We start from the raw sequence: 288,358 nt of genomic DNA on the forward strand, positions 1-288,358 counted from the left end.
TCCTGGCTTGTCTTCTCATGCTCTTGATAGATATTCTTTTTTTTAAGGCAAAAGTTTTCATTTCTTGCTTAGGTTTTTATTCTTTCATAAAATTCAGCTTTACTGATTAGCACTAATTCTGTATTAAGGAGGAAGGATGTGAATTTTAAAAATATATATTTAAACTACCATTTTATTATTTCAGAAGGAGAATGTATTCTGAATATACTGAGTATTTTTTGTGGATGTGTTAAAACTATTTTAGTGAATAGTTATTAAATAGCCACCTCTAGCTTTTATAGGTATCCATTCATTCAGGAGTATTTATTACAAGTGCTCACCCTGTGCCTGAAACTTGGAACATGAGAGTCATAAGACCCAGTCTCTGCCATCAAGTCTAGTCAGGAAGGCAAGTGTAAAATGAAGTGCAGAGTGCGCTGTAGTAGGTGTTAACAAAGCAATATATTCAGGAATGGAAAAAATCCTAGAGGGAAAGAATATTTAGGGATGACTTTCCAGAGGGGGGTGACTTCTAAGCTAGATGTAAAAAGCTGGGTACACTCGGGAGTTTGACAGATTTTGAGGTGGGGAAGGAAGGAGAGACAGACTTTCCAGGCCGAGAGGTCCTAGAACTTGAGACTGGAAGAGGAAAGGCCTGAGGACAAAGCATTGAGGAAGGTTCACATTTAGGAAGATGATGGAGAAGGAGAAAGCAAAATAGAGGGAGGGCATCTTCAGAGCTAATTTCTAAAATTAAATATAATTGATTGTCCTGTGCTCAAGCAGATAGGAACCATGAGCACCTAGTTTCTTATCAGTTTCGAAGTCTATAGAAAACTCAACCCACTGTAGCTCAATAGGATGAATTGTTAAGGCACACACATTAGCTAAAACTTCAGGGATTTGTGTAAATTTAAAAGTCATAGTTTTAAAAACCTATCTCTCTTAAGCAATTAAAATATAAACCAATATCTCTTATATAATTGTCTATTTTAAATAAGATACTTTTAAGCAATCCACTAAAACGGAATCGATTGTTTAGACTGTGAGCTGTAGGAGGGCAGGGACTGTGAGTTAAATTCATCTCTTAAAGTTTAACTGGCATTTTTACTTTGTTCTTGCCCTTTATTTCTTTTAAAACTTATACGTGTTTTTTAAAGAAAGGTCTTCTTTTCTTTCTACATTTATTCTCAACTTAGCTGAGTTGCAAAGCCCTGCTCTTTTGGCAGCTCAGTGCCTTCAGGGAGCCGTCTCTCTCTGACTCAGACGTTTCTGCCTTTCCCTCTTTCTCGTGTAAGACCTCTACCTAAATTTTCCAGCTATATTTAAGCTAAAATATCCCTTCTTTCCTGTGTGAGTAATTCATTTCTCTCCAGTTTATTTTTTGCTCTTTGTTTCCCTGTCCTTCCTTGAGAGAAAGACCTTTTATAGAACTTTCTCAGCATAACTATGCACAGTGATTTAGAGTTATATCGCAACTTTTCTTCAAAGATGGCTTTTTAGATTAGGAAAGAATACTTATAAATACTCAGACTCTCTTCAAATGAAAACTTAAGTAGGACTCAAAACTATTACCTGCGAATTAACTGATTTTCCTGTTTTCTGTCTAAATTTTTAAAATTTTTATTTTTATTTATTTTTAAGATTTTATTTATTTATCTTTAGTGGGGAAGGAAAGGAGAGAGGGAGAGAAATATCAATGTATGGTTGCTTCTCGTGTGTCCCCTGCTGGGAACTGGGCTGCAACCCAGGCATGTGTCCTGACTGGGAATCGAACTGTGATCCTCTTGTTTGCAGGCCTGCGCTCAATCCACTGTGCTACACCAGGCAGGGTTCTGTCTAACCTTTTATCACCATGAACAGATAAATACTAAACATTGTTACCAAATTGAGAATTATTGAGTATTTAACATAGTTCATTCATATTTATGGCCTGGCTATCAAGTCAATTTAGAAATTGTTACCTTTTAAAATAAAAAACAAATATAGAAAACTAAACTCCTGACACCATTAATCAGAAGGAAGAAAATAATAAAGATAAGAACACTAATCAATAAAATTGAAAACAGGTAAAATAATAGAGAAAAATCAATAAAACAAAAAAATTGATTCTTTGAAAAAATCAATAGAATTCATAAATGTCTAGCAATACTGATAGTAGTAATAAAAAGAAAAGACACAAATATCCAATATCAGGAATAAAACAAGGGCTATCAATACAGACCCTGCAGATATCAATGATAAAGTACTACTGCAAGCAACTTAATGCTCATAAATTTGACAACTTAGAAGAAATAGACTTAAAAATCACATGCTACTAAAACTCAGCCAAGATGAAATAGACAACCTGAATATTCCCACAAACACTAAACTGAGTTAGTCATTCAAAAGCTCCTGAAAAATAAATCACTAAGTGCAGGTAGTTTCACTGGAGAAATCTACCAGACATTTAAGTAATTAACACCGATTTAACTTAACCTCTTCCAGAAAAATAGAAGAGGAGGAAATATTTCCCAGATCTTTTTATAAAGATTTCATTACCCTTATACCAAAATCAAATAAATACAATTCAAAAAAAGAAAACTACAGGTATTTCTCAGAAACTTAGATTAAAAATTCCTCAACAAAATATGAGCAAATCAAATCTACAAATATGTAAAAGTAATTACATACCATGAGCAAGTGGGATTTATTCCAGGTATGCAAGGGTGGTTAACATTTGAAAATCAATCATTCTACCACATCAATAGGCTAAAGAAGATCATGTGATCATATCAATGCAGAAAAAGCATTTGACAAATTCCTACACCTAATCATAATAAAAACCCTCAGCAAACTAAAAACAGAGGAAAAACTTCTTCATCTTGATAAATGCATCTACAAAACACCTATTGTTAATATCATACTTAAATAGTGAAAGACTCAAGACAAAGACGTCCACTCTCACCATTTTTATTCAACATAGTACTGAAAGTTCTAGCCACTGCAATGAGAAAAAATGGAAGGAAGGAAGGAAGGAAGGGAGGGAGGGAGGGAGGGAGGGAGGGCCGCATTCATAGCCATCCTGGGCTTCATGGGGGCCGCAGGTTGGACACCCCTGCAGGGTTCAGGAGACATGTTAGGATTTTTTCACTGGCATATTAGTTCATTTGAGACAGCTTTTAGATGCTCAGTTATGCACTTCCATATTAGATACTTAGTAAAGTCTTAATGTCAGGTGAAGTGTCTAGTCACAAATTTGAACTTTTTTCCCCTTTCCCCCCCAATCTGGACACGTGGGTATGTGTGTGTGTCAGGGTGGGGGTTGGACTCAGGAGGTGTAAATGAAGGAACATGATCATATCACACATATGAACTATTAAAAAACCGATATTAACTTTTCTTGGAACTCTAAAAATCACTTCCAATAACTAGGAAGTGATTTTACTAGGACACAGCTGAACCACATTTGATGGGCCCTGTAGTTGTAAAGCGGTGTTCAGTGTGACTGCAAGTGTTGAGCAAGTCCAGAACCTGAGTCGTCAATATCTCCATATAATATTTAAGAGCTCAGGTTTTGAATTTGAAAAAAAACTTTGAACATTAAAATAGTTGGCTATCGTTATGCCCTACCTCTGCTTTAACTAATGAATGACTTAATAAAAACAACATAAACATAAGTTCTTTCCCACCACTTCCCACTCCTCCTCCTTTCTAAGTCCGTAGAGGTATTGTAGATTCATAAAACAGACCTGTTTTCATCAGCACGTTTCAAAAAAAGAAACATATTTAGATTAACATAGAATGTTTTTAATTTAACCTGATGAGCTGTATTGTAAACAGTCATGTAGATAGGAGGCTTGAGAGTCATTTTCTTACACATACACATACACCCCTACTCATTTGATAATCACAAAGCAAACTCTTGTAATCACAAGATTGCAGGACTGAGCTCCTTGGGAGACATGCCATCTAAGAACCCACAACTTCAGAGAAATTTAATTCCCACATTGCCCCATGGAGCTTACCCTGAGCTCTGATGAATAGATTTCACATTAACCTTGTAAACAAAATGTCTAACCTCTTATTGCTCGGAACACAAAAAATGACTGTACATTTTCTCAAGTAATCAGCTCCAAGATGAAGACTCCCTGAAGAAAACAATGGTTTATAAGCTGATGTGGTAATGTCGAATACCAGATACCATGAACATGTTCCTCTTCAGGTAAGGTCCAGTTCACTCACCTGAATAGACTGGCTTCTGGTATACATCATGGGTATGAGATCAGAAATTTCTTCCTTAGATAGTACTTAATGTAGACACATGTGAAAACTGTGTTCCTTGGAGTAGCTGTAGTTACACACTGATTCTAAAGCATGCATAGCTATTTAAGTATTATTTAAAACAAAGTTTTAAAGCATTGGTTCCAAACTATAAATTGGTCCACATTGGACAAATCACACCACACCAACGTGCCTGACAATTGCTCTCAGGGACCAGATTGGAACTCTTTATCCTGACACTCTTAAAGTCTATGATTACTTTGGTGTCCAAGAACAAACTGAAAGGTAGTTAAAAACAATAGTAAAGGTAACACAGGAGACCAAAGAATCCAAGGAAACCAATTGTGCTGAATCTCTATCTTTTACAAGTGTTAACAGATTGGAATTGTGGGTTTGTAATTTTTGGCAAGCATGTTTATTTTGTACTGACGGAAATATTTGGCTTTGCAAAATGTGTTTTAGTCAGGTAGACTCATAACCCAGGCTATCCATCATTGGAGTAATGTCAGGGCTGGAATAGTTTGGCAGGTCGAGGAGAACATGAATTTCCTAGGATGCGTAGCAAACAGCAGTCCCTGAATGAGCAGGTATCTGGGGTGGTACCACATGGCCCAAGTGCTGATAGCAGCTGCAGGCTATTATCTCCTTCCTCACCCTGAGGCCCATATCTGCAAACTGCAGAGTGACTCAGACCTTCCTGACTGTGTATCAGACCACGATCACCTTGAAAACTGGGAAGAAGTCCACTGAGGGTCTGTGTTGGCCTGGGTCAGTCTGAACAGGTGGACAACTTGAACCTTCGCTGTGCTGGGTAGTCCCAGAGGTTTCACAAGATTGATGGGGCATAGCCCAAGCCTGGAGTGTGTTCCATGGTGGTCAGATCAGCCCTCTTGCTCCCCAGCAGAAGTGGCCCTTTGTTTCTGATACATAGGACAGTGCAGTGCAATAGGTCTGGCCATGAGATGGCTGTGAGTAGGAGGGGCCTACGGGTAGATGAAGAGAGAGCACGAAATTTCCCCTGTGGGTTGAACTCAGTGTAAATGGCCAAGTCCCTGAGCTGTTCCCTGCATCTGCCCACCGTCACTCATATAGATTAAGACTTCGTCTACATGCATATGCAAAAATCCTCCCTTGCAGGGGGTAGCCAGGCCAGATGCAGCATTTTAGAAAGCCTGAGACAATTTGCTGTCACATGGTGCTGCAATGTTGCTGTTACTGAGCAACAGGAAACAGAATAAAAATGCACTCTGTGTGAACTGTACCTTGAGCACCTAACACCAAGTTCTCTGTTCCTGCACTCACTTCCATTCAAACTACAGGGCATGGAAGTCTGGCAACCAGCTGATACATCTGTTCTGTGATGGACAATACTGATGGTAAGTTAGGATCAAATGTGACAATATCCAAAATATCTTCCATCTCTTGAATCTATGAGTTTTCCTTTTTTTAAAGAGTTTTTAAAGATTATTTATTTATTTATTTATTTATTTTTAGGGGGGGGAGGGAGGGAGAAAGAGGTATAGAGAAACATCAATATGTGGTTGGCTCTCATGTGCCCCATACTGGGGACCTGGCCACAACTCAGACATGTGTCCCTGCTGGGAATTGAAATGGTGACCCTTTGGTTCACAGGCTGGCGCTCAATCCACTGAGCCACACCAGCCCGGGCAACCTTCATTATGCTCAAAGCATCCTGGGCCTTTCATTTATATCCTGGTAGTATAGATGAGCTCCTAATATACAATTTCAAATATTTAGGTTTGTGGTAAAATCCTTGCACCAGGTGCTTTACCTGTTTCCAGGCTATTTGTTTTGTTTTTGTTTGCTTTTTTAAAACAAAATTTATTGTTATTCTATTACAGTCATTACAATTTTTCCCGCTTTGCCCTCCTCTGCCCGGCCTACCCCCCACTCCCACAGTCAATCCCCACACCATTGTCCATGTCCATAGGTCAGTCATACATGCTCTTTGACTAGTCACTTCCCTTTCTTTCCACCATTAACTGCCTCCCCCTTCCCCTCTGGACACTGTCAGTCTGTTCCATGTTTGCATGTCTCTGGTTCTATTTTTCTCATTAATTCATTTCATTCATTGGATTCTTCTTATAAGTGAGACCATATGGTATTTGTCTTTTACTGTCTGGCTTATTTCACTTAGCATAATATTCCCCAGTTCCATCCATGCTGTCACAAAAGGTAGGAATTCCTTCTTTCTTTCTTTCTGCTGCATAGTATTGCATTATGTAAATGTACCACAGTTTTTGATCCACGCATCTACTGATGGGCATGTAAGTTGTTTCCAGCACTTGGCTATTATAAATAGGGCTGCTATGAACATAAGGATGGATAAATTCTTTTGAATTGTTGTGGAATTTTAGGGTATATTCCCTGCAGTGAAATCACTGGGTCAAAAGGCAGTCCCATTTTTAGTTTTCTGAGGAAATTCCATACTGTTTTCCACAGCGGCTGCACGAATCTGCATTCCCACCAGCAGTGCACTAGGGCTCCCTTTTCTCCCAGTCCTCGCCAGCACATGTTGTTTGTTGATTTATTAATGATGGCCATTCTGACAGGTCTCTGACGTGATATCTCATTGTGGTTTTAAGTTGCATCTTTCTGATGGATAGTGATGTAGAGCATCTTTCCATCTGTCTGTGGGCCCTTTGTATGTTTCAGGACCTGATATTTCAGGTCCTCTGTCCATATTTTAATTGGATTGTTTTCCTTCCTGGTGTTGAGTCAGATGGGTTCTTTATATATTTTGGAGATTAAACCCTTGTCTGATGTATCATTGGCAAATATGTCCTCCCATATTTCAGTTCCGTTTTCATTTTGATGATGGTTTCTTTAGCTGTGCAGAAGCTTTTTAATTTGATGTAGTCAATATTAAGAAGACATATCAGCAAATATATTGCTGCATGGGATATCTGAAATTTTACTGCCTTTGGTTTTTGCTAGAACTTTTATGATATCACAACTTATATTTAAGTCTTTTTTTCATTTTGTGTTTATTCTGGTGTGTGGTATAAGTTGGTGGTTTAGTTTCATTTTTTGGCATGTACCAGTCTAGTTCTCCCAACACCATTTAGTGATAGTCTATTTTGACTCCATTGTATGCTTAGGCCCCCTTTATCAATATTAATTGACCATAGAGACTTGGGTTTATTTCTGGGCTCTCTATTCTGTTCCACTGATCTACATGTCTGTTCTTGTGTCAATACCAGACTGTTCTTATTACAGTGGACTTGTGGTATAGTTTGATATCAGGTATTGTGATTTCTCCCATTTTGTTCTTCTTTCCCAACATTAATGAGGCTATTCAGGGTCCTTTTTGGTTCCATATAAATTTTGGGAGTATTTGTTCTAGATCAGTGAAATATGTCATTGATATTGTAATAAGGGTTGCATTAAATCTATAGATTGCTTTGGGTTGTATGGACATTTTAATGATGTTAACTCTTCCGATCCATGAACATAGTATATGCTTCCATTTATTTGTATCTTCCTCAATTTATTTCTTCAGTGTTCTATAGTTTTCCAATTATTGGTCTTTTACCTCCTTGGTTAAATTTATTCCTAGGTACTTTATTTTTCTTGTTGCTATAGTAAATGGAATTTTTGCCCCTAGTTTCTTTTTCTGATAGTTTATTGTAGTTGTACAAAAATGCCATTGATTTCTGAATATTGACTTTGTATTCCATTATTTCGCCAAGTTCATTTAAGGTTAAGTGATTTTTTGGTGGATACTATAGGGTTTTTTACATGCACTATCATGTCACTTGCAAACAGTGAGACCTTTACTTCCTCCTTTCCAGTATGGATGCCTTTTATTTATATTTCTTATCTAGTTACTATGGCTAGAACTTCCAGTACTATGTTAAATAAGAGTGGTGAAAGCAGGCACCCTAGTCTGGTTCCTGATCTTAAGAGAAAAGCTTTTAGTTTCTGTCCATTGAGTATGATGTTGGCAGTACGTTAGTCAGATATGGCCTTTATTATGTGGTGGCATGCTCCTTTCATACCCACTCTGCTGAGTGACTTATAAATGGTGCTGGATTTTATCAAATGCTTTTTCAGCATCTACTGATATGATCACGAAAGCCATGTGTTTTTGAACTGCCTAGTCTCTTTTCCAATATGGCAGGTTTGTGTTTTCAGTTTATGGACTGATAGTTCTTCACGGAGATCTATGTCCATCCAGTCACCTAGTTATTGAAGCACAAGAGAATAGGATTCTCTACTATTCCTTTAAGACTGAGACCCCTACTGTATGTTTTAGGGCTAGGAGTGGAGGGGGATGTTCCTGTGAATAGATGAAAGATGAATTTAATGGAGAGACTATTTAAAAGTAAGCTCTTACAGCAAACACATAAAGCTGGCACTTCTGCTCCCAGTTCTGGAGTGTCTGGGGCGAGGAGGAATGCCAGAGCCCCAGCTGCTTCTTATTTGGCTCACCATGATAAACTTCACCTCTGAAATGCTTGCTTTTTAGGTGTCACGTGGTTCTAGTGGCTGACTGACTCTTTCTCTAACTTGGCTGTTTTATATGCAAAATATTTTAAGTCAAATACACATTACCTTGGAGTACCTTAATTTCAATCTTATAAACTAAAGTTTTTTTTAAAAAAAAAGACTTGTTGCTCTGAGCAGGTAGTTCAGTTGTGCAGAGCATCATCCTGGTACACCAAAGTTGCAGGTTTGAACTCTAGTCGGGGCACATACAAGAAGCAACCAATAAGTGCATAAATAAGAGGAAAAACAAATTGATGTTTCTGCTCTCTCTCCCTTTCTCTCTCTCCCCTCTCCCTTCCTCCCTCTAAAATCAATAAATAAATTTTTAAGAAAGAGACCTCTTTTGCTGAAATAGGGAGGGGGTTGCTGTAAGGCAAAGAGGATCAAAATGTTTCAGCTTGATGCCAAGTCCATTGCCGTTATTGTTCAATTATTTTTCTTTCTGATTTTATTTTTTAAATATATTTTATTGATTTTGTCCCATTTCCCCCCTTCATTCCTCTCCATCCCGCATACGCCCTCCTACTCACATTCCCCTCCTTTACTTCATGTCCATGTGTCATGAGTTCTTTAGCTTTTACATTTCCCATACTATTCTTGCCCTCCCCCTATTTTCTACCTACTATCTATGCTATTCTCTGTACCTTCCCCCCTCTCTCCTCCTCCCACTCCCCTGTTGCTAACCCTCCATGTGATCTCCATTTCTGTGGTTCTGCTCTTGATCTAGCTGTCCTCTTAGTTTGCTTTTGTTTTAGGTGTAGTTGTTAATAACTGTGAGTTTGCTGTCCTTTCACTGTTCATCTTTTTTATCTTCTTTTTCTTAGGTAAGTCCCTTTAACATTTCATTTAATAAGGGCTTGACGATGATGAACTCCTTGAATTTGATCTTACCTGAGAAGCACTTTACCTGCCCTTCCATTCTGAATGAAAGCTTTGCTGGATTAAGCAATCCAGCAATCTTGGATATAGGTCCTTGCCTTTCGTGACTTGGAATACTTCTTTCCAGCCCCTTCTTGCCCATAAGGTCTCTGTTGAGAAATCAGCTCACAGTCTGATGGAAGACTGATCTATTTTGACCCCACCCCTTTTGCCCGTCTGGATGGATGATTGTTGGACTTCCGTACAGTTCAATTTTCTATCAGTTCTGATTGTTATTTTTTGTTTCTAAATTTTTGTTGTACTTAATTTTGGTTGTGCGTGGAGGCACACAGTGTGTCTACCTATGTCTCCATCTTGGCCAAAAGTCTCTTTCTGATTTTCTTATGTTTTAGGGGTCTAGGCAGTTTTATATGTGAGAAACAAAAAACTATAATTTTTTGAAAAATTATACTTGAAAGACAGAAAAAGAATCATGTGACTTTATAAACCAAAACCCAAATATCTTAAACTGATTTTCTCATCTGATTTCTCAACCGCATTTCTATGAGTATGCATACCAATAATTTATTACATACATATTAGAATTAACTGTACACAGTGTCTAATTCTCAGGCTTGTGTTCTTGGGTAGGACACCCCACTGCCCAGCTTTTGTTACATGCTGAAATTAATGAGAGAAGGACTTAGGGAAAGCAGGTTCATTCCTATAACTCTTCTCACAGAGCCTCCTAACTTCCCTCGCTACACTCACAGAGGCTGAGTCCTTCGTTCTGGATAAGCTCTTCTAGGAGGGTCGCGGAGCTGGGATCCATTCTGATAGGAAATTCAAGAGGACATGTATTTGTGGAGACACACAAATCCAGCAGAAGTAATGCCTGCCTGAGTATCGTTGGTAGGGTAATAATATGGGTATAGTAATTTACAGTTTTAATTTGAAATTTCACCTAAAATGTCATATGGGGTGCTTGAGCATGATATTGTTTTGTTAGAGAATTGCATGCTTATAATTTTGTAATATAAGATTTTGTAATAAAACAGGGGCATTGTTTATGCCAGGCCCTGGATGTAAAATGCCTGCCCTAGAGTTAGCCCCAAGTTTCCAGCCTTCTGGATCCACCCTTTAGTTTAATATCCAAATAAACTGAATCAATACCCTAATCCTAATGCCCCTCCCCCTATTTTCATGAACCTCCCAGAGGGATTTGTTTCCCTGGTTTATCTGTTTCTCCGAAGTCCTGTGCCTATATGGTAGACTACCTGCTATCACGTTCCGTTTCCGCTCTACACAGCACTGAGGGCTACCTCCGTGTATGAAGCTAGGGGCTGCCGCTCACTTTGGAGTCTGTGTGCATGGAGTCCTCTGGAGCACAGCTGAAAGTCAAATTCTGTCCCTGGCACTGCACAACCTGGCAGCTGCAAAAAAAAAAAAAAGAAATCCTTTTTTTAAAAAGTTTCCTTGTGAGAGTACTATTAATTCAAGATAGAAGTCTCTTCACCATCTCGTAACTAATAGAGAGTAATTACATCACAAGGTGGGGAACCCTTTAAGGCTAAGTGGGGGGATGGGGAAAAGCTCAACTTTCATAGCCAAACAGACCGAAGCCATTTTTTTAAAAAAAATTATTGAAAAGAATTCTGCCTTCTTTCTAAGCTTTTGCCTCAAAATGCTCAAACGACAGGTATTTTTTATTGCCTCTATAGACAGTTTGAGGAGAAAAAAGGGCAGATTAGTTGAGAGCATAGGGATGATTTAGGGCTCTGACGAAGTCCCAAACTGAAAGCTCGAAATCCCTGGGTTTATCCCCTACTTGCCACTTCACATCATGTGTTCAGCTTTTCCCAGACCCAGAGCCAGTGGGAAATACAGCTTTCAGACGCTTGTATAGAAACAAGTGCCTCTTATCTATCCAATGGCAGTCAGTCCTTTACTCTATTGATTTGAAAACCTCCCTCCTGCCCTAGGTCTTTCTTACATTGCCAATTAGCTTGTTCCTAATGTTCTGTCATCAACATTAAGATTCCCCTAATTAAGGATTTATAACTGCAAGCTCATTTTCACTATATTTTTTGAGATGTGAAGTTTTCCCCTGCTATGTAATTCTTCTCTCTTGAATGTGAACATATTAAATTGAGAGAAAACTAGATTTTTCTTTTATAATGATTTATAAGAGCTTATTTTCATCTGAATGAAAGTTTACAATTATTCTTTATCCTTCAAATAGCTACTTCACTGAATATAAAGTGCACTAACATTGTGTAAATTTTCTTTACATCATGCTGAAGCTAAGTAAATTAAGCAAAATTCTTCACCTATAGAAAAATTAGAAAGTACTATGTTTTTATATAACTGTGTCCAAAATAGTTAAGTAATCAGGAAAATCTATTCCTGATAATAGAATGTTAGTTGGGAGTCCCGAACTCCCTTATAGAAGAACACAATAGAAATAGAAAGATTAATGAGAGAATAATCTATTGAATTTAGGAGAATATTTAGAGAAAACATGCAGTCCTTGAAATTTTTGTTTTGTCCTCACTAGAAGACATTTTCCCCCCATTGCTTTCAGGGACAGAGGGAGTGAGAGAAACATCAATTGTTCACCTCCTTTAACCCCCAGACTAGGGATAGAAGCCACAACCCAGACATGTGCTCTGACTGGGAATTGAACCCTCAAAGTTTTGGTTATGGGACAACGCTCCAACCAACTGAGCCACACCAGCCAGGGCTAAATTTTTTATTTTTATTTCTATGTAAGAACTACAGAAAAATAGATCACCCTCCTAAGAACTTTAGATTAACTCTCTTCACTGTGATCTTAGTCAAAAATTACTTAGGTCATGTACCATATTTTCAGTTGGTACTTGGCAAATAAGATCAAAATACTACAGAAAATCAGCATTATTTTAAAAATCATGATACAAAACAGTGAATTTGAAGGCATCAAAAAAAAGGGACTGAGTTGAAAGGACTGGAGAACAAAGGACTAATTGAACGTGTTATTCAGTCAGAAGAATGCTTACTTCTTCATCGTGATTTGACCTGACATGTGTTTCTTTGTTGGATGTAACATGGTAGGCATTTAAGTGAGATTATGAAGAAGCAGTTAGCATACCTGGTCACTTGCATGCCTTCTAAAAGACAGGTTAGCCATGGAGGAGTTGAAACATAAGTGTGAGAAAAGTATTCAGTGAAATCCATACATTTCAAACAAGATCTTTCACTACTTGTCTTGTGGAATGTCCAGAGCCTGTCCTATGTAGGAGAATGTTCTTTGGCAGAGTCCCCTTCCCTTGCAGGGAGAGGAGACCTGAGGACTGTGGAGTTACAGTGTGGCTCTGTTAGGATATTCCCTGAATTTCCCTGTCAAAATGGCAGAAGGCCAGGCTAAGTTGTTGTGGTAGGGAGCTGCCTTGTAATGTGCTTGGAGGAGTTTTTAAAAGCAGCTCTGTCCCTGAATACCTCCCATAAGAAAGTGCCTGAAAGCTCCACAGTAAAATTCATTCCATTTGCACAAAAAGTATCCTAACCAGATTCAGGAGGAATCTCTTAACTGCATGTGTGACCCAAGAGATGTACCCACTTGTATAATTTCATCAGCTTCACTCCAGATCCCGTTAGGATCTGGAAGGAGTGGGGAGCAAGACAAATATGGTGGCAAGTGCTGGGTGGAGGCAGAACAGTCTGAGAGGTGGGACAGCCAGGATCTACGAACAAAGCATGGTCCTAGGCAGCCCTGGCCAGGGTGAGGGTAGTCACTTTCTAGAAACAAGGGAAGTTAGGGCTTATTTCAAGAGATAGAGAGAGAGCAACTGAAAAGGGAAATGAGTTGTTTGGTACAGAACATGAACTTGGCCTACCCCATAATTTTGCAGTCAAGGACTAGTCCATGAGTAAGGAAGGAGCCCTGCTTTGATGGCATCATTTATGACCCATCGGCGATTGCCAAACAAAGTGAAACAAAAGAAGTCCCAGAAGTCTTGTTGCCCTGGACTTCAGACGCTTTCCTGCATTTCAATGTTGAACTAGAATCTGCCATCAGGGGTTCATCTTCCTTGATAGCAAAAAAGCAGGGCTTGCTGTTTCAATTGGCCAGTGTTTTTTGGCCAAATATCTGCTATAGTTGGAGATTTTTATTACAAAATCATCTCATGTTATTTTGTTACTTTTTAAATGGAACTGAAGAAAACAATAAAACAGCAGTGAAAGTCGACCCTGCTGCCTCTCTGAGGTTGCAGGCAAGGCACCTGCACATCCTGTGCAGCTCAGGTTATCTGAGAACAGGGCTGCGCATCGGTCAGCATGTTTTTATCTCCCTGCTTTCAGACATAAATATGCCAGTGGGAGGAAAATTAAGCCAGGTGATAAACTATCACAAGAAGGGATTGGTTTTTTTTCAAGTTTTCTTGCCGGGAAAAGGTCGAGGGAAATATTACAAGTCATTGGGTCGGGTTCAGAAACCTGAAGCATCATAAACCACCCCCACACCCCAAAATGGGCTGATACCATCTGCAGCTTTAATAATGATACCAAAGCAAAAAGAAAGAACTAAATTATTTTTAAAACTCTACAAATTTTCTCGGAAAGGAAGTCAAAGTGGAAGGTAAAATAAATGAATCCTGTCCACTGGGCTGATTAAAGAGGAACAATTGTATTGTCTATCCTTCTAGGACTCCCATGCCCCCACTGAGTTAGAATTAGAGGTGCTTGTAAACCTCTTGATCTAGACAAATGGATAGCAGACATCTGCCTGAAGGTGAAGAACTGTTTTGCTAACCATCTTGTGCAGTAATTGACAGAAGCTGACAATAAAAATGGCAAGAGGTGTAGGTTAAGAGGTCAGTCATCTGCCAAGACCTGTAAGCCTGGAGCATGATTCGAATGTTAGGCACCAACACAAGAGAAGGCAATTGCACACATGTGATTGTGGGTATAGGCCTCACCCCCCCCAGGGGAGGTCAGTTTATGTTGCTGTTCCTTCTTATGTCGCACTCCAAGTCACGGCTGGCTCTGGCTTGTATCATCACACTCAGTGTGTGTATGCATAAGGATGTATGCAAGATGAAGATTTTAATTGGCCATTGTCCTGTTCACTAGTTCATAGTTTGTGATTAGGAAACTGCTGCAACAATAATAAAAGTCATCATTATTTTAAGAAGGCTAAAAATATATGGAAGGTTGTTTGTTATATCATGGGATCAAATAGCAAAAGCAAAAGAAAACAAAAAACCCGAGACAGATTAAGTATCCTTTACTACCTGGAAATATTAGTCTGCCATGAAATGAAGAGGTTGACCTAGATGTTTTTGCATGAAAAAAATGGTTATATTATGTGTTCATAAATGATTTGTCATAAATGATTTTAATTGTTAAAAAAGAACTATATTGGTCCCATATTTTATTAAAAGAAAAGAAAAAATGTTGATATATGCAAAGGAAAGGATCAGAAAGAGTACGCCAGAAGATACACTTGAGAAAGAGGCAAGAGATGTAGGTTAAAAATTAAGAGATGTAGGACTTCAAAAAACATGACTTGAATTTTTATTTTTAATGAATTGACTTCTTTGCTACTTATATCTTTAAAAGTGAGTATATATTAGTTTATTAATTTTATAAAATAGTCAATAAATGTTTTCATTTAAAAAAGAGGAAAAGAGAAAATACAATGTAGAAAAACATGAGCGGTGTGGTTCAAAATGTGTACTTTTGCATGCAGACTACCTTCTACGCTAGGAAAAGGTCATTGTATCCCAATTTTTTAGTTGGTGTCCAATTCTAGTGGGTAAGATTGATATTCTCATCAGAATTTTCATATGAAAGGACACATAGACAAAAACTAACAGGAGTGGAAATGGGAGGGAGGTGGGGAGCACTGGGGCGTGGGCCGGGATGGGAGTAAAAGACAGAAAACTGTACTTGAACAATAATTAAATAAATTAAAAAAAAGAATTTTCATATGAGCATTTATATGCAGGGCAATTTCTGCTAACACATTTGAGAAAAAGAAAAGAATTATCTAATCATTTCCAGTTTTCTCCTTTTCTTCCCCTGTTTTGGGAGTCTCTTGGTTTTTTTTTTTTTTCTTTCCTTGCTCTTTTTTTTTTACAGTGTTCATTTGCACTTAAACATTATTCATTGTGAATCTTTTGATGATAATAGACAGAAACCCAGCTCAAACTAGCTTATGCTGAAAAGGGAAGCTGAGTGGAAATTTTATGATCAAGTACCTAAGAAATCCAGGGGCTTAAAGTGTTTCATCAAGATTTTCTTTGCGTCATTGTTCTCAGTATTGCTTTTCTGTACACTGGCTTCCTTCTTGATCAGGCTGTCCCCTCAGGCTAGAAAAGATGGCAGCCACAGCTGTCCCAGCCTTATATTACTCACAGAAAGAACAATAACCCAATAGCCCTGAGAGAACAAGAAAGAATACCTCTATTTCAATAGCTCCAACCAATCACCCCATCCCTGTGCAATCACTATGGCAAGAGGATGAGAGACTGATTAGCTAATCTTGGTCATGTGTCTAACCTATTGGCAAGGAAGGCAGGTCACACGAGAAAACAATGTATCAACTGAGGAAGAGGGAGTTTCCACAAGATAAAAATAATCGCTGTTCAAGAAGAGAAGAGGTCTGCTAAGTTGGCGAAGACAGATATCCACTGAACATAGAATTTAAAATGTGTTACTATTTATATAAAGAAGTAACAGAGCCTCCCTCATCTTCTTGGTCTTCCTAAATTCTTAAAAGTTGTCCCTCCTTAGGTTTCTGTAAAACTGTTTTAACAATCTCTCACTGGATTGGAAGACATGGCTGCCGGTGTTTTCCTCCCCTTGTGTATCCTGTTATGAGCAGAATGCTCTTTCTCTGGTTTGCCCAACTATCCTGCCACTTGCTCTCTGATGATTTATCTCAAAAGGAAATTGGTAAAATAAAAAAATTCTGATTTTTAAAATACCTTATTTGATTAAGGGGAAAGAAAATGCACCATTTCAGACAGGGTTTTTAAAAGTCTTGAGCTGGCGAGTTATTGCATAAAAATAAGTTATGTTCTTTTCCCTGAGCCAGCAGTTCTTTTAAAAAAGCAGGTGCTCCGGATACTAGAGATGACAAACAGCTTTAGAACTAACACAAGGAAGAACAGAGGACAGGGAACTCTTCTGCCAAGTGTTAAAGCCAAGGGCAAACTACTCCAAAATGGACTTTTCTGTAACCATTTAAACCCTGTTCCAAAACAGGGGAAGCCAGAGGATTAGTAAAACAGTAAGTGTGCAGTAGAGTCACTTTGAAGCCTGACATACTATTAGTTTGCTAAGGGCATATACATTTACACAGAACTTTTCAAGGGAGAAGAGTTTTGCTCCAGCCAAGTATGAAGATACAATAGGGTTTTGTCTATCCTCAGCTCATGCTCAGCATCATCAACATCTGTTGCATAGTCTATGTGAAGTGGGACTATTATCATACAGTTTGCAGAATACACCCTGGATGCCTTAACCCCGGATTGTAAAGGCTTTATTTTCTGCTTGTCTTGTTGTTGTTTTGGAGGAAGGGAGAAGGAGGTTGGGTATAGGTCTGCAGAATCATGAGCACTCTCCAGTTTACAGAAAGCACAATTTGAAGGACAAAATATTTTGCAGCCCCTCAGTCACTGGGCCCTGGATAAAGTAGTCATTCCTTCCTTCTTCCTTCCTTCATTCATCCATCCTATTTCCCTTCATCTGCAGAATACATCAGTAATTCCTTCTGACACGTGTCAATGAGTCTTCTACCAATCATCAGTTTTCCCAGTACTATGTAACTGTCACATCCATGCGTTATCTCCCTCCTAACCCTGGCTGGTTAGCCACCTGTTTTCCCTGACACCACTGCCATTCATTTTGACAGAATGGTTTAGAATACACGTTTAGGGGGCATGTATGATGGAGGTGATTTTTCACATGTCCTAGAACAGAGCTGTCCAATAGAAATCCAATGCCAGTCAGATGTGAGATTTTAAGTTTTGAGGTAGCTGGGTGAAAAACTATTACAGGCGAAATCGATTTTCAATATTTTATTTAATCTAGCCTATCCAAAAGTTATAGTTATTAATTATATTTTTAGACTCATTTTTCTGCACTCGGACTTTGAAATCAGGTGTGTCTATTGTGCTTAAAGCACATCTCAGTTTGTACCAGCCACCATTCAGCTGCTCAAGGACTGCCTCTGCTAGTGGCTGCTGTACCGAACCAGTGAAGCCCTAGAGGGACCCTGTAGGCTGCACTTACATTATTGGTTGTGGCCTTGTTCTGCTTTTATATCGTGCGTGTAGTTCCGAGTAGTTCAGGATGCTATGAACAATAGAATTTTTTTTCAAAAATTCCTGTTTCCTCACATCTGTATGAAGATTCCACATTCTTTTCCCCTAGTCAATCTAGCTGCTAAAAGCCACTGCCAAGGTCATGACAGATTTTAGAAGAACGTGGAAAGTTAGAGCTGAAGAGAAGTTCTCCAAATTTGTAGGTCACAATTCTTAAGTTACATTTCACGTTAAATAGCGAAATTTTTAGAATGTGTCTGCCTGATTGTTTATGACTCCCATAGACTTTTTCATCACCTTCATGATTTTCTGCTACCTTACTTTCTCTTAAATGTATTTTGTGTTCTGATCTCAATTCCCCAAGGTTTCGGAACAATTAATCTCCTTTCCACCTTGGCTACATATTTCTAATAGCATTGCTTGATCCTCACACCAGGGAGGATCTGTAGATGCTTTAAGTTTCTCTGAAGACTTGCTTCTTAGGGGTAAGCAATATGCGTGACATTGTTCTTACAGATGCTTTGCAAGAACTTAACGTGTCGACATTTCCCCCCCATGTTTCCCTAATGTATGGTTAATGGTGTTGTTGATGACTGTTTTTGTATGTATGTGGTACCAGTCCAAGAGATAGATTGCACGTGACTCTTCTTAAGTCATTAAGTTATTTGAGAACTACTCTGAACACTTTTGGTTTCTGAGTGGTAGGTGAATGGATTCTCAGCAGTCCAAGCTGGGTCTTCTGCCTGTAATTCTTCTTCTCTGTTCATAAAGGTGGCTTCTCATTCTGCAAATCTTAAAGGTCTTACCTGATGACCCAATGTTACATTAGATCCCCTGTAATTTTTTCACAGCAATCTGTTTATCAACTTTGAAGCTCTTTGCAACACTAAAATATACTTGACTATCTATAAGGACAGTTTTATTGACTATCTATAAGGACAGTCTGGTGTGTCTATTCTGTCTACCCCAAATATCCTAAACTACCAGCACAGCACTCAGTGTGCAGCAGGTGCTCAAAATATTGCTGAATAAATGCATGACAAAGTACTTTGTATTTTCCAAGAACTGTGGTTTTTTAATGTATATCAGATTAATGGTGTACACACATTGAAATCATATTGACAAACCTAGAGTTAAAATGCTCATGATACTCCTCTCACTAAAGATGTTTCATTTTCAAAAATATTTGTATCTATTCCTCAGTTCTTAATCAAATCACCCCTGGAGGTCTCGGAAGAAAGTAAAATGCTGTTTACAAACCAGAGTTAAATATCAAATTAATGGATCGAAATCTTTAGAAATCTTAAACTGCCGGAGAACCAATCACAATATTTAAACATAAACTGAAAGGTTTTCCAAATAACACTGTACACAATCTAAGTGATTATAATAAAAGTAGGGTCATGGACAACTATACACATACCATGTAGGAATCCAAGGTGTACTATTATAGTGGTTTAAGGAGCAAAGTATTTTAGGGCTGTTTAATGCCAGGATACAAGTAGAGAAATAGAGATATTTGCAGCCAGCATGGCAGCACTCAAAACTCAGCTCCAGAGTCCACTTTGACAATAAACTCTCCAGGTGCCATCAGCTTTCTGGACTTCATTTATATAGCAAATACTTGTTAATACTCTTAATACATTCTATTTTAAATTCTCTTAGAACGTTAGTTTGTTTAATTGCCAGAACAGTTCTTTAAAGTAAGTGCTACTAGTATATGATTTTGTAATTATGGAAACTAAGGCCAGGGCACATTATGTAACTTTGGAGATGGTAAGATGTGAACCCGGGGTGTGAGCCCAGGGAGTCTGAGTCCCAGTTTAGTGACCTGGACCTCTATCCTGCAGGGCTGCCTTCGACTTTGACTTTAAAAGCATTTAGTCTGTCAACAATTAATATTTTTCTATTCTTCCCACAATCCACCTTTAAAACATTGCCCATGACAAAAAGTAATGTTTTTTCATCAGCCATCAGCTTCTCTCATCCAGTTCAGTATATATTTAGATTTTCTTCCCTTTTTGTTTTCTAAAAAGGACCATATGACCTCAGGTTGAAGAACTGAAAACTGGGAGCTACAGACTTGGGAAAGTAAGTAAAATTCACAAGATAGTCATATCTAAGAAGACTGAAAACCTTACTTAATTTTCAGATATTGTCTTTCTTCCCCAAAGCTGTTTTGAAATAGGGTTTATTCTGGTTTGGAATAGTAGTAATTACAATTACTTATGCATTCCACTCACTGACAGCTTTCTTCTGCTACCTAGAGGTAACCAATTCTAATGTCTTTGCATGGCTTATCCAAGGGGAAAGAGTTAACCCACTAGAAATTGCTTAAAGACAAAGCCAGATACTAGTCCATTTTAGCTTTAATTCCCACAGGTTCTCAATACCTTTATTGCATTTCATAGCCATGGGCATTGGATCATCTCAAAATGCATGCATTTGGTCTCAAGGTAGAATAAGTGAATTAAAGGTGAATTACTTGTAAAGACAACAGACCTTTGAATCCACGTGTATATATATCACAGTAATATTCAAAACACAGACATATGCTACAATAAAATCATTATCCTGATGGAGGGAGATTTTATAGCTGCCTATGGATGCAATTAAGTATATATATAGTACAATAGTCAATGATAAGTAATGAATGGAATGTGTTTTTCATAGGCCTCAGGTTCTACAACTATGGCAGAACCATGTGAACGTACTATGGTGTTCTGAAGTTGACCTGCATTCCTCTTCAAATCATTTAACCACACTCAGCTGATATGCATTCCTGTTTTAAACAGTCTAATCAAATTCATTTCGGATACCAAAACCTCCAGTTCGAGATTTAATCTATGTTTATGTACCCGTGCAAAATGTGTAGTGTCTAAATATGTCCTTGCCCCTACAAACATTCCATGCTTACAGATTATGAATTTCACAAGACCTTCCAACCACAGTTTTCCAGTCTGAAATGAATTTTCCCTCCCTCCCTCTCTCTCTCTCTCTCTCTCTCCCTTGCAAATGGAAAGCAACAAGACAATTTCCATTCACGGTCAGACCGCCCCAGACAATGTTTAATATTACGCACACTGGCCTGTATCAGGAAATCATTCTGGGAGGGAAAGTGAAGGGCTCTTTCCTAGGAGGGTCTCACACTCTCTCCCTCTTTCCCTCTCGTAAGAGTCTTTAAGCTGTAGGATATACCAATTGTTGAAAGCACCCATCTGGCCCCCCCCCCTTAGAAATTATTTATCTATCCTATTGGCCCAAGTTGGAACATAGTGTAAACCAGCAAATTACTAACTGGAAAGCTTTGGAAAATATATTAATCCCATGGTATAGGATAGAGAATTTGGTAGAGTAATAATTAAACTACTGTGTACCATCACATGATGAAAGCATGTATGCTGACCATTTGGCAACTCTATAGCATTTTCATTTATCCCTGAGTTGAATAGGGGGGCTATTCATTTCACTAATAGAACAACAACAAAAAACCAACTAATAAAAAGTTGAATAAAGCTGCACAATTTGAAGCATTTTAAATGCTACTCAGTTATTGTTGTATGGTGTTAGGTATGTCTCTTACAGCAAAAATGTTAGATGTAAAATTTTGCTTAGAAATAACCATTTTGTGGTTGAATAACAGATAGATCCATGACATCGATTCACATGGGTGACTAGGGTAGCCATTAATTAAGATTTAAAGAAAAAAGAGAGAGAGAGAGAGAGAGAGACGGGAATCCAAAGGGGAAAAGGACGTAACAAAGACAAAAACCAGACAAGTAAGATTGATTTGATTCAGCCTCTTTCAATAAGAAGAGCACCCTCAACACAGTGTTTCCACAGGGTGATTTTGCACTAGACTTTTATGGGGAGGAATAGACAAGTTACAGGTGGGGTGACTTACAGCTGAAATTGTTTTGCAATCAGCGGAAGTCTAGGTCAGTTAGCTGAACAGGAAATGTTTTTCTCTGTGTCTCAAAAGTTTCAGAGGGACAAACAGTACTAATCTCAGCTATTCATTCATGAGACAAAGAATGGAAAGTTGGAGGTTCTGTGGCTGCTCTTGTCAGCACATGCAGGCAAAAACGGAAAAAAAAACTGGCCTTGGCAGAGATAAACAGGGGAGCCATGTGTGAATCTTACGAAGTCATGAGAAAGAGTGGACCATGAGTTTTAGCAAAGTACTATGGGGAGATGGGTCTTTGCAGTAAGCCATTTCCTGTGGCATTTCTCAACTATCACTGATTTCTGGGAGCACAGGGCTCAGGCAGCTTTCATCATGGCCAATGGCAACTTGATTCAGATTGGAGGCATCAGTGGACAGATAGGGAGATGTGATATGATCCAAGGGGAGTCAATTCAAATATCCATAGATTGGAAGTCAACAAGCTACCCTGGGAGGGAAAAGGCTTCCCATTAAAAATATCCAGGAAAAAAATGATATATTTAAAGAAAAATGTGGGAGGAATCGTAGGAAAAACAGACCAACCCACTGGGCTCAGTTTGCTGGAGAAATATCACTTTAAAATCAAAACCTAAGGTTCGTGGATGACGCTTAAGACAGTCTCTCAGGGACAAGGTGAAGAGTGAGCCCCAGTCAACCTTAGGCAGAAGTAAGTGCTAATCTGAAAAACACCAGCTACTGGGTTTAAGTGTAGTTAAATCAGTTAAGAAACTTATATATTGCTGACTCGAATAGAGTTTGATCCAGAGTTTATCCACAATTCCAGTAGCTTCCCAGATGCACTGTGCTGTCTGCTGGAAACTCACTGTGGAAGAGCACAGGGGAAAAAAATCACAGCCCCAAATCTGTGATTTTCCAAAACAAACAAACAAAAAACCCTCAGTCCCTTGTGGATAGTTTCTTTGTATTTTTCCTCCAGGATGCTTCAGAACACAAGGCAAGACATCTAGCCATCTGACTGTGTGTTTGCACATGTCCTAATTGTTTTCATTTAAAACAACAACAACAAAACTTCCAATGATCTGTAAGAACAGGTAAAGCACAGGATAGGATTAATTGGAATCCAAGGATAATCTCAGTGAATCTGATTAATAATCCATAAAATTTCTTCTATACCAAATCTGTTATTAAAGCTGCTATATTACAAGCAGCTAAATAGCTGGACTTGAATTCCATCTTCCTCTCCAATTTGAATTTTACCAGAAGTGCTAAGAGGAAGCAAAAGGCTAAGACATGCCCCAACAGCAGAGAAAAGAACAAATATTAAAGGGGGGGGATCACTGGAAAGTGAAAAGATGATCACAGAAAATAGTGCAGAGGAGGAGGAATGCTAAACTCCTAGTCACACGCAGCTCAGGCACAAAGACACACAAACGCACCAATACGCAGAGCTGGAAAAAGAAATCAAAGGAAAGCATGTACGTGGAAAAGGAGGGGGAAAGAACATGTATGACCTCTAATCAGGTGGAAAGCTGGATGAAACCACATATTTCTACATCATTCTTTTTTTTGTGAAACTCGAACATGTTCAAAAACTGGGTTCCTAATCAAACATCGTCAGTTACATTTTTTAACTCTTGTTTTTGTGCTTATTTCAGAATGCAAAGCTGCAAGAGAATTTATACTTCTATTCAGCATATATTTCCACACTTAACCTCATGGCTTTTATGTAATATACTCAAATTTTTCTCCATTTTATAAGATCTACAATAACATTGAATATGTTACTACTTCCACAGCCTATTATTTATAAAATATTCTGGCTATATTGTAGCACACACTTCCTTGTCTTCTTGTGATTGGTGGAGCCACATGACTAGTTCTGCTAATGAGTTGAGAGCAGAAGTGACCTGCATAAGTACTGAGCTGGAGCATTTAACTCCTGGTATAAGACCCTCCAAAGTTCTCTATCCCTCACTAGAGTGACTAGAGTGACCAACAATATTGCTGTTAATGGCTGCCCCATTAGACTGGGATGTTAAAGTGAGAAACACATGAAGCAGAGTTGCAGGTGACCTGGAATTGTTATATAGTGAGAGCAAGATACTTTTATTAATCTGTGGAAGTTTTGTGTTGTTGTTCTTTGTTACCACAACATAACCTAACCTATCATGACTGCTATAGTCACATTTACAGAAGTGTAATCTGATTCTTGATTTAAAAAATCTTGTAATTACTTACATACATTTGCACAAGCACGCAAATGACTGCAGAAGAAAAGAATGGTCTGGCCCAACTGGACTATGTAGTTCTTAACTGGAAATCAAAAGAACCTCAATGAGAATAAACAACCCGAGCCTTTAATATTGAGTGGGATATTTCATTAAGCAAAATCTACACTTAAAGAATAGGAAAAAAAGATCTGTTTGATCACTGGCAGTGTTACAGCAGGTTTATCCAATTTTACAGCACAATAAAGACATATTATGGAAACTGGGAGAAGGATAGAGGCAGATGTTTAATAGTGACAATGGAATGGACAATTACATGGCAGCTCTGGCAGGTGAGGCAGAGTGGAATGCCCTGCTGTCCTAATTATTTTCAGTAGCTAACTCTTGAGGTTGAAAATGAGCTCAGTGTTGAAAATCTAAACATAAATACTATGAACTCAAACTGTTGGCATCTTGATGGGAACTGACACTTGGCATCTAGATGGGAACTGACTCTTGAATAGCAGGAGATAAGGAAGAGACATGAAGCAGAAATATGCTAAGTGTTCTAACAGGTGCACACTTCCTGTTGTGGCAGGCACGGGTGAGGGGTTTTCTAAAAGGGGGTGAATGGTCTGGCAGCTGTGGCTGCTAAACCATTCCATTGTTACTAACTAGGCTATAAAGGCAGTGGCTTGATTAGAAAACACTACCAGAGACTGACTGGTAGTAAGAAGTCCCAGGACAAGGCAGAGCAGTCCCCACCTCACACTAGGAAGCTGGCTTTCTTGCCATCCAATTTAAAATCTAGAAGCTCTGCTTCAACACAAGTACTTCACTACTTTTACACTTTGGCATATCCATTGTGCGTATGATTTGGCAAGAGTTTGCACAGTTGAAGCAAACCAACAGACAGTCCAAGCAAAGGCAAACTCCCAGCCTCTGGAGGAGAGTGGATGTAAGCATTTAAATCAGCATAAAACTAATTACAGAAACAATGATAAATATGTAATCAAAAGCATGTTAGAGACAGAAAAAAACATAACAAAAAGAACTATAAAAATGGGAACATATCTGAAACATCTCAGAGGTTGCTCTTTAACTGTATGGCATGCTACTCCTTTGGCTATGCACAGACAGAGAACCTTTCTTTCCAGAAACTACCCATGTTCTGTATGTGCAACATAATCAGGTCCCTTCTTGTTGAACCATTTAAATTAATACCTGGTTCATTGTTAGAGCTCACAGAGGTCTAACAATGGGCATTTGGGAGGAGATATCCATTTATAATTTTTCAGTAAGTTATTTCTTCAATAAATTATTATTTTTACAAAGCAGGATGTCACAATATTTAAGAGGGTGACAAGGCAAGTAATGTTGCTTATACAACATACCAAGGGAACACCAATTCTATCCATATCTATTGGATGGAAGCAAGATGTGCTTTTCTCAGAGTTTATACTAGGCAAAAAAAAAAGCATTTTTATTTTAACCAGATGTGAACAAATTAAACCCAATATTTTCATGTATTTTTAGTGCCATATGATGTCATCTGATTTTATATTTTCTATTGAGGAAAATGTGTATTTTTAAAATTGTGAAGCCACTTTCCATGTATGTACTTAAAATCTTATATATAATAAATTACAATAAACAAATTACAACACCGCAGAACATGCTTGTGGCTGTTTAGGTTAAAAAGCAGAGAGAGAAAATCAGTTTCTCAATAGGAAGTGGAATTAAAAGCATGTGCATTCTTCTGCTGGCCTTCAAGGTAGTCCTAATTTCAGTGACTATGGGTGACATTGGCTCATGATTATCTAGTCCAAATAGGTACAGGGCAAGGATGCCCCCCACTCCTGGCGCCCTCCTTGGTACAACTGGCCTCTTTCCTGAAATACCGACAGAGCAGCCTGTGGACTCGACAGGAACTGCGTGCAATATGACTCTACTCATCCGGGGAACTTCAGACTTCACACAGTCCGGTCCTTCCTTTTTCGTTGGTAACATATTTTCAATGCCATGCTCATACATGATAGACATCTCTTTTTTACCAACCCAGATAGTGTTGAGTTTCCCAGAGTCGCTGAGCCACTTTTGTCCTCTGGAGCTGGCAAGGGAAGGAGGATGCCGCTGAGCAGAAGGACCAGAACTTGCTTCCTGACACTTGATGCCGCTGAGCAGAAGGACCAGAACTCGCTTCCTGACACTTTTCTCTGGGGCAGCATGAGGCAAGCATCCACATCCTGGAGCAACGATGTCGCCCTCAATGGCTCTCCTGAGTGGACTTCCCCAAGTCATCTCTCCTGGGAAAGAGATTTCTTAAAAACCATTTAAAGCTTTCCAAAGGGCAAAAGCGAGATGGTCGTGAGCCAGTATTACCATAAATGCTTCCACTCTCCCTAAACTCATTTCGGAAATAAGTAAGGAAAGAGACAGTCATGACTGCTGGCTTGGCATCGCCTCGTCCAGCGCCCCGCCCCGCCTCTCCCCGTCCTAATTAAGAAAGACGCCAAAAGTAAAGTTAATAACGTGGTGTTTTAAGCGTTATTGAATTAAAAATCCATTATTTCGGACCAAAGTCTTCTCCGTCCACCACCCACACTTGAGCACGGAGCCGTGCGAGCAGAAGCCCCTCTTGCCCTTCACTCCGTAGCGAAGTCCTCGAGGGCGGGAGAGCGGCCGGTGGCGGGGGCGGGAGGGGGCGGGAGTGGGGACCGAAGACTCGGTGCCAGCGCGGAACACTCTGCCCGGAGCTCTGAAGTACAGCCGCTTCCCAGGACCGTGCCCACGCTGTTTCCCCTCGTTCCCAGTCTCTTTGCCCGGTTTCGGCTGGAACCTGGAATGGCCTGGGGACGAACGAGGTGGCAGCTTTGGGCGCGGGCACGGCGGTGAGGGGCGCTTTCATCTCCGGGGGGAGAGGCTGCGACGCGGGGAGGGTGGGGGCGGGAGAGCGCGGGCAGCGGGGAAGCCGGAGGGGAGGGAAGCCCCGGACAAGAAGCGGAGGCGGCCGCGACAAACGCGCGGGAGTGAAGAAGAAAGAGCAGGTTCGCGGACAGCCGCGGGCGGGCCGGCTGGGGGTCGCGGCGAGGCGAGGGAGGGGCGTGGGCCGGGCCGGGGCGCCCCGCGGAGGGCGGGAGGGGCGCTGTCAGTCGGGCGGAGCAGGGCTCGCCGGCCGGGGGCGGGCGCCGGGCGCGCGGCAGCGGAGGGCGCGGCGGTTCGAGCAGCCCGTGCAGCGCGGCCGCGCCCCCGTCCCGGGCGGTGCGCTCCGCGCCCTCCACGCGGGCCCGGGCCCGGCCGCCCCGGGGCCGTCCCCTCCCGCACTCGCCTTTCGGGGGCCGGGGGAGCGGCGCCGGCGGCCGGCCGCATTGTGACGTAGCGGGGCCGCGGCAGCGCCCCCAACGCCCGCCCGCTCCTGCTGCGGCTGTTCCTGCTCCCGCCGCCGTCCGTCAGTCTGTCCGCGCTCGGGGATCCGCCGGCGCGCCGGGCGCCCGCGGTGAGTCCGTGTCCGGGGCGGGCGCCGCGGGGAGGCTGGGCGGCGGCGGGGCGGCCGAGCCTTTCCAAGTTTGCAGCGGGCGGCTCCGGCGGGTGTCGCCCTGGCTCCCCAAGCCGAGGCCCCCTTTGTGCGGCGGTTCCCGGCTGCGGGGTCGCGGCGGCCACTCCGCGGAGAGGGTGTAGGGGAAGGTCTCTCTAGTGACGGCACGGCGGCTGCTTTACTGGGGGAAGAGGGAAATAACCCCACCTCGGTTTCCAAAGGATTGTTCTTTTCATTTGCCTGTTTCCTGTGCTCATTATTTTTGCTGCCACCTTGGACCGTGTAGGAGGCAGGGATGGGCAGTGCCGTGGCTCCCGGGAGCTGAGATAACGCAGGGCGAAGTAACAGTAATAACAACGGGACGTACAATAGTAGTAGACGCCGACGAGGAGCACCTGGGGTTGCTGCCGCCCCCCGGCAGCCCCTCGCTCCTCGGCACCGCGCTCGCGTCTGCTCCGCCGCCGTCCTGCGTCCGGGGCAGGTCCGTGTCGATTTCAGCGTTTCGCGCCCCGCGTTTCTTTCTTGCCCGTTCCTGGTGGTGACTTTCATCTGCAGGTGGTAAGTGAGGTGAACCGCTACTTTGGCTATTGTCAAATGACATGTTTTGTTTATTTCATTTTTATGAAGAGAAAACAGGGAAAATTATGAGCCATTACTGGCAGCCATACAGTTTCCACAGGAAATACTAGCATTCTTTGAGGAACACGCTACTGCTTGCAGAGAAGAAAGTCTTTAGGAAACAAAAAGGCAATAGCATTGTTGCTCATTTTCAATGGACCGCTAGGCGAAGGGGAAACGTGTTTTCCTGTGGGACAGTGATTTCCTTGGGAAAGTTAATTGAAGGAGCTTACTATCGTGTCCGTTTTTCAGTTGCTGGTTAGCTGGGCCGAACTCCTCTTGGCTGTTACTGACAAGTGTCCATCAAAGAGCCCGGAGGAAGGGAGAACCACTGCAGGACAGTCTCACCACACACCACGTGCTGTGGAGCCGGGCCAGGGTGCAGTTTGCAAAATGAAATAAGGGCTGTCTGGGGAGGTTTATGAGGATTACATGTGTGCAGAGTCTGTCAATTCTCCAAGGTGTCACTCTAAACAGTAATTTCCAAGCACCACTTTCCTTGCTGAATATGCAGGAAGGCAGAAACCTATTTCTCTCATCATGGAGCAGACATCCCAGTTGGGAATGGGTTGAAATCTGTATTTCATTTGTAAATACTGAAATTTTAAAAAGCAAAGAGAACAAGGTGTAGGAAAGCAGTATGCTAATGTGTTCACATCTGGGAGAAAAAGTCTATTGGGTATTCCTGATGCATCTCAGTGTTAAATTACATGCAGCATGGCTAGAGTTCAGGGAAACACCTTAAAGGTGTCCTTCAAAGTATTTGGAAAAGATGTAACATTTTGGTACCATTCACAGAAGTCTCTCCGGAATGCCATATTCACTGAAGATTACTCTAAACCAAACATGTTGGAGTTCTCATGTCTAGAATCAGAAAGAAAAAATGGTGCTTCTTTTGAGAATATTTGTATATCTCAGAAATAAAATATAACAAAGGGAAACAATTTTGAATATAAACTTTATTTTCTCTGTAGCAAGCATTTTATGACAAGAGGTTATAAGACAGTAGGTTTGAAATGATGATGCATTTGTTTTGACAGTTACCATTTGTTGACACCCAAAAGGTGGTGAGTAATGCAAATGAGTTCTCTGTCTACCATGTCACCACTTATGTAATTGCAGGCGGTTGTTCTGGTGCAGGTGTACAGTGGAGATGCAGGACAGAGGCCAAGGAACTTTGTGCATGCTGTTGTTTTGGAAGGAATCATAGTAATACTTTACTGCTCTTAAGAGGAGGGAAACCCACACAAACATCTAATACAAATTATCTTTGATGGTATCAAAGAAAGCCTGGAGTTGGTTTTTTTTTTCTTGCTAGATTTAAGGCATTTCTTGTCAAAGGAGGAAATCTCCCAAGGAGCAGGTGCACCATTATAAAAAACACAAGGGAATTTCTCTGTTAAATGCAAAATCTAATTGAACAGCAAGGGGACAGTCAGTGACATTCTAGGAATAGAAGCCCTGTTTTTGGCAGTCTGTCAGATTAGGGTTGCAAACCACATAGGAGAAATATGTGTCTTGGGAGAAAAATAATATCCTGCTGAAAATCAAACAGTTGCTTCTGTGAAACTTTTACCCTTATATACTTGTTTCTTTGAGCCCCCTTTTTATTGGTATGCAGATTCCCTTGCAAAAAGTAATTGTCTGAAAATGAATCAACAAAATGATTCCTAATATGGTATATGCTATGTGTGACTTTGCAGTTTATAGGTTAGATAACTAGATTTATGTTTTATGGTTTGCATCTTTTCAGATATCTTTAAAGCTTTTTAAAATTAATGATCAAAATATGCATTGAAATGATGAATATTAACTGATGTGATTGATGACTGGGCCCTGGAAAAATACAAATTGATTCTTATGTAGTCATTGTGAATGCACATTGTGCGTAGGTGAGATGGAAAACCAAAAAGTACAGTCTCCTCCCAAGAAACTTACGAGGGGGAAATAGCACACATTAAAAATTAAATAATGGTACAAAACATGAAAGAAGACATGTTGCGATTATGTGCCCAAGACACTAAATAGTAATCGAAAGTATTTCCTAGGAAACAGTGACCGAATCAGCTTAAATGTTTCATCAGTTACCCTTTGCTGCATAACTAATCACCCCAAAATTGTTGCTTAAAATAACTACTACAGGCCATATTTCTGTGGTCAGCAATGCGGGCTGGCTTCAGCTGGGTGGTTCTTCTGCTGGTCTTGGTTGGATTTCCTTAGGCATCTTCAGTCAGTCAGCTGGTGGGGTCACTGGCATCAGGATGATCTAGGATGGTCTCACTTATGCCTGGTGGTTTCTGGGTGTTGGTCAGGTTAATAGGTGAGTGGGACGTGTGCCTCCCATTCTCTAGCCTCCTAGCCTTGGCTTCTTTACATGGCCAAGAGCAGCAACAGAACAAACCCCAATTCAAAAGTGATTTTTAAACCTCTGTTTGTACTGCATTTGCTACTCTCCCATTAACCAAATCAAGTTATAAGCTTATCTCAGATTCAAGGGGCTTTCAGAGACCCCACTTATGATGAGAGGGAGCTGCAAAGATTTCATAGCCTTTTTTTTTTCAAGCTAGTACATGTTTGAGAGCGCATGTTCTAGCGAATGTTTTTCTGCTGAGGAACAGTGTGCTGTGAGATAGGGGAGATAGGTGGAGCCTGCTTGTGGATAGACCAGAATTGAGGTTAGGGAATTGCCCTATATATCTTGTCCTGTAATCTTTGTTCTGTGAACAATGGGTCAAAGAGGAGTGACACACTGATAATAAAGTTTTTTTCCACATCCTTCTGCTAGTGGTACCCTTGTACCACTGGTCCAGAGACAGTGGACTGGTGGCAGAGTCGTGGGCAAAGTTGGAGGCAGAGAGAGTGGGAAGGATGGGATCGATCTGGGAGGTCCCATATTTAGGATTAGGTGACGGATTATAGGGGGTTAGTGAAAGCCTAGAGTCAAAATTATTTTGAGATTTAAAAAAGCTTACAGGACTGAAAGAATGATTGTGCTGTTGTAAGAAATGGAGAAATCAGTAAGTGATTTATTTGCAGGGAGGAGAAAAAATCAGTTCCAGAAAGGTTGATTAAAAGAGACAAATTGAATGTGAAAGTACTTTATAAGCTGCAGAGTATACTATGAATGTTAGCTTTTGCTTAGTGTTTAAATCACAATGGATTGTATAGTTAAATTTCTGTAGTCATAAAGCAACAGAAGCAAAATGGTACGTGGAGGATATCCTAAGAGTCTAAGTCAGGAGAGCCATTCTCAGGATGGAAATGGAACTACTCTGGGCGTCTGGGGATTTGGAACTGATGTTCTTTTTCCTGAGGCACAGCTGGAGGTCTGCCCTTAGAGTGCTCTGCCCTTGGCTTTAGAATACCAGGAAATAGAACACTTTTGGCTAGCTTGAACACTTCTGGCGTAATTTGAGTGTCATGCACACTGCTGAGCCAGAAGCATTGATTGACAGCACCACCAAGACAGCGCACCACGTATCACTTGCTGCTTCTAGGATTCTCTCTTTCATTTTAATCTTGGCTAATATAATTGTGATGTGCCTTGGTGTGTTCCTCCTTGGGTCCAATTTCTTTGGGACTCTCTGAGCTTCCTGGATTTCCTGGAAGTCTATTGCCTTTTCCAGATTTGGGAAGTTCTCCTTTACTATTCGTTCAAATAAGTTTTCCACTTGCTCTTTCTCTTCTGCTTCTGGTACCCCTATAAAGAACTTGAGACACGTGGACATAAACTAAAGGGGGGGGGCAATGGTGGGGGAGGAGGTTTGCAGGGTGGAGGGGAATGAAGGGGAGGGAATAGAACAACTGTAATGGCGTAATCAATAAAATATATATTTTTTAAAAAGACAGCACACCACGGAGAGTAGGTAGGTGCTTCCTCAAAGGAAATGGGAGCACTGTGTTTGGACACACAGTGGCAAAGCCAACAAATGCCCACCAGAGATGGACACCTGAAGATTTATTTGGGCCTAATTGCCGGGAAGCAGACGGGGCAGGAGGCAACAATTTAAGCAAATTTACATAGAGGTATAGTTGCATTAATAAAGGTTAAACTTGTGCTAGTGTCGGGTTTTTCTCATTGAGGGAGAGTAAAGAAAGAAAAGACGGCCCGTGCAATGTACCTTCCAGGCTCCTCGAGAAAGGTCCATAGATATTTTACCAAAAGGGAGAGAAATTCAAAACATGGTCTGCATTTTCACCTAAGGACTCAGTTGGGTGCTGCTCCACCAGCCGTGTTTTATAGGTGGCCAGTCTGAATCAAGTGGTCCCTAACATCAAGTACAGCTGTTGGGCCAGACAGAAACACCTGGCCTTGCTAAGATGTTCAATTAGTCTGAACAGCATCCACAGCTGCTCTGTGTAGAAGGGCCTTGGATGGACCAGCTCAAACCCAAGCACAGAGTTTTATCATTTCTGTTGTACAAGTCTAAGAACCCTGAAGATACTCAATGAATGTTAACTTAATGAGTGAATGTGCCATTCTTGGTGCAGTGACATTTTGTAAGGCAGTCTGTCTTGGCTTGTCACTATTCATGGTAGAATTTGCTACAAAGTCCCTAAATGCCTTGGGTCGATTTAAATGTTTTAAGGAACTATTATCACAGTAATATAGGTTTTTATAATCCACCACTCACAAAAGTAGACTTTTTTTCTTTTTCAAACATAATTTTCTTTACTTGTTGTATACGTCAGAACTCTTGGCAGAAGTCACAGAAACCCAAGCTGTACTTGTTCAGGTAGGAAGGGCCACACCCTGGCTCCTGTATCGGAAAAGCTCAGGAAGGATCCACTTCTGGTTTTCTTCCTGTCTTCACTGTGGTAAAATGGTCATCAGCAGCTTCAGACTTAAACCCTGCAGAAAAAGGGAAGAATTCAGGATTAACTTTAATCATACCACTTTGATCCTGTGCCCATGCCTGAGCCAGTTCTCATGGCCAGAAGTTCGGGGCCTGTGGGAATGGGAGGGCGGCCTGTGTGAGGAGAGGGTGGGGGGTGCACGGAAGTGTGGTCAACAAGCCTCTTAAACCAAATGACCTGCGTGCAGGGAAGCGACAGGTTTTAAAAAGGGAATATTGAAAAGAGAGAGTGGATGCTGTGCAAGCAGAAATAGCAGATATCCACTATTCCATCTGTTTTCCCTGAAGGCTATAGCATCCTCTCACTAAGCCACTGGGCCATAAACCTGGAAATGATCCTTATCTCCCCTCCTCCCTTCCCTCCTCCACTAGTCAATCTGCAGATTGGTTAGGGCCTTCTGCTGTGCCTCTCAGTCTCACTCTTTTTCTCCTTTAGTTCAGACCGACCCTGTCTCCCTCTTTACAAGTCATCCATAAATGCTGCCTCCAGTCGTTCTACTTCCAAGCCATCCTCCTTACCACTGCCCGAGTGCTCTTTCTAAGGAACAGGTAGGTGAACTTGAATCTGCATCTGTGGTCAAAAGGCACACACTTCCAGTTAGGAATAAATAAGTCATAGGGATGTGATGTACAGCATGGCGCCTGTAGCTAATAATACTGTGCTGCATAGTTGAAAGTTGGTAAGAAAGTAGATCTTATAAGTTCTCATCACAAGAAGAAAATTGTGACTATGTGGTAATAGATGTTCCGTTCAAAACCTCATAGGTAGAACCAGAGGGAACCTCATAAATAGGAAGGATGTTCAGCAAGGACTTCTAGCTGCCCATGTCGTCTCCGTGCTGTGCCGACCTGTCTCATCACATCAGGATGCCCAAGTGCTCTGCTCACTCTTTCAGTTTCATGCTTTTGCATATGTTATTGTGGTTGTGGAATAGTTCTCATTTTTTAATTTATTCATTTATTTACACATTTATTTATTTATAAATCCTCACCCAAGGATATGTTTATAGATTTCAGAGAGAGAGGAAGAGGGATGGGGGATTTATATATATATAATCAGTGTGGGAGAAACAGCAAGTAGTTGCCTCCCAGATGTGCCCTGACCCACCACGGACTGAATGTGCTACCTAGGAAAGTGCCCTGACCAGAAATCGAACCTGCAGCCTTTTGGCGCATGGGATGTCATTCTGACCCCCCGAGCTACCCAGTCAGGACTGTTTCTCATTTTTTTGCCTAGTGAACATCTATTCCTCCTTCCAAACTCAGCCCATGTTATTTTTCAAGAAGCCTGTGCAGAACACCCCGTCCTACCCAGCCCCTGCATTGGTCTGTATCTCCGGGTGCAGTGGTGGCTGTACTTGTCTGGCTCTCCCACTGCTCTGGTTCTCTCTTTTTTTTATATATGCCTTTGCCTCTCACACTGTATATGCTTGATAATTATTAAATGAATGAATGAAAACGTGTACTGAACACTGATCTTTATGTTTTTAAGGTGATTTTTTTAGGTTTATTCTGTTTCTTTTAACTTGATTTTCATACTTGCATCTCACATGATGATTGGTTGTCCTTGAAGTTCTTCCCAGGCAGTCTCGACACCGTTCGCAACTGCTGTGCGCTCTTTTCCTTCTTGATCTCGAAGAGATTCCTTAGGGAAGAAACTGAAAAGTGCTATTGGCCCAAACTCAATATCGAGGCTAGAATCCATGGCTCAGAAATCAGATGAGGAATAATTTTTCTTGCTGACATAAAGAATATATTAAATAATTAATATTTATGAGGTGCTTACTCTGTGTTTGGTGCTCACCAGATGCCTTACAATTATTTTCTTACTTAATTCTCACAAGAAAGAGGAATTATCACTATCGTTGTTTTTCTTCATATGAGGAGACTATGGATTTAAAGAGTTGAAGTAGCTCCCTTGCCACCAAGCTGCCCTTTGCTAGAGATTGTCAAGCCCCAGGACACTCATCTGGGTTGTTGAGGAGTAGAATCAGTCATTGATTGGGCTCTTCCAGGTCATTCGCTATGATTTCTTTTTTGTTGTTCTAAAATGAAGTGAGCACCTCCTAGGAATAAAACATTCCAGCTACCTCCACTGGCCATCGATTATGTGAAAAGACTATGAAAAGGATGCATTTTAAGAGGTAAGAACTGCAGTACTATCACTGCAGTTAAGATGAATTTCTACTTTAGAAATTCCTGTCATATTCCTTTGTTCCTTTGATTTTGCTGTTGCCAGATAATACAGGCCTTTTACAGAGATTGTGCTGCAGTGTATAAAATGTGGGCCTCTTGAATAGGCACAGAAAAGGTTTGGTTCTGAGGATGACTCAGAAAGTTACTCCATAGATACATAAAGTGAGCGAAATACTTTGGAAGGCTCAGGAGCTCAGTGCTGTTTAACTGGTTTCAGTCAGTGCCTTTTGGGGTTCTGATGAAGGCTCTGGATACTTTCCTTAGAGAAAAAAAAGGGTATATACACACATGCACATGCAGCTGCACATGCGCCTGCGCACACTCCTGCACACACTCATGTACGTGCACATACACATGCACATATACCCCATGTTGTATGAGTTGAGGGCATTTCCAGGATCTTTAGAAGCCCATCTGTGGATTTCCTGGGGCTCCATAGACTCTAGGTTACAAACTTTGTTTAAAAACTATTAATCCAGTACAGCAGCCCTGGCCAGTGTGGTTCAGTAGTTTGGAGCATTGTCCCTTAGACCAAAAGGTGGCAGCTTAGATTCCCCATCAGGGCACACACCTGGTCGTAGGTTTGATTCCCCAGTCAGAGTGCATACTGAGAAGGCAGCCAATGTTTCTCTTTCTCTCTGTCTCTGTCTACCTCTATCTGTACATCTATCTCTATCTCTCCCTCCCTCCACCACTCTCTAAAAGCAATGAAAAAAAATGTCCTCCAGTGAGGATTCGAAAAAAACCAGAACTACACTCCAGAATAAATATAGGCATTTTGAGTGTTCACCATACATCACATGTAACCATTTATAAGTGTTTACCATGTGCCAGTCCTTTGTGAAAAGTGCCCTGCAGCTAACCAGCCCTCTAAGACATGCATTTTGAGCCCTGTTTTAAGCTGTGGAGAAAGCGGTTCAGAGAAGGAACGCAGTCTCCCAGCTGCCCAGCGGTGAGAGTGGAATTAAACCCAGAACCCAGATCTGCATCACTGCTCTTTCACGCCGCCTCCATGCTCCTTCGTCTCGCCGTGGGTTTGAGACCTGTGCCAGTGAAACTCCGAGCCTGCGTTAGTCCAGACTTCGCTCAGCCGTCAGCGTCCCTGTGTAGTCAGCCCGGGCTGCTTCTGCCAAAAGGGCCTCCTGGAAGGTTTCCAGCTCACTGTCCTCCCTCACCTGTCACAGCTCTTCACATGCAGATAACGTCATCAGAGCCGTCCAGCACTAGAGCTTGACCGTTCCTCGGCGAGTCCCTAGCTCATTCCCGAATGCAGTCTACACATCTGGAAACTTAACTCAACAAATAGATTCTCGGGAACAAAACTGACTGCAAAATCTCCAATTGGAACCTGTCCAGAGACATCTATTTGGGACCTGCTGTGTCTGGGCTCCATACTCGCATCTGTGGTCACAGCGGTTAGCACACAGCTGTGGTTCCTGAGCTCATGGCATTTCCGTCTAGCTTATATCTAGCACAGGAGCTAAAACATAATTCAGACAAAGTGTGATAAGTTTTATGAAAGAGGAAATATAAAGGGTTTTTTCTGTGCAGGCTTCTGTTCTTGTGCAGCTTCAATGTTCTAGTGACAAACTGTCTGCTTCTCTATCCCTTTCCTCCCTTCGTCAGGGTGTTCAGGGCACTTCAGGGTTCCAGAAACTTAGCTGACAAAGTAAGGGAGACGCACCAACAGAGCAGTTCATCTTAGTCCCCCTCTTTGCAGATGAGAAGGCAGAGTGACCGAATGACTGGCCACAGGTGGGGTGAAGACGGCAAACTCCGTAGGTAGGCTGACCTCAGGCAGAGCGTGGCTCGCTGTAACCCTCAGGCTACTTCCAAGTTATTCATGATGTGATTATGGTCAGTGTTTTTGGGGGCCTTTACACTGGGGCGTTTCTGCTGCAAATGCATCCAGCCGGCAAGCCCTCTCCAGGGCGCAAACACGTAGCCATCCTCTGCTCCCTCTTTGCAGCTCATGTGAGGCTCCCTTGGGCGTTGTCTCTTTTTCCATTCTGGTCACCCCCCCCCACCCACCCGTCCCAAGGCAGCCTCCCAGGTGTCCTCCCAAAGTGTTATCTTGTAACCGCTTCGATTACAACTGGCTGATAGAAATAATAGTGTCCATGAAAGCGAGCCCCTTTCATGGCCATTATGAGTTATTTCAAAATTTTTAGTAGGTGTATAAAGAAAAGTAAAAGAAAATGGGTGAAATTTTAATACTGTATTTTACCTAACCCAATAAAACCAAAAAATAGCATTTTTCCATGTAATCTATATAAAAAATCATTAACCATATTCTTTGCATTCTTTTCTCCAAACTCTTTGAAATTTGGACTGGACTCTATTCTCCACTCAGACTAACCACACCTGTGATGTTCATTAACTGCTTTAGGCTGGTGGCTCCCATAGTGGTGGATGGCAGGCTTGGGCGCTGAGGAGGACCTGGGAGTCCGGGGGGTGAACTCAGGGACCTTGGTATTTGTCTCCTAAGTTCTTAGCTTGCACCTCCACTCTTGCCTGTGCAGGAGGTGTTGCATGTGGCTGTCCGTGCTCTTGAACCTGGCTCTTGAGGATAGGGAATGCAAATGTCATCTTTCTGTCGTCACTGTGGAGTTCAGTGTTCACTTAGGCCCTCTTTTGGAATTTAGAACATTGGAGAAATGTGTTGATAAATGATGGAGGATTCACTACTGGCCACAGCTTCTAAAGAGGTTGGTCTGTGGAGGCTCACCTCGCCATCCCCGGCACCCACCTTCCAATCCCCGATGCTGTCCCTGTGCCGCAGAACTGCATTTGAGTCAGACCGAATGGACAGGGGGGCCTCTGCCGTCAAAAGAAATATCCTGGCCTAGACTTGTTCTGAGCCTCTGTGGGTCTTATTTAGCTTTAGGTTTCACCTCTTCTAATACTGAATACTAGAGGCATTTATCTGCAATCTAGTAGGTTAAATCATAATGGTCTTATTTAACAGGGTGACAATAAAAGAAGAGAGACCAAACGTCCAAACAAAATCCATCTCCTGAACAAGCCTTCCGCTGAGATTACTTAAAAGGCCAGCTGACACCTAGAACGTTAAATACAGAAGGAAGGAGTAGCCTGCACCAGGGAGCTGTGGAAGTCGTCGTGATGGATTTTCTCTCCGTTTCTGGTGGTTTTAGATCATCACTGCCCACACCCTCCCTGGGAAGGGGAGATACATCCTGAGTCAATTTGCCTTTTCACATACAGTGTTTAAATTTTGCAAGTGCTTCCAACCAATGAATGTGCATATGCTTGCTGGTCCGTTTTACCCCCAGTGATAAGTGTCACTTAAAATACTTCATACAATCAAGTCTCAGAGACTAGTACTCCCCATACTAACCACATATTCAAATAGATTCAAAGTTTGAAAATGGAAGAAGATATGAGCGTCTGATCTGTTCAGTCATATAAACACTATTAGAAGGATTCTTGTCTCAGGCCCACTTACAGAGCACATTGAAATAGAGACTGGAATTGGGCCTAACCTCCCTTTTACCATCGATGGCCAGATTCAACCTGAAAAGCTCATCGACCTGCTTGGGTTTGCGTTTCTCAGACTGCATGAAGGGAGAGGAAAATCCTGTAGTCACACACTATGCAGGAGGATGATGAATGAAGTCTAGGTCATGTTTTGAACAATTCCTCCAAAAACTGTTTGGAATAGGTTCAGGGAAAGGTAGCTTGCCAATATCTTTGCAAAGTCTAAAAAGCTAGAAAAATCATAGCATACATCACAGAGGAGGTAACTTAACATTGGCCATGTAGAAGTAGTTTGTAGGTCTTTTCTTTAGTAGGTGAAGGATGGTAGGAGAGAGAAAGCTTTGCATCTCTTGGCTCCGTTTTTGCAAATGCTGCTTTTATTTTTGAGTCTCTTAAAAAAGAACTTGTGCCTTTCTGTAACTGTAATATACTTCTTCCAACATGACGGCTCTGGTGTGCTGTGTTGGTGTAATTGAAAACCTATAAAAAGGCTGAGAGCTACTTTTGAATTGGCTCAGTGAACTTGGACTGGATTTGTCAAAGTGGTGAAAGGTTTAAAGGAATTTTCATAAATGAGGTCTCCAAGCTGTGTTTTAACCATAGAATTCCAATGAACTCCAAGGCCTGTGAACTCGGAGAATAGTGCCTCAGAGAAGAGCAATCATATCAAGATGGAAATAAATGATTCATTTTCATCCCCCGAGTTCTGCAGACATAGGCACACTTAGCCACTGATCATCATAATTTAGCAGTACTGTTGTGCACTAAAAATACAATTTAAAAGTCTAATCTTTAATTAAGTTGAGTACTTGCACATTAACATGGTTACAAATCTTGGGCACTGGATGTAGCACAATGTTTACTCGTTGCTAGGAAATAGCAGAGCTCTTAGCAAGTTACAGATTGATTTGGTGAGAAGAGGGATGTGAGTTTCTCCCAGTAATGTCCTTGATCGTTTCTTTTCGGTTTTGTTACATGATGTATGTAAATGCACTTCACGCAGCAAGACTTGCACATGCAGAGCTTTTGTTGGCAACAGAAAGCACAGGTGTGGGTACCTAAGTAAACATTTGGGAGATAATTAAAATAGTGATTTTTACCTGGAGCTCTTGGATGAAATAAGCCTTATGAAATATCTGAGTTTTCAACAGAATGAATTTTTCCATGTGTTAGAATTATTAAGAGAAGAGATTATTCTTTAGAATATAATTATAATGAGGCTAACTGATGGTTTTATTGTACATTCTTGCCATTAGTGGGAAACTGTCAAATTAGTATAGAAATTTGATCCAGGTTGACGGTTTTCCAAAATCATTTAAACTCGCATGTAGGAAATCTGCTCTGCTATTCTTTTTTCCTTTCCCTCCCTTTGGCAAACCTCACCGCATGACACATTGTACAATAGTTTTTAAAAATGCAAAGCTAATGCCTGCACAGCGTGAAAGGGAGTAGCTGTGCCAGCTCGCTTGCCTTGTCCCTGAAAAAGATGAAAGATTTCTATGTGCTATTTCAGTCAGGATCAGGCATGAAAGAGTGGCCTCTCCAAGCTCAAAAACAGAACTGAGAAAAAACCTGCAGGGACAAATTCCTATTTGATCTATTTGAGGCTGGCCCTTGTACATGGGGCTGGCATTTCAAAGCAGAGGCCCTTCCTGGGGGATGGAAAATAGCAACACACTTGATCATCTTGAGGAACAACATCGTGGTTGGGATAGCTTGTGCTTATTACAGGATTTTACCCTGTGGTCAAGCTCAGAACAACCTGGGGAGAAGTAGGGGACGGTGCCGCTGAGGGGCAGGATCGTGACCGCTCTCCAGGATGCACACCCGTGACCTCTCTTGGTAATTGGCACACTTTTAACTTTCCTCTAGATAAGTATCGACTCCTTCCTGTAGGAAGCCAGGTGTTGATTTTGGTAAGAATTGTTTTCTCAACCTTACCTAGCGCAACTCCAGGTGTATGTATGATCCATATTAGTTGGTTGAATAAATGAATCCTCCAACAGGTCTTGCAAAGAAATCTATTAATAATGTAAGACCCAAGGCTTCTTCCATTGAATTAAATAGAGGTTAAGGGCTTGTCTTGTCTTCTCAAAAGATATCGTCATATTACCTGTGTTATTTATATTCAGAACATCCCTCTGAGGCAAGATACTGCCAACAGGTGGGCAAAATGCCATGTGATGGAAGGTTTCACTGCTCGGCTGCTGGATGGAATTGTAAGAGGCCCAAGGCTTGCTTTTACAGAACTTTGATGCTAGAGGGAATTGGAGATTTGACAGTAATGAGACGGAAATATAAGATAACAAAACTGGCACAAAGATTATAAGCTGCTTGGGGAAGGTTAATTATTTCCTGTCATTCTCACTGTCTCCCAGGACACCCAACAGCATGTTTATAAATGAGGTAGTGTAAAGACAATGAGGAGTGGGCAGAATACCATACTAGTTATGAGTATGAACTTGAACCTCAGAGCAAGGCCTGGCTCAGCCTCTTTCTATATTTGTGACCCAGTGAAGCTTACCCAAACCTTTTGATATTTTGATATGCCTCTTTGTTCACTAACAAATATTTAGTACTTACCTCATTTATATAAGTTTTGGATGTTTGGGATAAAATAGGAACAGTGGATGTCAGATCCATTCTCTTCCTTTCTCCATCTGCTCTGTGTGTTGAGTGAGATGTTTGCACTGAACCGATAGGATCCTTTGTTCTTGGGCCTCTGGTTGGGTTTGGCCAATGGAAGGCATTAGCAGGAAGTGCAGAAAGAGGCTCTGAGCTGTTTCTGCCCTGGGTTCCCCACTTCCCAGGCCACCTCCTGCTACTGTGGGCCACAGCTCCTGGCATGCAGCCAGCACCCTAAGACTCCTTTACGAATTCTGTTAACTGTGCCTCCCTCCACACACTTCACACTGATTAACTCTTCCCTTTAGTCTCAAGAGCTCAACTATATCATCTCTTATTGTTTCTTCAAACCTTGCCCATATCTTTGCAAATGTATCTTTATTAAACTACCCACAGATTGCATTTGGATGCCTCTCCTGTAGGGAACCGGGCATAAGTGGTTACCTGTTGGAGTTCATGGTAAGAATGTCATGATTTAGGTAGAATTTATTATAATGATTGGCTTGTAATAAGTATTCACCAAAGTTAAGTGTTATTATTATCAGTTTTTTAACAAAGTGTTGAGTTTGCCATATTAATTGTTGCATTTAAAAAATGTAAAAAGATGAAAAGAAACCTATTATCTTGTAAATGTTAAAATGGAAAAAGTAAAATAGAATGTCAAGGGCTAAAGTCACAGTGCTTCTGTGGCAAAACAAAAAAGTGAATCAAAGATTCTCGACCTTGTGTCTTTGCACAGCATATGTGTGAAAGAAAATTATGACATCAAAGTATTCAGTGAATTAAAACATAACCTACTGGTATAACTGCATGTGCCTAATGCTACCAACCCTGCTTATGACCTGAGTAATAATTAGGTTGAATCATGAACAATGCAGCATCTTCAGATAGTTACTGGAAGGGTGAGGGCTAAACATTTGCACATTTATATGTTCTTGGAAGTTTCAAAGCGGATGATTTTTAAGACTGAATTTCTTGTAGGCTCTTGAGGGTAGACCTGTTTATTTATCATTAAAGCAGAATAGGATATTAGCACTGTGATGCTTCCATGGTCAGTTTTCTGCATTTTTCTAATTCCTGTCTTAAAGTTCTCATTCTTTAGTCACACAAAATAAATCACTCCGTGACACTTAGAGTCATCTCATCTATCACTTACAGCACACGCATGAAACCATCAAGAATAAAGACTAACAGATTCCTAAAGAAGTAGTGGTCAATTTGAAAAAAAATCCAACAACTTCCTTTAATTTTGTAATAAATGTTTCATACTTACTGAAATTTCATACCATATCAATGTATTTTTCAATGTCTTGGAAAAATTGTATAAGTATTTTTAACTTCAGGTGTTTCTTCTTTTTACAATTGTAGAATCGAGAGAGGAATAGCAATTTTAAAGGCTTTCTGATGTCAGTCCAAAATAAGGATTTGTAGATTGTCTCTTCCATTTAAGGAACTAAGTAGGCAAAAACAAATATCCTATTGCCAGAAAAACTGATGGTTCTAAAAGGAATGATTGTCATTTGAATATTTGGATCTCTTTTTATTCTTTAGCATTTTCTTTTTTAAGTATTTTTAAATTTACTTTTAGAGAAAGAAAGGAAGAAAGACAGGGAGAGAAACATCAATGTGTGGTTGCCTCTCACACGCCCCCTACTGGGAACCTTGCCCGCAACCCAGACATATGCCCTGACTGGGAATCAAACTGGTGACCCTGTGGTTTGTAGGCAGTTGCTCAATCCACTGAGCCACATCAGCCAGAGCTTTAGTATTTTCTTCAAAGTCAACCCAGGTATGGCTCCTGACATTTTTTATTGTGAAGACTATGCCTTTCATATGTTCATATGTTGGGCACTTAAATATAAACTTGCTCAATTATCTATCTATCGATCTATCTTTGAATTATCCTTTCTGGAGGAGATATTATACTAAAGTGCCGTAATGATCTCCCCATTGATCCTGGTGAAGCCCCCTATTGCTTTGTTCAGCCGTCTACTTCTGTTTAGATTTCATTTCTTCCTGTTTTTTGCCTTGAGTTGTTTTCACTGAGAGGAATGAGTGTATTCATAGTAATTATTATTCTAAATGACTACACTGTTTTTACCACATCAGCTGTTGTCATCACTGAGTTCCAATGACATGGAAATAGAAAAAAATTCTTAGTAGATCATACTGAATACTGATCTAAATTCTTTAGATCATACCGAAAATACCGTATTATATACCTAAGAACCTTCTGTGGCTGCTTGCCAAACAGAAGTCATCATAGGTTCTTTAGAGTAATTGATGGTGATTTCAGATAAGAATACATTACTCTATGTGGTCATTTTATAAACATACCTTTCCCTGTATAGATGCAGTCTTTCTTTCTAGGAGGGTAAACATTTTTATCTAGCAGAGGGGAAAAATCTTATGTGAAGAGTATAGGCATGAATCAAGTGAGATAGCAAGGAGGAGGAGGAAGCCATGAATTTCACCTGGAATTGGGAGGAAGGTGGTCAGACTATCAGGGACTTTCCAGAGAAAGTGATATCTGGTTTAGAGTTAAAGGCCAAGTGGGCTTTTACCGGGCAGAAAATTTAGGGGAGGGCACTGGGTTCTGACAGACTTGGAAAATTGTATTCTGATGAGACTTAGCAGTAAGATGTATGGTGTGGTGTCGCGGGAGATAATGTTAAAAGGATGCCTGGAGTCAAATCTCGATCCATTACCCACTACAGAAAAAGGGAGCTTATAAATCTTTTTCGATGAATGATATTAATACATAACACTGTATAGATTCTTGTATCATCATTTCCCAAGGCTTAGGCCATCACCCAACTTGGTGACTTCCAAATTTTTAATTTCTAGCCCTGGGCTAGAGAGTCCCTTTGTCCCCATTTTGATGTTTTATCAGCTCTCACAAAATCTACACCACAGAAAAGAAATTTATCATCTCTGCCTCAAAATCTTGGTTCTGTCCCAATTTCTTAATTTAGTGAATGGCCCTGATTTTCGAGGATGTTATCTCAAGCACTCCCTTCTCCTAAATCCCTCCTCCCTGTCATCTCCCAACATTCAAACACGCAACAAGTTACCTTATTTACTGAGTTCCTCTGAACAATATTTCCTGCCCAGTCCCATATTTAGTATCTTTATTCAGGTTGTCATACTTTTTCCCCTTGATTGGTACAGCAACCTCTTAACCTAACTTCACCTATTTTTAATCAATCCCCCCCACTGTTACAAAGTTTATCTTTTTAAAATGGATTGCATCAATGACTGTGCTAGTAAATTTTCAGTGGACTTTCATTGCCTGTGTATAACATCCAAAATGCTTAGTGTGACATACAACCCCTTATGATTTTGGTTCTGTCCACCTGTTCACCCTCCTGGGTCCCATGACCCTCCTGGGTCCCTGTCCCCTAGCCTTCTCCAGATTTAGTACATGACTGGAAGCTCCCCGTGATTTCTGCTGGGTCAGTGTCCTGGGAATTATCCTGTTCCCAGACTTCTTGCCCTGACACCTCATTCCTCTTGATCTCTGTCTCCCCTCAAGTCAGAGTGAGGTGTTCACACAACTGTGTGCTGATAGATCGTTTACTTTTCTCTGTCTCCAATAGACTTCAGGCTCCTCAGTGCCAGGGGCCATGTCTTATCCATGACTGCGTTATCTCCAGCGCTTAGCTTCATGTCTGGCACATAGCTACAGGAAAAATAATAGTTTTTACAAAGCATTTATTATAGACCAGACAAGGTGCTAATTTATTTACATGTATTATCCCCTTCAAAGGTGAAAAAATCAAGCTGTATTTTGGAAAGGGAATGAAGTAGCAGGAAAACGAAGATAGGGCAAGAGAATTGTTACGTGGAGTTCAGTCAGGATAGCAGTTTAACAAAACAAGTGAGAATTTAAGAGCTCTATACTAAGGTAGAGACAGTAGAAATCAAGTGAGAATTTATTATAGTGATTTCTAGAGGTATTGGATGGATGGATGGATGGATGGATGGATGGATGGATGGATGGATGGATGGAAGGGAAGAATAGAAAGCCCAGGATGTGTTTTTTAGAATTTTCTGTAGGACTCGCTTTATTCAACTTACAAAGTTTAATAACTTAAGTGCAACAAGTTTATTAGAACTAGAGGAGCACCTATCTAGGTGAGATGAGGCTTTGACTGGAAGCTTAGTCACTAGGGAGTAATGGTGAAACGTGTGGGCTCGGAATCACAGTGCTGGCTTGAATTCAGCCATTTACCAGCTACAGAACCTGGGACAGATTGCTTAACCTTTCAAATGGAAGTACCTTCAGTGTGGAGTGTGTTAATGATTAGATTAAAAAAGAAGAGCACGTGCATCTCGTGTAGTGGGACGTAGCTATACTCAGGGAGATACGGGCTTGCGTCCATGCACAGCTTTGTCCCTCAGCAGTAGTGGGAAGGGGAGCAGTTACTGTGTCTGCTGCAGCTCATGCTTTTGACTGGCTTTCATTCTAGTTTGTAGATGCGTTACAACAGAAGAACTATTGCTATGTTTTATATTAAAAATGACAGTTGTGCATATAAAATTTACTTTACGGAACTTTGTTAGGATGCAGCCTAAGGAGATTTGGTTTTCCCACACAATTCCTGAAAAAGGGAAGAGAATAAACATTACTGGTGAACATTCACTTTATACACACAGTGTATTAAAATATGGTATTTAGCTAATTCTCGTTTGATTCCTCAAGCGGGAATTTCTCGAGTTCATTGGTTTGGAATGTTCACTAAGCAGCCCCTTTTACTATTCATTTTTTTAGCTGTTTTAGTCAAACATCTTAACAGAAAGAACCCTTAAAGTATACTATTTTCCAAATGCTCAGAGGATATAATTAGTCCCTATATATTTCAAGGTGAAAGTATTGTGTTCTTAAGGAGAATTGCCCAGAAATTAAAGTATATGTGTGAGTACCTATATCTGTTGTTCTCATGACTGCCCAATCAATGATGAACAATGAGTGAATAAGCACCTGTAGTATTGACCTAGTCAGGCTCTTCTGCTTCGTAACTTCTGTGACTCCCATGCTTTTTCTAATGGATGCAGACTCAAAACCTTTGGTGTCTCCTCTCAGTCCCCCACCCTTCTCTGTACCTCCACCTCGTGTTATTTTTTCTCTCATAGCTCTTACCACCACTTAGCATATCCTATGTTTATTAGCTTATTTTTTGTATGTCTCCCCTTCCTGCATGTAAGCTGATGTGTGGATGACTTTTCATTTTCACTGCTGTATTCTCCGCACTGAGTTTAATGCCTGGCACATAGCGGAATTGAGTAAATATTTATTGAATGAATGAGTGTGCAGATATAAGTGTGTGCATGGCAGAGAGTCCTAAACAGGCTGTGCTGCCAGATGAGTGTGGTCTTGTAAACATTGCTTGCTGCGTGTAATGTAACACTTGTTCCCCCAAAACAAAACAACACCTGGAAACTACAAAGAAGTAGCAACAGAAAAATTTGAAATCACTCAACTCTGAGACAGTGATTTAACATTTTGGTATATTATCTCCTTCAGGTATTTGATATCATAATTACATGTCACCTCAGATACATTGTTTTATAACCTGCATTATTTTCATTTAGTATTGTATCATCAGCCTCTTTCTGCATTTTTATGGAAGTTTTTATATAGACTTATATTTTGAAATGTTGGAGTAAAAATACATCTCTTCCAAACAACTACAGAATAATGAAAAGCAGGGAAGAAAATCCATCTATAATGAAAACAAGTCACTAGCAATAACCCTAAAGCAAAAACCTTGAAGCACACCTGCCAATTCTGTAATATTCAAATATAGGAAGGGACTATACTTGTCTCATCATCTTGGACCTTCAGCGAGACACAGATTTCCGTCTGTCAACCGATGGTCGTTAGCACCAACAGGAATCCCCTATTTGGGGTGCGAAGAAGGAAACTTTATTCAGTGCAAAGCTGCTCAGTTGTGAAACAGCACAGCTATGGAATAGCTCAGCTGTGATACAGCAGGGTTGTGAAAACACTCCAGCTGTCAGGTGGCCCTGGAGCCAGGCAACCGTGAGGCCAGGCCTCTCTCTGCTCCTTTCCAGTCTGCTTTGTGCTGCGCTGGTCTGCTCCACTGTGCTTTTGTCTTCTCTACTCTGTGCCAGTCTGCTTTGCTCCCGCAAGATGTCTTTCATGTTTCCACTCCAGCCAGGGAAACACAGTCTTCAGTGGAAAGGGAAAGTGTGTTCTCACAGCCGGAACTGGCTTAAATGGACAGAAGTTCCCATCCTTGGTCCCTGATTGGTTTGTCTTCATCCAAGTGAGGACTCCAAATCCTCACATTTTGATTGGTCCAAAAGCCACAGCCCTGATTGGTCAGAACAGAGCTGTTCCAATGAGGTGCAACTGTGTAGGATTCCAGGAATTCCTTTATAAGGGCTGGTTCAAATGGCAGAAACACAGTGCAGGTAGGCAGTTTATGGCAGAGGCAGGCATTTCAGTGCAGGCTTCTCTCTAGTGCAGCTTGCGTGAGAGGCCTGAGTGCAGAAATGGCTTCTAGGCTCTGTTTTTTGTTTGTTTGTTTGTTTGTTTGTTTGTTTTGTGTTTTTAAAGTTGAACCCAGTTGGCCACCAGAAACCCTTCTTAGTCGTTTTCTTCTTTCTCAGGGTTCACACTTAACATTAAGCACATTGCCATAAAAGACATTTTCACCATTCCCTGAAGTATGTGACAAGACCTGAAGCTATAGACTGTGGGAGAAGTGGAGAGTGACTCTGTAAACATCCAGGTGTTACCCTTGAAAGGTAGACAAAATGAAACTGGAGGAGAAACCATTCCGCTGTGCCATTTTAAGTTTCTTTTTCCTAGCCTACTGGCTGAGGGAGCCTGCTGAAAGAGAAGTGTAGAAAGTTGGAAGAGCAGGAAGCCATTGCCTGTGAAGGCTTTTTTCTCTGAGGCCCACCAGAGCAAGCAATGGGAAGAGCCGTGGACAGAGAGAAAGGCTTTCTGGAAGAGCTAGCCAGGCTTTTAGGGAAGTGCATGAGTGATGTCAGACTTGAGAACACACTAAGATACTGACTGCCATTTGGTGAACTGAAAGAGTGAATAATTTCTCCCTAACCTATTTGGTAGAGACATGGCCAATAGGGTTAAAATAACCCATTAAGATTAGAAATACGAATGAAATAGCTGAGCTTGTATAAACTTAGCGTAGTATACAGAAAGAGGTTAGCACAAAGATAGCAGCCATAAATCAAAGATTAAGCAACATGGCACAAAAGGGCATGTGTGTCTGTAATTGTAAAATGAGCTTTGCAGCAAAAGGTGAAGCTGAGCTTTTTAAATTGCTGGAATGTCACTGTTTATTTATGATCCGGGACAAAACTCATTTTTAGATAAATGACTAAATTGAAATACTATAATGTGTACCATTCAAGTGCTGTTATGGTTTTAAAATGTGGCTATAAAAATGTCACATTCTTATGGAACCTATTTGTGGGTTGGGTATTTTCTGAGTCTTATCTCCTCGGTTTATTGACTCCCACTAGGTTTTACTACAGCCTGCCTCGCATGGCCAGTCCGCAGGAGTTAGTGTAAAGCCAGACCTAGTCCTTTCTACCTTGCAGAGCCTGAAAGCATCTCTGGAGCTCTTCAAACCCGAGCTGTTATTGTCAATGACAATATTAGATGAAGTAGAAATAAAGGCACTTCACTGACAGAGACCACACCTGATTGCCAGAAAAATAGTGGGCTCTTTAAAATTCAGGTGTATATTTAATTTGCAGCTTTACATCCTACCTTCTAGTTGCCCCACCATTTCCTTTGAGCACACAAGCTGTGGGACCTCTTTGCCAAATTTAACCAAGGCGGTGCTTTTATGTATATAGGGTGGGGCAAAAATAGGTCTACAGTTGTTTGTATGGAAAATAGTATGATAATTAACAATGCAAGAATAAGCTGTGTTTTGCATCCTCACAACTATAAACTTACTTTTGTCCCACCCTATATAACTCTTCAAACAAAACAGTGCAACCTGGGCAGGGTAGATCGGTTGGTTTGAGCGTCATCCTGATATGCCAAGGTTGTGAATTCAGTCCCCAGTCAGGGCACATATGAGAAGCAACCAGTGAATGCATAAATAAGTGGAACAACAAACTGAAGTCTCTCTCACTCTCTCTGTCTCAAATCAGTTTTTTTAAAAAGCCAGTACAAGACTGCACAACAGCAGCAGTCCTGCATTTTGTGTGCCTTTCACAGTATGAATGGAAATCTACTACTAATGTGAGTAAATCACATTTTACATTTTATCATAGGCTACAGCGGGCGGCTATGTTTGGGGACAGATGACGACTCAGAAATAATGGGGCAAGGGAGTATATGCTGTGGTGGATACGGAGGAGGTGGCAGCCACGAGAGAAAGTAGATTAAAATGAGAAACTGAGGTTTTTAAAAGAAGAGAGAAGCTAATCAAAAGGATGAGTCAGGGAGCAATGTGAGAGGATAGCACAACAGGCTGGCATTCTCCAAAGATTTTATAAGAAGAGGAACTCGAGGAAAACGAAAATAGAGTGGCAAACACAAACATACCATGTACAGCCCTGGCTCATGTGGCTCAGTGGACTGAGTGCCAGCCGGCCTACAAACCAAAGGGTCACTGGTTCGGTTCCCAGTCAGGGCACATGCCTGGGGTATGGGCCAGGTTGTCCAGCAGGGGGTGCATGAGAGGCAACCACACTGGATGTTTCTCTCACCCTCTTTCTCCCTCCCTTCCCCTATCTAAAAATAAATAAATATAATCTTTTAAAAAAGCATACCATGTGCAGGCACTGTCCTAATGCTTTACGTATGTCAACTAACTGAATCTTCACAATAACCCGTGAGATAGGGATGATTAACATCTCTGCTATACAGGTGAAAAAATAAAATGCAGCATAAATGGTCTTAAAGGGACTTGCTTAAGTCACACAGCTAACAAGAGGCCCAGCTGGGATTTGAACCCAGGAAACTCAGATCCAAGCCCACACTCTTGCTCATGACACTATATTGTTTCTTTCAGACATGATGACAAAGAAGTTTATTGTATGAAAGAACAAGTTGGCAGCCAGGTCTTTGTTCAAGGTCAACACTGGACTAATTCATACTCAAGAGACTGGCAGCAGAGAGGTGATGAGTAAAAGAGGGCACACAAGTTCATGTCTGCAGATATCAGGTAATAAAACTGAGTGAGGGAAAACAGAGTGGATTAGAGAAAATAATAGCAAAGCCTCATCTGGGAACTTTGGATTGATATGAGAAAAATGGTTTCTTTTAAAAGTTTTATTCTACAATTGAAAAATATAATAGATATCATGCCACTTTGCAGAGGTCCTAAATTAAATAGCATATTAAATATTTTATTGTCACCACTATATGAAAGAATAAACCACTGATCTTGGTTAAGTGTTCAGTAAGTTGTGAATGATTCCTTCAACTTATGCCCTTTGGGCAAAGTGATATTGGCCCTGTAGGTGTGGATATAATTACTGCAGTTTTCAGGAAATGTTATTGAATTGCCAGAGATATTATTAAATCAGTGTAGATTTGGCCAGAAGATAGTTTTAAATGTATTTGACAAAGCACCTTCACTTTTAACAACTAGCACAGTTGAAAAGGTGAGAGGAAGACTTTTGGGTAATAGAAATACACATTTTCAAGCATTTTCTCATTTCCTTTTTATCGACAATGAAGGTATTGTATAATTTTATTTTAAATAGAAACAAAACCAATGTTTTAGCATTCACACTTAGTGGAATATAGTTATTAGGAGGGAAAACAATTTTATAGAGAAGTGTGAGTTGAACAATTGCCAAGGACCCAAAAGACAGGCTACTTCATATGCCACATCTGAGGTGTTGTCTCTGCAATGTCAAAATAACTGCTTAATTCGATTAACCACTCAATTCCCTGATCAAGTAGGCAGAACTAATCATTTGGTTGAATTAACCTGTTTTTATTTTTCCTCTCATCTTCCTTGATCAAAAGTATCCATTTTTAGTTGTAGAGAAAACAGACACATGGCTCTTATGAACAATAACTGCTATTTCTGTTATGATGGTACAGGAAGCCTGACCTTAGTGACCTTTAAAGCACACAGAGTTCGGGCAGATGGTTTTTTTTGACTGTTGTACATCAGGTTCCTGATCGGTTTTGTTGTACACCAGATTCCCTAGGAAACAGACTCTGGAAGAAGTTGATTAGAAAGTTTTCTGAGTCGACACCTATGGAAGGAGAGGAAGGGAGCAGATGTGGGCAGGAGGAGAAGTTGCGCTCTGATAACAGTCTCACCAAAGGCCTCAGCCCACCTCTAAGAGAGCCCTGAAGTTAGGGGTGTTTTCAGCAGGGTTCTGAGTTGGGGTGAGGGGGCCTGGCCTGTGTAAGTCCATGGCAGCCAACTGTTGGATACAGTCGGCCTCTGGAGGCTTTCTCCAGCCAAGGGTGATCCCCAGAGAAGGCTGACGGCTGAAAGCTTTCCTTGCCGGCAGCTGGGGGTCCTTCAGGCTTGAAAGGGAATCTGGGAAACACACAACAATACCTTCTATACTAACTGACTAAAATATTTTGAAATTTAAGAAAAAAATGGAAATAATAAAAAATAATATCTACACTTTTGTGGACACCTAAGTTATATAGAGGTATCACAGAAGTTTCATTAGTACCAAGAAAATGAAGCTAAAAGGAATTTCGTTACTTGAATAAACCTTTTTTTTTTTTGTATAGAAAAGGGGAAGAGGTCATGTATTTAGTTAGGTACTGGTTATCAAGAGAATATATGTGTAATAAAGTGAATAAACTAATAATAAATAAAATGAGCCACTTTTAGTCTTATGCACTATGTTGGCCGTAATGTAAGGAACGTAAGATATTATTTAGTCCCTGTAACTCCCCTGTGAGGCAGGTGCTATCATCCCGATTCTGCTGATCAATGAACAGGCTCAGAGAGGTCAGCTGACTTGTCCGAGATCCCACAGCTGCATAGTAGTGCAGTCATGACTCAAAGCCAACTCCGCCCACATCAAAGTTTTTTTCTTGGTCCTGCACTGTGTTGTTGGTTCTAGTCCCTGAACCTTGCCAGAGATTTTGTTTCAGTAGAAAACATTTCACTTCTGGCTAAGATGGAGGTATAGGTAGACACACTGTGCCTCCTTGAACAACCAAAATAAGGACAACAATGGTTTAAAAACAAAAAGTAACACGTACTGACAGAAAATTGAACTGTATGGAAATCCGACAACCAAGGAATTAAAGAAGAAACTTTCATCCAGACCAGTAGGAGGAGCAATTTCAGGTGACCAGGTGGAGAGGACTTGCGGCAAAGTGGCAGCAAGTCCTCTTGGGGTCCCAGGGTGGACCCTGGGCACGCAAGACAGCAATGGGTGGACCCAGCAAGGTGGCATATTGTTGAGGGGCACAGCGCTCAAGGTGTCTGGTGGACTGGGCAGTCCCACATTCACAAGCAGATAAACCAGGTGAAACTGGGGAGTGAGACAGACTGAGAAACCCAGGGTCCCAGCGCAGGGAAATAAAGCCACAAAATACCAATTGAAAACACCTGTGGTGGTTGAGGTTCTGGGAGAGACTCTCAGCCTCACAGGAGAGTTCATTGGTGAGACCCACAGGGTCCTAGAATGTATACAAACCCACACACCCGGGAACCAGCACCACAGGGGCCCAGTTTGCTTGGAGGAAGCGGCAGAAGTGACTGAAGTCTGGCAGGGAGCGGGGCGAGTGCCTTTGTTCCCTCTCTGACCCCTCCTCCATGTACTGTCACAACCCAATATTGAGGGTTGCCCCACCCTGGTGAACATCTAAGGCTCTGCCCCTCACTACGTAATAGGTGTGTCAAGACGAAAAAAAATGGCCCCCCAAAAAGAACAGATGAAAGCTCTAGAAATAGTACAAGTAAGTGACTAAGAGATAGCCAACCTATCAGATGCACAGTTCAAAACACTGGTGATCAGGATGCTCACAGAATTGGTTGATTTTGGTCACAAATTAGATGAACAAATGAAGGCTACATTAAGTGAAATAAAGGAAAATCTACAGGGAACCAATAGTTATGGGAAGGAAACTGGGATTCAAATCAATGGTGTGGACCAAAAGGAAGAAAGAAACATCCAATCAAAAAAGAATGAAGAAACAAAAATTCAAAAAATGAGGAGAGGCTTAGGAACCTTCAGGACATCTTTAAACATTCCAACAGCTGAATTACAGGGGTACCAGAAAGAGAAGAGGAAGGACAAGTGGAAAAGATATTTGAACAAATAATAAAGGAGAACTTCCCCAATCTGGCAAAGGAAATAGACTTTCAGGAAGTCCAGGAAGCTCAGAGTCCCAAAGAAGTTGGATCCAAGGAAGAACATACCAAGGCACATCATAATTACATTAGCCAAGATTAAAATGAAGGAGAGAATCCTAGAAGCAGCAAGAGATAAGGAGACCATTACCTGCAAAGGAGTTGCCACCAGACTGTGAGCTGATTTCTCAAAAGAGACCTTATGGGCAAGAAGGGGCTGGAAAGAAGTATTCCAAGTCATGAAAGGCAAGGACCTATATCCAACGTTGCTTAATCCAGCAAAGCTTTCATTCAGAATGGAAGGGCAGATAAAGTGCTTGTCACATAAGGTCAAGTTCAAGGAGTTCATCATCACTAAGCCTTTATTATATGAAATGTTAAAGGGACTTATCTAAGAAAAAGAAGATAAAAAACATCAATAGTAAAAAGACAACAAACTCACAATAATTAACAACCACACCTGAAGCAAAAAGAAAAACAAACTAAGCAAACAACTAGAACATGAACAGAACCACAGAAAAGGAGATCACATGGAGGGTTAGCAACAGGGGAGTGGGAGGAGGAGAGGCAGGAAAATGTACAGAGAATAAGTAGCATAGATGGTAGGTAGAAAATAGACAGGGGGAGGGTAAGAGTAGTATGGGACATGTAGAAGCCAAGAACTTATAAATATGATATATGGACATGAACTAAAGGGGGGGAATGTGGGTGGGAGATGGGGTGTGGGTAGAGGGGAATGATGGGGAAATGGTACAACTGTAATAGCATAATCAATAAACTATGTTTAAAAAAAAACAAAAAAATGTCATTCTAGTTTTAACAATGTTTCCTCATCCAGCTTTTTGTCCCAAAAAAACCTCAGAAATTTGACTTTAAATGGTTTATTGCACTTGACCCTTGCAACTTCCTAGGTGAAAGGCAAGTATCTGTATCCCCGCTTCAGCAGGACTGTAGTGCCGGTGACAGTAACCCAACATCTTATGAAAATGGGTCTGATCCGGGACGACTTCTGCCACGTACTTCCACCCCCACTGAATAGATGACTTAGTAGGTGAGGGAAATAGGATGCTCAAATGTGTGGGAATCAAAGGTGCAGTTGATTCGAAATCCCATGCTTGATTCCCCCTTTGGTGGGATTAACATAGGGAAAGAAGAGCATGTGTGTATGTGTGTGTATTAAGTACAAAAACAAACTACTAGACTTTTAAATGACCCTCCACTGTAATCATTTTATTTATTATGGAGAGATTCTGGAACCGGTAGAAAGAATTCATTTGAGTGGCTACTCTAAAAAAATAGAAGTATATACACATGAAGTATGTGACATTTGAAATGAATATATATCTCATTTGGATTAGAATGACTTCCTGTGGGCTTCTCCCTTGATTAGAATGTGTTCTATGTTCTGAGAGAATACGGTTGGCTGATCCCCACACTTTGAATCATGTTACATGTGATACAACACTTCATTTGCTCTATGTGAGTGTACGCTCCCTCTGGTTCATTTCTGAGCACAGTTGAAGTAGACAAGCTTCTCTTGTTCCTTTGCTTATTTTGATAGGATACTGCTTGGGTCAGGTAATTCAGGAGAATTGTATGATATGTTGGATTATCATATAGTAGTTTATCTTCTACAGTAAAAGAAGGAATAAGGAGAGTTATTGTAATAGTTTTGGTCACATATGTTCTTTCATATAATGAAGTAAATGACAAATGATCTCAATCTGAAGCATTTTATGCCTTTTCTCAAGCAATGATTACTTTATATTTGGTTTTAGCTCAGTATTAATGGAGGATTTTGAGAACAGTTGGGTGGAACGTATTTCTGCATGATAGATTCAGTGTCCCACATATATTGTATAACTTCATTATAAACTATTTGGGACTTCAGTATTAAAAACAGATGACAATATGTTTGCTTTCTGAAATGTAGAAATAAGGATATCATTACATAAATATATAAAGACTTTAATACAGCATGAACACATACGCATGCATGCATGTTCATTAACAAGTCAGCTTAAAAATACATTCACGATTTATCAGTATTAATCTAAGTGTCTATAAACTGGATTACACTACTCATGCTATAGTCAAGACCAACTAAGAATTTACTATTTTTATTGTTCTGGGTATTAAAATGGTCACAGAACTACAGTAATACCATTTCATGTCTGCACCTATAGGTATTAAGTTTTGCTGACACTGACAATAATAATGGTTCCTGAATGAGAACCAACTGAAAGATGCCTTTGTGTTCTCTTTTTTCCTTACAATGAAGTCACAAATCAAGTACTAATATCATATCTTGAGAATTCATAAATGTGCAACGATTTAATAAAGACTTTCAGGTTTCCACGTTATTTTAGATCCCCATAGTATTTGAATGAGGTTTGGTGTGTTATTCGAGTCTGTTGGCCCCTGTTTTCAAGAGAACGTTCATTTCCTAAAACCTCTTTATGGGCTAAACATACGGGTTTATAGCAGAATTCACACGCACCTCGGCTTCTAGGGCAGGGATCCTAAAGTCATATACGTACAGGGGCAGGAAGTACTTGGACACCAGGAGGGCACTTGGGTATTATTATACAGCGTGGAGTGCTGGAAACCGACAGATTGAATGGGTAGGCCTGGGCTAAAGGAAGCAGCTGGGTTTGCGATTATTTGGGAAGGTAGTGGCACTTTCTCTACATGTGATTTTCAAAAGAAGACGAAACTATGGATGTTTTTGTAAAAACTTCTTATTTTTAGAACACTGAGTGAGCCAAATCAATCCCGTATGTGGGCTGCACGTGGCTTAGAAACCTCCAGTGTTCACATTCCCACCCAAGCCATGAGAAACGGGGGTCCTGAGCTGCCTGGCACTTTCCATGCCTGGGTGGTCAGTAGAGTGTAAGCAGGAAACTAAAGATCTTAATAGAATCTTCACAGCAGAATCAACACCAACTGTGGATAAGTTTACAGTTTCTTCTTCAAGTGTGAGAAACCTAGCAACGCTCCAGTTCTCTAGTTTAAACCATGGATATGTACTTTTAACCAAAGTGGGCCAGGGAATTGGAATCCTGTTTCTTTTGGAATATTGTGTTTTATTATTGATTGGTCCAAAATCGGATACCAAATTTCCTCTTTCCCACTTACACCTCACTATGAGATTTCCTGTCTTGATTCAAGCCTTTGTGGCCAGTTTTTATCTGATCATTTGTCTGTCTGATGTCCTTGATATGTTTTCATAACATTTTTAACAGAAAGTGTAAGTGCTATTTATGGAAAGCAAGCCGGTCAGTGTGAGGGGTCTCTTGTGATTTCTCAAGTTGTTTTCACATTTGACTGATACTGGCTTCTAGAACAGAAGTCTGGGAACTAACAGTGAATGTTAGACCACTGAACATAGTTTTCTTTCCTTTCCAAGTATGTCTTTAGGGGTAGAGAAGAAAGATAAATGAGAATGGAAAATAGATGCTTGTAGCTGAGCAGGAGGTTAATTATATTAATTTTAGAGTCAGCCCTGTTTGAAGACAATATAATAATCTATAAAAAATGGAATGCCAACAAGGAGCCAAACTACTATTACTTTTTTTCTGTTTAAGAGCACAATATGTTATAGCAATCAGGAGCTAATAAATTGCCCTTACAAGCAGTTTAGAAAAAGACACGGTATAAAAGCCTGCTTAGAATTGGAAACTGTGAGGAGATTCTTTTCCCTTTTGCACCTGCAGTATTTTTTCCATGTGTTGAGTTCTCAGTGGAGAACATGGGAATTCTTCTGTGCTTCTCAATCACGTGATAGATGAAGAAGGGTCAGGATGCAATGGAGTTGTTTTAAATACTGGGGAGCCAAGTGTAAATAGCTCTCTGTGGTCCTGTCCCCTTATTGCGTATGTGAATGCAGAGAACCATCAAGTTTCCCCTCATTTGGACTAAGATACCTGGTGAAAATTAACTGGGGGATGAGGATGGAAGTAAGTGGAAAGGAGTGGTGAAACATTCCAGTTTTCTCCAGCACAAACTCCTTCCTTCCCTTACCAAGGAATCTTTGGTTCCTCTCCTTCATCAAAAACACTGAGAATTACCAGGCAGAAGACTGGTGAGAACTGTTGACACCTCGAAACAAAGGAATATTTTTCAAAACATTTACAGTAGGCATGAAAATAATTTAGAAAGTTGATCTGCCCTAAGTATTCAACTTAGTTGAGTGTGTAAAATATCCTTAACATTTAGTATTTTTGTCCTGCAAACATAGTCCGGTCAATGGCTCCTTTTATGAAATTATGTGAATAATTATATTTCATTATAGCAAAGAAGCACATGATCCTACAAACCCATGGAAATTTTAAAGTAAATTTTACTACCTCTTCACCTGTGTCTAGACAAATTTATTAGGTACTTGCTGATGGTGTGTAATACCTGTTTATTAAGCTGATTTTCAGGCTGCCTACATGAGAGCATTCATAAATTAGCTTTAGTACCTTAGGATTTAGGTCTGAGCAGAGATTAGGCATTCATAAATTGAATCAAGTGATCATGGGCTAGGAGGAAAGAAAAAGGTTTTTTAATGCATTTTTGGCCCACCACCCCTCCTTTTCTTTTAACCCCAGGGGCCCTCTTTACCATAAGGAAGGACATATTTAAGTTAGACTGTCTAGTGCCAGAGATTTCTACTTCTTGTCTTGGCTAACCAGTGAGCATAATCAGCACCTTGTCTTTCTTAAAACTGGCAGGGCACATTTTTAAGGTGCTGAAAGAAAAGTATACAGAGCTTACAGGTGGAGCCGTCTCAATTCCCTGGCCTCCCAAAGATTCCGAAACTGAAGTTTTCAGTTGTCAAGGTAACGCACTGGGGTCAGTTAAATGAATTGGCCCCTTTAGTCATCGATATTTTCTAGCTAATAGGTAAAAATCGCAAGTGCATACTCTGAAACATAAAAACCAACATTATTCATAGCAATGTTCATTTTATATAGTTTTATGATACCTTCAGTAAAAGAAACCATCTCTTTCCAAGTTTGGTAAGCCTTTGACAGTTTAGTATATTAAAAAGGCAAGCCATTTAAATGCTCAGATTTAATCTTTTTGGAAATTAACCCAATCCCAGGTTTTAAATAAACTGCCTAAATTCAGACAAGTGTCATGAACCTCTAGTTTATTTTGCAATTTTATTTGGGAAATAATGGGATGGTGTATGTCCCTTGTCACTGTTTAGAACTATGGTCCCTCCAGTACCTCCTCAGAAGATCAGGAAGAGCCTTCGTCTCTTGGGGTTCTGTACAAAACTCTGTTGCCTTTGGACATGCTCCACAATTTGAAATCCACACCTAGTATCAGGAAAATGCTCAATAGGAGGAGATACTCTGGGTATGATGGAAATAGCCAGCACTTAATAAACAGTACCCCATCCTGAATTTAGCTGCTTCCTAAATCCCTTGGCTGTTATAAATTCATTTCTTGATTATGTCTTAGAATCAGAAGTTAAAGGAATATAAAATAAACTCTAAGATAATTTCTCTACAGAATTTAAATACACTTTTTGTCTTCAAGCCACCTCTGTCTAGGAGAGTGGCACTAATAGTTCTGCAGATGGTGCATGTGGGATGCTTTGCATTTGAACTGCTTGCCCATCAACTGCATGTTCTCACACTGATCAGGCTGTAGATCACCACCCACCGATATTTTAAATTTATTTATTTGTTGACAGAGGGGAATGGGAGGGAGAAAGAGCGGGAGAGAAACACAATGTGTGGTTGCCTCTTGCACGCCCCCCAGTGGAGACCTGGCCCACAACCCAGGCATGTGCCCTGACTGGGAATTGAACCAGTGACCCTTTGGTTTGCTGGCCAGTGCTCAGTCCACTGATCTACACCAGCCAGAGCCAGCCACCGATATTAACATACCCAATGTTATAATTGTTGGGGTTCCCTTTCTTCTACCTCTCTCTTCATCTCAATGGCTGATCTATTATTGTCTTGTTACCCAAGTACTCAGGTCAAAGGATAGAAAAGGCTGAGCAGGATGGCTTGGAGAATGAAAGAACAGAACCAGCACCGATCTGTTCCCTCCCAGTGGGAGTCACTGCTCCTAGCCCACAGGTCCTCAAGTAATGTTCCTAGGGACAACAACTATAGGTTTTCAGGGGCCTTTGGCAAGCAAAGGTCTGGGACCTCTTTACAATGATTGGATATGAATTTTGATGCTAAAGAAAAGGCAGAATCATTTCGATCTACATGGAGTTAATTATACCACTAATAGCTGTCAGTCATTATTGAATCCTTATGCAATGCCCAGGGAAGTGCAAGTACTCTCAGATGTTGCCCTGTTTAATCCTTATGACAGTCCTTGGGGGAACTTCGATGACCATTATCCCCAGTTGACAGATGAAGAACCTGGGGCTTATAGAGAGCTTAAGGAACATGCCCATGGTTATTCTTCAGGTAATTGGTAGCAAAAGGACCCCATCTTAAAGTTCCTTGGAGTTCCAAAGCTCATGCCCTTAACCATGAATCCTTGTAACTGTCTGATTCATTCACCAGTGTGTGCAATGCATTCCGCAACGTTAGCTTCCTCATTCTGTCACTTATTTTCATGGTGACAGAGTGATAAGAAGACATTGCTCTTTTTTTCCCAATGGCAGCATGTTTAACATATATTGCTCTTAGATGATATATAAGAGATTTTTGTAATTGATATGTGAAACTCTGTGTTCATATTTGCCTTAAGAAACAAAATAGAATGTCTTCTTTCATTCCTCGTAAATTTGTGATTACACTTGTTTTGGAAGAGATGTCGTGACAGATGGTATCTTAAAATAGCTTTTGCAAATCTGTTCATGAGTTAAAATTATATATAAGTCCTTAATGCCAACCAGATTTTTCAACGACACAATAAAAACTGAAGATTTTAGTGTTGAAACTACTTAGATGCTTAGCTCTCAAACAAAATTAACCACTTGTTATTTTCTGCTTGCTTCCTAGTTGTGTATAGCTAAATATTTGCAAAAAGAACTAAACTCTTGCTGGCCAAGTAGTTTTCTCATATTCTCCCTTCATCTCACTATCCTTCCACCAGTTATTACTGTCTCAAATACTTTCATTCAAGTACAAATTCCTCATTACAGTGGGAACACATTTTTAAAAAATTAATCATTTGAACTGGGGACTATTGAAATTAGTGCATATATTAATGGTAGGCTATTTGAAAGAACAACAATATGGCTTTTATATGTAAGTAGTTATTTAAACTGAAGTAATAAAATATTAGTGACTACTTTTTGTTTCAATGAATCACTAAGACTTTTTTAAAACCAGCTCTGCATAAATATTGTCAAAGAACGATGTGCTGTTTTTTTGTTTTCTCTTAGGCAGGTTTTGAGTGTTTTGGAGAGGCCAGGCATGCCTCACCCTCTGTGGCAGGGTTTCTTTCCAAACCTCAGTCCTACCGACATTTTGGGTCAGATAATTTGTTGTTGTGGGGGCTATCCCTGTGCATTGTAGGATATTCAGCAGCATTTGTGGCTTCTACCCACTAGATGAGAGTAGAAGCTTCCTCCCAGTTGTGACAGAAATGCCCAGACATTGCCTAGTATCTCCTAGGGGCAAAACTGCCCTAGGCTGAGAACCATTGCTGTCGGGTTCTCCAGAGGGGAAATGTGGTTAGAGAGGGATCAGAATATTAGTTTGGTTGGTGGTGAAACTAAGGTGGGGAATGTGGCTAAGGTCTAAGGCCAGGATGGGTGTGTTTTTTCTTTTCAGACACTTTTGCTTAGGTGTCATCTGACCAGCTCTTCCCTAACCACTCTGTTCAAAAACAGCCTAACTCTGTGATTGTCACTCTGCTTATCTTCCTAGCCCGATTCCCAACCTGGACGCATGTGTTTAACTGTGTATTACCTTCTTCCTCCATCAAAATCTAAGCTAAATGAGGCCAGGAAGTTTGTGTTTTATTCAGTACTATAAACTCATACCAGCCATCAATGCCTGGCACATAATTTGTAATTCATGACGAATTGTTGACTAAATGAGTCGATTAGTTAAAGACACTTGCTATAAAAAGGTAAAGAGTGAAGGTATTAAAAAGATCACAAATAGAACTTAAAATAAATTGTTGGATGAAGAAGCACAGCTTCGAGTATGATAATTCTACCTAATGGTTTTAGAATTAATGATTCCATAATTGAGATTTAGGTTTTTCTCTCATCTGATGTAATTAGCTTTACTAGAGTCTATTTTTCATGTCAGGCAAACAATGGCTTCAGATAAAAGAAAGGTTTGAGCTGTAAAGAAATGAGGGAAAGCCCAGATAATGCATGAATTGAGCAAACAATAGAAAAATACCATCCCTTCTTATAAAATGTGTCGGTAAACAAAAGGTTACCATTAGGTAGGTTCCCGGGAAGGTGTAGAAGGACAAGCACAGTAATCACTTAACTGCGTGTTTTGGAGTTTCAGAGCTAACAACTGAAGTTTGGGATTTTAAGCAAATAATTTATTCATTGAAAGTTTAAAATTTTTATTTTATATTTTCAAAAATGTACTTGTTTTCTACCTATTTTTTCAGCCACCTAAATTTAATCAATTGCAAATATTTTAAGTAGTATTACACTTTAGAATCAAAGTAGTTGTCTTTTATAGGAAATGTGCATTTCATTATAAAGATGGAACACAAAACCCGTGGCTTACGTATAAGACCCAGAAAAGAATGGGCTAATATGCTGTAAGATTAGCAAATAGTAAAGATACACATTCTACCAAATGTGTTTTGGTCTTGAAAAATTATGGACATATGAAGTGTGCAGCCCCTTTAGAGTGGGTGCTGAACACCGCTGAAATTTCAGATGACAAGAATTATCAACCTGGCCGTGGGCATATGCCAGAATTCACTGGTATCATCAACAAAAGGGCTGTGACTATTTATCTTTCAAAAATGTTAATATCAAATTCATTGCTGTTGGTTGATTAGAGTGCCCTCATGTGTTACTTAATTATAATGCCTACTCAGCTATTTCAAAGAACACGGTGTTTCTTACTTTTAAATATAGAGTCAATATAATTAATAAGAATACTGGATTTAGGTTTTTTTTTTCCACTGGCCCCATACCTGATTTTCTAAGGTATACATAAAATATATCTGAAGAGTGCAAGGCAGCCCCAGGGTGCATTGGCACCTGTTTATTATAGATTAGTTACAAAACTGGAAGAACCAAAGTAAGTATTCTGTCCTCTTTGCTGTGGCTTGGAAAACAGTTGACTCAGCCTCACACAGTGCGTTGGTGATCGATCCTTGCTCCCGTGATCTCTGTTCATTGTTATTCTCACCCTCTGTTTATGGTATAATATAACCACATACTATCCTTCATGCATTCTGGTATTGGTCAACATCTGGAGTCAGAGTTTTTTGTATAGTTTTATAATGATAAAGGGATGAGTGGAGGTGACAGGGAACAAAGAGAGAAAAGCCTGGAGAGCTGCCATTCCCTGAAATTCCATCTAATAGCAAAATGTGTCAGACCTGTGAAGTTTCTGTTAGGTGCAGAACCTCATGAAAGGTGGCATGGGAGATACCAAGATGTGTATGATTTGGCCCTGCCCCCCAGGAAAAGTTGGCCCTTAATGATTTTCTCCCTTTAGATGGTCCATTGCAGCCCATAGCCACAGACAGATCTCCCTGGAGTGTGAGAGGTTGAAGAAAATCGTGCTCCTGTGGCTTTGGACAGTCCACAGAATGGCTTACACTGTACAGTTTGGATCATAAGAGTTTCGGTCATTCTTCGGAATTCATCCTGTCAGAGGTTTTTTAAAAACTCAAAAGTGTATTTCATTTATTTCATGATTTGTTCTACGTGGCTTTATATTTTCTAAGTACATTAATATCATTAAATAAGGTTACAAGTGGAATTCCAGTGTTAGAGATGAGGGAATAGAGCTTGTCTCAAGTAGCTGATGATTTTTCCAAAGTTGAAAACCTTCCTCTTTTCTTTTCATTCAAGTGGAAGGCCATTTGACCAAAAAATTAAATTATAGTCTATCTCCTGCAAAGCACAGATTCATGGACTAATAGCATTTTAGAGCTCCTGGACAGCTGAATCAGTAGACACTTAAGTACACATCTTCCTTCTAGTCGTTGAATAATAGGACTTTCACAATCTTTTCTAATAACTTATTGGAATTTGAGTAAATGAAAGTAGGGTTGAAATTATCTATTTTGACATGTCCACTGCATAGTAGTATAAAACTGAGAAATCAATTTTAAGGCCTTTTAGTAGCCATATAGAAAGGAATAATTTTATTGACTACTAAGATATTGGAACTGTGGACTTTTAATAGAAACCAATAATACAGGCATAATTATGGATATAATGAGAGCAGCTGTCAATGAATTGTGTAGGATTTTTAAAATCATATTAACTATATTACTGCATAATTAGAACAGAGTTAGAGGCAAGTTTTCCAGGAATGATTCCCAGATGTGAGTGAGCTCATTTTTATCATTTGATTGGAGATAACTCAGTGCTTTAATGCTGCTGGAGCAAAAAACATGTACTTCAGTAGAACCTTCAAGAAGCCAGTGTTATTTAACTTTCTTTATTTTATCCACAAGTTATTCGAAGAGGTAGACTCTGAATTTTTTTGATAGCTATAATATATTACAGCTTTCTGGAAGGCCTTTGTGAGAAATGCTTTTCAAAGCTTGCTGGGATAGAGTGGCGATCATAGCATCTTTACCACAAAGAACATCTGCTCACCAGCTCCGCTTTCCTTGACCACTTGTAGGAGCGCTTTAGGGAATGGTTTGTTTTTTGTCTCTTGACAGGCTTCTGTGCTTGAGGCCAGACTGCAAAGATAACAATAAGGTGTGTGTTTGTATGTGCACGTGTGTACACCACGCTCATTTCATAAGCATAGCCACATAAGGATATGTTCCATTTCTGCAGATAAAGTTCTTGGTACTTTTGCATATGTGTAGATACTCTCAATTAAAAAAATTAAATATTGTTTTTGCTTTGTCTTTTTTCTAATTTCTTAATTTCCAGAAGTGCTTTACATTTTTAACTAAAATAATACTTGGATGTGGAACCTTGGAATAATGAGCACCGCCATGCATATTTAAACAATTCTGTTTGTATCTTATTTGTAGAATATTGTTAAAAGAAGTATCTTATGCTTTTTCACCTCAAATAGTTCTTTGAGGGACTATTTTAGGTGTAAAAGTTGAATTTGGGAAATATCCTGATTTTTGCTCTGATGCCATTATTTTTATCTTTTGCTTTGAAAAAAAGCCTTTTAATTTTGACAGAATTCCATACTTAGAGAAAAGTTGCAGGAATAGTACAAAAATTTCTGTGTATTGTCATTTCTATATACCAACATTCTCTAATTATGAACATTTTGTCACACTTGAAATATTGGTATTGATAGGTAGATGATAGATAATATGTGTATCTCCTACCCTTTGCGACAGCATGGATGAAACTGGAGAGCATTATGCTAAGTGAAATAAGCCAGGTGGTAAAAGACAAATACCATATGATCTGATGCCATTTTTGATTTAAAAAATAAATAAAACTGTTTGCCTTCCTATTTTCCCCATTTTCTCAGTCTTTGAATATTCCAATTACCAAGCATGTTCTGGACAAACAAAAATTATAGCTACTTTGTTTTTACCTTTTAAATTAAAAGGTATTTTAATATATAAAATGCTACAATTATTGATTATATTTACATTTTTCTCAAATATCTGGAATTCTCCTCCATTATTTCATATTCCAAGGGACATACAGTTTTCATTCAAAGTATTTTAACAATTGAAATACAACTTTATATGTAGCTTAAAGAATTGTGAAACATAGAGGCAACTATTTATAAAGTTTATTCCTTCATATTTGTTAAGATGTCTTTGTTCATTAAAGCCAAAAAAGATATGGATACTGAGTTTTCACTTTTGGGACATTATGGTCTAGGGAATTCATATTGTTCATGACCTGATGTTCTTGAATGAGCAGTGTGGTAACAAGTGCCCTCATCATCCGAGTCCTCACAATTCAGTTACAAGGTGCACTATCCTAAGAGGAAAATGGTCACTGATAAAGTGACTAGTTAGAAAAGCAGACTTCTAAAACCACATCAAGTTAATGTTTCTATTAATTAGTTTTGGGGATGATTATAAGATGCTCACAACAATAATGCCAAAAATACAATGCTAAAATATAATGCACATACAATGCATGAAACAAAGCAAATTGACTGCAGGAAGTCTGTAATTCAAAGAAATTGATGATGGAAGCTATCTGAATCAAATATAAATCCATTCATAAATGAGGACACAGCAACATTAGACCAATGAGCAGTTTAAAATGAGAACAAAATGGATAAAGATGTAAGTAGGTGTTTCATATGAGCCATTTCTGAATCAGGATGGGAGAAACTCTTGGGGAAAATGACAATTTTCAGTATTTTTACAATAATTACTCTAGTTTAGGCTGAAATGTTGTATAATTTTGTTAGAAAAGAAAAATTACCCCCCCCAAAATCCACCCTTGACTCAGCCTTTAGTTCATCGCCACAATTATGTAGCTTAAGTGTTGTTCCTTATAATAATTTTAATGAATTCATTTAAGATAATAACCCAGCATGATGTTTTAGACTATTTCTATAAAAATGTGGATTGGTCTTTTCTCTTACCAAGTTTTCTTTGATCATGAAAACCTCCCAAATAAAGCTGCCATTCTGACATCCATTACCAGTAATTATGAATAGAATGTGCCTCACTTGTTTTTCCATTTAAAACCCAAGTTATTTGTCTCTTCTCAGAATATTAATTTAGCACAATAATTCTCAATTTGGGGAACACTTCAAAAATACCTGAGGAGTCTTTAAAAATAATGATGCCCACAAATAAATAAATCAGAATCTCTAAGGGGCAGAGGTTCTCTAAGGTTTCTATATTTGAAACTTTCTATGAAATTCTAGTGAGTATGACTGATATCTTTTTGATAAAAAGGTAAAGCTTCTAACAATTAGCCTAACAGCCAAAGAAATCCATACAAGTATGATTTTTCTTCTATTCACATGTATTACAAATATCTAAGGTTTTACATTATATAAATCAAATTTGAAAAAATAATGATAGCATATTTGTTCTTTTGTGACAAGAAAGAGAATATTCTTTTTTAATTGTTATTCTATTACAGTTGTCCCAATTTTTCCCCTTTGCCCTCCTCTGCCCAGGCCACTCCCCACTCCCATAGTCAATCCCCACACCACTGTCCATGTCCGTGGGTCATTCAGGTATGTTCTTTGACTAGTCCCTTCCCTTTCTTTCCACCATTATGCCCCTGCCATTTCCCTTCTGACCACTGTCAGTCTGTTCCATGTTTCCATGCCTCGGGTTCTATTTTGCTTGTTAGTTTATTTTGTTGATAGATTCCACTTATAAGTGAGACCATATGGTATTTGTCTTTTACCGATGCTTATTTCACTTAGCATAATACTCTCCAGTTCCATCCATGCTGTCACAATGTAGTGTGACACCATGGATGTCACACTACATCCATGTAGTGTTCTTTCTGCTATGTAGTGTTCCATTATGTAAATGTACCACAGTTTTTTGATCCACTCACCTACTGATGGACACTTAGGCTGCTGTTTCTAACACTTGATTATTATAAATAGGGCTGCTATGAACATAAGGGTGGATAAATTCTTTTGAATTGGTGTTGTGGAATTCTTAGGGTATATTCCCTGCAGTGAAATCACTGAGTCAAAAGGCAGTCCCATTTTTAGTTTTCTGAGGAAATTCCATACTGTTTTCCACAGTGGCTGCCCGAATCTGCATTCCCACCAGCAGTGCACTAGGGCTCCCTTTTCTCCCAGTCCTCACCAGCACATGTTCTTTGTTGATTTATTAACGATGGCCATTCTGACAGGTCTCTGACGTGATATCTCATTGTGGTTTTAAGTTGCATCTCTCTGATGGATAGCGATGTAGAGTATCTTTCCATCTGTCTGTGGGCCCTCTGTATGTCCTCCATGGAGAAGTGTCTATTCAGGTCCTTTGTCCATTTTTTAATTGGGTTGTTTGCCTTCCTGGTGTTGAGTCATATGAGTTCTTTATATATTTTGGAGATTAAACCCTTGTCTGATGTATCATTGGCAAATATGTCCTCCCATATTTCAGTTCCCTTTTCATTTTGATGATGGTTTCTTTAGCTGTGCAGAAGCTTTTTAATTTGATGTAGTCCCATTCATTTATTTTTTCCTTTATTTCCCTTGCCCTAGGAGATATATCAGCAAAGATATGGCTATGTGGGATATCTGAAATTTTACTGCCTATGGTTTCTGCTAGGACTTTTATGGTATCATGACTTATATTTAAATCTTTTATCCATTTTGACTTTATTTTGATGTGTAATGTAAGAACATGGTTTAGTTTCATTTTTTGGCATGTACCAGTCCAGTTCTCCCAACACCATCCATTTAAAAGACTTTTACTTCATTGTATGTTTATGCCCCCTTTGTCAAATATTAGTTGACCATTGAGACAGGGGTGTACTTCTGAGCTCTCTATTATGTTCCATTGATCTATACGTCTGTTCTTGTGCCAGTACCAGACTGTTTTTGATTATAGTGGCCTTGTAGTATACTTTGATATCAGGTATTGTGAGCCCTCCCATTTTGTCCTTCTTTCTCAACATTAATGAGGCTATTCAGGATCTTTTTTGGTTCCATATAAATTTTGGGAGCATTTGTTCTAGATCAGTGAGTTATGCCATTGATATTGTAATAGGGGTTGCACTGAATCAGTAGACTGCTTTGGGTAGTATGGACATTTTAATGATGTTAATTCTTCCTATCCATGAACATGGTATATGCTTCCATTTATTTGTATCTTCCTCAATTTTTTCCTTCCATGTTCTATAGTTTTCTGAGTACAGGTCTTTTAAATCCTTGGTTAAATTTATTCCTAGGTACTTTATTTTTCCTGTTGCTGTAGGAAATGGAATTTGTTCCTAATTTATCTTCCTGATAGTTCATTGTTGGTATGCAAAAATGCCATCAATTTCTGACTATTGACTGTTTCCTGCTACTTTGCCAAATTCACTTATTGGGTTGAGTAGTTTTTGGTGGAGCCGATAGGGTTTTTTAGGTACACTATCATGTTATCTACAAATAATGACAGTTTTACTTCCTTCTTCCCAATTTGGAGGCCTTTAATTATTTTTTAAAGATTTTATTTATTTATTTAGAGAAAGAGGAAGGGAGGGTTAGCCAAAGAGGGAGAGAAAAATCATCAATGTATGAGAGATACATTGATCAGTTGCCTCTTGCATGCCCCCAAGTGGGGGCCTGGCCCATAACCCAAGCATGATCTTGACCAGGAATCAAACCAGGAACCTTTTGGTTTATTGGCCAGTGCTCATTCCCCTGAGACACACCAGCCAGGGCTGGAGGCATTTCTTTTTCTTGTCTGATTTCTGTGGCTAGAACTTCTAGTACTATGTTGATTAAGGGTGGTGAAAGCAGATACCCTTGTCTTGCCTGATCTTTAGGGAAACACTTTTAGTTTTTGCTTGTTGAGTATAATATTGGCAGTAGGTTTCTCATGTATGGCCTTCATTATGTTGAGGAATGCTCCCTCTACTCCCACGTTGCTGAGTGTTTTTATCATAAATGGGTGATGTACCTTATCAAATGCTTTTTTAGCACCCATTGATATAATCATGTGTTTTTTTGTCCTTCATTTTGCTTATGTGGGGTGTTATGTTTATTGATTGGTGAATATTGTACCATACTTGCATTCCTGGGATGAAACCCACTTGATCATGGTGTATGATCTTTATAATGTATTACTGGATCTGGATTGCCAATATTTTCTTGTGGATTTTGGCATCTATGTTCATCAGAGATATTGGCCTGTAATTTTCTTTCTTTGTTGTATCTTTACCTGGTTTTAAAATTAGAATAATACTAGTCTGTAAAACAAGTTTGGGAGTTTTCCTTGTTCTTGAATTTTTTGGAATAGTTTGAGAAGGATAGGAGTTAGTTCTTTGAAGATATGATAAATTTCACATGCGAAGGCATCCAGTCCAGGGCTTTTGTGTGCTGGGAGGTTTTTTAATTACCGCTTCAATGTTAGTAGTTGTTAATTGTTCTATTCAGGCTTTCTGCTTCTTCTTGATTCAGTTTTGAAAGATAGTATGTTTCTAAAAATTTATCCATTTTGCTCAGGTTGTTCAATTTCTTGGCATATAGTTGTTCACAGTAATTTCTTACAATCCTTTGTATTTCTGTGGTATCAGTTATTAACTCTCATCTCTACGTTTCTGATTTTGTTTATTTGGGTCCTTTCCTATTTTTTTCTTTATGAGTCTACTTAAAAATTTTTCAATTTTGTTTATCTTTTCAAAGAACCAGCTCCTGGATTCATTGATCTTTTGAATTGTTTTTTTAGTCTCTATGTCATTTAATTTTGTTCTAATAAATGACAGTTTATTATCTTATAAATAAACAATAAAAAATATTTTAAGTAAGACAACTAATTCCTGTATTTCTTCAGTTTATTTCCCTACTGTTATTTCTTCTTTGTGGAGAAAGCATCATTGTTCTATTTATGTTTCTGAGCAGTCAAGGACCTGGTGGGCAGGACCTCATCTCACTTCACTCTTCTCATCTCCTCTGCTGTCCCATCCCATTATGTGCCCTACTCTAGCCACGTAAGTTTACCCTCCTTTTCCCACTTATGGTGCTTCACTGGATCCTAATGCTTTTGATGGAGCATTTCTCTGCCTGTGGCTGAACTGCTCTATTATTTATTCCAACCCCTTCCAGGCAAGGACTTTCACAGCCCTTTGCTCCCCTATCAGCTGAGTTTTCTTTCTAAAGAACTGCATTGCATTCCTCCCTACCTGGATATTATAATTGGCTCATGCTAGATAGATACTCAGTATGTTCTTGTAAGTTAGAAAATGGTGGGAAAGGAAATAATGATGGGGAGAATCTCCAAGTTTCATTTGACTCTAATAGAAGTTTACTCTGTACAGATTTATTTCAATAATTGCATTTTCTTGGTCATGTCATTTTGACATTTGGAATAAGTTATGCATGGAAATATCTGCATTCAGGGGTCCATCCAGTTGCAAAGACTTATAAATACATAGGTGAGTCTGCTGATCTTTATGTTTTAGAGGAAAGAGATTATCGGAGATAGTTAAGTTCCTTTAAAATATAGAAAAGAATTTCTTCTTTTTTCTTAATTCAGCTTCCCATAGTTAATTTCAACTAATAGAATTCTTTTACATTTGCAATGATAGTCACTTAATATTATTATTTTATTTTAGTATACAGTAAGTAGCTATTATGAGTGTAGTTTAGATTTTTGTGTTCCTTTCATGAACAAAGAATATGCCCCACAGAGTGTTCATAAGGATTAGAGTTTTACCTGAGGAATTGTTGATTACTAGGAAAAGCTTATAAATTGTTTTTCTGTATTTTAGCTCAGACTACAACTCATACAGCTGGTCACTGATCAAACTTAATCGCAAGGGTTTTAGGCAACCATGTTATTTTAGTTTTTTTTAGGGGGTGCTTATGTATGCAGTGAAGCCTGGAGGTCACGTATGGACATGATGGGTCATTAGATAGGTTTCCAAACCACTCTCAGGATGCTTCCTGGAAAAGCCTTCCTTTCAGATAGGAAGATGGAATGAAAAGAAAGTTCAGGATGAGATCAGGTATTCAGAAATAATAGGGTAGGGTGGTACTATGGGGTTTTTTTTTTGAGGCTTAATAAAAGCCAGACACCAAATATCATGTAGTAGCTAAGATTTAGTATTCATTCTTGCCTACAGAGTTGGGTGCTGTTTAGTTTCTCTAATCCTAAAGATCTTTGTTAGAAACATTAACTGTGCCTAGCATATCAGTTACTGTAACCCAGATCTTATGTTATTCTATTTCAGCTATAGCTCCAACATTTTTCTGTTGATTCAGCACATTTACTTTGTTCCCTTGGATAGAAAAGTGTTGCTTTTTTTTCCATGCATTTGTTACCTTGTCTAAATTCTGTCTTGTAGTATCTTCTCTCTTCATTTTACATCTTCTTTTTCCCCATCAATAAAGATACTTTTTGATTCCAAAGGAAAATTAAGAATATAAACTAATTAAAGATATATGTTTTTCATTTAATGTCATTAGGACTCAGACAGGCCTGAACAAAAGTCACTAATCAGCAGAATGCAGCATCTTCTCTCTGTTTGGACCCAGCTGCAACTAGGATGTTTGTAGTGACTTCATCGGGAAAAGCTGGCTATTTAGCAAATGTGGCTAATCCTAACCTGAACCAAATGAGTTTGTACAAAACATGTCAGCCGTATACCAGAAAATCAGATGATTGCCTTGCTCAGAAGGATTGTTAGCAGTGGTGACTTCTTGTTTTCTTAGAAGCAAGATACTGTGACCTCACCCACTGAGACATAGGAGGCAGGCCATATTCAATTCATCTAATGACTGTGTTGGAAGCAACAGAGCTTATGGATGATTGGCAGAATGCAAGTTTCAAAATCTTGGGTGTTCATTGTTTGATGATGGTCTTTTTACAAATATATTGAATTGGTAACATAGTCTCAGTTAAAGTCACTTATTTTTGTCTCTGTTCCTCTCATTAAATTTCACCCAAATGTTCCCGTAAAAAATAAGTCCTTTGAATTATCAGTTATGCATTGTCATCAAGGAAGATTACCCCATGACTTGCATAAAAATCTGAGAGGTCTTTACAAAGTTTCCACTGATTGTTAACTACGCGTTTTTAATAAACCTCCTTTTTAAAACATATCCACAGGTTTAATTGGTGGGCAGTGTATGCAGCATGGATGCAGTTGGACAAAGAGATGATTCACGTCCGGGGCAAGATGGAGTATGGGACAGCATGAGATTTCATTGTGACACTCAGAACTGCACTCAGTATAAAACATATGAATTGTCAATTTGGGGAATTTTCCTTATAATATTTTCAGAACATGAATAACTAGAAGATGAAAACTATGGATAAGGGGGAGGACTACTATATTGTAAAAGTTCTTGGGAAAAGTTATCTAATAAGAGTCTCTCAACCTTCTCAATACTATTTAAATTGTTTTTAATATAAATATATCCAAAATTATACATTCTGTGGGAAGTCCCCGGATACTTGTCAATTCCTAACTTTCTATAATATTTTAATAGGCTTCATTTTTTAGACCAAATTCAGATTCACAACAAAATTGAGAGGAAGGGACTGAGATTTCCCAAATACCTCTTGCCCCCACACCTGATCAGCCTCCCCTGTTATCAACACCACTCCATTAGAGGGCACATTTGTTACATTTGGTGAGCCCACACTGACACATCCTTATCATCAAAGTCCATAGTTGACATTGGGATTCATTCTTAGTGTGCAGTTTATGGGTTTTGACAAATGTGTAATGACATGTACCTGTCAGTACTGTATCATGCACAGTGATTTCACTGCTCTGTACAAACTCCACGCTCTGCCGACTCCTTCCTCCCTCTGCATAGCTTTCTCTCGCAAACTGTGAACCTTGTGAAAAGAAACAGGCTTTTTAATACTCACAGTTACAAGCCAAGAAAAGATCATCGTGGGCAAATAACAGTATAAGAAGACAACCGTGGATTCCTTGAAAAGTGGGTATTAGTCCATTCAACAAATAGTTTCTTTTATCTTCATGCAAACAAGTTATAGGCTACCCAAAATCACTTTGCTTTACAGATTTAAAAAAAGGTTCAAAATAGTTGATATCCCATGGCTGTAACTGGACAATTAATTAGAACTGTAGGCTCTTGGCAACTTTATTTAGAACAGTTCTGGAATTATCACCAGCTTCCAGTTACTCATCACTAGTGGATATGGAATCCCATCTACATGGGAAATCCTTTGACACACATGTAGACAAGGATATCATTTAGGCTTTATCTACTTATGGTTCTCTTTATTACTGCGATCAATCATATTTCCATGGATGTTTTAAAAATATTTTTTCGTGTATATTGGGTTAGTAATTAGCATTATTAGAGCTGGAAGGAGTCAACAATTATATACAACAATGTCTGCCAACATTCTGTTGAGCAAAAGAAGCTAGGCACGAGTGTACTTACTGTGTTATTCCATGTCTACAAAATTAACAAGACCAACCAATTTATTGTGTTGGGACTCAGAATAGTGGTTCCCTAGGGTTAGAGAGGGGGCAGTCACTGAAATGGGGCAAGAGCAAGATGGCTTCAGTTTGTGAAAATTCATTAAGCTGTACAATTATGATTTATGTACTTTTCAACCAAAAGATTAAAATATTTGTAACAGTTATGAGCTAGCTGAGGGGAAGGGCAACTGCTGTAATTAAAGCAGGGATAGTATTGAGCACCCAAGATGGGGTGGAGTGAGGGTGTGCCAGTGTGAAAACCACTACTGTAATCTAACCACCACATTTATAGCTGAGAAAAGAAGGGCTTCCCAGAGACTGTGGGTTGACCAAATTACACAGCTACTTGATGACAACATTTATTAACATGTATATATGTGTGTACACACACATACACACACATACATGGCCCAGAAAAAGTCTAGCCATTGTTAATATAATGAGCATGGGTTGCAACACAGCAATGTAACCTGGCAGCCAAGAACAGTGGCCTGGAATGCACATGTGTGAACAATGATGGCTTCACTGTACTAGTCAGCTTGAACATTCCTCCATGGAAACTATTTGGATGATTAAGAAGGCTGTGACTGTGGGTAACTGCTGACTACAGCTTCATCACGCAACACGCCAACTCATGCAGCTTTTCTGGTACAGAGTTTTTTGATGAACCATCAAATCTTCCAGGTGACTCAGCCCCCCTACAACCCAGATTGGTGTCCTGTGACTTCTGGTTTTTCCCAAAACTAGAATCACCTTCGAAAGGGAAGAGATTTCAGGCTATTGATGAGATTCAGGAAAATATGGTGGGGCAGCTCATGGCTATTGGGAAAACTATGTGAGGTCCCAAGGTGCCTAGTTTGAAGGGGACTGAGGTGTTGTTGTCCCATGTAGTGTTTTTGAAGTAAATGTCTCTAATTTTCATAGTACGTGGCTGGGTACCTTCTGGACATGTATGTGGAGAGAGAGACAGAGAGGTATTGAGATGGAGTGAAAACCATGTCACAGATTTATAGACATGGAATAGAACATTGATGTTGTTGGACGTGGACTGTGACCAAGGCAGTGCTGGATCAATCTGGAAATGGGTTCTTGTGAAGTTCTGAGAAAAGAATTTTGGGAGTCATGCTTAGGAGGATTTGAGATACAGTGGCAAGATTTACTGAAGGGGTATGTGGGGCATAGGTACCCCTAAAGAGGCTGCTGTACTACCTCATCAACAACCGGGTGGCCCAGCTCCATCCATCTCTGGGTGGAAGTCCAGCCTCTGGGGCTGCAGGCCCGCACCTGTCCCCACCAAGACCAGGAGGAGGGCCAGGGCCCAGGTCACTGCCATTACCCCAGCATTAGCATTTGCAGCTTCATGGTCTTAGTGTTTGTTTTCCTTCAGCACTCTTTCCTTGCTGTGCTTCCGAGCCCAGCTGTTACAGAGAGAGCACACTGTGAGGGCAACTTTGCCCTCAAAGTCCCGTGTCATGCCCCCCCTCTCCGTGAAACTACCAAGACATAATCTGCTTGGGGAGGAGAGGTGGCAGATCCCTCAAAGGAGAAGGGCCAAGAGCCCCTTCCTCAAAGGGCTTTTATTGGGTTCATTTGCACAAGAATACAGGTAAGGATCAAACAATAGATAATATTCAAAGAACTGTGAGGGCTTATTCTCAGTCAGGGTCAGATAGCTAAAGAGTCATAAAACTTTGAGGAACAAACTTCTTGCTGGGACCCTTATCATTTAAATGAGAGCATTCTAAACAAAGCAGGTTTCACAGGATTTTACATATTCTTTCTTAGGCCTGATCACCCCAGGGAACCTGCCCTTTCCAGCACAGGGCTGCACCACCTTCCCTATCATAGGTCAGGAAGCACTTCTCCCAGATGAAATGGGGACTTGGGCTATGTCACAATAGCGGAGGGGAGGGGCAAGGGTCCATCACTCTCTCTTTGTTGCAGCCTCCTGCCCCCCCCCCAGTCCTTCCATGGTGGCCTCCCAAGGGATCATGTCTGGCTGAGGTTGCCCCTCCTCTGAGGGGTCGTACCTGTCTCTGAGTAACCGACCAAGCATTGGGGCCAGGGGAGGAAGCAGAGACAAGCTTTGTTTCCTTGACTGGCATTCTGGAGGTCGCTTACACATCCTTAGCCATGGGGGGCAGTTACAACTCCTGAAACCAGGCAGAGTGCTTCCCAATAGCACACCAAGGGACTTTTTTGTTCTCTGTACAAAGCATATACGATATAAACTTTGATTATATCTCCTTAGGTTTAGGAAATGGTAAGCCCTCTTTCAAACCAACCAATCTTGCAATTCTTTGAGGGTTTATACTAGGTTCTCCCCCTATCCAGTCCCTTCCCTGGATCTTCTGGGGTTTTGTGCCCATATCCTATCTAATCCTGTTTACAGCTTTCCGAGGCTGGACCCCTCCCCTTTATGGTGGCCATTTTGGCTCCTATGTGCATGATTCAGGAGAATAATTTTCCCTCTCACTGTTTATTCCATACCCCTAACTTCCCCCCTCCCCTATTAATCTGGGGGGAAATCTGGGGGCTGGGGGATATTGGAAAACCCATCTTTCCTGCCTGCTCAGGGATTAATGTCCCTGCAGGAGGTTCGGCTGTCCCCTGGCACGCTGGCTTGTCTGTGAAGCTGTAGCATCCAGACTTAATCAGGTTTAGCTAGTTTAGCTCCCTTCTCTTTTGTGTATACCTAACTAGCTGCCTATGCTAACACCAGGATATACTTAGCAACCAGGCTGCTGCAGCCAGATGCTGCCCTCACAGAGTTTAGAATTCAGGTTTCCCAGCTGACTCACTGGCATGACCTGCCCACCCCAGTAGATGTTTGCACTTCTTTGATTCACATTATTCTTCCTGTTTAAGAAAACTGGATATTTTACTTTGTTAAGGCACGGAATAGCCTTTCCTTTTCCTTTCCCTTTCTCATTACATGTTTCATTGCGTTCGAGGAAGGATGTTTTGAGAGTTGAGTGCAGTTTAATATTCCTTTACAAGAGGCTCTCTTCCAGATTGGCCATGGTGAGAGCTGGGAGAACTCTTGCCCTGTCCTCCTGGGCTTGCAGGCTGGAGCCCAGTCATCTCTGTGCGGGTGAACTTACTCCCATCACTTGGCTCCCAGGCTTGTCATTTGATCAGGCTCTCATCTGCATGTCAATGAGGCTTAAAGCCCCTGGAAAGAATTAACTGGTCTGGGATGTTTATGCAACTTTTCAGCAAAGGCAATTGAAAGGAAAGTTGCTCTGACTGAGCTGATTGTCTTGGAGCAGATATATAGTGAAGTAATCATGTTAATATTATATGACTCGGGTTATATGATATGTTCAATAATCAGCCTAGTAGGAGTTTAAACATAAGCAAAAAACATAAACTAATCAAAAACAGTAAATGAAACATCCCTTTTAAAGCAGATCAGCTAGGCTTTTATTTATTTTTATACTTTTATTCAGATTAAAGCATAGGATAAATTCTGATTTGTTTCAGTTTATGAACAGTGTTTTCTATTGCATTATTAAACCAACAATATTAATTTTCAGCTGTATTTCTTTTCCTTTAGGACTAATTAAAGAAAGCATATTTGTTTTTCTAGGCATCACTCCCAAATCTGCAAGTGCCAGGATATAAATTCTGGGTTTATGTTCCAAAAGGATGTTTAAGTTTTGAGATCATATAATTTTTAGTAGAAAAGAAGTTTGTGCGGGTGTGTATGTGTGTGTGGGGGGCATATGTTCTTGTTCAAGAGTTTAGCCTCATACCATGCACATTTCTAGAGAGGTGGGTAAATTCCACGCAAAGACATTTCTGTACTTCTCCACAGGTTATATAAATAAACATGCGCCAAATTCAACTTAGATTTCAAACTGTGTTTCAGGGGCCATAAATTTAATAGCTATAATTACTCAAAGTTTGTATATTTTCTTTTGCTTGTGTGAATGTCCTTGTATAAGGATGGCATACCCTAAAAAACAAACACTAAGAAAGAACAAAACAAACTCCTGAGGCCTTGCTTTTCAAGTTCTTTTCAACTGAAAGATAGTTATATTGGATCCTTCATGATTTTCCTTCTGAGAAAAGTCGAAGCCTCTGTACCAATAAAATGGTACATAGTGAACCCCCATCCTATAAGGCGATTAGGTTATAAACTCAGTGCATGAAGCAAAAATTACGTCTAGTCAAAATGACCCTTGAATGCCTGTTAAATGGCCCATAAAATCCACTTTTCCACAAGCCCAGTGCTGCCAGTTTTTCCTCCAGCTTTGGAAACGGCGCTTTGTCTTTGCTTGAGCATCAGATGAGGCAGGGCCCTGTTATAGGAAATGGTAACACTAGAAGGGCACCAGGCGTGGTAAGATCTCACACCGTGAAATAAATGGGAGCCAAATCCATGGGCAGAACAGCTCATTTCCTGTTGAGTCCTATACTCACTATCAGGCCTATATATTCATTGAGGGAAATGGCATGTGCAATTTCCCATATACTCTGTTAGCTGCTTTCCTTTCTTTCTCCCTGACTCTGTGGCATTGGACTTAAGTTCGATGCACATATGTAGTGATGCCACCTTGTTTATGAAATCCCTATACAGCTTTTCTGTGCATAATACACCAATGGACACAGGGAACTACGTTGTCAACTCCAAGGTTAAATACTTGAAAACCATACCTGTAATGAGAGATTTGAGTGGTCTCTACGTACCCTGACTCCCCTACGAGGTAGCATTTGATTATGCTTTAGAACAACTGGTTTTGACGGTGGGTGGCATTTATGCAAGCTTAAATATATGTAGATTGTGTTTAATACTACGCCAAAGCATGTTTTGGCAACAATAAAATACTGCAAGAGTTGGATTCCTTTTTAAAGCATCATTACACAGTTTATATGCCTAAGGTTAAATAAGTTCTTTTTGATCAGACTGAAATAATTGGGCACATTTTACTTAAAATTGTATACACACACACACACATGGGCTTCCTAACATATGGATAAGGGCTTTTCTGGTTTGACTACTTCTGGGAATTTGAGCACCTTTTTTTTTTCTTATACTGTTCAAGAGTTCAAAGGTCACCCCCTCCCCAGAGTCTAATGATGTTGGGATAAACTCTACAGCTAACTTGGGAGTCATCCTCCTAGAGCTCTCCTTTTTCCTCCTCACATGCAGACATACTCTCACCACATGTCATCCATCACCCCGGCCTGTTGGCTCTGCCCTCACAATACATTCTGAGTCTGGCACTGGCGTGGCCCTAGACAGGCCTCTGGAGCATCAGGCCTGACTACGCAGTTCCCTCCTGACCGCTGTTTCCACTCTTGCTGTCTGGTCTCCAGCTAGCTGTTTGTCTGAACGGATTACACATAAATCAGCTCATGATACTCTCCCCCTTGAAGCCACTCACTGGCTTTCCTCCACATCAGAGTAAATTCCAAATTCCTTCCCGTGGGCCATAAGGCATTGCGTGCTCACGTCTCTGCCTCACTGCTCTCTGACTTGATCTCCCCATGTCGGTGCCCAGTTCTCTCTGCCACATTGGCCTTCTGGTCCCGCCTCCCTTCTAAGCTCACTCTCACCTCAGGCCTTTTGCACTTGGCAGGTCCCTCTTCCCCCACATTTAGTATAGCTTGATGCCTTTTGTTGTGCAGAAAGAGGCCTTTCTTGACTCCCCACAATTAAAAGAGCCCAGACTCCTTTTCCCCTAGTCATACTCAGCCTGTTGTTTTTCCATTATTGCGCTTGTCCAAACCTGAAAAGATTTTATATACTATTTATTTGTTTCTTGTTTTATTAATCCATTGGTACTGTGCTGTCCAATACAGTAGCCAGTAGCCACATGTGGCAATTTAAATGTAATAAATTAAAATGGAGTAACACTTAAAATCTAGTTCCTTGATTGCACAACACCTTACAAGTTCTCGTATCAGACAGTGCACCTACAGAACTTTTCTATCATCAAAGAAAATTTTTGGATGGCACTGTATTAAAATAGGAGTTCCCTGAAGTCAGCAAGCCTGTTTTGCTTGTTCACTGCTTGATAGCCAATAGTCATGGTGCTCGGTAACCGGGAGCAGAAGGAAGGGAGGGAGGAGAGAGAGAAGGAAGAACCCTATATTTCAGCGAGAGATACCTTCATCGCTTTAAAATTTGTCTCCAACCGTTTCTTACTCCTAAATAGTCTTATATTTCAGGACAAAAAAAAACCCCAAAATGTTTCTTAATATGTAAAGAAGACATGGGAGAAATATTTAATTATAATGGAATCCTTTCCAATTCCCCTATATATCTTCAAATAGAGGCATTATTACATGACTTCCAGGAGAATACATTTTTCCTGGCCTCTGTTTAGCACGATAAACCATTTTCCCCTTTATCTCCAGGATGTATGCACAATGTTTTCTTCTCTCGCGAAGACCACAGTTCCCAAAGGTTCGAATATGGAATGTGTGTACCTGCAGGTAGTTTGCGTAGTTTTTCTGAATTTACCTTGTCGGAAATCAGGCTTTTTCAAACGTGTCCTGACAGTGGGTGAACTTGCAGCACTCTCTATCACTCCGGGCTGGATTGGCAAGACCCGCTGCAGGCCAGGGGCTGTGGCTGCGTGTTGATTTAAAGCAGCACTTTCCCTCTGGCTTGCTTCAGAGCTAAGACCCTTATAAATTGTTGCTCTGAACTTTTGAACCCAGAGAAACTTCTGGATATATGTAATAAGAAGGAAGGTAATCCAGAGCTTAGAATCTGTGTCTTCCTTATAACAAATCACATCTATTAAAAATTCTTGGCTTTTTAAGGTTTCCTTAAATGTTTTGTTTAAAAAGTTAATTAACTTTTTAATTAATTAATTAACTTAAAAGTTAATTTAATTTCCTTAAATGTAATGTTTAAAAAGTTATCTGAAATCCTTATCTATACTTTATACAAAAAGTATAGGTCTTTTCAAAAAGACCTATTTTATTTATTTACGTTTAGAGCAAGGGGTAGGGAGGGAGGGAGGGAGAGAAACATACATCAGTTGCCTCCCATAAGCACCCCATCCAGGGACCAAACCTGCAACCCAAGCATGTGCCCTGACCAGGAATTGAAGTGGCGATCTCCTGCTTTGTGGTATGACGCCCAACCAACTGAGCCACACCAGTCAGAGCTCATATAAGGTCTTTAAAAATAATTTTTAATATACAGTTGTCTAGATAGAAAACTATTTCATATTAGTAGATATGAAAATTATTTTCAAGTAAAAATGGCTTCAAAAACAATAATTGATTTTTGTTTTAAGATATAGAAATAAATAATTTAAGCTCAGAATAATTTAGCGAATTGTGTTTTAAAGGCCAGCTTTAATAAAACGAATATAAATCCAATATGACTTTCTCCAGAAAGCTTAATGAATTAGTGAACATTTTTATTTACTAAGATGAGAAAGATACAATAGCTATTAGTGGAAAGTTGTATTAATTTAATTTTTATTGGAAAAGGTAAAGCATAATATGTCTTTCCAGGCTGAGTGCTAAGCATCCCATGAATCTGTAGGCTCAGAGATAAAGGCCTGTAACACGTGTTGCTGGCCAGGAATCATAGTGCCTTCAGCATCTCCAGAGTTAGACCTCATGCTGCAAGGACTCCTGCAGAACACGCTAAGGCCTGGAGAACCTACCTGACTGTGAGAACCTCCTTGGGCAGTCAGGGCTGATTGCTTGCATTTGTGGTCAAGTTCTTACACACAGGCATGGGCAAACATTGTTCCAGGAGCACCTGTAACCACTTTGGGGATTTTAACATCTTGATATCAGAATTGCTTTTGATGTATTGAGACCTAAATATTTAGTCACACAGCCTGCCATTCTACTGAAAAGAATATCCCACAACAAGCAAATACATAAGAATGCTTGCAAGTGCTTCAGATGTCTGCTTCTGCACCCATTGGACAGAATGCCTGGAGCCCCCTGGAGGTGTGGATCTTACATTTTCCTGACAGGTGCACAGCGAGCCCCAGAACTACATTTCAGTTTCTTCCTTGTGGAGGCTGGTACTGAATAGGGTTGTATTAGCAGCTGAACTGAAAGCTACTGGCTTCCACCAATTCTGACATCCAGCATCAGGTATATTGACTGCTCGGCATCAGGTGGAATGATGTTAGGCTCTTATGTGATATGGATTGTAATCCTTTCTCCACCAATTACTTGCTCTGTGAAGTAATGGTTACTACTTAACCCATGTCTCGGTTTCCCTGTCTCTAAAATGGGGATAGTTATAAGAACTTTGCATAGTTTTTGTTTTAGAACTTAGACATTTAAAGTGCCTGGCATGTGGTAGTTGCTCAGAAGGCAATACCGTCCCTTTAGTTTCATGAAGTTCATTAGGTGGAGCTCTACTTGGAGAAGAGCTCTTTTTTTTTCTCTTGGACTACAGTCATTTCTCACTTAGGGTTTATTTTGTGATGTCTCCAAGTATACTCCATAAAAATAAGTATGATTATATGGACCAGAGGTCCTCATTAACTGAGAATAATCAGGTGAGGAGGAAAAGACCACTTAAAAAGAAAACAATTCATAGACACATACAACAATATGGTGATTACCAGAGGGAAAGACGAGTCAGGGGAGACAGTAAAGGATGAAGGGTGTCAAATATATGGTGACAGAAATAGATTAGACTTTGGGTAGTAAACAGGAATGCAGAGTATAGAGGATGTGTTATAGAACTGTACACTTGAAACCTACGTAACTTCATTAACCTGTGTCATCCCAATAAACAATTAAAAAGTGAAGTCACTACAAACTGAAAACTTTTATATAAACAAACTTCACCAATTTAAAATTTCTCGAAATTTTAAACTGAAATTATAAGTCCATTTATGCCTATATATAAAGAGATTTACATTAGAACTTTAGGATGAATTGACAGTCATTTCTCTCAACAAAATTATACCTTCATATTACATGACATCATTTTGTGTTTGGTGCTGTGGTACATAATTATGGTCATTTTGGCCCACTCCCACAAGGTCCTTGGGCTTAATCAGCTTACCCAAAGCCTCTCTTTACCTTTTGACACTCACATCATTCTCTTGTGAAACATCTATGAAACCACCATCCTTGTTGATGTGTTTCTGAAATTACAAGCCACTCCACCCTTTCTAGTGGTTTGATATGTATTTCAAGCTGTTACTCAACATCACTGTCTCTGACATCATGAATCCTGCATCTTTTGAGAGCTTTGCAATTTCCCGTCCAATCCCCTGGCATTGTGTTTGTGTCGCATTAAAGGAGCATTTGAAATCTCCCACAATGAGTGTGGGACTGACTTCCAAAAAATGTTGATGTAATAAATACAGAGAGATGCTACTTGTAAGCAGAGAGGTAGGTTTTTGTTTGGGGGCAGTGTTTAAAACAGCCAATTCATGAATATTTTCATGTTATGATGACTTATATCCCTATGTGACCTTGAAACTGTGGGAAGTTGGGTAACCAGGCCTCCCTGTGTAGAATTATTGTCATCCTCTGATGAAGGGCTGGAATTGCTGACCTAAACATCCTCAGCATGATCTCTTCCAGTGTGATTGCTCATGCTGTCTCCTGGGTTTTCCAGAACAGCTTTTTGTCAGTGTCATTTCATCTTCTGCTTCCACATAATCACTTCCTAATGCCAGGCCAGACACAAAAAAGAGGGAAAGATCTTTCATGCTTCCTCAGCCCTGCATCAGTGCAACCATCTTTTAACAGCAATGATTTTAAAAGTACGACCCTAGTGATTTTCCACCGCTGGAGGATGGTTGCAGTTTGAGACAACTGAAAATGGAAGATAATATGTGTAAATGATCTGAATTCCAGATGCAGTCCTGATTTTCTGATCATCGCTGACTGTGTACAATGAGTAATTTTGCTTATCACTGGAGACATTGTAGTTGATCTCATATAAGGATAATAGTAAACACAGGAACAACTAATGTCTATTGAACACTACTCTAAGGACTGCCCAGGTGATCTCATGTGATCTTCACAATACCCTCAAAGTGCCCATTTTACAGATGAGAACACTGGGTCTCCATGACTTAAGTGCCGTGAACATTGGGTGATGGAGTAGATATCTTGTTAGAGTTAGATGAATCTGGATGTTACTGCCTACTGAGGCATCAAGATTACCCTATGGTTCACTACAATGGGCATGTGGGAAATTCAGAAATCTGGGTATTTTCTGACCCTAGAAAGAGCAAATGGAAAGAATAATAGTGGAAAGCCAGGTTTTCCCTCTGTTAAGATCAGAGATATATAGAAGAACTACAGAATTGATTTGAAGTAAATTGTGGTGGATTAAAACAGGGATAATTTAATGGAATGGAATGTTTGAAGTCAGAGAACTCCTAGGAATGTGTGCTGGTTACCAAGTGCAGAATCAGATTAAATGGGGGAGGAGGAAACTGGAGAAATGTCTACATTTCTACATTTCACTAGATAACAAGAATGGAGTAAGCCAAGAACTCACGTGGAGTTTGACAAAATGAAGCAGTGGCCTTGGCAGTGCCCCCTCACCTTGATATCCATATAATGATAACAAACACATTCAAATAAATTAAATAGTGCAGCAACACCTGGTCGAGGTAGCTTTACCTTGGGGTATGGAGTTCGAAAAGTTGGATAAGGGTTTGAGTCCCAGACAAAACATGTGGTCAAGAGGGAAAGAATCTATGTTTAAAACATCGACTTTCCAGGTACATTGGCTTCTGTTTTCTCACTGACTTGGATGCATTTAATACCAATAGTTCATTAGTTACATGTTGCTTTGCCTATTCCACCAGTTAACATTTGTTCCCAGAAGGCACTCGCTCTGGAAGTAACAGACCTCCTTCTCCTAAGAACCTGTGTAAGCTGGCTGATATTGACTAGGGTTCTGCTGATTGCGATTGCTCCTGCATTCAAACGAATATGTTATTTGTAGTACCACCATGTCCTTTGCTTGCCAGTCATGAAAATGGGACACCTGTGTTTTGACTGTCTCACCAATGAAGTCATTTGGACTAGGTGCTTTGGTATGAATACATGCATACCAGCCAACTTGAGGTCAGGTGGCTCTAATGTCAAAAAATCTTGTTTTAAACTAATTTCACTTCATTTATTTTTATCACTATTATTTATTTATTTTCCAATAAACTTGAAAAGTGTAGCAGGCAGAACAACTCAGGAGACCTGTGGCCTCTTGGTAGGAGCTGAACAGCAGGCAGGCATCCGGCGTGGTTGGCTTTATGTAGCTGGTGGAGGAACTGGCTGCCCACCCTGTAGGCAGGGGAAGACACTGAAGCATTTTTCAGTAGTAAAGTGACAAGGCCACTTTTGTATTTTAAGTCACTCGGAGAGTTGTGTAGACTCAGCATTTTTGAAGAAGCAAAACTGTACTAAGTTTCTTGCCTTTAGTCATTTTTTTCTCAAATTCACTTCAGGAGAAAAAAAAATGAGAAGCTATCATAAGAAAATGGTAGGAAGGATGCAAGGATAAAATTTAACTGATAGAGTGGTTGAATGTGCGGGTGAGTGAGAGGGAGGGGCAGGGATAATAGCCAAGTCTCTGACCTTAGCTGAGTGGAGAACGATTCTGTGGCCAAGTAAAGTTGTCATGGATGTGAACAATATTGTGATGATTGCTGGGGGGGAGGGGATTATAAGGGGACTAAAGAGTAATGGGAAAAAAACACAATAAAGATTAAAAAGAAGTTAAAAAATGCCTTGAGTTGGGTGTCCTATGGGACTTCCAGGCAGTAAAATCCAGAAGCAAATGGATATCTGTACAAATAGGGGTCCATTGTTGGGTGAGAAGAGAAGTAGACCAAGACTTTTGATCTATAAGGAGCAAACATATCAGAGCCTTAAAGGAAAAAGAGAAAGAATGAGAGACAGGGCCAGGTGTTATTGGATTTAATGGTAGGAGCTAATCTTGTTCTAAATCATTTTCAGAGGAAAAAGAAGAAGAAACAAAATTGTGGTGGGTTAAGAAGTAAGAGAGGATAAGGTGTCAGCATTGAATGTAGATGCTGCTTTTGAGAAGTTTGGATGAGAGGGGAGAAAAGATGGGGTGGATTTCATTTGTAGGGTTGGTATGGGTTGTTGGTTGTTTGTGGTCAGGTGCAACAAGCTGGAGGTGGGTTTAATCTTCAGAGGAGAGAACAGAGATACAGACGAAGGGGCTCAGGATGGACTCAGCCTGGAGGAGGTTGGGGGAACATTCCATAACTGCTTGCCAAGTAACTGAGTTTATGCTCAGACAGTGTGTCTAGAATTTCCACCTCTGCAAAGAGCCCATGGAACACCTTCCAGTGAAAAGTATAAAGCTGCTCTGTGACTGTGTGATTTTAGGAAGAAAATACAAAAACTGGCAACTGTATAACAGCTTGCATACAAACATATGTGTGTACATGGGTATATATAGACACTTTGCACATATGCACGTATGAATCTATATATTTCATTGTGTGTGGGGAACCTGAGGTCAGAGTAAATATGACTCGATAAACCTTTCACTGTGCTATGATTGAGCCCAGGCCTTTTCCTCGGGACAGACTTCGTCATGCCTAGAGAGGAGCCTAGAGGGTGCCAGTACAGGCAGTCTGCACTCTGCTCCCTGGTTCACAAGGCCTTGCAGCCTCAGCATCGGGGGCCTCTCCTCCGGCACCTGTAGTGTGGGAAGTGCTCAGTGGTTTCCTTGAGCACCATAAAGCCCCTCCTCTTCTTAGGGTGGTGGCACTTCCCATCCTGGCCCCCTTGCCCAGACTCTACCCTCAAAGCTTCCCTGTGTGGGCTGTCCCCTGGGCTCTTCATACTTGCAGACTTTTTCTTTAAGGCCTGATTTCAAATTCTCTCATCTTTCTCTACTGCCCAGATTCTGCCAGTTTCTGAATGTAGTATTTCTCCTGTTCCTGCTCAAGGCCCTGCCAACTCAGTGCTCTCTGGAGCCACACAGACCTGGTGAGACTCCTGATCCAGTCACGTACCAAGTGGAAACAGCTGGGAGAGTTACTCAGCCTTACTGAAACTGGTGACACCTCGTGGGTTATTGTGAGCATTTCAGAAGAGAACATCTGTGAAGGGTCCCGCTCAGTGCCAGGCTTCGTCAGTCTTCGCCCCTTTCCCCCACCCGAGTGGCCTGGAGCTCTTATCCACACTTCCCAGCACCGAGCACACTAATATAATTAGCAACAGCAGTCTATCTAAAAGGCAGTTACCATTTAATTGCTCGGGCCCCAGCTAGGCTAAAGTTCCTCTTCATGTACTTCTAATTTGGAGCTAGGGGTTTTCAGTCCTGCCCTGGCTGGTCACAAAATCACTGCTTTAGAGAGAATTGAAAATAACTTCAGGCAGCCATTGGTTACAAGATAAAAAATTTGGCGGTTCCTTTCATTTTGGCCATGTTGCTCCTGGCCATGGAACAAATCGGGCAATTTTAAGCTACATCTTTCTGTGAATTATTCTTAGTAAATTATCCAGCTTGGTTAGACCAGCTTGCTCTCATGAAGGCATGCCCTTCCCCATATGCACTACACTGATCTGCATTAAAATAAATTAATGTGCCTTTTGTATACATTCAGCCTCAGAACCAAGTTTTGAGCATCTCTTCTTAAAAGACATTTATTTGTATTACATACTCAATTTAAAGGAATAAATCCCCTTCCTCAGCCTGCAAGGTTTGTTTGTTTTTGTGCTACTGTGAGAACCTAATGCCCAAATGAAGACAGTGTGTTTTATTTCTCCTCCAACCCAATGTCGCGTGAAGCAACAGCAGTCTCTAATCAGGAGGAACCCAAAGTCCTTTGAGATTTTTGACTCCGTAGCTTTCATATTAGAACAGCACATGTGCATTTGAGGAAACCTAGATTGCCTTAAGCCACGCGGAAAGCATTTACATCTGAACCACTTTACGTGTGATTGTGAGTTAAATCCTAAATAACTTCAGCAGTTTGCGATTTGGAAAACAGCCTTGGCCATATACATTCTCCCTTAGTTCTTTTTCTGTTAAATCTGATGCCAAAGTAAATGGAAGCTGTAGAGAACCTTTGAACTCCTCAGTTCTCAAATGACCTCACTGAAGTTGGATTGGCAGAGCCTATGTTTAGTTTCCAGAGGAAGATTTTTTTTCTTTCCTTCTTGAAGTGTACACATGACAGTTACCTCCCTTGGTGGAAGGTGCAGCATCGCTTCCTGGGCCCTTCTGGCCTTGAGAAATGGGCTGTCTGCCATCAGGAGCTAATCATAATCAGTGCAGCTCTTGGGGAGCCTTGGAGTTGCACCCACTGCTTAGCCCCTCTGCTTCACAATGCACTCATCTTTGCTCTTCCCTGTCTCTTTCTGTTTCAGAAAAGCTGTTGAAAGCTAGAGGGCTATACACTTCAATGCCACCTTTTCCTGTGAGGGCAAGTGCTTTAACTTCTCGAAGCTTCAGTTGCCTTTTCTGTAAATTAAAAATTAAAAATAGTCCTACCCCTGGAAATCCCTGTCTTCTCTGAACATTTTATTTTTGTACTCATGATCAGATAATTCATTACACTGTATTGTTCATTACTTATTAATTTATAATAAATAACCATTTAAATCTAATAAATGGCACGATATGTGTATATGCATCCATGTACACATAATATAGTGTTTTATACATACACATACACACATATAACATATGCATTATACAACAGTGTGTTCTTATGAATAGACCAGGTGCCTCTTGAAAGAAGGGACAATGGCTTCCACTCCAGTGCACCATCCTTAGAGCCCAGTGTGATGCTGTGCACACAGTAGGTTCTCAGTAGACAATCAAGTGCAGCTTTACACAGGTATCTTGTTAGCCCTACTTTGCCATAGTTAACAAAGGAAAGTATTATCCATCAATCAAGCCAGTATTCAAAAAATTAATTTTACTTCCCTTCCCTTTTAGTGTGCTATTTCTCTCATACAGAAATAACCCTGTAGGGGAAAACAACACATGTTTTATACCCTAATGCAAAGGAACATATTACATGTTTGCTGACCCTTTGAAAAATAAATGTTTATGTAAGCCTTTGATAGGGGCGCAATTTACAAAACATTTTTCTCCCTTTTAGCCCCGAGAAGCCAGTACTACTTACCATAAATTATTACCATTTGGGTATATTTGAGAAATAGCCTCATGTAGACAATTTCTTAGTTCATTATCCTAAAATTAGATCTCAAATTAGGGTGGGCTGTACGTTGCATGGTCTTAAAGTTGTTCCTCACTGCTCCCCAAGTTCAGTCCAAGCGGTCAGTCATCATGCCTCTGCATAAACACAGTCAGGAACAGGGTGGGAGGCGGAGCTCACAGCTGCTGCCAATAGCCTTCTTCTGTTTTGAGGAAGGCATCTCTCACTGGAGCGCAGAGTGTTTAAGCATCTTTATGAGACGCAGAAGTGTAAACACCCGTCATGTGTGTTACCGTCATTGCAGGAGAAGGGAGACGACTAATTGCTACTCAAAAACATGCATGACTTGTATATTACAAACCTGAGGACACTCTTCTCAAAAGGAGTTTATTATGGGCTCTGTATGTTGAGTGCCCCGATTGTGAGCATTAGGGGAAGATCAAAAATAGTCAACAGAAAAATACCCTGAGGGCGTGTGTGGAAAGGCCGCGATAAAGAACCGATGGTGCTGGAATCAGTCATACCTGGCTTTGATTCCTGTCTCCATTACTCAGTAGCTTTGAGCAATTTACTTTTCCCATCTGGTCTTCTGTTTCCTCATCAGTGAAATGAGAAATGATATTAAGGATTAAATGAGGCTAACTTTATAAAGCCAAACATCAACATAGTGTCTGGCTCAAAATGGTGTTAAATAAATGGTAGCCAGTATGAGCATTATTATTGTCTTGTTACTAGTACTATTTTGTTAGTATTTGTATTAGTATTATCATCATCATTGGAAACTTAGCCTTTTGACCGACTGCAGTTGACACCAAGGTAATGGCTATATCTTCTGAAATGAAAATGTGGTGTGGGGCCCTGGCTGGTGTAGCTCAGTGGATTGAGCACAGGCCTGCGAACCACACGATCGAGGTTCGATTCCCAGTCAGGGCACATGCCTGGGTTGCAGGCCGGTTCCTGGCAGACCAGTTCTCAGCAGGGGACGCACAAAAGGCAACCATACATTGATGTTTCTCTCCCTCTCTCCTTCCCCCCTTCCCCTCTAAAGATAAATAAATAAAATCTTTTAAAAAAGAAGTTTGCTTAAAAAAAATGTGGTGTGGGGACTCTGAAATGGGCACCTGTCTTAGTAGCCAATGAGAGATAAGGGGTTTAATAGGAAGTGTCAGCCCCCCGACCTCCACCTCCTCCAGTGGATCTGTGGGGCTCAGCTTTTTCACCTGCTGACACTGCCATAAACCTTTTACACATACCGTTCCTTACTTAAGGAGCTGGGGGTGCCAAATACTGGTCTTATCCTGATGCAGAAAAAATGTCAGCTGATTTTTTATGACTATTTTTTAGGCCAGTGTTGTCCTAGTGAAACAACTCTTCTTTCCCCCAAAAGCCCCAGTGTGTAGCATTTGCTCATTTCCATGGTGTAAATACTGCAGACATATGCAACTTCAAGCTCCTAACATGAAGGCACTGACCACAGAGTTGGAAAGAGATGTGCACAGTTGCTCATCTCAGTGCAAGCTGGCTAGAGTGTACCACTGGGTCAGCCTGAAGCATATATTGTGACAGTGTAGAGTGGATGATTGACAGCAAAAGTTACAAGCAAATACGGTAGGGGGAAAGTAGTCTGTCCTCAGAATGGATCATTATGACATTCTTGGCCAACTGAATTCATACAAAAACTGAGTTAATGCCAGATTACTTGAGCAACATGTTTCAATGCCTTTTTTCTGTCCTTGCTGTGAACTCCCCAGTCATACTTCAGACAGAAATTATTTCCTAGTCTCCTGTGCTCTTGAGGGAGGGGAGGGGGCTTTCCCTAATCACTTCCTTCCTCCTCTCTTGATTTCATCCACTACTGCCTTTGCAAGTGTTTCCTATCATATTTTTGTAATATTCACATGGACTTGACATCACCACAATAGGTAAGGGCATTCCTGCTTTTCAAAATACTATAGAAACCAGAAAACTACTGCCCTTCATAAATCTCTATCATGTTACTTCCATTTTTGGTAACTTGTCATTTTTTTGTTATTTGGAAATTTTCACTGTTATTCAGACATGCCTACCTCTTTGTTTTCCATGAATGAAGAGGGTAACTTCAACCTCTGGCCACCTTTCTTTAGCTGGTGCAGATTTAATTTTATTCTCCCCCTCATGATGGTTGAAAACCACATGACAATGTATCTAGGAAATTACAGTGCTATAAATACATTTCTGAGAATTTTTAATTAAGTGATGACACCTAGAACATTCTCATTATAGTTAGGTCCTCAGAGATGATAAAACAGAATCGTCTTGGGATATGGTCCTGTTTTCAGCAACTCATCCCTGGAGCAAGCAGAATTTTGTCATAGAGCATCTTTGAACCATTGACACCAGTCGATGATTTTGTCAGCATAGAGTGGATTAAAAAAACACAGGTCTTCTCACTGAAGACCTCTTAAAAGTTATCTGAAAGCCTAGTAGCTGAAGCGGAAGAGAAGCCATTTGAGATCACTGATTTGCCTTAAACCATGATGCCGTCTGCAGACGTGCTTGAGATCATCACTTGTGCCGTTCTCATCCTTGTGAGCTCGGTTGGAAACACGTGTTTATTTTATTCTACCAGGAAATGCATCACTGGGCATTTGCAGACATCCTTTCTTCTGATTTTCAGTCTTATATTTGTCCACCTCATTAAAAACTTGGTGGTGAATGCCATGAAAATTGTTTATTCTTCTGGTTTCATGTTGGATTCAGCTGGCTGCAAAGTTCTGCACTTCACCACAGCCCTGACGACCTCACTGGCCATCTGGTTCATGTTATACTTTGCATTGCTCTACCACTGGAAGCTTTACCAAACTGTCCACCCCTTAAACGAGTCTCAAAACCTGGACCATCAGAAGCCTTCCTTGAAGATGGTTGCTGCACTTTGGATGGCTGGTGTGGTTGTGCACATCCCAGTTTTCATCTATACCAAAAAATCAGAATATGTGAATGCAGGAAATAGCACACACCCCTTGGCCACCAGCAGAATTCATATGGATTGCCTAAGTGACTTCAGAAACAAGCAGGTAGAGTTTTACTATGGGAAAATGTTTTTAGTTTTGATTGATATTCTCCCTTTAGCCAGCTTAGTCTTTGTCTGTTTCTGGATGTCTTTTCTCCTTTCAGAAAGAAAGAAGATGACATATGGTGACATCTGGATTGGAGATGATGATTCAGAAATTGAAATTCTTAGAGGAGCCAAGTTCAGTATATTATTAATGTGGCTGATTGCTCCACTTTGGATTTCTCACTTTATCTTAGTCAATTTCTTAAAAGACTTGGCAGCCTGTGTCTTTTTCCCAGCTGTTCTCACAGCCCTCTCTTCAGGCTTCTCTGCTTTCAGTCCTTTCCTGCTCATGCTGGTGAATTACAAAATGAAGTTGGTGTCCTTCTGGGGTGCTAAAAAGGAAAAGCCAACACTACAGCTTGCAAATGTTACTCTTTCTCCATACGCTTAATGTAAAAAGAAAGGAAACAAACCTTGGTTTTAATCAATGGAGGATGAGCCCCATCATTGGAAGGCGCAGCTAACGTCTCCATGGCCTGCATCAATATATCATTTCTGAGAGGGAAGTTAGGAGATTGACTCCTCTCAAAATAGACATTTGAGGGAAGCTGTTCAAGAAGGAGACGTGTGAACACTAAGTTGTTGTAAGTTGAACACAGATAATCATCACAGCATTTGTTGTTTAGGACAATACCGAGACTGTTAACATAGAAGTTATAAAGTGACTCAACTGTAATCACAGTCTGGATATGAACTCCACATAAACAATATTTTAAGTATTTACATATTTACTCTGTACAAGGTATTGTGTTTAAAGCAGCATATTGTTCAAACTGTGGGTAACACTCCTTGCTGAATTCCTAAAGATACTGAGCAGTAACCTCGTGTTTTCATCTTACGTTTTTATTGAAATGCTTTGACACATTGGAAATGCATCACTTAAATTCACTGGGATCCGTTTTTACACTTTTAATCATAGCACCTCATCCAAGATAGAAGCATATTTTGTTAATTTTCCTTCCTTTAAGTGTCTTTAGTAAATTGGGGCTAGATGAAAACACTGGATGAAAGCATAGTGTTTCTAAATGACACTCTGTATGTACGCACAGATGTACAGGTACTTGGTTACTGTAAACATTTAGCCCACTATGCTTGCTTAACTACCTACGTATCAAACTATACTCCAGTTCAGGAAAAAAAGGGACCTCTATTTTACAGAGAGTTTATTTCAATTTTTGGTTATTAAACTAGAACATTTTAATTGGAAGAACTGGTAAAACCTTCATAATCTGATTTCTGGATTTGGATTCAATAAAAATAAGCACAGCATAATTATAATTTTCAATACATAAGCAGGATTTTGTTTGTCACCTTTAGCCAGTGTAGACATTTGAATTTGATGAATAATTATTTTAGGTGTTGTGTAATGCATACATGTGGTGTAAGCATTGAATTTTAAGCTAATTATTACTGGATTCTTGCATTTTTCCATTTTTCTTCTTCACTAGTAGCCATGAGATTTATTGTACTGTAGTTCTGGGGAATGGATATCCCTACATTGAGATTCCTACTCTAAGAGGATCTCATCTAAAATTATAAACCTAGATCTCATTAACAGGAGAAACTTAGAACATCTTTGCTGCCATGAAGAACTATGGAGAAAGGAAATTTTAAAGCAACCCAGGCCCAAATCTTGTAGAGTTTTATAGGCCAACGACTGTCCCTTGTATAGCACTGGGAATTAAACACGCATATACAATCACACACACATACACATGTGTACACAGACTTAAGACCTTGTGAGTTTTCTGGGTGGTCTTCATGGGAAATGTTTAGTCGAGTCCACTGAGGCAGTTTAATCAGAAGGACACTAGGCATGGATCCTGCATAATGAAGTTAACATCTGTTGAGATGGGGAATGTGGGGAAGGGGTCACCATCTTTTAATTAAGTGCAGATGTAGTCAGGACTGGGACAAGTCACTGATCTTAGGAAGTCGTTCTCCAATGTGGTTACGGGACCAGAAGAATCAGCATCACCTGGGAACTTGTTAGAAATATAACTTCTCAGGCCCCAACCCAGACCTATTGAATCAGAAACTCTTGGAGTTGGACCCAGCAATCTGTTTTAATAAACCTTCTGGATGATTCTCACGCCTGTTGGCCTTTGAGAACCACTGGTCTAGTGTTGCTCCGAAGTTTAGTCCTGACAAACGTTGAGAGGTTTGAGGACAAAGCCAAGATAACTGACTCCCGATGTAGTTAGTCTTTAATGCTCCCCACGTACATGGCTATTATGTCTACTTTGGTCTAAAATGGGAATCAGGATTGTCATCTGTGTCCCATACATTTGCAGTACTTAATTGCCAAACAAATCCACTGTAGAAATCAAGCAATCTTTGCAAAATCAGGAGTAAAGCATGACCACTTCAGGTGTGCCAAAAATGTGGAACTCGGATTTGGATAGTTTCCGGTACATAACTGAGTTAGAGATCCAGTTCCCAAATCATTTCATAGTTCTTTCCAGAAGCCAGTGCAAGACACAGTTGGCGTAAGCCCAGGCTCAACTTCCTAGCACTAGAAATGTTTCCTTTTTCTTCCAGGATATTTTCTTTTTGTTTGGATCACATTAGGTCATAGTTTTGTGGAATCCGTAAGTCTTCATCTACAACACAGAGTAAAGCATGTTCTAATGGTATGAGTCATGTCTCAGCTTTCTTTAAAGTTTCTCTTTCCCTCTCCCCTCTCTTCTCTTGCCCTCCCTTCTCCTCCCTTACCCTCCGTTACCCTCCATATTTCATTCACCTTTCTGGTGGGATCGGGATGGAAAACAAAATAGGGTAAGGAAAGATCGACAGAGATTGTCATGTGGCACCCTGGAGAGGGGTTGAAGTCAGTTGGGACTGTCCTGAGGGTCTGGTTCGGCTTCGTGGGTATTTCCACTGCCATCTCAGACTGCACAGAGTCTTAGAATTAGAAGGTCCTGTATTTCTCCTTTGCAGTACATGATTCACACTGTCTCCCTCAGAGGGTCCCTCTAGACCTCTTAATGAACAAGTTTTACCGGGGTGGTTATGATCTTGTAGAGTGCTGCCCACTCCACATCAGCCCATTTCACATGTTATTAGTGGGAAGTCTTTGCTGAGATCAGCACCCCTGAGATTTCCTCTAGTGTCTACCCTTGAAGTCACATTCTCCTTTTACCTGATGGCTCTTTAGATTCCTAGGGCAAGGGAAGAATGCTTTCGTCTCCTCCAAGTTAGACATTCCCTTAGTTGTGCCGCATGAGACAGAGTTTTCCTTACTGTGTCTTGGTACATTCCAATTTACCCAAGGCCTTCTTAAGAAGTGGCATGCAGAACTGAACACAATATATTTTTTCTTGTGTTTTATATATATATATATATTCTATTGTACCTTCTTTTTAATTCTCTATGCAGCTTCTATGAGCATGAGTTTTTTCCCTCTTTCCAAAATAATTTTAAATATTAAAGTCACTATGAATCACACATGCACAAATTTAAAAGTACTTCTGCCTATATGCTTAAAAAATTAAGATCTTTTCAAGCTCTGAACAAATAGTGTAAGTTGGTTCATGCTCAGTATTTAGATTTTAGAAATAATGAAATGACTCCCAAATCATTTGCAAGAATTTTAAACTATAAGTTAGGGCCGCAAAACTACCAAAAGGCCGACAGCCTTTATCGGCATTTGTCAAAGCAGTTCTCACCTCTAGAACAAGTTTTTTTTTAGTACGGTGCTCTTTAATAAGATACAAGGAAAGATAGCTATAATCAGATTTTCTTTAAAGATGAAATTGAAGGATTAAACCAACTGGCTATGAAATATAATGTTTCACGAACTAGTTCAGGAATATCTGTGGGCAAGGGATTTTAGGGACACTTTTCTTTCATGATGATCATGTCTACCATTTCTATTTAGACTCCGCCAGAGAGAGGAAAGAGCAATTTATTTGGTGTTGCAGCTGTTGAACACTGAAAGCAGTATAATTCAGGGCAGAGAATGTCCACAGAGTTCTGACCTCTATGGTTCAAAGACATGCCCATGCTTCAGAGAAATCCAGGGTTGGGGGTGAATCAGAAGGGCTCTGGACTTGTTATTGAGGAGTGGGTTGTATGAGCTGGTGTTGCCCCTACGTGGTAGTACATAACCTTGGCTAAAACATTTCTAAGCTTTGCCATCTATAAAACAGTTAGAATATGACTGCAAATCATAATGCACTTCCTCTGCCTCCCTTACAGAGGGAATTATAAAAGTCAGATTAAAAAATACTGAAGGTGATTTGAAAAATAATAAAATGTTCGATACAGGTAAGCTGTTACTATTCCATTGAAGTTGTGGCAAGCCGAAATAAGGGAGAAAAGCATATTTACCTTCAGAAGTCCTGGCTGTGTGTCTGTGAGGCCATTATACAACCTCTCTGAGTCTTGGTTTGCTTGTCCCCACAAAAGATATTATAAAGATATTTATCTCCCAAGGTCTTTGTGAAACATGAATAAGAGAGTATATGTAAAAGCACTCAGACCCAGACCCTGGTGCAAAGTTTGGCTTCATGAATGTTTCTGCTCACACCAGAACGGTGACCCCTCTTCCTCAGGAGCTGCTGCAGGCTCAGTATCTTTCATTGAAGTCTCCTGTCTGATACTAAACCTTCACTTTATTTCTCCAACCATGACAGAGAATTTGGTGATCCAAGAAGATGTGCTCTGTTTACACTCTGATTTGGAAAATACTCCCCCCAGCACCCCTGCTTACTGCCCCAGCTTGGCCCTCTTACTTCCACACCTCCTTTTCTTTGTAGGAAAAAAAAAGAGCAATAGGTGCTGAATCAGTGTTATTCATTTTTCTGGAAATTCTGTTTCAGAATTTCAGCCTTTGCCCACGCTATAACCATTACCAAACTCAAGAGGTTCACTTCTCGGGGGTGTTGTATTAAAAGAGGTCAAGACCTTGCTTGACCTTAGGTACTTTTATTTACTTGCAGCAAATAAAAGAGAGGGGATCGCATGGAAAGCTCTGTCTCCCAGAAGGCAGATGTAGCCATCATTTAGATACACTATCTGGTTAATTACATGTCGATGTCTTCTTGGCAGTGGGCCAAACTTATCAGGTTGGGTTCTCTTCAGGCTCATGGGGTTACAGCTGCACCTGCAAAATACTGTGCTGCATTTTAACACAGCAAGAATGTCATTTAGTAAGAACCATGTGGGCCTTGAGATCCTTGAGACTGGCCTCTGTAACATAACTACTGCCGGGAACACTTCCTCTGGCCCTGCCACTCCCTCAGCATTCATACCCTCATCTTCCAGCTTCCAGCTTAGACCTCACCTCTTAGGCAGACTTCCCTGGTCACCAAGGTCTGGGTCAGGTGTCTCAGGCTCCTGTGCATTTATTTGTCTTAGCAAGGGCTGCATTGTATTGCAATGGCTTGTTCTCTCGTCTGTCTCCCTTGCGCTGTATGCCCCGTGCAGGAGTGGAGAGCAGCATATGTCTCGCCCAGTGTGCACACACAGGAATACTCCATAAATGAAGAAGTGCAGGAAATCTAGACAGCGTGTGCTTTCCCTCTTTCTCCTCGTGTGTGCTTCTTGGCTCTCCTTTAGTTGCCTCTTTCCAGTAGAAGTTTCTTGCCTCTATTATTTTTCTGCTTCAGGATTAGACATTTAGTGACGGCCATGCTTCTGGCCACTGTTGAATCAAAGAGTGAACGAAACTGAATCCAACATTTGGAACGAGTTGCTTCCTTGCCAGCCAAGCTACTGAGCCAACTGGGGACAACATTTCATATATTCCACTTTTTTCCACCCAAGCAGTTCGGTATTTAGTTTGTGATTTTTTTTTTAAAGCTCTTGCTAAAGAAAGTCAGTCCAGTACCTACGTGCAGGCTTTGGAACTGAAAATTTATCGTGGTACAAATTTGGCTCTGGGTCTGTGTGTCTGTGTAGTCGGGCTATAGGGAGCTGCCGTGTTTCCCCAAGCATTGGTGAATTAAAGAGTCAAGAGGAGTTGTAATGCAAGTCGATTGAGGTTACCTCATCACCAAATGTACTCTGTTCATTTATTTTGACAAGCCTTAACTTACTTTTAATTACTGGCCCTCATAGTTTACTGGTGAATGTAGCAATAGTGACTTTGGCAGAAAATGAGAAATCTGTGTAACGTGAGCCTTCAGAATGAGTCCATGCTGACTCCTTGTAAAATAGAGTGAGGCAATTCATTTTAAGAAGAATTTCAGTAGAGCAATTTATGTGATATGTGACTGTAGTCACAAATCAGTAAGCCTTTTTTTTTTTTTGTATTAAGCCAAGCACACCAGAATGTGTATGTAATATGAGGGTAGTTTCTCAAAGAAATTTTTTGGCCTCTCCAAACTTTTTCCACTGATGCTGCCATCACCCAACAGATTTTTGGAAGACTCCATTTAGAATTATTTTCAGGGTCAGTTTTCAAGTCACAGAAAAAAATTAAAATATCACCTGAACATCAGACTACTAAGGGGGGAGGCTGTTTTTGAAATTGCTTGTCTGATTTTGATTATCCTGTTGGACCCGTAATGGCTTTGAGCTCTTTCCCAAATTGAATCTTCCCTGAAGGAAGCTTTTGGCCCCTCACTGAGGCCCCTCATGAGAAGGTGACATGGTGTCGATAGACCCATTAGGGCTCCGAGCCCCTCCCACATCCTTTAACAGGCACGGGAGGGGCTTCTGTTCTTGGCAGTTTATCAGCACTCAGTGAGAGTAGGAAAAATCCTGCCGACATTGGGTAGAGTGGAGGCTGATCATTTTGTTCTTTGTTTTCTGTAGCCGAGCATTAGCTTGGAGTTTGGGTAAAGGCTCTCCCAGTGCTTTGGGAACATGAAAAGATGGGGCCAAAACACCGCCCACATATTCTGCGCAGCATACAGGTCCCACCCCCAGCCCTCTGTCCGCACATCCAAGTATTTTTATTCTTTCCCTCCCTACAAATCTCTCTACCCAAACTGGTAGCGCTAACCTATTGGGAAACATTCCCTTTACCTTTTGCTATTCTCAGCCTCTGTCCAATCTCCATCTTCACCTCTACCCCCTATAAAAAATGTAAACACACAGCATTCCTGCCTAAGTAAATAACATGTTAAAAATCTCCAGCATCAGTGAAAAGAAGTTGAAAGACCCACTGAGAGGAAATGGAATGATGATAATAGGTTGGCAGCGCTGAACGTAGGCAGACCTTGTGGGTGGTGTGCTGGGTGGTGGAGGGTGGCAAATCAGAAGAAAGCCTTTGGGACCTTGGTGAACCTGGGACAAGGAGGGCCAGGGCTGATAGGGTGGGGTGCAGTACGAAGGATCAGCGACAGGGTCCTGAGATCCCAAGGGCCCAGGGCCAGCTATGATGCAGAGCAATAAACCTCATGGTAAAGGATTTTAAGCCAGACTGCCTTTTCTGGGGAGGCTGAAAATATTTTTCACTTAGGTGTAAACCCACTCTTGTTGGTCTTGAGTAAGGTCAGTCCTCTTGTGTCCAAGCTGCTGGTCCGGTCTGATGAAGGGTGGCTTTGGTCTTGTTCTGGGCTTGCACTTGGCACACAGCTCCTGCTTTTCCCCTCTGTCCCCAACAGTGGAGTAGCACCATGCAAACCCACAGTGCCAATCACAACAAGACAAGAGCCCTTCCTTCCTCTAGTTGAACAGGGTGGGAAACATAGTCTCCACCTCGTAATATTTTATTACATCCCCAAAGGCTTTCTTTTCCTCATACTTGGAGAATGAAGGTCCTGTAAAAGCACAAATTGTAACATGCTGGTAGTTAATTTGTAAGAAATTTTATTTTGTTGCTATTGCAGTGTGAGAATTTGAAACAATCTTAGAATACAAATTCAATCTTAGAATACAAATGAAGAAAACATTTGGCAGGAGGCACCAATAAAAGAGGAAAAAAGTGGTATCATTTAATACTGAATTCCTTTGGAGAGGCCCACACTCAAATGTCCCCAAGGCGGGGCAGCGCCTGGCAATGAGGAAAGCAGATGGGAGCGGAGCTGGGAGACTGGGCATAGGCCCCCTAGACAGGTAGGGCCACTCAGCCAGCGGAAGCCACCTCTTGTCCTGTGGGGTGTGGGCCTGTGCTGCCACAGCTTCAGATATTTTTTAAATGAAGCCAAAACTCCAGATTTAATGTGAAATCACCCAAGGTCCACATGTTGGCAACTGACCTGATTGTTTTTGAAACACTGCTAGGGCCGAACACATCATATGTGTGGGCCAGACTCAGCTCACAGCCTCTGGGGCAGGCCCCCACAGCCGTATGTCCCACCATAGCCCATGCATCCAGGATCAGAAAGGGGACTCGCTGGTTCCCACGGTGGGCTGGTGTGTGGGGCGGAGCACTGGCAAAAGAGCGGGGTGAGAAAAGGGCCCACGGCCCAGTTCATTGTCCTTAACAGGTTGGATTATGTGCAGCGGCTGCTCCAACCTGACCTCATCCCTGACCTCACCCCTTCCCTTTGTATGCTGAATTTCTCAGATGGGGGTACCCCAGAGGGCCAGGTGCTCAGCGCATGGGCAGATGAGGAGGGGAGAGGTAATGCCATGGGACAATTCACCCTCCACAGAAAAGAAGCAATTAGTGTTGGGAATGTGGCAGAGATTAGTGAGCCAATAGGGGGTTTTGCACATCATAAATGAGGGTGTAATACTTTCAAAGTGGCACCTTGCAAAAAAGAAGCATTGAAGCCAAACCAAAGGGACTGGGCCATAGAATAAGGCATCTTAAGGGAGGTGGCTGCCCATGGAGGTCCATTAGGAAATAAAGCAGCATCCCAGGTCCCTAGGACCCCTTAGTCTGAGGCTGTGCCATCCCACCCACCGAGATAAATAGGATCAGTAGCTCAGGTCTTCCAGGAATGGGCTGGAACTGTTGTAACTCTTGTGCTCTGGACTATAGAATAAAGAAACTCATTGTCATCCTCCAAGTCCAAACGTAAAGATTTTCTGCTTTCGTATCATGATTTACATTATCCACTGGCTGTGTTCCATGAAAATGGTTACACTTGAGTATATTTTGCCCTTTATATTGTCAGAGCACCTCAGACTGGGGCTGGCCGCCTATTTGTTAATTTGCTTGGTGAAGACGTGTTCACTTGCATTTGGCATTTAGTTTCGTATTTCCATATGTGTAAAGATCCACTCAGCCCCCACTGTGATACATGTTTCTCTGCGGCATCTCCCCATGTTTCCATGTTTCTGGTGCTATTTTGTTTGCACCCCATCCTACACCCAGCACCACCGCTGCGCTCACCAAAGCCATGGAAATAGCCTATAATCCAACAAGTCACTGTGGAGAAAAGACTTAGTGAAAAGAAATTAGATTGGGGAAAAAGTCTGTTAGCTTGCAAGCTGGAATTCAAAGGTCCTGGGTTGTCTCAGAATCCACCAATGAAGGAGACTATTTTGAATAATTTGCAAATATGAGTGTGAGTGGTTTCAGTGAAAAGCTTCATGAGCATTAGAGAAAAAGTGATATATTTTTTGTAACCAGCAATTTTCTTAAGAACTTATTTTTAGATTTCTGTAAGTAATAAAATTATTGGCTATACGTATCTCTTATAATGTTTTTATTTTAAACCTTACTGTGATTATCAGAAGAACTTTTAATATTTATTCTACATGGATAATCTCACTTCAGCCTGGTAGTAGGATTCCTAATCATTTCATGGACTAATTCTATATCTGCTGTAATTTAAAATATATTTTAAAAAGTGCATGCATCTGGGAAGAGAAAGAGAGGAAACACTGACAATTAAACCAAGTGATGTGTTTGATATATGGGATGGCAAGTGATTATTTCTCCCTTTATTGTAATTCTACTATTTTTAGAGTTTTTTTAAAACCTTACAATGAGAAAGCAATGCCTTCAGAATAAGTTTTCTTTTAAAAATAAAAGGCATTCTTGCATTCTTGATCTTATATTGATAAGCTATTTTCATTGGCCTGGATTTATGTTTACTTTCCAATAATGTATTCCTCGTTCTTCTGCAAAGTATCCCTTAATAAAAAACCAAGTTACTCCACAAGTCTGAGTACATGAGGCAGTTTTATAATCAGAAAGACAAGTTAGGGGAAACAGAATCTTTCTCACTCTCCGAGAGTCGGCTCCAGGGAAGACAGCCGCACACGGAGGCTCTGCCAGGAAGTCTGCGTTTCTGTTCCCGACATCTGTGGGTGCCACTGCCACCGCCAATGGGGATGCTGATAAGTGACGAGAAAATGAACTGGGAGGTGATGTATCTTCTTGACAGATTCAAAGAATTGCCACAGGCAGCCCCGAGGCGAGTGCTGGCTGCGGACACTCTGGCGCCTGCATCAGGTCACTCTGGCACCGCTGGGCAGAGCCGTGAGACGTAGGGGCAATGCAGTAATAACTCTGTGGTTCCAATCTGTACTTAGAGCCTCTTTAAAAATTTTTTTTAGGAATGAACTGGAGGTTGTGCTTCAAATTCTGGAATATCAATAACTGGTTGTTAGTTGGTGTCTGTCCTTACTTGTGTTATTGCCATGGTGATCCAGTGTGCGTTGCTCTGTGCACGCATCCGGGGATGTGCCCACACTCACATGTGCATGCAGGGCACCCCATTCCCGCCCGCAGCCCGCTTTCCCCCAAGGTGTCCTCTGTGCTAGGTATGGGCTGGCTCCATCCTAGTGCAGATCGCAGAGGATGAGTTTGACCTGAGTCAGTGCTCGGGAAAGACAAGAAGGCACGAATGAAGTGAAGCCAAGGACCCAGGTGCTCACTGGGGAGCTGCCCCGGGAGCGGCAGGAGCTGTGCCTGACGTGTCTGGGCAGCCAGGCCGGGGACGTTCAAGGAAAGGAAACAACTCTCAAAGGCCGCACCAGCAGCAATGAGCTGATTCAGTTTGTTCATTCAAATATAGATAGAGTTTTTGTTTATAAAACAACCTACCCTTTCTCCTTTCTTTTCTGTCTTGTCCAGGAATTTATAAACACTTGACCTTACTCAAAATGTGCAAAGAAGAATAATGGAAGCCCCTGAATACCTTGATTTGGATGAAATTGACTTCAGTGATGACATATCTGTAAGTATTACTACTCGAAAGTAATACTTTCAGGAGAGTCTGCCTTTGCCTACATGGGTTGCTTTCTCAGCCTGTATATCCCGAACTCTTCCAACCACATTAGAACTTGACACCAGACATCCTGTGGGGCAAAGCATGGTTGGGGGTCTCCTAGACCAAGAAGTGAATCTACTTAACTGTGTGTGAGCTTGGGTGGGGAAAGCATTTAACCTTTCCTAATCTCTTTCATTGTTGCCAAAATTATTCACTGAGTATAAAGTGCCTGCAGATAGTGAGCGCTTTCATGGAGTTACTTATGCACATAATGAACCCCACTGGTGTTAATTCCCTTTGTATGACTGGCTGTGGCATGGCCAGCACCCTCCAGCGCTAACAAGTACATGGACTGAAGGATGGCCATGTTAGTAACTGGTGAACAATAAGAGGAATCCTTCCCGTCACTGCAGGTTTTGAAGCACAGGTTGGGTGCTTGTTGGAAGTGTTGAGGAAGAGTCCTGCGTCAATAAGGACTGGGCCAGCTGACCTCTGAGGCCCTGCTTCATCCCGTAAGCTATCGGACTTCTCAGAAGTCATGGCTGCTCCGAGTGGGTCCTGCGTGCACCCTGCTTAGAGCTGACTGTCTCTGATCCTGGGCCACACAGTCAGTTCTGCCTCATGCCCTCCCAGCCAGATTGGGTTCCCAGGGTATGACGAGAAGGTTGCTGTTTCTGAACTAGTCATCTGACTTTTCTCCTCAGAACCTCCAAAGTCACAGTTCCTTCCTTCCTCCTTCCTTCCTTTCTTTCTAAAGAGAAGTAAGCCTTTCTTTTCTTGTTTCACAAGTAAAGCTAGCCGAGCTGGCTGCTTTCAGTGATTTCTCTTTGACCAGTCACCAGATCCTCACCCTCATCCTTATCCAACTCCCCAACTCCCTCGACTCCTCTTTGCTTCAGTCATGGCTGGGGCTGCAGCAGTGGCCACAGGGGCAGATGGGACACAGTTTCTGCCCTTACATTCCATTGATGTCTCATAGCATAGCGCTTTGGGTCACAGCTAGAAACTGTCTCAAAAACATAAGCTTACTTGAACATGCCTCTGGCAAGCAGCATTAGTCCCTCCTGTTACTCGTCATTTTGAAATAAAATCTGCCTACGGTATGCGAGAATTGAAATATTGGGATGAGTTTGATGAATGGTCTGTTTTAACCTTGGGTGAGTCTTTGTACCAGGGAAAGGTGAAACCAGCCTTTCCACACGTCTGCTTCCAGACTATTTTTATTAATTCTTGTTAAGACCAATGTGAAGTGAATGTCTTCCTTTTTGCAGTATCTTTCTGTCTGTCTTCTCTCTCACTTTAAAGTACTATGCTTGACTTAAAAGCGTCCAGAGCATGGTTTTTCTTTTTTTTAAGATTTTATTTATCTTTAGAGGGGAAAGAGAGAGGGAGAGAAACATCAATGTATGGTTGCCTCTAGTGTGTCCCCTGCTGGGAGCTGGCCTGCAGAGAGCTGGCCTGCAACCCAGGCATGTGCCCTGACTGGGTATTGAACTGCAATCCTCTGGTTTGCAGACCTGCGCTCGATCCACTGAGCTACACCAGCCAGGGCCCAGAGTGTGTTTTTTTCTAGGACCACACCCTTCAAGGTGTTTTGAGCTGAGTGGGAAAGAGCGAAGAAAGTGAACGCTAACCTGGGCAGGAGAGGGTGGGGTAGAAGGTGTTTCAGAAAGGGAACTTGTGTTGTGATTAGGAGTTTAGGACAAAGTTTCTAAGCTTTGATAGTTAAGTTACAATTTAAAAGCAAAGCTTTGAAGGCACCACAAGGCTGGGCTCTAGACTTGTTCTGAATGTTGCTGGTTGGAGCACCTTAACCTCACTTCTCTGAGATACCTACTTAATGTTTAAAGTTTTTTGTTATTTGTTGTTTTTCTGTTTTTTGGTTTTTTTAGGATTGAGTGAAATAATATATGTGAAGCAGTCAGCTTGGCACTCAGTAAATTGCTCTTAAAGTGGTAGCTTTTGTTATTATTTCAATGAATAATACAATAATATTTATATGACCAATGGTGAAGAAAGAACTCGAGGGAAAAGGCCGGGCATCATGTCAAGCCTTTTTTTTTTTAACACTACAGTAGAGCAGTTGTGTTTACAGAAGAATCATCTGGCAGCAGCCCATCATTTTGCTGAATTAGGAATCTCCACTTAAAGGATAATAAAATATGTTAAGCAACAACTGAAGATGTTTAGCAAGCCGGGATACAGGATTATGCAACAGTTGAGTTTCTATAACTTGACCACTCTGAAACCTAAGTAAAGATATCCATCTGTAATTGTGTAACTCCCCTCAAACCTCCCCCCTTTAACTGCAATCTATTGTTTGGGTCTTTGACCTACATTTAAACTTATATCGGAAGGAAAAAATTAAAAGTACGTAGGACTGTTGAAACAATACTAATGGCTGCCATTCAATGAGCACTTACTACGGGAAAGGCATTATCTGTTTCAGTTTTCACAACTGGCCTCTGAAGAAGGTACTTCTTACCATCTCCACATACCATGTGAGGAACCCAAAGCATGGGTGTTACCCAGCGTGTCCACAGTCACCCACTTAGTTAGGAATACTTCGTCTCCAGAATTTATACTTTTAGCCGCAGTACTGACTGCTTCTCCAAGATGAAAACAGTCTATTGCAGTGGTCCTCATGAGGACGATTTTACTCACCTTCCAGGGGAACATTTGGCGATATCTAGAGATGCTTTTGATTGTCATAATTGGGGATATGCTACTGACATCTAGTGAGTAGAGACCAAGGATGCTTCTAAACAACCTGAAATGTGCAGGAAAATCTCCTACAACAAGGAATTATCTGGCCTAAGATGTTGATAATACTGGGGACGAGCAATCTGGCCTCTGTAAACCCACACGAAACTAAAGAAGCTTGAGTTTCACTGGCAACCTCTGTAACATCGTAGATCATTTTGTTATAGTTCAGCCCAATGCAGGTTCGGTGCCTTAGGTTTGCTAGAGCCGTATTGTTCCTACGCAGTGGTTTCATGTGGGAGCAGTAGAGATAACCTCTTAAATATGGAAATGACTTTTTCCCAGCCTTTTTAGGTGAACTAGAAGCAATAAATGTTACAGCTGTTTTGGGGCACCATGGAGACTGTTCCAATGTGACATTGAAACAATGAAGAAATGTTCAATTTGCTAATTTACTGGCATAAAGAGAACTGTAGTGTCCCGTAAACGTGCCTTTATTTTTAGGATTCTGTAAACCTCCACCTCAGATAGCCCTTAAGCCTCTTTCCTGGTTAAGTGGCATGAGCGGGGAGGGTAATGAGCAATGCGTTTGGAAAAGATGTTTACCAGAAAGATGCCCAAGTTTCAAACTGCTTTTCTTCTTCTCCAGTCGTAGCCCTAGGCTTTCTGTTCCATGATTTTTCCTCTAGTCATAAGCCTGGATCTTGTTTTAATTAAAACACAAGCTATATAATGATACAAAAAAACAACAACTAGAACTTTTTTTTTGCTGTTACCCTAATGAGACAAAACACAGAAAGGCACTTAAATATTTTGAAGTTTCCCAGACTTAAAAATAATGCTCATCCTCTGCAAAACTCAGGGTTTAAACTATACATTCTTGTCATCCTGCCATCGAACAGGGCAGAATGTTGTGCAATAACTGCAGATGTGTGAGGGAGGGATGACTACACGTAAACACAAGGGGTCAGAGCGGGGTCTTTCTGTCCCCGCAAATGGGCTTAGAGATCTCCTTACTCCAATGGAAGCCAGAGCCCTCTGTCTGAGAAGTGAAAAATGCTCTGGAAGACTATTTTACCTTCTGGTCCTTAGTAGCCATGGCATATTTATTAAGAGTGGCAAATTCGCTGGTCTCAAAAACAGTCTGCCCAGGACTGAATAAAGCAGAGTTCAAACCGTGGATGCACTGAAGAGCCCAACTCCTGGCCATCAGAGGTTGCCTATGTCACCGCCGCATGGACTCTTTGACTCAGTTATTTTAGTTAAACCTCACATCAACTCTGCAAGGCAGACCCTGTTTTAATCCCCTGTTTGCCAATGAAGAACATGAGGCTTAGAGTTGTCGTATGACTTTCATGAGATTACAGGCACGTAAGGGGCAGGGGCAGGATGTAAACACAGGACTCTGACCACACTGTTCCTCCCCTTCTGAGTGACTTAGTGGTGTAGAGTGGAGTGGTCATCTCACCCACAATCACCCTCAAACACGCGCTGACAAACTGCAAATAGCCTTTTGGAACTAATGTAGTTGTTATAAATGACAGATAAAATAAAACAGGCTAAAGAGAACTTAGGCAAAGTTTGTAATTTCACTGGCCCTCAACTTTCCTACCTTTAAAATAATAATAATCATATCTACCTGATGCTCTGGTTTTGCAGAGAAATTTGGAGTTTTGTATGTATGTATATATAAAAGCACCTTCCTATTTATACATACACCCGTACACATGCCTACATGTACACACACATGTAAGCGCACACATGCCTATGGGTACACAGACAAATGCAGCTGAGAAAAATGCTCTGTTACCGACACAGGCACCTCGTCACTTTCTGTGTCAGTGTGACTACAACTTTGATGGAAGTTGACATTTTTTGGTAATTGCATAACCTCTTTTGTGCAAGTCAAATGAGATCAAGATAAATGTGTCCTTCCCCTGTCCTTCCCCTTTGACCCAAGCCCTTGAAACCTGGAGTAATAGTACAGGGTTATATGGATTAATTTTCCTGAGGTTCCTGAACCACTGTCTTACAGAAAAGTAAGTTCTATGGCAAACACAGGATGCAATGAGTTTCCACATTTTTCCATCCTACAGATCAGGCTTCGGTTGCACTAGAACACCTGCCCGCCCCTGTTTTGGGTGCACCGAGTTTTACTCTACTCAATCCATCAGTACCCCCCAAATTTCATTGCATTTTGACAAAGAGCCATTTCACAGCCATGGGAGACATTGAGAAAGGGCACGTATTGCTTATCAAGTAGACTCAGGCGAAGAGTTGGGTAGGTAAAGAATACAACTTTTACCCTGATTTTAGGTGTGATAGACAGTACAGAGATATTAAAGGTACAATGAATTGGGCTTGCTCCACCTTTCTAGCAAGGAACCTGCCTGAGTAAGACCCTCTTATGCTTCCTTCTCTGCTTTCTTTCACAGGGCACCTGGCTGCCTCCGTCCCTTTTTGCCTTGTCTATCAGCCCTGCTCTTTGTGGCAGCCATTCTGCTCTTACCTGTATTAAAACTTTTCTTAATACTTCTCAGTATGATCTTGTTTCATTAACTGCTCGCATGTTCTTTTTCTGTGATGTCCTGTATTCAAGTGTGAATTACCTCTCATTACTCCTTTCTCCAGCCCCCATTATTAAAAGCTTCACACCTTGTTCTGATTTTGTATCTCCTATGTCTTACCTGGCTTTCTTAACTTCTGCTCAGAAAGGAATTAGGAGTAATTTAATCCAGATGAGATGAATTTTAAGTTCATGTCCCACACCTAGTGTTAGAGCCCAGGGCTAGAACCCAGGTCCCCAACTCTAAATCTTGGACCAGAGAGCCCTTCCTAAGAAAGTAGAGGGCAACTTTATGGATAGAATGTTTTCCAGAACGGGCAACTGTCAGATTTTTATATTTGTTCTTTTCTTACCTTATAGCCCTGAAAGTTCTTATCTTGCCTAATAGTCACAGCACTTATTAGATCGGCAATGCGGGGTTTTTACACAAATGCTTACCTCACATGCATAACTAGATTTTGTGCCAATCTCCTCAACAAATATTTACTAAATGTTTCCAGTGTGCTCAGTATGGTTCTAGGCTTGGGGTAAATGACACAGACTTGGCCTGTGTTCTCACACAGGCTACAGTACCCTGTGATTACACAGAAGCAGATTATGAAATGTCAGGTTAACTTCACGGTAGGTCACATTTAATTACAATATTGAACTCCATCCTTGACAGGCAGTCTTTATATTTTGATGGCGATTGATTATTGGTTTACAATTAAAACAAGGCCATCACTGAGGTTGAACAATTATTACATCCAGCCATCTGCCCTACTGCAAGATACATTTCTTTTGTAATTCTTTTGTAATTTGTATTTTGGGCATCAGTAGTTACCAGTACTTTGGCTTCATCTTTAAATGCTCATTTTTGATACTTTCAATTTAACTAATAATAATAATACTGAAATTTTCAGTATTAATACTTACTAACATCAGATACTATTCACCATGTTGTACATTATTAGCTCATAATCTTCACAGCCACATTCTGTTATAGATATCATTGTTCCCTGTTTTACAGGTAAAAACTGGTATTCAGAGCTGAAGTAACTACAATTAATTAGTCAGGAAATGATGAAGCCAGGATATGACATGTGCAGTCTAGCTGTAGAATACATACCTGAAACCCCTGCATGGAAATGACTTCTGGGCCCTTTGGTCACCTCTGGCCATCCCTGTTGACCCAGGTCTTTCCCCATTCCAGAACACTCCTCACAGTAGAGGGGGATCATCCAGGGCTGTGATCTCACCACCTTAACCAGCGTGGAACTGCCTCTTCTACCTGACTACACATATTAGCATGGTATTTCCCAAATACCAATCCCATGCAATGTTGTAACATAAAAGAATCTATTTTATTAATTTTAAAAGAAAGCCTGTTGGACAGTAGGATAAAAACAAGGAATAAGAGCAAAAATCAAATGTATTTAACAATAGGATTATTTGTAATAATTTTATTTAATGGACCCACAATTAAGTGGTAGAGAGAAATGTGTTTGAGACAGACCGGGATGAATGTATGAAAATGTAGATCACTGGTGTATGCCCTGTGGGAAGGTGGTTGTTGAAATTGTGGGAGTGGGTGCAGTCACCCAGGAAGACAAGGAATGTGGAGAGAGAAGAACGTTCCCAGGAAGTAACTATGCAGAAGCGAGTCTCACATGGCGGGGGAGAAAGAGTCTTCTACAAAAGAGATTAGAAAGGAGTTTTCAGAAATACAGGAGGGACATTAAGGGAACAAAAAAGGGGTGAGAGACTTAAAGAATTTAAAGAAGGAAGTGGTCAGTAGTGGGAAATAGGCCCTTATAAAGAAAAAGGTTGAAGGGTATCCACAGGATTGTGTAGTTGAGCCGCACTGGTGGCCATAGTAAGAGCAGTGTCTGTGAGGGACAGGAGACATGCAGTGGTAGAGTGAATACAGAGATGTGGAAGTGGAGACAAAAACCAGGACAGTTCTTTTGAAAAAGATGGCAGTGAACGCAAGAGCAGGAAAGTTCATGGTCAGTTGGAGAGGCAGCACGTCTTGAGGCCATGAAGGGTGCCTGTTTAGGCTCACGGGGTCAGAGCAGAGAGCCGACGTTGAGAGTGGCAGCAGGGAAGGAGACCTGAGCACGGCAGAGCTGGAGGTGAAGAGGTGGACTGTCCGTCCCGTGTCCTCAGAGCAGAGGCAGTGGAGCACCATCTGCCATGGAGGGTGTGAAGTTAGGACTTTCTTCCCGAATTGGAAAGACAGGTCATTGGAGAGGGAGATCAGCGTTTTAGAAAAGTATTGTTTTTGAAAATCTCATTTCAGCAGCGTATCTGTGCTTTCACTACCAGCTTTGCTTGTACACATTTTTGTCATTTTACTGGGTGCCTGTTGAGATGTCTGCTTGAAGTTTGGAAAGCTTTGTGAAAAATCATGAACTTCAGGAGAGTTGTTTGGACGACTGGCTTAATTGTTTCTTTAGGAAACTAACTGGGACCTTTATTGTTTAAAAGTCTCTAGCTTGAAAAGGTGCTTGTGATTTTAGTTCTTTCATTCTCTATGGCTCATTATCGTTTGAGTAATGTCTGTTTGTTCACCCAACTGGCTCCAGCTTTCAGGAGTAAGGGCCAAAGCTTTCTGGGGTGGGCAGAGATCCCCATACTCCAGTGTGAAATTCACACATTGTTATTGTGAATCCCATGTATGTTCGAATTATTTTGTGTGGCAGAATGACAAAATTGACTGGTGTAGTCTGGGATGGGTAGTGTTTGTCTTGCATCATCTCCACTTCATGTAGTTTGCACAGCTAAGCTTCAGTGTCTGCCCTTGGCCGCGGATTCTTTTGGATGAAGAAAGACCAAGGAGAAACCCAATAACATGGTTGGACAGACTGAGCTCTTCTTCTTTCCTTTCCAGTCCCAGCTCAGGGCCCCTCTTCCTGCCTCATTAATTCTCACGTCTTCCTCTACTGAGCTTAGAAACATGAGTGGAATGAAGATGCGAAGGAAGGGCTGTGGGACATGCATAGGAAACCGGTCAGAAGAGACAAAAACATCTAACGTTACTTTCCAGCTTGCAGATTGACTTTACGTACATTGTGCTACATGATTATCTGTTTTATAGGTAAGGAAATTGAGCCCCAGAGATATGAAATGACTTATTTTTCAAGAACCACAGAGTTAATAAATGTCAGAACTGGGACTTCCATCCAGATCTTCTCTCTCCAAATCTGTTGTTCTTTATTCAAAAGGCTAAGGCATCAACTAGCATTCATATTATTAATATATTACAACTGTTTTTTTCTTTTAAATATAACATGATTACATTGCTGGACTTGTGGGTTTTACTAAGAAGATTAGTGCTATGTAAATATTATGTACCATTATTACTATTTTTATTGCCATTAAAATCATGGGTTACATAGGGAAATCCATTTTATTCAGTTCAATAATCTAATATCTTAGGTAAATAAAATATTACCCACACCCTCAGGAAGCAGAGAAAGCAATTACATAAACATATAGATGAAACATTGTGTGATGGGTTCTCTAACGGACATATGCCTAAGGGAAAGAAATAATATATAGCCGTGGTTCTTGAAATTCAGCATACATTTCAATCACCTAGATGGCTTGTAGAAACACAGATGGCCCTCTGAGTTTCTGAGAGGGGGCCAAAGAATGAATTTCTAAAATGTTTCTAGATGGTCTTGATGCCACTGGCCAGGAGACCACAGTTTGAAAGCTGGTTTACTTCTACCTGGAAGACTAAGAGAAGATATTATAGAGTGATACCCAGGTAAAGCTTAATGAATTAAAAAGAGTTTGCCTAAGGAAATGGGTGGAATGACATTCCACGTAGAAGGAGTAGGATGTGTAAAGTTATAGACAGAATAGTAGGTGGGGGAACCACAAAAAGTCTGGCATTACCACAACCCGAAGAGACATGGACAGTGATGAGAGATGAGTCTGACTGAAGTCAGGGAGGGCTGCGTGTGCCGTGCTCAAGCACGCAGTTTTTGCCCTGTAGGCAGTGCAGAGCCAGTGGAGGATTTGCAAGAGAGAAACGCCTTAGTCAAATTTGCATTTCAGAAAGCTAATTCATTCTAGTGCAAGTATGGAAGCACAGAGGAAATTCCTACTTGCTACCTAAATATGAAAGAACTCTTTTGAACATTTCTCATAATGCCCAGAGATTAATCGGATGTGTGTATATCTTGGTATTTCAGTCAGTTAATATGTTACTGTGTGCCATGCATGTACATAAATCAAAGATATTATTCTTTCCCCTGGACCCTTGTGGGAACCAATGCAAACACACAGGAAACAACAGAGCATAAGGCAAAACAGTATTTCACCAAGGGCAGAAAAGAGTAAGATCGGGAAGGGGCTGAAGCTGTAGCCGGGGGTTCACGGAGACAGCAGACACACGCTGGCCTTGCAGAACAGTTCCGTTTGTTCTGGGTTACTCCAAGGAGGACCCTGGAGTATAGGAACAGAAGGGGAACTAAACTTTGAACACACAGGGACATCGGAGAAGTGGAGGCACCCGGGTGACCTTGACAGGAGCTTTTCTTAAGGCACAATGGAAGAATGGAAAGTAAGTTTGTATCAAAAGGGCTATTTCTACAGGGTACCCTCTGGAAGACTTTTTAAAAAATAATAAAACTACATAGAGGTAGGATCATAATGCTTCTCAACTATCTGCAGGCCTCTTCTCCTCTCTTACCCCCAAGGATAATAGGAATTAAGGGTACAGAGTATAAAGGCGTGGGCTGGTGGCAAGAGACAGGGAAGGTGCACTGGGCTTTGGTTCCAATAGGGCCAGAATGACAATAGTTGCTGCCCTGGAAGCTGGCCATTGTCTTGAGAGTGAGGTGGGTTTGCATGCTGACAGCTTCATGTAAAAGGCCATCTGTCCTGTGCACTGGGATGAAGGCCTTGGATGCCACGCCCTTCAGCCCCCAGAGGGTAGTCCAGTGTGTTCATGCCAGGGTGACCTCTTGGGTCCTTTGCTTATTCCCAAATTTGCAGATAGTAAAATGGTTCTGCGTGATGGTTTTGTGAATTGTTTGCTCTTTATCTCTTCATGTTACAACTTAAACATCTTTGCAGCATCTCTTAAGTCCTTAACTGAAACAAACCTAAAATTGATGTTTCTTGTTTATAAAGAATGGTGGATTTGTTCACAGTGTAAATTGCAAGTCATTGCTGAATTTGACATTCCATGTACCCTTACAATTACCCAAAGCTTGGATTTTTCTGGTCAACACATCATCCTTTTCTTAGATTGCTGTACTTTTTATTTCCATTACCAAAAGCAACAGATGACTCTTTCTTCCAGATCCTTTTCCCCAAAGGGTTAAGATGCATATGTTCACAAACGTGACCTCCTGTATGACCCTGGGTAGAGAGACAAGGCCGCCAGGTGTAACGTAGGTTGGGGCAGTGGAGGGGCATCAGCCAGGCTCGTCTCTGCCTATGGCTCAGTCCCCACACCAGCCAGGCAGCCGTGCTGTTCAAATTTAAACCTCATCAAATTAAAAGTTTCTGCCCATTGTGGGCCTTTGAGGTCACATAGGAAGTGTTGGAGGTAGAGCTAATAAATCAGAGACTCTGACATGCTTGACTTTAAGTGGAAATGGCAGCTAGGATGCATGTGGCTGGAAATACAGATAGCAGCACACCAGCTTAATCAGATATAGCTCTTTAAGCCCAATGAACAACCCGACTGAATTTATCATTAACTATATTTAAACATAATCAGTCTTAAATTTCTGCTTTCTAAAATTGTGTTTTGGAAGAAGAAAAAAACAGGAGAGAGTAAGGCTGACTTTGCCAAAGGGTGCTTTCATGGTGCACATGGAAGCCAACACAAAAGGCCCAGTTTTAATTGAATTATAGACTGTGTAATTATTTAACCTGTACCAGCTGGTCTCAAGAAGCTACCAGATTCCTGAGAGACCTTGTACTTGGCTAGAAACATAAGGTACCTTATTAGTTCCAACAAAAAAATGCCTTCTGTACCTATGTTACCTCCAACCCCCCAAAGAACATAATGTAGAAGGAAAAAAATCCCTCAAGTTCATTTCTGATTTAAGAAGCAGTCCTCCCTTCCTGAGTATATGAGTGAATTTGCTAAAGCACCTGTGGTCTCTCGGGAACGACTAACACAAACAAGGTGTTATGATTCACACAGGTAAGAGTCGTTTCTCTAATTAGTCACTTGAGATTTTATTTTTCACTTGGAAGTGCTGGATATTTAATTTGTTTGTGATATGAAATTGGCAAGCTGACGATAGCTACAACTGCCCCTCCCTCTGCCCTGCTGTCCCGACACACCGTGGAACTCACTGGGGTAGGGGGTCTCTATGTAGACACTGTGCTTCATCTATCAACATCTAGCTAACAGAGTACCGTTTATTGACAAATGTGTTCTAATTACCCATTCCTTACTTGTAATGCCAGAACAATCCTAACGAGTTTCCCATGATCATTTTTCTTTTAGATTAAATGTTTTTTCTCAATCCCTCAAATTCTGCAACATTGAAGTAATTCATATGTTCTCATTTACATAAGAACTTGTTTCCTAAAGGTACAGAGCAAAATATATTTAGGAAACTATAGTTTATGAATTAAAATATAATTGAAGACAGCCCTTGAGTAAAGAAAGAGTTCACCCTTTTATTTTATTTTTTTTAAACATCCTTCTCTAAAGAAAGATTGATGGGCACCAAGCATAGTTGTCATAAATCATCGCTATTGATTTTACATTTGTTTTAGCTCTTCTGATTTTATGCCCCCTTATGTCATCATTTGTTACCCTGATAGCCAGCCCCTGAGTTGGTGCTGGGACTGAAGCTGCAAGGTGGTTTCTCTCAGTGCAGTCTAATCTATATGTGACACAGATGAGCTTCCAAGTGCAGGCCGGTGCTCCCTCCCCTTTTACAGCATTACCCTGGTATGACCTGTGAAGAGTGGCAACATTAGGGTTGCTCGGCATCGGCACAGACATGGCTCCTGGTTGCTCTGGGTGCTGCAGGAAGCTTTGCCCCTGGCTTTTCACACAGAGATTCACTCCCAGGCTTCAGAGTGCAAATATAATTGGCCATCTTCCGGAAATCAGCAAGGTCGGCATTCTTCCGTCTTCCACTGGCCTCGGAAGTGGTGGGAGATAGAATGCCTCCTGGATACACTATGCCTCGTTTTCTAAAGAAGGGCCTTCCATCCCTCTTTTTAGTCTGCATCTGCTTAGATGCTCGTAGGTTGAGGCTGGGATGTTCCCAGATCACCAAGCAGCCCATTTAGGGCAAAAGTAGCTAGACTTTCTGGATATACATGTTGTACTCAAGTATCACTTCTTATGTTTTGATTTTTCTGGCCAATTTGAGTGAATGTTATGGTCTCATTCTAAGTTGTTATTTTATACTCTTTCTTCTCTGGCTTCCCATTCAGTACTCAGTCACATCACTCAAGACCATCCCAGAACTGTGCCGAAGATGTGACTCTCAAAACGAAGACAGATCAGGTAGGTTCCACCTCTTACATCCCCTCCTCCTCTGGGCTCCCAGAGTGTGGAGGCTGTTTCCCCTCACATTGTTCGCCCCTGCTTTCTGCTTTCTTTTTCCTTTATGGTTCCTCTGCTCACCCCCTCCCTCAACAAACAGATGTTAGGTCATCCTCCAAAGGCTAACAGGACAGGGAGGCCTTAATGAGGACACAGCTGTATACAAATAAATGTAGGCGATCAGCTCCACAGCCCAAACCACAGTATACGCAGCAATTTACCGAAAACCCGAGAAACCATTGGTGACAAAACATAATGATGCAGACGCCAATAGAAAAGTGTTGGATGCATTTGCTACCCATATGGCAAGGCCAGCCTGGGGGATGGTGCTTGGCCAAAGTCTGAAACTCTATCAGGGATGTGACATGATAGACTCTGCAATAAGGCATTCTGTAACAGTTAAGATTAAAGCAAAGCTTTGGAGTTTAATAGTGTAAACTAAACAGAGAATTATGGCATATAGATGGAAACCAGCTGGTTGACCTTTTCTCCTCGCATACCCCACCACCCCTGACCAACACAAAAAGTGTATTCAGGCTTGTTTTGCCCTCTGTTAATCAAATGAAACCTCCCCCCCTTTTGTCTCTGTGATGGGCAAAAATAAAAAAAAAAAAAGGATATTGATGGAATGATACCATGGCATCAAACTATGAAATGATGTTGATTATATTTTCAGGTAATTAAGGCATCACCATTAACCTTGCCTCCTCGAACTAGAATCCTGAGAACCATGGTAATGGAAGGCTTAAGATATAAGGGGTGATCCTCCCAAACCAGAATTATCTTGTAGAGGGTGGGCCCCTAGTAGTACATACAGGCTTTCCCCACAGGTGAGCCCACCTGTGTCAGTGCACCAGCTGGCGTTGTTGTACAGGCATTGTTCAGCTTCCGTGAATTTTTTTTGAAGATTCGACACATTTGCCCATTTCACGATGGGTGATTTTTGAGCGACATGCCTACTCCATGCCGAGTGTTCAACAGTTTATGACCAAAAACGGCATGAACCCCATGCCCCACCCTCCCTATTCACACAGGCTCACCCTGAGAGATGTTTTTCATTTCCCTGGATGAAAAAAATCCTCAAATGGAAATGGTCTTTGTGGAAGAGGTGAAACAAAATACGGCACTAAACGACATCAAAATCAGTGAGTTTAAAAACTGTTTTGGGCAGTAGAAAAAAGTCTCAACAGTTGTATTACATCAAGTGGAGAGTACTTTGAAAGTGATGGAAGTTTGAACATGTAAGAATAAATCCACATTTTTAAAAAAATCTAGTTTTTTATTTTGGTTTACCCCTCATAATACTAGAATTATGTGTATCATGCTTTAAAATAAACAGATGGTTCTTACCTATGAAGCTACTAGAATTCTAGGCCTTTCTCACTGAAAGGACTTGTACAAAGCTAGTTTGCTTTTCTCCTGGACTGTTTGCTTTTGCTTTTTTTTTTTTTGACATTTTGCTTAGATGGGACAGGGAAGATTATTAGTCTCTCTGGGTTTGTTTATCTCTGTTTTTTTCTTGGAGGGGAGGAGGTGTGTATGAGTGAAAGTAATGCTTCAATCTTTGAATCAGAAACATCATAGAAGATGGTTTGAAGTTCAAATAACAGTTTTCATTTACTTTCAAATTGCAAAAAATATTTTTTATTTCAAACATACTCGAGCTTCCGTCGGGTTTAACAGAGGCTTTGGCCATATGGCCTGTCAGGATGTGTCTCCTTAAAAGGCATCGCTGGCTTCCAAGTTGAGCCTCTCCAACTGCAGCGGACAAGCCGCCAGCCTCAGAGTCAAAAGGACCTGGGTTCAGGTTAGCATTCAACCGGTTACCAGCTGTATGATGCTGAAACTTTGACTAATTTATCTATAAAATAAAAAATCAACTTGTTCTGCCAGTGTTACCAGGCTATATTGTTAGGCTAAAAATTAGTATATCTGAAGGTACTTTGTCAATGCAATATTTTCTTTTTTCATTCATCAGAGTGAAGAGTAAGGGAGACAAAATAATAGCTAACACTTCTGTGTAGCTTAATGTTCAAGCAAGGTTTGGTTGTAAGCACTTTACTAACATTAGCTCAGTTGACCATAAAATCCCTGTGAGCTGAGCACTAAAATGTTTGTGTTATATAGATGGGCAAACTGAGACAGAGAACAGAGAAGTTAAATACCTTGCCCAGAGTCACACAGCAATTAAGTTACAGAGCTGGCATTCAAACCCCAGGAAGTCTGCCGCTATCGTCTGTCTGTTCTCTCATCCACTGCATACACTGCCTCTCAAATAGCTGGACTCAGCGGGACTTAGTTGCATTAATTTAATTTTACCATATTATCTTTTTATGACTTTAAAAATTAGGATTTTCCCTCCTCAGCTAGGTGGTGATTTTCTCCATTAAATACCTATTCTTGCTTAGCAAGTTAAGTGACTTAACTGAAGCTTTTAAAAATAATTTTCTGGCCCTAGCTGGTGTAGCTCAGTGGATTGAGTGCAGGCTGCGAACCGAAGTGTTCGATTCCCAGTGAGGATACATGCCTGGGTTGGGGGCCAGGTCCCTGGTAGGGGCCACATGAGAGGCAACCACACATTGATACTTCTCCCTCCCTTCCCCTTTCTCTAAAAATAAATAAAATCTTTAAAAAATACTTTTCCCTGGGATTTGTTAATTCCATTCTGGGCTAGTTCACTCTGGGTGTGACTTCTAGCCACTTCTCCAATAGGTGGTGCTAGACATTTCTTTTCTGGTTAAGAAGGAACCCAGTTTCCAATTCAGAAGCGTTAAACCTTCAATGAGAGCAAAGACCCCCGTGATCAAGATAGTCAGCAAAAGTTAGGCCTGGTAGGAAATGGATAAATGGGGAAAAAACTCTCAATGTAATCTCATGTACAGTCCAACTTGATAGACCATTCGAGGCTGGTAAACCACTTTCTGATAGAGTGAGAGTGTTCCCAGAAAAAGAAGCACGCGGAAATATCGATCTCTGCATAGTACTGTGCAGAATTATCTGTGGGATTCTTTGAGAGAAATCTCAACATAGTAAATTTGCACAGCCAGTTTCAGAACTAAGGCATCCCTGGTCAGTTCTGTGGGCATCCAAATGTACAAACAACTGCCTCCACAGCCGTCCAGACGTGCTCATGGCAAACACCTAGGAGGCGCCTGCTCCCGAGTGCTTGAAAACTCCCAGATGGCAGCAGACAGTGTACTTGCTTCAGAGGCGAGTCTGCACCTTTCTTTTGGACGGGGCACCCTCTAGGGATACTTTCCCCCAGATCTTCCGTCACTTGGAATGTATTCCACCAGATCAAGGCTTTTCTCTTTCCTTTCTGAAGTTGGTTAAGCACTTTCTTCTTTGTGTAGGTTGTCAAATGTTAATGTCCATCTCTGTATTAACAAGTTTTGACCAGACATTCTTGGGTCCATTCGTTATTTTTTCATTCAACAAATAATTGGTGAGTGTTCTCTGTCCTAGGCACTGGGAACACTGTAACAGCAAGACACAGACAAGGTCCCCATCCTCACGGTGCTTACATTCTAGGGGATAACAGGCAAGAGGCAACCAAATACGTGACTGAACCAGATCATTCCAGAGGGTTATAAGAGGTGACTGAAGCCATGTGATAGAGTAACTTGTAGGAGTTGGGGAGGGGCCGGGGTTTGAAGGGTCAGACGGTGTTAGAAGGACCCAGCCGCATGAACACTAGTGAAGAGTGTTGCAGGAAGTGGAACTAGAAGTGCAAAGTCCTTGGGCCAGGAATGAGCTGAGTATGTGTGAGGAAGAAAAGAAAAAAAGCAATGTAGCTGCAGCATGGTGATCAAGTGAGGGCGAGGTCAGGGTCAAGGTCAGGCTGTGTAGGGCCCTGTCCATCACGTATACAGGATTCAGATTCATGGCCAGTCCCATGAAGAGCACCGCCAGCAGGAATGCAATCTTTCTAAAATCCTATTACCCGCAAAGAAGCCTCAGCCTATAGGATCATAACTCTCAACAGAAGAGGGGGCCCTGAAAATCATCTAGTCTGAGAGAGAGCAAGTGAGATTGCAAACGATAGAGCATGTGGGTGAAATGTTGACACTTGATGAATGTAAATGAAAGGCATGCGGTGTTCTCTGTACTGTTTTTAGTTTTTCAACTCTTCTATAAATTTATTGACAAATAAAAAGTTTTTTAAAAGGCAAAAAAAAATTCATGTAGTGTGCAGGTCATCAGATCTTTGAAGGTGATGGTGACCATTTTCCCTGCAGTCATCCAGCCTGTGCTCACCGCTTCACTGGCACAGAGCTCATAGCCTCATGCGACTGCCTATCCATGAAAGTTCTTTTTTCTTACTACAGCTAATAATTTATTGGAGTGACATTGGTCAATAAAATTATATACAGGTTTCCCGTGTACATCTCTATAATACATCATCTGTATATTTCTTTGTGTGTTCACCACCCAAAGGTAAAGGGAGTCAAATATATGGTGATAGAAGGTTAACATTTTGTTCAAAAATCAGTGCATCTCAAAGTTTCACCCCTTAAACCGGCTCTTCCTGTGGAATGATAGACTAGGATGGTCCCTCCTGAGCTCCGTGTGTAGGGGTGGCAGTCATCCTCAGTCTTGTCTTCTCTTGGATAAAATTTCCCTCTGCAGCTTTAAGCGCATCCTGCTCCTTGCACTCTTGTGGATGATTGCAGTTTTTCAGCATCCCTCTTAAAAGTGGGGCACTCAGAACTGAACCTGTGGTTTCTCCATATATGGTCTAATCAGAGCCTGTCAGCCCTGCAGAGCAGCCATCCCAGGACACCCCGTCCACCTCTCCTGCCTTCCCAGGTGGGCCACAAAGACAGCACTCCTGCCCGTCCTCTCTGTCTGTTCGTCAAGGGCTCTGAGAGGAACAGGAGAGTCACCTGAGTCTAGTTTGGGGCCCTTGGAAGCCCCTCTGTGAGACATGCACCCCAGGACTCACTCCACTGCATCCCTGGACCGTGGGCCAGGTCCATGGTGGGATTTGACGAAGGCAGATGGCAGAGCACTGTCAGAGGCCTGGGCAGCATCTGCACCCTTCACTAGGTCGCTGATGCCCGTGCGTCTGCCCTGGAAGTGCCCTTCCTCTAGCCAAAGGCTTTGATGCCTATAGTAATCTGTCCTTGGACAGGAATATTTTAAATGGTTCTCCACTGACTACACAACACTAGGACTGGGTTACACATTTTGTGAGAAATGAAGCTTTGAAAAGAACTGTGAAGGCAGCGCAGATACCACAAGACAGCAGGAGGGAGGGGAAGAACTAGGAGTGAGAAGATTGAGAACAAATTTTGCCTGTCCTTGGAGCTAGCTGCTCAGGTGTTGTTGAGGGTTCTCAGTCATTTCTTAGGGGCAGAGCATACCAGACATGTCCAGGTCCTCTGTAAGTAGCTTATCTGTCCTCAAAATCATTCTGTGTGGGAGGACCATTTTGATGCCCATTTTATTGATGTGGAAACTGAGGCTTGCAGAGGGTAACTAGTTTGGCTGTAGCTCTGGAGCTAACAAGTGCGTTTGAAACCTGAAGTGCCGACTCCAGAGCCACTGTGAAGTTGAGCCACTTAAGTAATTTTAGTATAAGGAGCCTTGTGTGGTTAGTAGTGTGGGGCAAGAATAGTGTAGTTAGTAGCATGGAAGTAGCATGGGGAGAAAAGTTTACACCTCTAAAAGAAAGTGATTTGTGAAATGTTTGCACGTATTCTCTGTTTAATTTCCACCACTCACATAGGAAAAGAGGACAACACGGACTGCGTGTTAACTGTGCTGTACGTTTTCCCAAATGAGCACTAAAACATATTATGTTGACATATGGTATTCGAATCAAACATATTCAATTACAATGACTTTGAGTTTTTTAAAAATTAAGTAGACATTCAAATGCACATTTGTTTCAAGTCACGGTGCTTTAAATGTCTTGTGATTTTTCAAAATATGTATCTACTGAGCTCATTGTATCATTTTCTTATGAAAGAAAGAAGATAAATATTAATGCAGCTTTGCAACCGAGAGCTTAGATGCAGAGGTTACAAAATCCAGTTATGTAACAGTAATAAATGGCCTTGGGAATGTATTGGAGAAAAGATTCTGAAAGAATAGACCTACATTATACACCAGCACCAGATGACAATGAGTAAAGAAATACTTTTTTAACTTGATATCTGGTAAAAGTCACTTTGGATGCATATTTTAAAGCATCGCAAATTTCGCTGTATTTTTACTCCCTGTGTGTATAAATTTTGTGACAAACCCTGAACTTTTGAACATACAGGGTTTTCTAAGACTTCCAAGGATTTGACCAGCATCTAAACAAAAAAAGTCAGCATGACATTTGTTCTTTGAAAGCCGCTGTGACATAGCCGATGATGCTGCGTGTATAAAACCCTGCTTTCCACTTTATTAAGGTCGAATAGCTCAAAGTCTGAAAAGAAGGTTGGCAGGCCAGTTTAAATTGAAAATCCTGCTGATTGATTCATTTGACATGAAAAAAAAAAAGATATAATATAAAACAGACTCCAAAGAATAGGAAAATACATTTTCTAAGATCCAATCAAGAAAATGAGCACTCCAACCTAATACAGTAAACAATCTAACATTTATGACAAAACTCTCTGTTGTTTAACTGTAGCAAAAACTTACATTAAGTCATCTAGATGAGAATGTTAGTCAAATAAAACAATTATTTTTATTTGTCTTGAAAAATATATAATTATATAAGAAATATGATTTGTTATAAGAAATTATAATTATACAAGGGATATGATTCATTATAAGATTCATTTTATGATTCATTATGAGAAAAGTAAAAACTGCAATTAACCCTACCACAAAAACAAAATTACTGTACTTCTTTCTGGTACTTTTTTCCTGGAGGCATATTTTTTGGATGATTGCAATCATAAGTAAGGACAGTTTTGTCTATTGCTTTTTCCTTTATTAGAGAATGTGCATGGCCATCATTTTGAATGAACCACAGGATTTATAAGTCTCTGGCTAAAGGGAGAGACCATCTCTGCCTTTTAATCGTTAACACTCTATTTATGTTTCTAAGAAAGAGAGTAGACAGCATTATGGGGAACAATGGGAGCAGGGGTTGATTGAAAAGTTGAAATTAAACTCTGGTAATGTCAAAAATAATGAAAGGGACTGGATGCAGCAGATCTTAAATACGTTGCGTCCTTGGCCCTCTACTTGACCCTTTCTGTCTTTACTTGAAAATTTCTTCTCTTTATCTGACCACAACTATAAGCACCCCTGCTCTCTGACTTTTTAAAAGGCTAACAACACTGTGAAGCTAAGGAAGTCAGGAATGAGACAGTATTAGAGAGAGAGAAAATTTAGGGGAAAGGACTCATGAGCTCCTCTTCCATGTTTTTGTTTAATTTTATTGGACTCTTAGAAACATGCCCCACCCTTAAACCAGAGAAATCTCCTGGTAGAAATGAGTTCAAGGGAATCTGCGGTAGGAAGGGTGAGAAACTGGAAGTACAGAGACAAGCATTTAGGGTGGGAGGGAAAGAACTGAAGCACAGGGACAAGGAACCTGGCTGAGGCCTTACACCGGCTTCCTTCTCAGAAGTCTCAGTCCTGTCCTGAGGGAGAAGTGGATTCCTGGCCCATCCACCCAGTTCAAGGCTAAAGTGTGAGTACCTGGCAGTGGGGTGGGGGAAGGAGGCTGTTACTAGGTTGGGAGCCTTGTGGCATCTCTGACAGCGCCTCACTTGTTGGTGAAAGCATATCTTCTTTCTGTTGTTTCCCAATATTAAATGGGCTCTGCCTTCCCATTTTAAATGACCCTCGTTTGGTCCACATATTTCTTTTGCCCTAACTCGTCCCATTAAAAAAAAAGTCCTCAAAGAAACTAAAAGTCATAGAAACAGAACCTTAGAATCTCCTAGTTGAAGGATCATCAGAGAAACTCAAGGGCCTTGACTTTCACTAAAGCGCAGACCCTGCCGTGGCAGTTGGTCACTCACTTGAGCGTTGCATCTCACAGTGTGGTCCGGGACTGGCTCCAGCACCAGCAGCATCACCTGGAAGCCTGTTAGCAATGCGGGCTGCCAAGCCTTGCCCCAGCCTCCAGAACCAGAATCTGCATTTTACCAGGCTCTCCAGGTGACTCATTTATGCATATCCAACTTTGAGAAGCACTCGCTTAGGCCATCTTGCTGCTCATTAATTGTCCATGGTAAGGCATGGTGATCTCTTCTAAAATGCAAATCTGATCATGTCACTCGATGCTCAAAAGCAGGCAATGGTTTCCCAAGATGGTTCTCAAGATGTACATTGGGAAACACTCTTATGTGTCCTTCAAGGCCCTGACCCATCTTCTCCTGGGTCTGCAAGTTTCCTCATGTGCCACCCTCCCTTTGCTTTCTGCCTGCCAGTCACATACAGGAATCTCCTTCAGTCCTCCAGATGTGCTGTGTTCTTTCACTTGAGGATGTCCTTCTGTCTTTCTTTTCACCTCCAAGTTCAACTCATTAGGGCCTCTTTCCTATACTCCCCACACCACCACCATCTAATGGAAATGTAATATAAGCCATGTACATAATTTAAGATTTTTCTATTAGCCATATTAGAAAATATTAAAGTGAGGTTAATTTAATAATGTCTTTTATTTAACTCAATAAGTCAAAACTATTATCATTTTGACATGTACCAATAGCCACAGATGTCTAATGACTTCTATTTTGAACAGTGCAAGGCCTAGATTACATCAATACCCACCCCAACCTTGGATCATTTCTTAGCTCTCTGTACTTTCCCTGTTTAAATATCTGTGTTTCAAAAACTATTAATAATGTGATACTGGTTTAATATCAGTTTTCTCTAATAGACAAATAAAATCTCTTTGGGGTAATTTTGTTCATTATATGTACAGTGCCTGGCACTGGTGCCAAATACAGGGATGGGGAAAAGTAGGTTTACAGCTATGAAACACAGACTTTTTCTTGTATTATGATTTATTTAGTAACTATTGCATTATGTCTTTTTCCATATGAACCACTGTAAGCCACTTTTGTCCACCCCTGTGTATACTGAGGTGTGGATGGAGGAATGGAAGTGAGAAGAGGTGAAAGGCAGCCTTACTTCTTTGGGTTTTGTGTTACAATGGAAATGCAGGACGCAGCTCTTCATTTGGCTTGATGCCTCGATCCTTCAGTTATCTCCCCTTGTAGCTACACAGCCAGTGTCCTTCTCTCTATGGAGTCATTATCCTCATCAGATGAGCCCCCTCTAATTATCTCCTATCTTACAAAACAAGCAAACTAGTGGTTTCCGCCCTGATTCTCTGCTGCTGCCTCTCCCCCACCCCATGATTTACAGCCAACCTGCTTTGAAAACCTAAGGGAACCTCCATCTCTAGTCTGCTACCTCCCATGCATCGTGAGTACCTGCAGTGTGACCTACACCTCTCCAGGAATGGTCACAACTTCCACGTTTCTGAGTCCATTGATACTGATACCTTCATTTTTCTTGGCCTCTTTATTTTGGACTTGGCTCTGCCTTCCTGGAAACATTCTCCTCTCTTATTTTTGTGATTCTACCTGCCCCCTCTTTTTCCTCCTAATACTCTGACATCTTCTTGGTCCCCTTTACAGTTCCTTCTCTACTTGACCTGTAAATATCTAAGTGGCACTTAAGTATTCAACAGGACTCTGTCTCCTCTCTTTCTTTGGGTTGGTAGCTCAATTACTCTCACAGCTTCAAATACCATGCCTCATCACTCTAGGCTTTCTACATTATGGCTCACTCAGTATCTCCATAATGTGCCCTATGGAATTCCAAAGAGGAAGTCTTGAATCTCCCTCCTCATCTTGTTCCGTCTTGTACTCCCCCTTGGTAAAGGCACTGAATTTCCTAAAATAGCCACTCACTGGCTGAAGCCCGAATTCTTCCTCCCTTTCCTTCCAACTCAGCATCAATCTGTATACCAGGTCCTGAGTTGTCTGTGTTCAGAGTAATTCCCCAGCTGTTTACTTCCTGCATCCCACCAGCTAGTCAAGGCCAGCTTAATGTGTCATCTGCGTTAATGGCATCAACTAATCTCACTTCTTTGTTCACCATCAGCCCTTACCCACCCTCTGTTTCCCACAGAGTAAGCAGAAGGATATATTTTATAAGGAAAAGCAGATCAAGTCACTGCTGTCAAATTCCCCCAGGGGTACCACATTTCAGTTAAAATATAAACCAAACTCTGTTGTGGCCAATAAAACCCTGAAATGAACTGGCCCCTGACCACCTCCCCAACTTGACTTTCGATCACATTCAGCCTGGCTCACTCTGCTCCAGATAGAAGGACTTTGGAACCGGCCAGGTTCTCTCCTGCTTTAGCCATTTGAAAATGTGCTTCCTTGCACCCAGATCTCCACAGAATCATCTTTCTTCTTGTGTTTTTTTTTTTTTTCCCAGATCTGCTTGGTTCTGCCATTAGGACAGGGAATGTGTCTATTTCACTTGGCTTTGCACTTCTAGAAACACATGCACAGAAGATATTCGACAAATGCTTGCTGAATAAATAAACCCTATAAAATATTTTACTATTCCGACAATTCCTTGAACATATCTGAACAAGCTTTATCACATTCTTGTGTCTCTAGCTTACCTCAGACACTGACACCTTGAACCAGTTGAAAGAATTAGCAGCTTAAAATACGAATTCTCAGTGTTAAGATGACTAAATTTAGGCTGATGCACTAAAGATAAACAAAGCTGGGAAATCCTTCCACTCCATCATTTCTAAGAACAATTGTTATGAAAAACCACTTTCCTAACTTTGCTCCCACACGGAAGCTCCATAATGAGTGGCGGCCAAAATCTAGGCAGAGAACACAGTTGGGGATTTAGGTAAAAATGAGTCCAAAATGAGTACAGCCAGGTTTTGCCACTGGTTTCTGAATCTAATTACCTACATGTGACCCAAATAGAGAAAATGTGAATTGCATGTTTAGGAAATAATTTTCACTTTCACGAAAGCGGCACTGCGGTGTTATGGAAACAAGCTGGAGTCAGAGGACCTCAGTCCTGGTTGAGAAGTCAGTGTGCTGTGTAATTTTCCACATAACACTTAAAATTCCCTGAGTTCTCATTTATTTGCAAGTAAGAATACGTGATAACTGCTCATCCATTCTTCATTTTTTTGTGAAAACTTCTAAGAAAATCATACACTTGAATGCAGAAACGTAGATAGCTTTACAAAAATATATTCTACTAACAATTCTGAAGTGTTCGATGGAGGAAATTTTAGAGTTCCAGTAAAGAAAGACCATTTTGAGGAAGTCCTGAGGTGCATGTAAGTCTTTTTTTTTCCTTGGTTATTCCAGTGTCTGGGCGGTGCACACTGAACTGCACCAGGAGGCAGAGGCAGAGCGGCTCCACCCTGCGTGTGTCCTGGAATGAGCCTCTATCTGCACTTGGCTGTGCTCGGCTGCACCTGCCCTGTCCTCTCTGCAGCCTCGGAACTGAGACGCCTGGCCCAGGGCAGAGCTCACATGGGCCTGCCAAGAGGAAGAAGAGCAGGCTGCAGGCCACCGCTGGCTTTTCCTCCCATTTTTTCTCCCCTGGGATTGTTAAGGTGCAGCCCACTGAAAACGGGACCAGGTTTCACCGCCTTACCATCTTGTTTCTTATAGAAAATAGAATTCATTTCGCTTTCAGGAAAAAAAAGTAGAACACTCTTGTATCCTGAAGAAGCCCCTTTTCTTTCTCTCCTTGATGTCTAACGCTGTGTTTCTAATGCGGATACATGATTTCTATATGTAGAAGTAAAAGAAACAGGCCTTTGGGGAGCCATCGCTGGAGACGGGGAGCAGAGGGTGGAGGGCAGGGATTCCCCAGTTCTCTCCCTGTCCCACCTGCCCCAACACACACACTCCCCTCCATCTGCCTCTGGCTCTGTCTTACAAAGGAGCGGTGCCTTGAGTTGCCTGCGTTCCACAGTAGAGCAACTCTGTAAAACACCGCCACCTTCAGTTAAAACTGGTAAGTGTGTTTCTGCGCGTTCCAGAAAACACACCGAGCAAGTTCTCTGATTTCTGTGCTTCTCTGCTTGATGTCTCTTGATGTGTATCTCTCTCTTCACTTTAGCACAAGAGGGAAAAGGGGAAGGAAGGAAAGGAGAGAGGCAGGGAAGGAGCCTGGAGTGAATATAAGACTTAATCCACAGCAGAGGTTTTGCTAATGTCAAAGTGAAGGTCAGCATACTTTTTAGATGACAGAATAACTCTGAAACCATGTACTTTCTCAGACCCACCAACTGTTATTCTGTGTAAACTATACTTTTGAAGTCCAGCAGTTTAAAGTTGTCAAAATATTGCATCTGATTTTATGATAGAACATGCCTTATTGGTGGAGAAGTATCATTTCTATCCAGGGCAGTAGCGGTTTGAGTATGCATACACATATTCACAGACCCAAGGAGCTGGTGCAGGTTGGGTACTAAGTTAGTCAGCAGTCTTGACAGTTCTGGACAGAACTGGGAATAATGAGGCATGGATCTGACATTCGCAGCAGCTGCTTGGTATCAGCAGCCACTTAACATCGGGAAATTTAGAACCAAATCATGAATCTTTTCCAACAGTATTTTAACCTCTTACTGTGAATAAATCATTGACTGATATTTTTTGTAAGTACAGCACTAAAGTTCTCAGTACTTCCCTACAGCTTCACAGCACTCTCAGTAAAGGGTCTGTGGCATCAATGAAAGGAATGAGCAAGCAATCCAGTTGGAACATTCCAGAAACATGCATCCCTCACACACATTCGTTATTCCCAGCACTGTGGCCTGAGCAAAATTCTCCGAATCTAGAGTGAACCCAACCCTTTCTTGGGTCAGGTTATAGCCTAGGACCACACAGAACAGTGACCAGCAGGCAGTCCTCACCCAGACACCATGCCCTCTTGCAGGAGATGGTATCAGTCACCACGTCTTCCCGAGCCTGAGGTGTTCGCAATAAGTGGGCCCACTGGAGATTTCAGTTTACGTTGGGTTAAGGAAACTTGTAACTCTAGCATTGGCTCCCCGCCATCTTTCATCATACCCCTTCCTTGGGTATGAAAATGGAAAAAATGAAATGCTGAAGAACTTAAAAGGCATAGTCTCGAAGGTACCTAGGTTTCCAATAGCTAGAGATATGGAGTGTATTGTTATATACATTTAAGGCAATTACAGTTAAAGCTGACCATTTTGTTTCATGGGATATAGAATCCATTTAATTTATTAAAGATTTTTCTTTCTTTCTTTTTTTATTTATTTGTTTTTAGAGAGGGGAAAGGAGGGAGAAAGAGAGGGAGAGAAACACCAATGTGTGGTTGCCTCCAGTGTGCCCGCTACCAGGGACCTGGCCTGCAACCTGGGCATGTGCCCTGACTGGGAATGGAATCGGCAACCTTTTGGTTCACAGGCCAGCACTCAGTCCACTGAGCCACACCAACCAGGGCGAATCCATTTAATTTTCAACAATAAACAGTAGGGATACATGATTTTGTCCTAAAGTCATATCCCTTTTCTTTACCTTCTTGATGTCTAAAGTTTGTATTTTCTAATATGGAATGGATAATTCCATATTTAGAAGTAAAGTAAATAGGCCTTTTGGGAGCCAGCATTGACGTTAAGTCAAGAAAATTAGATCCACTGTTGCAACAGCAAACTGTACATTATCTTCCTAAGAAAATACTAATTTATCAGTCCCAAGAGCCAAAGAATTGTTCTGTGTCAGCAATCGGCTTAGCCTCATAATTATAAATTTGTAAGGATCTGTTGAGAGACATGGATCCAGAAGAATTATAGTGTTTCATAGTGAATCACTCAGAATAAAGAACCCTGTTATTTGTAGACATTCCATACCGTCACAAAAATTTAGAGGTGGGTCGGGTCTTGGCAATCATGTAGTCTAACCCCTTTAGTTTACAGATGAAGAAATCAAGACTTAAAACTTGTAGGAAATATATGAAAATGTTGAAATGTGCAGCGCGTCTTCTGAATGTCTGAACATCTTCACTAGCTTACTAGCACTATCTCTGAAATGGTCAACATAGTTAGCTTGTCCAAAATTCAGCAAGAGTGCCTCACTGTGACCAGACTCCCATGTATTTCCTATACTTAGCATCCTTGGCCTAGCATAGGTCTTTCTCCTTCCTCCTTTCTTTCTTCTTCCCTTCCCCCCTCCTCCATTTATCCATTAAAAGATTTTGTTACTGAGTCCCCGTATCTGTGAGATGCTATTCTGCACAGAGGTCTGGTTATGAAGACAAGGGGGTTTATAAGCAAACTTTGCCCTTGAGGAACTATCAACAGAGAAGGTGAGACAAATGCATGAGTGAACAGTTGCAACAGAACTTCGGAAATGCCCAACTCTGTATGGCCGGGTATGACCTGGGCCCTGAGAAACGCGGAGCAACAGTGCCCTGGGAGAGTCAGGGGAAGCACACCAAGGAGGTAACGCCAGAGGGGAATCTCGTGGGGGGGGGGGGGCTGCCTCTCAGGCAGAGAAGGCCACCAGGGATTCCAGCAGAGGGGGTGTTGCCCCAAAGGCGGGAGCAGTGAAGGAAGGACATATTTTGCCAGAAGGGGTGAGTCTGGTGATGGACGAGCAGGGAAAAATTAGTGATGTGGGGATGATGGATGCTGAGATGGGAAGATAAGTTAGAAAATAAATAAAGGAACTGCTGCATACCACGCTAAAGAATTTAGCTGTTATCCTGAAAGTCTGGGCTTTCCAAAGCTCGGTAATTCAAGTATTTCTTCACAATGCATGTTATACCCAGTGGCTACCTTTGTTATTTTTGCCTTCCTTGTGTATCACTCATAATATTATTTATTTAACACATTTGTCTAAAGTAACTTACTTTTAAATGTTTGTTCTTAAAACAAACCTTATGTCAGTGTTGTAAATAGAAAACCTACATGACTTACAATAATTTTAAGGTCTTCATTAAAATGAATGATGAAAATAAAATATTTCTGTTAACACTTTACCTATAAAATTTCTGAACCTGTGACCCGTGGTCTCATTGTTCCAAAGGGAGATTTTAAATTGTGAAGAGGAGTTAAATTCATTGTAACATCCAATCGAGACTCCTCAAATTACTTAGGAGAAAGAGAGTTGAAAGGGGTAAAACTTCCTCACTCTCTCAGTCAGGGACATGGAGCTGCGTGCCTGCCACCTTAGCTACTGCAGGGAGGAAATACTGTTTGGGGCAGTACAGGTGTCCACCTGAGGTTTTCGAGCTAAGAAGTAACAGTCAGACTTGTCTGAAGAGGGATAACTCAGAACTGGAAAGGAAGACCAAAAAAATAGGTAGAACCTTGCCCAGGCTAATTCTACCAGAGTTTCAGTGCAGTCCCACTGTAGAAGGATGAAGAAAAGGGGAAGGATTTTGGAGCAGAACACGGCAGCACTTGGTTCCTGGGGGGTGAGGGGCAGGGGTCAAGGGAAGAGAAGGGCAAGCCATGCCCTGGAGATGGATAGCTTGTGAGACGGTGTGGCAGCCACGTGATGCAGGCCAGGTTTACCAGGAATGAGGAATATGGTTAGAAAGACAGAGTAGAGTGTGTCTGTGGGATGAGGAGGGGAAGGAGACAAAGCAGAAGAAGGTGGAGAGGAACAAGACCCCTAAATCAGAACATACAGCCTGCCACAAATACTTGCAGTTCTTAAGCTCACAGTAAACACTTGTGGAATAAAAGGACAAGCGTGGATGGTCATCGGGCAGTTGGAAGTGTCTTGCTGGCGATAGGGAGAGATGACTGTGTCCTATAAGTCAGCCTCAAATACGCTTCCAATACACCTACTGACCACTTTAGAAGATGTGTGATGTCATCAGCAGTCAGATTTAAGGAGTATTAGACATGTTTACTTTAGTAAGATGTTAAAAGCGAATCCATTCAACCAACCTCATTCAGAACTTACTTGTGGAGGGTAGTTTTCTGGGAGCTTTGAGAAATGGAGAGATAAATTGGACACAGACCCTGTTCTCACAGAGCTTTTAGAGATCTAATAAGATTGCAGATAAGTTTTCGGGGGGTGTAAAATTTGTTAACGTGGAGTATGTCTTCATGATCTTCAGAAAACAAATTTAACCTCAAAGTCTTCCTAGTAACCACAGTTCGTGTGAACTCTATTCCCATGCAGTAAATGGAGTCTATTATGGTGTTGGGGGAGAAAACAGTGTAAGTGAAATTTCTCATAGCATTGGAAGTGACCATCTTGCCAGTCATTAACAGCCCCTTTTCTTGTGTTGTGCTTAGTCTACGGCCATACCACCCTGAACGCGCCCGATCTCGTCTTGTGTTGTGCTTAAAATACCCATTCGCCCAGCTTAGGAGAAACATAACTAATTGAGTTTTATCTTTTGCACATATATAAAACTGTCCTTCTCAGATAAGTGTATCATATAGTAATGCACTAGAGACTTCTCATGAAAACCTGTTAAATAATCCACTTCCCACAACTAGGATGTTTTCCCCTCAGCAATCAAGACGCAGACTAGAAAGCACAGATTTCACTTTCACTCTGTAAAAGAGTCACGCATTTGAATCGAGGGAAGGACAACAAGCCTAATGTTGATACCCGTTCCTCAGTTTCTAGACCCCTCTGTGGAAAGAAGTGTTTTTATAAGACTCAGACAGAATTCATTTCCACACAGCATTCCCGATGGCTCCCGTCGGAGCAGAACAGCTGGGAAACATATGGTATCCATTTCCCTGTATCACTTGGAAAAAATTTCACATGTAAATAAAGCCAACATAAAAGAGTAGCCCTTTGAACCCACGACCTTGTACATACAACACATAGATAGTGGCACAATGCACTCGTTGTATTGGCCCACTAAGTTCTGTGCCTTTAAGAATTCTTTATTCTATTTTGAGATGCATGATTTCAAGGCGTTCCAAAGAAATAAAGGTAATTTTCAAAAATATTAGCAAACAACATATCTGACAACAAGTATGTATCTCAGAAATGTAAAGGACTATATATATATCTCACTATATTTAAAGCTTTTCTGACAATTGATGGATATAATTAAAGGCATATTTATACATTATAAACTCTCTGTCCATTATCTCTCTGTTTTTAAATAAGTGAGTAAGTTAACCATGTGTTCTTGAAAGGAAGAGAGAAAAGCTTGGCAGAAATTTCTGGCAGACATTAGTTTTTTCATAGGTTTACATTTTTAGGGAGAGAAGGACATATAAATGATAGAAAACCTTTTAAATTTATAATGGACCAACTGGAATTAGTCTTTGCTTTTTGCATATTTACATTTCATACATAACTCTAGAAAATGTAGTTCTTATTGGTAATTATCACTCTCCTCTGAGCTTATTAACAGAACTTTTTTCCCCCCGTGAAGTTAAGCTGTAAATCCCTCAGAAGGATGCACTTTGGGCATTTAAAAAGAGGTTTAATGTGTTGTACAAAGTGAGATTCAAATTTAAATACTAGCGTTTGTTAATTGTCTGCTCTGTGCCAAGTACTGTGTACAACTAAGAACCAGAGCCAACAAAAGGGAAGGGAAGCAGCAGCTTCAGAGCACGTAGATACCTCCCTTCCCTTCTAGAACATTCCCTGTCATGACCTATTCCTTACCAAACAGAATCTAAAGCTCCCCTCAAACCTTTTCTTAGATTCTAAAATGCCTCGGGGAGAAAGGCCTCAGAGCAGGACCCCTTAGTGCAGGTCCTCTGAAACCCCTTTCAAAATTGAGGTCCATTTTGGAGAAAGAACCCACAGTTCTATGGCATTCAGGCTCAGAACGTTCCCTGTCACTTCCTTAGCTTGGCTCCAGAAGTTCTCTGAATCCTTTTAGAACACATCCTGGCAGGAGGAAGAATGAGCGTGCTCTAAATTTGGGGAACTTTAATAGCTCATATTCCAATTTCACCCCCTAAGTCAGTGGTAGCCAGGGACTCTTGTAGAAGTGATAGGCCTAGGAACACCCACATCGCTTGCTGTGCCCAACAGCAAAGACCAGAGACAAAAACATGTTTTTGGATTACAATCTTCCCACCTGCTGTTGTTCTGGAAAAGGGTAGATAGACGAGAGGTCCCTGGTTAGAGGGTAGTCCTAAAACCCCACCCCTTTAATGGGGGATGGTGTAAACTAAGTGGAAGGGGAGTAGGAATCCCTAAATCACTGGGCAGCACATTTCCAGGGGCGCTGGGGCATCCGCCATGTAGTCAGGGGAGTGTCCCAGAGAGGAGGTAGTGTCATTGTGGCCAAGGAGACTGGCGTTGCCCCCCATCCTGCACCGAGAGGAGGTGGGTAGCCTGTCTCATGAGGCGAATTGGGAGAGGTGGTGGTTCTTACCTTCCACCTCCAGACGTGTTGCTGTTTTGCTTTATACTCCATCTCAACCAGACACTCAAATGCAAACCATGCAGTGTTTATCTAAGCTTTGAACAGAAATGAGAGGAAAAAAAAAAAAAACTAGGCTGTCTACCTCACCCTCCCTTTGCAATGTCCTTCCCCTCTGGTTTGTTTCCAGTTTTCCAAACAATGAACAGCAGCCCTGAATCTTATAGAGTGCATTCCGCTGTGGGGTGTCAGCACATCACACAGCTGTGCCACATGCCAGAAAGCGCCCGTCGTGTCCCTGATAACGATGGACTGCGGTGCTCCGTCTAAGATGGAGTACATGCAGCCACAGCTCCTCTCCCACGGTCCCATCAACTCCTGACCAGTTCCTTCCTTTCTATTCTTTCCCTACTCTATCTAACAAATCACCCAGGGAATCGCCCAATCTGTCATAATTTGTTTGCCCAATATTAAACAGTTTATTCTTCTTTATATGGGGCTCCTTAAGCTTCAGGGATATACATATACGTGTGTGTGTACATGTGGGAATGTGTGCTCATACATCCCTTCTTTCCCTAAATTAGTTTGGAAGTTCATTTAACACAGGACCCTGTCCTCCAATTTTGCTTTTCAGGGTGGTGACAAGTACCCAAATACTTGCCAGGCTGGTGAAACTATCCAGGGAATAAGCCTAAATACCAGTCTGGGCTTGTTTTCTTTGGCTGTCCGCTTTCACCATTACTGCTTTACTTTAATTAATTTGGAGCCAATCTATCATAACTTTCTTTTATCTTTAACTGTTTTCCAGTGTTAAGTGTGAAGTATTTATTTTATGATATACATTCTAAGTGGTCCCCTTACACAGGGGCTTACTTTGAGCATAACTTGAGTGGACCATGTCTGCCTGGATAGCCAAGATATTTTCAGTGTTTCAATTAACAGCCTCCTCTTTTAATTTATTTTAAAACAGTTTCTAGCTCAAGCTGGAATTGCAGTGTCTCAACTCTTATTACAAACACACAAAAGCCCACAGGAATCGCTGATGTATACAGTAAGTTCCGCCCAGTGAAGCGAGTTTCCCCCCTGAAACATCAGCCAGAGACTCTGGACAACAATGAAAACGATGAGCAAAAGGACCAGAAGGCAGAGTACCAGAAAGGAGGCGATGCTGACCCAGGCCCTCAGGGTGAAGAGCTCAGCCCCGGAGATAGAGAGGGTGGCCCCCTGAGTAAAATCGCAGGGCCTAGTGCACTGCTGGGGGAGCTGGAGCATTATGACCTCGACATGGATGAGATTCTGGATGTGCCTTACATTAAATCCAGCCAACAGCTTGCCTCTTTTACCAAGGTGACTTCTGAAAAAAGGATTTTGGGTTTATGCACCACCATCAATGGCCTTTCCAGCAAAGGCTGCTCTACAGGAAGTGCCGACGGCTCGCCATCCAACATGACGCCATTGTGCGTTCTTTCTCCTGTGAAAAACCCTCACTTGAGAAAAACATCATCTGTCCTTCGAGACCAGCAAAAGCTCTCCACTGAAGACTCTGAGGGCTCACCGCCTCTGGTTAAATGTGGCTCTGAGAACCAGAGTAAGGACCTCCTGACCAAGACCTTCACTGATGCGCACAGTCGGAAAGTCGAGAAGCCAGTGCCAGACTGCCAGCTCAGAGCCTTCCACCCGCAGTCCGCAGCGGCAGAGCCCAAACTGGAAGAGCAGATCGGTGGCATGAACTGGACCAGCTCCCAAGGCCCAGAAGAAAGGAGTGAGTATCTGAAGAAAGTGAAAAGCATCTTGAACATCGTTAAAGAAGGACAAATCTCTCTCCTGGTAAGCACGATCTAATTCAGCATACACATGAGTAATTTAGAGACTTTCCTTATCAACTCCATTCGTTAGGACCAAAATTGATGATACACTTGTTCCCATTCTTGTTTAGCCTTTACTTATGGCTTTGATTAGTAAGTGATTTGACTTTTGAGTTGTAAAATAAAAAGTCAGGTGGTTAAAGCAGGGAAAAACAAATGACTGTAGGAAGAGTGTTGTTTCACTTTAACTTTGCATGAATTCAACTGAAATAAGGACACTCAATCTAAAAAACAAAACAGAAAAGCCCAGCACTTTCTTTAACTTGAATCTTAATGCCTTTCTCTTTGCCTTTCTAGTGGTTTCCAGCACTCTCAGTTATTTGTGGAGATGTCAGTTTCTTTTTTTTTTATGTTTTAAATTGTTTTTTTGTTGTTTTTTTTATTTAGTTATTTTTTCAAGTACAGTTTTCTGTTTATTTCTCCCATTCCAGCCCACCCCTCCCCCATGCACCCCACCTCCCTCCCATTTCCACCCCCCTTAGTTATTGTCCCTGTGTCCTTTATACTTGTTCTTCTAAATCCCTCCCATTTTTCCCCTTAAATTCCCTCCCCTCTCCCTCTGGTCGCTGTCCCCTTGTTCTCTATTTCAGTGTCTTTGTTTTTATTTTGCTTGCTTGTTTGTTTTGTGGAGGTGTCAGTTTCTTGCTGAAGGTGGACCTGCCAGATACATGAACAGAGGGTTTTCTGTTTTGTTCTGATTATTATTACGAAGACTTGGACCAGGAGGGCCAAAAGATTTGCAGATAGAAGCTTACCCTGGAGCTTGATTGCCCTCTGACCCAGATGGAGTTTTTACCAGTTCCAGCTCTGCGTGTGTAGGGAGTATGAGAAGCTTTTCTGAAGATTCTAAACAGAGCAACATGATATAAGAAAAGTCTGTTCTGCTTAGGCATAGGGAGCTGAACTGAAATCACACTCCATCTGCCTGCATTGTTCTTTTCTGGCTTCCAGGCTTGCATTAAACAGTAGTAAGCTTGGGCTAATACTGTGATGTTAATTAAAGTCTCATTCAGGAAAATTGTCACATCTCGACAGTGTTGGCTCTACTCCGGGTAAAGCCATGTGTGGTTAAGTACAGTGTGTTTGCTCTATTATCACAGATCTTAGTTGTAGTGGGATGATAGGGTTGACTCATTTTACTAAATAAAGTAGTGATTTTTTTCTCCTAAAAATGTCTTTTCCATTCCTCTTGGCCCTTCTCTTTTTCTCTTTGGTTATTTCTTTCTTTTTTCCTTCCCATGTTTCCCAAATAATAACACCTCTCAGTTTACCAAGCTGTCCTTATCAACTAGTTTATGCTCAGGGGATACACTCCACCACAGGCTAGAAAACCAAAGGCAGGTGGCCTGCCAATGCCCCCAGGAACTGGTTTGGGGATGAAAGTGTCTAGAGGTTCCCATGGAGCAGCAGTTGGCAGCAGACACCATGTAGCTTGCAGTCAAAGCCAGCTCTCCGTGGTTCAAGGGAAAGCAGATGATTGAGACGAGTAGTTCATTATTTCAACAAACCTGCAGCAGGGCACATAACACAACCTGGCCCTCAGGACTTAGCAGTGAAGGGGTGGAGACAGACCAGAAGCCTGCCAGATACTGTGAATGCCATCACAGTTGTTTACAAGCCAGCTCAGAACCTCCCCCAGCATGCTGACCTCTCCTTGTCACTGTGTCTCTCATGTGAAAATTAGTTTCTTGAGCTTTTATGTCCCAAAACATAATATAACAAAAAAAATTGCAGTGGAAAATAGCATGGAATTCTGACTATTTAGATCCTGATGGCTCCCACCAGAGCTTCTAGAAGCTCACCTTCTTTTCCCAGCACCCCAAGAAAAACTCCAGAGTGTCTCATTCTGATTTAGCGACTTGAGTTTTTCTAATCTTGCTATTTCCACAGCCACACCTAGCTGCTGACAATCTAGACAAGATTCATGACGAAAGTGGAAACAATCTCTTACACATTGCCGCGTCCCAGGGCCACGCAGAATGTCTGCAGCACCTCACTTCTTTGATGGGAGAAGATTGCCTCAATGAGCGAAACACCGAGAAGTTGACTCCAGCGGGCCTCGCCATCAAGGTGAGTGGTTGGGGCTGGGGCCCCCATAGCTGAAAGTTAGGTTTCTATTTTTTAAGATTTCTACAGAGCTAAAGTGTTGGGATGGAGAGAGAGAGAAGAGTAATATACTGAGCAAACAGCAAATGAACATACTGTATTTAAGAGATTAATCATTTCAGTCATTAACTGCTTTAAGATTTTGAGTGTGCATTCCAGTGTATTGTGCAATGAGGGTTAGCTTCAAATCAGCTAATGAAGAGAAAGGGAAATGATCGATTGCAGTGCTAAGAACTTTTGTTATTCATTGAGACTGAAATTTAGGCTCTTAACCACACCTGGATCTATCAGAGACTGTTTCATTTTTTTCCTGATGTGCATGTAATGAAGAAGACAAATGAGGACATTGGGTATTTGAAGGGACACTAGCCTGCAGGAGTCATTCAGGTAATGAAGCGGGCTTCTCATGGGTCACATCTGAAGTTTAAATGTCTTCAGGATCAGGAGTGGCTTAGAATATCAGTGCTGAGTTTGTGTTTAGCTCTTGCAGAAAGTATGCTCTCTGTCAAAAACTACAGAAATTAATAGAGACTGCATTAGGGAGAAACTTTGATACAAGAGCACATGGTCTTTTGTAGCACTGCAGTGAACGCCTCTGTGAATTATGTAACACATCACTAGAAGGTTAGCCATTAAACGAAAATTACTTTTAAGGTCTTTGGCAAATAAATGTGGAATTCAGCCATGTTTATTAAGAAGCTAGAAATGAAGCTTAGGGAAATATAGTACACCTTGTGCTTCTGCATATATACTTTACATAATAGTGTCCTCCAAAAGCTGAATAATCATAATTTTTATTAATGGAATTATATAGAGTTTTATTAGGGGGACTTGCTGGGTAAATCTACTTTTGAATTCACTAAAGAACATGCAACATTTGAAAAACAAGCTATTGCTATCTTACCTCTAGTATATCTTTTATGCAAATCTGAATTTTTATGTCTTTATTTACTATTCAGTAAAGTTTTATGTATTAAAAGTTCTATTTTTTTAGTTTTACTCAATAATAAGGTATTATTTCAAAGAGAGCATAAAAAAACTTTTTGATAAAATGACAAATCTATGAACCCGGTAGATATAATTTTTCTTTAGTTGTGAATGATGCTGTATCAGATTAAGAGCTGGCCTGCAGGCGGCCATCATGAAGAAAAAGAAATCAAATGTGAACTTGAGGTTCATCATAGTTGAGTTCAATGATATCACGAAGTCCACTGGATGGTGTGTTAGTTGACGGTAATAAAAATTTGAATGAGACAGAATCCTTTAAGTAGTTGCTGGCCTGGTAGATAAGACAGGTAAGTTATCAGTAATTCAAGTGCAGGCAGTGAATTCAAGATCTAGTCCTATGGCAGAGTCCTGTGGGAAAGTAGAGTTGGATCTAGTCATCAGTAGGCATGTGCCAGTGATGAATAAAATATTCTTGCAATGCCAATGAATATTGACATTAAAACACTAAATGTTTTAGTGTTTATAAAATACTTATAGTGTATAGCTTTCCTGACTAATGGTAGATTATTGAATATATTCTAACTACATAGTTGGATGAAAAAAAGTTTTTTTTCTCTTCATTTACATATCCTAGTCCTGATTTTGGTAGAGTAAGAATCTTTAGAGTAGGAAGTTAGATAAGAAACCTAGTGGTCATTGAGCCAGTCCTGGGTATGAACTCCTGCGATGGTGTCGGTATTGTTACTCATTCTTGAACTCCTCCGGCCCACATAGCATCACCACCATGTAGTCAGCATGCAAAACTTAGCACTTTTTTTGTTTGTTTGTTTTAATGAAGAACACATACAAACTCACAGGACTCAAAGCTGTTACAGATTTCATAGATTTGAAGTCCTAGGCTTTTCATGCTTTACTTCTGGACAATGATTTGAGAAATGGAAGTGTGCCTCCATGCCTTCCTTTAACGTAGATTTTACAAACCAGTGAGTACATATACTTTATAACAAGTGCCACCCCTTTAGAAATCTGTCCTGACACATGTTCTGCCTCAATGTATTTGAGCTATTTGAATGGATGTTAATGCAGAGAGAATCCTAAGAAGTCATTACTGTCTGTCTGAGGACCGGTTTTTGAACCCCAGTCACTGGCTGACAGTGTTTCATGTCAGCAGGCACAGCTCTGAGGTCCCTGTTGTCTTTAATGAAGAGCAGCCTGGCTACAAATGGGCTGAAGTTGCTAGGGTAATGCGACTTGGCTGACTGGGAGCAGAGTCACAGATAGGGTATCAAATAGGATTATCTATTTGATTACCTATTGGATAGGTAATCCTATTTGATAGGATTAGGATAAAAAAAAGGAGCTTTGAAGTCATACCAGGGTTTAAGAACGTCTCTCTGCCACTCTTGAACTCCTTAAATGGAACATCATAAATTCTTGCCCATTACTTGCAGAATTTATTGAATGTTCTCTGGGGGCCTGACACTCCGGACTATTGGAGTTCGGAGCATGACCGAGTGCCCTTGGGAATGAATGAGTTCTGTAAAGTGAAGAAAGCACTGTGTTTCCTGAAATGGAGCTAGAACAAGGAATTGTTTTAGGAGCTAAACAGACTGAGAATGAAATAACCTTAATTCCTTTTTCTCATTTAGTCCTTCTGATTAAGCTCAAAGAGAAAATGCTGGTCTGATGGGAAAAATGACTTTGAACACAACCTACTGACATTCCTTTCTAACATACAGTGAATGACCCTAGGCTTAGAGACTTCAGCAGGCAAAAATCTCCCACTAGAACTTCATAACATTTTTTGTTTTCATGGTATTTCTGTTTATGGCAAGTGATATTGCTTTTAAACTCATAGTAGTGATATATTTCTTTCTGCCTTTCTAGCAGCATTTTACTCATTTAAATGTTGCCTTCATGAATAACTACACCTAATAGACATGTAACACAGCATTCTACCCAATAACAGTAGAATTCTCAAGTGCACATGGAACATTTCCTAGAGTAGGCCATATGTTAGGCTATGAAACAGGACTCAATAAATTTAAACTGATTGAAATCATACAAAATATGTTCTGCAACCATAACGGAATGCAATTAGGAGTCAATCGCAGAATGAAATTTGAGATATTTACAAGTATATAGAATTAAGTTACTCTAAATCATTGTATCAACGAAGAAATTATAAGGGAAATTGAAAAATATTTGGAGATGAATGAAAATGCAGCTAAAGCAGTGCTTAACGGGAAATTTATAACTGTAAATGACTATATTTAAAAAGAAGAAAAAGAAAGACCTCAAATCAATAGCCTAACCATCTACCTTAGGAAACAAGAAAAAGAAAAGCATCCCTGGCTGGTGTGGCTCAGTGGATTGAGTGCCGACCTGTGAACCAAAAGGTTGCCACTTTAATTCCCAGTCAGGACACATGCCTGGGTTGCAGGCCTGATCCCCATTTGGGAGCACACGAGAGGCAACCACACATTGATGTTTCTCTCACACTCTTCTTCCCTCCTTCTACTCTCTCTAAAAATAACTAAATAACTAAAGAAAAGCCAACTAAATTCAAAATAAGCAGAAAGAAGGAAATTTAAAAATTCAAGTGGAAATACATGAAATAGAAAATACAGTAACAATAAAGTCAACAAAACCAAATTTAGTTCTATGAAAAGACCAAAAAAATAAACCTTCAGTTAGACTAAGAAAAAAAGACTCAAATTATTAAAATCAGAAATATTGCCTTATATTTCTGTGTTCTACATAAACACTACTTTCTATAAATGGTCTTATGTAGTAAATGCTCAATATGGTTCCCATTCCCTCACCCAGAGGGAATGAAGCACACTGTATCATTTTTTTAAATCCTTATAGGAGACACTTGGCGTGTTCAAATTGTGTAGTTTAAGGAAAATGTATGATGAAGGATTTATACACATGAGGGGGGTGGGTGGGGTGTAGGGAGGCCACACAGGAAAGTGCAACATCAGGGGTCCCAACCAGAGCACAGTTACCACCTCAGAGTCTGAAGGGACAGGAAAAGGACCTGAGAGAGAGGGCTGGATAGGAGACTGGCTGACTTTTGACATTGACTGGTAGAAGGACTCAGCCAGCCAGCGGCAACCCCATAAAGGAGTAGGGGGAGCCAGGAACAGAGGGGACCTAAACACACTCTCCTTCCCTCGTCTTTTGCCACCGCTCCCCATCCAACCCAGCCCCCAGCCGGGGGGCTAGGAAGCCAGCGCACACAGAGCAGCCTCCCCTGGCAGCAAGGAGGGCAGAAAAGGGAGGAACTACGTCTGAATGAGACGCCAGGAAGCTGATCAACAAAAACCCAGTTAAGCTAGATATTCCAAATAGAGGGAATAGACTGCATATGTGTAGTTGTGAGTTGACTACTGAGGCTCCATAAGAGTAGATGAAGAATGAGCAGATTACCTCCTCTTGCCTTCTTTTTAGAATAGACTTCCTTGACTTCATGCCCATAGTAGCTGTTTTCTTCTGTGCTATACAACCCCGGAAGGCAGCTGAATGTCTCATCTGTCTTATAGAGCAATGAAGAGTGTCTGAGAGCACCTGGTAGCGCAAGGTAACAAGGATCGCATGCTTAGTAAGCTGATGCGCTTCATCTCATTCGATCTCCACAATCAGTTTATGAGGTAGTTACTACTCACCCTGCTGTTTCACAGAGGAGAAAATTGAGTGTCAGAGAGGTGAAGTAACTTGATCAAGGTCTTGTAACTAAGTGGGGGATTAAAGATGTAAATCCATTCCAAAGTCTGGGTCTTAATCACTGGGTTGTATATGTCACACCGCCTTCCTGGACTGCACAGTATGGGGTCTCAGCACAGGAGAAAGGAGCTATTGTGGGCACAGAGTCAGGGAAGGCGTCAGTGAGGCAGTGTTGGAGCCGGTATCATGGGGCTATTTTTCTTTATTTTGGAGTCATAACATTTTAGCTTTTCAAGGGAAAAATCTTATTCTGAAAGTTAGTGGGTAAACAAATTGTGATATATTCATGCAATGGAATACTTCTTCACAATAAAAAAGAATAAACTATTAATATAAGCAGTAGCTTGGATGAATCACTGAAGTGTTATGCTGAATGAAAGAAGCCAGATGCAAGAGTTCATAGTCTAATTTATGGTGATAGAAATTATATCAGTGGCCGCCTGGGGTGAAGGTGACAGAAATGAGAGCAATAGACTAGCAGAAGTTTGGGTTTGGGGTTTTGTTTTTTTGTGTGTGTGGGGTGGGGTGATGGAAATCTATATCTTTATTGGAGTTGTAGTTACTAGTGAGTATGTATTTGTCAAAATTCATCAAGTTGTATACTTTAAAAGGGTATATTTTCTGATATGCAAATTATACCTCAACATAGTGATTTTAAAATAACTGACTAAAATTACAAAAATGTACTTAAGTAAATTCTATAGTTGATTTAGAGCCAGAACCACATACCAGATTTATAGGTGATATACCTGTATTTTAAATAAGTGAAGCCTGATATGTAAGGCAAAATTCACATGATTTTTCTTCCCTTGGTAAAATGACCACCTATGAGCTACTTTTCAGACCTGAATTACCTTGCATTTATTTCTATCTTTTCTCCAAAATCTAGAATGGTCAGTTGGAGTGTGTGCGCTGGATGGTGAGCGAAACAGAAGCCATTGCGGAGCTGAGCTGCTCCAAGGATTTTCCCAGCCTCATCCATTACGCGGCATGCTTCGGCCAGGTGGGGGGAATTTTTAATGAAAAAAGTTCTAAAACAACCAGAATAGGAAATTAGATAAATAATGAAGATGCATGATGTGATGAAATTTTACAGGGAAGTATCCATTATATAATATTTAAGTTAAAATGTATAATATAAAACTGTTCCTGTAATTTGGTACCAACTTTAAACTTTGGAGAGAGAGAGAAACAGATACTAAGACTAAGAAAAAAACAAAAGCAGAAAACAAAAAATCCTGTCACGGCATATTTGTAGTAGTTATCACTCAGAGTAGAATTAGAAGTAGCTTTTCTTTTCCTTTTATTTTTGTATATTTCAGTATTTTCCAAATTTTCTACGATAAACACATTTAACTTCTGTCAGAAAGGAAAATGTTGCCCTGGCTGGTGTAGCTCAGTGGATTGAGCGCGAGCCTGCGAACCAGACAATCGAGGTTCAATTCCCAGACAGGGCACACGCCTGGGTTGGGCCGGTTCCCTGCAGGTCAGTTCCCAGCAGGGGACGCACGAAAGGCAACCATACATTGATGTTTCTCCCCCTCTCTCCTTCCCTTCTAAAGATAAATAAATAAATAAAATCTTAAAAATTAAAGAAAAATGCTATATTCTTGAACCCCAAATTAAGAAAAAATTGTAGAAATCTAGTGAGACAGTAACCAAGGAGGTCTCCCCCTGTTAACGATGAGCCATTGTGCTGACTAGATGCGTCTCAGCTACAACCAGTTTCCACCGCAGGAAATCCCAGTGTGAGTGATTAACATGCACAGATCACTGTCCAGTGTGTGTGGTGAAGACTCGTCACTAACTCTCTGGGAGGCAATGAATATAATTATCTCTTTAAAAAAGTTGTCACCACAAAATGCCAATCAGAGTCTTAAAGAACAAAGTCAACACTCTATTAAAATAGATTCAATTTTGTTTGTTTGTAGAGAAGAAAATTGCTTTTCATGCGTATCACCGTATCCCCTTTGGCTTTGTAAACCTTCCCCAGTGGCAATAAACTGTAGTCTTGTCAACAAGAGATTATGCTTTTTCAAGCATGACAATCTCAAGTTCAAAACATTGACTTGAAGAATATTACCAGTCTTCCTCTAGTGCAGGTCATGTTAGGTGATGGTTTATTTTGTGCCTTTGTAACTTCAATTAATATACATATATTAATATGTACTGTTTCCTTTATGTACCAGGCATCATGTCATTAGCATTTGTGTACATTATCTACTTATTTCTTAAAACAACTCTGTTACATCATGTTGTTTTTTTACTTTAATTGGTATTCAAGTACAGTGTTCCGTCTTTTACTCCCATCCCAGCCCACCCACCCTGCTCGTTTTTGTCCATGTGTCCTTTATACTTGTTCCTGCAACCCTTCTCCTTTCCCTCTGAAATTCCCTCCCCTCTCCCCTCTGGTCACTGTCAGCCTGTTCTCTATTTCAGTATCTTTGGTTATATTTTGTTTGTCTGTTTTGTTGTTTAGTTCCTGTTAAAGGTGAGATCATATGGTATTTGACTTTTACCACCTGGCTTATTTCACTCAGCATAATGCTTTCCAGTTCCATCCGTGCTGTTGTAAAGGGTAGGAGCTCCTTCTTTCTTTCTGCTGCATAGAATTCCATTGTGTAAAATGTACCATAGTTTTTTGATCCATTCATTTACCGATGGGCACCTAGGTTGCTTCCAACACTTGGCTATGGTAAATTGTGTTGCTATGAACATTGAGGAGCATTGGTTCTTTTGGATTGGTGTTTCAGGGTTCTTGGGATATAATCCTAGCAGTGAGATCGTCTTGTTTTTAACCCCACTCTGTAGATTAGGAGACTGAAGAAAGTTAAGTGACTTGCACATGTTCTTAATGGCTAGTGAGAGCAAAGACTGGATCTCAAGTCCTCTGACTTCGGTCTAGATTTTGTTTTGTCTCCATCTGTGTACATAATTTGTACAGCTTGCCCACAGTGCCCACAAAGACTTCTTGCCCACATGCAGAAGTCTTTTTTTTACAATTTTATCTAACAACATATTATGATGTATGGAGCACCTTACACAGCTTATTGAAGATGTGAGTACATATACTAAATTTATAAAGCTGAAGAAAGTAGCAGGAAGAACATTTAAAATTTGTAAAAGCCACTATCTTTGAAGTGATTGCTCCATATATGTGTGTGTATTATATAGCGTGATAGCCTGCAAACAATTGTAACTGTTAATAAGCATTTGCTAAGGATGTTCCTTTTTGTAGTGGCAAAGGACAGAATACAATTTTCGAATGACCAATGGAATTAAATCACTGCTAATCTTTATAAATTGTTTTCAGTGTAAAACAGAATTTAATTTATTCTCAAATTGTCAGAATAATTGTTTCATACCCCTGATTTGATCTGCTTATGTAAAGGTTAACAAGGAATTTCGATATTAGTGGAAAGACTGCCTGTACTTTTGCTAGAGTTTGCCGAAGAAAAGGAGGAAAGGGTTGCATTGCTGTCCTGAGACTCAAAGTAAATAATCTGGCGCCTGGCAGTCTTTGTCTTGGGAAATGTTGCTTATATATGCCAGTTTCTCTATTCAGCTCTCACAGCAGGTTTCTCATAATTTGGAAGCTATTGGGACAGAACAAAAGAAAGTGCCCTTTCTGGAACTGATGGGGTAATAGTGTGGCTTACTTGGCTGATCCAAAGGAAAATATGGAAATTAGTGACCTATGTGAAGAGCGGTGTCAGACATTTGCTTCATGCTAGTATCAGTCTTCAGGTTGTTATTTCAAGCTGATAAGCATTTTTAATAACCTGAAGTACAGCTTGGAGCAGGACTGGCCAGCAGTGCCCTTAGGAGAGCTTTCCCGCCCAAGTGGAAAATGTAGAAACCCATTAGAACTGAATTCTGTCCAGCCACCCTACATCCGCCATAGCCACTGATGTAACAGATAACCTGTGGAGATGCTGAACTTGGAACCATTACAAGGCTAATATTTTCACAAGGAAGACTGTTATTGAACAGTTTTCTAATGGATTCAGCACATGCAAGTTTTTCTACATCAAGCAGACACTTGAGTGTGTTCTGGTTTTGTTTCTTCAGTAAATACTTCTCAAAAGGACAGTACAGAGGAAAATTCTTCTCTTGGTTTTAGTTGCCCTCTGCCCCTCATATAGATTCATAAAGAATGGGCTCAATTTGACTCCCAATTTGTGTCCTTTTCTTGTAAAAATTACCTTTAAAGACTCCAGTACCACAGGGTAGCCAGCAGTTTATGGTGGTGTCCTGCAGTGATAGATCTTTGGATGATAGGAATTGATTTTCCTCATCTTGACACATGAAGTCTCAGAGGGTACAATTATTTCATTGCCGGATTGTACCTTGCAGAGCCAGCACTGGGAGCGTGGAGGCGAAAGTTGTGCAGAGACTCTGCAGTGCGTGGGGGTGTCCTCTGAGAGGCCTGCTTTGCTGTTTCTTGGGACAGACGTTGCTAGCAAAACGATTCAGACAGAATCGTCTCCAGTCAAGGCTGCTGCCTGGGTAATGGGCTGTTTTATTCAAACATGAAGGTTCAGATGGTCTCGTCCAGGCTCCCAGCAAACCTCTCCCTTCAGCTGCCCAGAGATTCGGCCTCTTTTGCACTGGTCACTGGTTCTGTGGGCTCTGTTACTCTCAACTTCACACCTGCCGTCGTTTTGTTTCTGAATCATTCACATGGCTTTTCAGTCCAGCGATTCTGCTACAAAAACCACCTCATCGTAGCAGTGAGCATTGACCTAGAATACCTTTGCCCACACTGTAGTGTTCATTCTCCCTTTTAAATGTTTGTCCTGATACAGAGTTGGTGCAGCGGGGAGCTTTTTGGAAAAAAAGAAAAGGCTCAGCATTTCCTAGGAAGGGTCACAACAGTGAGAGGCGTGCAGGCGGGGAGATGCACCTGCGAGCTGTGTTATTGTTTTTCCATGGCTTACTTTAAAAAGGGAAGTATTCCTTTGGCTTTATTGTTTTACCATCATGGAGTAGAAATAAGTAAACAACACCGAGAGTGCTGTGATTGCAGATGAAAGCAAAATGGAAAAAACTTTGATTAGCATGAGCATCCATCTGCTCTCCAAGAACTGGTCTTTGAAAAAGCATAAATGACGCAGAGTCCCCATGAACCCACACACCCCCGAGCAGCTAACCATGATTTCTGTGACCCAAGGGCACAACAGGAGCATGTTCTTTACGGACTCTGGGGTCATGGGGCACCGAACAGTTGTGGATATTCACACCCAGAAAACAGAGTCATGGAGAACATCAGCTCCTGAGTCGAGCTGTTTGCATTCAAATCTTAGCCCTACCACTCACTAGTCATTGGCCTTGATACATTTCGTTTTTAAATTAAAAGATCTCCTTGGACTTCAATTTCTTCATCTTTCAAATGCAGGTGATGGAATCTTCCTCACAGGGTTGCTTTGGGAACCCAAGGAGAAAGGCCACAGGAGCGCTGCCCACTGGGGGCACATAGTAGATGCTGGATAAATGTTGGCTCTTATGGTTATTGGATATTTTCCAACTTATTATTTTAATGGCTATCAATATTATTTAGTTTATTTCACCATTAGTAAAACATAAAAGAATCTTACCAAAGATTTACTCAGTCCTTAACCTATTTAATCATTTCTTAGAGGTCCTTTTCCCCACCTTGTACTGTCTCTGGATTCTACCTTTATCTCACAGTAGACGACACTGTGAAATTACCACTGGCCATTTATTTTACATTTTAACATCTCAAAACTGGGATTAATCTTATAATTGATGGCCTGTTAGATTGGATGATCTATGGTCACAGACAGAGCTGCCTCCTTCAGAACTTACGGTCACATTGAAAACTGTAGATATATTATTTATACCAGTAATAAACCTGTAGCATACTTTTCAATTACATTTTTATTAGACTTTGTTCAGCAAGTCTCATAAATTACATATATTAATTGCCTTTTTAAACAATCACATTGCCTTTAGGAACACACAAAACAAAATATTATAACTGGTTACAAAAGTGTAGAACATTCCCAGAAGACAAAACTAATAGATGAAGGGAGTTTTTAGTCAACAATGAAAGTTGAATGTGCATAGACAGACATGTGGGTGTATGGATGGAATGTAAATTGGAGAGGCATTCTGTGAAAGGGAAATAATACAGAAGAGCCTCTCCATCCACATGACTACATTGGATGCCCTCCTTTTGGTAAAGCATAGATCTGAGGTCATATTTGTCCTTTAACATCTTCACCCTCAGAGGGGTGGGGCAGGGGTGGATGTGTGTATGTTGGAGTGCTAACGGTCCAAGAGGGAAGAGGTGGACCCCCTTGCATATTTGCATGAATAATACACATAAGCATCATAACGGCCTTCTTGGGTGGATAGAACAGCTGTATTTGTTCTGTTCTCCTAACTAGATATTTGTTAAGTTTAACTTGTTTAAGTTGTAGGACAGTGGATCTCTGCAGTGATATCAACTTTTCTCTGAAAGGGGGTGCTCATTGCTTTTACCAAAACCAGGGGATTCTAGCCATCTCCGTGTCTGTTGCAGAAATCCTAAATGTTGATTGTTAGAACTGGCATATAGTCATCCAGACCCTTCTGATAGTCATAGAGGAGATTTTTGTCTCCATACAATAGGTCAGTGGGCAAGCCAATGGCATCTCTTTTTATTAAAGTTGTCCAGTGTAGAACACAAAATTGAAATGGAGATGCTGGGCAAAGACCTGTCTTACTGTGAACAATAAAATAATGGTTTTTCCTGTATGTAAGTCCTGTGTATTGAATTAGATAGGATCTTTAATGGTAAGGAAGAGTTATCCATGCCATCGTAAGAAAAGAAGGCAGGGCATTGTAACAATACAGACGTTACCTGGAGAGCCCTCACCTGGAGAGCCCTCACCTGGAGAGCCCTCACCTGGAGAGCCATCAGGGGCCACAGCAAGCCTTGCCTTGCACAGACCTTGTCTTGTTCTCACGTCACCAAGCCCCCACGAAGACCAGGTATCTAGATTCTCTCCCAGATGTCCGCAAGGGGAAAGCTCCTGCTCTGATGAAACACAGTATTCCATTTCCTACAGCCCCATTGCTAAAAGTCAGAACTCTGTGAAAGGATGTTTTCTGTGCACGTGGGATAGACACAGCCACTATATTTCATTGAGTGTGAAAAATAGGAAAATATGCCTGGCAAGAAGGTAACTTATAAGACATTTCTAAATATCTCAAACTCCTCTGAATGTAACTAAGGGAAAAAAGCTGCTGGAATACCAGAAAATACACAGTTACCTTTTTCAGTTTTCTGATTTGTAAAATAAGACCGTTTGAGTTGGATGCTTCACTGAAATCTCTGGCACTCCACAGTGCTTCAGTTCCATGATTTAATGCCCTGGAGCGAGCCAAATCCCCACAAGCTTGAGAGCGACCCACTGAGGATGGCAGGCCTGTTCTATGCATCGGCAGAGCTGCAGCAGCCTGCCCTCTTGATGCCTCTATGTCTTAGCCATCGACTTCAAACCAGGGGGTGTGTCCTTTATCCTGAGATACACCCACCCACCAGGATCTTTAAAGCAGTTAAGATCCATCACATGGTGCCATCCTCTGTCTCCAAATAAAACTAATCTATTTTTCCCCACCAAATTAAGAAAAATAAAACAAATTGTTCTACCTTATTTATGTGAAACAGCACCTGCTCTGGTTCAAATTTCAGCTCCAACTTTCCCCAAGTTGGCCTCTTAAAGAAAAGGGTTAAGCCTATGGGCAGATCCTTATCCAGACTCTAACTCCCAGCCTGGCCTCCAGACTCCATTCCACCTCATTCTCTGGGCACATTGAGGGTTTCACTTTCTACAAGGTCTGTCTGTTCCTGCAGCTAACACCCACTCTGCTCTCCCTGGGTGCATTCTTCATAGGTTGTAGGCACTGATTACATTTTTCTCCTCTTGCTCTAGGGGTCTTACTCCCTGCTTGCTCATGTGGAAAAAGTGTTGTGCAAATGTCAGTCTGTCCCTGATGTCTCAGATGCCTTCATAAACAGAGCCCTGTTCCTCACATGGCGGGTGAAACATTAAAGGGGCTGGCTGTTTTTATCCAGCATTCCTTTAGCAGATTAGTTGGCATGTTCAGAAGGTGAAGGCAAATTTAATCCAGAAAAGTATAAAAGTTCATGACCAGTCCAAGCAAATAACTGGAAAGAAATCCTTTAGAAGGCTAAGGAGAGGTTCAAGGCTATTTCAAACACATGATCATCTTTTTAAATGTCAAATTCCACCCACTAAACTCCATGCTGTTGTTTTTACCACTCTCATATTTTTTTAACATTATATTTAATTTTTCTATTTTTAAACAGTGAAATCCCATCCCCCAGCTTTCTGCATAGGCCAAACATAACATGAAAATACTCTGTGGGTAAAATGCAAATGGATTATGGTAACACACACTGGCTGTTCTGTCTTAGTTTTTGAGAGGTTGTGTTCAGAGCTTTAGGTGCCCTCCCTCCACATGGAAGAGGAGAAAGCCTTGCCTTTGAACATGACTGATACTTGGTCTGATCATCAAGAGAGTCCCAGTTGTGTTTTGGTGAGGTTATCTCATACCTGGTAACTCAAGATGGTGCCACTTTGTTTTTAAATTTTATTTACTTTATTGTTGACACTAATACTGATGTCCCCCATTTTCCTCCCCTTTGACCACCTCCACCACCCTCCACCACCCCCGGCCTTCACTGCACTGTTGTCTGTGTGTCCATGGCCTATGCATATATGTTCTTTGGCTAATCCCTTCACCTTCTTCGATGTACTCTCCTACCGCCCTGACAGCTGTCGGTCTGTTCCATGTATCCATGTGGCCTCATTTTGCAAGCCTGTTGGCTGCAGGAGGTTTGGAATTAGGAAGGCATAGTGTTGAAGTGTTATAAGCTGAAACGCAGAAGGTAGTTATCTCAATAGTTCAAGGTTTTATAGTAATACTCCTTCAGCCTACAGACAGTATAACAGGGCAGCAAAAACATGCCTTGGAACCAAAAGACTTGGATTCTGGTTTCCAGTTTGGATTTGTGACTAGCCCTGTGACTTTGAGGAGGTCCTCAGACTTCGTGCAGATCAACTTTCACTAACTTTAGTCAGAGACTGGTGGGTTTTCAGTTCATACTGCATGGGATTTTCTCGTGATATGGTAAGTGTAGTTGTATCTTATCTTCACAGTTTAGAATGTTGTATTCCTCTGACTTGATATTAGATTTCCCCTCATGATATTTCATTAATTCCAACCATCTTCATGTTTATAGGAAAAGATTCTTCTGTGGCTTCTTCAGTTTATGCAAGAACAGGGCATCTCGTTGGACGAAGTGGACCAGGATGGCAACAGCGCTGTGCATGTAGCCTCACAGCACGGCTACCTTGGGTGCATACAGGTACACAGGCCCCGCTGCTTCCAACCGTGAAATTAGTTTATCAAGTAATGCAAAAAAAAAAAAATGGAAATGTTCTCTGGAAGAATGGATCAAATCAGCTTTTTCTATTGTGGTAGATAATAAGGAGTTATACTGATGTTTTTGTATTTCTAGAAATCCACACAGGTATAGGCAGAAGAACCCTACAAGACTCTCCTTGAGTGCCACAGGATGTTGAAAGGAGCTATTCCTTCTCTCTCATCATCACCTTAAAACCCCAATGCTGATGACAATAGACATTAGGTTTCCCCTGCTCTCCAGGCAGCAGGCCATCACTACCAGAAATCACTCTCAGTCTCTCAAATAGCAGACAGTTCTTGCTACCATTAGCACATTGGCATACTTCTTCTCAAATGCATGAATAACGGGACCAATTTTGTTAAGAATGTATTAGAAGAATTCTTCAGAGTAAGGAGTAGTAGGCTAGAGAGAGTATACTGTAGTCATTCCCCTTTCTATATGGCAGGACTTAGCCTCTCACATGCATTTGAAAAGGCCAGAATTGGCTACAGGAAGGAGTCAGATACCAATCCCCTCAACTATTGGGCAGACTAGCCACGGCCTTGGTTGACCAGCCACTTTACCCACTGGCCTCAGGTGGCCTCATACTTATAGACAACTATGCTTACAAGTATTACTCTAATCTATGTGTGCAATCATGTAAAAATGTTGGGAAGCAGAGCCACAGGGGAGGGGAAGGAGGTCCTTCTTCCTGCCCCAAACCACATGAGGGGTGTCCAGGAGGGCTGCTCAGAGAGGGTGGGCTTCCTACGGGGCGGGGGGGGGGTTGGCATCTTGTTCTTCAGCTAAATGCATAGCTGCATGAAGCTGAGCCTGACCCAGCCACCATCACAGCAGCACAGGCTAGCAGAGTCCAGCAAGGTCTTCATGTGCGAATGTAAAAACCAGACAGCCCTCTTCACCCAGAAAAGAATGTGAAGGCTCCGAGGGGCACAGCGAAGAGAGAGGCTGGCCGAAGAGTGGAGGCAAGAACTGGTGGAAGAAGAGCGACCGTGTGAAGAGAAGAAAGGCTTTGAATTGGAAAGTGGGTTTAGATTTGGCCTGGAATTTAATTTGTGAACAGTAATCATAATTAACCAGAATCAGAGCGATCACACCATTCCTATGGTCGAAAATGGCCCAACATCTCTGGCTGGGTTCCCACGCCTCTGGCAGAGCTGTTGACAACATGTGGCTGCCAGCCATGATTAGAGAAACTTCACCAAGTTCATACAGTTCAAATATGTGAGATGTATACAACAACTCGAAGAAAGCAACACTCTTTTTTGCCTTATTATGTGTTGTTTCTTTTAGTGCAAACTTAATGTGCTCATTTATCAGGTACTTATTGAGGCTGTACTGTGAAGAAGGTAAACTGTATCTAATAGAGAATACTGGGTAGCGAGAACCAGTTGCTCAGGAAAGTAGAGAGAACTCAGGAAATGACATGAGGAGATATGGAAAAGCTATAAAGTAGAAGACAGGAGGTAATGATTTTTTTAAATCAGAGAGCTCTCTAGAATATCAGCCCACATACAACTGCTCTTTTAAGAGCTAAATTGATAGAAAATATTCCAAGTGTTTAAAAGTTTCCCCACTATTGCTGGCAAAGGATAAAACTTCTAATTTAAGGCACCAAGTTGTAAAAAGAGTGATGAGAAATTGGAGAGCATAGAAAAGAGAGAAATTTAAATTATTACCAGGATCTGCAGAAAGATGAAAGGAGTAGCCTTATTTTTTGTGGAAGAAAAGTAATTGAATAAAAATGGAAAACTTTGTTTTTCCATTCAACAAAATACTCTAGTATTTACTAGTTTTGAAATGAACTTCTTTATCAGCTAATAAATGATGGAAAGCCAAAGAAAACGAGCTGCTATCACCGACTCTGCTTGGGAGTTCAGTTATTTTTCTTTGGAGTCTGTGAGAGAGGCACCCTGCCCTTTCAGAGCGTTCATTACACCACTTAGCACAGATGATGTTTTTGGCACTCGATTCCACGGATGTGGAAACTTGGGTAATCTTGGAAGTGGGTCTGTCCGCTGGGTGTGAGACTGAAAAAAAACACAAAGAGACAGAGTAGAAGAGGAGGTGAGTGAGGCTCCTTATGAGGTGGGAAGGGGACGAGGTTTGAAAAACATCGAAAAGAAAGATGCAGAGGCTGAGTCAAGGGAGTGCTCACTGGGTGTGTTTACACCGAGCCCCTCGGAGAGCTCAGCTTGGAGAGCTCAGGCCGAGATGGTCTCCCTGCCTCCTGTGAGGTAGGTGGCAATGACTTGCTGGCAGATTGACCTTTCATGGCGAGTGATCATAAACTTGAAGGAGAGTGGAGCTCCTTCATGACCTCCGAGTCTAAGTAGTCTAGGAATTTAAGAATTGCAAGTATTGCATATGGGAAAAACATTACCTATTAGTAAAATAAATCCAGTGCTCTATCTCATGTCAAAGAATATGTCAGGCTTTTTACGCTCCACATTAGTTCCTGTTCTCCTCTCTCTTCTGGGCTCCAGTGTTAGGGACAAAGAGGCCGTATGGAGGGAAAAATATCTCTATTTGCTTAACTGGAAAAGATCATGGCGCTCTCCCTTTGCCCGGCTGTGGTCACTGCTGTGGTGGGCAGTGACCACTGCTGTGGTGTGGCATGGTCACTGCTCCTTTGCCCTGCTGTGGTGGGCCGCTGACACCCTCTGCGGCAGCCTTTGGGCACTGACTGCAGATGCACGCTGTGGGTGGAGTCCTCCGAGGGCCCTCTGGAGCCTCCCCACTGATACCCGACAGGGAAGACGTGCCCCAACTTTATGTCCTCCATGTCCATACAGTTCCCTCTACCAGTGTTGCATACCAGTGCCTCTTGCTGCTGGAGAACCCTCCCATTTTTAGTAACAAGCTCACACCAAGCTCTCTTGTACAATATCTGCTCAGTGCATGGAACATACTGCTACCCTGGCACATGGTGGGAGTGCAGGCTGCTGCCCAGCCTCACCCTGTCATTTCACTCCATTTCATTCTTGATCCAGGTTAGGCTCAGCAACAGACCAAGTGTGGTGCCTGAGTAAATAGGAACTGGCAAACACATTGCCACTCTCTCCTGCTTCCAGTCATCCCCAACCCCACGAGAACACCCATCGAAAGGGAGAGTGTCTCATCATGGCCCCTGCCCTGCACTCCTCACAAAGGACAGGGCTCTAAGGATGGCAGCAACCTCTTCCCTTCCCAGCCTCCCTCTGAGTGAGACTGGGGCAGGGTTGATGGTAGTAGGACCGCTCTTCTGCATGTTTATAGGCTCCAGAGAGAGGTGTCTGATACTGACTATCGAAAGCTAGCCAGAGGCTCTTTGTTCATGTGTGATGGTGCCCATTGCTCCCACTCTGTCCTGCTATGGGCTCTGGTAACTGATTTTGGAACAACAGGGAAAGTTTCATTCAACCTTCTGCTGCAGTCATTTAAAAATAATGTTAGAAGGGGGTCTTGATAGATATGACACCATATCTCTGCGCTTTCTGACAGACCTTGGTTGAATATGGAGCAAATGTCACCATGCAGAACCATGCCGGGGACAAGCCCTCCCAGAGCGCCGAGCGTCACGGGCACACCCTGTGTTCCCGGTACCTGGTGGTGGTGGAGACCTGCATGTCACTGGCCTCTCAGGTGGTGAAGTTAACCAAGCAGCTAAAGGAGTAAGTGCCTATTTATTTCCCAAGAACCAGGTCTGGCTCATCATCGTTGTGCTTAGGTGTTATCCAGGTGCTTTGGTAAGCTCCTCCTTGCGGATCAGACGAGGGCTTCCTTGCGTTCTCCTCTTCTTTTCTTTCTTTGTCCCAAACCCTCACAGCCAGCATTCATGTCAAAGGTGCCATCTCTGCAGAGGCAGAATCATATTTAAACAAATGAAAAATGCAAGGCAAGCTTTCAAAACAGGGGATTTAAGCTACATTAGGCAAAGAGAGAGACTCTCTTTCTGTGTTCCCATCTCAGGGCTGGATTACAGAGCCGGCGTGGAGAGCACACGTGGGCATCAGTCCCAAACTCCTATCCTTAGTATTCTAGGAACTCATAAGGCATACAAGAGAGAAAAGTCTAGGGATGAGTCAGTTTCTCAGTTTTCCTAAAAAGAAAACTATCTAGTTGGGAAATTATAGCCCTAGTTATAATTTTATAATTTTATAAATATGGCCCTAGATATTTTCTAGTTAATCTAGAAAATATCACCAGTAAAGTATTATAAAAATTAATCGGGTGATTCATGAACCCTCAGAACACAAAATCTTATTCAGTCAGCATGATGTTACTTCAGACACTCCATCTAGCTACAATCAGTTCTCTGCTCTGTGAGATTGTTACGTTGACGCGCATGCGCACCTAGCCATCAGGGAAGCATTTCTGGGAGGTTGTTGGGCAAGATTTGAAGAGAAGGGACTGGAGGAGAGGTGGGTCTTTGGTGAGTGGATGAATTCAGGAGCTGACGCTCACCTGGGACCTAGGTCAGCCCTTAGGAAACAACAGCGGTCAAATTACAGTGGCCATAGTGAGGAGAGAATCACTAAAAATCGGACTCAGTGTTTGATGCAGCGCTGACAGAATAGGAGGATAAGCCTTAAAATTTACATTTTAAAGGGAAATTATGAAGCCTTATTTTTAAATTATACACACACACATATTATTTTTCCTTTTATGCTTTTGAACAAAGACCTTTGCTGGGTTGAAGGCCTTAACTGATCACAAGTGTCATTCACACAACCATTTATTTGATGAAGCCTTGGACCCTCTGGCTCTTCTGCGTGCTTGGGGAAACTTTGATCTCTCTATTCCTACTTTCTTGCCTTAGAGGTACAATTCTCATCCCTCCATCCCGTCCCCTGCCATACACAGAATATTCTCTTCAATGAGATGGGGCTTTTAATAGAGAAAATATAAAATAATACTTAAAAATATTACAGTTCCCATCAAGCATTCTTCACCCAGTTACACAAACCCCACTGGGACAGGGGAGCAAAGTGAGCTTGAAGGGCTGGATGCAACCAAAGGGCAATGTGCACAACTCCGTAACTCAGTAAGTTACCTCCCCACGGCAAACGTTCCTGTACACACATCTTCCTGTACCTGCCTAGGTATTTCTAAAAGTAAGTACCTAGAAAGGGAATTGCTAGAACAAAGGGCATACACATTTGAAAGGTAGATAGATGCAGCCTAAAATCCTTCCAAATACAGTGTCCACTCCCCTCAAGAGTATATACACATGTCCGTCAAGAGGAAATTTAAAACGATCTAACAAAATGCTTTGTCCAAAGGGACATGCTCAGAGAAGAGATCACAAGATGTTCTCCTCGGTCTCTACTGCAGAGTCTGAAAGGCTTTCATGAGCTTTAATGGCTGTTTTATTGGTGAACTTTTCAAGGTCAAGGGCTTGGTTGCTCTTCTGTAGGTGACCCTGAGATAAAATACATGTGCATGCTAACAGACAACAGTTCTTCCAGTGTGTCCATAGCTGAATGCTGTGGACAATTGTGGTTAGGCCAATAACAAGATAAAATATGAGAGGTGGCCTGTAGATGCCAGTCCGTTACTTGCCATGCACCTCAGTGAGGTTGGCAAAACTGGGAATGAACTGAGAAACCCACTCCGTACAGCCACAGCACGAGGCACCCTGCAGGCCCCAGGGTGGGAGGAAGGTGGAAAACATGAGCTTTTCCAGTCCCGGATTCCGAGTGGGGGAACTCTTGAGTGCTTTTGCCTATCAGAATGCTCTTACCACTTCTAGTTAATAAACACAGTTACTATTTAGGCATGGCGACCTTCAGCTCTGTTAGAAATCCTAATCTATAAGCCTAGGTTACTATGTTTTGAATTGTGACCCTCTTCAAAAAAAACTATACATTGGAGTCCTAACCCCTAGTACCTCAGAGAGTGACCTTATTTGGAGAAAGAGAGAGTGAGAGAGAGAGAGAGAGAAGAGCGTGGGTAGGGAGAGGGAGAAGGAGAAAGAGAGATTCCTTTTTCTTAAAAATGAGATTATACCACACACAGTATTTTGTAACATCCTTTTTTTACTCGAGGAAAGTAAAGTACACTTTATGGGAAACTTTTCTACAGTTTAAGTAAATAAGTATTCAAGTATGTTATCATTTTATTATCTCCCTTTATACTGATAAAAATAATTATAAATTATTTACTCAGTCTTACTGATGAGCATTTAGATTACTTACAGTCTTTCACAATATGAATAATAAATTTACATCCATTTTGGGTGCTTTTGATTGTATTCTTAGAAAATTTCTGAACTGTAAAGATGAAGATTATACACATTTGTGATGCTTTTGGATTTATTGCAACTTATTATAAATTGTTGTGAAAATGTATAGCTACTAATTTGTACGGGTGCCGTGTGCCAGAGAGCTCACTGTCTCAGTTTGTGCTTCCCAGGCAGACAGTGGAACGTGTCACGCTGCAGAACCAGCTCCAACAGCTTCTAGAAGCCCAGAAATCTGAGGCCAAGTCTCTCTTTTCTTCATCCAGGTAATGCCAGGAACTTTGGAGGTCAGAGTTCTTAAGTCTCTTAAATCTCTGAGCCTTCTTTTGAACTTCATTTTAATGTCTTTTAAGAATATGACAACAGAACATATTTTATTTTTATTTTCTAATTTTTAGGAATAAAAATTAAGTATTGTTGGGGAAAGGCACTGGACCCAGGGTTGGGTCACCTGGAACGATCTTTGGCTCTGCCATTTTGTCATTCTGGGACTATTAAGTCACTTTTTCTGAGTCTTTCATTTCTTCATCTATAAAATGGGAATAAGGGTATGTAGATTCATAGGATTGTTGAAGATGGGATTGAGAAAATTGGTGTAAAACTGATGTAAAAATAGCAAAATAGACAAATTTAGTCATAGTGTAAAGCATGAGGCATACTATACTTTGGAATGCTTGCTTTCAACAAACAGTAAGTGATGATTCTTCCACTCTTACTGATTTGTAAGTTATTAGTGGCAGGAAAGGCCATGCTGTGACTTGTGGCCAAGTCATTTTAACCCAGTAGGAAATCATCTCATGTATCCTGTGTCCTCTTTTCAGTTCACCATCCTCCCCAGCTCCCAGAAAGTGCCAGTGGAAATCCCCAGATACAGATGATGAGTCTGTAGCCAAAAGCAAACCTGGCACCCAAGAAGGGATGCAGGTCCTTGGAAGCCTGTCAGCATCCAACCGGACTAGGACTAAAGCAAAAGATGAAGATTCTGATAAAATCCTTCGCCAGTTATTGGGGAAAGATATCTCAGAGAATGTCTGCACCCAGGAAAAGCTGTCCTTGGAATTTCAGGATACTCAGGCTTCCTCTAGAAATTCGAAAAAGATCCCTCTGGAGAAGAGGGAGCTGAAATTAGCCAGGCTGAGGCAGCTGATGCAGCGGTCACTGAGTGAGTCTGACACAGACTCCAACAACTCCGAGGACCCCAAGAGCACACCCGTGAGAAAGGCTGACCGGCCCAGACCACAGCCCATCGTTGAAAGTGTGGAGGCCATGGACAGCGCAGAAAGCTTACACTTGATGATAAAGAAACACACCTTGGCTTCAGGACGCAGGTTTCCTTTTGGTACCAAGGCCTCCAAATCTCTGGATGGCCATAGCCCATCACCCACCTCAGAGAGCAGCGAACCCGACTTGGAATCCCAGAGTCCAGGCTCAGGGACCACACCCCCAAACCAGCCCTCTGGAGACCCCACTCAGTCCAGCCCTGACAGTATGGTGGCCCAGAAAGTGGCCACAAGTCCCAAGAGTGCCCTCAAGTCTCCATCTTCCAAGCGCCGGACATCTCAGAACTTAAAACTCAGAGTCACCTTTGAGGAGCCTGTGGTGCAGATGGAGCAAACTAGCTTTGAAGTAAATGGAGAGAAGGACAGAGATAAGAGCAGGACCCCGCAGCGGACCTCCACGAGCAGTGAATCAGGGGATCAACTAAAAAGGCCTTTTGGAACCTTCCGATCCATCATGGAGACACTAAGCGGCAACCAGAACAATAATAATAACTACCAGGCGGTCAGCCAGCTAAAGACCTCCACACTGCCTTTAACCTCACTTGGAAGAAAGACAGTGGACACCAAGGGAAATCCTATGAGCTCTGCTAGCAAGGGAAAAAATAAGGCGGTGAGTGCTATTTGGAGGCTATCTTCTTTTTCCTTCAAATTATGTCATTCTTAACACTACAGATTGTTTATCTTTGTCCTCCCGAGGTCATCCCTGGAATTCCAAAGGGATGTGTGGAAAGCCAAATGTATGTGTTTCTAATGAGATATGTTAGCATACGTACCTTTTTCTATTCATCTGGAAAATACTCTGAGAGAAAGATTAAATCACATATTTCAGTCCCTAAACTTCCAAAATAGTTTGATCCTGGAGTATGAGGAGTCCTGGATGGGGAGGCGTTTCTATGAGATTAGACCCCCAATCAGTGTGGAATAAGGTCCTTCTCTGGCATGGATTCTGCCTCTGGGAGAGTTTGTTTTCCTTGTGTGACTGGGTAGTTTATTCTCAAGCCCAATTAAAGAGCGCATAAATAGGAACTCTGTCTCTAAAGACTTAGCAATTCAACTCTGGAGTGATCTTTGAAATAAATACACCACAGGGACTTCCACCTTGGCATTGTAGGATGCTGGCCTGTAAGTGCTGACCAGGAAGCTGGAGCAGTCTGATGTGCTTGCCAGGACACAGGGGGTGGCAGAGTGTGCCAGGAACTACATTTTATAATTGCATTTATTGGAAAGCCATGCACTGCAATCTGTGGTTTAAATCCAGTCAATAAGAAATACGAACATCTTTTGAGGCAATGTTCCCTGCATGCTCTGTGCCTGCCACGCCATCAAAAATGGTGTAGCAGCTAACATGCAAAACTCTGAGGAACGGAAGGACCCAGAATGTCCATCCTGCAACCCAGGGAGGCACACCCGCATAATTTATTATTGGTTCAAGGTAAAATCCCAGGGAGGTCTAAGTACTGTTTAATTCTTTTTGCAGTACCAAAATCAAGTCTGAGTTAGTATTGCTCTAATTAAATGAACACCACTTGATTTCCAGTGTGAATTGTCTTCATGCTAAAGGACTTTAGCTCTGTTTGTTTTACCTAGAAAAGTCACATTTGTACCCCAAACATCAGAACCTTGGGCTTAAATATGTCCAAGTACCAAGTAAGTATAGAAATTAAACTTTCTGTCATGGGTGGAATTAGTCAACCTCAGATAAAACTATTCCAAGTAACTTGATGGGCTCTCTCGCTCAGGAATACAGGAAGTATCCCAGCAGTTCCCCACGCTCCTTAACATGTCTACAAAGCTTCTGTCCTAGTCTCATCTGTCTCCAGCATGCCTCCTGTTCATTGAGACTTGAGCATGTGCTGAGCTTTCTGCATGTTTTCAGATGATTTGTAATTGCACCTCTAGGAGATGTCCAGCAGCTGCATCAACCTTCCCTCTAACACGCTGATTGGAGAGCACCTGCGTAACTGTGCACGGTACGTGGCGTAGGGGATGACTTGGGTAGCACTGCTGTGCTTTCGCTTTGAATTGCATGACCTTTTCAATCGTGGTCCTGGAGCACCTTTTGTGGGGCTGACACCAAGGAACAAGGCACTTACAACTCTTCCCCCAAAAGGGGCAGGCAGGCTGGTAACTGGAGCTTTGGCAGGAAGCAAATGCCCTCCAGGAGGGGCTTTATTCCAGCAGCAGTGGGCAGAGGAGTCTACTCAGCTCACAGACATGCTGTGTCTCCCCATTGACTTTGGCTTTCAGTCTTTGTTTTATTGGAGTCAAGTACCAAGTAAGTGTAGAAATTAAATTTCCTGTCATGGGTGGAATTAGTCAACCTCCGATCAGAACCAGAACTCTGAAGCAGAGCTGAGGTTTTCTTTCATTGTTGATCACAGACTGAAAGCACATTTCATCACCATTCTGCGGCCCTTGGGAGCAGCCAGGCCCTGTCATTCTGAACGTGCTCCAGCTTAGCTTCCAGAACCACGATGCCAGTCAGTAAGCCAGTCTCTGAGTCACCCAACAAAACAAAGGTCTTTCTCAAGCAAAATGTTTACAATAAAAACACAGAGACTATATACATGAAAGGGCGCCATGGGAGGGCCCAAGGTGGCTCAGACACCTCCTTGAGCCAAGTCCTTCAGTAGCACAGCTTTTCTCCAGGAGGAATATGCCCCACCCTCTGATAAGGTGGGCCAATGGGAGAAGGGAAAGGAGAGCAGAGGAGGGGAAGTTAATGCCGTCCATGCCTGCAACTGGTTTATTCCAGAAGAATTAAAACCCAAACCCTATTTTAGAAGGAGACTATTACTTTTAAATCATTTAAATTAAATTTCAACAAATCATTTAAGTTTAATTTAATGATATACTTAAATTAAGTTTAATTTAAATTAAAATTATGATGTGCCTTTCAGCTCTCTTCCAAAACCCTCCAAAATGTTTTCATGAATGTGCATATGTGGTCAGGGTGTATATATGTATGCACACACACAAACGTGAGGGTGTGGGTTGAGGGTATGAATTTTGGTTCAGAGTACTTAGGCATGAAAAATGTCACTCTCCTTTGTTTTCCCTCTAAATTGAATTTAACCTGCTTCATGTCTCTATTCGGGCTAGAGGAAAAACATATCTCAATCATTTTAGCCAGTGCCCCTAGGGGTCTCATTAATTCAGTACACTGACTGAGGTGCCTTGGATGTTCAGTATTTATTGGTCACCAGAATTCTGGGGTCAGGTTTACACGTTGTCTCAGCCAGGCTGCTTCAGCCACAGGGGACAGGGAGTTCTGGCCAGTGCTGACTGCCCAGTGCCTGGGGTAGAGAGGAAACAGGAGAAGAAAAAGCCAGAAGAAAATCTCCCCATGCCCACTTCTGGATTTTCCAACCTACCTTCCCCACCCACATACCCTTCCCTGTCCCCACATCTTAGGTTGGGTGTGTCTTCTGGTGCCAAGAAAATTCTGGTTTTGTCCTTAAGCAGAAGTCACCAATGATACCCTGAGGGAATGACGTGCCAAGACTGGCAAGTTCTTGGGGAAGGAGGACGGGGGGGATCTCATTTCTTCCAGGTTTCTACAGCACCTGGGATAGAGACAATATGTGTCACAGTAGATTTTCCCACCAGAAATATTCCATCCTGTCTTTTTGTAAGCAAGGGGACAAAGCTGGACAATCTACTATAATAAGAGCACAACGTGAGGTTATGAGGCTACTTGGACATGTGGCGTGAGGTTAACACTTCCCTACTCAGTTTCAGAAACCAGCCTTCCTAAGGCTCAGTTCTGATGCTACCAGATTCATGGGCAGTTTTTATTAACAGAGTTTAATTTCAGTGATAAACAGAAACCCCCAAATAAAAATATTTGTTGTATTTAAATACGCATCCTGGCTACTTCCTCTCAACTACCTTATAAATTAACCTGTACCTTATTAAGTTTTCAGTTTGATATATGCTCCATAGAAAGGGAAAACCCACTACTTTGTTCATGATAGAGAGGGGAGGTTTCTCTGACTCACTCTTAATCACTCACATCCACCTTAGATAAAAGATGGATATCTCTAGCTGAAATAAGGATTCCTTAGAGAAATTAAACTAGCATGGGAACGTGAACATGAAAACCACCTCAATGACTCCAGTGCCTTCTTTGTCTTGACCCTGAGACCCACAGAGAAAGCATCCCACAGAAAGATGCAAGCAGGAAAGGAACCCAAGTGTTCATCTCTCAGTGATGGCCTCACATCATGTCCCAAAAATTTGGTTGAATGCCCATGGCTCCTCGCAGGTCACAGGGATTACCCAGGATCCTTTGGAACCCTTCGGACTGCCTTCGGAAACCAGTGGCAGTCCATGGGTTAGGGTGGGCCCCAGACGTTGTGCCACTGAACGACCCTCTCAGTATAGCCCTGGGAGGAAAAAATGAGGCAGTGGACCCTTGTTCCAGGCGTACACTGGAACCACATTTTATTTCCTAAGAAATTCTTATTTTTTCCTGGTAAATGAAAAATGGGGGCAATAAATACAACATTTTACAGAATGTCAGCTCCGCAAGAGGGTTTTATTTGCACTTTATTTTTCTAAATTGGTCACAGCTTGATAGAAAGAATCTAAATTTCTTTTCAATGCCTTTTAAAATTAGATTCGACGCTATTACTTTGAACAGCTTTCCCAGTGTGTTTCAACTGCAGAGGATGACTTTGTTTATAACAGTCAGATTTATCTTTACTTTTTCTTATAAAAGACAAATTGGTTTTGAGTTATTATAACTCCAAGGGAATGTTTGCAATTACTTGTCCTAAAATGCCAATAAGACATTCATTTCCCAGAGTTTAAGTCAGTCTGAGATCTGTGGCAAATGAAAGGGGCGTTGGTTCCAGTAATGGACAGGCAGAGGGTATTAGCCCTTGGACACCAACACAGTGGTGTCTGACGGTGGCACTGTGGCCTGAGGCATTAGCAGAAAACCCCTAACCCCAGCACCAACATGACTATAGTCCTTAGGACTCCTTAAAAACATAATAAGACTCCTTAAAAAGAGATGAAGCACTGAACACCATCAGTGTGGGTTTTGCTGCAGAGGAATGAGCCATACTCAGAATCAGGTATCTGGAGCCAAGAGCTAGCATCAAAGATTTCAACAACCACTTCAAAGAGAGTGATATGTTTGGCCTGAGCACGTGGCAATGGTCCTCTGCTGTTCCCAGTAGGCGGTCAGAGTTCAGGGTGCCCCCACCCCTACCAGTACCCAAGCCTGCATATGCATGCATACACGTAGTTCTCTCCTTGTCGCTTTACTGTCAAACTATCATTCCAAACAGAAAAATGAGCAAAGATATGGAAGACATTGGGAGAGCAGAAGTCGGGCCCTGGCTGAAACCTGCTCCAAGCAGAGCGTACCCTCAACCCCAGTGAACAGCATTTCTGGAGCCACAGTGGAAAAATGCAGTCAGCACAGAAAGGATCCCTAATCCTGCTGAGCACATGCATCTTTGCCATAATTTGTCTGGGTGTAGTAAAATAACCACACTTTAATCTTCTCTTAAATTTTTGACCCGGAAGTGTTTAGTTTTAACCCCTATGTTTCCTAAGGATTGTTGAAAGGGATAATTATATAAGGAGTCATAGGAATGTTTCCAAGCTATCTGAGTGGGTGTTGCTTGCATAGTTTTAGAGCATAAGCAGACTGACTCTCCCAAGGTAATGGTTCACAAAAGTTTGTTAAAGTGTTCATACTAAAAGGGTATTTTGTAAAACTGTAGACAGACTTTCTGCTCAAAAATTGTAGTTTCAAATTCTATGCTCTGATCTCAAGTATTTTTTGTTTTTATTTCTAATTTACTAACTCCGGGGTCCAGAGCCAGTCCACCAGGAGGAAGTTGATTCCTGATGTGAGGTGATTACCTTTGTTCCAGAACCCCCGGCAGGGGTGTCCAACCTTTTGGCACCTCTGAGCCACACTGGAACAAGAAGAGTTGTCTTGGGCCATACATTAAATACACAAATACTAATGAAAACTGATGAGCAAAAAAAAGATTTTAAGTAAATTTATGATTTTGTGTTGGGCCACATTCACAGCCATCCTGGGCTGCATGTGACCTGCGGGCCACAGGTTGGACACCCCTGCCTTAGAACCCATCCAGTCTCCTCCTATTCACGCTTCCCCATGTTCCCCAGGTATTCTGTGCTCCCTGCTCAACTCTTGTTCCTCCCCCGCTTCCTGCCTCCCCAGGGTTCTAATTAGTTTCGAAGAGAAAACCTGTACTTCATACCGAAACTTTGTCCCTATGACTTGGAGGAAGGGAGGAGGCCCCAAACTTGAACCACGTCTGCAGGTTTCATTAATTGACAGAGTCTCCTTTGAAATGGGCCACAGTTGTACACTGTCATTGGCTATTGCATAGTAGAATCTTCTGTGCCGAGAAAAATGTCCTTGTTATGGGGAATAGTTAAAATGAGCAGATCCTTCAGCATTCCAGGACAATTTAGCAAATGCCAGAGCTCTCAAGATTGATGAAAGCACAAGTCACAAATGGAGTTTCTTCTCATAAGCTCCTTGCACCCTCTGGGAAAAGGAGAAAGTGTATTCCAACACAAGAAGACTGTGAGTTCAGTATCATCATAGAATGAGTTGAGACATAGAAAAAGCTGTTCCAGTGAAGATCCCATGTTCTGTGTTAAAGCACTGCCTTTGGAAGGCAAGAAATGAACATGTGGAACCCCTATGAACTCTAGGTTGGGAGTACAGGGGGAGACCTTCCTTGGAAACTGAAGTTATCCCACTAGATATACATTCTTTCTGCATGCTAATCCTGGTTTAAGTGTAGCCACAAAACTTAAAAACAAACAACTCCCTTCATGCAACTCCGCTTTCCTTCCCTCGTGCCCTCGGGGTCCGGTTTTGAACTGTGTAACTCCAGGTGGGGTACACTGTCTATTATGTGTCATAACTGCACCAAGTTTGCCACAACTAGGATAGCTGCACACTAAAGGAGCAGTGTGTGTCCAGAAACTCTCTTAAGGCTGGAGTTTTAAAGAATCAGCAAGTTACTTGAGGTTTAAAAGTACCAGAGAGGGACTTTACCTGGACACCTTCCAGTACCTTCACCAGGCATCCCTGCTCCAACCACAGCCATTTGGGGTTTTCCTTCCCACACTGAGAACAGTGCAGATACATCACTTTCCTGGACCCACATCCCTGGGTTGCCAGCACACTCATTTCAACATCTTTAGCTCTGAGCCAGTCATTTTGCTGTGTCAGATAGAAGGCATGGTCCCTTCATTCTGCGAGCTCAGAATAGAGAGAGAATTAAATGTGGATATAGTTTAGAACATGGAAAATTTCCCCAAAAGAATAAGAACTTCATGAGGGCAGCACTTGGCAGCACCACCCTACCCCCATATGTACACCCAGCGTCTAGCATGGTGGCTGGCACATGGTGGGGACTTCATAAGTGTTCGGACAGAGGGAGAGCTAGAGAGGAGAAATGGTAGGAGAGGGAAAAAGGAATGAAACAAAGAGGCCTGAGGCTGTCGTCCCACAGGAAGAACGGTGTGATCTGTGGAAAGCTAAGTCTTCCGATGATAAGTCCACCTACCCAGAGGGAGTGTCAGTTTGGGCGCTTCAAGTCCAGGTTTTCATTCTTAGAACCAGAACCCACTTTTTTAGTAGATGAGATTGATAGATATGCTCTCAGTAAAGCTCCGAAAGAAACCACAAAAGTAGCAACATCCCCCCCAACGCCCCGCCCCCTTTTGGTTTCCTGTGGAAATGCATGCCCACAGGCCATTTCCGACTCATCCTCCGAGCTGCTCTCTGGGCTGTGAAGAGATGCAGGCCTGGATGAGTCAGCAAATGAAAGAACTGGAAAAACTTACTTAAATTCAAGCCTTTCTTCTTTCCAGTTTTGGTCACTGAGAATGTGACTTTGTATCCAAAAATGAAATCAAGGTGGCAAATTATCTGAATAATCCATGCCAGAATTACCCTAACACTTTTGTTCTTCCAAAGACTGGTAATTCAGAACTAGGTAATTGAAGGGTTCAGGATGTTTGAATTACCCTGATATTATTCAGATAAATGTCTCACATTAATGTTTTACCTGGTATATATTCAGCTCCAATCATGCTGCATTTTATCCTCTAGAAAGTGTTCTTTTCAGCATTTTTGCACACAGCATCACTTACATTAAAGCAGAAATACTACATGTGTTCATTCACCTTCCTGTTTCTGAAATATTACTGGTATTTTGTCTCTCATCTCCCATTTCCCATATTCATTTAGCTTTATGCCTCTTTTATGTCTTTTTCATTGTAGGGCTGTTTTGTAAGAAAGAGGTAATAAGTGTGTATATTTAATCCACTGTGTTCAGTTGGAAGTCCCTAGAATGTCTTCTAACCAAGTGGGTTTTTCTTTCATCTTCTCCCTTTCTTGCCCATGGGCAACTCTCTGAAGTTCAATGCAGAGGAATAAATAAAATAAAAAATTATGACTTTCAGACTGTGATGATAATAAAATATTTATTAAAACACTAAGAGTAGACTAGATGGTCTTTGTAAGGAAGCATGATTTTGAGTCCATAAAACCATACCTGGAGTTCTGTGTCCAAATATGTCCTCATGCTAGTGAGTACAATTACAAGAAACCATTTGTTTGTGTCTGGTGTAGCAACAAGAAGGAATTTGTTAATATGGAGGCTTGCTCACCCCAGGAGACAGCTCCTCTCTGAAAGATTTTATACCCAGAATAGGAGTAATGGCTCATGAAAATGAATGCATCTACCCAGAGAGAAATTCACTTAAAAAAAAAAACTGTTCTAAGGTTTGAGCTTCTGCTTCTTGTCACAAGCTTATGAGGTATCAAATACGGGGAAAAAAACAGCATTATTGTTCCCTATTTTTTCCCTATAGATTTACCAACATGTGGTCTTCTAACATATACTACTCAGTAATCACGCACCCAAAGAAATAGCATCTTCTTTAAACAATTAACAAGCATCTTTTTAAACTATTGATAGCTATTAAGTTTATTAGAGAATAAAAGGTATCACCCCTGAATTCATGCAAATAAAATAGAAACACCTTTTGTGCCCACAGGACCAGCAGTACTGCACTTTCCATTTCGTTTGTGATAAAATTTACTTGACTATAGAATTTTGCCTGGATTCTAATCAGCAATTGCAATTGAGAATTAAAAAGTGTTCACTAAGTGTGTTTGATGACATGACTCTTTTACTTTTCAAAGAGTGGTTTATGTGAAAACAGAATAATTTGCCTACTGGAATGAAGTGTTCTTCAGTATGGTTTTATGAGGATAATTCCCATATTTGGTGAACTGTTTAGTGGTGTTGTCTTATAACTTGCCCGTAGTTTCATCTAATTTTGGCCTCGTGGTTTCTCTTCTGCTTAGGCATAACGACATCAATAGAAAAATGAAGAAATCCTACAGCATAAAGCACATTGCTGAGCCAGAATCGAAAGAACTCTTCTTGTAAATCACCTTTTCATTATCTTTCACTGCTACCCTTTGGACACCTCTGGAAATTTCTGGATGATCCTCTGTGGAAATAAAACCATGAGAACAATGCCTCACCAGCAGAACAACAATATCAGGATGCCTTAAATTTAGAGTAGTAGACTATCTAACACACATTTTGGGGAGATACTTGTATATATACCTTGTTTTTAAAGAGATGCTGTTTAAAAGCATGGCTGAGCAAATGTATGTTTTCTAAGATTGCACTGATGCAACCTAACCACAGGACAGTCACCAAGCAACTGATGCCATTTTGTAGTTCATCAATTGCATGGCAGTTGGCTGATGCTGATTGAACTTTTCTTTCCCTCGATCTGGGCAGTCTGGGCTCGGCATCTCAGTGAGACCTGGCCAGTGTATCGTTTTCTGTCCAGAGTGTTTTTCAGTCCTTTCTACTTTTTGTATAAAGGAAATAAAACAATGTTAATAGCCACCTGTAATAAATCTGTGATGTTCTAATAAATCTGTGATGTTCTCCTTTCTAAGGGACTTTGAGAGTATTTTGATAGCTGCTATTTTATTTCAGGAACAAACTGCCCAGTTGAGCTGTTTTCCCACAGGGATCAAATAAAACATTCTAGTTTTCATTAAGTACTAAAGGATCAGACAAGTATATAAAATGAGTCAATTCTTCTGTCTTTTCAAATCGCAGTGTTGACATGAGAAAATACTAATGACAACTAAGTGTTTAGCCCCTTCTTGGGTGACTTTTTTCTGCCTCTAGCACATTACAAGGCCTGTCTAATCCCTTTAAGAGACAGTGTGGAGCCTGGATTCATAACAGCCCTATTGATGTAGCCTTTTCAATCCCTGTAAGCAGTGAGTTCCATGAGGTTTCATCCTATCAAGTAAAAATATATTTCTGTTGAAATTTCAAAAGTTTTATTTTCAAAGTGTTGGCAGAGCCTGCCTATAAGAGGCCTGTCAAATTTTAGTAAGAAACTACAACACCCTCTTACCAGTAGGAAAGAGCACTGTGTGCTATTAACGGTTACTAGCAATGTTACTGCAGTCAAATGTGGGCCATTCTGTGTGCTTGTGGACAAAGTAGGCCAAGGTACCAAACTCGGAGGCAATTTTGCTTATGTGGGTCATCTGACAAACTTGGGCTTAATGAGATTCAATGAGGTCTGTACAGAAAAAGGAGCTAATATCAAAGTGTCTTTTTATGCCCCAGCCTCACTTATGTGAAGATATTACTCCCATTTTATAGATTAGAAAATTAAAGTTCAGAAAGTTTTATTCCCATGTCCAAGGTAAATGGAGGAATTGGCTTTGGTACGTGTTTTCTCATTATCTCCATCACACTTCATCTATACACCTGTCCTGTGCTGTGCTCTCTCCTGAGCCCATTGCCCACTGGCACACAGGAAGCATGAGTTGTGGTCTCGGCTCTGCTACTGGACAACTGTTTGGTCTTGGGCAAAGGACATTGCCTCCTTGATAAATCTTGGAAAAGGTGAGATTGGCCAAGAGCCACATCTGGAAGGTAGGTTCCTTCCAATTTACAGAGCGACATGTCTATAAATTTCAGCCTGTTTGTTCTGTCCTTTGAGTTTCTGTTGTTAGAACATGGTTCCATGTGTGGGTCTACATTTCTTACATTGTCTTTTCCTCAAATGAGAGGCCCTGTTCTGGTTTTGGCCCCTGGACCTCATGCGCACCCTTTAATCACTTTCTTACATTTTCCTGCCCTATTCTAGTTCTTGAGCTTCTAATATAGAATATATTCAAGCACACATGAAATATAGATTTCTATTTTTTTTTGCTTAGTGCAGAGGAGGTGATGCTGGGATCACACATGAGCCTAACTTTGAGACTTGATTGATGCTAGAAGGGCTTCTGCAAAAGAAGGAGACCCAGTGAGTGTTCTCTTCCCCAGAGACCCAAGTTTTGTTCTAAGACTGTTTTTAAACTTGAAAGTTGAAGTTGTCCTAGTATTTTGCAGATTTTATGAGCCAGACACAGAGTTCCCAATTAAACATAGCAAAGCAAATTTCTAGTTTGAAAAAGATGGCAATTTGATGATTAACACTAGCATTTTAAATATTATGGTATGAAGCAAAGAATTTTTTAAGAGGTAAAAGAGCAAAGTTGAGCAAATTCAGAGGAGCCTAACTATGAGATAATACATTGTATGTTTAATGACATTGCTAGGATGCTAAAAATGCAGGTCCTTAAGTTATACATGGATAATAGCTTTACTACTCAAGTTCCTTATAAAATGGATAAATTGTTTGCTTGAAATTCACAGAAATGGAGGAGAAAGCTAAGATGCTGGCACAGGTGAACACAGTTCACCTCCTCACACAATCACATCAAAACTACAACGAAACTACAGAACAACCATTACTCAGAACTGTCAGAAATTGAGTTGAATGGAAGTCCTACATTAAAGGAGAAACCACATCAAGATTAGTAGGAGGGGCAGAGTCAAGGAATGGGCTGGTTCCACACTTTCATTTGGCAGATAAAAATCAGGAGAGATATCTCAGGAGTAAGGGGCCTCAGCCCCACAAGAGGCCCCCAGCTGGGGGTTCCAGTGCCAGAAAAATAAGCCTCCATAACTTCTTGCTGTAAAAGCCAGTGGGGTTTGAAGTTGTGGAAGACAAACTCCTGCATTCCCAGGCAGTTCCTCTAAAAAGGGCCCACACCCTTTACAAAGGCCCTTTAAAGGGCCCACGAACTTACACAGATTCATGTCCTCTGAGCCCCAGCACTGGGGCAGCAGCTTGAAAGGCATCAGAGACACACAGGGAGGAACCGCAGTGTCTGGCACCAGGGCAAGAGCTGGGGGACAGCTTTCTCAGAGGGAAGTGCTGGCAGAGGCCTTTGTTCCTTTGATGAGCCCTCCCCCCACACGGAGACAGCAGGTGAATGCCATATGTGAGACCCAATCAACCTGGCTCACACTGCATTACCATGGTTATTCCCAAAGGCTCTGTTCCACCCAACTTTCAGGTCCACCAAAGCTGTTTCCAGTGGCTTTTCCATGTGAATGGCTTGTCTTGCTTATGCTTCAGATTTTCCTAAATTCTCACAAACAAGCAGCATCTGGCTTCAGAAGCCTTTTAACTCTCACTAAGTGGCCCCAAACCCAGCACTAGCAGCAGCTGACCTGGGTTCACAGCTTGGCCTTGCTGGGGCACCTGCAAGCCCAGCACAAGTAGTAACCATCTGCAGATTGCTTTGTAACTTATGCCAGGTGTCCCTGGACTGAACGCAGACAGTGGCTGACCTTGGCCTGTACCTCCCAGGAAGCCTCAGAGTTGGCACATCCAGTGGACAGCTACAGACTGAATCAGACCACCACCATCCAACCACCTCCACAAACAACACACTCAAGGGGCAGACTCAGCAGGCACCAGAGCTCTGCTGAAGTAAGTCCTTCTCTGTGGAGTGGGCCCCTGCAGAGCTGATGCTTCATGGTGGTTGGAGGCTGGTGGTCACTGGTCACAGCTAGTCTTTGCAGCTGTTCAGCCTGGGTAAATCCCTCCAAATTACCTGCCAACAGTAATCAAAGCTCAACTACAAGAGGAGGGTGTACACAGCCCACACAGTAGGTGTACCTCATGTACCCAGCTTGGGTGATAGGGGATGTGGTGCCACTGGACTCTACAGGACACCTACTATATTAGGTCATTCTACCAAGCCTGAGTGACATACCAGCTCTACTTAGTACATAGTAACCAGAGAGGCTGCCAAAACAAGGAGATAAAGAAACATGGCTCAAATGAAAGAACAGAACAAAAATCCAAAAAAAGAACTAAAAATTGAGAGAAGCAAGCTACTAGATACAGAGTTCAAAACACGGTTATAAGGATGCTCGAGGAACTTAGGGGGAGAGCAGATGAATTTAGAGAGAACTTCAACAACATAAAAAAGGACGTGGAAACCATAAAAAAGAACCAGTCAGAAATGAAGGATACACTAACTGAAATGAAGAACAATTTACAAGGACTTAACAACAAGGCTGATGAAACTGAGAATCAAATCAACAACTTGGAATGTAAGAAAGCAAAAAACACCCAATCAGAATACCAAGAGGAAAAAGGAATCCAGAAAAATGAGGAATGTAAGGAACCTTTGGGAAAACTTCAAGAATACCAACATTTGCATCATGGGGGTGCTGGAAGGAGAGGAGAGAGAGAGCGAGAAATTGAAAACCTATTTGAAAATATAATGATAGTAAACTTCCCTATCTTGGTGAAGAAAATAGATATACAAGTCTGGAAGGGCAGAGAATTCCAAAAAAGATAAACCCAAGGAGGCCCACGCCCAGACACATCAAATTGAAATGCCAAAGGTTACATAAAGGAAAGAATAAACAAATGGGATCTCATCAAAATAAAAAGCTTCTGCATGGCTAAAGAAAACAGTATTAAAATAAAAAGAGAACCAACCATTTGGGAAAACATATTTGCTAATGATACCTCAGACAAGAGTTTAAACTCCAAAATATACAAAGAACTTACAAGACTCCACTCTAAGACAAGCAACCCAATTAAAAAGTGGGCAAATAATTTTAACAGATACTTCTCCAAGGAGGATATGCAGAAGATCCAGAGACACATGAAAAGATGCTCAATATGTCTAGCTATCAGAGAGATGCAAATTAAAACCACAATGAGATACCACTTACACAGCAGTCAGAATGGCCATCATAAACAAAGCAACAAACAACAAGTGTTGGACAGGTTGTGGGGGAAAGAGGACCCTAGTTCACTGTTGATGGGATTGCAGACTGGTGCAGCCACTGTGGAAAACAGTATGGAATTTCCTCAGAAAACTAAAAACAGAACTGTGTTTTGACCTGGCAATTCCACTGCTGGGATTATACCCCAAGAATCCTGAAACAGCAATTCACAAGAACCTATGCACCCCAATGTTCATAGTAGCACAATTCATAATAGCTAAGTATTGGAAGCAACCTAGGTGCCCATCAGTAAATGAATGGATCAAAAAAATTGTGGTACATTTACACAATGGAATTTTATGCAGCAGAAAGAAAGGAGCTCCTACCCTTTGCAACAGCATGGATGGAACTGGAAAGCATTATGCTGAGTGAAATAAGCCAGGTGGTGAAAGACAAATACCATATCATCTCACCTTTAACAGGAGCCTAAACAACAAAACAAGCAACCAAGCAAAATATAACCGAAGGCACTGAAATTGAGAACAGGCTGACCGTTACCAGAGGGGAGAGGGGAAGGAATTTTAGGGGAAAAGGGGAAGGGTTTACAGGAACAAGTATAAAAAAACACATGGACAAAAACTAAGGGGGGGTGGAAATGGGAGGGAGGTGGGAAGGGGGCAGTGGGATGAAATGGGAGTAAAAGACAGAAAACTGTACTTGAACAACAATTTAAATAAATAAAATTTTTAAAAAACACAAATTTTTAATTCTTTGTAGAAATCAAGACATTTCCATGTAAGAATATGTTTCCTTTTAGTAAGGAGAGCTTTGAGGTTCCTTCCCGATGGGCCAGTAAAATGAGTAAAGTTCTATCTACATGCGTAAATTACATGTCACAGACCAGGAAACCACTCCACTGTAAAAAAACTATCACAACATCTGTCAGCATCTTTTAAAGACTGGGTTTTTTTTTTATGTCACTGAAGGGACTTGTATTGCTAAAGTTCAACACATCTAAATAAGAATGTTTCTTAGAAAAGATAACAAGATACCAAACCTTCACTGCTTTGAATGGATTAAATTCCAATGACTTATTCTCATAAAACATCAGTATCAAGACCTCAGTCTTTATAAGAAAGTTCTAAATATACATCATAGAGACAGGGGTGGGAATAAGCACCTCAAAGTATATCTCCTAGTAAATTTTGAGAATTATTTTTTTTTCTTAAAGTGGATATTCATAAGCAACATACTAGCTGGTCCTGGCTAGAGGATATAACTATAAAATAAATATTTAAATAATTCCTTGAAAGACCCCCTAATACAAAATAGGTTAAATGTTATTCCTTTACATACTAACTTTATGCTTATTGTTGAGTTGATAAAGCAAAGATAGGGAACTCATTACAATAGAGTTATTTCCATTTCCTACCATAAAAATTGCTTTCATTCTGTCTGCAGCCCCTAACTCATTCGTTGATAGGTCTGTCTGTATGTCCTCAGTTATCTCTGATATTATTTCCCTTTATCCTTCTAGTATTACACAGTTTTATATAACTTCTCAAGCACTTCATTCCCATCTCCTATGAGAGTACAGTTTGCTGGACTCTCACCTCTACCAGAGCACTGTTAGTAGTTATCTCACAATTTCTTTTCGACACCTTTATATCCATGTTTTCTTCTTCTCATTTCTTCCCCATTCTTCTTTTCCCACCCCTTTCTTCTTCCTTTTCACTTTCCTTCTCCCCTGCCCTCCATTAGTCTCTCCTCTTTCTCTTTGCTATCATTTCCCCTCCTTTTATTTTTTGTCTTCTCTGCCCTTAGTTCCCAAGATCTCTAAAGCTTTTATATAGGATCCCCCTTAGAAGAAGCTGGCAAAGGAATTGCAGTAAATGGAAATGTGCTGTATTCGTGTTTACAATGAAAAGTAAATCACCTCTCCCTTTTTGCCAAAGTGTGTAGGGAGAACAAGCATCTTTTCATATGCTGATGTAGTCAACAAACTCTGATTGAGACCGTAAAAAGAATGCAGCACTCTTCTTGGATTTAAAAAAAAATATCCAAACATGGGTGTCAATCACAGTGGGGCACACAAGTCTATCCTTGTGCTTTTGGAGGGACTTGTAGAAAAAAGTATTTTAACTGGTGTATAGTAGTGGTTCTCAAATTTTGCTGTACATTAGAAACTCCTAGGGGAGCTTCTAAATATTTAATGACCATGCCCTGGCTGAGTGACTCAGTTGGTTGGGGCATCATTCTGTACACCAAAAGGTTGTGGGTTCAGTTCCTGGTCAGAAACTTATTTAGGTCATGGGTTCCATCACCAGTTGGGGCATGTATGGGAAGCAACTGATCAATGTCTCTCTCCCTCCCTTCCTTTCTCTGTAAAATCAATAAATATATCCTTACGTGCAGATTTAGATAGATAGATAGATAGATGATAGATAGATAGATAGATAGATAGATAGATAGATAGATAGATAGATAGATGATAGATAATCTAAGGCCCAAATGGAGGCCCATAACAAATAAATCTTGCTCTCTAGGGTGGAATCCAAGCATCAGCATTTATGAAAACTACCCCAGACTTCCAGTATGCAACCAAGTTTAAATCCAGTGTCTTTTTTTTAATGTTGTTCGAATACAGTGTTCTGCCTTCCCCCCCACCCCAGCCCACCCCCCAGCCCTCCCCACCTCCCTCTCCTGTTTCCACCCCCCTTAGTTTTTGTCCATGTGTCCTTTATCATTGTTCCTACAAACCCCTCACCCTTTTCCCCTGAAATTTCCTCCCCTCTCCCCTCTGGAAACTGTCAGCCTATTCTCATTTTCAGTGCCTTTGGTTATAATTTGCTTGTTTGTTTGTTTTGTTGATTAGGCTCCTGTTAAAGGTGAGATCATATGGTATTTGTCTTGCACCACCTGGCTTATTTCACTCAGCATAATGCCCTCCAGCTCCATCCATGCTGTTGTGAAGGGTAGGAGCTCCCTCTTTCTTTCTGCTGCATAGAATTCCATTGTGCACATGTACCATAGTTTGGGGATCTATTCATTTACTGATGGGCACTTAGGTTGCTTCCAGCACTTGGCTATTGTAAATTGTTCTGCTGTGAATATCAAAACCCAAAGACATAAATCCAGGGTTTTGCTATTCAAAGTGTGATCAGGCACTGTCAGCACTGGCATCCATAAGGAGTACATTAGAAGTGCAGGATTTTTTGGCATTCTCCTTGGTCTCTATTTTTTTATTTTAAGATAACACAAACTGTCTATTGAAACAATATTTGAGAAGATAATTTGACAGAAGAAAAAAAAACCTTCCTCAGGGAGAATAGTGTGCCCCTAAACCTAGGATAGGGTATAGAGAGGAGACTGATGAGTGTTTCAGGGATGTGTCATTGGAGATATGACTCTTATATTTACTTAATATGTCTATAGATTGAAAATCACGTTTAATAGTATTATTTTCTAATGTAGGTCATATAAAAGTTATAATTATAGAAAGTGAGACACTTTCTGGATTATTTAGGTAGAAGACAGAGCAATAATTTTAAAATAAAGAATGGGGTTGTTGTACTTCTATAATTAATCTTATTGAGGGTAGCTTTTCAATTGTTATTTCACTAAATTTTCTAAAATCTATGCTTATAGAAATCAGATCATCAGAAAGCTTCTCATCTGGCAGTGGTATATCCAGGACAAAAGCACACCAAAGCAAAAACTAAAACCCACCCCCCAGCCACCGCTGCAGGGGCTCCCCATAATATGCCTGCAAGATACATGATATAGTTTATGACCATGTTACACTGTATAGTGCTGTGCTTTACACCAGTGCATTCCTTTGTTTACACAACACACACACACTCACTGACCCCCTACCATGTGCACAACTGTATCCCAAGTGGTAGAGATGCAACCATAAATCCATGGTAATAAAAGCATAATGATTTTGATGAAATGTGGAAAGTCTGTGTTAAGTGCAATAAACTTGCAAAGTATAACAGTCTATGGTGATGTGCTCATATTTATATTTATATTTTATATCTATATTTATCTTTTATTTCTATGGAATTTGCTCTTGCACTTGTTCAGTCTGTTAGGACCAAAGAAGGAAGAATTTAAATTCTATTACTTGCAGTAGGTAGTGCTAGTTGCCTTCTCAATATCCTTTCTTCCTAATCAGAAGCGTCAGCTAAATGTTCTCACAGCAAATTACTTTCCCAGATGCCTTTGATTAGGGATGGTCATGTGACTCAGCTCTGGCTAATGAAAAGTCAGTAGAAATCAGGGTAATGCTTTAGAAAACTTTGTGAAGGAAGAAGCAAACCTGGCACTTAACTCTCACCACTTCTTCCGCTCTTGGTAGAGCAGAGCCTCTTGCAGCCTGAGAACAAAAGTGGCCATGCCAAAAAGAGAGAAGGAGAGAGAAAGAACTTGTTCTGGAAGGAGCTGTGAAAGCCCCGGACTGCCCTGCGTATTATTTAAGTGAGTAAATTGAGTTGTTTTTGTTGACCAAGTCACACATCTGGCTTCTGGCAGAAGTAGTTAAAAATAAAATCTAACTGATGTTTTCGATGTACAAAATAAAGAGTATACATCCAGGTCATTGGGACCAACCAATATTTTAGCTTGTATCTTCTCCACCATTCAGTCTAGGATACAGGTGGCAAACACAAGGCCCATGGGCTGAATCCCGTCCTCGACCTTATTTTTTCCAGCCTGGCACCTTGTTTCTACCCAGCAGCAGTGCCAAGCTCTCAGTTAACTGTTAAGGAGTAGTTACATTTATACAGTCCTAAAATTGCATTCGGCCCTTTAAAGGCAACCTCGAGGCTGATGTGGTCCGCGGTGAAAATGAATTTGACACACCTGGTCTGGGAGGTGTTTGTTCTCCAGGATTAAAGTATGTTTTGCTAGTTCATTGAACAGTACATACAAAGTTCTATCATACATTGTGATGCATGCACCCTTCAGAAACAAAGGATGTATTCCCCCAGCTGCAGGCGTTGCTGTTGTCCAGAACCCTCAGGTGTGGGCCCTCAGCGAACACCCTGGCCAAAGACAGCCACCCTGCCCGAGAGCACGCCTCTTCCCGGGGCAGCCTGCATCCAATGGCTGGTCAGCATGGGGCTGTGCAGGCCCAGCCCTTTACCCAGCTGGAGACAACTCCAAATAGCCATGCCAGCGCCAGAGCTTTCCATCAGTTCGTTCAATTTTCTCCCCTGCCTTATCCTGCTTCCTCCCCTTCCCTTCCATAGGTGTTGCTTCCAAAAGCCATCTACATACGATAAGCTCTCTGATCACTAATCTCAGAGTGTACGTACCAGAGAACTCAATCTGTGATAGCACGTTGGCACATTCAAATCTTGAAGAATCTCAGAGTACAAAAGAAACATGTTTAATTGCTTTTGGTGCTTAAACTGCTTTATAAACAGGAGGAGTACTTTCCATATCTCCCAGAGTGGTTTCTCAATGTGAGCGTGGGACCTACTGCAATCAATTTTAGATCATTGTAAATGTATGGAATTTAGACTATTTTACCCTGATGATGGCTTAGTGTCAAATCAAAGTGTATGTGCCAGGGCAGAACTATTTCACCACATTTCAAGGAAATGCAGCCAAAATTATATACTATTTGAATATAACTTTGTTTGCTAATGTCAAATTGATAGCATAGCAGCCTATAGTCATTATTATTGTAACGTACTGTTCCCAGGTCCCTTCCACAGGCCATAGGCCCACATGTAATTCTTCAACCACATCTCACTGCTGATTCTAAGTCCCCGAAGAAAAGTCATCTCTGAACTATGGCATTTATCAAAAATCAATATAAGAAATAGCCATATAGGAAAAAAAGCTTCTATAGACTTTTTATGGAACTTAGTGAAACCATCATACGTTTAAGAAGCCAGCAGCTCTATAAGGGGTCATAAAATAAATTCTTCCTAGACATAGCGCTAGAGAAAAAAATCTGCTCCTATAGAAAAACTGGCATGTTTCTTTTTATCACCTAATAAGAACCTTATATAGCCTGTATTTTCTTTTTTGTCTTGCCTGCCAGGAAAAGATCAAAAGTAAAATTTGCATTCAATCTCAGTAGCAATCCCTAGCTTAGCTTTTTCTAGTACACCACTCTCAGATCCACCCCCTTCCTCTGTTATTATTTCTTTATCCTTTTTAAAAAATGTATTTAATTGTTGTTCAAGTACAGTTTTCTGTCTTTTACTCCCATCCCAGCCCTCCCCTCAGTTCTCCCCACCTCCCTCCCATTTCCACCCCCCTCAGTTGTTGTCCATGTGTCCTTTATACTAGTTCCTGTAACTCCTCCCCCTTTTCCCCTGAAGTGCCCTCCCCTCTCCCCTCTGGTCACTGTCTCTTTATCCTTTTTTACATGGTTGTAGCGCATGTGTCTCCTGTTGTCAGCCACCCCGAGCCCTTCTGAAAGTAAGCAGACTGAAATAGATATGAACGTTCCATCGCGTTTCCCACCCTGTGCCCTCCCTGCTCAATGCTCCTTTAAGTGATGTTAAAGCCCACACCAACTGTGTGTGCAAGGCAATGCTGATTCAAAGTGTAAGACTTCTGTTACCTTCAAGTCACTCGTTGTCTTTTGAAGACAGGACAAGTCACATACGCACATATGTAAGCTGCAAGACAAGGAACAATATGTGTGGTGAGGGCTCGGTGGGGATGTTGAGAGGAGGTAGGATTCACTTTCGGTTTGACCGAGGCCAACCAGGAACCCCGTAGGGTTCACATTTAACAGAGGCAGAGAAATAAAGCACTTAGACACAGTGATTGGCTACCCATGTACCCATGTGATGCGATTAAGTGTCAAAATGAGAATCATAGATCTGAACATTAATATCCACAGTGAAATGGTCCTACCAGCAGCTTTTGGTAAACTCAGAGAATCTTGGAAAATGCTGAATTGGTCCTTAGCTTGGTCAAGCAATATTTTCCAAACCACAAGACGAGTAGGAAGAGATTCCAAAGTGAGTTCTCTGTGTTATTCAACTTGTCTTCTTGCTCTAACCCAGATTCAGCACCTTAGTCTTAGACTCTCCAAGTCTGCTAGACTCCTATGCCAACATCATGTATTCCTCCCTGGGGTGGCAGTGAAGCTTATCCCACTGAGCTCTCATCAAAAACTTGCGGTGAGGAACACCATCAGCTCTGTGGCATTCACCCCAAGGCCACACGTTCCCCACATTTCCTTAGCCAGGTACTGAGCACAGCAGAGGTATGAAAGCCAGGGTATATCTTCCTGCTGGGGGACTCTTCTACGGGACAGCTGTGGCCTGCTCCCCTAGCCCGGCCAACACTTTCTCCAAAGTGTAGTGCGGCCTGGGGTATTTCCTACCCAAGTCCTCCTTCCCCCTCTCCTTTCACGGGGGTCAGCCCTGCATCACAGCCTGAAGGCTCTCCAAGCCTACTCCTGCCCCATCCCCCCTTATCCCTCGTAGGCAGGGCCCTCAGTAAATCCCTTGCACATCTAATCCCATTTTGATTGCTGTTTGTTGGATGGCCTTAACTGGCACACCCCTTGACCTTCCTCCCTGTGCCCTCCTCCTTCTATTCTCCCACCCTCTTGTGTTAAGCATTCCTCATGGTCTGTCTTTTTCTCTCTCTCTTCTCTCCTTCCCCTGCTAGGTATGCTGGGGAGGGGTGAAGATGGTGCTTAGGATCCTGTGTGTGCAGGAGGGTAGGGAGTACAGGTCTTCTCTCTTCTGGGCAAAGATGAACTTGGTGCTAGTATGTAGGTTGCCCATAACTTACACTGAGAGTCTTTATTTCCTTCCCCAACTGAAGTTATATCATAAAAAGTCATATTCTGTTCCCTTACGTCCCATAAGTTCTAGACTTAAGAACCAGATCTTGTCTAAGTGGGAGAAACAGAGGGGTCGGCCAGGCAGGGAGGGAAGGTGTGTGATTACAGAAAAGTCACCTTACAGCACAGGTAAGTGTTACCCAAGTTCAAAGAAAAGAATGATCAGTAAGAGATGTGAGCATGCTTCCATTTTACATTACGCTTCCCCGGTTTTTTGCATTTGTTGTTCCTCAGAAAGCTTGCTGTTCACAGGTGAAGAACTCACACTTCCCCTCTCGCCTTTGGTCTCTCCTTCACATTATTCTTCTCCATGTTTATGTTAATTTAGCACAAAGGACATAGAAGCAAATTACTAATCTGTCATTATTTTTAGCACTTACTTTCCTTACATTCACCTATGTTGAAAGAGGCGGGTTTAGAAAAGTAAACATATTTTCACACACTTGATACAGGCAGCAAATAGCAGGTACTATGGAGGAAATACTAAGTTAGATTGAGAAGCTCTTAGTCGTTATGTTATTGACAGTGGTGGCCCTTTTTGGCCCACGTTCAGGATTCATCGTTCACAGCCAATTTCCAAAACCTGTAAAGACTTCAAGGAGAAAAGGATGGTTGGTTCTCTCTGTGGCTTGTCTGAAGGGATGTTTGACGTCACGGCTGCAAGCCTCCAGGTTGGTCAGGATCTGTAGGCACATCTGCTGGAAAAGTCCTTCGACACTGCATTCCCAGCAGCGGCTGGATGGGAAGGATAGATCGCCAGCAGGAAGCACTTCACCCTTGAGCTTCAGCGTGACCAGACAAAGGAAAGCCCTCCTTTCTGCTTACGCGCCCAGTCCCAGTGAGGTCCTAGCTATTGCTCCTTCCCAAACTTCAGCTCTGATGCTAGGATTGTTTTTCCAGACTTTACCTTGGCCCAGAGGACACTTAAAAGTAGTTACTTTATTTGAATATCCTTCACCCCCTTCCCTGACCTGTTTAAAGTGCCGAGCGTCCTCCCCCATGGCCCTTTTGTTTTTAGATGCACCAAACCGCAAGGCGCGCACAGCCTGTACTACACAAAATGTTCAGAACAGGGTTTCTTGATTGGCTACCTAATTTAGTAAATCTCCTTGCTGGAGGAAACGAAGTTAAAATAACATTGAGGTCCGTCCCTAAGCCCGCAAAAGAGAAGAAAATTAAAAACCAGGACTGAAAGTTTCCTCTGTTGTGCAATGAGTATTGGAGAATGGCTGTCACATGAAGTTTCAAATACATATTAACATTTTCCTAACCACAAGGTCAGACCCCACAGTCTCCTAAATGTTCCAGGTTTGGCTGACATTAATGCCTGGACGATTACATCGCTGGAAACCATCAACAATGAACTGACTCCAGCCGCTCTGCCTGCCATTATATTTTCTATTATAAGGTAGGAGAGCTCTTCCTTCTGCTTTTCAGTAACAAACACATGGAAAAGAAACACACGGCCTGCTGGACAGAGAGAGACCTGGGATCAGCTGCCTTCCAGTACCTCCAGAAGCAGCACGTACATGTCCTTCCAGACAGAGAAAAACATACCCATCTTCCCTCTCAGTGATTTTTTTTAGGTTGGTACAACGGTTAGGGCCAGGCATTCCTTCCGCCAGGCCTACTGTTTCTGTGGTTCTGCCTTCCCAGAAATACTGTTACTCAGGCTGACCCAGTTGCCCGTGACCAGTAGGCAATCCAGTGTAAATACAGGGAGATTAGGGGCGAGTCAGCTCCGGAAGCAGATAATAGCGCTAGATAGCATTAGGAGTGTGAGAGCTGGCACATCCTTTTTTAACCATAACAGTGCTAAAATATATCCCCCTCATAAAGGCATTTTTACTCATAGGCATGTAGTTCAATAAAACAAGAGCCACTTTATACATCTACACAATGAAATACTATGGAGCAGAAAGAAAGAAGGAACTCCTACCTTTTGCAACAGCATGGATGGAACTGAGAATATTATTCTTAATGAAATTAGCCAGGGAGTAGAAGACAAATACCGTATGATCTCACCTATAAGAGGAATCTAATGAACAAAACAAATGAGAAAAATAGAACCAGAGGTGTGGAAACAAGGAACAGACGGACAGGAACCAAAGGGGAAGAGGGATGATGAGGGAAAGGAGGAGAAGGAGCAAGCCAAGGAACAGGAACAGAGGACTCACGGGCACAGACAATGGTGAGGGGACTGACTGTGGGAATGGCGGGGGGATGAGGCTGGGGAGAGCTAAGGGGAGAATTGGGACAACTATAATAGAACAACAATAAAAAAGCAAAAAAGATGAGAACCAGTGTAAAGCTAATGACTTGCTCATGTTCCCTTTGACCCATGGAATAAATAATCGCAAGAACAGATTTCTTGGAGTTATACATCATCATGTTGGCGTATTTGTAATAATTTAAGGTTTAACATATACTAACAAGCTGGCACTATCAGACCCCCAGTGAGAGATACCCTTGAATTAATTTAGTACATCCAAAATCTTGTTTAGGTATACCTCCCCTCCCCACAGCCTGCACAAAAATCTATTACATTCGAATTACCTGGTTTATTTCTATATTGGTATGTGATATCTAATATGGCTAGTTAATATGACTTACCATATTTTCTGGGCATAGTGTTTATAGGAAAAACTTCAGATTTATACAAGGTTTTAGACATGTGACTCATATAAACTAGAATAAGAGTATTGTTGCTAAAACCTGGAGCTCACTTTGAAGCCTCATCATACTGTTCTTGGGAAACCATTAAGCAAAATGCCCTGAAGGGTAGGAAAAATTGCATTGAGCAATAAAATGTCAACAAACTGCAGAATTTGAACATCAGGCACTTTCATCTAAACATGCCCTTCTCTCCTTTCACTTGGCAGGGGTTTGGTTTTTAAAAAGTAATAAACTCTAGCACTCTAGTTGACCTGGGATGTGTTTAAGAAATCAAATCCTAGAGCCAGAAGCATTTTGACCTTTAATGTGGACTCCCCAACTCAGAAAAACCATAGAATGAGAAATATAAACAGAAAAGGAGAACAGAACTATATGTCTGAATTGTGTGGGTCTTGGTGTGTTTTTTTTTAAGAAAGGTACACAACAAAATTCTTGGCTGAAGGAACCATCTTAAATCTGTTTAAACAGGTGTCCAGTGCTCACTGTCTAAAGCACAGCAAATGAATATAATCATAGCACAATATTAGAAGGATGTGAACAAGGAAAACCTATTCCATAAGCCTGTGTAACCTTTAACAAGCTGGAACAGACAGTTTGGCAGTTTAGTCTCAGAGCAGGGTTGCAGGCAGTCAAGAAACTGTATCACACAGCCAAAAGTAACTTCAAAATAACTCAGAACCTTTACTTATGTTTCTCATAAAGGGGATCCAAATTCAAAGACCATAACAATGTTTTTTAAAACCCCTTTGTGTCTTCTACCTTTCGCCCTCACACTTGCTGCCTGCCAATCCAGAGCATTTCAACTCACAATTCCCCATAACTTCTTTCAGCACAGCCTTCTCCTTTCCCTCCCTTTCCTCACCGTCTCTCTTGGGTTTCACTTTACTATGTAGATTGACCTTACCACTCCCCTCCCAGAAAAGAATCTCTATTCCTAGGAAGGAAAACAATTAGAAAACTGATTTGGTAACTAGGGCATTCTCTTTGGCTGCTTCAGGTAGGGGAACAGACAGTGAACATCCCGCATTAATAATTTGATCCAATCTTAACTGTGTAATTAATTAAAAACTGAGACTTGAACAATCAGAGAGACATTATGTACATACATTGTGTTTGTATAGTTCTAGAGATGTGTGCTTAGAAAAACTCCTGTTTATTAAAACATAGAGCAGATCTGTGCCCTGTATCTCAAAAGAGTGAAATTTCCTATCAGAAGTATGAATTTGAAAGGTTCCTAAATGGGGGTCTAGAATTTTTTGGAGAAAGAAGCAAAAGGAGATAGAATAGAACACTAGTCATGGACACTGGGAAATTTTCATGTCTGCATGTAGAGAGCATGTGACAAAGGCTTGAAATGGTAAATCAGGGTTTGCCTATATATGACTAAGATTAGTTTTCTTTTTTAAAATGGATTTTATTAATTATGCTATTACAGTTCCACTTTTTTTCTCCCCTTTATTCTTCTCTGCCCTGTACCCCTCCCCCACCATCATTTCCCCATCTTAGCTCATGTCCATGAGCTAAGTTCTTTGGCTTCTCCATTTCCCATACTATTCTTAACCTTGCTCTGTCTATTTTCTACCTAGCATTTATGCTTCTTATTCACTATACCTTTTCCCCCATTCACCCCCCTCCCCCTCCCCAGTGACAGCCCTCCATATGGTCTCCATTTTTATGAATCTGTTCCTGTTTTAGTTATTTGCTTAGTTCATTTTGGTTTTTTTTAGGTTCAGTTGTTGATAATTGTGAGTTTGTTACCATTTTACTGTTTATATATTTTTTATCTTCTTTTTCTTAGATAAGTCCCTTTAACATTTCATATAATAAGAGTTTGGTGACAATGGACTCCTATAACTTGACCTTATCTTGGAAGCACTTTATCTGCTCTTCCATTCTAAATGATTGCTTTGCAGAATAGAGTATTCTTGGATGTAGGTCCTTGCCTTCCATGACTTCAAATACTTCTTTCCAGCCCCTTCTTGCCTGTAAGGTTTCTTTTGAGAAATCAGCTAATAGTCTTATGGGAACTCCTTTGTAGGTAACTGTCTCCTTTCCTCTTGATGCTTTTAAGATTGTCTCTTTATCTTTAATCTTGGGTAACTTAATGATGACGTGCCTTGGTGTGTTCTTCTTTGGGTCTAACTTCTTTGGGACTCTCTAGGCTTCTTGGGCTTCCTGGAAGTCTATTTCCTTTGCCAGATTGGGGAAGTTCTCCTTCATTATGTTTTCAAATAAATTTTCAATTTCTTGCTGTTCCTCTTCTCCTTCTGGCACCCCAATGATTAGGATATTGGAAGAGTTAAAGTTATCCCAGAGGTTCCTAAGCCTCTCCTCATTTTTTCTGAATTCTTGTTTCTTCATTCTGTTCTGATTGAAAGTTTATTTCTTCCTTCTCCTCCAAGTAATTGATTTCTGAGTCCTGGTTTCCTTCCCCTCACTGTTGGTTCCCTGTACATTTTCCTTTATTTCATTTTGTATAGTCTTCACTTTTTTCTCTATTTTGTAACCATACTCATCCATTTCTGTGAGCATCTGATTACCAGTGTTTTGAATTCTGCATCTAATAGGTTGTCTATCTCTTCACCACTTAGTTGTATTTTTTTCTGGAGTTATGATCTGTTCTTTCATTTGAGTCATTATTTCTTTGTCTTGGTGAACCTGTTACATAATGAGGGGTGGAGCTTTAGGTATTTGCCAAGGTGGGGCAAACCACGTTGCTGCACTGTGGCACTGTATGTGGGGGAGGGGTCCAAGAGGAAACAGTGTTGCCTGCTTGCCCATCTCTTGGCCAGCTTTCAGTCACTTCCTCCACTACCCACAAGCAAATTGGGCTCTTCCTGGGTGGGTGGGTTTGTGTACATTCTAGGACCCTGTGGGTATCTCCAACAGACTCTCCTGTGAGTCTGGTAGGTTCTCCTATTATCTCAAACCCCCACAGGTTTTTTCAGTCAGAGGTTTTGAGGGTTTATTTCCCCTCACTGGAACCCTGATTTGCGTGGTTTGTCTTGTTTCCCAATTGTTCCTCCTGATTCATGCACAGCAAATGTGGGACCACCCGCTCTGCCAGCCACAACCTTGCCGAGAGTCCTCTCCACCCCAGCTGCCCATCTCTGCCTCCCTACCAGTCTGTATGAATGTTTCTTCTTTAACTCCTTCATTGTCAGAGTTTCGTCAGTTCTGTTTTCTGACAGCCCTGGTTATTTTTTTATTTTAAATTTGTTCTTGTCCTTCTTGTGGTTATGTGAAGAGGCAAAATATATTCACATATACCTTCATCTTGGATGGAAATACCTTAGTTTTCTAAAAGATTTGATCCAATCCAATCAGGGATTGTGAATCCAAATACCTGTAAGTGTCAATCTGTATCCTAATCAAGTGACACTGGATGAGTGAGAACTATGCCAACATGGGAAGGTCATGTGTAGGAAAGGGAATTATATCTTCCCCATTTACTCTTATCATGTAGGAATGCTGGCCCAGTGCTGCCAGATTCCCAACTCTCCAAGAGCTTTAATATCCATAAGCTGTATGTAATACCCACCCCATCAATTTTATTTATTTATTTATTTTCACATGAGAACTGTTTTATTTATTTTTTTTTCATTGCTTTTTGAGAGGAGAGGAAAGGAGAGAGAGATACACTGATGAGAGAGAGAAACATGGTTTGGTTGCCTCTCTTATTGCTCCAGACTGGGGACTATACACACCAGGACCAGGAAATCAATTGCAAGCTAAATATGTGCCCTGATTGGGAATCAAAACCACAACCTTTTGGTTAGGGGATCACGCTCCAACCAACTGAGCCACACTGGCCAGGGCCAACCACCTCAATTTTAGATGTTGGTGGTTTAAATATGTCTCATCACTATGAATGCCAAATACCCATACCAATGGGCTGATGCAGCCACAGAGCACATCAACTTTGCAAAAATAGAAAAGTTAACCAAGAAGCAACAAATGTATATCAATATTCGGTCTCTTTAATCTGCATATTTAATAAAAATTTTTGCAAAAAACATCTACCAACAAAAAGGACTTAAAAGGAAATTAAACAAGCAGGAATTTTGCTAAATAAATTAATTCAACCATGTAAAAAATGTAGACTTAGACTCAAGAAGACACTATGAAAAAGGGAGACTGCTTTGAAAACCAACATTTTTACCAAAAACCTTTTTACTTATAGAAAACATTACAAAGACAAAATATTTATGTACACAAAGATTAATATATGAAGAAATTCATTACAATAATTTACATCTGTGGAAAAATTGGAAACAACTAAGTTATCCAACAATAGGGGCTTGTTTTAAGTAAATTTTGTATAATGTACTCATAATGTGTAAAACTATGCACTCACTAAAAATGATGCTTGAGAAAATTACTTAATGGAAATAATGTTCTTGATATTATTGTTAAGCAAAAAAGTAAGTAACAAGCACAAATAAAGTATTATTTTATTTTCTTATATGTTTATATTTTGGGGTATGTATCTTTTGGTCAAAGATGATTTAACAAAGAAATTTAGAAAACAGTTTAAAGTGGAAGATAGTGAAAAATTATCCCAATTTGTGGGATATAGCTAAGGCAGTGCTAAGTGCAAACTTTAGACTACTTTGCTTAAGGTAGAAAAGAAAAAAATATTTTAAATCAGTTATGTAAGTTTCCACATTAAGAAACTATAAAAATGAGAGCCATTCAATCCAAGGCAAATAGAATGAAGGAAATAATTGAAATGAAAGCAAAAAATTAATGAAAAATAAAACCAACAATAGAAAAAAATTTATGAAAATGAAAGCTAGTTATTTGAAAACGTCTATAAAATTGATAAACCCCAGACTAATCAAGAAAAAAAAGATGTAAAGTATTATTATCAGTAATAAAAGTCCTTATCATGGTAGACTCTACAGACATTTTAAAAGATAAAAAAAAATAAAATGAACAATTTTTAAAATAATTTTGACAACTTAGAAAAAATAAACAAATTCCTTGAAAGACATAAATGACCAAAATTGACACAAGAAATAGAAAATCTCAATAAATAAATATATATACTCATATATTTTAGAGTCCTGTATTGAATAAATAAACTAAATTTATTATTTTTAAAAAATCAGATTAAGATGGCTTCACTGATTAACTCAATTAAATATTTCAGAAGGAAATAATACCAATCCTTTCCAATCCTATGGAAACTGAAAGAAGCAAAAAGTAAGGCTTTTTCTCTACTCATTTTTATTATCCTGATATCAAAACCAGATAAATGTGTTGGGTTTTTTTAGTTTTAATGTGAAAATAGAAGCCAAAAATGTTTAACAGAATTTTGGCAAACTGAACCTGCCGAGACAAAGAAGAATACATGAGACGCAATGGGGTTTATTCCATGAATGGAAGGTTGATTTTCACCATTTTTAAAGCATTCAATTTAATACACCACAATAAGACAATAAAAGAAAACAGTGTATGATTATATTAATGGATATGGTAAAAGCATTTGACAAAACTTTATTCATAAATTTTAAAAAGTTTTCAGCCAACATGAAAAAAAGGAAACATTTAAAAAATGATAAAGGGCATCTTAGAAAAGTTTACTAATATTCTTTATAACGATAAACGATTTTCTGTCTCCCTTAAGATTAGGAACCAGACAAGGATGACCCCTCCCATCACTGCAGTTAACGGTGTAATGGAAGTCCTAGCCAGTATAATAAGGCAAGGACAAGCCATAAAGGCCTGCATGTTGAAAAAAATAGTGTAGTAAGATTGCCTTACAGATGACATTATCTGTAACATAGAAAATTCTAAGGAATATACAAAATAAGCTACAAGAACTAATAAATGAATTTTATAAGGTCTCAGGATACCAAGTTAATAAATAATAATAAACTGCATTTCTATATATTAGCAGTGAATAATTGGAAAGTGAAATTTTAAAATAACATCAAAAAGCAGAGATTACTTAGGAACAAATTGAACAAAACACATGTAAGACACACTGAAATGTAAAAGCATGGCTTAGAAAAATTAAAGACCTAAAAAAAGAAAAATAAATAAACTATTTTTTTATTGTAAAGTTCATTGTTGTTAACATGTCAATTGTCCTGAATTGATCTATAGATTCAATATAATCCAAGTCAAATTCTTGACAGGATTTTATTCTCTTTAGGAAATTAGAATGCTGATTTTCAAATGCATATAAAAATTCAAAAGACATGGGTAAAAAAGTAATTTTGGAAAAGAAGAAACAAGATAGAGGATTTATAGTCTTTGAGTTCTAGACTTGCTGCAAAACCACAGAAATTGAGACAGTCGTATTGGTGTAAAACTGAATATAGCCCTAGCCAGTGTGGCTCAGTTGGTTGGAGTATCGTTCTGTACACCAAAAGGTTTGGGGTTTGGTTCCTAGTCAGGCCACGTAACTAGGATGTGGGTTTGATCCCTGGTCAGGTCCCTCTTTCTTTCTCTCTCTCTTCCTCTTTCTCTAAAATCAATTAGCATATTTTTTTAATTTTAAAAGATAATTATATAGATCAATGGAGCAGAATAGAGTCCAAAAGAGATCTATATATATATAACTGGTTGATTTTTGACAAAGTTTTCAAGCTAGTTCAGTGGAAAATGGATAATATTTTCAAAAAGTGACCCCAGAAAAATTGGATATCCGTGTAGATATGATGGTTATTTTATGTTGGTTATTCCATGGCTGGGCCATGGAGCCCCTGAAATCCAGGATTGGGGACAAAGCACTTTAATGGCAAAGTGAGAATGCGGGTTGGGCCCTTTGTCAAGGTGACTCTAACAGATCCTTCCTACTTAACTTTTGTTAGATCACATAGTACGTTTTTCTGTAATCTGTGCCACTACACATCTCCTATCCACTACAAGACCATCAAAATATTGTGGTTAGGAAATTCCTGTACCTGAAAACCATTATTTGCTAGTTTGGTTTGACTAGAAAAATATCAAAGACTGTACCTCCAAACCCATGAACATGAGGATATATATGAGGCTCTTAGCATAAAGAGGGCCATGATTGCTTATTTAGGGTTTCTCCCAAAGCCAGGCTTTGTTTATTGCTTCTTAGCTTACAGGATAGCTTTACAGAGAAATAGTGTAAAGTATTAGTACAAGTGAGTCGTACAGAGAAATAGTGTGTGTGTTCCTAATTCCTTGAATTACCTGGAAGACCAGGTAAGACATGAAACTGCTCATTTTCTTTATGTCCTCTTTGCCCTTTAACATAACTGTTTTTAATTAATTGGGCTCCCATGAGAACACAGGGGCTGGAACTCTAGGTGGGTGAGAAAGAAGACAAACCTCCATGCAGAGGAGTTCAGCAGTGAGGGAGGGAAAGATTTAGAAGGCAAATGGCAGCAGGAGGAACATCAATGGCTGGAGTGTAATAAAGGGGGTAAAAGAAAGGTGGGCTGGAATGCAGGCTTGACCTTCTCTGCATCTTTGCCTGGGGCCCTGGTGACAGCTGTTAACTCCCCAGCTTCTCTACAGGTTTGCCAGAAAGTGCACTTGGGAGAGTATAGAGCGCACCTCCTAGTGATTTAGCCCAGTTTGCACTATTGCGGCGCTACATCTTTTTCATGTCTTCCTCATTCTCTCCAGTGGAAAAAAAAAGAGAAAAGCTCATTACTTCCCTAAACTTTCCCTCGTGTCCTTATATTGACAGAATTCCTCAAATCTAGGATCTCACAGGCACTCCAAAGGCATTCTATTTTACTAAGTTGGTGACACTTCTAGGATTTTAAAGACTCATAAAACTTGAGAACTTGAGGAGGCACTGGAAATTGTCTAGTCCCTCTCTTAATTTGAGGCATTTAATCATTTGTACAAAAATATATATTGTAAAACCTCCCCTATGAGCCAGCAATTAAAAACGAGCGGAGACTTGCCATCAAATGTCCCTGTCTCCCTCATCTACATACTCCCAAACTGGTGGCCATGCATTTTTCTCAGTGTGGGGTTGTACGTTTTTTAGGTTAGTCCTTGGATTAAGTTCTTACATTATTCCTATGTTTACTTCTTTGGACTACAGAGACACAATATTACAGATACAATAGTATGTAAAACAGTGAATGTCCTGCCCCAGGTAAACTCATATTCTAGGGGAGAAAACCATCAGCAACAACCACAACAAAAATACTATGAAGGCAGAGAGTGTTAATAAAAGAAGGAAAAGTTAAGTAAGATGGTAATGGTTGAGAGGCTGGTGACTTAGCGTGGTTAGGAAAGGCCTGTCTGAGGTGGTGGTGCCTGCATAGCCATGTGAATGAAGTAAGTAAACCTGGTAGAAATCTGGGAACAGTATTCCAGACCCTCCAAAAAATATCTCTGAGGTACAAATGAGCTTTGCGTATTTAATCAGCAAGAAACCCCCTGTAGCTCACATGGAGTGAAGGAGGCAGGCAGATGATGGAAGCAGGGTCAGAGAGAAAAGGGGGACGAGCCATGGGGAAGTGTAGGGCCTTGAAAGGAATGTAAGGACAACATGAGTGATGGTCCAAGGGCAGAGGTCTAATCTGTCCTGTTCCCACCACACCCCACAGAGAGGTTTAAAGGTGAGTTAAAACCACCCTAAGTTTTGGAAGTCAAAGTCTGTCTCCATGGCAAAGTCTGTCCCAGTTATTATATATTATAAAGGGGGCCACCCGAGTGAGAGAAGATTGGGAGCAGGAGGAGTAATCTCCAAAATGAAAAGAATAACTAATAAAATTGGAAGAGAAGGTACACATTGAGAGAGGTAACTGGAATTGTTTAAACCATGGAAGATGTGATAGGGCCCTAATGGAATTATCTTATTTGCCTAAATATGTTTTGTTGTTGAGTCAAAGATATACTCAGTTTTATTTTTACAGAGCTTTAAAAAGAAGCCTCTTAAAAGGCCAGTCACTCAAGGGCGGTTCCCAAATAGTGAGCTCTCCAGGAACAGCCAGAGGGAAGCCCAGGTCAGCTAGCGCGGGGACCCACAGGGGCAGTGCCCATCTGTTGTCCAGAGCTGAGTCACACCAGGTAGAATACACTAGAAACATGGCTCTGTAACTTGGGTTGCTGTCCAGATGACAGATGACCCTGGTAATATAAATGGACCTGCTTTCCACAGGCTGGACAATTTCTCATGTGGAACTATAAAACCGCCCCTCCAAAAGGGATGGCTGCCCGATACAATTGCACCAGAGTGCACTGCACTGAGCATAAGTGATGTTATCTTAGATCATGTGCTTCCCAAGGAATTAGTCCAGAACAGGGAAATTCTAAGACAATTAAAATATGAAAAGGGGCGGGGGGCGGATAATTGTATATACTTTACATGTAATCGTCTTAATTTTGATCACTAAGGAAAAACATGTATATATAACTTTTATTCACAAAAAATCAATCTTCTCAGCCCTTCTAAACAAAGTTAAACACATTTACAAAGAATATATGTCTGAAGGAATTATAAAGAGTTTACCTTGGACATGGCCCCATATTGCTGGGTCCAGGCTTGCTGTCATGTGCTTTCTCAAGTGTGCTGAGACCTAGGAATGTCCTCCTCCCTCTTGTCCTTCATAGAAATAAATGCTTGATCCCAGTGGACCCTAAAATCACATTTGGGCAAGAATCAACAACAGTAATGGCCAATTAAGTAAATGAGAGACTTTGAGTTGGAGATATTTTCCTTCATGTAGGAACTGTAATATTTAGGGAATTCAGATATGAATCTGAGAGTCCACAAGAGGTAAACTTAGGAATAATAATAAGGAATTACAATTTATATAGCAGATAATGACTTAAAGAACTTACAACCCTACATTGAGAAAAATTCATCAGCACCAGCTTAGAGTGGCTAGAAAAAGACATGTATCAGCCTTTCTGGTGGCCTTTAGAGAGGACAGCTGTGCCTCTTTCCCAGCTGTGCTTTGGTCTCTCCATCAGACATGAAATGCCCACTTATATAGGCATATCTTATGCCTGTGTTCTAAAAACACAGGGTTTAAGTTACTAAGCGACAATGGTTTTTGCTGACCTGCATTAGCTTGATGTTTTAAGAAGCTCAGAAGAGAATTCTAGCAATTCAGAAGAATTAATGTTTAGTAGATCATTGCCTTATGAGTATTTATCTCTTAAAAATATTTAAGTTATTAGCCAAAATGAGGCCTCTGTTTTTACTCTCTACTTGACATTTCATATGCCTCTCCATGTTTATCTCTAGTAGTTTTCTCTGAATAACCCATGCCCTGGAATCCTCTCCACATTCCTAAAGAATTATCTGTACCCCTCATTTGTTGTTTAATATATATTTCTCTATAGAATCCTTCCTTCCTTCCTTCCTTCCTTCCTTCCTTCCTTCCTTCCTTCCTTCCTTCCTTCCTTCCTTCCTTCCTTCCTTCCTTCCTTCCTTCCTTCCTTCCCTCCTTCCTTCCTTCCTTCCTTCCTTCCTTCCCTCCCTCCTTCCTTCCCACCCTTCCTTTTCCTTCCAGCTTCCTCTTCTCATTTCTCCTAAAATTTTTTAGTCACTTATTCTGTGTGAGCACTGTTCTAATCTCTTTTTAATCAATTTTTTAATTTAATCTTTACAACTCTATTATCTATTCTTCTCAATTTGATTCTCTACTCCTTTTGATAGATATTGCCTTACTCCTCTTTGGATCCTAGGTAGCTAACACCGATATACTTCCAAAAGAGTACTAACCCTCCAATATAGTTAAGCAATTAATTTTGCCATTTTTAACCAATTCAATTAGGACTATATCCTAGGTTTGTAACTATCATCATGCATGGCAGGTCCTATAGCAAACAGAAATGTAATGTTCAGATAGATACATAGGAACAGAAAAGAGAAGAGGAAGAGAAAAGAGAGAAAAAAAAGGGAGAGAAGAAAGGGCTGCCATATTACCTCATACTTCAGATTAAAGTGCAAAATATATCTCCTCTCTGTATGCCTCTCCTCTAATCTTATAAATCAGCCAAGAGAAGAACATTAATTTCTTGAAGAATACTTTTTAAATTAGTTGCATAAAAATACTCATTTCCAGAATGAGAGAGAAAGAGGAGAGAGTATGTGGTAAGCTAAAGGAGGTGGAGGGAGAACATTCCTGGAACCCTGATCAGCAACCTTGAAAGGTCATTTTCTCAAAATTATAACTTATTCCAAGAAATGGTTCTCCCTTTACACACCATTTAGAAACGGTACTTCTAAATCTGTTTGTATTTGCCTTAAGCCCTGAATCCCAAAAGCTGGGAATTCAAACCTTGGCTCAAAAACCATCAGTGACCTATACATGCTCATAATGAGAAGTGAAGGGGGCGGTTCCAACCCCAGAGCCCACAGTTACGAGGCCGAAGTCTCCCCGTGCTCACGGGGCTGCTGATCCCATTCTACAGGAATGTTGCAGACGGCAGCCTTCCTGGAGAGAGACTCCAAACTATACTTTTAGGTAATGCAATCCACGCCAAGTTTCCTTACGTGACCAGGGACAGAGCCAAGGAAATTACTGTCAGTTTCACAGTTCTTGAACTCTTTAGTCATAAGAAATCAGAAATTACAACAACAAAAAATTATCTAGGAAAGTGTGCAGAGTACTTAAATGGTAATAAGAGCTGCCCTTTGAAGATTTACCACATGCCAGCAATTAACGAAATTTAAACTTTTCCAATTCTTATAGCAACCATAAAATATACTAAATGGACAAGGGCATCAGGACTTAGAGAAGCTAAATAACTTCATGAGTGGCAGAACCAGTATTAGAGCCCAGGTCTATCTCAGTATTTCTGAACAAAGGGCCATTTTGCCCCCTAGGAAACCTACAATCGTGTCTGGACACACCTTCGGTTGCCATAAGCAGAAGGCGTGCTACTGGCACCTAGTGGGGAGGGGCTGGGGAGGCTGCTCCACCTCTCGCGATGCCACACACAGGACAGCTACACCACACAGAACCATCCAGCCCAAATGTCAGTGGTGCCCAAGCTGAGAAGCCTCAGCCTATCTGATTCCCAGGCTGACTTTGTTGCTCTGCGCAGCATCCAGAATCTAGATAGACATGGAAACACAGGATGAAGGCAAGTTGTTGGCTTGAGGTGGAGATTTCCATTCATTTGTAATGGAGAGATGGGGAGTGAGCAGGGAACAGAATACAAGCCAATAAATTTCCCATCATTTAAATGAACTGTTTCCTCTGTTGGCTGATGAACATCACCCAACATGATAGAAGATGCAGAAGACTGGGCCAATGAATCTGGACAAAACCAAGCATTCCAATCCAGGGAACTTTTCTCTCTCTGGCTGCCTTCTGACCATCGTCTGCGGGCCTGGAGACTGATGGAAGAACCGAGGCATCCCATTAGACCCACTTATCTCAGCAGCCCTTGGCTGGCTGGGAACAAGGCCTGCCAATGTCTACTCCATCATGGGACCAGCCTCTGCTGTCAGCACCTGGAGCTGGGCCAGCAGAGGGCTGGGTGGAGTGGCTGGTACCAAACGCCCAGGCTTGTTCTTGTCCTCCCCCTACTAATAAATGACTTTGGGGGCACTGCCAGCCCATGGATCATGGACTCCCTGTCAGCAGGACAACCATTTTTCTATGCCTGACTGGAGCAGGAAAAACAGAAGCTTTCTTGGATTGTAGTTTAGTGTGAATACTCTCTCTCACACATTTTTCTCCATCATTAACCAGTCATAAATCAACCCACCAAGCAACCTCTTTACCCCTTGGTGGAGGTTTCTACAACCCCTTCCAGAACTGGGCTGTGCTGCAGGAACTGCACAGAGAATTCAACACGAGCCTTTGTGTCTGCCCCTTTGCTCCTTGTGGAAGTTGTAGCTTTGTCCAGACCCCCTTCCTGTGCTCCCCCCACATGGCCCCACAGATCCTGGTCCTTCCCCAGCAGAGCACTCACCTCTCTGTATCTCGTTGCTCCCAGGTTGGCCTGTGAGCTGGTGTGGGACTCTCTTACCCACAGTTACACTCTCAACACTTACCAGTGGACCTGGTACTGATAGCTAAATAGATGGGAATTCCAACCTTGGCTCCCAAAACGTTTGAATGCAGATACCCTTGAGAAAGGATACAGGTATCCTCTGCAGCTGTTATTTTACAGCATCATTACTTTTAAGTGCCTGGCACCTCTACAGAACAGACCACTCCTTGAAGGCCAGGGCCATGTCTGTCCTCCTTTGGGTCCCAATGCCTAGTACATAATGGGGGCTGAAATGGTGGAATGAATGAACAGAATCAAGTGAAGCCATCAATTAATCTAGGTTTGAGACTGTCTTTATATTTGACTTCCAAAATCAAAACAAAGTGCAGAGGTCACCCAAACTATGTATGCTTCCCAAACACCCAGAACTGCATGCAGAAGAGGTCAAATTTTACCATATATAAATTAAATTTTAAAAATGAAAAAAAAATATTTAAGGTGTATAAGGAAGAATAAATCCCTTTTCTCTAATATGTGGCCACTATAAAATTTAAAAGCAATTTTCTCCCTCAAAGATGTTATTTAAAAAAAAAAGATGCATGTTATTATAGAAGCAACACTTCACTGTCATATGAAAAGGAACCTTTCATAACTGTCTTTGGAACATCAACACAGTCTTGCTTCATACACAGCTCTTAACCAGAGTGATGCATTTCCACTTTCTCAAGGCAACGTTCAGCTGCAGATATGTCTTCAGAAAGTAAATTTTTGTATCAGAATGTCACTCTGTTAGATTTTTTTACATGGTATGTGTTAGGATACCTGATTTTTTTAAATTATTTTTTTCCCGGGGGATTTATTTCTCCCTATCCCAACATATCACATCATAAAATAGTGTACATGAACAGACAGGGCCAGCTTTCTAGGGATATAGAGACTTAATAGGGCACCATGTTAACAGAATATTTTCCAAAGAAAGAATATTTCATGATGTTTTTTTAAGTCCCTAATTTTAGAGTGGTAACAAGATGAATAAGCAGGGGGCCAGAGATTGTATCTGGCACAAAGCAACAGAACGGGCGTATGCAAGTCTTCTAGGACCTTGCGGCTCGGGCCAACATCACCGGGCACTGCAAGTCTTCTAGGACCTTGCGGCTCGGGCCAGCATCACCGGGCACTTGTGTTTATTTGTATCTGTTGGGACTGGGATCATCAGCCTCGGGCAGGTTTTATTTAGGCCGCATGGAGAACGAATATAGTACAAGTTTGTCTGTGTGTCGTTTTGTTTGACTTGCAGTGCTGTAATTTGTTAACTTTTCCCAAATTGGCAAATTTCCTGTACAAATGCAGTGTTCTAATTTCTCTTGAGAAATCCCATAGGTCTGGCAAGGATCAGTCCATATACGCCCATGTGACTGGAGCTAAGTGGTGGCCACTTTCTGCAGCAAAAGCCTGTGTCCTCGGATTTGTGACACACCTATGGCCTTTGAATATGTGACCCCAGGCCCTAGGCAGTGGCCAGTTTTATGCCATTAGGTGCAGACCCAGTCAATGCGGGTAAATAAGCCCAGGCAGTGGCTGAGAGCCTGCCGACAGTGTTGGACCAAAGGACTTGGTTGTGAGTGTAGCTACAGCCACAAAGTGGGGGGAAGCTCGCAGGCTTAGAGAATCAGGACGTTTCCGTGGAGGTCGCAGATGGCCGTAGGATGGTCTGGCTGATAGCGGACAAGTAATCCCCACGGGGGGATGGTGGCAGTTGTTGTCATTAACACTATGCTGATATCATCTGGGACCCACAGGTCATGCCCTCTGCCAGGCTATGCTGTGGCCATTTCCTTGTACAAAGGGACCAGACCACATGGAAGTAGTGTCCCATAGGAGTCATTACATCAAGGACATATCAGTCACCACTATCTTTGGAGGCTGAGGCAAGTGTTGTGGCTTCAAAAACCTTCACTGAGAACTCATTTTGACAACCATTTATAATTCTCTCATATTGGCTCTCAGTATATGTATTATGTCTTCAATGAAAGAGTTACTTTCTTGGGGGCAAGTGAAAAACCTTACATTTCACTTATTACCTTCTCTGACAAACTAATGTGTGTTAGTCAAACTGAATGCTCCTTATTCTAAACTGAGTCAGCAGGTCGTCTTCAGTGTGTAAGTAAGGTCATCAAAACAAAACGGCTGAGCAATAATGTTGGGACCTGCACTGGGTCACATAATAGTCAGTGTGGCTCCTACCCTGTTCTCGGTGAGAGCTGGGACCTGAGCGGCCCCCGCCAGGCTGAGGGGTCCACAAAGAAAAGAGACCCTTTAAGATGTATATCTGGAAGCATTCCAAAGTAGCTGTCAGAGGGGTGTGAGGTCTCAACCTGATTACACCAGAGAACAGGTATTGCGTGGTTACAATATTCTCCATGAGATTTTGAGGCTAAAAGGCTTCAGAGGTCAAGTCCTCTCTCTGAAGATTATGTTGTCTCAAGCAACTCCCACCCAGCTGGGTCAGAAGAGATTTATACCTCTGCTCAGACAGAATTCTAGGAGAAATGAGCTCCGAGAAGTGTGGGAGGGAAGACTCTTCCGTTGGTGTAAATACTGGTTTATCAGCCTTGCCGTCATTAGCATACACCCTGTCTTCTAATTATGCCCTAATTTGTACTGTGCAAACATCTAACAATTCCTCTGCCAACAGCTTTTCTAATTAGTGAGAAAATCAGTGGCAGATGTGAAATTCGTGGGATGCTGACTGTACATTAATTAATTTTAAAAACGTTGAAGCCTACGCAAAAAGTGTTTTCTGAGAAAACTTCCTATGTCCTCATTAACAGAGACCACAAGACAGCCCTTCCTTTGACCATGGTGCACCATTTCTGGACCCTTCTCTGGATGGAGGCTATTTGGGAAATGTATTGACTCTGAAATCATTGCTTAATTGGACTGGGAATCAATTACTCTAACACCTTTGACCAAATATCTAACCGTCCTGGCTCTGGTGATCAACAGGGCCCTGCCCCACCCACCCTGGGGCACTGTGAAAAAAGCCATAGAGTTTGTGGGTTTGTTGCAGCAAATAATAAAGACCTGGGTCCCTCCTTGGGGGCGGGGGGTTCATCTTATCTCACATTTGAAAAGCTCCCTAGAATCCTGGCGTTGCTCTCGAGAATCTGTGCACACCCTTTTGTCCAGCAGAATTGTCCCCAAAGATGCTACCATTCAAGCAGTCACTCTGCCCCCAAGTTTGAGAGGCCTCCTGCTTCAGGGACAGCTGGTCAATAACCCAGGCCCACCGACGTGAACGAAGAGGCTACACGACCTAACAGTGAGGAAGTCACTTTTAGTCACCTTTGCAGCAAAACCGCTAGAAATGGATTCCTGTCTGTAGAGCCCAGGGCAGCTGGGGCCTTCTCCTCAGGACACATCAACTTCCCCTGGGAGGCGGGAGAGTTCCACTCTGCCTGCATCCTCCCCGCCTGCCGTCACTCTGAGGGCACCGGCTGGCCTGGGCCGGACACTGGCTTTCGTGCCCTGCTGATTTCAGCCAGTGCGTCCTTCCCCATGCCCACTGCTCAAGTTTAAAGGAAGGGTCCTGAGTGCTCATGCACAAGAATTCTCCCCAAACCAAAAATCACTCTCTTCATCTTTGGTATACGCTCTCTCATTGTAGTCACTTTTGTTTTAGTAAAATTTTCCTTTTTAAGACCTAAAAATGTTTTTCTGGCTGGATTGGAAATGATGAAAATATTAACACAATATATTCCTCAGCATGTTCTAGACATTCTCAGAAACCCTTGATACTGACCAGTTTATGTAACTAACCCTGAAGCGAGTGCTGTTATCATGGTCATGTCACAGACAGGAAAGCTGAGGCATCAGGAGGTAATGTGGCAGGTCAGGGTCACAGAGCGAGGGGCGGGGCTGGGAGCCAACTCAGTTAGGCCGGCCCCAGACTCCATGCTCCAGCCTGGAAAATGAGGTACCTGAAAGCTGCCAGCCACCTAACTGCTGCCTGCTGTGACTAGATAAGTCATCCCACTCTCCCTGCTCGGTGATGACTTTCCGTGTGCCCGCACCTTCCTGGTTGGAAAGTGAGCCCTTACCTGCCTCATCCCCCTCACTGCCCCAAACCCCCACTCATCGGAGAAGCTCATCCCAGGGCTGTCTGATGGCTGCCACCTGACCCTAAGTTACTCCCAGGTGAGAGCTGAGAACAAGGACCGGCTTCCCTCTAGAGCCCCTTGCTACAAATACAGATGAAGAGTGCTCCTGGTGACCCTACCCCAACCCTCTCCGTAAGGTTCCTTCAGGTCTTTTCCCTCGTTGAAAGCTTCCCCTGCTTGTGGCTGTTCACTGGGCTTCTTCACATGTATACAGGTTTTACACCTCAAAGCCTGGCTGAGGACCCCTGTATAAGAGAAGGGGAGTTCAGCGAATGGGGACAGGTCTATGGCCTCAAAGAGCATCAGAATGCAGAAATACATGGGGGGGATGGAGATTTCCTTTCTCACTGGTTTTCTAATCACTGAACCCAGTCAAATTGCTCTTATTTCAAAGATACTCTGTACTTAATTGCTTTTTAGCCTGTACACCTGAGCACACTTGGCACAAAGGCATGACAGAAAGCTCTAACGCCTGCAGGTGTGTGCCATGGTCCCGAAGGCCGTGGTTCCCAGCCTGGGCTGTACATTAGCCCCATCTGGGAGCTTTAACCCTTCTCGGTGTCAGACCTCATCCCGCACCAGTTACAGTAGCACCTGGGAGGGTGGAGCCTGGGTTGGACATTTTTTAAAGCTCTCCAGGCAATGCCAATATGCAGCTCATTCTGAAAACCGCCATTGAAAAGGAGAGCTGGCTCCCCCAGCCCCCGCCCCCGGTGACCTCATTGGTTCACAATTTACTGTATGGTTTTCTCCCTTGGTGCTGGTCTCAACCTTCCTCAGACAGTGAAGAGCTCGGCTTGGACTGCAGGCGATGACATATGACCCAGATTGAGGGCTGCCCTGCACAGCACTTTCTAGGGTTTCCCGTGAGTGGTCCCACTTAGTCCATCGTCCCAAGAACATGGTTGAGGTGGGGAGCGATCTTACTCCCATTCTACAGAGGAGGAGATCGTGGCTCAGATGAGCCAATTCACTTGCAGGAAGTCAAACAGCTGAAAAGTGGTGAAATCGAGATTTGGCCCAAAGTGTCAGACTCCAGAATCTCCCTGAGACAGAAATTTCTAAATTCTTCTGGTGACCAGGATCTAAAGAACTTTTTATGATTTTTGTGTGTGTTGTACCCTAAGATAGGATTTGAAAATATAAGCAGTGAATTCCTACAAGAAAACTGACTAATACAGTACACACCCCCATCCTTTTACAGCCGCTCCTTCGCAGATGCTTGTGGGTAGTTGAAAAAGCTCTGCTCCCTAAGGCCAAGAGTGTCTTCATCGGTCCCAGACCCCAAAAGCTGATGCTCTCTCTGCCAGGTGCAGTGTGAGCGCTGATGGGGAGGATCTGGGCCACTCCCCACTCCCCACACTGGTCCATGCAGCTTGCACCCTCCTCTTACAGCTGAGGGAACAGGCACCGCTTTTCCATGGTTCCCTGGCTGCTTCACAGTTGGCAGCAGGGCTGGCATTCAAGCCCAGAAAGTTGGACCGGGAACAAGTGCCATTGGTTACTGGTGTCACATAACCCCCCAAACTGAAGCTCCCATTTGAGTCTTGGAAGGGAAAGAGTGAGCATGTTTATCAACAGAGGCTTCACCTCTCAGAAAAACAGGCACCGGCACAGCCAGTGCAGGAGTCCAGAGACCGAAAGAGTGGTCAGCAGAGGGAGACAGAGCTTGAGGTATCACAGGCTCTTGTATTTCAGGAAGAAATCATCAAAGCTTGGAGGCCGGGGAAACAACCTCGTGTGGAATCTGTTGCTTTCTTCTGATTTCTTCTTTCTCTTCTTCTTGCACCACCTCCTTCCCCTCTACTCCCCCTCCCTCCTCCCCTCCTTCTCTTCTTCTTTTCCATGCTTGTTCCTAAGCGGTAAGGAGTGGCTTTACCACTGTGTACGTCCATGGAGGTTGTCGTGAGGTCAGCCTCCTCCTGCAGCCCAAACCTCTGCCCTCAAGTTGGAGGGAACGCCCTGCTTTCTCAGTCAGGGCACCACGTACAGCGTGTCCACAGCTCCTGTGTCAGCTCCTGGGGCTCTTGATAGAAACACAGAAGTAGCCCTGCAGCCAAGGCAAAGGAGAGTTTGATGTGGAATTCATCTGTAGCATTTTTTTTTGCCACAAAACTTTAAACTGGATTTTTAAGTATCATAACATTCTATATAAATAACAGACAGGTGAACTATACCATCAGACATCTTTATTTTTTTTAAGAACCTAATTACCTAATTTCTGGATCCTAAACTTTCTTAAGGCTTCTTGTTAGAATACGTGCCATGCAATGGGAAGAAAAACTATTCTTAAGAACTGATAGATTTAAAATAAAATATTCTCTTGATTCACAGATCTGATTAAAGAAGATCTTGAGCCTAATGACCCTAAGCTTCTAGAAAGGGGAGACTTGAGTTTATCTGTCTAGACATTTTCTCAGTGTGTCAGTGGCAGACAGAGCTCTCCCACTGCCCACATCGTGATCACATGGGTGGGCGGGCAGCAGATTTGTGATTGCCTGGTTTCCTCAGCATGGACCCCACACCCAGAAAGAGAACAAACACAGGTTTTCGAGAGCAGGCTCAGCAACACAAACTGCCTCACAAAGCAGTGATTCTCACTGGTGTGCCACAGGAATTTTTAACATCCAATACCTAACTATTAAGTCCGGGCACCGATCTCTTTTCCCTTAGGTTGTCAAATAAAAATAATGACAACAGCAAACACAACAATTGCCATCCAGTGTGAATGAATCAAAATTATACACCCCCTCTTTTTTGTCAGATCACCAGAAAAGTATTTTTTGGTGTGCCACAGAATTTTAGTTATTCATGTGTCCCGTGAGATGAAAAAGGTTGAAAATCACTGCAGTGAAAGACCAAGGTCATAGTAATTTCACTATCTCTTCCCCTCACCAGGTTGTGCGGACCCACTTGTCCTACTCAAGGGTTATTTGGTTAACAACACTGCAGACCCACTCAAGCTAGACTAAGGGGGAAAGGAGAGATTATACAGAGAGGCTCGAGGATCTGCCACAGAATTTAAGGCCAGGAAGCATCATCAGTCTCCCAGAGGCCTGCAAAGAAGCCGAGCAGAGCAGTGAGAAAGCAAAGCATCCCCAGTCTCTTGCACCAAGCCCTGCCTTTCACTGTCTTGCTGTGCGGTCTGTCTTCTCCTCCCTGCACATCCCCTTGTCTCTTTGCCGTAGCTCAGATCTATCTGTTTCACTGTATATGTAACAAAGTGGCTGCCCCAAACAGTGCACATGTGCTCTAAACTCACAGTCCTCAGTGTCACTGTGTCACAACTCCCACGTCCTCAAACAGAGAATCTGGCCCATGTTGGTTCAAGTACTAATCTTTGACCTAGGAAGCTCCAGCCAGAACAGGGAGATCTCTTCCCCTGCTCCTCATTCAGCAGGCCCCGCCCTGCCCAGGACAGCCTGCCATGTAAATGAGCCTCTCACTGATAGACGGTGCTGGTCGATGGATGTAAACAGTACTGTAAGGGTCTCCAACTGAAGCCCCTGCATGTAAAATGACAAGGATAGCTCAAAAATTCTTTCCTGTGCACGGATGACTTGACCGATGCTAATTTCGCCACATGGAACTCCAATTGCACATCAGGGTGTTTGGCAACATCTTGAGGTGTTTTCAAGTCACCTGTGACTATAACCTGTATATCTTTGTACATATTTCATTTCTGCGACATCCAAAATGTGTGATCACAAAGTTACGATTTCGGAATATGTGCATGTTCTGGGGAGGGGAGAGTCTTGAGTGGGAAAGCAGCAGCTGTGAAGTGTGAGAAGTAGAAGCCAGAAAAGATGGATCTGTTTCTGTGGTGCCTAGAAAGGGCTTCGGGTCAAGGGTGACAGCCAACATCTGGTTACTGTTGGACGGCTTCTCCACATCAAACCTCCTCTACAAGTTTGTGCCACAAACGTCACCACGAACCCGGAACAGCCAGAGCACATGCGAGTTCTACAGCATTGTCCCCCGGTCTGATGAACATAGATACATACAAATCCAATGACAATGACCTAGGTCACCGAAAACTTGACCCAGGTGAACATTCAAGAGTAGAATAACCACTGGATTCCTCATAGCACAGCCCTGATGCCAGTGGTGTGTGGTCTATGGTCACGTTTCTGTGTGGATAGTGTTTCAAGAGAGACTTGTATAAGGCCTTCATCACCAAATTCAAGGACAGGGGCGGTCACAAGACTACAATGACTGCAGCAAAGTGGCTCATAATCATCATAAATGATGAGCTATAATTTTTATAAAATCTTCATTATTGTTTTATTTATCACACAAAGCCATGATTTTATGGGAGACAGCTTCAGAAACACCCCATAAATGTAATTTTTATTTTATATAGTAAATATGTTTCTATGCACTTTAAAAATACTAACTTAAATCTCACAACAGCCTTATTAGATGGATAGTATTGCTGTCATTTTGCAGATGAAGAAACTGAGGCCCGGAAAGGTTAAATAACATGCTCAAAATTATAAGCTAGTGAGTAGTTTCATAGAAAACAGAACTAGAATATATTTTATCAATGTCTTTGGAAGGTTCCCCTCCCCAACAGTCCTCTTTACCATCACATTCCAAATCCTAAAGTCCTTTCCTTTTGCCCTATTGGATTCTCAGTTTGCCATGAGGTTGCCTCATCCCCTGTTCACACATGAGAGATAGGATCCCAGATGTTAAGCAGCTTCCCAGGTGCTGGGAGCTGGTAGGGGTGTAGTTAGGACTCCAACTGGGTATCTAACTCCTCCGGGTTCAATGCTCTTGCTGCTAATCCACAAATCTAATAGGCCTTCCTGTTGTCAGATCGCTGCAGTGACAAGACCCTCTGCAGCCTGAAGTAAAACTCAGTGCTAGTATAAATTAAGGCAGGTCTCACTGTGTAGAAAGCACTTATTTATCATCTTGGGCTAATCCCCCTGGGGAACAAGGCTCTGTCTATCAGTAAATGAATTATTTTTCTGTCAGAGAAAGTGCTTCCCATTAAAACAATGACTCATCCTCTTGGATGGTCAGAGATGCCAGCTGAGCTCTGACCCCTCCCTTTCATCAGCCCTGCCCACCAAATGGACCACAAACCCCAGGGCAGGCTCATCCCCTGCCTGGGTCTATGGCCGCCCTGGGCTCTGAGCCACGAAACCAGGTGCTCAGGAAGGTGACACATAACAGCAGTAGGAGCTCTTTGGTTTTAGTTTTGTTTTGTGGGTTTTTTGTTTTTTTGTTTTTTGCTGTTTGCTTGTTTTGCTTTTCCCCCCCAATTTGGTATGAGAAATGTTGTCTAGCCTCATGGAATGAGGTGAGAAGCTTTCCATTTTTCTTTGCTCTGGAATAGTTTTTGTTTTTCCTGGAATAGTTTTTGAAAGGCACGTTTGGTAAGACCTCTCATCAAACCACTGAGGCTTGGACCATGTTTTCAACTATTTCAAAATTATTTTTTGGGTTTGTGTGTTTGTTTCTTAATTATGATCTTTGATATACTTTGAATATATTCTCTTAGAGCCTAGAGCTTTATTTTAAAAAAGCTTCATGGTGAAAACACTTTGGCGGATTTAAAACCGAGAAATAGAAAAGGAGCAGGTGCCAAGACTGGGGACTGGTGTATATAAGACTGGACTTTGGGCTCCAGACAGCAAGGAGTTTGGACACAAAGGAATGGCTGACTAACCATAATTTGGCGAAAGGGCTAGAAAAGGAAATTTATAATCAGGAAAGACATTGAGGTTTCAGCTCTACTGATCTCTCCCAGATGTTCTCTCTTGGGAATACGGATCACAGTATTGGAGTGAACAGAAACCACCCAGTACCAGTGAAGACTTCCAGGTTAGACAGTCCACATTCAGACTGCACTCTGCCGTCCCCTGTCTGTGCATTCTTGGTCCATTGACAGCCTCACTGCATCTCAGGAAACTCCTCTGAAAACTTGTTATGCCCCAGTTGCTAAGATGCCTACACAACAATCTCTCCGTGGTCACCACTGGCATTTGCCCTCTGTCCTCAGTGATGGCAAGTGCGTATCTCCTCATGTGCCACCAGTCAGTACAACTGTGCTCAGCTGCACTGAAGAGGACTCCGGGTCACGCCCAGGCCTAACAGAACTGAACTCCATGATCGATTGACAACTGTCTGCCACGAAGGAGTCATTCCTTTGCCACCTTGTCCCAGACAAAGAAAACACCTCTGGAAGTTCAGTTCCTCATTTTGTGAAGTGGTGGCCTCCTCTTCACAGACCACATGAAAATATCTGCACGTGTGCTTTCCGACTCTCAGTGGACGCTAGCAAGGTAGCTCCAGGCACAGCCCTGGCCCTGGGCTCTGAGCCGCCCTGGGACAGCACCTGCGTGTCCACCACTCCATCGCCGTCCTCTCCACACAACCGTGGAGTGAGCTGTCAGGGCACCCTCGGGACAAACGTTCTTCAACAGCGGAGACTTCCTGAACACACTGGGATGAAGAGGATAAGTTAGATGAATATTTAGTTCTGGTTGAGTTTATTTGGCTCTGATTAATTTTTCTCCAGTCATGAAAAAAAAGACAAATACGCCTCGACAGTGATGGAGGGAGGGAAAGCCAGCGTCTCCACTCTGTCTGCTCACCCTGCACGGTCAGGCCGCGCTGGGAAAGCCGCCCCAGCACAGAAGGAGTAGAAAGAAGTGCCCGAAGGAGGCAGGGCAGAGACCGCGACCCAGGATTCGAGACCATGGCAGCTGCTGAAGAGCCCAGTTTCCATCCTCCATCCAGGAACCCCCTTCGGTTCGCACTGTGGTTGGTGGTTCTTTAGGGGCCAGGGGCACAGGTCCAGGGAGACTGTCCTCTCGTGAAGGAGGAGGGAGTGAGGCGTCACACAAGTTCTCCTCCTGCTCCCTCACTTTGCCATTTACTTGTCCAGCTGGCACGATTGGGTCAGCTACTATGTGCCAGGAATTGGGCTACTGGGAGGCTTGAAAAATGAATTAGGTCCCTCTCAGGGGTTCAGAGTTTAGGGAAAAAGAACACCTGGGGAGCAGTTAACTCCAATGGGGAAGCAATGGTCTCCTCAGGAACAAGTCCTCAAAGCTGAGACCGCGTACAGTGTATGTATACATATATCACAGAGCAGGGGCTGAAACAAGAGATAAAAAAATATTTATTACGAGCTTTGGTTTTCCATAGTTATTAGGCCATTGGATTTCCAAACAATTTTTACGACTTGGAAAGCAAGTTTTAAAGGCACTCTAGCCAGCATATCTACTTTAATTCTAGGCTCATTTGCTTCCCGACTCTTCAAATAAGCCTTAGCAATATTGCATTCACGCTTAGCTAAGTGAACATAATTTGCAGAAGTCCAGGCCGCTTTATGTGGGAAGCGTTCATGATTTTGTCAGTGCTTCTTATATTAGGTTTATTTACATGTTTATCGGAAGCCCTTTTCCCTCCATAAACAGAGCTATTTGCTTTGCTGCCATTTCAGTGTTTCTGGGGATATTTTTCGTTTTACCGCCAGCTGTCCGTCAGAAGGGGAGCATCTATCTGCACTGGGGCATCCTCATTCTCCACAGGCCCATGTAACTGCCGCACTTAGCTCTGAAATCTTAAAACAATATTTATAACTCCTTTGTAAGTAGTAGATTTTTTCAAGTAAATGGAAGGGATGATATCTCAGTCCTTATTTTGCTTCAGGGCCATATTTTAGACCAAATTCATGTGTTTTCATCCTGCTTATCTGTTTTTTTTATAAAAGCAGATGCCAGTAACCAGAATTGATAACGCTATAACCCAAACTGTAGAAACCTGCTTGAAAGGAATCAGGACTCTTCTCCACAACTGTGAAATGGTGGTACCAGCACTCGCAGGTGTCTGGGTGACAACTGTGACCTTCAGGGCAGGCTGCGGGAGACAGGACCATGTGCCCAGACAGGACCCAGCCCCGTAGCAGGCACCAATGGGAGTGCCAACGTGTGCTGGGTTGAATGTGCTCTTCAATTATGTTTTGATACGTTTCAGAGCAGTGAAAAATAGCGGAAAGAATTTTAAAGCATTTCCTCATTATTTCAGCTCAAAATGCTTTGACAGTTTACTTGCTTTTTGGTCTCCATAGTAGGACAACTGAGAACTTTAGTCTGAGATTACATTTCTAGACTCATTTTCAATGCAATCTTTAGCACTTCAGTAAACATTATATTCTTAGAGTACTTCTGTGTATATTCTTAAAGGATTTCTTTGCACCAGAATATCAAGGAAAAGCTAAAAGATAAATTTTTGAGTATATAATCTTTATTATATTTTTTTCATTACCATTTTGTCTCCTTACACCCCCTCCCCCAGCAATCACCACCCTGTTGCTCATGTCCATGAGTCCTTTTTAAAAGAAAAATTTTATCTGTGAGCTATTTATTAGCCCTCTATTCCTGAATAACAAATTATCTGAAAGCTTAGTGACTTTTAAAACAACAAATATTCTCTAGAAGACTCTGTGGGTGGGACCAGACACAGCTCATCTCGGCGCCGCTGGCTCACCTGTGTCACTGGGCTGAAAGCGCGCTGTCCACTGAGGCCTCAGCCATCACACGGCTTGGCTGGGGGAGAATCGGCTTCCAGACTCGCTCAGGTGGGCCCCAGGGCCTCACTGGCCGTGGGTTGAAGACATGGGCTCCTTACCCAGTGAGGCCTCTCCTTAGGCAGCTGGCTTCCCGCAGGGGAACACACAACCTGTGGTCCTTCTGTAAACAGCCCTTGGTGACATCTCCTCGCGTCTCTGTTTGTTAGAACTGACACACAAGCACGTATATAATATGTATGTGTATCTTTGCACCTGTGTGTATGGATACACACACACAAATGTGCACACACAAACGCACCACACAGGGTTAAATTTAAATACCTTCCAAAAGAAGATTCTACCTCTGATGAGGGAAGATGGTTCCTGCAGCTTCATCGGTCTGCTACACATCATCACACACTTTTCTGGTGGACAGGTTTACATTTTCAGGAAGGCATTCTGCTTTGTGATATTTCTCAAGTTTGAAAATAAAAATATTTATTTCTGTGACCTGAAGAAAACAAGCAATTGATAACTTGAGTTTTTGTTCTCAGAAACAGTAAATGCAGCCCTCGTGTTTATCGGATAGCAAATAATCCGGGGGGAATTTTCTCTGAGGCTAATCAATGGGTCCTTCAAAAGTACAATTAAACCTCCCAGGGAAGTAAATAAAATAAGTTATTCTGAGGCAGTTGATATTAATAACAGCACTAAATAGAGAAGACAGAATGAATGCTGGAATGGCATTTATTCAAATATCTTCTCTAAAGCAGATATCCTGAATTTCAGTTCCTCGGAAACTTTAAATTCTCCAGAATCATGGAGAGGTCAAGTGATGGTCAAGAAAAGGAATAATTTTCAAGGTTGCTGCTGGATACAGATATTCATTCACCTATGACACTGCCCGGCACAAAGAAGGGCAGACGAGAAGCCAAGAAAGGAAAAAAAAACTAGTGACCTTGAGCAATTCTTTGGCCTGCATGCACCTTTGCCATTCATCTCCTGGTCCTTCCCATGGCCTCACAGACCCCACCGCATCAGCTGACCCCCAGCCACCTCCCCGACTCTCTGCTTGCCCCTCGCTCCAGCCGTGTCCACCGGCTGCTGCTCCACAGTCCAAGCACGTGTCTGCTTCAGGGCATGACATCTACCAATCCTTCTGTTTGGAACTCTGGTCCTGTGGGTACCCCCAGAGCTGGTCTCCTATACTTTTACTCAGTTCTCTTCCTAAGTACCGTTTCTCAGAGAAGCCTTTCCTATGAGAGAGATTTCCCTCTGTCAAAAATAGTGCCCAGCACTGTCTAGCTGTTGCTCTGCTCTATTTTTCTTCATAGCACATCACTCCAGATACATTATATCTCACAAGTTTACCATCTGTCTTGCCCTACTGGACTGTGGGCCCTCCAAGAGCAGGGAGTTTGCTGTTTCATTTGCTGCTGAATTTCTATAACATGGATCATTGCCCAGCAAGTAGTAGCTGCTCACTCAACATTTGTTGAATAAACGAGTGCATTGATGCTCACTCTGGGCCAGACACAGTGACCAGCATTTTCTATACGTGACCTTCTGCAATCCTCACAAGAGCTGCCCGGAGAGGTCTGTTACCATGATCCCCATTTTAGGGTAAAAAAACTCAAAGAAGTCAACACATTTCCCAAAACTGCACATGAGTGGGTGGCTGGTGTGGATGTGAGCCCAGGGCTGTCTCGGTCTGTGCTCTTAACCGACTGAAGGATTATACAAATACAGTCACTAGTAACAGAAGCCCCTGTTGAATGAATTGTATCCATCACTAGGACTTTGGCCTTATTCCACTGGTGGCAACACCACCTGAGTAAGACAGAAAACCAGCTCTAGCTCATGTGGCTCAGTGGACTGAGTGCTGGCCTGTGTACTGAAAGGCTGGGGGTTCGATCTGCAGTCAGGACACATGCCCGGGTAGCAGCCCAGGTCCCCATTTAGGGGCGTGCAAAAGACAACTGATCCATGTTTCTCTCCCACATCCATGTTTCTCTTCCTCTCTTTCTCCCTCCCCTCCCCTCTCTCTGATAATAAATAAATAACATCTCTATCAGAAAACCCCATCCAGGATGGTATTAGTGGGTTCTGTCAGTGCTCTAATTGAGATCCTTTCCTCCCAGGAACCCCATCTCCTCTCTTCTTTGGGAAGAGAACTATCAAGGAAAAGTTTTGGCCAAAAGCAAATTTCCTTGGTAATCGCAGGAGGGTAGAGGGGAAGGGTATTTAAAATAACAGTGAGCCTCTGATGCCAGGAGGAGGCTGGTGAGTTCCAGCATCACCAGGGGCGGGTGATTGGCGCTGGGAGTGGAATGCCTGGCAATCAGATTCTCATTCCACAAGCCTGACAACGCCCAATCTCTCTAGGAGGAATTTAGAAGATTAGAAAGCTTGTGCTGGTCTTGAGAATGCAATGGCGTTGTTTTGTTTCTTGTTGTAGCAGTTCTTTATCGCTTGCTTTGAGGGGCAGGCACCATGCAATAAACATTATATAATGTATCTTGTATGCAGAGCAGCGCTTTGGTGTTCATCATTTAGAAACACAGTGTTTGCTCAAAATAGTAACTGAGTATGTAGTAGTCGCTGAACACTGTCTATTTCACCCTGGCGTTAGATGCCAGGAGCTTCTGGGCCCTCCTCTGCAGAATGCATTCAGCCACCTTGGTGCATGGGAACCGCCGAGCCCGGCCGGAGTCGCCCATGGTGTTGTATGGTCAGGTTGGTTCTCCACTTGCCTTCAGCAGTGTTGGGACAACAGGGACTTCACCGCGAAGATGTCTCCTTGTATGCCTGGCCACCTTCACTCACTACTTGCACACCCAAAGGCTGTGGCTTGATTTACAGTGCTCACCCAGGGGTGGGTCTCAGCAAGGGGGTGGAGGGTGGGGAGAGCTTCGCACCCCTCTGGGCAGGCCCACAAAGTTTTTAAAGATCAGGGTTGACTTTATAGTAAAATATAAATGAAAAGCATAGAGACACAGGATGCCCATTAAGTAAAATACAGGTGGAGTGGTGATAATCAAGGGTTGCTGAGGTAGGAAGTCTAATGGCAAAGAAACCACTAGTAATGAGTAAAATGCCCGGTGGCCCCTTTCAGTTCTCTTAGATGCCAGCAGAGAGCGCTGTTGTCATGCACATGTGATTGTTCATGGCCAGCCTTGCTGAACTCCAAGTTCGTCTTCCTAGAAAGGGATTTGATGAAGGGAGGCCAGTTGAGGTTAAAGTAAAAAGCACTAGACTCAGAACGAAGGGATTTAAATTTCAACCCCAGCCCTTGGCAAGACACTCTCTGGGAATCAGTTTGGAGTCCAGCAAATGAGGGGGTGAGCTAGACTGGTAAAAAATAACATTTTCCACTGACTGAATACTTCCTGCAAGTCAGACCCTGCGCTAGACCCTTCCATCGGCAGGGGTTCACATTCTGCCTCTGCAGCACATTTAGTATTTGGGTGACTTGGGATAACTTACATACTTAAAGGACTATTCCGATGATCAAATTAAGTAAATGCACATGAACTATTTAGCACAGAATGTGCATCTGGCACATGCATGTCGATAAATGGCAGCTCTTGGCATTTGCTAATTTTATTCCATCTTCACAGCAGTCCTACAGGCAGTTAGCACATGTTTCTCCTATTACGTCAGTGAGACAGCTGAGGCTCAGAGAGGCCTGGGATGTGGCCCTGCTGGCCCGGCTCGAGAGTAGCGGCCCCTGTATCTAGATCCAACCGTGAGCTCTGGACCACAGCAGGCTGAGCATTCTTAGACACCACGTACTGCATGCTGACAGCTCCATCTCTTGGACTATAACTCAGCAGTGGAAATAACCCGGTGGAAGCGAAGACAGACTGGCGTTCACAAGTTGTTTGAGGCTAAGCGAGCCTCCCCCAGGATCAGAACAAGCTTCCAGTGTAAGGACGGCTGGAGTCGGCTCAGAGGTGGTACCAGCTGCTTGTAAAGTAAGCTCTTAGCAGGTTTTGGGTTTTTGTTTTGGGGGCTTTTTTTTTTTATTCGTTTTGGCCCGTTTTCTTTCACCCTTCAAAGCACGTGTTGAAACTAACTCTCTAAGAGCATAGAAGCCACATTTTATCTAAAGATCTCCAAAGGAGCAGTGCTAAATCAAGGGCTGCTGAATGAAGTCTGACAACATGCCATTCAAGAAGTTTCTGCTCCTCCAATGTATTTGCCAATCGTGCTCTTCATCCATCACAGGAGACGGAACCTCCCGCGTGCGCAGGGCCTTCCCACGGCCGGGCTGAGCGAGGAGGCCTCACGGGCCACCGTAGGAGGAACAAGAAAAGCCACCTTGTATGTCTGCTTCCATCTGCCAAGGTCTGTGCTCAGAGCCCTACACACACTGTTTTTTATGCTCCCAGTAGCCCTGCCATGTCTGCATTCTCGTCCCTGTTTGAAAGTTGTGGCAATGGAGGCCTGGAAGAGTGGTGAACCCTGTAAGGAAGGGACCAAACTGGAGATTCGAACACAGGATTGTTGGGCTCCAAAATCCGCTGTCCCTCCAACCCTCGATCTTACCACCTGGCCTGGCTTTACAGATGGATTCTATTCTGCACCTCGGACTACCCCGTTTCCTTGGAAAGTCATTGCGCTGTATTTAGGTCAAGTTTGGCTTTGTTTTGGGGACCAGCATTCATGCTAATCCCCCTTTTCTGCTAGAAGCCTGGCATGGGTTTCTTTCTATTCCCTTGCTCCCAAGGTTCTGAACAAAACTTGCACTGTGGAGGCAGTAAGACGTATTGCACCAGATTTGGAAAGTGGAAGCTGTTCTTACCCCGCAGCAGGGGTGGTGAGGCGAGGCGTGAGCTGCACAGGAAAAAGTCTTTGCAGCAGCCCCCGCGTCCTTCTGCCAATGGCCAGCCCCATGCTGACGTGTATTTGTGAAGTTGCAAAGAGTTTTCTGTGGGCCCTGGACCTCTGGGTGGCGGCAGCAGCTCCCTGGCTCTGCACCACCGCTCTGGCAGGGAACCTGGAAGCCGTAGCAGACACCCAGCCTTTTCAACCATTTTGTGGGCACCTCGACCTCTGTTTAAAGTTCTTCAAAGCCTGTCTAGTTTCCTGTCTCATCCATGACCAGTATTATTCTTAGCTGCTTCTGCTTTTCTGTTCAATGTTCCTTAGATATATGCATCTTCTAGGTTTCAGATCCACGCGTTTTTGTTTTCTTATTTAAGACACCTCCTAGGATAGCACCTGCAACTATAGCTTCAGTTGTATTCTCTGTGCCGATGGCACCCAGTGGACATTTCCAGCCCAGACCAGTACAAACAGCCAAATCTGCCCCAAACGCGTTCATGAGAACATCTCACGTGTTTCTTGTTTCACGTGCTAACGCTGCACAGCAAACTACCCTAAAATGTAGTGGTGTAAAACAAGCATTTTATTACACTCACAGACTCCATGGGTCAGAATTTGGAAGGAGACAGGACAGGGAGGACTGATCTGCAGTGCTCTACATTAGGGACCTCGACTGGGAAGGTCCAAGGTTGGGTCAGCTTGATAGTTCAGACCTGGGTTCACCTGGGTATTCCTTCACTCCCGTGTCTGGTGGCTGACGTTCCCATTGGCTTGGACTCCGCAGGCTGTTGGATAGAACGCCTGCCTGCCCAGGCCTCTCCGTGTGGTCTGCCCACGTGGTGCCCATTTGCATGTCCTCACCCTATGTCAGCTGTGTTCTGAGAGGGAGAGAAGAAGGTGGAAGTGCATGGAGTCTTGACGATACAGCCACAGAAATCATGTAGCAACAATTCCTTCATGTTCTGTTGGTCACAGGAGTCACTAAGGTCCACTCAGCTTCAGGGGGAAAGAAACACAGAACCCCAATCCAGGGCAGGACAGATCAAAATCACACTATAGTATGAGCATGTGGCGTATGAGATAAGGTTGGGACCGTCTCTAAAAAATGCGATTGACCGCACATCTGAAACTCGCATGTTCAAAACCAAAATCATCTTTTCTGCCCTCCAAATAGGCTTTCTCGCTATTCTTTGCCTTAGTATAAATCACATCACTCCGCACTTGCTTGAGCCAGAAACTTGGGGGTCCACCCAGAATCCCATTCTACCCCATTACACAGCACCTTCTTCTGAGCCCACTCAATTGTTACCCACTTGTCCCCATCCTGCCTTCTAGGTGTATATGGAACCCAGCTCCTCCTTTCGCCCCAGAGGCTCAGTCCAGGCCATCAAATTAGGCCCCGGTCTCTCTCCTGGTTCTGGCTTCTCCCTCTCCACCAACCTGCAGCCTCCAACCTATTCAGAGCCATTTTCTAAAATTCAAATCTGATCAAGCTACCCCTTGGCTGAAACCCTTCACTGAGGCCCCAAGTCCCCCGATCTGCTGTCCCAGGTCATCTGCACCAGCCCCTCCTCTGCCTTCACCCTCAGGTGGTCACTCTGGCAGGCCCAGCACGACTGTACTGAACCCCGTCCAGGTCCCAAGCTTGCCAAGGCCTCTGACACTGAGACCGGGCTCCGCATGCTGCTGCTCCTGCTCCTCCACTTGTCCACCTCCGGTGACACAGCGAAGTCATTTCCTCCCCTGGGACCTCTTCCCAGTGTCTCTTCCCCCAGACTAAGGAGGTGGCTTTCTCTCTCTCTCTCAATCTTTCCCTCTCTTTGGCTAAACCATTAGGTTGTTTTGATTTTACTTACCTTCCAATTCTGACTGCCCTGAGGAAATGACTTTACATAGAACTTTAAACCTGGAAGGAACTGGAACAGTCACGTCGTCTGACCCGTACCCACCCAGCTGGTACTCGCCCGCGCAGTGAGCATCTTGTAGTTTCCTCGTCCATCCTTAGCACCTCAGTGTCCGGTATGCAGTAGGTGGGTAGAGCGTCACATATTTCATGGAATAAATATCCAAACTTTTACAGTCCAATCTGGATGTTATGGTTTTGGAAACCATAGCAATTGTCAACCCGGTACAAGTATAATATCAGAATTAGGCAGGTTGAGAGCTTACTCTTCGGACCCCTAGGAAGATAGACCCTCCTCTGCCAGGGACGGAGGAGAGAAGCTTATGTTTTGGTCTTTTAAAGATCTTCAGTTTTCTTTTACTGGTTTTTTCCAATGAAAACATTATTTATGAATGAATTAGGCATTTCATGAATCCAATTAACTTTCTTCTTTCCAGTGTTGTCTATTTTATGTCTTCTGCCTAAAGTGAGAAAAAACATCACAGGATTCATGGTGTCGAATAAGTAACTTCAAATATCCAAACCAAATAAGATCTTATTTTCTGTCTTCTCAAGAGTGTTTAATTCCTTCTTACAATGCTGCTGAAGGCAGCAGTTTATATGGTCCGAGAAAACCACGGCATATCTTCAAGGTAAATGTAGATGCTTTCATATTTTATGTACAAGCCATCCACATCCCTGGTAAATAAAACTTTTATAAGCCTTTCAATTCCACATCTGGCTTCTTAATCTAAAAGCTTTCTTGAAAACAGCCAAGTGTTTCAATAGCAAGGAGATGTGTCTGCTCCCCAGAATGAACAAGAGACGAAAAACTAGAGGAAGCCAGTAGGAACAAGGAAGCTGCCATTTCCTCCTCTTCCTCAAAGAAAAAAGTGCACAGACCGTCTGGTGTGACCACCGGCGTTTATCAGGTCTGCCTCTTGTCACTCCAGTGATGTACAGAGTTCGAAAAAGGAGAAACCAGGGAAACTGCTTAACTCACTATCTCTAACAGAATAAAGTAAGGGGGTAACATCTTTTCCAATGGCAAGTTCCAATTATGCTTGAAATATAATGTGTAGAAAAATATTTAATTCTTGTGAGAAGGGAAGGAAAGGCCGAAAGTGTAACAGTGCCTTCTAAAAAAATTCTTAACACTTAGCCTGTGTAAGGCACATCTAACACTAATTCAGTGTAGAAAATCTAGAAAATATTAATAACCAGCTGAATAAAAATCTCCCACAGTCCCACCACTCAGAGATAATTATTGTCAGGAATGTAGTGCTTTTTCTGTCAGTTTCTCTCTTTCCTGCCTCCGTCCCACTAGTGTGTATCTGTGCGTGTGCCCATGTGTGTATACACATACACTCAACTGTGGTTTAACAGAACAAGATCATACTCCATACATTGTTTTGTAACCTGACTTCCAGCCCAGCAGTCCTTGAACAGTTTCTAGAAAACTACCAGAAACATAAAGGGCAAGGTTTTGTACAATGTCGGCAATTCACCTGTGTACACTGTTTACAACTATCCAAATATTCCTCGGTCCTCACAAAACTCTCTGAAATAAACCCACCTCAAAAAAAAAACCAAAACACCATTGCTCCTTCCACTTTACAGGTTAAAATTATGCCCAGAAGGTATACACAAGGTATTGAAACCTTGTTCGCAGGCATTGAAAGCCTACTGTCCTTTTCTATAGAAATATAGAATATAATTGTATATATAATATAATTATAATTTATATAAGTATAAGAATATAATTTCTCAATTGAAAGATATCCTCCAGTTAGCTTTTATTTAAAAACTCTGTTGCTAAAATAAATCACAAGAGTGGGAAGCCCCAGGGGCATTTGTAAACTGAATGGAGAAAAATGGTGTTAGTGACTGGGTGTTCGTCCGTCCATCTGTCTGTCCTCTTACCTCCCAGCACACACACTGAAGCCCTAATCCCCAGAGGGGATGGGATTAGGAGGGGGGGCCTTTGGGGGGCAATTAGATTTGAATAAATTCATGAGGGTGGAGTCCCACGGTGGGATTAGCATCCTTACAAGAAGAGGAAGAGAGGACAGCTGTCTTCCTCCCTCTCTGCACCTGGAGAAGGTGCAGCAAGAAGACTGACTATCCCACAGCCAGGACCTGGGCCTCACCCAGAACCAAGTCTCCCAGCCCCTTGATCTGGGACTTCCAGGTTCCGGAACGATGAGGGAAAATGCCTGCTATTTAAGGCACTCTATCTGTGGTATTATAGAAGCGTGAACTAACTACAACTTAGTTTCTGACTGTCTCTGAGTCTTGACCGTCACAGCCTTGTAGAATGAAACCCTGGCAGAGAATAAAATAAAGATGAAATAAATAACCTTTAGGGTAAGGATTCTGCAAGTCCAGACACGTGCTGGTTGGGCTCTTTGCTGAAAGTACAGGTGTAGGGCAGCACCACTGGGCTTTCTATCATTTACAGGGCATTTTCTATTTTTTAAAAAAATCGTCACCCAAAGATATGTTTATTGATTTTAAAGAGAGAGAGAGAGAGAGATGAGAGATTGGTTGCCTCCCCTCCACACCCTGACTGAGGACCAGCCCTGCAAACTTTCGGTGTCTGGGTCGACGCTGCAGCCAACTGAGCCATTCAGCCAGGGCTACACTGCACCTTTCAGATGATGTGAAGTCAGCAGAAGCAGCTCTGCTGGCCCCTCATACTGAGTTTCTGTCCTGCACCGAGGGCTTGGGCAACCCAACCTCAGCAGATTGTCTAACTCTGTTGTCAGCATTCTTACAGAAAAAGATGATTTCCTTCTTCCTTATGAATTCAAACTGCCCTATTTAAAGATAAATGTAATAGACAACAGCATAAGCTCATAAAGCATAGAGTGGGAGATGCCTGTTCACATTACTAAAGGACTCTTTGTTCCAATTATTCCCTTCTGAAAAAATCTTCCCAGTGCTCTGAGCTCATGATACAAAACTTCTTAATATGGCATCGGGCCTCGACAATCAGTGTTTTCTCCAGCCACTCCCATCTTCCAGTGCCCAGTACCCTTTGGGTGAATTACAGTCAGTTACTAGCTTTTCCTTTTAGAAATGCCACAAACATTTGTGCCTTTGCTCATGTCATTCCTGTGTCTTGGATGCCTTTTTCTCCTTTTCCTTTGCTCCAGTTGGAACAATTACTCTCATCCTTTAAACCTGGCTGGTGTGCATTTAGTAAAGAGGTTACCTTGCCCCAGGAGAAGGTCTGGCCTTTGGCCTTGGTTTCTAGGCAGCAATCTCTGGGCTCTGGTGTCCTGAGTGGTGGGAAGGTCTCTATTTGCCTGGGAGCTGTAGGTCGTGCCAGGGAGTCTAAGACTGTGAGTCAGAGCAGGGTCCGGCCACACCAGGTAGTATTTACAGTGGGGACTGACCAGGAAGCCCAACGATAGAAGGCAGAGCAGAGGCTTTGAGTAACACAGTATCAGGAACACAGATGACTGAGAAAGAGAGATCAATCCATTGTGCCTCCCTGGTGAAGCCCCAGTGAAAACTCCAGGTTCAGGTGAGCTTCCCTGCGTGGCAAACTCCGTGCCACACGTCGACATGACTACACGTCAATGCCAGGGAAGTGAGGCGTCCCGCCACTCAGCAGGGGGAGAACAGTGGGATCCCCCTCTGTGCCTCTCTCCCTGGCTGGTTTTAATCTGCACCCTTTTCCCCTAATAGACTGAAACTGTGAGTGTAACAGCCCTCAGGGAGTTCTGAGAGTCCTTCTGGAGTATTATCAAAACTCAAGGTGGTTTGGTGAAGTAACGAACTTCGAATTGTTAGAATGGAGACAGTGGTAGCTTCGCAGTGACATAGCTCTCACGGCGCGGCCTTCTCTGAAGAGGCCCTCCCAGCTCCTCCGGGCCCTGCTGCTCTGGGCTCTGGATTTTTCCATACAGTGTAATAACACTTACATGATAACAAGATTCATGCTTGTATTAGTTTCCTATTGCTGCTCTAACAAATTAGCACACATGTAGTATCATAAAACAACACACATTAATATCCCACAGTTCTGGAGGCCAAAGTCACAAAATGGGTTGCACCGGGCTGACATCTAATGTCTACAGGGCTGTTTTTCTTCCCGAGGCTCTAAGGGAGAATCTGTTCTCTTGCTTTTTCCAGCTTCTAGAGACCTGCTTTCCTTGGCTTGCAGCCCCTTCTTCCCTCTTCAAGGCCAGCAGCACGGCGTCTTTCATGCTGACAGTCCTGCCGCCCACTTATGAGGGGGACCCACCCAGATAATCCGAGACAGTCATCCTGTCTCAAGATCCTTAACTTAATTACACCTGCAAAGTTTCTTTTACCATGCAAGCTTCACAGGTTTGGGGAATTTGGACTAGGTTGTCTTGGGTGGGGTACATTATTCTGCCTACAACAATGCTCGATTTGTTTTATACAAAATCCATCTCAGAGTTTTTAAAAATATCAAAAGCCCCCTGTTTGCATTAAAGTAACTAACAAGAATTATAATGATTTACTTAGAAATTATTGAGATCCCTTAATCTATTGATAATGGCAGACATATTTACTAGTGATAATAACTATAGGGTCACCATGAAGATCAGTTGAGACAACTTCATATAAATCACTGAGAGCAATATCCTGTACATAGAAATGACACAAAAGCACTAGTTTATTTTTACTGTTATTGCTATTATTGCTGTTGCTATTAATATACATATTCGGTATGCAATGATAGGGCAAAGTATGGTAAAGGTCAAAATATCTTCCTGCAAGAGAAAAAAATGTCAAATGTTTATTATAGATTTTAAGAGGCTGCAGGAAGCAATAAAGACTATGAAAAGGTAGAAATGACAATAAGTTGGAAGCCTTTTATTCAGTTAAGAATCTCACCTTGGAATGTTTTGTGTGTGGATTATTCAGAGAGGTCAGAACGCATTCTGAAGGGAACAGAGGGTGGAGGGCTAGAGAACAACTTTCTCTGGTCCCAGGTGGGTCTCAGGCTGAGGAAGGGAGGGGTGCGCCCCTGTGCGAGTTGGTAACAGATACGATTCCCACAGAGCCGCTTCAGAAGCGCACTCAGGACCCCCAGGACCACCAGAGACTATTGACTTCACCGGCCGCTCCAAGTCCAGGGGCAAAGTGAATAAGGATAATGATGTGAAAGTAAATACAACACGCTGGTAATTACCTCTAGGTTCTGCCCTTTCATAAAATCTAATAAAATTGGACTTTAAATGTCTATCTTCATAATGCAGCTGTGATATGTTTGTTCTGGTATTACTTTTTTGTCTGTCTTGAATTTTAAAAAAGGTACATTTCATTGAAAAACAGTACATTTTTTATTTTAAGTGGAATAGAAAAAAATTGATTTTTTTCCAAGCCCTAATTGCAAACATGTCAAATAACATGTCACATTTAAAGGCTGTCGTGGGAGCCAAACAGTGTAATTGTGTATGGACAGTGCTGTCTAATTTAGCTGGGTTAGTATGATTTACTAAGCTATTTTGCTATTGGTTGCATTATTTAGATCTTTGATAATCTCCCTGTTTTCCCTGGTAATCTAAATCTGGTGATTTTTTGCTTCTTTTGCATCAGGAGGTCATTTTGTTTGATCAAATTTTCAGGATGCAACAGGAACTGAGTCTCCCACCCCCTGGCTTTGACACCCCCTCCCCAGAAAAAAAGATGAAGGAAGGAGAGTCCCCTCAAGTTAACAGCTTACAAAGCAGGGATTGGTGGTATAGGCACAGGATCAGTGGGCTAGTCAGGGCTTTCAGGGTATTGTTTGCGTATGTTTTGTCGAATTCTATAATTGTTGGAAAAAGTCATGGCCGAAAATGTTTTCCTCAGAAAGGTCTTTTATGTTGTAATATTTCTTAATATAATATCAATTCAGGTCAAAGCACTAATCTATCAAACTTGGACTGGGTTGTAGCATTTTTAACACAATTTGTTTTCAATAACAGTCAAGAGTAGGCTATTTGCAAGTCATTTCTATGTGGTACACCAGATAAGTTTTTAAACCTTTGAGCTTGATTAATGGGATGGGACACTGTGTTTAATGGGTCCAGTGCCCTGTTAGGAGAACTCTAAGCTTCTGATATAAAAGTACCCTTTGCCGCAGTCCAGGTGCTCATATAATGCAACAATACTGATGGCTGTGACCTGGGACTTTTCACAACACCATCCACATCACTTCCATTGATCCCAGGTTTCAAGCCACATGCAGAGTAGGTGTGAACCTCCATATCAACCGTCTGAGGATAAAGGAGCAACTGGTACTTCATGAAAAGCTCTGGAAGAGCATCTCATAAGTAATTGCATTATAAGGCCTGTTGTAACTATTAAGATCCTTTCTTCTTAATTTACAGTGGGCTTTCTATCTGAAAATCTTCATGATATCAACCAATGTCTTCTCAGGAGTGATGCATAAACTGGACACTCACCCTTAAGGCAGCTAGATTTGTCATCATCTGCAACAAAATGAAAAGCGGCATTTTTGTTTTCCTGAGAGAAAAGATGAGCAGTTTCAGAAAGGATGTTGTTTAGAAAATTGGGTGATGTCGCTCTGGACATTTGCAGCTGTCAGACTCTTTGCTGAGGCACATTCTTTGGAAAATAGAGGGCGAGTCTAGTTCCACACCACCAGTGACACTATTGATGGGTGTCATTTTTGATAAAGAGCTCTTGAAAAGGAAGAAAAGTAGAATAACTGGAAATACAACTAATTGGGAAAGTGGGCTAAAGCACTAGCTCAGAAACCTTTACACACGTCTCTGTTAGATACATTTTTAATTAAGACCTATACATGTGCCTCCATTTGCCCGTCTTTTCACTCAATGCCATTCATTTTCTTTGAGTGTGAATGTACTAATTGTAGTTCTTTGTTAACTTCATTCCTCGACCCAGAAAGCATCATTTGTGATCGCTACTTCCAATGTCTTTAAAAGGAAGTGAGAACTTTAATAATTTGTCATGAAATCTTAGTGTGAGATCCAACTAAATTTTTATGAAATATTTGCAAATACTTTATAACTGTCTTCCTTGTACCATATTTAAAAACAACCACCACAACAACTTTGTGTGCCAAGACCTCGACTGCTCATTGATGTAGGTCATTACTCAGGGTCGTTTATGCAGCAACTTTGGGAGATAAGGCGGCATCTCTTCCCAAGCAAAGCACAGGTTCACTCACGTTTGCTAAGAATGGGTAGATTCCCCACGTCCAGCGTTCCTCGGCTGAAGGCGGAGTGACTGCGTGCACAACGGTCATCTGGGCCCATGCACTGCAAGTTCCATTTGCACAGGGAAACGAATGCAGATACACTGCCACTCACGTTGCTGACTATGCCATGACTAATAGTATTCTTAGTCTTTGACCCAGGAGGCTTGAGTTTGCTGTCAGTACCCATAAAATAATAAAAGGATAGTTTATTAGCTTGTAAGTAAGGTAAAAATGAAGTCTCAGGCCCAACAGCTTTCAATGGGCATACAGCTCAACTGGTAGTTCTGAAAATGCACAAAACTATTGGAATATAACCTGTCAGCCACAAGTGTGTGCTCAATGTGCAGCGGACTTCAGTCAGAATGTAGGTTTTCAGTGGAAAGAAGTACATGGTTGCTCTGGTCAAGCTGGTTATGTGCAAGTCAGTTAAGATGGAACATATTATGTAAATAAAAGGTAATATTGATCTAGTTTTAATAAAAGTAAATGAGTTAAAGCTGATTATGCATGTATAAATAATGACCATAATGAAAGGGGATAGAAACTGCATTACTGACACCTAAAATAAAAGTGAATGGAAAAGTGAATGTGCTCTTCTGCCCTTAGATTAGTCACCAAATACCATATTTTTCAGACTATAAGATGCACTTTTTCCCCTCCCCCAAATTTGGGAGGAATAATGGTTGTTAATGCTGCTGTTGAGTTCTGTTTACATTTACATTGGTGAAATATTGTATTATTCATATTATTAAATATTTTACCACATTTTTTGCTTCAAAATTTTTTTTTCTATTTTCCTCCTCTGAAACCCAGGTGCATCTTTATGGTCCAAAAATATGGTAACAGATGATTCTTTATATTTTCCAGGGCAATTAGGCAACCATGAAATACGATTTTTAACATTGTTAAGAATTCAGCCATGCCATGGTTATTTGCTTGGTCAAGTCTCAGTTTCTATTTGATTCCTAGTAGATCTCTCTCCTCTCTCTCTGTCTCTGTCTGTCTCTCTCTCACACACAAACTTTTAACAATGTGTATGTAGGAGTCAACCAATAAGTCACTTCACTTTAAATGACCAGTTTTCCACTGAATACAATCAAATTAAATGATGATAAAAGAAGAGATATTTTTTCTCTTCCCAACTACTTTTAAAATATTTCATGAGCATAAAAGTGTCCATCTTTTTTTGGATATCATCAACACCCCATACCATCAAACTATAAACATTGAATTTAGTTGTATAATATCAAAATCATACATTTTCATGTGTTACTTACAAATGTTATATGCATATGCTATAGAAAAATGAAGACTGTCCATAATAATTTAAGAAAGGAAATTAGAATTTTCAATGATCTCCATCAAATGACTCATCACTGCAACTGTATCAGGTATTTAGGTTATTTCTAATTTTTCTATGGTTATAAAAATTAGTGTATATTAAGATAATGCTATAGCAGATAAACCCTGGAAATCTCAACAGATTGTACACAATAGAACTTACTTATTGCTCATGTGCAGTCTAAGCCACTATTACTGATTATCAGGTAGCTTTCCTTCAAACGGTGATTCAGGGATATGAGATTCTTTCATACTGTGGCTCCAACATCTTTACCATGTGGTTTCCAAGGTCACCATGGAAAGAAAAAAAAAGTGAATAATTACCAGTGACACTGGCAGTGGCACATATCACATATCCCTCCTGCTCACATCCCATTGGATGCAACTTAGTCAGATGGCGACCTCTAAATACAAGGGAGGCTGGAAAACATGTATCAGCTCTGTGACCTAGAAGATGAAGAAATGAGGTTGCATGATTAGTTCATGGTTCCTGCTACGTATTTATTGTAGATAAGCCTTGTGTGGGCAAATCTTCTTGCGTTTATTATTATTTCTGCAAGAGAAATTTCCAGACATGGAGAACATTTTTAGTATTTTACAAGTCATATTAAACATGTCATATTCTTAGCTTTTCATCACATCCCTAAGAGATAGATTAAATAAGTGAGTGTTCTTATCAGTAACTCTATTTTACATGAGCTTGTTGGAAAAAATGATGAACCCACAGAATCTCTTCCCTTTGTGAAAAGGTATGCTGTTCATGAAGAGCAGGCTTCCGTAGATGAACATGTGTGCACAACCCATACGTGTGTGTGTGGCAGACCATTGTTAACTGTAATGTGCAAATATACTGCAGTTATTTTTAGGAACATTTATTGTTCCATACTAAAGAAGGACCATTTATAAATTTTTGGATATTAAAGTCATTTTTTTAAGTTTTTTTAAAAAACAATATATTTTTTGCCCTATCTTAGATAACTTAAAAATTCAAGGAACATATTTTTAATTTATAGTTTCTTACTTATAGAAACTAAAGGTTACCCCCAACTTATTTTCTACTTCTTACTTATTATTCCACCACTTATAGTAAACTAAAAATAATCGGTATGTAAGAAAAATTCCGAGAACAATGAGTATAATCCCCGGAATCTAAAATATAACGTCAGCAGTGCTTACTATGAGTTTCCTTGCTGTTTCCTCTGCTGCCCCGTGGAATACATTCATTCCCCAGGGGACTTCCCATTTCCCCTTCCTAAAGGTGATTTGCATTGGTTGCTCCCACCTTCCCCATTGTTCACAAATTTAATTACTGCATTTGCTTTTTTTGACAATTTCTCTTCTGGCTTCTCTTTGAGCAGTCATTTGTTTACATACATTATTTATAAAATGGGTCATTCTCACACATTTACTCTATATTTTTTATATTTATATTCGGTACTAACTATGGCATCCACTTCCTCTGTGTTTCCTCTTTGCAGTAGTGGTTTACACTAACAATATCCTGTCTTGAAATGGAAAATACGGTTCAGATACTTGAACGAAATGCAATATCGATTCAGGTTGGAGAATTATTTTGATGTTTCAGTTTTGTCACAGTTCAGTTGTTTTAGAAAATATGTAAGTTTGGATTTAGTTCAGACCGGCTCACTGGGCTTTTTGTTTTTAATGGGTTTGATTTATAGTTCTGTAAAAACTTTAATATTGGGTTGAAGTCAGAGAGGACACATTCAGCAAAATAGTTGTTTGCTTCCAATTTTGGTTCATGGGTCATTACAAGGCCTTAGTGTTGCAGCTATTTCCAGAGCCACAGCATGAAGTTTGCACCTCGGCACGGCATCCTCCTCCAGGAGCACAATAGCTGCCATTCACTCCCGGCTGAGTTGGGACGACTCACAGTGGGCCCTGCTTACCCCTGCACACGTCCCATGCGAAACAGGGTGATAGCAAAAAGGTGCATATCCGGGGATTATTTGAGTTTCCGCTATGTCAGGAATTTTTTTTTTATTTTCGTATGTATGGATAGGAGGTTTCCTATAATTTCACATTCTAAACCTTTATAGACTCAATGTTAAATTGATTTCTTCTTTTAGATTGATTTAACCCCGCTATTTAGTGGGCTTGGCTTTCAGCATTATTGCAGATTTCCAGGAGACTCAGGTAAAAAGCTGGTGTTCTAACCAGTTCCATCTTTTTATTCCGATTTTAACACAAAAATGTGGTGAAGAATTATGAGTTATTGTGTATAGTCTGGGTCATATCTTTCCAACCTAGGAATGTTGTACTCAAAACTACACTTAAAATATCGGTGGGGTTGTCATTGGGGATAACGATACTTAAGGTGAAGAAAGGGGGCAAAATCCTTTTAGTAGAAAAACTCTTTAAAGGCTGGATAAATAGTAAAGAGTGTGTTTAATACAACTAATTTATAGATAAATGTGGTGCCAGGCCAGAATACATTAACTAAGGCTTCAGGGTCTGTAGGTAAGATAATATATTGCTTTCATTAAAAAGCAATCTGCATGGACGATATCCACCACCACTGGAAACTCTGCAGCTGTCACCTTTATCAGGGGAACAAGAGCAAGCCACTACATTTTAATCACTGGAGTTTGTCAGGAACGAAAAACAGCCAGCTTCCCACAAATCAACAGACATGTATCCTGATAAGGGAAGTGCACTGGGAAAGGACAGCTACATACCACATGACACTGCCTATTCTAGGGTGATCAAAGCCCTGTAATTGTGGAAGATAAATCCACTGAATTGGACTTGAGGATGAAACAGTTGTCTTTAAACGGAGCAGACACGTACTTATGCGAATTACCCGTGACTTAGAACACGTTTAGATCAGAGTGTATGTTGCAGCGTGGGGAGGAATGGACAACCGAATGGCAAAGCACGGGGCATGGGCACCCTCTACTGCACTTATCCTGATAGCTGGTCTCTGGCTATGTTATGCTTTGATTAAATTGAGAAGCCATCAGGAAAAAAATTGGAGTAGAAGCCATCGGGACAAGTATATCTGAGAAGATACAATCCGGACAGATGAGGCAGGGGGAGGGGCTATTTTCTACCTCCTCATACCGCTCACATCCGCCCTCAGAGAAACAGAGGGATGCTGGCCCAGGCCCAGTGGCTGCCGCTCGCACCCGGTTCCTGCTCCACTGAATGACAGGTCCTCACAATGGATCTCTTTGCTCCAGACTTCTTGAGAGGGTCTCTATGCTTTTAACATACGAACTTTCTAAAAATAACTTTTAAAAAGGTTACAAACAAAAAAGATATGTATAAATACTACATTTTTTTTAGAGGATTGAGGCATCATAATGGAAAAACTGACTGTGACATAGAAATGTAGAATGAACCAAACTGGGGTTAGTTTTAAAACTAAGGCTGCTTGGAAATCAATGACATTTTAAAGATCGGTGAAGTGTAGGAAGATGAGACGTATGAGGATAAACAGTCTGGCAAAAAGGATACTATTTCCTGTCAAGGGGAGAAAAATGAGGAGATACAGACCGTTATTTGGAAGTCATCAAGGGTCTATTTTTAAAACCCAAACAGGATTATGGTCTCTGGTTTAAGATACAATTGTTGAATCCTGGCTCCCCAAATATTAGTTAATAATACTAAATCATTTCTTTCTTAGCCAGGTAACAGAGAACATGGCCCTGGTTGGTGTGGCTCAATTGGTTGGGCGTCACCCCACAAACAGAGACCACGGGTTCAATTCCGAGGCAGGACGCATGCCTGGGTTGCACCCTCAGTCCATGGTCAGGGCATGTGTGAGAGGTTAACCGATTGCTGTTTCTCTCTCACATCCATGTTTCTCTCCCTCTCTTCCCCTCTCTCTAAAATCAATGCACTTGTCCTTGGGAGAGGATAAAAGAAAAAAAGAGAACATAGACTTCCAGAGACTTAAATGTTTTAATCGAGGTGAAATCCACATATCATAAAGTCAACCATTTTACAGTATACAATCCAGTAATATATAGTAAATTCACAATGTTGTGAAACCCTCATCTCTGTCTAGTTCTAAAGCATTTTTTTTTCGCCTCCAAAGGAAATCTCATAACTATTAAACAGTCAGTCCCCATTCGCCGACCTGGCGACCACTAATCTGCTTTCTGCATCTGTGGATTTACATATTATGGATATTTTACATAAATGGAGCCCTACAAAAGTGACCTTTTGTGTTTGGCTTTTTACACATTGGTTTGCTTGCATTGTAGTCTATGTCAGTCTGTTGATATTTTTATATGGGTGCATAGTATTTCACGGTACAGACACACCCCAGTTCATCCATTGTTTTATTGATGAACATTTGAGTTTTTGTTGTTTCAACTTTTGGCTATTGTAAATACCACAGACTTGAGGAAAGGGCAAGGTCTGATGTATTGAACTTTTGAAGTGTGGGTTCAAGGGTGGTCTTTCAAAGCCAGAGTTGAGTAAGTAGGCCTGGAGAAAGGATCATTATATAATGGTTTAAACTGGAAGAAATGGCAAGCCTTTGAGGCAAAGGCTCACAGAATCTGGGAACGTGAACTGCCTCTTGATGCTTTTAATTAAAGAGTTGACGGATCTTTCAGGAACTTCCTATACTAAACGATTCAGCTATTTACTTGGGCAACAATCTTGAAACAGTAAATTTCTGCTATTGCAACAATGGGGTAGGAAAGTCATACTCATATAAACAGTAAGCTGTGAGGTTGTTTTTAAACCATAAGAGATAGAAATACATTTTTAAAAGGATGCATGTTTTTGGCAATACGGGGCAGAACTGCTACTGAACCATTTAAATCACTGAACTCTATAAAGTAAGTTAATCAGGATCTGTCCATACAGTGCCTTTAATAAACAGTAAGGTCCTCTGGGGCAGAATTGTATCTATCAGTCCTTGGTGTCACAGTGGCATGGTAAATGGTCTAGCACACAGTAGTAGCTTCCTAAAATCTCTTAAGAGTAATAAGATGATGTTCTTGCAGTGGTGATTAAGCAGACATTCATTTCAATATATTATATATTTGGCCAATAAAAAAAGAGCACCACTTTCAATATCTTAAATGCGTTGCTTCACCTTATCTATGCCCATGGGGAGCTCTTCTGTCATTTAATAAACAATCACCCTTTGCAGTTTGGCCGTTACCCAGTTCCTGAAAGGACCTGGGAGACGCTGGGATGTTCTGACAAGGTGGGAGCGGTAAAGACCGAAATAAACAGGGCAGCCTGGCTGAGTGTTCAATAGCTGACGCAGCCTGATGACACAGAGCATATTTATAATGAGAGTTTCCTGTAATTAAAGAAAAACTAACTGTAAAGGAGTAGAAAGAAAAAGCATTTTATTTCTGTTGCCTTTGGATCGATCAGAATGAGTACTGCAAAAATAGAGACTTGTCTATTTATTTTCCAATAGAAATAAAGCAAATCTCGCATGGCACAAGGAAAATAATATTTCAGCTCCATTGCATGTGTACTTCTGAAATCCCTGATACCCTTTTCTAGGCTAGAGAGAGCGCACTGGTTTACCTGTACCTAATAATGCCTGGGCCAGACAGTGGAATTGCCCCAGACTGCATGTCTTTGAAGAACCATTGCTTGTTTCAGAAGCAAAAAGAATTACCTTTGCTGAAAATAATGAATATGACTTCAGATTTTTAAGAAAATATTGAAGTATAAGGGTCATTTGCATTTTTGAATTTCACAAATTTTTAATTGTTGTAGAATACACATAATTAACGTTTATCATCGTGACCATTTTTAAGTGTACAGCTCCGCGGCATTAACACATTCTCACTGGTGTGCAACCATGACTGTCATCATCTTTAGAATGTTTCCACCTCCCCCAACTGAAATTCTGTCCCCATTGAACAGCTCCCCATCCTCCCATCCCCCCACCTCTGGAGATCACCATCCTGCGGTCTGTATCAATGAATGTGGTACCTTCACTGTGACTCTAAATATCTCATATACATGGAATCACATAGGATTTGTCTTTTTGTGACTGGCTATTTTCATTCAGCATAATATTTTCAAGGTTCACCACACAGCAGCATGTGTCAAAATTCCCTTCTTTTTTTAAACTGCATAATGTTCTGTCATATCTATGTATAACATTTGTTTTCCCCATTCATCTATCAATGGACACTTGAGTTGCCTCCAACTTTTGACTATTGTGAATAGTGCTCTTATGAAGGTAGGTGTACAAACATTGTTTGAGTCCCTGCTTTCCCTTCTTTGGGTACAAAGAAGGGAGAATCCCTTCATCCAGAAGTGGATTCTACACTATTTTATATTCCCACCTACAATGCATGAGGATTCCAATTTCTCCACATTTTCACCAACACTCATTATTTGCTGTATATATATCATCTTAATAGATGGGAAGTGGTCCCCATGTACTCTTAAGTTAAACATGTTGCCATCTTCTATCCTCTTTTTTCCCCATTTTACTTCTTTTCTTATTTGGTTTCTCAACTCACCTTTTTTGTTTCTTCTGCTTTCTTTAGTCAAATAAGAAAATACACTTTTCAAATACAGAAGGTACATTTTGTTTTACAGGTAGAAAGAAAAGGCAAACAGCAAATAGTAAATGACACCGAAACGTCCACTATTCAGAATGCTTATACATACACTTGGGGGAATAATTTTAAGTTTAATCTTTCTGGGCAAGATTAAGTTAAAGAAGAATCTTGGCAAGATACTAAGTTTGTGTCTCCTTAAGAGGGGATGCAAAATGATACTTCATTCCCTAACAGGGATCACAGAGTGTTTTAAGGAACACAGTACAACGCCCTGCTTCTTGATAACCTTGATTCTGATGTTACAGAGTAAGCGGGGACCATCCAGCACTTTACCAACCAGGAGTCTGTCCCTGGGGTTCTATCCTGCCACAAACTTCCTCACCGGTCTTGGCCAGTACTTTCAAAGCTTCATTTTCTAGATTTGTCAAATGAGAGTATCAGAGTTTACTACCTCTGTGGTCACTTTCAGGTCTGGAATCCTTTCTAATATGCAACGATTCTCAATAGTTATCTACAGTGATAACATTTTAGAAAAGTTAGGCAGTGATCTTGTAAGTAAAAGCAATGTAGAAAGTAAAACTAGTTAAGCCCATTCATTTAATAAGGAGTTTTCTATTTATGTAGCTTTCTGTAGATTAAAAGAAAGATTATGTAAAACACACATCATATAGCCCATGACTGTCTCTGGTATAGAACCACAGAACTGTTCCATGATCATATTGACAGTCACGGAAAAATCTGAATTTTATCATCTGTAATCTAGCTCTCTGTCATCCAAAGCCCTCTCTGTGAGCAGAGGTTATTGGGTTTGAGTGGTTGCTGGGTTGTCTGGAATTCTTGGTTGATGAACATACACCACTCACCCTGGATAATTACAGAAAAGTTGTAGAAACTTAAAGTCAAGGATAAATTTTATTCCACAAGTACCTAGGCATTGATTCTTCTTTGACTATGAATACAAGACTGCTAACAATTAAACAGAGGCCCTTGAAAGAATAATTCTGGTCAGTGTGGCTCAGTTGGTTGGGCATCATCTTGCAAACTGAAAAGGTCATCAGCTTAATTCCCAGTCAGGGCACCTGCCTGGGTTGCGGGTTCGGTTTGGGGTGCATGTGAGAGACAACCAGTTGATGCTTCTCTTTCACATCGATGTTTCTCTCCCTCTTTTATCCCTTCCTTCCCCTCTCTCTAAAATCAGTAAGCATGTCCTTCCTCGGGTGAAGATAAACAAAAAGAATTCTGATCTTTTGATATGACTGAAATCTATGGTGGAAATAGTTCAGAAACATCTTGATCACAGATTAATCATAATTTTTCACTAGTTATTTTAATTCACAAAAAAACTTAAAATTTGACATTCTTTTGTTTGTGTTATGTTCATGATGGACGGAAACATACTGTTTCTACACTAGGATTTTGGAGTGAGTTGAAAAACCACAACTTTACTATGTAGCTATTGTCTGCTCTTGGGCAAGCCATTTAGCCATTCTAAACGTTTCTCATTATGTAGACTGAAACAGACAATGACTATTTATGGAATGAATGCATGATTTGTCACTATTACACATCCCATACTCTCTTCCTGGCCATCACCGATACATGGTTCTGGGCAGTATTTGGTTTCCTTTGGGTCACTTTGCTTTGTAGGATGTCTCTTGCACACATGCTGTGTAGCCTCTTTCCAAGCTTCGCTGTTTCCCATTCAGAGGACCCTTCTAAATAGTATACACCTTGAGGATAGGAACCTTGTACTTATCAGCACACCGCTAGATATCTTGTACTATCTTAAGTTATAGCCATATTTTTAAATGGCTCAACCAAATTTTGACTGAAGTTTTTATGGTTAAAGGAAAAAGAAACTCCATCCAAACCCCATGCTAGTCAAGGATTCATTCCCCATGATTTGCCCACTAAAAACATATGTGAATTCTCATGTGGTCCTACATGCTCACTCTAAATCCTTTCATTGATATTACAAACTAAGGATGTTTTCTAGGATATGAAGAAATACTTTCTGCTAAAGTTCAGGAAAGTCAATAATAGGCAATTGTGTATTACAAACCCATACTTAATAACAGTGTTACACTCCGATATCCTGAATGGGACAAGAATTAAGTGGTTTCTTTGACTATCATTTTGTCTTGGAATAAAAATCTCTGTAATCCATCATCCAGAAAACCACTTACATAACGTCAGCAGCAGTGTTTTTGCCCAGGAAAGAAGCCACGTTGTCTTTTGTTTTTTTTCTTGTACTTTTCAAGAGAGAATCTGAGTATTTCATGTTGATTGCTTGATTGGCTGCAGAGGGACTCTTTAAAAATACTAAAAAAAAAAAAGTCAGGAATCCAGTACAAATCAAACATAAGCTACTATCAATCATGTGTTCAGGGCATTATGTGAGGTTTTTACTCAGAAAGATGTCATTAAAAGTTGCAGAAATTAATTGGTGCCATTGAATGTAATGGCCTTTTCTGCCATAGTTTCTCAAATGTAAAGAAAAATTATGGATAACGTAAATTCCTCGTGGGATTCTTATAGATGTCTGCTTTGTTCTGTTATTGTTTATTGCAAATGTTATTACGGTGATCTATGGCCCCATCATGCTTTGTCTGTGCTGGGCTGCGGCTCTGCAGCCCACGGCAGCGGAGGGCTTTACTCATACGCCAAGGCCGTGTTTATTTGGAAATTCTTTGCTTTTATATATTCCCAAAGTGTCTCAAGGTGTTCATTTTGTGTGTTTAAATTTTTATACAAACGCAGATTTGTTCTGATTGATTAAATATTGACTTACACCATTTTTAGAACAACTCTGAATCTTACTTAAGTTCAGGGTTTCTGTTCTGCTTTCCCAGAAGATTTGAATTCAGCGTAATAACGGCCATTACTTTGTGCGAGTCGATGGATCAAGATCTGCAATCTTTCTCAATAACGACATTGGCTTAATTAGCAGTGGTTTAAAATTTTGACTCTTAATTAAGGAGCAATTTTATATCTCTGAAAAGTTTAAGGAAAAGAAAATTTTTTTTGCATGTTAAATGCTATCTTATACTCCATAACCTGTAACTTCCTATGTAAGTTATATTAAATTTTTATGTAACACCCTAAATAGTTAACCTTTTGCTTCTAGATATTTTGAAGGCATTTGTGGCTGCCTTGTTGTTCTTTTCTGATTCTATGATACAAGATTCTAGAAATTCATGTACAGGGACAGGATGCCCCTTGGAACAGGGAATGAATGAAACTTACAGTTCATCTTTTGGTCATGTGTGGTAAAACTGTAGAGTTGTCTGTTTTAAAATGTTTAAGACATATCTTGAGGATTTTAATTGGTTGGGATCATTTCGAGTGTTGAAAAATCTGTAATAAAAAGTTCTGTTCAAGATCAAGATGGCCTGTCAGGTTGCATAGTCTCTTGGCCTTGACATATAGAAATGGTAGGGACAAGAATTGACCAGTTACTATAAAAATCAGTCACAACAAATTTTAATGAAACTAGGTCTCTGGGGGGGAAAAAATACAACATTTTGTTTGGGGCTGTTTACTGGTATTTAAAACTCATTAAGTTCCATGGCATGTTTGGGAAGAGGCTAGAAATACTGAATAACTGTATGTTTGTTATTAAAAATATAAATAAATACACATATAAAATAGTAGTTGCCGCTAAAAATGGGAGTTCATTGTGTAGTTTTTATTAACAGCAAAGGAAAGTAGAGAAATTTTGAGAATTTTTAACAGTCTAATAAAATGCAGGAAAGAGGGAGGATGGCAGCAAATAAAAAAGGTAAACAGAAAACACAAAATTGGATGGTGTGAACAGCTACAGATATAAGACTTGTTGTAAAAATACAAACTGGTTATCGACTATTAAAAGAATTTATTAAAGTATATATATTTTAAATGTAGCTATAACTTGCTTAGATGAAACAACTTGAACTATTCGTTTTTCAAAAGTTTTGAGGACTAAGACATTTATGAAAAATGAGGCCCAGACTACATGATCCAAGAGAGTAAGTCAATGGGTGACCCTAGAAGGCCAAGTTCAACCAGAGAAGCAGACCAGCGGGAGACACATAGTAAGAGATTTATGGCAATGAGCTGGTTCACACAGTTGTCAGGGCTAGCTAGGCAAGTCCGAAACCCAGAGGGCGGGCCATCCAGGCCATCAGGAGGGTCACTCATTCAACACGGGGGATTTCTCCTACTTAAGGAAAGCCTCGGCTGTTTCTCCATTGCGCCACTGGCCTCATACTTCAGCTCTGTTTTTGAGATCTTTTAATTGATTGAATCAGGTCCCTGGAGATTGACTAGGATATACTACATTACAGTCAACTGACCATAAATTTCTGTCACATCTACAGAATACCTTCCAAGCAACGCCTAGCTTAGTGTTTAATTGAGTGACTGGGGTCTGTAGACTCACCGAGACTATCAGAGTGTCCAGGATCTGACACTGCTAAAGGTCAGAGCGGGTGTCTCCTTGTCTGTAATGCTGGAGACCATTTCTCACACGTTAGCCCCTGAATTGGGCCTCATCTTTGTGCCCAGACACTAGCACCACAAGCAGCTTCTCCTAAAACCTCCTTGGATGACAAGTCAACTGCAAATTCTAAGACAAAGACTTGATTTACCAGCATCTCCCTATTCTTGTACATCATTGCTGTTAGTGGTTGGCTACTGGGCAATTCTGAGATGCTTGGTGAACGTTTTGTGTTTGTCATCTCTCTTGAGGCTACCCTGCCAGTGAGGAGAGACCATGCTTCCTACAGGTCATGCTGAGGAGAGAAGACTGAATATCCTTATTGGAATAAAAATTGGACAAAAATATTTAAACAGCCAGTTTACCAAAAAGATATACAGATGGCAAATAACATTATGGAACACTCATTGGTCAAATTGTTAATCATCAGAAAAAATACAAATTAGAACCATGAAGAAAGATCACTACATACTTGTTAAAATAGTAAATTAAAAAAAGAAAAAGAAATCTTATCATATGCCAGGCACTCTTCTAAGTATTTTGCAGCTTATTATCTTACTTAATCCTTTATTTATTTTTTTTATTTTTTATTTATTTTTATTTTTTTTTATTTATTTATCTTTAGAGGGGAAGGGAAGGAGAGAGGGAGAGAAACATCAATGTATGGTTGCCTTTCGTGCGTCCCCTGCTGGGAACTGGCCTGTAGGGAACTGGTCTGCAACCTAGGCATGTGCCCTGACTGGGAATCGAACCGCGATTGTCTGGTTCGCAGGCCCGCGCTCAATCCACTGAGCTACACCAGCCAGGGCTTAATCCTTTTTTTAAAAAATCCTATAAAATGGATACTATAATTCTTCCCATTTTACAGAGAGCATAGTCAGTGGTGGAGATGGAATTAGAACCAGGCAGTCAGATTTCTAATTTCCAAGCTTTTAACTATTCTGCCCAAGACTCTTCATTTTTTACTTCTCTCTCATACAGCAGGTCTTCTTCCCAGACTGTGAGACATATAACCACACACAAGACTCTGCAAACTTAGCATAGATTTTCAATTTTTGTAGAAAATATAATGTGGATAATTATAAGCAAAATTTCAATGGTTTGCTTTTTTCTAGAAATAGGTTATTTCCCTTTAATATTTTCTTAGAATTAATTAATTTCCATACTGTGAATAATGGTCATTGTATTTCAGAGTTCAATGAAATTGTGTGAATTTGGGAATATATGACCTTCAGAGTTCTAAAAATTGTATTTTTATAGAGAATGGCTCTCTTAAGTGGTAACACAGACTGAAAAAAAACTCTCTCTTAATTTTAGGTTGATAAGAAAAAAAACATTCTCAATGATTTTCTTGTTAAATGGGCCCCAAATAAATGATGTTTCTTTTTCTCCCAACTTGAAACTATTCAGAAGGAACAGATTTTAAGAAAGTAGCTATTGGGGATAAAACAAGGTATGAACCTGCTGACTGTTAGATTTTGTCTGTTTATCACATGTTGATAGGGCAGAAAGAAGTGTGTGAAAACTTAAAACCAAGATTGGAGTCTGAGATGATTATGCCTAAATTATATAGAGAATAAATTAATAAGGGTGTCTATATTCCAGCTTAGGTTTTCTTATAAAAGCAGCTAAAATTGATGATGCTGAGCTTTTATTGTAAATAAGCTCTTATTTAAATGTGTCAGTTATTTCATAGTAGTACACAGAAATTTTAAAGTGTTGCTGTCTTCAGCATGACCCTCACGATGGACACCTGTGAGTGTCCTTAACTGTAGAAGTCTTCAATATAAAATAATGCTATATTTCCCTTCATAAAGAGCAGGCCTGTGGAACACACTAAACACACATTGACTCTTCTGGCTGGAACTAAAGTGAAGGGGTTACCAGTTAGCCAACTGTGAAATCAGCCCTTTTTGTAAGCATTGCATTTCTGCAAGAACTGAATGCAAACCTCATACGATGCCTTAGGCTGTCCTCCAACGTGTCCTATTAGCTACTGGGCTTGGAAGAGTACATGTCTCCTGGGTGTGGATGAGCCAGGTGCAGCTGAGCTAGGTGTGTATACCTCCGTCTCTCAAAGTTTGGTGTGTGTCCCAGGACAAACTAGAAACTTAACTCTCAAGCTTAGTAGTGGCATCTCTCTTGCCAAAATAAGCCCCCCATGCTTTCCTTTTCAGTAGGTCAAGAGCCATCTGTGCCCACCTGCTGCTGCTCTGACTTCGGATACCCAGCTCTTCTCACCACAGGAGAGGAGGAACAGAATGGCAGTGAGGGTTTATACACTCTCATTTCCCCTTTTGTCCTGTCTTTACTGCTTCATTTCTCTAGACATGTGCAGTAGAATTTCCTTTCTAAAATAAATATCAGCCATGCTTCAGGATTAATAACATCACACGTTTCATCCATCTACTGCAATGTGGATCAAGCTCACATCTCCCGTGACCACCTGAAGCAGGCTTGTCAGGGGCATCTTCCTGCCGCCATCCTCTCTCATGGGGATAATACATCAACTATTCCTCCAAAGAGGAATGAGCTTCCAGCGGCCTACCTACTCTTACCTATTGTTATTTTCAGCTAAAATAGTTTTAGAGTTTCATAAATTTTAAAGGTAAGTTTTAGAAAATTTTTAAAGCATTTAATTTATATTATCTAAAACGAAGATTTGTAGCTCAGTCATGTATCAAATGAAGATTCATATATTTTAACATTGCATTTTATGGATACTCTTAATTTAACAAATATTTTTGTGAAAAATTTAGATCTCTGGATTGATTTGGAAGATTTGGCAATAATGGACATGCGTTCCATCATGATTACGATCCCCTGGAGCTGAGCCGCAACTACCCCGGCATGGTCTCCATAGTTCCTCATAGTCTCCCAAGAGAAGGAGTGAGTTTTTGCTACTTTTTATTATCTCACAGCTTGATCTTCTGCAGGCTACTTGCCCCTATAGACATCTGAGTTTGCAATCGTTAGCTGTAATTCATATTCAGATGAAACAAACCTCATTAAGGTTTGTTCATTAAGGGGGCTCTTAACTGGCTTTGTCCACATTCAGAAGCAAACTGTTGCTGCCCATAACCAGGCAGTATCTGCCCTATCTCACACAGTGATGTGGAAAAACTTGGCAGTGTCTTTAAATTCAAGACTGTGGAAACTAAGAAAATAGGTTGACTTCCAGACAAGACAGTGGTGTAGGCAGACCCGGCTCAGCTTTCACAAAATCACATCAAAATTTCAACTAAAATATAGAACAACCATCACTCAGAACCATCAGAAAGCTAGTTAAATAGATGTCTGACAACTACAGAATTAAAGAAATCACATCCATCCAGACTGGCAGAAGGGGCACAGATGTGGAGTGGGCTGTTCCCACACCCACCTACAGTGGATAAAAATTTGGGGAGAATATCTTGGGAGTTAGGAGTCCCAGCCCCATACCAAGCCTCCCAGCCAAGAGTTCCAGTGCCAGGAAGATAAGTCCCCACAGCTTCTGGCTGTAAAAACCAGCACTGTTTGACTCAGTGGAGGAAATTTCTGGAGCCCCAAAAAGTTTCTCTTAAAGAACCCACACATGGACTCACCTACTCAGACTCACTGCCTCTGAGCCCTAGCCTTGAGGTAGAAGCTTGAAAGAAACTAGTGGCCTACTGGGAAAAACTGAAATACCTGGCATCAAGGTGAGCAAAGGCCATTGTCCCTCTTCTGAACCCCCCCCCCCAAAGAGCCATAAGGCTGGCAAGTTGGTTCCATATTTGAGTCTCCATCAACTTACAGTCCCACCCAAACTGCTTTCCCATATGAATGGCTTGTCTTGGCTTAAGCTTCACAACTTCCTAAATCCTCTCAAACAAGCAACACTCCAGCCTCAGTGAGCCCCAGACTCAGCACTAACAGCAGACAGCCTAGATTCACTGCTTTGCTTTGCTTGGGAATCTCCAAGCCCACCACAAACAGCAGCCATCTCAGATTGCTTTATAGTTCAGGCAGAGTGCCTTCAGGCAAAACACAGGTGGGAGCTGACCTTGCCTATCACCACCTGGGAAATGCCGGAGCCTGTGCACCCACTGGGCAGCTACAGACCATGTCAGAGCACCACTATCCTGCCCCTACACAATTGACCCTCCATGGAGGGCAGAGGTTGGTAGACAGTGGTCACAGCCAGTCTTATCAGTTGACTGGCCTGGCTAAATCCCTCCCATTGACCTGCCAACAATAAGCAAAGCCTACGTACAGGAGGAGGGTGTACTCAGCCCACATGAAGGGCACACCTCCAGTACCCAGCTTGGGGAAGGGGGGAGGCTGTGTCACTGGACCTACAGGATACCTACTGCATTTGGCCAAACTACCAAGATGTGGAGTCAAAAGAGTTCTACCTAATACATAGAAACAAACACAGAGAGGCTGCCAACATGAGGAGACAAAAACAAAACTCCAGAAAAAGAGCTAAACAAAACGGAGATAAGCAATCTATCAGATGCAGAATTCAAAACACTGGTTATGAGGATGCTCAAGAAATTAGTGAGGACCTCAACAGCATAGAAAAGGCCCAGTTAGAACTGAAGAATACACCAATTGAAAGAAAGACAATTTATAGGGAAACAAGAGTGAGTGGATGAAGTTGAGGATCAAATCAATGATTTGGAAGCAAAAAACAACCAATCAGAACAACAAGAAGAAAACAGAATCCAAAATATTGAAGATAGTATAAGCAGCCTTTGGGACAACTTCAAGGGGCCCAAAACTCACATCAAAGGGGTTCCAGAAAGAGAAGAGAAAGAGCAAGAAATTGGGAACCTATTTGAAAAAATAGGAAAGAAGACTTCCCTAATGTGGTCAAGGAAATAGACTTGCAAGTCCAGGAAGCACAGAAAGTCCCAAACAAGATGAATGCAAAGAGGCCCACCAAAAGATACGTCATAATTAAAATGCCAAAGGTTAAAGATAAAGAGAGAGTCTTAAAAACAAGAGAAAAGAAGTTAGTTATCTACAGGGGAGTTCTCATAAGACTGTCAGCTGATTTTTCAGAAGAAACTGCAGGCTACAAGGGGCTGGCAAGAAATATTCAAAGCCATGAAAAGCAGGACCTAGTGCCAAGACTGCCCTACCCAACAAAGCTATCATTTGGAATTGAAGGGTAGATAAAGAGCTTCCCAGACAAGAAAAAATTAAAGGAGTCCATCCTCAATAAATCCTTATTATACGAAATGTTAAAGGAACTTATTGAAGAAAAAGATTAAAACCAGGAACAACAAAATGGCAAAAAGTAAATATCTATCAACAATTGAATCTAAAAAACAAACTAAGCAAAAAACAGACAGAATCATGGATATGGAGCCATTTTTATGGTTGCAAGATGGGAAGAGAGTGTGGAAGAATGAATGAGGAGGTGAGGGGATTAAGAAGTACAAATAGGTAGTTACAGAATAGCCATGGGGATGTAAAGTACAGTATAGGAAAGGGAGTAACCAAAGAACTTATACACATGACCCATGGACATGAACAATGGTGGAGGGATTGCCTAAGGGAGTAGGAGACACTGGGTGGAGGGGTGCAAAGGGGTGCAAAGGGGTGCAAAGAGGTGCTGATGTCAGATTCCCTTCCCATGGGACTAAGAGGCTGCAACTGGACCTTTATTTAGTGTGACTAGTAGATGGTTCTGGGTTAGTCTGATTCAATCCACATCCTCCTTTGTGTCCAAGGTTTGTTCTCTCTGCCTTTTGTTTTATACTATTCATCTTGCCTGTGCACTTAGTTAAGACATAGTCTTGACTCCTCCAGGGGAATCCACAGAAGCCTAAGCTTTGTCCAATGTTCACCACAAGGCTGTGTCCACTATCTCTCACTGCAGAATGAGAGTTCCTCTAGAGGCCAGTGTCAAAAGAGATTTTATAATCTCAACTTGCAGCCAAAACTAAGGATAGCTCTGCGGACACAATTGCCCTTCCTGACTGATGCCATAGAACATCCTCTTAGCAGCAACAGCTCAAATTTGGCTGCTGAATTACTCTCTGCTTAATGTCCATCTAGATTATACACAGATAGCCTTAGATAGGTACTCCCTGCAGCTGAGTCTAAGCAGCACGTCTACTTAGCCTATCAGTTTCTGTGAAAATGCATGGACCCTTGGACTGGTCTGTGGCTTTAAATTTTTATTGTGCTGTATCCAATGGCACCACACCAAATTCTAAGTTTATACTTTTCCATTCAACCAGTGCCCCAGTCCCTTCTCACCCTGGTGTCTAAATTCTAGCACTGTGGCTAGGCAAATAGGTTATGAGATCCTAGAAAAAAAGACCCAAATAAATAATTCTTTAAATGTTTGACAACATATTTTTCCCTTAAGCTATTTTCCTTCAGAAAACTGCTCCCCCCTCTCTCTTTTTGTTTTCCTGTTTTCCCTAAAACATCAGGTATTTACTCTTTAGCACTGTAATCTCTTGCTATGTGAGAGAGTTGGTGTAGCTTCTGTTTGATGGTGATGCCTTTTGAAGGGTCATGGCCAATATTGTGGTTTCTTCAAAGACTCAAGATTACATGTGCTTTTTGATGTTTTGCCTCCCCCAGGCCCGATAAGCAGATAGATGACCATGATAAATGGGTCTCGAGGGAAAGGGATAAGAACTCAGAGGTTTGGCATGAGTTATGTCCTCACTCATACAGAAGTGAAGATTCTCTTATCTTTCCTCTTTAATTTCTTAATTACAAAAAAAGCCCCTATCTAGAGTTCACAAAACATATTGAGATTGTTATCTGATACCAAATACTTTGCTCTAAGATCCTTTTCTTATTCAAGTTTTTTTTTTTGGTTGTTTTGTTCATGTTATCGCTGTTGAAAGGGCTTTTAATAAAAGATAACATTCCCTATTAAATATTGAAGTTGTTTTCCTTGAATAGAAACACTTCATTTCTGAAGTAGCAGCAAGCAAAAATTACCATTGAATGTGAGCATCAGGCACACATACAATGTGTACAGATCCCTGGCTCCTCCAACCCTTTCTTCCTCAAACCCAGACCGATTGCATGGTATGCTCACTGCCTCACTACTAAAGTCCTCAGCTTGCACCTAGAAGTGTGGAGTCTAGTTCACGCCCCCTCACTCTTCCTTCCCACTCGAGCTTGCAGAAGGAAAGGGTTTGATTCAACCCAAATGCTCCTCCGGCACTGGGGGCTTGGCAGAGAAAGTTAGAAGACAGGAGCATCATTGGTCATGCACAGTATCTGTGCCTCTGAGCATCACACTGTCTCCTCATCCCTTCTTCTGGCCACTGACTGCCAAATCATACTCCCTGCTGCTCCCTCTTTTGTGCAAGTTCTTCCCTTGTCTTTGGTTGAAATTATTCATTTCCTTCTCTGTTCTCCAAGGCCTCATCATTTTTTACCAACAGGATGAAGGAGGGGAGCATGGATACTGGGATCTTTAGATCTGGTTAAAATCCTGGCTCTGCCATTTATTATGTGATCTTGTGTACATTACTTAACCTCTCTAAAAATCCAATTTTCTTATCTGTAAAATGGAGATGGTAACAATTATACAGGACGGTTATGAGCAGTACATGAGATAAAATATGTCAAAGAGCCTGTGACAATATTTGGCAAGTAGTAGCACTTGACCAATGTTAGCTCTTCCATAAACATTTCATTGGCAGGGACACGCAACTCCCTGCAACAAAGCCCTACAGGAAAGCGAAATATGATAACTATTACATGTACATCAAATTTATTACTTAAATTGTAAAATCTAAGAAAACAATGGATCTGTTTGTTTCTTGTCTGTACAAATTGTACATGTTTTTCTCTTTTTAACTAGAAAAAATAGAGAGAAGCAAGGATGTGTACTACTTGAGTATCTCACTTGAATTCCCCCACCTCAACCAGGATGTGTTATTCACCAATACATAAGCCATGAATTTTTTTTCTTGCACAGTTGAGATCCAGTAATGCAGAGAGATCTTACATTCAAGTAATCTATTCTCTCTCAATATATAGGTACCAATAACCTGTGATTATCCCCTTAACTTCTTTGTCTTCAGAGGTAGTCATTTGCACATCCATTTCATCTATTAGTATGTGAGCTTCCTGAGGTCACGTCATGGCCTTATCTGTTTTCTCCAAAGCTCCCAACTCAGTGATTTGTACACAATGGCTAAAAAGTTGCCCTATCACTCCTCTAAAAGAGAAGGCTCAAAGCAAGTGTGCTAGTTGTCTGAGTCTGAGTTGGCATAGAAGTGACTGTCCTAAACAAGGAAGAGTGAAGTTTGCTTTAATATCGCAAGATTTCTCTTTCTTAAATGTACTTCTCTGGTTTGCTTTATTTTTACTCCACTAGAAGGATTGGTCTAGAGAGTCTAGAGTTAGTCTTCCTGGTTTTGTAGGATCCAAGTCCCCTTCCCAACCCTCTACATTATTTCCCATATGACCTTCAGAAAGTCCCTTACCTTTCCTAAACCACTCTATCCATTATATCCAACTCTCGCCCTTAGGAATGATTTATAAGATTTCTTAGTTCTAACACTTCATGGTAAGCATGCAAATCCACACCATGGGTTTGAGGGATGTTACCAAGCAAGGCCTGACAAGGGGCCTTCTCCTGAAGCACCCAGGGAGTCACATCAGAGTCTTCAGCAGTGGGCAACAGTGAGTGCTGTGACTTTTGCAGGCCACCAGAGGCTTTAGAGACTTTCTCCTGCTCACACAAGCAAGAGTGGCAGAGATTGCTGCAGTCTACTAATTTCTACTGCTGTTAACAAGCCCGTCCAGCTTGTCTTGGGCATCACTTAAAAACTCAGATTCAGAATCTTTTCTGATGGGACCAGACAGAAATCAGAGAAGTCAGACTTGCTCTGTGTGAAGAAAAAAACAATAATAAAAAGACTTTAATCATAATCACACTGATTTGGTCTGTTTTCTAACATGGTGATGATATTGTGCAACTTGTCAATAAAAACAGAGAGATTTAACACAAGCCAACTTCTCTGATTGCCTAGTTCCCTAAAATGAGAAGTATTATAGTCAAAACGTAGCCCAGTTTTCAGAACATTATAAGCCCATTATAAAGTTTTACACTTGAAACAAAGAATACATACTCTTAACCTTGTTCTCATCACCTTGAAAGTTCACATGCTTCAAAGTCATCTTCATGAGCCAGCAGTTTTATCTCCATTTTAAACTGGAACCTCTTTATTTTCCCCCATGAAGTCACTTTTCAACATATACTTTTTTAGTGTAGGATAGAGCTGGATGTTTTCCTTTTAAAAGTCTATACTTTTTACTTGTTTATTGAATAGGTCCTTAGCTGTGTGAGTAAAAATATTGCATGCGATTCTTGGTTCTAATTTGGAAATAGGACGCATTCTCTAAGGCAGTAAGAAAAGACATATGGAGGTAGGAGTGGGGAGATGAGCAACCTGTATATAAATGCAAAATGAGAGCACTTTGCACCATAATTATTCAGATTTCTTTAGTCTTCTTTCAAACCAAGATTTGTTTACTAGAGGCATTACAATTTAGTGAGACAAATTAGACTAAACTTTTTTTTTTATCTCCAGTGGTTTGCACATGCACTGATTGAACTAGTATTTCTTCCAAAGATTTCCCGGGAAGATAAATGAACAGAAGGAGCAATTAGGGTAAGGAAAAACTAAAGATTGGCTGACATGATTTAAGTTTACCACTAAGGCAGTTTGTCATTTTGTCTCTATAATCTCTATCAGAATTGACTAAAACAGTAAACATAAATCATTATACTAATTTATTTCACTACACTGTGGTCTGGCAAGAGAAGATTTTATTTTTTTTCTGAGAGGCTGGGGATTCAGGCAACCACTTGGAACTAATTTTCATTTATATATTGGGAGAAAATGAGAGACTCCAAGATGAGCACCTTAGATTCCTTAAAATGGTACTTTTTGTGGCAAGCCCAGTTATTTTTACTCATATGCCAAAAGGAGTATAGGTCATACATTAAAAGCAGCTCAACATTGATTTTATTTTTTTAGAAAAAGCAAAAATTAATTCTTAAGGTAGAGATGTAATCAAATGTAATGCAGAATGTGATTTTTCAAATAGCAGTTAATAAGCCTTTAAGTTTTTTTCCTCAAAAGAAGCCTCAGTGACCACAGAGTCAAAATCCCACAAACCGAGAGTTTTTATGAATGATCAACACTCTTGATAACTAGGACTGACTATAGAATGCAACACTGCTGACTCACCAAAAGTGCAATCAACTGCCCTTAGATGGGACCCAATCGGTTATTTGAACAAAAAAGGGGCCATTGGTTAACTTAGGGAAATAGGGTACTATATCTGGGTTTCTTTTTTAGGTTAAAATTTCTCTTTTAAAGATAAATCTAATGGTAAGCCTATTACAAATGAATAATTACTTCTGAAATTTTCATATAGTTTTTGATATTTTTAGATATTTTCATGTGTTTGTATATATACTTATAAATATACATATGTCTATTTATATACACATTATATATATGTACATGTGTATTTCCAGCTATAATAAATACGAAATTGAGGTTATTATTAGAAGTATGATTCTCACAATTTTTCTTAGTGTTTCAAGATATTTTGAAGCTATAAGCAATACACACAAATTATCATGCAAGTGTTATATTGAGTATCTTCTTCATCAAACCCTTTGATGAAGAGGAAGAGTCAAACGAGTTTTAAAATGTAAAACTTCCTGTGCTCAGGGGAATTATGATGTAGGATACAAAGTAAGATGTAACCATATACGAATATAGTATAAGGCAGAGTGTCAAGTGCCCTTAGGCTGGACATTAACAGGCTGCTGGAGGCAGGGGTGGAAATCACATTCGATCGTAGTGACTGGAGGAAATTCTACCGATGGGGTATCATAGGGTCAGTATCATTTCAGCAACTCTTCCAAGGCAAAAGCAAAAGTAGGAGTGACAGCACAGGGGATGAAATGTTTGAGATACTTCCCAAGATGAAAGGGAACACTGGCTATGCCAGGACTCAAAGGATTTGTCACCCCTGGGAGCTGCCAAGAGCATGAAGGAAAGATTTGTTGAGACTGGATGAGAATTCCTCCCTAGTTTAACCAGTTTGTATGGGCAGTAGTTGGGGTGGGGTGTAGTCCCAAGATTTAACCCAGAAAGAGTGGGACCAAAGCTTAAATACAAAACACACAAGCACAAATAAGGTCGTTAACCACTGAGTGAAACATTGGAGAGTACTAACTCAAAACAATGTTGGACCACACTTATCAAGAGCTTTGAATGCCAAGATAAAAGGACTTCTGAGCTTTATTTAGGAGAGGACAGGGAGCAAGTGAGGATTCCTACATAGGGGAGTGAGAGTTTTAAACTATGCTTTAGAAAGATTAATCTCACAACAGGGCTTAATATTAAAGAAGGTGAGAATCTATTTGCAGTAGCTTTGAAAAAGGGCTGTACACTTTTTAACTAGAATGGTGATTGTAGGAAATAAAATAGTAAACAGATGCAAGATATATTGGAGGTATAGAATCAGGACCAAATTATGCAATAAAACCAAGACATATCACAGACCAGAAGAAGCTTGCTGTGATTACTAAAAACACAACTTCAGGTAAAGACAAAGATTTAGGGAGGATAACATTGGAACATTGAACTTGAGTCAGTGTTACAGTACCCAGATAGAGATGTCTAGCAGAAAGTAAAAATTACTAGATAGAGATAGGGTGTATGAAATATGGGCTAGTCATTTTTGTGCTTATTGAATTTATTTAAGATATGACTCTTTCTATAAGGGGAAACAAAAAAAAGTAAGTTGTGAGCTCTGATTTAGTGCATACATCATGCTGAACACTGTACATGTTATCTCATTTAATTGTGACAACAATCCACCAACAGGTATTATTGGCCACAATTTATGGTGAGAAAATTACTCAGTGGCACATGTAAGCTCTGTATGGCTCCAACCTCTGAAAAGTTAACAAAATTTTCTGCAAAAAAAAATTTTAGACCATTTGTTTAAAAGATGAAAATGTCAGTTAATGAAGTATAGACAGAGAATGACTAAAGGGTTAAGCAAAACTTAAGGAGAAGACACACAAAAATAGGGTTGAGTTATGAGAAAGAAGGGGTGGCCAACCACTTGGTGCACTGCTGAGAGGTTAAGGAAGAGAACTGAGAAATGGCCATTGTAGCTGGTCCGCAAGGATAATAACTTTTGAGAGGGAAGTTTGCTCATAGCAGAACAGAAGCCAGATTTCAAGCAGCATAATGACATAAGAGGAGAAAATTAGATTTGGCTACTATGTAATACTCGCATCCTTCCAAAATATTTAACGCTAAAGAAAAATAAAGAGCCATTATCTTTCAAGGGAGTATCAGGATTAAGGAAAGGAATATTTGGTGTCTGTTTTTTATTTTTTTGTTTTTTCTATCAAAAGGAGCTTTAGCATGTTTTTGTTCAGAAAGGAAATCAACAGAAAAAGAGAGCTCAAAGATCAGGGGGCAATTGATAGAGCAAGATTCCAGAAGAGCAGAAAGAACTAGATTTAGAAATACTGATAGCGAGAGCACATCCTCCTTTGAGGGGGCAGGGGGAGGAGGGGACAAGGACCTCTGATGACATAGTAAGTATAAAAGCCATCAAGGTATGCAGGAGAAGCAATTTCTGACCCAGAAAGGCAGAAGGGAAGGTTTTATCTTAATGTAGCCTTTCTGGCTCACTATGAAGTAGACAGTGTAAAAACCAAAAATTGTAAGCCCCCAATATTTTGATTCAGCCTGGGTTAAAATTGCATGTAAATCTATATTCCCCAAGCCACCACAGTATTTAGTGGTTGACATTGGAATACTTAAATATTTTAACAATGCAAAGCACTGAGCTAGTCATTAACCTATTTTGTAAATATAAGACCACAGTTTGGTGACTATTTGTAAATTAGTTACCATTAAAATATAAAATTAATGATCATTAGCCAGGTGGGAAGAAGGTCCTGTTTAAGTCAGAGCTAAACATATTTAATATTTTGTCACTAAAGCGACCTCAGATCTGGTCTTCAGTTATTCTGTTTGCTGAGGATGACAAACTTTCTCGTGTTTTCTGCCTTTTTCAAAAAGAAAAAGGTAATCTTATCTGCTATGGAAAGTAAGATTAAACTCAGCCCTTATGCTATCCTTTGAGGCATAAAATTATACTAATGGACCACATGTTTTTGTAGGAAATTATGCTCATTTTAATGTGCTTCTAGTAGGAAATGAAGTTTAGTTTTCTGAGCTGTAATAGACTCTTCAGCACCATGATGTTTATTTCACTAGGGCTTCACTAATTTTATTCGCTAAAGCCACCAGTATGTAAGTGACACAGACTTCTTGGTTTTATTTTTTATTACAGATTCTTTTTTAAAATATCACACAAAGTTCTGTGACTCACTTCATTCTTGAAACCTAGCAGAAAGCCTGTTTCTCTTTAAAAAGTTGTCATCTTCCTTACTCATGTGTAAACACTCAGGGGCTACTTTAGGCTCTGAGAGATGGAAAGCAGGATGACTCGTACCTGGGACTAGAGTGACCCCGGCCAGAAGCAAAATAAAATTTTGATGATTTGTTTAAAATTTCAGAGATTAAACATTCAGTTAATTTTTTTTTGCTCTGTATGTGCACCTCTTGAATATGCTTATTAAAAATATATCAGATATTATAATAAGTTTGATAAAGCACTTATTTGACTGACTACTATTTTTTAATCTTACCTTAATGGTAAATAATGAACAAAGAAATCCTTCAGAAATGCTATTATGAAGATTATAAAATGAAAAAGACTTCAGAAAAATTAAAATTTAACTACAATATTAATGGAAATAATCATTTAAAAAGTGAATACTCATATATTGCACTTGTTCTTATTTTTGGATCTACGCAGTTCACACACAGGATACACACATATACAGATATATACAAGTGCCGTTTTTCTCTCCTTCTCCTTTTCCTCAAGTCACATTTTCCTTTAAGGCAGTTCTCAGCCTTTTTTTATTTTCTTAAGTCTACTTTTCACTCCCTAAAGAGGGAAGCCCTAGAAGGGAAGGGAGGTGTACCATGTCAGATTTCTATGGGCTAGAAAGGAGTCTCAGGTAGAAAAACTGATTTGATTCCAAATTAATGCAGGGTCAGAATGCTCTGCAAATTGTAGTGTGGAGGCTTGGCCCCAAATCATCAGCCATCAGATGACCGCTTTACTCCGCTTTTCTTTGCTGTGAATTGTAACACATCCATGTCTTTGGAACCCCTTGTATCTGTGGGCAGGATCGTGGTGACTAATGAGGATGAGTAATCAGTATAAGGACCATGACATGGAATTCTAGTTTCCACTCTGGCCCTATCACATGATATACGAGTAAGCAGATCACCAGTACTTACTGCCCAAATCACACTTAACTCCTAACTAATCCTACTGATACCCAAGATTAACACTGGTTGGGGGTATGAGTCTATGGATCAAACACATAGTTAATCCATATTCTAGGCCAAATTACTATGGCACCAAATTCCTAGCACTTATTGCATCAGCAAGACCAAATGTTACACCTGCAGAACAGTATAAGACTGTGACTTACAAAATGGTTCTGAAAACATTAGGCCTAGTATGTTGTACCTATATTAGAAACCAGTAAGTATTTTCAGATTTTTTAGTTCCAAATGATTTTAAATGAGACCCTGAAATAGGTAAAATTTGACTGCCTTCTGAGGTCCTGATTTTAATATCAACCCAGATGCCAATAAGGTTACGTACACATTCAAATCTAAAGAAGAGTAACTCTAAACATTGTCATGAACTAAAACTTTCCAAACCACAAGAAACCCTGGTATATGCTCAATATGTAATAGTCAATGAATCCCTACAACTCTTTACTCTGAGTCATAGAAATTCTTCAATTAATTTTCACTCATTAATTTCTTGTTTTGGCATAAAATTGTTACCAAGGTCTTCCCATGCTGAACTTCCTTTTCATACAATAAATATCTTTCGCTAAATCTCTGAATTTGAATTTTATTTCTCTTAATCTTACCCTATCAACCCTGTGGCCAGTAAAACAATAAATCTTAACCTTTTGAAAGTTACAAACCCTGTGATAATCTGAAAAAAGCCAAAGACCCTAGTTCTGGGAAAATGTGGTACACAAACACACACACACACACACACACACACAATTTGGTATATATTATAGCCATATAACACACAAAGTTCAGACTTTAGGCTTTAGAATTTCAAGATCTGTGCCTCACAAGCTGTAATGTCATTTGTTTAGCGAGCATATTAAACTTGTAAAAACCTATATGGTCCCATGAGTAGGTTATAAGTAAGTACTTTTGCATTACATTTGCCCCAAGTAAGACTATGTTTTTGAGTTAAAAACATCTTCATAAATAAGACCTAATTTTGGAGTGGGGAGGAAAGAGGTATTTTTACATATAAGCTGTTATGACTGTTTTACTAAATAATCTCTTCATGATTTTTCTATAATTCAAGTATATTTTATGTGATTCCAGCCAAACTTTCAGGAACATCTATCTCATATCTAGACACTGATGATCCCTAATGAGGGATGGAATTATCGGATGCCTAATTGAATGCAGCCCTTGAACATTATGAAAATTGTTATCTATCCTTGGTGAGGGAAGTAAGCAATATATCACCTTCTCCACAACACATTAGAATTTCCTTTATTTTGCTATAGATTTGTTCTTTATATATATGTACATGCACAATTATAACACTCAGTACCTTAAAGTTTGAATAAATGTGGATTTTTGGTAATTCTATTTTTAAACACAGTTTGGATCACAATAAAAAATGCAGTTCTCTTGACAAACTCAATAAAACAAAAACATTATCAAGTCCCCAGTTCATGACCAAGTTGAGGTGAGTTCACTATTTAAAATTTCCATCTTTACCCAAATATTACTTTCAACTGAGAAGCTGCAGCCTGAGCTACCGAGGATTATGACACATGCCCACACCACAGGAGGAAATCTCACCTCGCTGGGAGACAGCGGTATCGTAGATGGAAATCACTCTGCAGTAAAATGACATTTTCTTGTGGTCTGTATCATGTTATACAAAGGAACTTAAGGTAATTGGCTAGTCATGAAAGGAATCCCACTTTCACTATACCAAAAAGGGAAATGGGTCTGAGTATTGCCTCAATTATAGCAGCATATAGTATTTATGTGGTAGAAGGAAAAATATTTTTTTCAAAAAATCTGTGGTTTACAGTATCGGGAAACTTAGTTGATTGTTCTTAACTTAAGACTATACCATCTCTTTATAATAATTATTAATTGATCTATTGAAGTCCATATACAGATCTTTTTCCAGGTAGGACACACCTTACAGAGTTTGGAAATAAGCTTAAAAACAAACACCCTCTGAACAGAAGTAAGAATTAAGGCTCCTTCCCTGGAAGATATAATATGTAAATTTGCACCTGAAAAACTAGGTAGCCTTCCAATCCAGTCCAGTCTCTGAAACCAGGATGTAACTTAATCATTCAGTTATTTGATAACATGTCAGCCATGAGGAGATGATAAATGGGAACTGTAGAGAAAGAATCAATCAGTTTTTTTTTCCCTCCATCCTGGCTACTGCGAAGCTCAGGTTCAAATTTACAACCAATTTCTGCCAAACACACAGGATTTCACAGACCTATATTTCTCTTGCAAACAATGTTATTCCCCCCTCCCCCACACACACTTTATTTTCCTTTCTGGATGCCATTCTCTTGTTTAAAATCTTATCATAATGTATTGTGTGTATGATTATAAATGATTTAAAGTTACGTATTAAAATTATAAATATTTGCACTTATCTCTCTGAATGGGAAGAAATTTTCTCTAAAGAGAAGGTGTGAGGATTTCTGTGAAGTGACTCTCCAAGCACCTGACACCATTTATATCCCTGGAGCCCCAGAGCACTTCACACTCTCAAAGCTGGAGGCAAGGGCAGTATCATCAGGCAACTACCGACCTGGCGTCTATTCCTAAGCAGCCTTTAGGCTGTTTCACATTTTCTCATAGGACACATTGTGCTCACCACTAGACATGAGTATTCTGGTATGCTTGGCCTAATTTTCTTTGTAAATTTTATTCTTTTTTATTTCTTGCCTTTTAAAAAATTTACTGAATTTATTGGGGTGACTTCAGTTAATAAAATTACATGGATGCCAGGTGTACAATTCTATAATACTTTATGTGTATATTGTATTGTATGCTCACCACCCCAAGTCAACTATCCATCCATCACAGTGTAGCCCCCCTTTTCCCTCTTTTCTCTCCCCAACCCCCCTTTCTTTCTGTGAATCACCATCAGGGTGTGTGAGAGTTTTCTTTTTTCTTTTTTTTTTTTTTTTTGATTAATCCCTTCACTTTTTTCATCCAGCCCTGCAACCCCCTTCCCCTCTGACAGCTGTCAGTCTGTTCTCTATCTGTAAGTCTGATCCTATTTTGTTAGTTTATTGTGTTCATTAGATTTCATATATGAATAAAATCATGATACTTGTCATCCTCTGACTGGCTTATTTCACTTAGCATGAAGTTCTCCGGGTCCAACCATGCTGTCTCCAAGGGTAAGATTTCCTCCTTTTTTATGTCTCAGTAGTATTCCACTCATCTACGGATTGTCACTTGGGCTGTTTTTAAACTTTAGTTATTATAAATAATGCTGCAATGAACATATGAGTGTGTACAGTCTTTTGAGTTAGTGTTTTGTCAGATATATTCCCAGAAGTATAATCACTGGGTAATAAGGCAGTTCTATTTTTTAATTTTTTTGTTGTTTTTCTTTTGTCCATACTGTTTCCTACAGTGGGTGCACCAGTCTTCATTCCCCTGAGTCTGCAACAGTACATCAATGTCCCCTTTCTCCACGTCCTCCTCGGTACTCGTTGTTCGTCGTTATTGATGACGGCCATTCTGACAGGTGTGAGGGGATCTCTCACTGTGGTTGTAATCTGCCTCTCTCTGATGATTTGTGACATCAAGCATCTTTTCATGTCTATTGGCCATCCGTATGTCTTCTTTGGAGAAGCGTCTATTCAGGTCCTTTGCCCATTGTTTAGTTGGATTGTTTGGTTTTTTGGTGTTGAGTTATATAAGTTCTTTATAAATTTTGGATATTAACCCCTTATTAGATATATCATTGGCAAACATGTTCTCTGATTCTGTGGGCTGACTTTTATTTTGTTGATGTTCCCTTTGCTGTGCAAAAAGTTTTTAGTTTGGTGTAGTCCCATTTTTCTTTGTGTCACTTGCCTGAGGCAAATTATTAGAAAAAAATATTGCTACAAAAATATCCAGAAATGTCCTCCCTGTGATTCCTTCTGGGATTTTTATGGTTTCAAGTCTAACATTTGAGTCTTTAGTCCATTTTGGGTTTTCTTGTGTATGGTGTAAGAAGTTCACATTCCGGCATATTAATTAGTTTCTTCTGAGTTTAATTCACACGAGAGAGTCCTTTCAAACCTTACCCATTTAGTGATCTGGTAGAATTTTGTTACTGATCATAGGCAGATGATGAATGGCCCCTGAAGCCTTTGCAATGCACCCAAAGCCCAGGCCCCTGTGGGGCTCCCAGAGCAGCCAGAGAACCACTCTTAGCTCCATTCCACTTGAGGCGAGAAAAAAGCACTACAGCATTACATTCACAATTCATTATTAATACATTGGAAATGCCCTTAAACTTGACTGTTTCTCAGCACAATGTCTACCACTCTTTCATTGTTGAAGAAAATGATGGGACTTATCCCAGACACCAAAAATACAAAGAAATTGTGTTCAGGTCTGAAATTTATTAAAGCAGCCCAATCTCTGGCCTTTTCTTTTCTTTTCTTTTTCTTTTTTTCTTTTCTTTTCAAAAGCCTTATTTAGTTTGTGTTCTTTTGAAATCATCAATCAGATGCCTTTGACTTGTAGGCCTATTTATTTATTCCCTCATTTAACAAGCATTTATTGAGCAACTTTATGTGCTAAGTGTGGTGTTAGGTGTTAGATCCTACCTTATGGAACAAAAAATTACAATAGTGAGGCACATAGATGTCTTTGAAGCACATAAATAAACGTGTTCTTATACATTGTAATAAAAAAAGATGAGAAAAAATAATTTGATGCTAAAATAGAAAATAACAAGGGGGCGTACTGGTGTTAGACTGAAGATACAAGCACACCCTCTTCCACACAAAGAAACTGCCTTTCAGCAGGGTAAACGCATGTGCCTGTTTGACTGGGATAGCCTCAGTGAATGCCAGTGGTCCCAGCATAATTACTTAGAGAGCCTCCTTTCCACTAAAAGTATCCTGGTCAACATAATAAATTATAGGGTTACACTAATTTTAAACAAAGTGGAAACTTAGTAAACTGCAGGGTCCTATAAGAGCTAATGACTCTTAAGTACTTTGGAAAACATCCTGAGGTGAAGATAAGCATTAGCAGTGTAATGGGCTGAGATTAACTTCGTTCCTGGCTCGATTTCAGGGAAAATCACAGCTTCAAACATAATGTATTTAAGGGCATGAAATCAATGTTGAGCAAAGAGAAATGAGGAAAGGACTCTTCAGTAAACAAAACTTGAACCCCTCTCAACATTGTGAAGAAGGAGTTAGCATAAGAGAATAACCCTAAGCCTCAAGCATAATGGAAAGCTGGAAACTTTTTATGTGAAAACAGATAGCAGAATGCAGTCATAAAACATGTAAACCGAAGGAACCTTGGGAATCAGCTCTTACAGATCCCCCAGCTTAGAGTAAATGATGCCACAGGACGTAAATGCGAAGGGCACACTTGGAGGCTCGGAATCACTGCGCTGTAGGATGCGAACAACAAAAGCTGTGGACGCAGGCCACCTGGTTCCAGTTGCCATTCCTTAGGCACTTCACTTATGCTCTGCACCGCATTTTCTTCCAGTTGAATCCGAGAATCTAAATGCCCTGCTTACAATCTCCCAGGACTGTGAAGATTATAAATAAAGTCATATAAGCTATAAGGGCTTTGCAGATTTACCTGTTGGTAATAATATATTCATTAGCCCAGCCCATGTTCTAAGCAGAAACATCTAATGCTACATGAAGTTGTGGCGAGAAGTGCCCATGTTATTTCAGGTTGAATAAGGGGAATCCTGATTTTGGTTTTGTAGCTGTCATATTTCTCTCTTCTATGATCTGTTCAAAATCCACCAAATCAAATACAAATAAAAGGTGGTAATTTGGCAACGGACAAAAATTAAGGCTTTACCCACACCCTGGCTTGGGCTGAGGAGGGTTATCCATAAAAGATAATACACAGTGTGGATACACAGCTGTCTTCCCTTTCAAAACTGGGTCACCACAGACCTAAACAGGTTGTTCAAAAACAACTAAGCACATGTGAAATGAGGATTCTAAAGCTGAGAGTAAAATCGGGTCTTGTACGATGGGCATGGTTATTATTCAGAGTAAATAATTCAGCATGTGTACTATGGATGGTAGCATTAAAATGGCAAAAACTGGAGTCTTGAAAAGTTCAACACATACGGGCTAGTGGTCTTTTTTTAAGCTGGACAAAATATTCTTGGTTAAATATAAGAGATCTATCAAAACCTTCATAAGGAATTAAGTGAATCTGGTTAATATATTGAATGAGTTAAGGCAAGCTGAGCCAAGCAGACAAAAATATATAAGACAAATACAATAGAAATTTGTCTTTTGCTCATGGAAGGATCTCAGCAGGTGTTCCTTGTTGGAGAAGGTCAATCTGCACAGGTGGCTCAGAGACACCCTCTGTGGTTCTGCCCTTCCCTAGGGCCTCACCCAGTTGAAACCAACCCATCCAGCCAATGAACTGGGAGAAAGACTGGAGGGAACACAGGTTCTTCTTTAAAAGCCATAGCACAGAAGAAACACCTTAACAACATGTCTTTTAATTTGACTGTCCAGACTCAAACTCATGGCCACACCCAACTTCAAACCAGTCAGGGAAGAGAAGAAGAACATGAATTTTGACAAACAGCTAGCATTCTTGGCTACAGATAAGATTTCTAGTTACAAAAATGTTACACCAGGACCAACAATAGAGTGTAAGTAAGAATAAGAAGGGAAATAGGCTATGATATGACCCACCTTCCATTTGTACATGTGTTACCCTGCACCATGCCTAACACAGTCTGCAAACCATTCCTTACCAAGCTGACAAAGCATAAATGGGGGGCAGACAGTTACTCCTCTTTGGTAAATTCTTTGTGTCCCATACTTTACTAACACTAAAAGGGATCAGTTTAAGGCATTTGGCCCTGTGATGGCATTAAAGAGAAGTCTTTGGCCATAAGGTGAGCAGAGCCTTTCCCAGTAACCTACACAATACCCTGGAATTCACAAGCTTCCTAGAATTTTTCACATTGCCTTTTATACACCTTCGCAATGATTTGCAATAAGCACGGTTTTCAACCACATAGTTTTAGGAACTCTAGACATTGAGACCTTTGGGCCCCAAACCAATCTAAGTTGCACTCCTACTTCTCTCATCATCCTGGAAGGTGATCCCCGAGTTAGCCACAAACTGCTTTGAAAGTGGAGAAGCCATTGGGAAAGAAGAAAGTAAGGCTTGGCTGTAGGGCTTGGGGTTTAACTGAAAGGCAATACCTCAGGAAATTGTGAAACCACCCACAGTTAAGTAGATGGTGTGAAGATGGAGAATATTATCTAAAAATACAAAACTGGCAGAAAAAGTTACTTTTCAGCTACCATTTGTGTCCCTGATTGTCTGCCTGCTTATTTTTCTTTTTCTCAAAATGAGGAAGAAATTGGATTCCTAGATTCGATCTGTTCTTACCTGGGTAAAAACAGATTTATCATTTTGATAGAATTATACTTTTAATGCAGGAGGTAGGGTATTTGCAAGAGAATTAATATAATGATGAACGTGGACCTTAAGCAGAACTAGAAAGGAGGAGAAGTCTGAGGGGGTTTCGGATAAAACGTGGGAGGAGGTGAGGGGATGTCAGTAGACTGGCCATTTGTGTTGGAGTCAGTGAGGTGCAGTCCTAACCCTTCTCTGACATGGGAGCCAGGCCCAGATGTAGACCTCAAATAGCAGAATAACTTCTGATAAAGCTGGGTTGGTGAGCACAGCGTGGCTCCATAGCCACGCTGAGGTTCTTGACCGACTGCACGCACTCTGCCTCTGACTGACTTGTTCATCTGCTGGTCAGGTGGCTCATATGAGAGGGAGTTCCCAAGAGCACCTGGGACGGTGTGGCAGGGACAGGAGGAGAGGAATGTGGGTATGAAAAGAAAGGACAGACATCTGAGAGTTGGGGTAATGACAGACGACCTGAGAGACTTGCAGTCAGTCAACGGTGGAAACAGAAATCAGAGGTAAAATAGATTTGGTCCTATTTTGACAAAAATTAGGGCTTTATACACAGGCTTGAGAGGGTTCAGCTGGGGGCAGGCTGGAGGCACATTAGCCCTGTCTGATTTTGAGCTCCACACTGAGAAGGGTAGGTAACTGTCAGCAGCAGGGAGTAATTAACCAGAAGCATGCGATTTTCACTGGGGACCATGGGGTTGGCAGTGGCGGCTGGCCGGGCTGTGTTGGCCTTCTTCATGGTTAGCAGTGTCAAAGAAAAATTACCCATGACACATGTTACAGAAACGGTAAGGCAGACTTTTTTTTTTGCAGGAACTACTGTGGAAAGTGTAGCGACTCCTTCAATGAGGTGTTGCAGTAGGACATAGTTTGGGGTCAACTCCGAATACAAGGAGAAGTGGGAATTTATCATCAAAGGGGAAGGACAGGAGTGTTTAGTGGTTAACAGAACACTTTCCTGGTGTGATTAATTCCTAGTTGGATTTTTAAAGCCTGAAATAAAAACCCAAACTCCACCTACCTCACCTTAGTAAATTACCTCACCACCTACATCTCAAAGAATACGAGCTTTTAGATAAGAATTTCCTCAAACTCCCCCCCTAGACACTATGTGTTTGTCCACAGCTAAACTCAGGTAGATTATCTAAATATCTTTGAATATATTGCTGAAGTAGCAACTTGGAAACATTCATTCTGCTTATATTATATTGAGCCACAATACAAAGGCACAGCAACTCACAAATATGTAATTGTTAGGTTCTTTTACCAAAGACTGAGGTCCCCAACCTATCATCTATATTGTCACCAGGGTGATCTTACCAAAATACAAGGCTAAACATGTCCCTTTTGCGATTTCAAGGCATCGAGCTCCTTGGCTTTGTTGAGGAGGCCCGGGCAGCATAACCCTGTTGCTCCCTGCTTCAGCATTAACCCCACACATAGCTTTTCCTCTGCTGACCTCAATTACTTTTTTTCCTGGAGTGCTTCGTACATTTGTGCTTCTGCATTTTCCACATGCTGATTCTCCAGCCTATAAGTTTTCTTATTAAGACCTTTTTCTTCTAGTTTATTTTTAGGTATATTTTATTGATTATGCTATTACAGTTTTCCCAATTTCTACCTCCTCCCGCCCTGCATCCCCCAGCCCTCCAGCTTTCCCCCATTTAGTTTATGTCCATGGGTTGTATATATAAGTTCTTTAAGTTCTCTGTTCTTTCATTCTTAACCTCTGCCCATCTATTTTATGCCTACCCATTAGGCTTCATATTCTCTGTACCTTTCACCACCACCCCCATTCTCCCCCTTCCCCTCCCTACTGAAAACCCTCCATGTGATGTCTATTTCTGATTCTTTGCCTGTTCTTCTTGTTTTCTTAGTGTTTGTTTACTTATTTTTAGGTTTAGTTGTTGACAGTTGTGACTTTGTTGTCATTTTACTGTTCATAGTTTTTTATTTTCTATTTCTTAGATAAGTCCCTTTAACATTTCATGTTATAAGGGCTTGGTAATGATGAACTCCTTTAAGTTGACCTTATCTGGAAAGCACTTTATCTGCCCTTCCGTTCTAAATGATAACTTTGCTGGATAGAGTAATTTTGGTTGTGGGTCCTTGCCTTTCAGGACTTCAAATATTTTTTTCCAGCCCCTTCTTGCCCATAAGATTTCTTTTGAGAAATCAGCTGATAGTCTTATGAGAACTCCTTTGTAAGTCACTGTCTCCTTTCCTTTTATTGTTTTTAAGATTCTCTCTTTATCTTTAATCTTGTGTAACTAAATGACGATGTGCCTTGGTGTTTTCCTCTTTGGGTCCAACTTCTTTGGGACTCTCTGGGCTTCCTGGACTTCCTGGAAGTTTATTTCCTTTGCCAGATTGGGGAAGTTTTCAACTGTCTGCTCTTGTTCTTCTTATTCTGGCACACCTATGATTCAGATATTGGAATGTTTATAGTTGTCCCAGAAGTTCCTTAGTCTCTCCTCATTTTTTGAATTCTTGTTTCTTCATTCTGTTCAGGTTGGATGTTTATTTTTTTCTTTTATTACAGATTGTTGATTTGAGCCCCAGTTTTCTTCCCTTCACTGTTGGTTCCCTGTATATTTTGCTTTATTTCATTTCGGATAGCCTTCCTTTGTTCCTTCCTTTTGCAACCAAGCTGAATCAGTTCTGTGAGCATCTTGATTACCAGTGTTTTAAATTCTGTATCAGATAGGTTGGCTATCTCCTCATCACTTAGCTCTTTTTGTGTTTTGATCTGTTGTTTCACTGGGTCCATATTTCTTTGTCTCTGTGCACTAGTTATGCTGTAAGGGGGCGGGGCCTCAGGTATCCACCAGAGGAGGGCAACTCTCTTTGCTGTGTTGTGGTGCATGCAGTCTGTCAGGGAGGGGTCAGAGAGAGAGCAATATGGCTGGCTTGCTTGGCTCTAGCCCCACTTTCCAATAAACTCTGTTGTGTAAGGCTGGGAGTTCCTTCCCTCATGGCAACCCCTGTGGTAGATTATGGCTAGCTTAAGTCTTTAGTTTCCTGTTCAGCCAGCCCTGCCTCACTCACACAGTCAGCCGCCCTGCCCCTCTGTCTTCCACCTTGCTACAGGGTTGTCTTGCCACCTCTGCCTACCCTGGTTGTCTGTCTCCATCTCTCCTACCAGTCTGGTGAATGCTTCTTTAACTCCTTGTTTGTTAGAGTTCCATGAAGTTTGATTTTGTGGCACTCCTGGTTGTTTATTGTTTTTAGATTGGTTGATATCTTCCTTTTGATTGTTCAAGCAATCAAAGGGTTTCTACCTACGCCTCCTTCTTGGCCAGAACTCCTCTTCCTATCAAGACTTGGCTTAAGTTTTCTCTTCTCTAAGAGATATTTGCCTAAGGTGCCCTTTCTTTATGTTCCTATACCCTCTTACACATACCTCTTTCCTTGCATTTATCTTGCTATAGATTTAGTTTTTGTTACTAACCTATCTCACTCCGAGGGCATTATACAGCATTAGGTGCCTACAACTCATTTTGAGCAGGTACTGCATGAAAAAGCATGTGCTCAAAATATGAGTTAATGAATAATTGTCCACAAGTTTACAACTTAATGCCTTAGATACTAAATATTTAAAAATATATCTAATTTTTGTTCAGCTATACTTTGTAATACTGAAAAGTTTCGTAATTTAAATCAATTGTTTGCTAATTATTTTTGTGCATTGAAGCAATCTTCTTAAATCAGCTTTGCTAATAGCTGGCGATTACCAAGTACCTATTCTGAGTCAGGCATCACACCACGTGCTATATATACCTCATTTAATTCTTAAAACTACCCTTGCAGTTCTCATTTTAAAGATGAAAAACCAGAGTAGAGGTTTCCTTCAATTTATCTGGTTGATAAATGTGGACCTTACATATCCTGTGTGTTTTAAATAGTTCCCAATTGAATTCTAACTGAAGAACTAAAATATGATATCCGAAACACATCACACCTTTGGCTACAAATATAAATATCTTGATCTTCTCATAATTTAACTTCTGTTCACTTCTTTTTCCACTTACTACTGTTTCTATTTGCTTCAATAAGCCACTGGTGACATTTCCCCTAATTCACCAGTCCCTCTCAGATCTCTCTTTTCCTTCAGTTTTATTAAGAGTCTCAAAGCTTAGACTCACTAAACAGCAATTGCACCTATGGTGCTATCAGATTACTCAAAAGGTATGTCCCTGCCTGGTAGATTTTCGATTGAAATAAAATCCGATGACACGAAAGGAGAGAGAAGATGAATGGCTTGAGCTGATGAGTAGCATTTGGAATTGGGTTTTGTTTTCTTCGAGAACTGCAGTGTCATTTTTCTTCTTCTTATCCTGTCTCTGCTGATTCTGTCTTGGGGATGTCTTTTAATGTGAAAAATTGAGTAATAGCTTCATAAGGAGAAGTCCTGAGAAAATGCCTCCTGGATCCTGACTTAGCCTCGATTCACATAACCCGCTCCCACAGACTAATGGTCTTTTTCAAAAATTTAATTAGGCCTCAATTATGACCCGGGAAATCAGTCTCTGGACTAAATGGGAATAAGGAGCAGGCAACACGGACAAGACATCATGCTGTGGCTTTGGACAACTTTCGGTCTATTGTTTCTTCTTTCAAGAGTTCTGGGGAGGTAAGTTCCAAGTTTTCATAGTGTTCACTTAAGCTATAAATCAGAAGCTTCCAGTGTCTTTCGGTCACAGGTGATGCTACAGCATGCACACACATCAACCGAGAGCTAAAAGAAAGGAAAACAGGCAATGCTGATCCTCAAAACCCCATAAAATCCAAGTACCACCTTACTTATTTTGCAGGCATTAAATGGTAGTGTGCATAAAGCGAAATCATAGGATGAACACTGAGACACCAAGCTCCTCTTCACTCCCTCATGCCCATCCTTGTTTCCCAGCATCTTGACTCAGGATCAGCTCCAGCTGCCTCCTCACAGGTGGGGCTCAGCTGGTGACACCTGGCTGATGATTGAAGTTATATGTGGAGGTAAATAAATATGAATATTCATGCCTACACATTCTGATTCTTGGTCCAGGAGAATCTGTATTTTTAAAAAACTCCATTCATAGTGCACCCTACTGGCCAAACACAGAAAGAACCTGCAGAAAGTTGTCTCTTCTATTGACTCCTACTTTCAACATAAAAAAAAAAAGATTCTAGAATCCTGGGTAAGTCTACAACTAACATGAGTCCGATTTACTGAGGATTCTTAGCATTTTCTAATGCTTTCTGGTACTCAATTTGCCATGTAAATTAAGGCAAATTTTGTAAATCATGTTTCCCCAACCTGTAGCATGGGTTCTATCTTCTTGCCTCTCCAAGGAGCCTTGGAATTACCTAAAATATCAACAACATCTTTTAAGAAAGAGAGAATCTTGGGTAATTGGCAAATGCTAATTCAAGGATTTCCCTCACCCATGAAATGTTTACCAGCACATGACTCCAAACAGATGACAGGCAGGGAGACCTGGCTGTCATGGGAGACCTGTCAGAAAGCTTTTGAAATTTTCTGGGAAAGCAATGATGGTAGCACAAGCCAGGTAGTTGCCATGGAAATACGCTACATGGGCTGATTGGCTGTGCTCTTAAGATGTGACACCAGGAGAGGTGAAGGGTCAGATGTGGGGATCAAGGGAAGACTACAGAAATTACTTGAACAATGATACTTACCAAGAAGAGGAAGAGTGGATGAAGAGCAGGGTATTTTTTGTACGATGGTAGGGGGGTGCCTGAAGAATGGGTTTGTGTCTGGTTTGTGATGCTCATTTAATATGCAAGTTGGTAATTGATGCAGACAGTGGTGCACAGTGTCCGAGTCATTATGGATGAAATGAGACATTCGCACGGACCACTGAGTCTGGTAGAGGAAAAGGGACAGCATGGCTTTTCTCTCAAGGGGAGCAAAAGCCCTGACCCTTGCCAGACCAGCCTGTATTGGGTTTCTCGCCACATTACATAATGGTCCTCATTTACTATGCACAGGTTGCTTTAGGTGGTTACCTTTTACAAAAAACAAAGGAGCCAATGCCTCTAATCACATCACAGAAGAGGGATATTTGCACATGAAAAGGGCAACAGTGGTTGAACTGCTTACACTCGTCTTTGGAAGGTTTAGCATGGATTTTAGGAAGTTACTTTGTAGTAAATGTTTGCCACTGGGGGCTGGGCCCACGCCACACAGAATGGTCTCCTAAAGGTAATTGTAATAAAAGAATGGTAGTGGTTATTTTCTAGGGGAGGGAGGAGGGTATGACTGCAGAGGGGAACAGGGAAGCTTCTGGGGAGCAGGCAATGCTAGAAGTGACCTGTAAGTGGCTACATGGAATGTTTGCTTCATGATAATTCAATAAACTGTACAGGTATGTTTAAAAGATAATAAGCCCTGGTATTAGGAAGTTAACAAGCAAACTGAGATTCAGGGCTACGTAGATAAAGAAAAGTAACCAAGCCCCACACTACATGATGTTGACATCACTACATGATGTTGACCGGTACAGTCAGAGGAGGCTGGAAATGGTAGGAAGGACTGGGGATTTTTACAGTTTGAGGCAACCAGAGACGTCTACGTGGCAGGTGTGGGGCTGAAGTTGGGAAGTGAGGATAGCTTGAGAGAACTTAATGTCAAGACCAAGACAAGCTAAATTTCTCCACTGGCCATGCTGCCCTGGCTAGTTTAATTTGTGTGTCTGCACTTCCTCCGCCCTCCCTGTTAACACTCTCATCTCAGACATCTCCCCTTCTCCTGGTCAAAGAATGGTGAGGGAAGCTCAGCTTCCTCTCTGTTCAAAGTTTCTCTTTCTCACACTCTGAGAGGGAAGGAGGGAGGGAGGGAGGGAGAGAGAGACACTGTTTCTTCTCTTCTACATCTCTAACCACAGAGGTACAAATGTTTCTTAAACCACCACCCAGAGAACTCTGTAAGCTGGGTCCTCCTGGTTTTGGATATGCTAAAGGGAAAACCAAAGGAATCTAAAATACCATCCCAAGTCTGGTTTATATGGTTATTCTTCCTGCTGCAAAATTCTACTGTGCGTGTCAGGAGTTGCCATTTCTACTGGCTTTCTTTCTGTAACCAAATCTTAATAAAATATCTCCCCCATTATATCACATCTGGTGTCTTTAAGAAATCTTTTTAAATCACGGAAAAATGTTGAGATGTTAGAGTGATGGAAATTTACTTACAAATGTGATTTTTGTCCAAATTCCAATTGCTCCTTGCCTGAGATAGAGCTGCAAATTTAGGGACCTTCCCATTAAAATGAAAGTATCCCCATAGCCACCTTGTCCTTAGTTACACCTCCTTAATATAACACCAGGGACTGCCCATGCACCCCAGCTCAGATTTTATACAGTACAGCCGAACTCTGCAAATAGACCCACATTCATGTATACATCAAAAAATACTTTTATCTATCTTGCTCATTGTTTAGATATTAAGATTAACTTTGAGCAATTCTAATGTGGTTAGTGTGTTTGAGCTTTAAATGATAGCTTTTCTTTGTCTCACTGGTAAATTTGAATGATTTTCACTCATGAGTTGTTAATTAAAATTTCTGGCCCATTTATTTGCAAGACTTTCTACTTAAATAGTCCTTTTGCCAAATCCGTACCTGTTTAATTTATTTAGGAACAAGAGCCTATACATTCATTTCCTGTTCTGCTGCCAAAGTTAGCCTCCTGGAGTTTTTAAAAATGTGAGTCTCTATGTAGTGACAACACAAAGGCAGAGCACAAAGAAAAAAGAGAGAGAGAGGGTTCTGCTTCTTTTAGCAGGTTATTAAAACTGTCGGCACCAAAGATAGTCCAGACTTGGGTTTTATGTTGGGGATTTTGTGTGTGCATGTGTGTAAGGTGATAAGTGCAAAAAAGTACAAAAGTTGGGAAAGGGCTCATTGAAAGGGAAAAAAATATGCACCCAACAAAATGTGCGATTGTTAGGAAACACGCCATAACTTTTGCCCACACTCCCAGCTGTGGCAGAGCCTCACGCGCTTGGTAAATGGTGCCCAACTCTGTGAAACATTAGGTTTTTAGAAGTGAAGTTAAACTGATAAATTAGACCTCATTTATTGAACAGCAGTTAGAGCCAATTGCCTAGGGAGTCGTTTGACACCTTTGAAGACCCTGCTAACTTAATTGGTGATAGTTTGGGGGCTGAAGGAAACATTTAAGCCAGGAGCAGCAGGACACCGTGCCGCATGAAAATGGAGGAGACAAGCGCTCTCTCTGACAAGGGGAGTCATATATAGATTTTTGTGTCCATTGTTTTCGCTTATTTGTGTGTGCGCTTTACTCAGTCAATCAAATATAATTGACACCACTGGGTTCTGTTGTTTTGTAGATGACAGGAGCTAATGCAAGGGAAAAATGCTGGAAGTAAACTTCCCCCTGAAAGGCTGTGAAAAGGTTTTTCCACCGGGCCTGTGACATTTTTTGCTCAATTGTATTAATTGATGTAGTGACAAGGCACTTGGAAAGATGATGGATACTGATCACTACACCCTTTTTAAGGTTGGGTTCTATCTTGCGATTAGCATAAGCACTTGTTTGTGTAAGAAGCAAAGAGCAGCCAGATGGAACAAAAGAAGAAATAAGCCAGCAGCTTACCTGCAATATGCACCGGACAGGAAGGCATTGGGTTGGCTGTGTAGGGTGTCAAGGCTGCACCGGAGATGGGTGTTTAGTCAAAGACTAGCTTCCCACTTTGAGCTAAACATCTAGCCCCCTAGACCTGTGGTCTTTGAGGAGGTTCTGCCCCAGTTTTTTAACTATTTGCTCAGAGCAGCAAATGATTCTAAGAGCTTTCTTAAAGTCCTAATGTTTAAGCGCCAAGACAGAAGACCGAGGGAACTCTCCCAGCATAAGGGCCCCCTGGGACTAGTACTGCCAGATTATTCAGGCTAAGGGAGCTATAAGCTTCAGGATGCTCATTTCTCACAGTTAGTGACAGTGGCAATGATGCGTTAGAGTAAGCCACATGGCTTAGCAAGACAGTGCCAGAGCTGAAATGACTTTGACTGCTCATGAGTAGAGCTGTTTAAAAAAAACCTTAAATACCTAAAAGGGGAGGATGCAGAGGAAAGGGTTGTCCTTTTTTGTCTGCAAAAATCTACCAGAGAGTTGCAAGAATACTAAGTTCATTTGAGGTACCTGGAATTGTGGAGTATCACCTTGAGTCTTCCCTTGGGCCATCTCTGGTGTGTAAATCAGTTTGACATGCTTGAATTTATCCTAAATTCACAGTGCAAGTCCGCTTTCAATCATACTGGAAATACTACTTTCATTAAGACATTTAATGGTATTAGTTTATTCATCAAGTGCTTTCCATAATCTCTATTGTTTGGCATTTAAATTTCAAATAGCATCATTCAATAGGAAATTTAGAGGGAGGGCTGGCATATGCATTAATGGAAAATGTCCATCATTCAAAATTTTAAAAGAAAATCAGTAGCTAAATGAAGTGGAAAGTAGAAGCCAAGACTTCACTTTTGTTCCGCAAGTATTTCAAGAATGCATTTTATAAACTGCATCACAGAAGAGTTTCCAAAAATACCTCCTGAGCAAAAAGTGAAACCCAGTTATCCAGAACAAATCCAGTTCTCCTTACTATATTTTTCAGGCATCAGTAGATAATCATGACAAGAATGTAGGAGAAACCTCTAGAAAGTATAGTCACAGTGGGTATCTCATTCCCTTTCTCAAAGAAAATCTTTGATTCATTCATTCATATATCCATTCACTCATCTATACAAGACATATTTATTGAGCACCTGCTGTGTTTCAGGCACTGGAGATGAGAAAAAAATAGCATCTCTGACCTCCTGAATCATTTAGTCTAATACGAGAAATAGGCATTAATCAGATGATAAAACCAAATAAATTTAAAACATGTTAAGTGCTTTGGATGAGAGGTAAATAGTACTATGAGAGTTTATGACTCAGGGTTCAAGAAAGGCTTCACTAAGGAAATAATGGCTGAGATGAGACATAAAAAAAACTGAGTTACTTACACATAAAGGAAGAAAAAGGCAGGGAGGAAAGAGAACATTTCAGTCATTTGCACACGTCAGGAGGAACTCATGTAAGCCAGAGTGGCTGGCACACTGGGAGTAACGGAGAGTGAGGTAGGAGGTGAGCTAGATGAGGCCAGGCCGAGATGGGGCAAACTGCTTTAAAATCCAGCCACCCTGCAGGTATATTGTGCTCCTCCACCAAACTCACCTCCTTATCAGCTTTTTGCTACTTTTGTTTTTGAGATCTCAGACTAGTACAAATAGGTTATCAAAATGATGGCAAAAGTCTGGATGCTGCCTTTCGCACAGATTCCTAAAAACACCTACTGTGGTAAGGAAGTAAGAAAAATGGGGGAAAGTAGTGGATCAGGCTGTTGTCTAGAAGAACCCTAGACAGCAATGTGTCAACTTTCCCTGCTGACATCCAGAGCAAAATGAACTCTTGTTATTGGACAACATTAACTTTGCATTAACTTTAATTTGGAAAAAGTTCCAGATCATTAGATGATGAGAAAATTTGCCAGAATGATAGGATTACACTGCAGTAACATTGAACCCTCTTGGTCTGTGTTCTTAATACCATTTAGATGATAAAACACTCTTAAAAAAAAAAAATATATATATATATATATATATATATATATATATATATATATATAATTTTTTCTGGAATCTTTGCTACCAAGATGCTACAAGAGAGAATCTCTAAGCAGAGGAACAGGCTGCCACTGATTGCTGGAACCTTGGCTGTGGCAATGGCAGAAATAGGAAAGCAAGTGCAATAGACAGTCTCAGTACCTTATGGAGAAGCTGCTTGCTAGCACCAGTGGCCCTTTGCCCTCTCTCACCTCTGAATTCCTACAGGAAAACACAATGTAAAGGCACAAAAGTCACCTATGACTTACAATTAGGTTCTGAAAAGTACTGAACATAAACAGAATCCCCACTGGGGAGCTGCTCCTGGCACAAAGAACCATGTCTGCCTTGGGAGAGTGCTGCCCTGGGCCTGCGCCCTCACGCAGCCCCCAGCCTGAAAGTACAGAGCTGCAGTTCACATGTCCACTTCATAAGACATTGGAGACAATAAATGATCAGAAAACTACCAACAGAGATTATATGGGCAATACACCCAAAAAACACATGGTTTCAGGTATGATTGATCAAGGTTCAGTGGCTCTCCTGCACATGCACACACACACACACACACACACCCCTACCTCACAGGTCACCAGGATATTCTCCTGAAGCCACTCATTTTGGGGAAGTTCATGTTGTCCCTGTCCACCACCCACACTATGCTCTGATTCCCATCTCCACGTTTTTCCTCTGCCAAGAATGGCTTACATCCACCCATCTCCCACTTAGTTAGATGCTGCATGGACATTAAGGTTCACTCCAATCCTATTCTCCTTGGTCTATCCTTTTACTACCTCAGCACAGTCTAATTACTTTCTCCTTTCTAGTCAGAATTACCATTTGGTGTGTTTATTTGACCTACCCAGCAAGACAGTAAGCATAACAGACAGTACACACGAATAGTGATTAGTTATCTACTGCGGCTAACAAACTATGCTGGAATTTAGTAGCTTAAACGGCAGTCATTTACATTGCTCACAGGTCTGCATGCAGCTCAGGAGTATGGTTCTGCTGATCTGGGCCAGGCTTGGGTGGTCTCCTAACAGTCAGCTGCAGGTTAAGTCAATGAATCTAGTGATCTTGGCCTGACCGTTGCACTGTGACCTGGGGACAACTGGCTGACTACATTCTGGCTCACAAGAGGTTTCAACCTGATAAAGGCAGGGGTCCTACAGGAGCAAGGACTAGGTGTGGCTTAGACACTGTCACTTCAACTTCATTGTACTGGCCATCCATGTTTGTGCACATATGTGCACAAAATGAACACAAATAATAGATATAACAACGAGGCATCTATGTCAATCCCAAACTTCCCTTATGTGTGGCTATGGGGAATGAATGCTGTGAGTCCCCTTCTGCTTCAAACTTTTATCTGGACCATCTGCCATCTTCTGTGGTTCAGGCCAATCCATGAAACGCTGATTTTTATTGAGCCCCATCAAAATGATCACTTTCTTATAACAACCAAGAATTGTGCAGCTCTCTGTAATTAATCAGAGTTCTGGCTCTTTTTATGACGTCTTCATTAGATTAGTTATGACTCCTGACTACTGCTATAGAAATTCATGGTAATGCTAAAAAAAGGAGGGAGAGAGAGAGAGGGGAAAATAAGAAAAGTGACTCCTCTTGGGTTCTGCAGGTATGCCTGTCCCAGGTCTCTGTACATGCCAAACAAAAAGCCATCCACTGTACTAATTTCCTCATAACTTTTTAACCAGAAAATAAACATTTCTGGCCTGGGAGCTACCCCAAGTCTCTCTGCCATCAGGGATCAGTTTCTTACTTGATATGTGCTCTGTCCTTCAAATAACCCCTCTTCTCTTTTCTGGCACCATGGCTAAAATTTCCAACATACTGTTTTGTTGGGGATTTTGCTGCATAACTTTTTCATTTTCATATATGTTCTGGCAGAATTGTTTTATATATCCATTTTGTCCAGTGCTGTAAAGTAGTTTGATCTCTAAATAAGTACATAATTCATTTATAACCAAATATAAATATTTGGTAGCTACAGAGATAGGAGGTCTCCTCTAAACCAGGGAGGACAAACCAGTTCAAGATCATTATTTTCTGACCAGTTTTGTAGAGGAAGCGGAGAGAAGCCAGAGCTTTGGAGCTCGGTTTCCTCTCCTGTTTGCAGGCACTGCTGTAGACACCCGAAGTGCAGCACAGAACAAGACGCACATGCTTCTCTCCTGTAAAGAATTCTTTCCAAAGGAGAGAAACAGATACACACCAAAAAATCAACAAAAATGCTATGAAGACATTCGTGTGACATAAGTGTGACATCCTGAGTGAAAGTGGATAATGTGATAGACACTGCCCAGGGGTGGTTTTAGGTTGTGTCAGAAAAGCCTTCACTGAGGATATCGCACTTATTCTGAGACCTGAGGACAAAACCACCTATGCAAAGAGCCGTGAGGAGTATATTTTGCAAAGAAAAATACCACTTTCACAAAGGATCTAGTGTAGGTACAATCTGAGAATGTTTGGAGAACAGCAGGAAACCCAGGATTGCATGTCTGTAACGGTCACTGCATCAGGTCGGGTAACCCAAGAAGTAGACCAAATCGAAAATGCAAGAAATTTATTGGAGAAAATACATGTGAAATATACAGAGGAGAAGAAGCAGGTGAAGGCTGCAAGACCCCTATTATGATGCAGGTCCTACACCTGGGCAAGGAGTGGAAGAAGGTGGGAGGGTTCGGTAGAAACAGAGTCAGATGGCCGTGCAGCTCTGAGGAAGATTCAGCCAGGCCATGGGGAGAGAGCCTGGGTAAATATTGCCCGTTTGAGGGGTTCCATGTTGGGCAGAAGTGGTCCAACTCCAGTGCATCTGCTGTGCTCAGTCATTAGCAGAGAGCAGCCTGGGCAAAGCGGGGCCTCAGCCCTACCTGCTGCTGTGACCGCTGGAGACCTGCCTGCAGGTTCTCTCTGGCAGGGAGATCTAAATGGCACACCTCCTTGGCTGACACAGTGGCTGCAGAACTTTGTAAAAGTAACTCAGAATGTCAATCTTCTGGGAAGAGGGAATGTTTTTCAAATTACTTTATTGTTGTTCAGTTAGAGTTGTCTCCATTTCCCCCACTACCACTCCTCCCCACCCCAGCCAAACCCACCTCCCTCCCTCGCTTCCACCCTCCCCCTTGGTTTTGTCCATGTGTCCTTTATAGTAGTTCCTGGAAACCCTTTCCCCCATTGTCCCTTTGCACCTCCCCTCTGGCTATTGTTAGATTGTTTTTATTTTAAATGTCTCTGATTATATGTTGTTTGTTTTTTTCTTTTGTTGATTATGTTTCAGTTAAAGGCAAGGTTATATAGTATTTGTCCCTCACTGCCTGGCTTATTTCACTTAGCATAATGCCCTCCAGTTGCATCCATGCCGTCACAAAGGGTAGGAGCTCCTTTTTTTCTCTCTGCTGTATAGTATTCCATCATGTAAATGTACCATAGTTATTTGATCCACTCATTTACTGATAGCACTTAGGTTGCTTCTAGTACTTGGCTATTGTAGATTGTGCTGCTGTGAACATTAGGGTGCATGGGTTCTTTTGGACTGGTGTTTTAGGGCTCTTAGGGTATAATCCTAGCAGTGGAATTGCTGGGTCAAAAGGCAGTTCCATTTTTAGTTTTCTGAGAAAATTCCATACTGTTTTCCATAGTGGCTGCACCAGTCTGCATTCTCACCAACAGTGCACTAGGGTACCCTTTTCTCTGCATCCTCCCCAACACTTGTTTGTTGCTTTGTTTATGATGGCCATTCTGACCAGTGTAAAGTGGTATCTTATCATGGTTTTAATTTGCATTTTTCTGATGGCTATTGATGCTGAGCATCTTTTTATATGTCTCTGGGCCCTTTGTACATCCTCCTTAAAGAAGTGTCCGTTCAAGTCTTTTTCCCATTTTTTAATTGGGCTTTTTGTCTTCCTGGAGTAGAGTCATGTGAGTTCTTTATATATTTTGGACATTAAACTCTTGTCTGAGATGTCATTGGCAAATGTGTTTTCCCATGTAGTTGGTTCTCTTTTCATTTTAATGCTGTTTTCTTTAGTCATGCAGAAGCTTTTTAATTTGATGAAGTCTCATTTGTTTATTCTTTTCTTTATGTCCCTTACTTCAGGGGACATATCAGTGAAAATGTTGCTTTATGGAATGTCTGAGATTATCCTACCAATGTTTTCCTCTAGGACTTTTATGGTGTCATGACTTATACTTAAGTCTTTTATCCACCTTGAATTTATTTTTGTGTATGGTGTAAGTTGGTGCTTGAGTTTCATTTTTTTGCATGTAGCTGTCCAGCTCTCCCAACACCATTTGTTGAAGAGCTATTTTTACTCCATTTTATGCTTCTTAGGAAGAGGAAATTTTAAGAGTCTGTCATATATTACTTTACCTCAGTGTTTTCCAGCTGGGGGTAATTTTGCTCTCTAGGGGATATTTGGCAATGTCTGGAGATATTTTTGAAAGGAGTTGGGAGTAGCCTCCAGGGAGAGGAAGCCAGCTATGCTGCTAAGCATTCTACAATGCACAAGACGACCCTCCACAACAAAGACTCATCTGGCTTAAAATGGCAGTGCTACTCAGGTTGAGGAATACTGCTTTATACCAGATTGAAAAAAGTATCAGCTATATGTATGAAAGAATGCAAGGTGCTGGGCATGAGGAAGCTGATAACACATGTGGCACATCACTGCACATCCAGAGAGCACTGGACACCCCAAATCCTCCCTGCAAACCTTGTTCATTTCCTATGTCTGCGTGCATAGTCTATAGAATAAATCATGCACACACTGAGAAGATAGTATGAAAGCAGAATACCACATACACCTAGGCATCTTACTTCATTTATAACACATTGGTAAGTCCCATATCTTGTTCTCATTGAGGAAAGATGATTTTTTTTGTCAGAAGAGAAGAAGATGACCCTAAACTGTACTTTTCTATTCAGTGTTCTTTACAGAGTTACCATTCTACATTAAAATGTAACTGTTTAACAAGTTTTACTTATAGGTGGGGGTAACAGAACCCCCATTCTCCTTCCCTGTAAAGGGCTCCGAACACTGCCTTCTTTATTGCATTTCTCTGGGGTGAAAGTGTTGCCGCGAAAATGTACTGTGACCATCCACTGACAAAACACTCACACGGCCAAGAGTGGAATTTCTCAGAGAAGATATAAGAATAAGAGCCTTGGAAATAATTTACTTGAAAATATGAAAGTAGCCCAGAACATGAGATCACTCTTGGCAGCTGAAAAGAGAAACAGAATTGACTATTGTGCTCACAACACTCAGCCCCACAATCTGCTTTCCAAGAGCTCAGCCGAAAGTTGCAGGGAGAAATCAGACCCAGAGAAACATCAAAAAGCAAAAAAGGAAGAAAAGAAAAGAAAACCTGTTCAGTCCCCAGACCCTGGGCTGCACTGACGTCCATGGGAGGAGGACCAGTAGATTACACTGAGGCAGAGTAATTTCACTGCCTGTAAATAATTCCGTGGAAAGATGAGTTTGAAAGGATTGGCTGAATTGAGGGATAGAGGTTATCTGTGGATTTCAAGTGTCTGTTCCCCTCCTCTTCCATTTTATCATAAATAATTATTAAGTGACAGGAAACCTTTGCACAAGCATCTAAAAGAATGAGTAAGGAGAGTTGGCAGAGACACAAGATGACTTTTCTTGGTTTACAAAATTGTTTGAAAACCAGGTATGCTCTTATGCTTGACATAGTGTGAATGTTCGACAGAGCTAGCTATTACAATCTGATAACACAATTATAAAAGGTCTCTCCCTTCTATAACTAATGTAGGTTTCACTTACAAAAAAAATAAAACCAGTATCGGTTTTCGATAGGAACCTGGCTTCCATTCCTGGCAGAGATCCAAGGAGCAGAGCCTCTGGGTTTGAGCTTTTTATATTATATAAGGAAATTCACAGAAGGACACGTACCGAGTGTCCAGGGGTTGAGACCAAAGTAAGGCTTTTTAAAGTTACTCATGCCATTAGAATCTTTGTAAGATTCAAGGAAAGGATTTACTTTTTCTTGTTTTCCTCCATGGGAGAAAGAGAGCAATTTGGAAGCCGGAGAGTGTAGACGCCACTGTGCTGCCGATACCATGACCTCGCCGAGCAAATCCAATGATGCTGGGCCTCTTGTATACCTGCCTGACTCACCTCACTTAACAGGAAATAAATTCAATAACAGAAATAAAATCCTTCGGCTCTTTGAAAAGCAAGATGCCCTGGAAGACTTCTTAGATAATGTCCTCTCCTGTGATGGGCTGAGGTCTGGGAGACAGAGACAAAAACTGCCAAGCCCCCCGATTGTATGTTTGCTCACATTCACTACCCAAGGCTTCCCAATTTTATTAGTTCTTAGATGCAGGAAAAAAATAAACACCCACAAGCTTCAGAAACATGTATGAGGAGCCTTCAGACTACAGAGCAAAAGCCTCAAGTAATAGCCCACGATGTTTCCATGATTCACTACAGCTTCTGACACTCTTCACAAATCAAGTCTGATTGGGTTTCTCATTGAAGCAATCTGACAGCCTCACCAAGATGCCTCCTGGGGCTGTTCTTTTCTTTTTTTTTCTTTAGGAATAGATAAAAAGGAGCCCAGAAACCCTTGGCTAGGAAGTGGTGGTATCTGAACTTAGTTTTCTTTTTTTATTTATTGTCATACAATTGCTTCTTTAACCCACTCTATCGATCCCCAGTGGGAGGCAGAAGGGGGTGGATGGAAGAGGAGCATTGCTCAGAGTCAGGCATTTGTGATTTGGTCCTGAGGGAAAGAAATAAATAGTCCCAGCCTAGAAGCAGCGGGAGAGGCGGGAGAAAAAAAAGACCATAAGATTGACTGGTTTGCAACCAATCCCAGTGGATTTCCACTTACACCAGAGCATCATTTAAGCCTATGTTCTTCCATCTACCTTGTTTGCAGTAAATAGCTGCCCATTATATCAGGTCAGGCAAGCGCTGGGGCGTCACAGCTCAGTGGTTGTGATCTGCCCACAGAGCAGCCAGAAAGGTCCACAGGGAGCACCCACGAGTGTCAAGTTCTGGAGCCGTCAAGGTTCTAAGCGACAGCTTATCTTGAGGATTTTAAACATGCAAGCTGTCCCTGCTTGCTTCTCTCTCCTCCCCCACCCACCACCTTCGCTCCTCTCCCATCCTTTTCCCGTTATCCCTCACTCCCACCCCCTAGTCTTTTTGCCTCTTGACAATCTGCTTGAAAGAAGACAGATGCTGGAACAGTTTTCTTTAAGTCGGCTCTAATTCCACAAGGTACAATCCACCAAACGCAACTCTGTCCATCTTCTGAAAAGGCTAAGATCCTCAGGCAGCCCCATTTATTATTTTTCTTGACACTAACACAAATATTTTCAGGTGGGTGAGAGTCTGTCACTTTACTATCCTTATGTTCTTTACCCTCAATAAATAAGACACATTAAAGTTCTTAGAGGCAAACAAAGAACTGCGTCCTGGGCACCATTTGTCCTGCAGTTGCTGTGTTTAATTGAACATTTTATAGCCCTCTAATGCCATGTCAGGTTCTTAATGTGACATGTGTTCCTCTCCTACATTATCAGGGGCTGAGAACATCACAGAACCGTCCTTGGATTTGTGTCTGTGAGAAATAAGATTTATCCTGCGCACTCCGCTGAATCATTTATGAGCTGCCTTATCTCATACAGGCAATTTTATAACTCGTAAATGGCCCCTCTGGTCTGCTGTCTGGATTTTGTTTACCTTAAAATCCCAAAATAGTCTGACTATTTCCAAGATAGCAAGCTAAATTTTGCTGCACTGTAGACTTACCCAGTATCTGTCCTTTGCTTTGTCATTTACTGGTCCCAGATAGGAGGCAAGAAACCCATGGGAGCGGAGGGGGTTACTAATGTCTAGGATTTGGGGATATGGAGTCCTACAGGGTAAGGTGTCTGGGGAACCTCATAAAGCCACTATAGTGTTGGGCACTCATGTCTGAGAACCTGCCCGGGTCAGAGCTGAACAGCCACGATGCCTATAGCTGCTTATGTTCCAATAAAAATCAACCTTTTCTCAGGGAGATGCAAATACCAAACCCACCTTGAAAATGTATAGGGTGTTGGTTAAGTCAATAAGGGCTTGACTATGTTTTTAAAAGAGAAAAGAATACAGGAATGCTAAAGGTGGGTGAAATAAAGGAAAATTGTGGGCTTGGGTTCTGTTCTGTCGTTTTCAGTGAGGGAACACTTTATGTCATGGGTAGATGAGCACTGAGTTCTTACACCAGAGAGAGCCTGCGCCCTGGGTCACTAAGTCCCTACAGTGGACAAAGTCCTTGGCCGTGAGTGGTCAGCCAGACAGCCAAATTGCATACCGGCATAGATGTGGACAAAATAATTTAAACACATTTCAGAGATGGCTTACACAGACATAGTTTTCACTGGTACACCCCATTGTGTAATAGTTCCCCCTGAGTATTCTGAATTTTTCTGTGTATTTCTGAGTATTTCCGAGTTTACTGCCAATAAGTGCATTTCTTAATGTTCATTCATTTCAGGGTAACTGCCTTAATTTTCCAAAGCTTTATGTAATATATAAAATATATGAGATAGCCTTTGCTTTGAATCAAAACCATATATTTAATTTTTTTTAATTACCTTTAAAATTTAATCATGAACCAAGCACTGGAAAGAATGCTTAAATGTTTCTCCCAGGAGGCAACGCAGCACAGTGACCTGGACCTGAACTTCACAACCGTCCCTGCCATTTTCCTGTCAAGTCTCAGTTTACTCACCTACGAAGTGGAAGTAATGAAATTCATATTGTAATCCTGTTACACAGATTAAATATGAAGTACCTGACCCGGACCGAGAACAACCACAGGCACAAAAATAATGCCTCCCATTATTTTTTCTGATGTTCATTATTATCAGATTTACATAAGTTTGATCTGTGAAGCCCTAGAAGAGACTATGTATAAAATTTGGCATCTTTAAAATCACTGTCTTTTTCTTTAAGGTTCCATCATAGATCATGGTACTGGCAGGGTAAGAGTGGGTCAGCTGAGTACTTTCAGTTACTATTTTCACAAATATGTACCGAGTGTCTACCATATACACGCATTATGAGAAACGACAAGTGAGATAGCAAACACACCAGCGAAGTGGCCATGAGGGTTAGAGCGACACTTGAAAACTTTAGTCCTCGGGTTCATACAAAACCTCCTGATAGGTTTGCAGGAGGGGCGAGGGAGTCCGGATCCTACACATCTGTAGGGCACCCCCCAAGGGAATCCACCAAATCCACTGCCTCGGACATTTGGGTCTAAAACATCACTCCACTTCTATAGATTTCTCTAAATTTCCACCACTACTATCCTAACATAAGAACAGTGTTGTGTTTTTTATTGATTGAATTCATCACAAAGGAAGGCTGACAGACCCATTCTTATCTCCCCATCCTTTCCCGTCATTGTAGAAACTCCTGTTATTAAAATATTTTTTACAGATGGGCAATTCATATCTTGCTCACAATAAATCTTCCCATTTTCCTCAGGATGCAAATGTGAGAAACATCAAAGAAATTCAATTATAAAAACCTATTTTCATTCAGTTAAGGACAGAAAAATTTATTATGGGTTGTCATTTGCCATGTTTCACATGGGCGTAAATGAATTCAATTTCAATCAAAGTATCAACTCTGTCCTAATAGGTTTTGACTGAACTAAACACAAGCCTCATGGCTTGAGAAGATGCAGTTTTGGAACTGTGGTTAAGGAACAAGGATTTTATTTTAAAAACATAGATACCTAGATACATGTAGGATTTGGTTCTGGAGGTATATATTTAAGCAGAGTGCATAGGAGGTAGAACGATTATGATTTTAATGGGCGACTTCGGTCCCATCTTATCAACCTAGACTTAACCTGAGAAAGAGGAGTAATAAGATGCCCACCACCAGGCTGCTGGGCACCCATTTGTTTCTCAAAAACTTTTGCATGGCTTCCGTGCTTCACTCGGCTGGGCAAAGGAACTCGAAGTGTGTTCAAGCATATAGATACCAAGGGGTCTGGCCTTCTATAACGTGCTGGATTATATAAGGGCCAGTGATATAGCCTTTCTGCAAAAGACTTCCTCGCTCTGCTCACTTGTTAGTGGAAGCAGCATGATAGAGAAGTTTTATATTTTCTTTTAGCCATAGGATCTGAGTAAAGTGTAAGAGTGAAGTTGCTCCAAATGAAGTACAAAGTGGGTTACCTCAGCACCCCTATATCCCAGGTGGCAAAGTGGATTTCAAGCTGGAAAGGGCATATTGGTACAATCTCTCATAAAATAATCTGGTGTTACTTTTATGTCACTCAGACTCTGCATGTCTCAGGTATATACCCTGTTCCATTCCCAGCTACGTGCCACAGAAATGTTGTTGCCTGCGGGCACCCAAAGAACCATACAAGAAATATCTGCGCTAGCAGCACTGTTTGTAATAACAAAAACTGAAAGTGCTCCAAGTGTCTACTAAGAGAATTAATAAATAAATTGAAGTGTTTTCACACAATGGATTATTGCAAAGCAGTGAAACTGAATACATGGTGTCTGTATGCAGTAACAATGTTAAAAACATAATGGGGTATAAAGCTCAAAATCATGCAAAAACAAAGTCTAAGATGGTATTTATTTCCAGGAAGTAGGAGTAGGTGCGGGAGGAGTACCTAAGTCCTCATAGCTGTATTAGTTACCTGCATCGTCTTCAGTTGTGTAGCAGTCATGCTAATGGTTATTTTATTACTACACTGCATGATTACTTATAATCTTTGGTGTGTATGAAATAACACATGATAAAAATTCCATTTTCAAAGTCTTACCTAAAACAAAAGGTCAATGGACTTCAGACCAACCCATATATACATAGACTTCATCTTGGTAGGTAATTTCTAAGCACCTGACAATGGAGAACACGTGAGTACATGTGATTAGGATGTGACACACTGCTAGTTCAGAGTTTATCTGCAAGTCTTGCTTTGAATTTGCCAATATTATTTATAGGCCTTTTTCACATCTATCATAGCTCATGAATGAACTTCTAAGGGTGACAGTGACTTGATACATGCTCAACACATCAAACGCAACTGCACACATTCCCATTTGGAATCTCAGTAGCGTGTCCTTCTTCCTCCTAAGGGATTTCACAGAGCTTTGTGTGCAGACTCACAGAGTGAGGAGGTATTAAAATAACCACCCTACAGTAATAAATTCCCACGTATTACTTTTAGAACCCAGGAGAAAGGTATTATTCAAAGTCACAAGGAATTGTAGTAATGAACACATCTCTATTCCTCATATGCATAGTTAAAATATATAAACATTAAAAAGTAAAAAAATATGGAAAAAGAAATATGGATTAGCAATTCTTATTTTGCAGCTGACACCACAGTGAAAAAATATTTTATCTCTTTAATCTGAAATATCAGGCATTGTTTTCATTACATCAAAAAATGCCAAAATGAAAATGTTAAGGTCAAAATCCTGAAAAAGATCTTAAAGATCCTGATGGAGCCCTATTTTGCAACTGCAGCTATTTTCACCCAGTGATTAGGAAGTGCCATTATGAGAAAAATTATTGGTTGTAAAACCATGACAAAACATGTTGACCTAGTGGCTATTCCTCAAAGGTAAGTCAGATTGTTCTACGAACTCTTCTTATTGATTGTTGTTCCACGTGCACCTCTGGGGATAGCAAAGCAAAGCAATGTTTTGATCAGAGAGAGTGACCTTTTCTATGAAAGCATTTTAATGCTGTGATATGCTGAAATAACTAACTGAAAGGATAACAAAGGAGGAAAAACCTTATTATTTTGTAACCCACAGGGAAATGGGCATTTTTATGCTTTTCTACAAAAGCAGGGCTCTGGGAAAACTCTTGAGGCTAGCTCAGCAATGCAGTGTTCTTGATTAGAATAAGGTCTAATGCCAATACAGAACCAGTGATGGAGCACACGCCCACACTCAAGGGCCCACCTATGTGCCTCTCTACAGATGCAGAGAGGAGGAGTGTGCATACCGAGAGCTGCCACCTCAAATGTGCCCACCACTGTGCTCTGTGTTGGCAGCTACATTATCTTACTCCTCACACCTAAACTCTCAAGTGTCTGCGCTGTCATCCTCGTCTTGCCCCTGAGGAGTCTAAGATCCAGAATACTAAGTAGTTTGTCTGAGGTCACACAATACATATGTGGCAGAGTCTGATTCTATGCCATAAGCAGTTTTCCACAATGATAATTACAGGTGGGTGTCCAACACCTGTGGTCTCCCTTATGAAAGAATTGCTAAATTTCAAGTATATCTAATATAAATAATTACTGAGTAGCTCCTTAAGAAAAAAAGAACCAGCTTCTACATTAAGCCATTTGCAATGATGAAAACAAAAGACTTGGACTCAGGTTATTCTATCAGTATTTTTCTGCTTACATTCAGTGTTTTGTTCCAAATCCTGCTTTCTTTATCCTTGTGTAGGGATTTTATCTTCTCTTAGGATAAGAAGCGTTTTTGATGTTAGCATTTTGCTCTATTTATCAACAATCCCATTCAACAGATTTCCATATTTAGATCAATCAGATGGGACAGAAATATGACAAATAGCTCCAGGAAAATGAAATATTTAATTTATAATGAAATAACCTATATAAGTCTATTTGAGCCTGCTGCCTTTGTCAGCAATTTGCCGATACTGTTTGGTGTGGGGAGTCAGCATGAATCATGAGACAGCATACAATTGAAGACATGCTGTTCTAATTTTCCCAATTAAAGAATATCTAAAAGTTACTATTCTTGAGAAAACAATTTCAAATCTGTGGGTTTTTAAAAAATGGTTTGGTAACCCAAATAGTGGATTAGACCTACATAAATGAGTTAGAAAAAAAGATGCTATGTACCCAGAGGGTAGTGCATAAATGTTTTCCAGAGTTCCTCAAATATAAGTCCAATCAAAGAACCAAATTTTAGTACATCATGGGGGTAAAGAGCTTGAGTTCTGGAGCTATGCTCCCTGAGCTCCAATCTCAGGTCTGTTGTTTCAAATCTATATGACCTTAGGTAATAGTTGAAACTTTTGTAACTCAGTTTTCTCATCTATAAAATGTAAAAATGACACTCCCTACCTTTTAAGCTTATTGTGAACATATATAATTTAATCTGTATATGGCATCCATGTGAATATTGGGCACATATGTTTCACACTTGTGATTTGGGCACAAGCACTGCACACACATTTTGCTGTTATTAAGAATCCATTCAGACATGTTATATTTAGAAAAAGCCACAAAACTGAGTTTTCAGCAGAGCAGCAACTGCAAAGATACCTACACACAAAGCTCCTATTCCATCCGGGTCTGGTAAAGGTATATAGTGTCAGTAATTAAGCAAGGCATAAAATAAGGTTTACCTTAAGCATTTCAGTTTTACAGCTTTCTACTCCTCTCCTTTTTCTATGCTTCTACCTTACTGTAAGATGCTGGTATTTTCTGAAACCTCATAATAATGGGTTCATTCTTTTATTCAACTGATATTTACTGAGTATTATGTAGAAGGGACATTATACATATGGGAGACAATAGTGAATAATTCTAATGTGTATGATGGGAGGAGGGGAGGACAAATATGTAACTCAATAAAGAAGATGGTCATAGATTGTAACGACTTTTAGGACAGAAATGATGCAGTGAAGAGCAAGGGAGGGCAGGATAAACTACTTTGGTTGGGATACACAAGTGTCTCTTAGTAATAGCATGTGAACTGAAATCTGAAGGAGGACACTGCCATTCAAATACTTTGGGGGGGCATTGGGTATCAAGGCTGTGGGGTATGAAATAGCTGATGCTTTGAGGAAGCAAAAACACACTGCAGTAGGAATTGGTGCAGATGAGGCTGGATAGAGAGGCAAGAACATTGCTCTCAGGTCTGTAGTCCAAGGTCCAGAGTTTTGTTACTGAATTTTACCTTAAATGCAATGAGAATCCATTGGCAGGCTTAACTGGAGAGGTGATGCAATGTGAATTATATTTTTTGAATATTATTTTTGCTCACCTGTGAAGAATGAGTGAATAACTAAATTTTAAGTCTGAATGAGTTTCAGTGTAAACATTGCCACTTGTACGCATGTACACTTGTCTTAGCCCAAGTTCATCTAAATGAAATTTCTGGCCTCAGAAAGCACTTGTGGGCAGAAGTTTTGCTCCCAAAACCCCTAGCTGGAAACAAAGGAAACTGGGTTCTTTTTAGGTTTCTTGATGGATACAGTTTTCCTTCTTTGTTTTTTCTACTTCCCAGAGAGGAAGGGAGGGCATTCTCCCAGGTCTGGTTCCTTAACTGATTCCTGAAAATTGTTGGGGCCACTGGGGTATATGTTAGAACATTCTCTTCTTCAGCAGCAGGCCTCAAATGGTAGGTCACAATGACCACTCGCTTTAATCTAGACCAGCACAGAGCCCTTTCCTCTTCCTTCCTGCTGCTCCAGCACTGTCAGATGCTGAGGGTGAGAGTCCACTCGCAGCACTCTCTCTCCCCATGCGCAAGCCTTGCTATGAAAGGTACACAGTAGTTACTGCAGCACCCAGCCTCACAGGCTATTTTTAGCTTTGGGCTCATGCTGCAAGAGAACAAAAATGTGCTGCTCTCAGGTCCTTCAAACTGAGAGATGGGTGACACCCATCAGCAGAACTTACTGCTCTGTAGCACATTTATTTTGTGTCATTTAAAGTGGGTAGATGTGAATGTAAACACAACTGTGCCTAAAAAGTAATTCTTTTCTGAATGAGGAGATGGTCCTTTTAAACTGAGCTTCAGAAGAATACACAAAGTCAGTAAGAAGAGAAGGGGGCACAGTGACCTGGGCAGCCAACAGTGAAAATATTAACAGTAAGAGCCAAGGGTATTTAAGCACTTAATCAGTGGTAAACACCATTGGCTATATGCATATATTATTACTTTGAATACTCATAACAAGCCTATGAAGTAAGCACTATTACTCCTGTTTTATAAATAAAGCCTTAACCAGGGCTAAGAGATGTTAAGTAAGTTGGCCAAGGTCACACAGCTTTTAACAAGAAGAACCAAAGGTCAGGCCCAGGCAGTTTGCCCTCAAAGGCTGTATTCTTCACTCACTCTGATTCCTTTTAAAATTATGAGGTGTCGTACCCAATTACATGGCACTAATGTTAAGAAATAATGTTGAGTGCTTTGTAGAAAACCTAGAGAAAATATCAAAAAGATTTAGTAGTTTTTTAATTATAAATTACATCTTATTCAAATTTGCATCATCCTTTCCTATTATACTGCCTGTTGAATGTATTGCCCGTGCACTACATTTATGACACAATAAAAATGCTTATCTCAAAGACAAAGATGATTTCTAGAGGAAACAATACCGAAACTGAGTAAGTGAGATTTAGGAATTAGCCAGGCAACGCTCTTACAAATATAAGCATTAATGTCCAAGATTTGTGCAAAAGAATATTTCTTTACAAAATAAAATTTAAAAAGTGAAAGGAATGAGGCTGTGGACCAGCACAATAACAAGGGTCATACTGCTGAACACCGTGGGTCTTGGGGTAGTCACTGTATAGAAATAAATATGGACCTTGGGATCATCCCATTCTTTGAAGAAGTTGACTTCTGTTCACTCTTTAAAAATAAACAAACAAGTGATGGATAATGTCTATCAGTCTCACAGTCTTGATAAGGCCTCGTCTATGCTGGTTCCTGATTAAAGGGGGCCTGCATTTTCGAGAGCCACATTCCATTTGGCACTGCAGTGCCTTCATGATAAAATCAAGTCTCTCCAGATAACAGATCACTATTTTATAGTCTCAGCACATATTAATATAATAAATCTAGCAGATAAGATTGCATGCTGGCAAGATTCTTTCTTCTTGTTATAATTATTATTATTTACCAAAATGGCAGGATTTTTTTAAAGGTTCCTATTTTTGTAGACCTTTGGAGATATAAGAGATAGCGACCTGTGTGCTTAAAAAAAAATGCAGTTTTGTTTTGTCCTCAAGAAAACGACTGTGGACTATTTTGATACTAGATATTTTCTAAAGTATGTGTACACAGACTCAGTCTTTTGGCTGTTACATTGCTAAGTAGCTTGTTGCATGTGGATTTCTCAGGCAGCCACACAGAGCTAGTATGTGGGAAAGCAACCTTTGAAAAATTATAAAGGGCTACTGCATTTTGAAGTGCCAAAAATACTTACTAAAACAATTACTGTGCCAAAAATACACACAAATTCAATTTAAGTTTCAGAGTAACTCAGCAAGACACTTCAAGTAAAGTTTCCAGTGGCTCATGGGTCTCAGGTAACATGCAGACAGTAATATGAGATGAGACGTATTTTATTTGATACTTCTCTGCTCAATATTGCTTGTTATGAGTACAGTATATGTATTTGGGGCTATAAAAATATGGTGATAATGAAACAAGAAAATAAAGTGTGTGGAAACTACATTGGGTTGTCTTCTACAATGATGATGTACTTCTAAAACGATGATGCACGAGGCCAGCATTGATAGAAGATGGATAAAATATCTCTCAGGAGCTCCACAGTGGTGAGCTGTTGTGACTACCATTGCCACACAAGCTAAAATAGACCAGCTTTCACTTGAGCATATGCCCAGCATTCATAGCCTTTCCTTGAAAACCTTCAACCTGGCTCAGGTCTTCCCCTACTGCTATGTACCCAACATAGCAGGAAGACAGTCAAACAGGTAATACGGACACTCTTAAAGTTGATGGCAGTTGACAAAAATCTCCCAAACATAATGCATTGCCACTATTCTCAGCTCTGGCTATGAAGAAATTTCTAAAAAACTATAAAAGTTTCTAGATGAAGAAATTTAACTCCTTTAAGTTTGACCAACTCAAGATTTTAAACTTCAGTTTATTGAGTGTTTAAAGCAGGCATTCTATACCTGAGGTCCATTGTACCTAGGAGATCAAACTGTGGTCTTAAGTAGGTCTCTGAACCCCTAAGAATTTAAGAAAAATTGTATGTGCACACACATGCACAGTCCATGCGGCTTTCAGGGGATTCTCAAATGAAGCTATATATTCAAAAAAATTAAAGACCAATTTCCGGCCAAGATGGAGGCATAGGTAGATACACTTTGCTTCACACAACCAAAAGAGAGACAACAAATTTAAAAACAAAAAATATCCAGAACTGCCAGAAAATCTAACTGTATGGAAGTCCAACACCAAGGAGTTAAAGAAGAAACATTCATCCAGACCGGTAGGAGGGGAGGAGATGGGTGGCTGAGGTGGAAATGACTCGAGACAAAGCAGCAGCTGGAGGACCAGGCAGTCACACATTTGTATGCAGATTAACTGGGAAGAACAACTGGGGAGTGAGGCAGATCATGCAACCCAGAGTTCCAGTGTTGGTTGTCTCAAATAAAGCCTCAAATCCTTTGGCTGCAAAAACCTGTGGGGGTTGCAATGGCAAGAGAAACTCCCAGCCTCAAAGGAGAGTTTGTGGAGAGACCCACAGGGTCCTAGAATGCATATAAACCCACCCGCCCAGGAATCAGCACCAGAAGGGCCCAATTTGCTTGTGGGTATCAGGGAAGGTGAATCAAGAGCCAAGCAAGTGGCATTGTTCCCTCTCAGACCCCTCCCCCACATACAGTGCCACAAAGAAGCGATGTGGATTGCCCCACCCTGGTGAATAACTAAGGTACCACCCTTTACTATGTAAGAGGTGCACTGAGACAAAAAAATATGCTCCCCCAAAACAAATGTCCAAAATAAAAGAGCAGGTCAAAGCTCCAAAAATAGAACTAAGTGATGAAGAGATAGCCAACCTATCAGATGCAGAATTCAAAGCACTGGTAATCAGATTGTTCACAGAAATGGTTGAGTATGGTTGCAAAATAGAGGAAGAAGTGAAGGCTATAAAAAGTGAAGTAAAGAAAAATGTATGGGGATCCAACAGTGACGGGAAGGAACCCAGGAATCAAATCAACGGTTTGGACCAGAAGAAAGAAATAAACATTCAACCAGAACACATTGAAGAAACAAGAATTCAAAAAACTGAGAGTCTTAGAAGCCTACAGGACAACTTTAAACATTCCAACATCCAAATCATAGGAGTTCCAGAAGGAAAAGAGGAAGAGCAAGAAATTGAAAACTTATTGTAAGACAGTTATCTACAAATGAGTTCCCATGAGACTGCCAGCTGATTTCTCAAAAGAAACCTTACAGGCAAGAAGGGGCTGGAAAGAAGTATTCAAAATCATAAAAATCAAAGACCTACATCCAAGATTACTCTATCCAGCAAAGCTTTCATTTAGAATGGAAGGGCAGATAAAGTGCTTCCCAGATAAGGTCAGGTTAAAGCAGTTCATTATCACCAAGCCCTTATTACATGGAATGTTAAAGGGACTTATCTAAAAAAATAAGATGACCAAAAATACAAACAGTAAAGTGACAACAAGCTCACAACTATCAACCACTGAACCTAAAAAAAATAATAATAAGCAAACAACTAGAACAGGAACAGAATCACAGAAATGGAGTTCACATAGCGGGTTATCAGCAGGGAAGGAGAAGGGGAGAATGGAGGAAAAGGCACAGGGAATAAGAAGCATAAATTTTAGGTACAAAATAGACAGGGGAAGGTTAAGAATAGTACGGGAAATGGAGAAGCCAAAGCACTTATATGTACGATCACAGTACATGAACTAAAGTGAGGAAAGCTGGGTGGTGGGGGTGGGGTGTAGGGCAGAAGAGAATAAAGGGGAGAAATAAATGGGACAACTGTAATAGCATAATCAATAAAATACATTTTAAAAAAATTAAAGACCTGTGGATCTCTAGTCACTAGCATAATTCATCTTGTTTGAGAATCCTGGAAGGTCATCAAGCAATCATCTAGCACACCATGCATGCGGAGTTAATTGTATTCAAATAATTTCCAAATGTTAGGGTAAAAGGCTGGATCAACTCCAGAAGTAGCATGGCAATCTAAACCTCAAATACAACAGCATATCTGGAATCACTGGGCTAATTTCTAGGGCACTACAGCTGCTACGGGGGTGGGGGGGTGGGGGGCGGGGAATGAACCCTCTAAATTTCACATCTGACTTCTACCTAACTAAGATAGGGAGAACATGGGTGTGAAGAAGCCACCCCCGAACCATCCTTCACAGAGCCACTATGGCCACCTTCCTAAAACAACTATGTAATAAAATAATATACCCTGCTTGAAACCTTATCATCATAGCTCTCTAACATCTACAGTGAGAAGTTCAAGCATAGTCCAAGGTGCTCCATGATCTGTTCCTGCCCTATCTTCAGCTTCATCTCCTACCATTTCGACTCTGGCACTCAGTGCTCCAGCCACATCAAAATCTCTGATGCCTTGATGGTCCATACTCTGTGATCATACACACAGCAGCCCTCCTTGAAAATCCCTACTCCCTCACAAACTCCCTCTCCTCCTTTGAGACACAACTTAGA

The 288,358-nt window shown here is 41.1% G+C and overlaps 1 protein-coding gene across 8 annotated transcripts; it reads left to right on the forward strand.

Moving 5' to 3' along the window:
* The first annotated feature begins 26,860 nt into the window (after window positions 1-26,860).
* On the forward strand, window positions 26,861-169,799 carry SNCAIP (synuclein alpha interacting protein). Of its 8 annotated transcripts, XM_053665326.1 has the most exons (14): window positions 27,616-28,131; window positions 33,484-33,596; window positions 50,396-50,548; window positions 102,988-103,090; window positions 115,803-115,875; window positions 135,188-136,044; window positions 137,973-138,152; window positions 143,755-143,868; window positions 152,143-152,268; window positions 155,812-155,981; window positions 158,725-158,817; window positions 159,373-160,441; window positions 161,731-161,801; window positions 169,220-169,799. In XM_053665326.1, exons 4-14 carry the CDS (start codon window positions 103,034-103,036, stop codon window positions 169,302-169,304), a joined length of 2,895 nt encoding a protein of 964 aa, XP_053521301.1. In that variant the 5' UTR covers window positions 27,616-28,131; window positions 33,484-33,596; window positions 50,396-50,548; window positions 102,988-103,033; the 3' UTR covers window positions 169,305-169,799. The 8 variants fall into 8 exon arrangements, with proteins under 8 accessions (XP_053521302.1, XP_037021448.2, XP_037021446.2 ...); XM_037165551.2 differs by lacking the exons at window positions 27,616-28,131; window positions 33,484-33,596 and adding an exon at window positions 27,238-27,534; XM_053665328.1 differs by lacking the exon at window positions 50,396-50,548.
* Window positions 169,800-288,358: the final 118,559 nt, after the last annotated feature.

The sequence above is a fragment of the Artibeus jamaicensis genome, unplaced genomic scaffold, assembly GCF_021234435.1.
Source record: "Artibeus jamaicensis isolate MK-2021 breed Jamaican fruit bat unplaced genomic scaffold, CSHL_Jam_final contig_402, whole genome shotgun sequence".
NCBI lineage: Eukaryota > Metazoa > Chordata > Mammalia > Chiroptera > Phyllostomidae > Artibeus > Artibeus jamaicensis.

Bases quoted from the DNA above. Each gene is read 5' to 3' on its own strand.
- SNCAIP (XM_053665327.1), top strand. From the start codon at position 103,034: ATGGAAGCCCCTGAATACCTTGATTTGGATGAAATTGACTTCAGTGAT. The intron at 152,269-155,811 runs GTACACAGGCCC...GCTTTCTGACAG, and splicing joins GCTACCTTGGGTGCATACAG to ACCTTGGTTGAATATGGAGC. The intron at 161,802-169,219 runs GTACGTGGCGTA...TCTTCTGCTTAG, and splicing joins CACCTGCGTAACTGTGCACG to GCATAACGACATCAATAGAA.